Raw genomic sequence first — 257,121 nt, 5'->3', positions numbered from 1 at the left:
AACAGCGCTGGTCCTTAAGGGGGGGTAAAGGGTGGGTCCTCAAGTGGTTAAGTAGTGTGTATGTATATATATATACTGTGTATATATATATATATACATACATACATACATACATACATACATACATACATACATACATACATACATACATACATACATACACACATATATATATATATATATATATATATATATATATATACATACATATATATATATATATATATATATACACATATACACACATATATATATATATATATATATATATATATATATATATATACAGTATATATATATATATATATATTTATTTATTTATTTATTTATATACAATGGGTTCGATTCACAATGCCGTGCTAACCTATAGTGCGTGATATGTAGGGTGCTAACTAGATTAGCACCGTTTTGACAATAAGATCACGCGCAAAGTCCCACACGCAAAACTTCGCCGATAACGTCACATCCGATGCGCCTATAAGAACGCATGGGGTACGACTTTATAGGCGCCCTATGCGACATTAAGGTCACACCCCATGTGACCTTATCGCCGCATCAGATGCGCTGTTATCGCCGCATCGCGGCGCAACGTTTTGCACGCACCGCGCTGTGAGCAGGCAAAGTTTTGCGCGCAGGACTTTGCGCGTTAGTTTTTTTTAACACGCCTAAACTGAATTTAGGCGTGAAGAGGGGCTTTTCACAAGCGTGCTAACAGTTAGCAGTGCTTTGTGAAACAAGCCCAATGAGTGTAACTAGTATAGCTGTAGCAGAGAGTGGTTGCTCACCAAGGTGCTGAACTTGTGCTGTCTAGCTGATGATAGTCATCCAGGAAATCACACAGCTGTTGGCCAACTGAATCGGCAGCAGCAAGCTGTGATTTTCTATCACAATAGTTTTTATTGAAAAAAATTTTTTTTCAGCATACAAGTTATGTAAGTATCTAATGGCATAGTGTGCAATATGTGTAGAACAAATAACAAATAAACAATATATAAAAAATTTTTCCCACATTAACATATAAATTTTCACTATAAAAATAAACTCGGTCGTATAGCTAGCTTATTATTAAGTTAAATGTCACTTTGAAATAAAGTTGCAGCTTATAATCATGGTGTAGAATAAAAAGAAACACTTAATAATACTGTGTGGATTGTAAATCCGCTTAAATCTGCAGTAAATCTGCATAAAGGTACAGAATCCGCATCCAGATGCGTAAATTCAATGCTACCCTGCTGAATTCCGCGTTAGAATTTAAAAAGCTTCAAAATCGTGCAAAAACGCGCAAAGAGACGCGCGGAAGACGCCAATCGGTGCGAAAAAGCTGTGATTTTCTAATGTCTGCTTCTACTTTTTGGTTTAGGATCGTTAGCATGTTAACCTACCCAGCGTTCAATTTCCCCAGGATTTCTGTGCAAACAGTGATAAAAATTATTTTTAAAACTTTTTTTTCCCTGTAACTTGCCAAAATGTGTCAAGCAAGGGTCTAGTATACAGTGCAGGAGAGTATTGATGTGTATGCATGTTTATACTGTTCACAGCATGTTTTTTTGAATGGACATTTCTGTCCATACCGCTAGGGAGGTTAAAGTGGAATTATGCTGACATTTCATCTATGGTCTAAAGCATTAAACACAGCATAAAATGAACAGCTAAAATCATTTGGCTATTTTTCAAGGTACTGGAAGGGTTAAAGGTTGGTACACACATCAGATAAAAGTCTTTGGAAAATGAAAGATCACAGACCAATTTAACCCCCTTCCATGTAGTATGAGAGCCATACCTTCACAGTCTATTCTATGGAGCTGAACTCCCCATCAGATACAAATCTTTGCAAGATGCTGCACACAAAGATGCTGTACACATGCAACAGATCAGTATCTGCAAAATATCAGTTCCTGCAAAATGCATTCATAGTCTATGAGATCTGCAGATCCTCATACACACCTTGCTTAACTGACATTCATCTGCAGATCCAAAGATTCATCCTGGTGGATCTGATCTGCAGATGATTGTCCATTAATCAAGGTGTGTATGAGATCTGCAGATATCATAGACTATGAATATATTTTACAGGAACGGATCTTTTGCATGTGTACAGCATCTTTGTGTGCAGCGTCTTGCAAAGATTTGTATCTGATGGGGAGTTCAGCTCCATAGAATAGAATGTGTAGGTATGGCTCATATACTACATGGGAGGGGGTAAAATTGGTCTGAGATCTTTCATTTTCCAAAGACTTTTATCTGATGTGTGTACCCACCTTAAAGCTACGTACACACATACGGCAACGATCGTTCGTTGTGAACGACGAACGATCTTTTAATTGACGAAAGAACGACCTAGCTTTTAAAGGTGTGTAACGATCTGATCATTTGTTAACGAACAATCCGGAACAACATCACATACTGTTCCTGGAAGTTACATCATAGCAAGTTCCGCCCACACGTAACGAACGGTTCAAAACGTACGTTACACTGTAAAACTGACGTTAAACATATGACATAACTAAATTTCTATTTCATACTGTCGGTATGTAGTAGAGCATCTAGATAATATAGTGTTGACAAAACATACAAAAATACACTTTGTCCTGTTAAAATAAAAATGATGGTATAATCAAGTAGTATACAACGCATCACTGGGCACAATCATAGAACGAACGTTACATCGTGAGGGGAAAATTTAATGTGCTGTGACTATAAAACGAAGTGCGCATGTCTTGCCTACTACGAATGACCGTTTCTTAAAGGAATACTGTAGGGGGGGTCGGGGGAAAATGAGTTGAACTTACCCGTGGCTTGTAATGGTCCCCCGCAGACATCCTGTGTTGGCGCAGCCACTCACCGATGCTCCGGCCCCGCCTCTGGCTCACTTCTGGAATTTCCGACTTTAAAGTCAGAAAACCCCTGCGCCTGCGTTGCCGTGTCCTCGTTCCCGCTGATGTCACCAGGAGTGTATAGCACAAGCCCAGTATGGTCTGTGCCTGCGCAGTACGCTCCTGGTGACATCAGGGGAAGCGAGGACACGGCAACGCAGGCGCAGGGGTTTTCTGACTTTAAAGAGGAACTCCAGTGAAAATAATGTAGTAAAAAAAGTGCTTCATTTTTTACCATAATTATGTATAAATGATTTAGTCAGTGTTTGCTCATTGTAAAATCTTTCCTCTCCCAGATTCACATTCTGACATATATTACATGGAGACATTGTTACTGTGGGCAGGTTATTTAGCTGTTTCTAGCTGCTCTGGCTGTTAGACAGCTAATAACAGCTGTTTCCTGTCTCTGAACATTGTTACATTGTGGCTGTTTGCCAGGAGTACCGCGGTCTTCAGAGGTTCTTGTGGGAGGGATTTCAGCACAAAATCAGTCACACAGCGCCCCCTGATGGTCTGTTTGTGAAAATCATTGTCTTTCTCATGTAAAATGGGGTATCAGCTACTGATTGGGAAAAAGTTCAATTCTTGGTTGGAGTTTCTCTTTAAAGTCAGAAATTCCAGAAGTGAACCGGAGGCGGGGCTGGAGCATCAGTGAGCGGCTGCGCGGGCACAGGATGCCTGCGGGGACCATTAGAAGCCCCGAGTAAGTTCAACTCATTTTCCCCCGACCCCCCTACAGTATCCCTTTAATGATGCACTAATTTTGCTAACGATCGTCGTTTAAAAAAATACGCCAGGACAGACCTTTCGTTTTTAACGATCTAGCTCGTCCATTGTTTGACTTAATGATTGTTGGCTGTTTTTTGTAAACGATCGTCGTTTGAAATGATCGGGGAACGATCGTTTCAAACGACTAAAGTCGCATGTGTGTGCGCACTTTAAGACTCTCGCCTTTTACTTTATTTAACTGCTAATTGATAAGCTTGCCTTTGCCTGCCAGTATTATGAGATTGTTTTGGACAGTCACCAAGGAGAGACCAGGATGCAATCTCTCAAGCAAAAGTGCAGGGCCTAGGCTGTACAAATGCATCACTAGCCTCCAGACTAGCGGTGCGTTCTCTTATTATGCATGGAAGGGGAGGGCTAATGAAGCAGTGCACAAGGGGCATCACAAGGTGGGTGGGGTGAGTGGGGAGAACGATGTCTCCGGCCAGCGCTTGCAGTGGTGTGTGTTTCACTCTATGTGGCAAAATGCACACATTACCACTCGTATTCTGTGTTTGTTACGAACCTACACCTACCTACTCCTAACACTTATCTACCCCTACCCATTCCTAAGACTAAATTCCCCTACCTACTCCTTACACTTACCTACCCCTACCTACTCCTAACACTAACCTACCCCTACCTACTCCTTACACTTACCTACCCCTACCTACTCCTTACACTTACCTACCCCTACCTACTCCTTACACTTACCTACCCCTACCTACTCCTAACACTAACCTACCCCTACCTACTCCTAACACTAACCTACCCCTACCTACTCCTTACACTTACCTACCCCTACCTACTTCTAACACTTACCTACCCCTACCTACTCCTTACACTTACCTACCCCTACCTACTCCTAACACTTACCTACCCCTACCTACTTCTAACACTAACCTACCCCTACCTACTCCTTACACTTACCTACCTCTACCTACTCCTAACACTTATCTACCCCTACCTACTTCTAACACTAACCTACCCCTACCTACTCCTTACACTTACCTACCCCTACTTACTCCTAACACTAACCTACCCTTACCTACTCCTAACACTAACCTACCCCTACATACTTCTAACACTAACATACCCCTACCTACTCCTAACACTTACCTACCTCTACCTATTCCTAACACTTACCTACCCCTACCTACTCCTAACACTTACCTACCCCTACCTGCTCCTAACACTAACCTACCCCTACCTACTCCTAACACTTACCTACCTCTATCTTTTCCTAACACTTACCTACCCCTACCTATTCCTAACACATACCTACCCCTACCTATTCCTAAGACTAACCTACCCTTACCTACTCCTAACACTTACCTACCCCTAACACTTACCTACCCCTACCTGCTCCTAACACTAACCTACCCCTACCTACTCCTAACACTTACCTACCTCTACCTACTCCTAACATTTCCCTACCCCTATCTATTCCTAAGACTAACCTACCCTTACCTACTCCTAACACTAACCTACCCCTACCTGCTCCTAACACTTACCTACCCCTACCTACTCCTAAGACTAACCTACCTTTACCTACGCCTAACACTTACCTACCCCTACCTACTTCTAACACTAACCTACCCCTACCTACTCCTAACACTTACCTACTTCTAACACTAACCTACCCCTACCTACTTCTAACACTAACCTACCCCTACCTACTCCTAACACTTATCTACCTCTACCTACTCCTAACATTTCCCTACCCCTATCTACTCCTAACACTAACCTACCCCTACCTGCTCCTAACACTAACCTACCCCTACCTACTTCTAACACTAACCTACCCCTACCTACTCCTAACACTAACCTACCCCTACCTACTCCTAACACTAACCTACCCCTACCTACTCCTAACACTTACCTACCCCTACCTATTCCTAAGACTAACCTACCCCTACCTACTCCTAACATTTACCTACCCCTACCCATTCCTAAGACTAAATTCCCCTACCTACTCCTTACACCTTACCTACCCCTACCTACTTCTAACACTAACCTACCTCTACCTACTCCTTACACTTACCTACCCCTACCTATTCCTAAGACTAACCTACCCTTACCTACTCCTAACCCTTACCTACCCCTACCTACTCCTAACACTTACCTACCCCTACCTACTCCTAACACTTACCTACCCCTACCTGCTCCTAACACTAACCTACCCCTACCTACTCCTAACACTTACCTACCTCTACCTACTCCTAACATTTCCCTACCCCTATCTATTCCTAAGACTAACCTACCCTTACCTACTCCTAACACTAACCTACCCCTACCTGCTCCTAACACTTACCTACCCCTACCTACTCCTAACACTTACCTACCCCTACCTACTCCTAAGACTAACCTACCCCTACCTATTCCTAAGACTAACCTACCCTTGCCTACGCCTAACACTTACCTACCCCTACCTACTCCTAACACTTACCTACCCCTACCTACTTCTAACACTAACCTACCCCTACCTACTCCTAACACTTACCTACTCCTACCTACTTCTAACACTAACATACCCCTACCTACTCCTAACACTTACCTACCTCTACCTATTCCTAACACTTACCTACCCCTACCTACTCCTAACACTTACCTACCCCTACCTGCTCCTAACACTAACCTACCCCTACCTACTCCTAACACTTACCTACCTCTATCTTTTCCTAACACTTACCTACCCCTACCTATTCCTAACACATACCTACCCCTACCTATTCCTAAGACTAACCTACCCTTACCTACTCCTAACACTTACCTACCCCTAACACTTACCTACCCCTACCTGCTCCTAACACTAACCTACCCCTACCTACTCCTAACACTTACCTACCTCTACCTACTCCTAACATTTCCCTACCCCTATCTATTCCTAAGACTAACCTACCCTTACCTACTCCTAACACTAACCTACCCCTACCTGCTCCTAACACTTACCTACCCCTACCTACTCCTAAGACTAACCTACCTTTACCTACGCCTAACACTTACCTACCCCTACCTACTCCTAACACTTACCTACCCCTACCTACTTCTAACACTAACCTACCCCTACCTACTCCTAACACTTACCTACTTCTAACACTAACCTACCCCTACCTACTTTTAACACTAACCTACCCCTACCTACTCCTAACACTTATCTACCTCTACCTACTCCTAACATTTCCCTACCCCTATCTATTCCTAACACTAACCTACCCCTACCTGCTCCTAACACTAACCTACCCCTACCTACTTCTAACACTAACCTACCCCTACCTACTCCTAACACTAACCTACCCCTACCTACTCCTAACACTAACCTACCCCTACCTACTCCTAACACTTACCTACCCCTACCTATTCCTAAGACTAACCTACCCCTACCTACTCCTAACATTTACCTACCCCTACCCATTCCTAAGACTAAATTCCCCTACCTACTCCTTACACTTACCTACCCCTACCTACTTCTAACACTAACCTACCTCTACCTACTCCTTACACTTACCTACCCCTACCTATTCCTAAGACTAACCTACCCTTACCTACTCCTAACACTTACCTACCCCTACCTACTCCTAACACTTACCTACCCCTACCTACTACTAACACTTACCTACCCCTACCTGCTCCTAACACTAACCTACCCCTACCTACTCCTAACACTTACCTACCTCTACCTACTCCTAACATTTCCCTACCCCTATCTATTCCTAAGACTAACCTACCCTTACCTACTCCTAACACTAACCTACCCCTACCTGCTCCTAACACTTACCTACCCCTACCTACTCCTAACACTTACCTACCCCTACCTACTCCTAAGACTAACCTACCCCTACCTATTCCTAAGACTAACCTACCCTTGCCTACGCCTAACACTTACCTACCCCTACCTACTCCTAACACTTACCTACCCCTACCTACTTCTAACACTAACCTACCCCTACCTACTCCTAACACTTACCTACTCCTACCTACTTCTAACACTAACCTACCCCTACCTACTTCTAACACTAACCTACCCCTACCTACTCCTAACACTTACCTACTCCTACCTACTTCTAACACTAACCTACCCCTACCTACTCCTAACACTTACCTACCCCTACCTACTCCTAACACTTACCTACCCCTACCTGCTCCTAACACTAACCTACCCCTACCTACTCCTAACACTTACCTACCTCTACCTACTCCTAACATTTCCCTACCCCTATCTATTCCTAAGACTAACCTACCCTTACCTACTCCTAACACTAACCTACCCCTACCTGCTCCTAACACTTACCTACCCCTACCTACTCCTAAGACTAACCTACCCCTACCTACTCCTAACACTTACCTACCCCTACCTACTCCTAACACTTACCTACCCCTACCTGCTCCTAACACTAACCTACCCCTACCTACTCCTAACACTTACCTACCTCTACCTACTCCTAACATTTCCCTACCCCTATCTATTCCTAAGACTAACCTACCCTTGCCTACGCCTAACACTTACCTACCCCTACCTACTCCTAACACTTACCTACCCCTACCTACTTCTAACACTAACCTACCCCTACCTACTCCTAACACTTACCTACTCCTACCTACTTCTAACACTAACATACCCCTACCTACTCCTAACACTTACCTACCTCTACCTATTCCTAACACTTACCTACCCCTACCTACTCCTAACACTTACCTACCCCTACCTGCTCCTAACACTAACCTACCCCTACCTACTCCTAACACTTACCTACCTCTATCTTTTCCTAACACTTACCTACCCCTACCTATTCCTAACACATACCTACCCCTACCTATTCCTAAGACTAACCTACCCTTACCTACTCCTAACACTTACCTACCCCTAACACTTACCTACCCCTACCTGCTCCTAACACTAACCTACCCCTACCTACTCCTAACACTTACCTACCTCTACCTACTCCTAACATTTCCCTACCCCTATCTATTCCTAAGACTAACCTACCCTTACCTACTCCTAACACTAACCTACCCCTACCTGCTCCTAACACTTACCTACCCCTACCTACTCCTAACACTTACCTACCCCTACCTACTTCTAACACTAACCTACCCCTACCTACTCCTAACACTTACCTACTTCTAACACTAACCTACCCCTACCTACTTCTAACACTAACCTACCCCTACCTACTCCTAACACTTATCTACCTCTACCTACTCCTAACATTTCCCTACCCCTATCTATTCCTAACACTAACCTACCCCTACCTGCTCCTAACACTAACCTACCCCTACCTACTTCTAACACTAACCTACCCCTACCTACTCCTAACACTAACCTACCCCTACCTACTCCTAACACTAACCTACCCCTACCTACTCCTAACACTTACCTACCCCTACCTATTCCTAAGACTAACCTACCCCTACCTACTCCTAACATTTACCTACCCCTACCCATTCCTAAGACTAAATTCCCCTACCTACTCCTTACACTTACCTACCCCTACCTACTTCTAACACTAACCTACCTCTACCTACTCCTTACACTTACCTACCCCTACCTATTCCTAAGACTAACCTACCCTTACCTACTCCTAACACTTACCTACCCCTACCTACTCCTAACACTTACCTACCCCTACCTACTCCTAACACTTACCTACCCCTACCTGCTCCTAACACTAACCTACCCCTACTTACTCCTAACACTTACCTACCTCTACCTACTCCTAACATTTCCCTACCCCTATCTATTCCTAAGACTAACCTACCCTTACCTACTCCTAACACTAACCTACCCCTACCTGCTCCTAACACTTACCTACCCCTACCTACTCCTAACACTTACCTACCCCTACCTACTCCTAAGACTAACCTACCCCTACCTATTCCTAAGACTAACCTACCCTTGCCTACGCCTAACACTTACCTACCCCTACCTACTCCTAACACTTACCTACCCCTACCTACTTCTAACACTAACCTACCCCTACCTACTCCTAACACTTACCTACTCCTACCTACTTCTAACACTAACCTACCCCTACCTACTTCTAACACTAACCTACCCCTACCTACTCCTGACACTTACCTACTCCTACCTACTTCTAACACTTACCTACCCCTACCTACTTCTAACACTAACCTACCCCTACCTACTTCTAACACTAACCTACCCCTACCTACTCCTAACACTTACCTACCTCTACCTACTCCTAACATTTCCCTACCCCTATCTATTCCTATCACTAACCTACCCCTACCTACTTCTAACACTAACCTACCCCTACCTGCTCCTAACACTAACCTACCCCTACCTACCTCTAACACTAACCTACCCCTACCTACTCCTAACACTAACCTACCCCTACCTACTCCTAACACTTACCTACCCCTACCTATTCCTAAGACTAACCTACCCCTACCTACTCCTAACACTTACCTACCTCTACCTACTCCTAACATTTCCCTGCCCCTACCTACTCCTAACACTTACCTACCCCTACCTGCTCCTAACAATTACTTACACCTACCTATTCCTAGACTAACCTACACCTACCTACTCGTAACACTTACCTACCCCTACCTACTCCTAACGCTAACCTACCCCTACCTAGTCTTAACCGTAACCTACCCCTACCTATTCCTAAGACTAACCTACCCCTACCTACTCTTAACAATAACCACCCACACTAAACCCAGTGCTCTAATATTTTTTGGGTGTAGGGGGTGCCTACTATTCATAGCTTTTTTTGTGGCAGCTATTTGCGCCAGTATATTTTCCTTTTAATGTTGGCGTGCATAATTGCGCCTAAATTTCTGCGTTGTCTCTGGTTCCCAAATTTGACGCTTTGTCCACTTGGTCCCCCTTCTACTTATTTGACTCACAGGAAACAGGTTTATTCTGGCCAAGAGCACAGCCGTGGATGTGCGCATCTGGTCTGGGGATGCACAACTAAGTGCTACACAGGTTCAGTAGAATAAAATGCAGAGATCCAGATATCTTCTGAACCATCCAGAGCCTTTCCAATACCGAGATAAGCAACTTCGTTTTGCTTTTTTTTACTCACTTTAGGAGTGCTTTACCTGTTCAAAATACATATTCCACTTTTATTATCAAGTTTTTTAAACGAGGAGGACTTTAATGCTCCTTTCATACTGTGCATCAGAACCTGCGTAGCCTTACTCGTGGCTGCCGCAAGATGCTGCCGAGGCAATTAAAGTCTGTGGTGGCACACTGAATGCAATGAGCCGCAAGTATCCATCTTAATGCAAAGTCCCCGTTTACACTTCAGTTGGTACAACCTTTTTTTTTCTTCTACATAGCAGTGCATTGTGAAAAAGATTTCAGTTAAAATGCGTGAAAGGTGCCACAGGAAAACATGTGCATTACTTTGATAATCAGTTGTCCTTTCAGTTATAACTGAGAGCAACTGATTAAGTATAAACGGGGCCTAAGTCTGCAGCTCATTGGAGGCCGACTTACGTGGTGACACAGCGATGCTGGAAGAATTAGTTGGTGGTTGCGATGCGCATGCACGGACGCCAATTAAGTCGTGGTGCGCATCCTGTTTGCAGGGTTTAAATAGCCCAGTGGCTGTTTCTAAACATTTTTCATCGCAGTACTGCTTGCTACCACAGGAAGTGAGCAGCAGAGAGCTATTTTTATAGTGTGGCTTGGAAGCCAAATTAGCCATTAACGCAACGCAACGCATGTCCCTACGAAGGCCATTTTTAGCAGTGTGATAAGACCATCACACAGTATCAAAATCACAAATACACAGTGTAAAACCGGCTTAAAACCTTATTAATAAATATCCAAGTTATTTCTACATTTATTTGAAACATCCCATATATATTTCCATGTGGTGTTCCCCTTTAATTCCTGTGGGTAAACCTCTTGGGGAGCAGAGGCTTACACCCCCCCCCAGTGACCAGTCTATTTATTACAATTTGTCACACTGCTGCTTTAACAGTTCGCTGCACGGCCATACAACTTAGCACACCAATGAATCTTGCCTCCTTTTCTTGCCACCAACAGAGCCTTTTGTTGGTAACATCTGATTGCTGCTGCGATTTTTTTTTTTTTTTAATTATTAATTTTCTTCTTCTTATTATTTTTTTTCATATAGGATTCTTTTTTTATTAAATATCTCTCCCCCCTCCGAGATCGAATAACCGGTTCACCTCTCATAGGCATCAGCCTATGAGAGGGATCATGTTGTGAGCCACTCCAGGGGACAGCTAAGTGACAGGGTTGTCCCCAGTACAGCGCTGTGCTAGATCGCAGCACTGTGCAAATGAAAAAAAAAATGGCAGTTTCGTCACCTAACAGCCTGCCAGCCCATCGGCACGCGCGCCCCCCGCTAATCTACAGGACCTGACGCCAATCGGTGTTAGGCGGTCGTGTAGCTGCCACCCTCCCACCGCCAATCGGCATTAGGCGGCCGGGAAGGAGTTAATAACAAGAAAGAGACGGGCACCCTCATAATTGTATGAACAGAAAAGGATAAGTGCCGCCAGAGGTGAGGAGAGGACGAATCGCAGATGAGCTGCTATATTTCACTCTAATGGATAATTCTGAGTAATCTTTTCACATTTATTGTGGAAGAACCTGCAGTTACTTTGTAAAAAACACATTCATTTGCTGCAATGGTCATGATGACCCAGAGATATGGATTACTAGTTTAGAAACTACGTCTAGGCAAGTAAAAATAAAAATGTGTGTAGTTTAACAAGTCTCTGCAGAATTGCAGCACATTTCAGCTGTGATAACGCAGTCACACAATATTTAGGCTTATACATTTTTTTTTTAATATACATTTAAAAAAAAAAAATTATACATTTTTTTAAATACATTTTTTTAATACATTTTTTAAATAATTTTTTTGTATAGGGCTGCACTGCCTTAAATCACAAGCCAAAGCTCAAATTTATATTGATTACTGACCACAATTTACTTAAAGGGAACCAGAGATGAAGCACCCTCATGTATTTTACCTTATGTAACAGTGGGAACATTAAAGAAAACACCTACCATGCTTTCTGTTTCATTCTGCACTGCACAGCATGCTTCTAATCAGCCATGATAAAATCCCAGACTGAGCATTCAGTCTGTGTTCTCTCATGTCTCTTTTCAAGTCCAAGCCTGCCCCCTGCTGGCTCTACTCAGGAATCATTATAGCTGAGTCATTATAGCAAAGCCAGACTGAATGCTCAGTCAGGGATTTTATCAGGTCTGATAAGAAACAAGCTGTGCAGTGCAGAATGAAACAGAAAGCATGGTAGGTGTTTTCTCTAATGTTCCCACTGATCTATATGGTAAAATACATGAGGGTGCTTCGTCTCTGGTTCACTTTAAGCCACATCAGACCTTATTGCTGTCAACAAACTATTCCTTAGTGTTTATTCAGACCTTACTGCAGCCGACAAATCTTATTCAATATTGAGTCCAGATCACAACAGTACTATTCATGAGATCACTGCTTCATAGTTCCAAGGTATCAACAATATATAATGCTGAGCTGCGCTCACCAAAAATTGCTTACAAAACAGAACAGAAAAAACTGCACATAGCATAATTCCGTGATAACTTTGTGCAAAACACCCTGGTGACGGTGAAGTTAGTGCAACACTCGTGAATCCTCTCCCCAATTTAGATTGCGCTCACCAGATTGTAGCCACCCAGGGCCGGCCCTAGACTTTTTGCCGCCTGAGGCAAAATTAAAAAAAATCGCCGCCCCCCCCCCCCCCACGTGGGTGGGGGGCCACCGAGCTGGAGGGGTATCGGGCAGGAAAGGGGTATTGGGCCTAGCGGTGGGGAGGGGGGTCGGACCCCCCCCCTCCGTCACCTGGGTCCCCCGATCTGCGCTCCCCTCCAGCTGTAAATAGTTAAGTACCAGTGTATAGATTAAGAGGCAACGGGCGGGGATCACTCACCTTTTCCGCGTTCCAAAGTGCGCTCCACTGACGTCACTTCCGGTAACGCCGCCCACTTACAATACAGTGGGCGGCGTTGCAGGAAGTGACGTCAGTGGAGCGCTCGCTGGAACGCGGAAGAGGTGAGTGAACCCCGCCCGTTGCCTCTTAATCTATACACTGGTACTTAACTCTTTACAGCTGGAGGGGAGCGCAGATCGGGGGACCCAGGCGAGGGAGGGGGGGGTCCGACCCCCCTTCCCACCGCTAGGCCGAGGCCCAATACCCCCTTTCTGCCCGCTACTCCTCCAGCTCGGTGGGCGGCCCCCCACCCACGGACGGGCGGGTGCCGCCCCCCCAGATGTGCCGCCTGAGGCAAATGTTTCACCCCGCCTCATGAGCGGGCCGGCCCTGTAGCCACCTCAAACATCAGGTGGATCTAGCGTGTAATTCATAAAAAAAACCCCTGCACTTTAAATCTTCATCCCTCTTTAATATTCCAGATAAAACTCCATAGCATAAAAAATATAAAACATAAGAACATCATATCGTAACACTGCTTAGATGCTATATCGCCCGCTCTTCAGTTGCGAACTCACGTATGTTCTCTTGTATTGTCAGCACATCACATGGGTCTTTAACAGCGGGGTCCGTCCTGGCATCAGAACGCGGAAATACAGCGTCCCGTGTCCCTCTCACTGTCTTCGCCTGCCTCGGCGGCCTCCCACGCTGCCTCCGATAGTTAGTGTACACCGGCTACTTTCCACAAGCAGTGACGTCAGACGCGCTGGACGTGGCTCCGCCCAATATTTATACTGTTCTGTCGGGTCACATGATCCAAGTTCGCCAATCAAATCATGGCATCCAGGAGGAGGGACTGTGTGTACAACCAACAGGCAGATCCAGCATTACTTCAGGCTGGGAATGGGGAAGGGTTTTTAGGCTGCTGGTCACTGTCACTACGCACGACTCTGAATGGTCTTGCCGAGAGCTCTGGCTCGTAAGGAACATCCCGCTAATTTCCATGTTCTGGACTCCCATCATGCTTTGCAGCAACTCTGACACCACTGTTGTACTGTTGTAAATGCTGTGGCCATAAAATGCTGGTGTGTCAGCTTTCTGGAGGTTCGGCTAACACATTGGGAAACCTTTGCAGAATAGTCCAGTACTGGTGAGACAAATAAAAACACACGGACCCCGGGAGCCCGTCCTGGTGTAATATCGCCTGATAGAGCAGATAAAGCAAATGGGAAAATATACTCACAAAGATGGGTTGCTCACTGAGGCAACCACTCGTATGTGCATGTAGTGAAAAACCGCCCCCCACTCAGCCTTTTAGGGAACTGGCGAAGGTGTAGGTGTTTTCTTCATTTGGGCGCCTCCTACACCTTCTCCAGTTCAACTTTGCAGAATAGGCTATACAACCCTATAAGCTAAACAAATGCAATTCGCACTTCGCACACAAAAAAATGCAGTACGGCCGTGCGATTAAAAAATTGCACAACACAAATCTAATGCTATGCCATTGACTTGCTTTGATGTGCGGCAAATTCACGAAGACACAAACCCAGTCCTCTCATCGATGAAACTGAAATCATAGGGTACCAAGCCACATAAGAATGAAGGGGAATACCGCCAAAATTCAGAAGAAGGCTTAGCAAAGCTTGTTCTTCCTGCGTCAAGTGAAAAAATTTGGAATGTAGCGGGATTTGCTTGCTGACACGTTTTTACTCCGACCCTACCGCATTTGTTCCTCTGTTATCATCTGGTATGCTGGTGCAACCGCAAGGGATAGCGGCAAGCTCCAAAGAGATATCAATGCTGCAGAGAGGGTCATTGTCTCTCCACTCCCACTGTTGGGCGTTCTCCATCCCTCTAGAACAGGGGTCTCAAACTCGCGGCCCGCGGGCCATTTGCGGCCCTCGATACAATATTTTGTGGCCCGTGCTGGCAAAAGCTTCCTTATAGTTCGCTTCAGTGCTCCCAAGTAATCCGCCGCATCCCCGCTGCTAAACGAGGGCTGCAGAGCCCCCAAATCGCCCGGGGGCAATCTGCCGGCATTTCCTGGAAGGGGCAGAGCTTTCAGCTTCAGCTCTGCCCCTCCTGATGTCAATCACCGCACGGATCGCCGCCTCCCCCCGCCCCTCTCTGTGAAGGAAGAGTGAGAGAGGTGGGCAGAGGCGGCGATGCGCCGCGATTGACGTCAGGAGGGGCAGAGCTTTCAGCTTCAGGAAATACCAGCGGATTGCCCCTTGGGTGATTTGGGGGCTCTGCAGCCCTTGTTTTGCAGCGGCGGATTACTTGGCGACACGGCGGATTACTTGTAATGGGAGCACTGAAGCGAACTATAAGGTAAAATAGGCAAAATAGTTTGCTTCAGTGTGAATTTGAGTTTGAAATAAAAATCAATGCAAGGGACGGATTGAGGGGGCGGGAGCTGCTGATTGTGAAATCCCTTATGCGGCCCAGCCTCATCCTGACTTTGCCTCCTGCGGCCCCCAGGTAATTAAAGTTTGAGACCCCTGCTCTAGAATAATAACGGGGCCTCTAAGACTCCTCCTATCCTGGCACTACTTCAACCTTCATCACGTCACGCGGTCGGCTGGGGCGGGTTGGGGAGCACTGCTCTTACGCATGATTATCGGCTGGGGCAGTCATTATTGGCCACCTCAGAGGACTTTGATGCGTGGGTACGTGCCTTTAGTGTTAGGGATTAGAAGGGTGGTTAGTGTCAAGCTGGCTTCACACTGCAAACTGGCGTTAGCAATGCGGTGCGTCGCGCACAACGCACCGCATCGCAACGCCAAAATCAGGCCTTTAGGGAGTACCACATTAGTACACGGTATTCCCTGTCTGGCATTCGGTCAAGCAGGAAGTGACGCCCGCTTGCCGTCTCTTCCTGCTTCTGGTATGCAGAAGTGCATGGAAGTGTATTGTAAAAAAGTGTCCACGCATGTGCATCGTAACGTCGTCGCACGGCCGCAGCCAACATTTTTAAAATCCCCGCATCACCATAGACTAACATGACTTCAGTTTCGACGCAGGGCGACACAGGTACACGCGGTAACGTAGTTATGGATCCGCGTTAGATCGAGCAATCCGGCGCACCAAGCCGCTACGCAGGTAATGTGAACTTCCTCATAGACTTTCGTTACCCAGCGTTAGCAGTGCGGTAAATTGCCACAACGTCCCAGTGTGAAAGGCCCCTCAGGGATTAGGACAGCCAGACAATGTGCATTGTTTAAAACAAAATAAATATGGCAGCCCCCGTATCCCTCACTTCAGGTTTTGGTTTAACCTTCCTGGCGGTAAGCCCGAGCTGAGCTCGGGCTATGCCGCGCAGGAAGATATCTCAGCCCCTGGTGGGGCGATTTTCGCTATTTAAAGTGCTGTGCACGCAGCTAGCACTTTGCTAGCCACGGGCACAGCTTGATCGCCGCCGCTGTGCGGCGATCGCCCGCGCGCAGCGCCAGAAGAAGGCCCCTCCGCCAGAGCCCTGCGCTGCCCGGACCAATGAGTTCCGGGCAGCACTATGGGCTGGATCGGAGGCGTCTGACGTCAGGACGTCGGCTGACGTCCATGACGTCATTCCGATCGTCGCCATGGCGACAGGAGAAGCCAAACAGGGGATCGCTTTATATACGCGTTCCCCTGTTTGCTATTGATGCCGGCGACGATCGCACTAGAGGGACACATGCGCCCTCTAGTGGTGTTTCATGTAGCTACCACTCTAGTAGCTTTACATGAAACAAAAAAAAAATTAAAAAAAAAAAAAAGGATGTTTGCCTATTTGGCAAAAAAAATTAACTGCCAGGGAGGTTAAATGGCAGAATTTCATGTTTGACTTGGGGATTACCTCACTCCGAGACATTGGCCTCATTTCACTAAGATCATGCTGGAGATAATAAGGCAAGAGAAAACTTACCTCCACACAGAGAGTTATCTTATCTCTTCATTCCTTACATTACCTCTTCTGTAGTTAATTTACCTCCTCTGTAGTTATTTTCACACGCAGTTAATGAACAGCCTGTCTTTAACTCTGGAGTTATTTTAAGGATTAAAGAGTTAACTTAAAGACAGAAGAGTTAAATTTAGGTTTGCCTGAGGTAAAATGTTTCCTGAATACTACATGCCTTATCACCATGGTAACAACTCTAGAAGAGTTATTAAAGACAGGAGATAAGCTTAGTGAATTGAGGCCATTGTGTTCTTTAAATCTCCCATCATTTATTAAATGTTGCTACTTCCAATCTTGTGGACAAATATGTTCTGTAAATTCGGCCTCGTCTTATTTGAAGAGACGGGAAAAATAATGATGTTTATTATGCGTAGGGCAGCGTTTCTCTCTCGCTACCAGCATTGTTTTAACAGGCGGGATGAAATAACCGCCTACATGGCGAACGCCGCTCTGCAGCGGAATATTAAAGACTGCCACCATTAACCTGACTGGCGCTCCAATCCCGTCTTTAATATGTCTGTGTTATTCTCCACCACTCCTTATTCTTCCGTCCTGTCTGTGGCAGCATCAAGAACATTTAGTGCTGGATGGAAGGAAAATAATACCGGCATTAATGTAAATAAATCAGACGCAGACAGGCTGAACTTACCTAACCCTCAGGCCGATATTAGAATCGCCAACTCCTCAAAGTGGACCTGAACTCTTGCACAGGACAGAAGGAAAACATAGAGGAATGCACCCCGGATGTAGTTAGAGAGTTTAGCCTGTCTAATTCACCCTCATCTTTGACTAATCCCCACTGTAATTTGATCTCTCAGCGGTGTCAGCTGCCTGCTACAGGAGAGCAGCTAATTTGTAAACACAGGTTGTTAACCCTATGAGTTCAGGTGCGCTTTAACCATTTATGCCTCCAGGACGTAGTATCTACGTCCAGGAGGCCACGTGCGCGTCCGCACGCTCCCGCGGCCGATCGCGCGCGTGCACGCGCACTCCCGGCCGCGGGTTCGGTAGCCCAGGGATCAATGTATCGGGCTATGGTGCCCGATCACTGATTCCTCTCCCCCACTGAAAAAGCGACAGCTTCTCTTGGAAGCTACGCTTTTTCTGAAGCTCTGTCCCTCTAAGCGTACATTGTACGCTTAGAGTGACGTCATGTAAACAAAATCGAGATTGCCATCTTGTGGCCAAAAAGTAAAACTACAAGTAAATGGAAAAAAACATTACAATACACAAATATTTCCCCAAATAAAACTATTTATATCCCACCCTCCCAAAAATACCCACATAAAATGTTTAATAAAAAAAACAAAAAAAAAACATTACTATAAAAAAAAAAAAACACATAAATATTTACCTAAGGGTCTAAACTTTTTAAATATCTATGTAAAGATGAAATATTTCTCTCTATTTTTTTTTATAAGCTTGTAAATAGTGATGTATGCAAAACGGAAAAAATGCTCTTTTATTTCCAAATAAAATATTGTCGCGATACATTGTGATAGGGACATAATTTAAACGGTGAAATAACCGTGACATATGGGCAAATACAATACGTGGGTTTTAATTATGGAGGCATGTTTTATTTTAAAACTATAATAGCCGAAAACTGACAAATAATGAATTTTTTCATTTTTTTTCTTATTCTTACTGTTAAAATGCATTTACAGTAAGGTAGCTCTTAGCAAAATGTACCCCCCCAAAGAAAGCCTAATTGGTGGCAGAAAAAACAAGATATAGATCAGTTCATTACGATAAGTAGTGATAAAGTTATAGGCTAATGAATGGGAGGTGAACATTGCTCGGATGCATAAAGTGAAAACGAGTGAAGGTTGAACTGGTTAAAGTGAACCTAAAGTGAAGTAAAAAAAATGAGATTACCTCACCTGGGGCTTCCCTCATCCCCCTGCAGCCGATCGGTGCCCTCGCAGCCCCGCTCCGATGGTCCAGGACCCGCCGGCGAACACTTCCAGTTTGGCCGTCACCGGCCGAGAGGCATGGGACGGCCAAACCGGAAGTGTTCGCCGGCGGGTCCTGGAGCGTCAGAGCGGGGCTGCGAGGGCACCGATCGGCTGCAGGGGGCTGAGGGAAGCCCCAGGTGAGTTAATTTCATTTTTTTTTTTTACTTCACTTTAGGTTCACTTTAAAGAATTGGTGTTGTAGTTATTTACATAGGCTTGAAATGTTTTAAAGTGGTATTCTAATCTATGGTGCCATATACTTGCATAACTGGCTTTAGACCAATTTTAAATACTGGAATATCACCTCACTGTATACATTATACTGATAGTAAACTAGCTGCAGTGTGTGCTGATCCCTGCCGCGCCACCATATATGGTATAAGCTGCTACCCTGTGCAGAGGCATAGCTAGAGATCATGGGACCCAATAGCAAAATGTTGTTCCCCCCCTCCGCCCCCCAACAAGAGAAAAAGGTATGCTTGTGCCCTGGGGACTCTTTTTGCCCTTAATGGAAACAAGCCCTGAAGCAGACCTGGTTTTGTTGTTAGGGCTGCTTCACACAGGCGTCTGCCCTGCTTTCGGTGGCTTTCAGTTGCGGTCTGATTTTTTGTCCCCACAGAGGGACATTAGCCATGGCGGTTAACCATCCCAGGGAAAATTGGGATCTGAATGCCGCATTTGCGCAAACGCCAGTAAAAGCCTGGTACAAACGCTCCAATTCACTTGAATGGGAGCGTTTAACGCTGAGTCTCAAACGCCAGCAGCAAACGCTGGGCACACGATCGTGTGAAACAGCCCTTAGCCACAACCCCCTTTTTTGTGTGCAAAAAAGCCCCCTAAAAAACTGCCATGGCAGTTTTCTGCTTTTGCAAAGACTGCCAAGAGATTTTGTCATCGTTGGGTGGGAGGATCCTCATAGTGTATTGGGTTGGCAGTGTCATTCTGGCCCATACACAATTAACTTTTTCTCCTGAGTTTTTTCTAGTTAATATTTTCACGATTTGTCAATAAAATGCTTTTTTAATCATAAGCAAGCAAGAACATATTTAAATTCATTTTTCAAAACTCGGGAGAAAAAGTGACTTGCATATGGACCCTTGGCTCTCTGGAATTTACAGTTCAGGTCCACTTTAAAGAACCACTATAGTGAAAAGTATAGTTCTGACAGAACCGACATGTTTTGGACTAGTCCATCTCCTCTTGGGGATTCTCGGGTTTTCTTTGTTTTCAAAAGCATTTCCTGAATGGCAGTTGCTAAGTCTAAGTGCCAAACTAGTAACTTACCATCCAGCCTCCCTACTCACTTGCACACTATTTTTTTCAAACTTTTCAAAAGCGTTTCCTAAATTGCAGTTGCTAACAAAGAAAACCCTGAGAATCCCCCAAGAGGAGATGGACTAGTCCAAAATCCGTCGGTTCTGTCAGATGTTAACTGCTTACTTTTTTTGTTGGCATGGTCCTTTAAGGAGAATAGGCTTCCAACTTCTGCCAGCCAGGTAAACAGAAAGGAAGTGCTCAGTCAGTAAGTACATTGTGTACTTTAGAACTGCGCTCAGCGATGCATTTTTGATTGACGATTAATCTATAGATGATGGAGGCTCTTCCGTTCTGAATGTCACTCATAGCAGGAGTCTCCTTTCATGGTTTTGCGTGACAGCCGCTGCGTCGGGGAACCTAATTCATCAATGTCACTAACTGTGAACGTCTCTGGCAGCTAATAGGACAGAACAGTCACCATAGACCAGCACGGCGAGCTCAGCACGCAACATACCGTCAGCCCTCACTAATCAGGATGCGCTTAATTGGCAGCAGGTAGGAGCCGCTTGGAGGGAACATGATGAACAGAAAGGTCTAATCACCGCGTGTCTTTGGTGTCGAGTCACATGTCAGCGGCAGCGGGATGCAAAGTGATGGTAAAGCAATTTCCTCGGGTAATGGTGACTGGAAACAGAGTATTTACCTTCCTCAATGAGATGTTTGGCATTTTTTTTCCCGCCGGGTAAAAGAAAACCTTTTAGAGATTTTAGTGTTCGTTAACAAAAAAAAATCTTATCCCGTCCCGACATCATGGCTAAGTCTGTCTACATGCCAGTTTTGCAGCAAGCATCGATGTTTAGTGATGAGCATAAATTCCACAGAGACGTCATTTCGCATCAAAATTTGCGATTACGATGCAAAATCATAATGCAAATTTTACAGGAATCGTAATTCATTTCATCTGTACTTGTAATCATTTGCAATTTCGCATACATTTTCATGTAATTTTTGTGTAATTTTGTGCCGATTTTAGAGGTTAATAGCAAAGCCCCCCCATACATGCTATATACATATTTCAAGGAGAATAGTGGGTGCAAGACAAAAAAAAGACCTTGTAAATCATAATTACGTTGTTCCTTCAGTACTTGTGTACTCTAAATATTGCCCACTGACTTCCTACTAAATTGCCCAAGCCTGACTGCCGCCTGTCCTGACTTCTCACTAAATCCTGCCCAAGCCTGACTGCCACCTGTCCTGACTTCTCACTAAATACTGCCCAAGCCTGACTGCTGCCTGTCCTGACTTTTCACTAAATACTGCCCAAGCCTGACTGCCACCTGTCCTGACTTCTCACTAAATCCTGCCCAAGCCTGACTGCCGCCTGTCCTGACTTCTCACTAAATCCTGCCCAAGCCTGACTGCCACCAGTCCTAACATCTCACTAAATTGTCCAAGCCTGACTGCCACCTGTCCTAACATCTCACTAAATACTGCCCAAGCCTGACTGCCGCCTGTCCTGACTTCTCACTAAATACTGCCCAAGCCTGACTGCTGCCTGTCCTGACTTTTCACTAAATACTGCCCAAGCCTGACTGCCACCTGTCCTGACTTCTCACTAAATCCTGCCCAAGCCTGACTGCCGCCTGTCCTGACTTCTCACTAAATCCTGCCCAAGCCTGACTGCCACCAGTCTTAACATCTCACTAAATTGTCCAAGCCTGACTGCCACCTGTCCTAACATCTCACTAAATACTGCCCAAGCCTGACTGCCGCCTGTCCTGACTTCTCACTAAATACTGCCCAAGCCTGACTGCCGCCTGTCCTGACTTCTCACTAAATCCTGCCCAAGCCTGACTGCCGCCTGTCCTGACTTCTCACTAAATACTGCCCAAGCCTGACTGCTGCCTGTCCTGACTTCTCACTAAATACTGCCCAAGCCTGACTGCCACCAGTCCTAATATCTCACTAAATCCTGCCCAAGCCTGACTGCGGCCTGTCCTGACTTTTCACTAAATACTGCCCAAGCCTGACTGCCACCTGTCCTGACTTCTCACTAAATCCTGCCCAAGCCTGACTGCCGCCTGTCCTGACTTCTCACTAAATCCTGCCCAAGCCTGACTGCCACCAGTCCTAACATCTCACTAAATTGTCCAAGCCTGACTGCCACCTGTCCTAACATCTCACTAAATACTGCCCAAGCCTGACTGCCGCCTGTCCTGACTTCTCACTAAATACTGCCCAAGCCTGACTGCCGCCTGTCCTGACTTCTCACTAAATCCTGCCCAAGCCTGACTGCCGCCTGTCCTGACTTCTCACTAAATACTGCCCAAGCCTGACTGCTGCCTGTCCTGACTTCTCACTAAATACTGCCCAAGCCTGACTGCCACCAGTCCTAATATCTCACTAAATCCTGCCCAAGCCTGACTGCGGCCTCTTGCACACTGCATGCATTTCAGATTCCGATTCCGCTTTTTAATCTGTTTTTACATCCGATTCCGATTCAGATTTTTAATCTTAACTGCATGCTGCGTTTTTTGATCCGTTTTTCTGTTGAATGTATTCAAGGAAAATCGGAATCGGAAACGGAATCGGAATCGGAAAACGGATTTGCAGTGTGCAGGGAGCCTGCCACCTGTCCTAAATTCTCACTAAATACTGCCCAAGTCTGACTGCCACCAGTCCTAACATCTCACTAAATCCTGCCCAAGCCTGACTGCCACCTGTCCTGACTTCTCACTAAATACTGCCCAAGCCTGACTGCCACCTGTCCTGACTTCTCACTAAATCCTGCCCAAGCCTGACTGCCACCTGTCCTGACTTCTCACTAAATACTGCCCAAGCCTGACTGCCACCTGTCCTGACTTCTCACTAAATACTGCCCAAGCCTGACTGCCACCTGTCCTGACTTCTCACTAAATACTACCCAAGCCTGACTACAGCGTGTCCTGACTTCTGCCATAATAATGTTGAATCATGACTGCCACCTATCCTGAGTTTTGCCTAAGTAATGTCCAATCCTGATTGCTGATATTCCTACTGACTTCTGCCTACATTCTGATTAAACCTGCCAGAGATTGTAGTGTTCATTAAAGAGACACTGAAGCGAAAAAAAATGATGATATTATGATTTGTATGTGTAGCACAGCTAAGAAATAAAACATTAAGATCAGATACATCAGTGTAATTGTTTCCAGTACAGGAAGAGTTGAGAAACTCCAGTTGTTATCTCTATGCAAACAAGCCATTAAGCTCTCCAACTAAGGGCTGGTTCAGACGGGCGTTTTTGTGGCGTTTAACGCAGCGTTTCAGACGCAGCGTTTTTTGGGATCTACTGCCATCCCATGCAAGTGAATGGGAGCGTTTAGAGCTGGCTTTTGCAGGCTTTCATGAAAGCCTGGCAGTAGATCCCAGCGTTGCGTCTAGTCTCAAAAGCAACATGCTGCTTTCAGAGGCAGTAAACGCGAGGAAACAATAGCAGAGACCAGAACTGCTAGCCTTGAACGCTTTTCAAAAGCTTTCAAAAGCTAGCTTTTAAACGCTGGCGTTTAAACGCTGGCGTTTGAACGCAATGCCAAGCAAAAGCTCAGCAGACGCCCGTGTGAACCAGCCCTAAGTTAGTCAGGGCTGTTATCTGACTTTTATTATCTCAACTGTTCCTGGACTATTTACTTTTCCTCTGCTAGAGGAGAGGTCATTACTTCACAGACTGCTCTGAAAGACTCATTTTGAATGCTGAGTGTTGTGTAATCTGCACATATTATAGAATGATGCAATGTTAGAAAAAACATTATATACCTGAAAATAAAAGTATGAGAATATTTTCTTTGCTGCTAATCTTCTAGTAATTATTCATAGTACACAACACAACCAATTCACTATATCATATTTTTTTTTTCGCTTCAGTGTCTCTTTAACAAAAGACTGCCACCCTTCATGACTGCTGCCTAAATACTGCCCAATCCTGACTGCCACCCTTCCTGACTCCTACCTAAATACTGCCCAATCCTGACTGCTGACATTTCTGACTCCTGACTTATTATTATTATTATTTATTGTATTTATATAGCGCCAACATATTACGCAGCGCTGACTGACTGACTTCTTAAATACTGCCCATGCCGGATTGCCACCTGCTCTGACATCTGCTTGTGTTGACCTTGCCTGTTCTTCACAGTCTCCTTTGCATCATCTGCCACGTCAGGAACTCTTTCCACTGTTCTTGTTGCCACTAATGCGATGAACTTGAGGACCGTGATCTGGTGGAATGTTGCAGCAAATACATTTGACAGCCTCTAGGGTGGTGTTATACTTACAAGCCGCAGCTCCGTAGATGGCATCTCACGCTCTCCGTGTGCACGCTGCTGGCTGTGGTTTGTTGATTGTGGCGTTAGGTGTCACGTACGCTTGCACAGTGCCTTGGCGTATGATTGTGCGCAAGCACATGTGTCCGGTTTTCAAGCCAAACGGGCTATAAAAGGCCAGCCCTCCCAAACGGTCAGTGCTGTTCATTCTGACAGCTGAGTGGTTGCTCTAGCCGTACGCTCCCAGCCAGTCTTCCTGTTTGGTGCTGATTCTCGTTCTGACCCAGCCTGTCTCTGACTGTCTTTGATCTGCACCCCTTGTCTGACTTGGATTGTTACCTGGATTCTGCTGCTGTCTGCTGCCTGCCCTTGACTCGGATTGTTACCTGGATTCAGGGGTGAGCCTGGGGTGCCTGGCACCTGGGTGCAAGATTTTCTCTGGCGCCTATGGGAGTGGTTAAATTAACCACGCCCAACCACATAACCACACCCATGTCCTTCCTAATCACACCCACACCTTCCACCTCTTTACGCATGCATGTGATACCCCATTCCTACCCCTCTTCCATGGACTTGCTCCTGGCTGGCTTTGGCTTCCTGCGAGTCTGCTAGTCTCTGGACTGACTCAGGCTGAGAGGCTCTGCGAGTGCGACGCAGTCACACACTGCTTATTTATGGCTGCCTGCGGCCACCCTGCTCTCGCTCGCTGACGTCGGCTCCTCCCCCCTGCCAAGCCCAAGGTGGGCTGCCTGTGTCGTTCCCGTTGCGCCACACAGCCTGCCAGTGTTGCCAACCTTTCACGTTATTTTTTACTGACAAATACCTAAAAATTTACTGACAAAAGATTATTTTTACTGATAAAAATTCTCCACTAAATGCACATAAGAGACAGCTTTTCCCCATGTAAATGCACATAACGAGAGACAGCTTTTCCCTATGTAAATGCACATAACGAGAGACTGCTTTTCCCCATGTAAATGCACATAACGAGAGACTGCTTTTCCCCATGTAAATGCACATAACAAGAGACTGCTTTTCAAAAGCAAATGCACATAACAAGAGACTGCTTTTCACCAGCAAATGCACATAACAAGAGACTGCTTTTCACCAGCAAATGCACATAACAAGAGACTGCTTTTCACCAGCAAATGCACATAACAAGAGACTGCTTTTCACCAGCAAATGCACATAACAAGAGACTGCTTTTCACCAGCAAATGCACATAACAAGAGACTGCTTTTCACCAGCAAATGCACATAATGACAAACAGCCAGTGTCCCCGGGATATGTAGCCAGGGGGTATATGTGCCCGGGATATGTAGCCAGGGGGTATATGTGCCCGGGATATGTAGCCAGGGGGTATATGTGCCCGGGATATGTAGCCAGGGGGTATATGTGCCCGGGATATGTAGCCAGGGGGTATATGTGCCCGGGATATGTAGCCAGGGGGTATATGTGCCCAGGATAGGTAGCCAGGGGGTATATGTGCCCGGGATAGGTAGCCAGGGGGTATATGTGCCCGGGATAGGTAGCCAGGGGGTATATGTGCCCGGGATAGGTAGCCAGGGGGTATCTGTGCCCGGGATAGGTAGCCAGGGGGTATATGTGCCCGGGATAGGTAGCCAGGGGGTATATGTGCCCGGGATAGGTAGCCAGGGGGTATATGTGCCCGGGATAGGTAGCCAGGGGGTATATGTGCCCGGGATAGGTAGCCAGGGGGTATATGTGCCCGGGATAGGTAGCCAGGGGGTATATGTGCCCGGGATAGGTAGCCAGGGGGTATATGTGCCCGGGATAGGTAGCCAGGTGGTATATGTGCCCGGGATAGGTAGCCAGGGGGTATATGTGCCCGGGATAGGTAGCCAGGGGGTATATGTGCCCAGGATAGGTAGCCAGGGGGTATATGTGCCCAGGAAAGGTAGCCAGGGGGTATATGTGCCCAGGATTTGTAGCCAGGGGGTATATGTGCCCAGGATAGGTAGCCAGGGGGTATATGTGCCCAGGATAGGTAGCCAGGGGGTATATGTGTCCAGGATAGGTAGCCAGGGGGTATATGTGCCCAGGATAGGTAGCCAGGGGGTATATGTGCCCAGGATAGGTAGCCAGGGGGTATATGTGCCCAGGATAGGTAGCCAGGGGGTATATGTGCCCAGGATAGGTAGCCAGGGGGTATATGTGCCCAGGATAGGTAGCCAGGGGGTATATGTGCCCAGGATAGGTAGCCAGGGGGTATATGTGCCCAGGATAGGTAGCCAGGGGGTATATGTGTCCAGGATAGGTAGCCAGGGGGTATATGTGCCCAGGATAGGTAGCCAGGGGGTATATGTGTCCAGGATAGGTAGCCAGGGGGTATATGTGCCCAGGATAGGTAGCCAGGGGGTATATGTGCCCAGGATAGGTAGCCAGGGGGTATATGTGCCCAGGATAGGTAGCCAGGGGGTATATGTGCCCAGGATAGGTAGCCAGGGGGTATATGTGCCCAGGATAGGTAGCCAGGGGGTATATGTGCCCAGGATAGGTAGACAGGGGGTATATGTGCCCAGGATAGGTAACCAGGGGGTATATGTGCCCAGGATAGGTAGCCAGGGGGTATTATGTGCCCAGGATAGGTAGCCAGGGGGTATTATGTGCCCAGGATAGGTAGCCAGGGGGTAATATGTGCCCAGGATAGGTAGCCAGAGGGTAATATGTGCCCAGGATAGGTAGCCAGGGGGTAATATGTGCCCAGGATAGGTAGCCAGGGGGTATTATGTGCCCAGGATAGGTAGCCAGGGGGTAATATGTGCCCAGGATAGGTAGCCAGGGGGTAATATGTGCCCAGGATAGGTAGCCAGGGGGTAATATGTGCCCAGGATAGGTAGCCAGGGGGTATAGGGTCCCCGTTTAGGTAGTGACAGGAGCGCACCCAACCCTCCCCTCCCGCCGCTGCTGCCTCTGCCGCCGCCGCCGCCGCTCCCCCCTCACCTTGCAGCAGCTTCAGACCTCAATCAGCGGGCGACCCGACCAGTAAGAAGGCGCCAGGCGCACCCGCTCTATATGCGGAAGTGATGTCAGTGCGGCGTGCTAGGTCCTAGCGCCCGCCCGCCTGATCGAGGTCTGACGCGGCGCCGGCGGCTAGAGGGAGGGAGGGAGGGAGGGAGCGAGCGGCGGCCACAGGGGGAGAGTGGCGGCCGGGCGGCGCCTCTCAGAGGCAGGCGCCTGGGTGCCTTGCACCCGCAGCACCCGCCCAGGCTCGGCCCTGCCTGGATTCTACTACTGTCTGCTGCGTGCCCCTGACTCGGATTGTTACCTGGATTCTGCTACTGTCTGCTGCCTGCCCCTGACTCGGATTGTACCTGGATTCTGCTACTGTCTGCTGCCTGCCCCTGACTGATTGTTACCTGGATTCTGCTACTGTCTTCAGTCTGCCCCTGACTCAGATTGTACCTGGATTCTGCTACTGTCTGTTGCCTGCCCCTGACTTGGATTGTTACCTGGATTCTGCTACTGTCTTCTGTCTGTCCCTGACTCAGATTGTACCTGGATTCTGCTTCTGTCTACTGCCTGCCCCTGACTCGGATTTTACCTGGATTCTGCTACTTTCCTTTGCCTGTCCCTGATTCAGATTTTACCTGGATTCTGCTACTGTCTGTTGCCTGCTCCTGACTCGGATTGGATTCTGCTACTGTCTGCTGCCTGCCCCTGACTCGGATTGTTACCTGGATTCTGCTATTGTCTGCCACCTGTCTCTGACCCGGATTGTTCTTGGATTCTGATACTCATCTGCAGTCTCAACATCGAGGTATCGCTGTTCTCTCGACCACTTCATGAGGCTATCTCAGTTGTGACCTGGTTGGCACTAGACTGCAAAGTCCATCATCCCTTGTGGGGTGCGCTGGTTAAAATCTGTATTCAGTCACTTAGATTCCATATCTGGGTAACCCCTTGGGCTTAGTGGAAGGGTCAACAGTGTCCAAACGAAGACCTAACAGGCAGCTGCTCCATTGTCGCTGGTGGGTGCTATGGTGGAGAGCAAAAAGTCACCTCAGCTTCGTGCAGCAATTTAGTCCACAACATGCTCTGCCAGTAATCTGGTCCAAAAGACACAATGAGATGTAGGTGTACCTATGGCACAAATCCTGTTTAGTCGTACTGCATATAGAATCCCATATTCTTACTTTTTGTGTTTGGATTTGGATAGATTGTAATATGCTTTTATGAATATACACTCCTACTTTTCATACCCCTTTATTTTTAATTTTTAATAATATTCATGTATTCATTGTCAGCATCTTTCATGGCACTGTGCAGATAAAATCATGCTTCAGTTAAAATTTACCACAAGGTGGCGATGGTCACTCAGAAGTTAGTGTTTGTTTATTTTCCTCATCTCTGAAGTCACTGTAATACTAAATTTCTTGGCCACCAAGGACAGAAAGGGGGCGGGGCCAAAGCTGTAAGTTGTTTTTTTTGTTTTTTTTTTAAATAAAGGAAACTGCGGATATCATGATTTGTTGTAACATATAAAGTTAGTGTTACTGACACTAAGTTTAAATTATCCTAGAGGTTTAAAGCAGACCTGAACTCAGAGCTTCCTCTCTGCTCTAAAAGATAAGCAACAGCTTAATAACCTTTAAAGAAAAAACATTTCTTTGTTCCAGCTTACAGAATTCCTACAATAAATCTGCAGTGTGTCTACTTCCAGCTTTCATGGAAGCAGACATAGGGTTAACATCCTGTGTTTACATAATAGCTGTGTCAGCATAGGAATGTTGAATTACTGTGCTGAAACAGCTGAGAGATCAAATTACACTTGTGATAACTTGAAGATGAGGGGAGGCTCTTCTCTCAAAAAACATACAAGGTGGATTTCTCTCCATTTTCCTTGCGTCCTGTGCAAGAGTTCAGGTCCTCGTTAACTGTGCTCTCATAGGAAATTAAGAAAATAAACTGACTTTTTAGTTCCCTTTTTAAGTGCAGAAAGAAAGTGGTTTTACAGTAGTCCAGATCCTGTATGATATGCGATATAGGATGACATCTGTAATAATGGCATTTGTAGGGAATCTGCTCTGTACATAGAACAGGACAGAAGAAGCCTCCTGAGATAAGTTCTCCTGCTCAGGCCATCTCCCCTCCAGCAGATGAGGACTGGTGAAGGTCACAGAATGTCATCCTGCACCTTGCTTATCTGGAAATCAGAATTGCAGGAGGGCAGGAGAGGTGGAAAGACAGCCAGTCAGGCACAATCACATCAGATGTGTGCAATCCTGAGACCTTTTCAAGAAATATACATTTATCTTCTGGCCAGGGCCGGTTTAAGAAACAATGGGGCCCCAGGGCAAAATAAACCTGGGGGGCCCCCCAACAGATACCCCGGAACAAAAATCGGCATTAAGGGACCTTTTTTGCAGCTGGTATAGTCAGGGTGTGAAGTCCCAATCGGTCGGAGCTCCACATTCTGGCTATCCCAGCCTGCATGGGGGACAAGGGGTTAAAAAGTTTCAGGAGGGGGGACCCCACATAATTTTTTTTTAAAAAATTCCCACACTCTGAACATACAACTAAAAATTGGGAAAATAGGAATAAATGCCAGGGATCTTCATACAGCCATATTGCGGCTGTATAGCGATCCCTGGCCAAAGCGCTGCGGCTGCGTATAGACCCCCTGGAAACCCCGTCAGGAAATTTATTGCTGTTTCTTTTGATGCATGTAAAATGACACTACCGTTAGGTTTGCTACTAAAAGTGACATTTACCGCATTTAAAAGTATACTTTTTTCCTTCGAAACTTTAAAATCGATTTTCTCAAAAACTATAAGGTCTTATTGAAAAACAGGGTTTTCCTCTTATTCCCAATGATCTCCTTAACATATCCTGCACATGTAGGATTTCTAGCATTTAAGGTGGTTTTGCTATTAACCGTCAAAGTCGGCAGGTTTTTAAATGTGTATTTTTTTTCCTTTGAAACTTTAAAATCGATTTTCTCAAAAACTATAAGGTCTTTTTAAAAAAATCTTTTTTCCTCTTGTAGCCACTGTGGGCCCCTACAGGCTCTAGGGCCCTGGGGCAATTGCCTCTCAGTTTCACTTTGTGAGTCGGCAAGTCACTGCGCAGCCCTTGCCGTGCGCGTCCTCGCTCCCACTCATGGCGCTGGGAGCAACTTGCGCTGGCGCAGTACAAGGTTGTCTCGTAACGCGCCTGTGCAGGACACTCCCTGCGAAGCGAGCAGGAGCGAGGCTGCGCAGGGCCGCGCAGGCGCAGTAGCCGTCGCCTTGTAAGTCGGCGATGAAGAAGCAGAGCAACGGCGGGGGAATGGAGGATACTTTGGTAATATCACGCGCACAGGGAGGCTGCAGGGGGCTGGCAGAAGCCACAGGTAAGTGAAACTTCAGGTCCACTTTAATTATATGTAGGTCTCTCAGAGAAGCAGCTGTGAAATGAAAATAAGTACTCCCATAACATCATTATATGGATTTAGTGCAGAATAACTGCAGGACGAGGCCGCAGAACACGAGTCGCGGATCCATTTCTCCCGAGATTCTCCTCGTTCCATGCCGGCCAGAAATCTCGGCCCAGCCACTTCTCCAGCAGAGCAGGCAGTTAATAGCGAGTGGCGAGGATTTACTCTTCCCATTATGCGATGCGCCAGCGTTACTCTTACCCAGAGAGCCCTTACCGCTCGTCCTCCAGGAGAATACGATCACAAGGACATGGCGGTTTAATTAAAAGCACAGCTCGAGTCACAGTCATAAAAATGCCATGCAATGGCTCAGTAATCGGACTGTTCCCGTGCTCCCCTTTTCACGTGAAGTGAGTGATTGTTATGACGTGATCAGAAGCTGCTGCGTACAGTGAATTAGTGTCATGCTCTGCGGATAGGTAGCTGCTCCTGCTTAGTTTGCATCATCCTGCTGTTCATATTGCAAGGGGAGGGGCACAGACTCTCTGTGAAGGTTGCAGCCTGTAGTACAGACAGTCTGTGCCTGCGGTGAAGGAAGCGGACATTGTCTGGGCTCCTCCTGAAAAGGTATATTACACCTACTGGATATCAGCTACTCAAGGAACTTCTACACAGATAAAAACCAGCCCAGCGAGTGCCTTCATCAGTCTTGGAAACCTTTGTACCTGGACTGGAGTTTTATAAATCTTTGGATCAATTTCTGACTGAAACTGGTCAAATGGAATGGGAATGGCGGAAAATCTCAGTTGCAAGGGCTCCATGCCTCCATCGGGTAATGGAGTTCAATCACCACGACCGATGAATCCAAGGGACCCCCGACCGGCGTCCATCCAAGTGTATAAGTGTTCCCCCGGCCCCTATTGTGCCTGTGTGCAGTGTTAAAGGCTCACCTGTCTGCTGGAGTGCCTACTAGCCTCCTCCGCTGTACGGCATCACCACGAGTGCCTGTACCGCGTCACTGGGTGCAAGTAGGGCATCACAACATTCGTCTGTATCTCATGGAACATGGGTGGGTGTGTGTGTGGGGGGGGGGGGGCTTATGACACGTAGCTCCTATGTCCAAAAATGCTGTCGACGTGGCCGATTCCGCACGCTCCCACGCTCGTTCTCGAAGCTGCACATTAGGCCTGGAGATCAATGAATGGGAATGCAGGTGCACCTTGTCAATGTCAATGATCGCGGCATCAATGAGATGCCTGCGGTCATTTGTAAACACTGTAATTACACTTACACTCATTACTTCCTGTTTTGTGTGCTAAAAGCAGGCGCAGGAAGCTAATAACTGAGGACATCTTGTGGCCAAGTAGTAAAATTACACTTACATACATTTATTTAAATAAACAGACATTCACAGAATGTAAAATTAACTCCTTACTTCCCACACTCACCCAAAAATACTCAAATAAAACTTTAATTAGTTTTTAATTACTTTAATTACAACTTTAATTACAATTAAAATAAAAAAACATAGTTACCTTAGGGTATGAAATTTTTTAATATGTGTCAAGAGGGTATATTACTATTATTTTGTAATCATTGGCTTGTAAATAGTGTTGGATGCAAATGGTGTAATAACCGGGACAAATGGTCAAATAAGATACGTTGGTTTTAATTAGGGTAGCATGTATTATTTTAAAACTATAATGGCCGAAAACTAGAAATATTGATTTTTTCCACTTTTTTCTTAATATTCCCATTAAAATGCATTTAGAAAAAGATTCTTAGCAAAATGTACCACACAAAAAAAAGCCTAATTGGTGGCAGAAAAAAACAAGATATAGATCATTTAGTTATGATAAGTAGTGATAAAGTTATTGGTGAATGAATGGAAGCAATACTGAAATGTAAAAATTGCTCGGAAACGTACTTCTTATGTGTACACGTATTTTAAATTATTCCATTTTTTTAGTGATCCTTTAAGAAAATTTGTATATTAACTATTTAGCAGCCAATTTATTTAGAGGCTCCAGGTCAATTTATTTTGGCACATTTTTATTTCCTACTTGTTACATTTCCTAGCTTCTAATTAGTATTGCTTTAATGTGTATTTATGGCCCCTTGTCACATTAGGGGGCAGTGTGAGACAATAACAGAGGACTTCTGCTTTCAGTTTCTTTATTTTCTGCTAGCAGAGAGACATCAAAGCATTCCAAGAATTTACAGCACAACGAGTTCTGCTGACTGAGGTCAAATGAAGTGCAAACAAGATGGCTCGATTGAAGCTGCTAATGGGTTAAATGGTATTATTTAGACACATATTTTTGGCATGGCATATTTATCTTTTGATTAAGGATCCACATGGGGACAAGAGGAGTGGGGAAGTTCTACCTAATTTGTCCTGAGGTTTCAGCAAATGGTAGATTCCTGCTTACAGTGTACCAGAGACCTACATACCTGGGGCTTCATCCAGCCCCCTCCGGCCTGATCGCTCCCACACCATCCTTTTCTCCCTCTCCATCCTCCCGGTAGTGGCCCCTGGAAAATCCATAAGTCAGGGCCCGGCGTGGTCCCCTGTCTTGCTCCCTTCGCCGGGAGCGTTCTGTGCCTGCGCAATAGTGCGGAACGCTCCAGGCGTCGTGAACATAGCGGGAGCGCTTGCGGCCTGGCCGCGCATGGGTAATTGGTTCCGAATCTGAGGACTTTCTGAGGTCAGTTGTGGAAGAACAGGGAATGGAGAAGAGGACGCCTTGGGAGCGATCAGACTGGAGGGGGCTGGAGGAAGCACCAGGTATGTATATTTTAGTGCTGTGGCCCCATCTTAGGGTCACTTTAAAGCAAACCTAAAGCAAAAATAAACTTATGAGATAATGATTTGTATGTGAAGTACAGCTAAGAAATACAATTAGTACATTAGAACATTAGTAGCAAAGAAAAATAGTCTCATGTTGTTTTCCAGTACAGGAAGAGTTAAAAAAAAACTTCAGTTGTTATCTATGCAAAAGAGCTTCTCAGAGCTATTGAACCCACTGGGTTCTGTTTTCTGTATCACTAAAGTCAATGGGAATTGATAAAAAAAAGTGTTGGCTCCCCCGTAGCAGTATTCCACCAATTTGGACAACTCCTGCTCTCTCTGCCCCCGAAGGGAGGCTTCAGAAGTCTTTAGGAGCATGGGCCGCTCCATCCTGCGCAAGTGCCCTCTCTCGTGCGTACGCAGTATGGAGCCGCCTAGGACTCGGCTCCTATAGACTTCCTAAGACCCTCGCTGTGGGGGATTCAAATGGGGGAGCCAGCGATTAATGGAGGGGGAGGGGAGCTGGAAGGCTCTAGGACCCAGAGCCTCCCCTATCCTAAGGTATGTATCTGGCTGTTTTTTATTTTTTTAAATTGAATTTAAAGAGACAAGAAACAATGAGAGACAACTTGCGATAAGGTTTTACTGTAGGAAAGTTCAAAGGGTCATTATTTCTGCTTTGTTTTATAGCTTAAAAGACAGAGTGGGGTTTCTAGACTGCAAATATGACAGAATGATGCAATGTTATATATGTATAAAAAAGATATAACTGAAAATAAAAAATATGAGACTCTTTTCTGTGCTACCAATGTTCTATTCCTAATCCGTACTATACATACAATTCATTATATAATAAGTTTATTTGTGCTTCAGGTCGGTTTTAATATTTAGACAGCATCAAAGGCTTGCTCTAAGTTATGTGTGCAGAGAGAAATGGATACACTTGGCTTGGATAGATATATTGATAGAGGTATAGTACTTAGGCGGGTGAGAGAAAGAATGCTTCAACTGAACATTTGCAAACATTGTGATTTTTTGTTTTGTTTTTACCGATCTGCGAAAAGGAATGCAAAGAACGAGGGACCAATATTTGTGAAAGGAGAACGATTTTAGATTGTGGACACCGAGAAGGAATCCCAGGAACGTGCTATAAGACTGAACAGGTTTAAAGATCGTGCAGACTTTGCCGCATGACAGGAAAAGAACAAAGGAAACAACAGAAATAGAACAAGACAAGATTAAAGGGATCAAAGGTAAGAAGTTTCAGAGGGAGGTGGAGGATGTTGCAAGTGGGGCAGATATTGAGCTGTATCCAAAAGGTTTAGAAATAGGAGACCTAGTCAAAGTGTGAGCAGTGACGGGTTTCTGGAATGGCCACAAAGGCCCGGGCTTTGGGAGGCTGCAGCCCAACGTGGCACCTGGGAAGGAAATAGGGGCTGCTACACATGAAAGAGAAGGCTGTGAATGATGGGGAGCCACACATAAGAAAGGAAAGCGGATGCCCAAGGAAGCTGTACATGAAAGAAAGTGGCTACAATACATGGATGATCATGATACACATAGAAGGGGAGAGGGGGGTAGCTACATGTGAAATGGGAGGGGCACTGCTGCACATGGAGAGGGAACCCCAACATACTTGGCTAAAGGGTGGAAAAAGTACAAATCTGGCCTTGAGTGTGAACTGGGGTAACATTTCTGAAGCAAAGGGGTAGCAAGAGGGTGATCAACTCCTGCAGCTACAGGGGTGGGGGGTGGGCAAGGGCTATGGGGGGCACAAACTCCTCACTCTTTCTTTCAGATATTGGACCACCTGTCCAGAGCAGGTGGTGTTGTGGGTGGGGAGAGTCATGGAGGTTAAAGGGGCGCTATGGCGAAAAATTATACAATTTAAAATATGTGCAAACATAGACACCAGCGGTTCTGGATGCTTGCTTGGCTTAACAAGGGTGAAATAGGATAATTTGCATATTTAGTAGTAGTGCATTGTGGGTAACCACAAATGTTCACTTATAACTGAATTATTGCAAATGTCCTTCTGTTTTAAGAAGGCAATTACAGCAAGCTTTGCTTTTTTAGTAGGAGTGCTTTTTGGTTCCTTTTATCCCCCTATACATTCCTAGTAGTTTGGGTCACCCCGAGCTGCTTGGTTACTCTATAGACAAATAAAAAGTACATTTTTTTCCAGTGTAAAATAAATGAACCATAAATTACTTTTCTCCTATGTTGCTGTCACTTACAGTAGGTAGTAGAAATCTGACAGAAGTGACAGGTTTTGGACTAGTCTATCTCTTCATAGGGGATTCTCAGCAAGGCTTTTATTCTTTATAAAGATATTCTCTAAAAATTATTTAAACAATAATGCTGGCCACCTTCCCTGCTCCGAGTCCCTACACAGTTTTTTGGCAGTTGGACAGAGCAACTGCAATTTACTAAGTTCTTTTGAAATCCCGGAGAATCCCCCCATGAAGAGATGGACTAGTCCAAAACCTGTTGCTTCTGTCAGATTTCTACTACCTTTTAGTCTGGAAAACTACTACCTTTTACTCTGGAAAAAACGTACTTCTTATTTGTTTATGTTTGCACATGTTTTAAATTTTAAAATTTTTTGGTATGTAAGCCTAACACTGCCCCCCCATCTGTTCCTAAAGTTAACCCACCACTATCTAAGCCTAACACTACCCCCCTTATCTGCTCCTGCCGTTAACCTACCACACTCCAAGCCTAACACTACCCCCCCCCCCCCTTATCTGCTCCTGCTGTTAACCTACCACACTCCAAGCCTAACACTATCCCCCCCTTATCTGCTCCTGCTGTTAACCTACCACACTCCAAGCCTAACACTACCCCCCCTTATCTGCTCCTGCTGTTAACCTACCACACTCCAAGCCTAACACTACCCCCCCTTATCTGCTCCTGCCGTTAACCTACCACACGCCAAGCCTTACACTACCCCCCCCCCCCCCTTATCTGCTCCTGCCGTTAACCTACCACACTCCAAGCCTAACACTACCCCCCCCCCCTTATCTGCTCCTGCCGTTAACCTACCACACCCCAAGCCTAACACTACCCCCCCCCTTATCTGCTCCTGCCGTTAACCTACCACACTCCAAGCCTAACACTACCCCCCCCCCCCTTATCTGCTCCTGCCGTTAACCTACCACACTCCAAGCCTAACACTACCCCCCCCTTATCTGCTCCTGCCGTTAACCTACCACACTCCAAGCCTAACACTACCCCCCCCCCCCCCCTTATCTGTTCCTGCCGTTAACCTACCACACTCCAAGCCTAACACTACCCCCCCCCCCCCCTTATCTGCTCCTGCTGTTAACCTACCACACTCCAAGCCTAACACTACCCCCCCTTATCTGCTCCTGCCATTAACCTACCACACTCCAAGCCTAACACTACCCCCCCTTATCTGCTCCTGCCGTTAACCTACCACACTCCAAGCCTAACACTACCCCCCCCCCTTATCTACTCCTGCCGTTAACCTACCACACTCCAAGCGTAACACTACCCCCCCCCCCCCCCTTATCTGCTCCTGCCGTTAACCTACCACACTCCAAGCCTAACACTACCCCCCCCTTATCTGCTCCTGCCGTTAACCTACCACACTCCAAGCCTAACACTACCCCCCCCCCCTTATCTGTTCCTGCCGTTAACCTACCACACTCCAAGCCTAACACTACCTCCCCCCCCCCCTTATCTGCTCCTGCTGTTAACCTACCACACTCCAAGCCTAACACTACCCCCCCCCCCCTTATCTGCTCCTGCTGTTAACCTACCACACTCCAAGCCTAACACTGCCCCCCCTTATCTGCTCCTGCCATTAACCTACCACACTCCAAGCCTAACACTACCCCCCCTTATCTGCTCCTGCCGTTAACCTACCACACTCCAAGCCTAACACTACCCCCCCCCCCCCCTTATCTACTCCTGCCGTTAACCTACCACACTCCAAGCCTAACACTACCCCCCCCCCCCCTTATCTGCTCCTGCTGTTAACCTACCACACTCCAAGCCTAACACTACCCCCCCTTATCTGCTCCTGCCGTTAACCTACCACTCTTCAAGCCTAACACTACCCCCCCCTTATCTGCTCCTGCCGTTAACCTACCACTCTTCAAGCCTAACACTACCCCCCCCCCCCCTTATCTGCTCCTGCCGTTAACCTACCACTATCTAAGCCTAACACTACCCCCCCCCCCCCCAACCGGCTCTATTCAAACATCTGTAAGGGGCCAACAACACCATGTAGATACAGTGCAGGTGCCCCTGCAGAGCTCAGGGGCCCTGGAACAATTGTCCCCTTTACCTCTATGTCAGCTATAGCACACACAGTGTCCCAGCTTCACAGTGTTCCCAGCAGTGTGCTGCAGCTATACAGTGTCTTACATTTAACATTGATGTCATATAACATTTGATTATTAACTATACCATTAAAATTCACAGTATGCAATCATACCATGCACATTACACAGCACACAATACAAGTCACACTACACAGTATCCACATCTCACATTGCCTATAGTAATATACAATCAATAAAGGGTTATGGTTGCTTGGCATTGTGCATATGACCAACACAATTGAATTACCACTTAAAAAATAAATAAAAAATACACACATGTCAGAAACAAATGAAAAATGTAAAGGACACATACAAACAAAGAACACTTTCTTGCCCAGTCTCAAACTATTCTGAAGCAGGTGCTGTTGAGCAAAGCTTATATAGGCAAACAGCTGACAAATGTTAACATTAGTTAACATTATGCGCGTAAACTTCTATGCGCTTAAAGTAATGAGCGCTATTTAGTTGTAGCGTACTGTGCATTTGTAATGCGTGCTCTGTATCCCTACCACACTTTTTGTAGTTATGCTGTGCGCTGTGTGATTTTAACCGCGCGTAAAGTTTTATGTGCACAATAATGCGCTCAATTTATGTAGCGCTATAGCGTTATTCACTAGCGCTGTTTAGTGAATCAACCCCATTGTGTGAAAAACACAGTAGAAATGAGCATACCATGATGAGATTCCTCTAAACCAGTGCTGTCCAACTGGCGGCCCGAAGGGCCGCATCCGGCCTGCCAGGCCTTCTGCTGCGGCCCCCCTGCTGTGGCAGTGTTAGCCCCCGGGTCCCCAGAGTTTTTTTTTTTTTTTAAAAAAAACCTTTTCCCCCATTCCTCTGCTATTGTAATAAATTACAGACCCCCTCCGCTAATCTCCCCTCATTCCCCCGTGCAGCCGCCGCCTCAACTCTCAGATCGGCGGCGAGCAGGAGATAGGAACCAGCTACACCGCGCACGGCAGCCACACGGGGGACTTTAAATGCTGGACGTGACCGATGATGTCACTTCCTTCCAGCATTTAAATTCACAGCGCGGCTGCCGTGCGCTGGTGTGGCTGTTTGCTATCTCTTACCCGCCGCTGATCTGAGGTGTGGCGGCGGCAGCACGGGGGAACGAGAGGAGAGGAGCGGAGGGGGGCTGGAAATATTACATTACAGCAGACCATCTGACGGCGTTTTGTGGGGACATCTGCAGCCAATGTAAGTGCATTTTGTCGGTACACCTGCAGCCAATATAAGTGCATTTTGTGGGTACATCTGCAGCCAATGTAAGAGCATTTTGTGGGTACATCTGCAGCCAATGTAAGTGCATTTTGTGGGTACACCTGCAGCCAATGTAAGTGCATTTTGTGGGTACATCTGCAGCCAATGTAAGTGCATTTTGTGGGTACATCTGCAGCCAATGTAAGTGCATTTTGTGGGTACACCTGCAGCCAATATAAGTGCATTTTGTGGGTACATCTGCAGCCAATGTAAGAGCATTTTGTGGGTACATCTGCAGCCAATGTAAGTGCATTTTGTGGGTACACCTGCAGCCAATGTAAGTGCATTTTGTGGGTACATCTGCAGCCAATGTAAGTGCATTTTGTGGGTACACCTGCAGCCAATATAAGTGCATTTTGTGGGTACATCTGCAGCCAATGTAAGTGCATTTTGTGGGTACACCTGCAGCCAATATAAGTGCATTTTGTGGGTACATCTGCAGCCAATGTAAGAGCATTTTGTGGTACATCTGCAGCCAATGTAAGTGCATTTTGTGGGTACACCTGCAGCCAATGTAAGTGCATTTTGTGGGTACACCTGCAGCCAATGTAAGTGCATTTTGTGGGTACATCTGCAGCCAATGTAAGTGCATTTTGTGGGTACACCTGCAGCCAATATAAGTGCATTTTGTGGGTACATCTGCAGCCAATGTAAGTGCATTTTGTGGGTACACCTGCAGGCAATATAAGTGCATTTTGTGGGTACATCTGCAGCCAATGTAAGAGCATTTTGTGGGTACATCTGCAGCCAATGTAAGTGCATTTTGTGGGTACACCTGCAGCCAATGTAAGTGCATTTTGTGGGTACATCTGCAGCCAATGTAAGAGCATTTTGTGGGTACATCTGCAGTCAATGTAAGTGCATTTTGTGGGTACATCTGCAGCCAATGTACGTGCATTTTGTGGGTACATCTGCAGCCAATGTACGTGCATTTTGTGGGTACATCTGCAGCCAATGTACGTGCATTTTGTGGGTACAACTGCAGCCAATCTGACAGCATATTGTGGGTACAACTGCAGCCAATCTGACAGCATATTGTGGGTACAACTGCAGCCAATCTGACAGCATATTGTGGGTACAACTGCAGCCAATCTGAGTGCATATTGTGGGTACATCTGCAGCCAATCTGAGTGCATTTCGTGGGGAAGCTGCTGCTAGATTTTTTTTTTTTTGGGGGGGGGGGGGGGGGGGGGTCTGCCGGCCCTCCACCATGTGGCCTGGAAAAAAACCGGCCCTCCATGCCCGCGAAGTTGGACAGCACTGCTCTAAACAAATGTGCACTTCCTGTCAGTCTAGGGGAGGGGTTGTGTGCTGACATCATCACAGTCTGTCCAGCTTGACAAGCATGCAGAAGGCAGGTCTGAGACTTGACTCGAGGCACACAACAGCCCAGCAAAATAATTAGTCCCTAGTTATTCAGCTCTGCACTCTGCTCTTTTTACAGTTGATGAAAGTGAGCCTGGGGCGAGATGGTTCCTGTAATACAAATGACAGGCAACTCTTGAAAGGTAAAATAATACACATTTTTTTGACTTGCCTTTTACCTTTATGAACAGCGTTACTCTGGAAATACACATGTATGACCTAAAATTAAAATTTCATGAGATCATAGAGATGTAAATCAAAAGAATAGCTTTCAGACTGAATAATAAATCTTCCAGCAGTTCTAAGCCAGACAGTATGTAACCGAGGCAGGCATAAATATAACAAAATGTAGGTTTACAAGAAGACGCGAGCACCAAGAGAGTACTAGAGATCACATTCATCAGCTTTATGTCCGGGATAATATTATTCTGCTGCGGGGAAAGCCAGTGACTCCTGCTTACTATGGGGACACTTTCTGCTCATACTGGTAAGGTGGGATGCCTCCAAAATATTAACGAGAACCCAAGGTGGCATAAAAGAAACATGCTTACCTACCTGTAAGTATAGCAAAATTCCGTTCTCCGGAACTCAGACAACCGGAGGTCTCAACTAACCGGCATGCTTGAGGGGACAACCAGGACTGTGCTTTAGGTTTTTTTAGGGGGTTTGCAAGCCATAAAATTACTACTGAGCCTCCAGCACCATCTTCTAACCTTCCTGTAGCTTTACAGCTTCCAAGCATGGCTCCCGGCGTGTCACATGACCCAACGCGAGTCAGGGGATACACCAGGAGCTTACATGGAGGATGCCGGAAAGTCTCTATAATACAATACAATAACATTTCTATAGCACTTTTCTCCCATAGGACTCAAAGCACTTAGGCTCTCTCAGATTCAGTAATTGGTAGTAGGATGAAATATTCACACAACAAAAGTTATATTTCTGCAAATGCCAAACTGAACAGGTGGGTTTTAAGTCTGGATTTAAACACGTCCAGGGATGGAGCTGTCCTGATCTGTTGAGGTAAGGAGTTCCAAAACGTAGGGGCAGCATGACAGAAGGCTCTGGGACCAAAAGATTCCAAGTGGACTCTGGGTATGACTAGATTATTAGAACCTGTGGATCTGAGAATGCGGGGATTGCTACGTAGCTGCAACATATCTTTCATGTATCCAGGGCCTAAATATTCAGGGATTTAATTGTCAGTAGGCCGATCTTGAATAGGACCCTCCATTCTATAGGTAGCCAGTGAAGGGAGTACAGGACTGGCGTTATGTGGCAGTGACGGGGTTGGTTGGTTAGCAGTCTGGCAGCAGTATTCTGTATCAGCTGTAGGGGTGCAAGACCTTTTTTGGAAGGCCAGTGGCCTCTAGGCCTCTAGGAGCTACAGGAAGGTTAAAAGATGGTGCTGGAGGTTCAGTGTATATTTTATGCTGCATGAGAAGGAGGTTTGTGCTTTTTTGGCCGGCAAACACATGTATGCGGCATCAGGCGATCCCCGCCGGAAACTGGGGACTATACTGTAGATGGAGGCCTCTGTATCCTCTAGAGGCTTCGCACTTCCACCTCCAGTTCACTACCACTGTTGCCCGGCCGGGACCCATTTGGAGTCCGCCCCGTGCTGCTTCATACACAAGCGAGGCCTTACTGCGCTTGAGTGAATATGACCATGTCTGCGCACAAATCCAAAGCTGCTTGCATATGAGTGACTTCACGAACCTTCACATCCTTTTTTGCGCAGGCACAGTACGACCACGCTTGTATATGGTGGGGAGAGCGGCCACGCAAACATATCCGTTAAGCTCTTGTCAGATACATTTTGGTGGTCTTCCTGTGGCAATGGTGAGGGCCAGGAGAATGGGGGAATCCTCTGTGGGATCAAGAGAGCCCTATGGGGCTTTCACACTGTACATAGACATAGTGCGGTATCTTGTGGTGGGTCCTGTCACACCACCGCAACAGTAATGTTTCATTTGGCACAGTAACCCCTGAAGCAGGGTCGGATTTACCATAAAGCACTGTAGGCACCTGCCTACAGGTGCCTGATGATGGAGAGACATCTCACTCCCCTCCCCTAGTGCTTACCTCCCTCCTTCCCCTGTCCCAAGCAAAGCGTAAAGGAGAGGTTACTCACCCAGCTGTCGGCATTCCACTGACAACATCTCCCTTCAGTCAGGGTCACCTTTAGTTACTTAATACCGAGGATACCTCTGGCTACCTAACTAATTCTAAGGGACACCTGTAGCTACCTGTGACAGGCAAGGGACGTAAGGGAGAAGTGACAGCTGGGACAGCCAGCATGCTTGGTGTGCGGTTCAGTGGGGGTTTGTGGGTTCATGGAGGGCGAAGTTTAGGGTGCCAGGACATCGGTGCCTATAGGCTCCTGTGATGTAAATCCGGGCCTACTCAGCCGAGTTGGCTAAAAGAGATCGTCTCGACCAACAATTACCGAATGTGTTTAAGGGGCTGTAAGCTAGGCATACACCATAAAATATATGCCTGGTATGGGAAACAAGAACGGAAGCAGGAGATTTGGGCGCATGAGACAAGTGGACAAAAAGGGCGCCCCATTCACTCCCATTATAAATATCGTTTAATGGGCGCCGAACAGGGAAAATAAGGCGCCGGAGATTATTAACGTTTTGCAAACGACACCCGGAGATTTTTAAGGTTTTATAACTGTGCTTGTGATGATTTAACTTTACAAAATGATCCCGTGACGAATAACGTTTATAAAGATACTAAATCACTATTTCTAAAACATTATTATCCACCCAAAAAAATTATTTACATTTTTTTATTTACATTTTTTATTTATTAATGTTTGTAAAACATTATTATCCATAGGGGTCTTAGGTTGAGGCACCACCAGGGGGGTCTCAGGTTTAGGCACCACCAGGGGGGTCTTAGGTTTAGGCACCAACAGGGGGGTCTTAGGTTTAGGCACCAACAGGGGGGTCTTAGGTTTAGGAACCACCAGTGGGGTCTTAGGTTTAGCCACAGACAGGGGGGTCTTAGGTTTAGGCACCAACAGGGGGGTCTTAGGTTTAGGCACAACCAGGGGGTCTAGGGGTTAGGGATAGGTACAGGGAGGGTTTTTAACAAACGTAAATATAAGTTTCAGTTTAGAAACGGAAGATTAACGTTTTAAGAATTGCCGATCTCATACACATTATTTAATGATTTATAAATTCTTAAAACACTATTTGTAAACGAAATTCTACACAATATTTTTATAAACGATAATACTGCTTATCGTTTACACCACGCGCCCTTTTTTCCCGACGCCCTTTTTGATGTACGCATCAAGAACCGATCAGAAAAAAAATCAAAATCAGATCGAACCTGTTGAGCCATTTATCTGCTGAAAAAAACTCATGGTGTATTCCCAGCATAACATGATTGTAGCAGAGGGCAAGCAGCATGAAGTTATCTGCTGGCCTGCCCAGTCCTATTAGAAGAGCTATGGTAATGTTGAATGGACCAGTTGCAGGGAATCGGTTAAAAAGGGCGCCTGTAAAAAAGGGCGCCTGGTGGAGCCTATATTTATATTAATTCGGCTACAGCTAGGGCGCCTAGTGTAGCCCATGTAACATCGGTTATAAAATACATCACAGTATAGCCGATTTATAAGGGATCCCTTTTATATAACCCATATATTTTTACCTATATCAGTTCACTTCGGGGATCCCTTTTATATAACCCATATATATAGCCCATGTTAATCAAAATCGTTTATGAAACGGATCCTTCATTTTGGTTATAAAAGGTATCCCCAAAGGGATCCCTTTGTAGTACTCTTTTTTTTTTTACAGCGGCTATAAACGGCCAAATGTGTAGCCCATATTTGTTCTCTTCAATTATGAACGTGATCCTTCTTTTGTTGCCCATGCGAGATAACTTCGGCTAGCAGGAGGACGACAGTTTTAGCCGATATGTTGTAACTTCACATATGAAAGTGAACCGATTGCATAAAGAAAGCTACACTGGCTGTTATCGTGCCTGCCTTGTGTGCATCCAGAAGTGCAGATCCTTTGGCAGGTTAGATACAAAGTATTTAATTTCCGAATTGGTAAGGTTTGGTGCTGGTGACTGGCTATGGTGGGACATAATGTTCAGCTATGGTTAGATAGAATTAATTTGGTGCCAGACACTCTGTTACAAGCGTCAGCATTTAGCTACTTTAACCCTTTAGCAGACAATTTTTTTCCCCTGCCGCTGCCAAAGTTTTTTCCTGCTGCTGGGGAAGTGTGCCTTCCCTAGCCTGGCAAGCTCAGCAGGATATGCAGAGTGGGTGGCAGAGAGCTTTCATGATTACCTGTCCAGACAGCTGGACCCAGAAGACCTACCGGAAGTTCAGAGCCGCTGGTGGAGGAAGAGAAGGAGCCTTCCGGAACAGGTAAGTGTAACTGCTCCCTGCCTCCCGCTCGTTTGGTTGCACTAGGCAAAAGAGATATGCCGACAGATGCTTAGAATGGACCAGCAGTTTTCAAACAAAAAGTTTAGTTCAGCTAGATGGGTCTTTAGTTTGCTTTAGATCAGGAATGTCCAACTCTAGGCTGGTTTCACAGTGGGGCGTTAAAGTCCCACGTTACAGCAGCCAGTAACGCAGCCTAACAGCACTGTAAAATCAATGTGCTGGTTCACAGTGCACACGTTGGGTTTTATAGTAACGCAGCACGTTTAAACAAAGTGCTGCATGCTGTACGCAGGGCCGGTTTAAGCAACAATGGGGCCCCAGGGCAAAATAAACCTGGGGGGCCCCCCCAACATATACCCCGGAACAAAAATCGGCATTAGGGGACCTTTTTTGCAGCTGGTATAGTCAGGGTGTGAAGTCCCAATCGGTCAGAGCTCCACATTCTGGCTATCCCAGCCTGCATGGGGGACAAGGGGTTAAAAAGTTTCAGGAGGGGGGACCCCACATAATAAAAAAAAAATAAAAAAAAAATCCCACACTCTAAACATAAAAAAATTTGGGAAAATAGGAAAAAATGCCAGGGATCTTCATACAGCCATATTGCGGCTGTATAGCGATCCCTGGCCAAAGCGCTGCGGCTGCGTATGGACCCCCTGGAAACCCCGTCAGGAAATGTATTGCTCTTTCTTTTGATACATGTAAAATTACACTACCGTTAGGTTTGCTACTAAAAGTGACATTTACCGCATTTAAAACTATACTTTTTTCCTTCTAAAGTTTAAAATCGATTTTCTCAAAAACTATAAGGTCTTTTTGAAAAATTGTTTTTTCCTCTTATTCCTAATGATCTCCTTAACATATCCTGCAAATTTAGGGTTTCTAGCATTTAAGGTGGATTTGCTATTAACCATAAAAGTCGGCAGGTTTTTAAATGTGTTTTTTTTTTCCTTTGAAACTTTAAAATCGATTTTCTCAAAAACTATAAGGCCGATTTGAAATTTTTTTTTTCCTCTTGTAGCCACTGGGGGCCCCTACAAGCTCTGGGGCCCTGGGGAAGCTGCCTCCTCTGCCTTAATGGTAGCGCCGGCCCTGGCTGTACGTTATACTGGCTAAGCCACGCTAGACTGTTTACACATGCTCAGTAATGTTGGAGGAGGAGGTCTCCTCTCCTCCTTATCAGCCAGCCACATGGCTAATTAATATTCAGTGCACTGTGGTGACTCCTGGTGGGACTGTAGTGTTGTCCGGATCATGAACGAATCGTTCATTTGATCCGGATCTTTTTTGTGAGTTGAATCATCCGGATCATCACAGTGAAAGATTCGGTTCACAGTGGATGTCTGTCTGGAAGAAACAGGGACATACAGAATGTACAGTGCAGGGAAAGTCCTGTCCTGCTAGTCATTTCATCCAGTCTGCTTCCCTAGTAAAATGATTCAAATGATTTGGTTCAAAGATCCGGATCTTTTCAATGATCCAATTCAAATGATCCGAATCCTTAAAAAGATCCAGACTTCCTATCACTAACCTGGAGCGGCTGCTTTGAGAGCTGCATAACGCAGCTCAATCTGACGCCCAACTTCAACACCACCATGCGTTGCGTTAGGGACACGTTATGCGATCCGCCGGGTGGATCGTTCAGAAACAGCCTTATCAGTCCGCCAACAGTGCGTACACATGCACTACAGTCTGCTGAAAACCCGCCCAGCGGGAGGTGCCGACGGACCCGTCGTTTGCTTCTGTAGTGCGTGTGTACGCACCTTAAAGGAGTCATCAATCAACTCATACTACCCCCAGTACTACTTACCCGGGACTTTCTCCAGTCCCTGGCAGCCACTATGTCCCTGTCACAGCTCTGATCTCAGGTGCTGGCCCCCGGTTCCCGATGGTGCACAGGACGACCTCCTGGTCATCCTCTACTGCGCCTGTGCAAGCGCCACTGTCAATAATCTCCACGTGGTCGGGAGTGTACTGTGTAGACGCAGTAGTTCTGCACCTGCACAGTATTCTCCGGTAGTGATCATCGTAATCAGCTAATTACGATTATGCAAATTTTCACATACATTTTAGCAATTTTGCCTATACGTTATTACAATTTGTATATTCAATTGATTTTGCATAGTCATTTGTAATTTCGCATAAAATTTTGCATTTCTGCGTAATTTCGAGCCAACTTTGGTGTTGAATAGCAAAGCCCCCATACATGCTATTGACACCAAAATTGCTAAAAATGTTAAGGAGAATAGTGGGTACAAGTCAAAAAAAGAGTAGTTGTAGTTGTAGTTTTTGAGAAAATCGATGCAAAGAAAAATGTTTTATTAAACTAATTTTTCTGAGAAAACTACAAGGTTCTTTTGAAAAATTCTTTTTTTGACTTTTACCCACTACTCTCCTTAACATATGTAGCAATTTTGGTAGGAATAGCATGTACGGGGGCTTTGCAATTCACTGCCAAAGTCGGCACAAAATTATGCGAAATTTCGTGAACGTTACATAAAAAAAAATTATGCTAAATTATGAAATATTACTATTACATACAAAATTAGTTACGATTTTCCCTGAAATTTCTAATTACGATTACAATGCGTAATTGCAACCACGTGGAGGTGATGGACAGCGGCGACCATGCAGGCGCAGTGGAGGATGAACTGGCGAGGTCGGCCTCTGCACCATCGGGGACTGGGAGGCGGGAACGGTTTTAGACCTGTTTTTAGACTCTCTCTAAAACATTTGGTACTTAGGTGGGTAGAGCAGGGGAAATGATCAAAAGATGCAATTCACAAACAAGTAGCTATGACTGACATCCTTCTCCTCTGATGAGCTCTCCTCTGCATGCAATTAAACTCCTGCTTAATGATTTCTGTCAGTAAAATAATTCTGTGAGGTATTTTAGATGTGAGAATGGAACCTTTTGAATTAATTATGCAGTTTAAAGACAATGACAAACCACCAGTTAACTAACGTCAAATAGCCAAGATATCAACCAAGTAAACAAAACCTTGCACTGATGGCGAATCAAACCACACCGAGCTTACACACACCCAGTTTGATGTTTCCCAGCATGGACGAAACAATCAGCCCTATGACCCCTGCCATCGCAGGGGGGCCCAGAGGCTCCCTCCTCCTCCCTCTTCCAAACCGCAAGTGCAGCCAATTAGCAAAGAATCCTCCCTATTCGCTCACAAAAACCGGGTGCAGGAGCGTGTGCAGGGACGTAACAATATACTCTGCAAGGGATGCAGCCGTAGAGGGGCCAAAAAGCCGCAGGGGCCCCATGGGGGGAGAAGATTATTTTCCCTGTCCTGAGAGACTGACAAGGAAACAGAAAGAAAAACCATTCTGCTCTCTGCACAATTGTTCTAATGACTGCATCTGCTCAGCCCCTGGTAAGGATTTAGGCAAAGTTCTGTAGACAAAGACTTGTAGACAGTCCCTACTAAGTAGGCAGCAGGCTCTTGTGTACAATGCCCAGCCCCCAACCTCTCTACCCCTCCCCAAGTTCTCTGTACTGTATCATCTGTAACATCCGAGCACCATTTTTAGCACCCAGGACATTTTAATTTTTCATTAAAAATGCATGGCAACAATATCTCTTCATGAAAAAAACTTGCGTTTTACTATTTATGTTTACATTTTAAAGTTTGCAGAGGTTTTATTAGCCTGCTTCAGCAGGCCTGCCCCTTCGACCCATCCACAGAGATTTCAGCCAGGCATCTAATGACTTAAAGTGAACCAGAGACGAAGCACCCTCATGTATTTCAATATATATATCTGTGGAAACATTACAGAAAACACCTAACCTGCTCTCTGTTTCATCCTTCACTGCTCAGCCTGCCTGTTATCAGCCCTGATAAAATTGCTGACTGAGCATTCAGTCTGACTTTGCCCTGGAACCATTATAGCTGAGTCTTCTCTGATGTCTTTTCAAGCCCAAGCCTGCCCCCTTCTGGCTCTGCTTTCCTGTTCTGTATATTCACAGCATCACGGAGAGCTGTGATGAGATGGGAGGAGCTGCTAATGTAAGGGTATATTGAAAAACTTTTTTTAATCTATATTTGTTAGTCATAAGAGGTTTTTAGAAATGGTGATTTCATTTTGCACAAAGCCCACTAAATAATATGCTTTTCTGATGAACTGTGTTTTGCATGGAGTTATAGTAAAAAAAAAACACAAAAAATGGCACACCACAGCAGCAAAAATACCAGGTATAGTATTTATTTTATAAAATCTATCGGGAGGGGATATATTTATTTTGTGCCAAAGTGTTCATCTCTGGTTTCCTTTAAGTAATTGTTTTATTGCACTCATTACCAATAAGTAAACAATACTTTTTCATCAACAGAGGAAAGTGGGTAATTAGGACAGCTGCTTCAAAGATGTTATCCAAAGGGAATGTGTTGAGATAAAGGGGAGGGGGAACATAGCAGCTCCTATCACCATTACAACTTCCAGGGAAAGAAAGGGTGCTCGGTTCCCTTTAAGTCGCGTTATGCCCCTGTTTCCCAGTTTGACTTTTCACCTGTAAGGTGCCTCATCTGTGCATTTGGCTGTTTGCTCGCAGTTCCATCTCCCATATTGAGAAAATTCAGACATTTTTCTCATTTCCATTGCCGTATCTTGCTTTTACAGTCAGGCTAAAGATTGTAATATTTGGAGAAGGTCACAGCTTCCTCGTACAGAGAGATACAATTATTTTTATACAATGAACATCTCCGCTAAAACTCCCAGGCTGAGATTTATCTCGAGCCCTAAAAAACCAGACTAGCGGAAGTCATTAGGGGGAAGTGCTTTACTGCAAGTCTCTGCTTCTAGAGCGGGCTACGTGCCTGTTCCTTCAGACAGGAGATATAGGAGGATATTAATGGTGCCCGCAGGATGGCACACGGCTGGTCCCCTCGGAGGGGCAGAGATGTGAGCTGGCAGCGCCGTGCGTGTCTTTCCCTTCTTGTTTTGACGCGAAAACCATTGCTTTGATGCATCTCCATTGCTCCTTCCGCCGTGACCTTGTAGAATGGAGTCCCACTACTCCGCACATCCCGTTCTTGTTCCAACAGAACTTCCATTAAACGTACGAAGGAGGCTCAACAGAGGAAAATTAAGTTCCAGTAAAAGAGAAGCTCCTGAGAGCGTTTTAAAGCAGTACTTTAAATAATGAACCATAATGCTTCTCTTAGTACTCTATAGTTTTTTACAGTCTGACTGCAGCAAAAACATCTTTATTCCAGTCCCGGGTTCAGCCACAGTTTTTATATATCTGTTTAATAAAAGAAAAAAATAAAATGTCAGTTAAAAAAATGATGCTAGATCCTTACATTTTCCCCTACTCCTTCCTCTTTTGCAGTGAAAATAAAGCCATTACTTTAGGAGAGGCTGTCGGCCAGCAGGGAGGCGTGGCTTCAGGCGACACCAATCACTTTCTTCTGCTGCATACTCCCAGGTGACTAAGGCTGGTTTCACACCAGGACGTTGCGTTTTAGGGGACGTTAAGGTCGCATAACGTGCCCCTAACGCAACGCCTGGTGCTCTCTGATGTGGACGTCGGAGTGAGCCGCGTTGTGCAGCTCACTCTGGCGTCCGTGATGTCGTGATGTGTACTCTTGGACGCATGCGGCATCACGTGGTCCCGCCCGGCCAATCGCCGCACAGAGCGGCCGCTCCAGGAAGTAAACACTGCACGTCACTGAGTGCAGTGAATATTAATTAGCCATGTGCCTGGCCGCTCTCCGCTCCTCCCCAACATTACTGAGCATGTGCAAGCTCTGCCGCTTATAAAGTACTGCATGCAGTACGTTGTCTTATGGCGCAGCGTTACTAAGTAACGCAACGTGGGCACTGTGAACAGCCCATTGATTTTTCATTGCTGTGCAGTGGGGTGCGTTACAGGTTGCTCTAAAGTGCGCCTGTAACGTCCCACTATGAAACCAGCCTAAAGGAGGAGTGTTTAGTTGGGAGTGAGCAAGCAGCTGTGGACTGATGAGGAAGAGAGGTGGGTCAATGAATAAATCAGCAGGTATTTTTATTTTATTCTGCAAGGGTTAGGCATTAGGAAAAAAAGGGGGGGGATGTATTAAGATTAGGCACTCTGGGGAGGGAGGAGTTGGGCTTTTCTAGGGTTAAGCATTAGGTCGGGGGTTATAGTAAGGTGTTGGGGTAATGTTAGTTCTCATAGTTCTCATGTATGCTCATTTATAAAACAACAAAACAATGTGCATATGAATCAAAATAGTCCTATAAAAAAATTAAAAAAATATTCAAAGATCATTTTCAAGCTTTATTAGTAAGATGCTTTAGTTACCCCACTGTAGCAGCAGTCAGACGGACAATTTCTTGTCCTACAGTCTAATCCAGGGCTGGGAAAACTTTGCGTGGCTGGTCCGCATGCTGCGGGCCTCATTCCTAAAATGTCCTCCCTCCTCCTACCTCCCTGCAGCGCCGCGAGCAGAAGGAAACCAAGGGTTAACACTTGCTGTGCCAGGTCACACATCACATGACACGATGTCAGGATGTGCCAGCATGTAATACACAGGCACTTCCTGACGGTGTCTCACGGGACTCCCTGTGGTCATAGAGACCCAACACAGGAAGCAGCAAATAGGTGAGTGTTGACCCTTGGTCTCCTTCCACTCGCGACTCTGCTGGGAGGGAGGGAGTAGAAGAATCTGGCCGTCTGCCCAGTGGTCTAATCAGTGGTTACAAACAGACGTTACGCCACCATGGTGGGTCCTATACACTTACCGAAGGTTGTAAATATGCACGGACTTGGAAGCACCTGTGGGCCGTAGCTTAGTGTGAGAGGCACAGTTGTGGGCAGGGGCTTACTGTGGGTGGCACAGTTGTGGGCGAGGCCTTAGTGTGGACTAGGGATGATCGTAAAGAGCAAATTCCGAATTTCTGAATTTCCGCGGAATTCCGCATTCCGGCAGAAAAATGTAAGTAAGCGCAAATGAAACCTCGTTTTTGCTAAATGGTAGCCCATGGGACCTAGTGGCTGTTCCACCGGTCATTTTTTGTGGGGATTTTTTTTTTAAATTTATTTATTTATTTATTGCAGCAGGAGGTGTCGCTTACACCATAAGACCTTGCAGTGGTCCCATGGCGGTCGTTTTGGCAACGCAGGAGGTGTCGCTTAAACTATGGGACCCTGCGGTGGTCCCATGACGGTCGTTTTGGCACCGCAGAAGGTGTCGCTTACGCCATGGGACCTTGCGGTGGTCCCATGGCGGTGGTTTTGGCATCGCAGGAGGTGTCACGTAAGCTTTGGGACCTGGCGGTGGTTCCATTGCGGTGGTTTTGGCGCCTCAGGAGGTGTCGCGTAAGCTTTGGGACCTGGTGGTGGTTCCATGGCAGTGGTTTTGGCACCGCCGGAGGTGTCGCGTAGGCTATGGGACCTGACGGTGGTTCCATGGCAGTGGTTTTGGCGTCGCAAGAGGTGTCGCATAAGCTTTGGGACCTGGCGGTGGTTCCATTGTGGTGGTTTTGGCGCCGCCGGAGGTGTCGCGTAGGCTATGGGACGTATACAAAATGGTTAGGATAGGTGAGATAGCTAGGGAGCTGGTTGGTAACATAGGATTGATTGGTTTTTGTTAAGACTGTAATTGGTGCTGAAATAATTCCTATTTTCATGCAGAAATCCGTTTGTTTGTTTTTTGTAAGCCTCTGATTGGTGCAGAAATTCCTATTTTCATGAAGAAGTCCTGTTGTTCTCACTTTAAGCCTCTTCTAGGTGCTTCCTTGTGATTGGCTAACAAAATTCCGCATTCCGCCGGAATTACGCATCGTTCCGCAGAATTTCTGCTATAGCACTATTGCAATTCCATTCCAATGCAACGGTTACTGAACCACCAAATTAAGGCCGGAATCGCGGAAAAATGAATTCCGCGGAACGCGGTCAGCATCCCTAGTGTGGACGGCAGGTTAGTGCGGTGGTGGTGGTGTGCATGCTTCACACGTGATTCTTTTTAGAATTGGGTGTTTCCTGGTTCTAACCTAACCATGGCTAGTTCTGTAGAGAAGATGGTTACTGTCCATCTGATTGTTGGTTTGATAATGGGGTGTTGTTATTCTTTCAGTTGCCTCAAGGTCATCCATCTCTACGATGGATAAAGATTTTAGTTTTTCGAGGGAGGGAGGACACTTCCAGAACTTTGCACATCTTGCCTCGTTGTTGATTCTACTCAGCTCCTGGCTCTGAACTGAGAGATAAAAACTGCTCCAGTTTGGATTTGATATTGAAAGAGACAATTCCTGATCATAACGTATCTCTACTGTAATGGAAGGAGACTTTCATTCATCTGATATAACGTATGCACATAATAAAACGGCTAATCAGCGCAGGTAGGAATGCTTCTCTGTAAGGAACATGAGGCACATTCACCTTCTGTCAATGACTTCCTGATTGTCGTATTAAAGGCTTGGATGTCATTCACGAAACTCAGCAAGGACACATTACAAGTTACATATATGAGAGCCACATTACTCATCAAGGCATGCAAGGCTTCTACCCAGGTCTTCTATTCACTGTGATTCTGCAATGTCTTTGTTCAAGGACAGCCGAGTAAACTGCTGTAGGAACTATGCTGGCTTAAAGGACCACTATCATGAAAATCGTAAAATGTAAAATAAATGTAAACATATACAAAGTACATTTCTTCCAGAGTAAAATGAGACATACATTACTTTTCTCCTATGTTGCTGTCACTTACAGTAAGTAGCAGAAATCTGACAGAACCGACAGGTTTTGGACTAGCCCATTTTCTCATTGGGGGTTCTCATGGTTTTCTTTATTTTCAAAAGCACTTAGCAAATGGTGGTTAGTCCGTCCAACTGTCAAAAAGTGTGCAGCGAGCAGGGAGGCTGGCCAGCATCTTTGTATAAATCCTTTTCAGGTAGTATCTTTAGAAAGAATAAAAGTCATGCTGAGAATGCCCCCCTAAAGAGATGGACTAGCCCAAAACCTGTCAGTTCTGTCAGATTTCTACTACCTACAGTAACTGCCAGCAACATAGGAGAGAAGTAATTTATGGCTCATTTTACTCTGGAAGAAATGTACTTCTTATTTGTATACATTTACATGTATTTTAAATTTTACATTTTTTTTTCACAATAGTGGTCCTTTAAAAGAACTTCATTTATAAAAGGCATTCTAGTTAATCATTACTATTTAGTATTTGTATAGAGCGGACACCTTTAACAACATTTTGCAGCGTCTATAGTCTTGTCACTAACGGCATACCTCCCAACTTTTTGAGAAAAGAAAGATGGACCCTTTAAGAAACACCCATGCCACACCCCTAATCACACCCCGCCACACCCCTAGTCACTGATACCCAAAATAATTCAGAAGCAAAAGATGCCATTTTATAAATCAGACCACACTGATCCTATCATCATTAGTTTTCCTTCATTTTAACATTAAAAAAAGAAATATATCAATTTAAATTGTAGAAATAAGAGTCTATTAAACACATTTTTCAGTAGAAAAATACATATAGTTACATACATTTGATATGATACATGCACTACACGATACATACATAGACATATGATATTGACTATGGTAGGGACTAGATTGTGAGCCTCCATGAGGGACATGACAAGACTATATATACTTTGTACAGCACTGCATAATATTTTGGTGCTATATAAATACTTAAATAGATTTGTACATCCGTCTTGAAAGAGGGACAAATAAGGAAGAAAGAGGAATTGTCCCTCTGAATAAGGCACAGTGGAGAACTATGACTAAGGCCTCGTTCACACTTGGGCTGTTTCTGTGCGTATTTCACAGCGCATTGCCCTGTGTGTTCCGTAAGGTATTGATTTTCCCATGTAATTAATGTGCCTAGTTCACATCTATGCGCTGCGCTGAGCTGCGTTTACAAAAAGTAGTGTTGCATGTGTTTGTGCGCGCTTTAGTGTGCTTTTTTAAAGCATGTTTTGCTTATTGTAGCAGTGGCAGTTGTCAATAAAGCTTTGTTTTCATATGAAAATGTTTTTTTTTTTCAATTAGGGGTAAAAAAAAACGCATGCGCGTCTATGCACTAAAAAAGTGCACCCATGATGTGCGCTTTACAGCTCAATGCACAGAAATGCATGCAACACGACGCTTCTGTAACGCAGCTCAGTGCAGCACATAGATGTGAACCAGACACATTTAATTACATGGGAAAATCAATTCCTTGCAGAACGCACAGGGCAATTCGCTGTGAAAAGCGCACAGAAACGGCCCTAGTGTGAACGAGGCCTTACTGTCCCTCAGAAGGGTTCACAATCTAATCTAATCCCTACCATAGTCATACTGTATGTCTATAGTAGTCTAGGGCTAATTTAGGGGAAAGCCAATTAACTTCTCTGCATGTCTGGGACCCCTTTCACACTAGGACATTTCCATTACATTGCGTTACCCTTTTTATCGCAGGGTGACACTAATGCACTGAAAGTCTATAAGGCATTTCTGACATGACAGAAGCATCTGATCTGACCTGAAAGCATCAGCGCGGTACCGGTCAACATTCATGGCGACGTGCGTTGACCGGAAGTATTGTAAGTTAATAGCAATGCAGATATTTTACATTTTTCATGTTTGAGATGCGGTGCGCGTGCGCGGGAGCATAGTTTTTTCAATACACTTCCGTGCAATTTGTATTTTGGCCACAGGAAGTGAGCGCTAGAGAGCCTCACTTATAGTCTGGCTTGTTGCTGGAAGTCAGATTACTGGGCATTTCCACTGTACTCTCCAAAGCCCATTTTAAGTGTTGCGTTGCAATGCGTTCATCCGATTGCACTGCCAGGGCCAGTTCTAGCTCCTATGGGGCCCCTGGGAAAAAGTACTTGGGGGCCCTTCTGACCCCCCCCCCCCCAAATTTATGTACTGCCGTAGGTTGCTCCATGTGCTGCGCAGGTATAGATAGCCAGATGTGGCCCCAGGGTTAGGTAGCCCCCCCAGTATAGATAGTTAGATGTGCCCCCAAAGATTAGGTAACCCCCCCCAGTATAGATGTGTCCCCTGTATTAGGCAGCTCCCCCCATTACAGATAGTCAGATGTGCCGCCAGGATTAGGTAGCCCCCCCAGTATAGATAGTCAGATGTGTCCCCCAGGATTAGATAGCTCCCCCAATATAGATAGATGTATCCCCAGTATTAGGCAGCCACCCGTATAGATAGTCAGATGTGCCCCCAGTATTAGGTAGCCCCCCAGTATAGATAGATGTGCTCCCAGTATTAGGTAGCCCCCCAGTATAGATAGATGTGCCCCCAGTATTAGGTAGCCCCCCAGTATAGATAGATGTGCTCCCAGTATTAGGTAGCCCCCCAGTATAGATAAATGTGTCCCCAGTATTAGGTAGCCCCCCAGCATAGATAGTCAGATGTGCCCCCAGTATTAGGTAGCCCCCCAGTATAGATAGATGTGTCCCCTGTATTAGGCAGCCCCCCCCAGTATAGTCAGATGTGCCACCAGGGTTAGGTAGCCCCCCAGTATAGATAGTCAGATGTGTCCCCCAGGATTAGATAGCTCCCCCAATATAGACAAATGTGTCCCCAGTATTAGGCAGCCCAAAGTATAGATAGTCAGATGTGTCCCCAGTATTAGGCAGCCCCCCAGTATAGATAGTCAGATGTGCCCCCAGTATTAGGAAGCCCCCCCAGTATAGATAGATGTGTCCCCTGTATTAGGCAGCCCCCAGTATAGATAGTCAGATGTGCCCCCAGTATTAGGTAGCCCCCCAGTATAGATAGATGTGTCCCCTGTATTAGGCAGCCCCCCCAGTATAGTCAGATGTGCCACCAGGGTTAGGTAGCCCCCCAGTATAGATAGTCAGATGTGTCCCCCAGGATTAGATAGCTCCCCCAATATAGACAAATGTGTCCCCAGTATTAGGCAGCCCAAAGTATAGATAGTCAGATGTGTCCCCAGTATTAGGCAGCCCCCCAGTATAGATAGTCAGATGTGCCCCCAGTATTAGGAAGCCCCCCCAGTATAGATAGATGTGTCCCCTGTATTAGGCAGCCCCCAGTATAGATAGTCAGATGTGCCCCCAGTATTAGGTAGCCCCTATCCAATTATAGCCAGATGCACCCCCAAGGATTACATAGTCCCCTACAGTACATATAGCAAAATGTGCCCACAAGCCTCCCCAGTACAGATCGCCATATGTGCCCACAAGTATTAGGCAGCCTCCCCTAGTTCAGATAGCCAGATGTCCCCCTGTTTTATGCGGGATACAGACGTTGCGTTTCTGCCGTTCGATGCGGCGTTCGATTGTATACCGCTTTAAGAAAAAAGGCTTGAAATGGTTAATAGGATTTACTTTCACTTTCCCTTGGAACTTGAGATTGTGCCTTGGTTCATCTTTCCTATGTGTGCAGAAGATGGTTCTTTAAACCAGGGATAGCAACACATAAGTAAACAGGGATCTTATCTGGATGACCGATGTGACAGCTGCATTGATTCCAAGCAGAAAACTGCTGTTTTTTTCTTACCTGATTAGAATTTTAAGAGGTATAATGTAGAGGTAAACATTGCTCCTCTCAGCAGTAGCTGTTTTGGGTGTTGTGGCAGTATTGTGGTTTTACAAAGATGACACATGATTTTGGGTAGAGACAAATAGGATAACTATAGGGGCAATAAGATGCAGGGAGACAGGTTTCTATTATGTATTACACTATTTTGTAATTATGCTTTAAAGGAATACTTAAGCATAACAAAAAAAAAAACATTTTTACTCACCTGGAGCTTCTACCAGCCCCCTGCAGCCATCCTGTGCCCTCGCAGTCACTCGCAGTCAGATCCTCCTGTCCCATGCCGCCAACTAGTTTCCTTTCACCCACAGGCCCGACAAGCCTGGCAACACACAGTCTTCTGCGCGTTCCCGTCCGCAGGCGTAGGTAGAAATTGCAGACAGGAACGCGAAGAAGGAGACACGTGGCCAATCCTGCGCAGGCGCAGTGAGCCTGTCGGCCGAAAACAAAACTAGCTGGTGGCGGGGGACAGGAGGATCCGCGAGTGACTGCGAGGGAACGGCACCGCTGCAGGGGGCTGGTAGAAGCCTCAGGTGAGTAAAACTGAACTTTTGTTAGGCTTAAGAATAAATCTCGCTTCAGAGCTCATAGTTAGCAGGGGCATGTGTGCCCCTGCTAAAACGCCGCTATCCCGCGGCTAAACGGGGGTCCCTTCACCCCCGAACCCACCCCCGCAAACCTTGGTCGCAAACTTGGTTGTGAAATTTTCGTTTCCTGGAGGCAGGGCTAATGGCTGCAGCCCGGCCTCTAGTCGCGTCTATCAGACGCGCATCGCCGCCTCTCCCCCGCCCCTCTCAGTGAAGGAAGACTGAGAGGGGCGGGGGAGAGGCGGAGATACGCGTCTGACAGATGCGCGTGGGGTAGGGCTGCGGCGGTTAGCCCTGCCCCAATGCGGAAGCGCTCCCCCGCTGTACAGAGGGGATTTGGGGGTGAAGGGACCCCCGTTAAGCCGTGGGATAGCGGCGTTTTAGCAGGGGCACACATGCCCCTGCTATCTATGAGGTCTGAAGCGAGATTTATTCTCGCTTCAGACTCTCTTTTAAGGACTTACAAGGCCAAAATGGCTAAAAAAGCCAAGTACCTGCAAGATGTTTAAATACACGGAGGACGCGGTCCACGCCCTCCGTGCAGCTCCGCCGGGTCCCCTTCCTGAGATCGCCCCCCGTGCCGAACGCGACCACACAGGCCGGGTCGGGCTCTTGTGCCGCTCCCAATATGGCCGCTTCCTCTGGCCGCGGCTGCGCAGTCTGCCTGGCCGTGAGTGCGGCTGCGCAGCTCTAGGGCCAACCCCTCCGATCCACGCTACAGTGCGTGGTTCGGGGGGTTGGCCCTAGAGCTGCGCAGCCGCACTCACGGCCAGGCGGACTGCGCAGCCGCGGCCAGAGGAAGCGGCCATATTGGGAGCGGCACGAGAGCCCGACCCGGCCTGTGGGGTCGCGATCGGCACGGGGGGCGATCTCAGGAAGGGGACCCGGCGGAGCTGCACGGAGGGCGCGGACGGCATCCTCCATGCATTTAAACATCTTGCAGGTACTTGGCTTTTTTAGCCATTTTGGCCTCGTAAGTCCTTTAAGTTTCTTGAGCATTGAAGACTTTCTTTAAAGTGGGCCTGAGCCCTTGCGCAGCACAGAAGGGAAACATAGAGAAATGCACCCTATATGTATTTAGAGTTTTTAGCGGCCCTGTCTAATTCCCCCTCATCTGTGACTAATCGTCACTGTAATTTGATCTTTAAGCTGTGTCAGCTCAGGAATCTACCCTGCCATGGCAGAGCAGCTAATTTGTAAACACAGGATGTTAACAATAAGTCTACTTCCAGGAGAGCAGGAAGTAGACACATTGCAGATTCATTGCAGGATTTGTATCTGTAACAAAGAAATGTTTCTTCTTAAAAGTCTCATTCACACCTAAAATAAAAACCGCAAACGCAAGCGTTTTGCATTTTTGTGCGCTTTACCCTCCTGGCGCTCCACATGCGCGCTGTGTTTTTCGTAAAATCACTCTTCTAAGCTCCTTTCCAGAGCGGTTTTGTAATTCACTCCCTGACGCAAGTCAGAAAGGGAACTCTTTTACCCGGAAATGAATAAATGCAATGTATTTATTCTAAAAAAAAAAAGCGAATACAATCGCAGCATAAAGCGGTTTTGTGAGCGTTTAGCGCTCTTCCTATACCTTCCATTATAGCGAAAACACCCCAAAAATGGCACAGGCACTGCTCTGCTGAACGCACAGCGCACAAACTTCGCTGATATGAACCTTCTCATACAGATTCATTGCACAAGCGTTTTGTGGGCGATTTTTAAAACCGCCTGCGCTTGAAAAAAGGCTGAAAACGCCCCTAGTGGGAACTAGTCCTAAAGGTTATTATGCTGTTGCTTATCTTTTAGAGCAGAAAGGGAGTTCTGAGTTCAGGTCTGCTTTATAGACGTTTGGCCAATGACTAGATGGAGGGTTGTTGTTTCATCATGTTCATTCTGGGCTGGGTCATTTTCTGGGTTCCCTTATTTCAGCTGGTTTCGGGGATGCAGTTTGACTTTCAAAAAGACTATTCCCAGGCTCCCAGGCTTTTTTTCAATTTTTCTAATATAATTATGTCAGATGAATTGTTCAATTAGTACTTTTGACTGCCAGAAGAATTATTCAATTAGCGCTCTTCACTGTAGTGCGGCATTCATGCCATCACAGCGGCTGATAATGGGCATTGCTTCAGGCCCTAATGAAAATAGCAAAGCACTTGAGGGTTTTACTTATTCAATTAAACCATTGTTATTCATTTTTTCCCTTTCATTGAGTTCTCGTATAATCTTTATTAGCGTTTATTGACTGAGGGATTTTTTCTCCGGAATGTAAATAATTTTATAACTTCAGATGACCCGAACGGTTCAAGCGAGAACTTGTTCACGCGAACAACGCCAGTTTGCATTCGCGTCGAAACGCAAACTTTATGCGAGTTCGACCCACCCCCTATACTACATCATTGGGCTAAACTTTGACCCTCTACATCACAGTCAGCAGAAACATGGCAGCCAATCAGGCTGCACTCCCTCCTGGACCCCCCTCCCTCCCCCCTTATAAAAGGCAGCAGCGTCGGCCATTTTCTCACTCTGTCTGCTGCTGATATTAGTGAGAGAAGGGAGAGACATTGGAGAGATAGTGAAAGCGATAGTCAGGAGGTCTGTTAGCTTGCTCCTTGCTGATATTTAAAAGCACCCCAGAACAGCTCTTTTGTTCTAATGTTCTTGTGATGGTTTTTTTTGTGTGGCGCACTGACACTGCATATACAGCCGTCTGTCACAGCTGGCCCTTGCTAATTGCTATAGTGTGCCAGGCCCAGGACATTCAGTGCCTACCTTTTTCACTGCACCTGTGTGACTGCTGCACATTGTATTATAATACCAGTCACTGCATACCTTTCACTGCATCTGTGTGACCACACACTGTTTTATATACCAGCAGTCAGTGCATCCATTTTCACTGCACAAGTGTGACTGCACATTGCTATACCAGCAGTCACTGCATACCTTTCATTGCACCTGTGTGACCGCATGCTGTTTTATATACCAGTCACTGCATACCTTTTCACTGCACCTGTGTGACTGCACATTGTTATACCAGCAGTCACTGCATACCTTTCACTTCACCTGTGTGACTGCACATTGTTATACCAGCAGTCACTGCATACCTTTCACTGCACCTGTGTGACTGCACATTTTTATACCAGCAGTCACTGCATACCTTTTCACTGCACCTGTGTGACTGCACATTGTTATACCAGCAGTCACTGCATACCTTTCACTGCACCTGTGTGACTGCACATTTTTATACCAGCAGTCACTGAATACCTTTCATTGCACCTGTGTAACTGCACATTGTTATACCAGTAGTCACTGCATACCTTTTACTGCACCTGTGTGACTGCACATTGTTATACCAGCAGTCACTGCATAACTTTCACTGCACCTGTGTGACTGCACCTTGTTATACCAGCAGTCACTGTATACCTTTCACTGCACCTGTGTGACTGCACATTGTTATACCAGCAGTCACTGCATACCTTTCACTGCACCTGTGTGACTGCACATTTTTATACCAGCAGTCACTGCATACCTTTTCACTGCACCTGTGTGACTGCACATTGTTATACCAGCAGTCACTGCATACCTTTCACTGCACCTGTGTGACTGCACATTTTTATACCAGCAGTCACTGAATACCTTTCATTGCACCTGTGTAACTGCACATTGTTATACCAGTAGTCACTGCATACCTTTTACTGCACCTGTGTGACTGCACATTGTTATACCAGCAGTCACTGCATAACTTTCACTGCACCTGTGTGACTGCACCTTGTTATACCAGCAGTCACTGTATACCTTTCACTGCACCTGTGTGACTGCACATTGTTATACCTGCAGTCACTGCATACCTTTTCACTGCATCTGTGTGACAGCACGCTGTTTAATATACCAGCAGTCCGTGCATACCTTTTTGCCTGCACCTGTTTGACTGCACATTGCATTATACCAGCCAGTGCATACCTTTCACTTGAATGGATGGCAGACTTGCCCTCCATAACAGATTCTCGTTATAGGATTTCAAGTGTATTTGTCTCATTATACAGCAGTCAGTGTACCTTTCACTGCATCTGTGTGACTGCACGTTGTATTATACCAGCAGTCAGTACCTTTCACTACATCTGTGTGACTGCACATTGTATTATACCAATAATCACTGTATACCTTTCACTGCATCTGTGTGACTGCACATTGTATTAGGGAAGTCAGTGCATACCTTTCACTTTATCCCCCCCAATATGGACAAAACAACAGGCAGAGGCAGGCCACCCAGCAGGTCTGTTCGAGGTCATGCTGATGTGATTTTGTGCGGCCCTCGACCAAAGTACAGTGTTCAGGTTGCACGTGCCATTAACTCCCAAGGTTGCCAGGACGTAGTTGACTATTTAACACAGAACACCTCATCTTCCTCAGCTTCCACACGGAAGATAAGCGTGACATATCTTCCTCCTCCTGCTCTGATTCTGGTGAACACCTCATCTTCCTCAGCTTCCACACGGAAGATAAGCGTGACATATCTTCCTCCTCCTGCTCTGATTTTGACATTACCAAAGTGCCATCATACCAGGGCTCAGCGGTGTGGACATTTTTTTGTGTGCCTGCCTTATATGAGAGCGGTGCCATCTGTACTATCTGCCACTGAAAATTGAGCCGTGAAAAGACCAAGACCCGCATAGGGACAACTGCCCTACAAAGGCACATGATGAAAAAGCACAAACTGCAATGAGATGACCACCTGAGGAAAAGCAGCACACAAAAGCAAAGCCACACACCGCAGTGGAAGATACCAGGCCGCAATTATTTCTCAAAAAAGGCGATACCCAAACTATACCGTGGTGTTGAAAGGCAAGTGGTGTCATCTCTGGCACACAGCGTTGGGTCAAGAGTCCATCTGACCAAGGATGCCTGGTCTGCAAAGCATGGTCAGGCCTGCCCGAAGACTAAGTTAGTCCCCACACACAGCATCTCTGCCTGCATGCTGTGTGACTACCTGCCCCAAGACTAAGTTGGTCCCCACACAACATCTTTGCCTGCAGGCTGCTTGACTGCCTTCTCTGCCACCACCAACAGGGTCCTGGACTCCAGGTGGATTCCTGAATTTTTAAGGCCGCTGCTAGTAGCGTCCGCTAACAAAAACAATAGTTATTTTTTTCTGGTGCGTGTACATGCCTGCATAATTTTTATGGCTGCACTGTGGCTGCAACAACAAAACAAAAGGCATGTACATGTGTCAATTCCACTTCGTGATTGTTACCTTGCCGTGGTGAAGGGGCTTGCGTATCACAATGAAGCAATGACCTATGTGAGTGTGTTGGAGGGCACACCCAAGAAAATAAGGTCGTTACTTCATTGTGGACAGACCAAATTCGTTCAGCTGGACAGTCACTGTTGTTCTGTCATTGAGCTACCTCAGCCCGACCATATGGGCTTGAAAACCGCCATCGCCTGCACTCTCCCCATGGTGTGCACCAGTCCAGCACGACCATCACTACACAAACAGCTGTTTGCAGTGCGTTACACAGTGAGTTTGGTCTGTCAGTGTGAAGCAGTACACTAATTACACTACCTGATTAATGTATACACACTCAAGATGTTTTCAAGCAATTTATGCCTCCAATTTAGCAATGCAATGGGATTTCTGCCCTTAAAACCCTGCTGTGCGTCAAATCCGTAATTTTCCCTGGGACTTTTGGCGTGTGTCACACTCAGCCATGCCCCCCTACAGGTGTTAGACACCTTGAAACATCTTTTCCATTACTTTTGTGGCCAGAAACAGTGTTTGTATTTTTCAAAGTTTGCCTGCCCATTGAAGTCTATTGTGGTTCGCATGGTTCGTGCGAACGCAAACTTTTGCGGAAGTTTGCATTCAAGGTTCGCGAACCTAAAATCGGAGGTTCGAGCCATCTCTATTTATAACCTTATAAGTCTGAATGGAATATACTATTTATTCTTTTCTGTAATATATGTATACTTTTTTTTGTGTTTTATTATATACTATGGGCTTGATTCACAAAGTGGTGCTAGTTAGCACGTGAAGTGACGTTCGCGGACTTTTGCGCGAGCAAAGTGACGCGATTCGTGCGATCGCGGACTTTTGCGATTGCGGCACTTTGCGCACGCAAAAGTCTGCGAACGGCACTTCACGTGCTAACTGTTTAGCACACCCGTGCTTAACAGTTAGCACCGCTTTGTGAATCAAGCCCACTGACTGTTTCTGTGTGTTTTTTTTTGTATTTTATCATGCTTTGGAGGGTTGCTATCCTGGGCCTGGATTAAAGGGAGTCTGAAACCTTTTTTTTTTTTTAAAACAGATACTCACCTAAGGACAGGGAATGTTCTGGGTCCTATAGAGCCTTCCCGTTCCTCTTACGGTTGCCTCAGGCGGCAAAAAGTCTAGAACCGGCCCTGCTTCTTAGTGCCAACGGATGCCATAGATATTCCAGAATTCTAGCTGTCTTATAATATACAACAACAAGTGTGGCCCAGGCTCCTGTATCGCCTCCATGGGCGGCACTACACTGGGGAATGCTGGGACACTGGCCCATCCCTGGGAATTACTGCGCCCCTTTCTGTTTCATTCTGCACTGCACAGCTTGCTTCTAACAGCCATGATAAAATCCCTGACTGAGCGTTCAGTCTGGCTTTGTACAGGAATATTTATAGCTCAGTCTGTGTTCTCTCATGTCTTTTCAAGTCCAAGCCTGCCCCCTGCTGGCTCTGCTCAGGAATCATTATAGCTGAGTCATTATAGCAAAGCCAGACTGAATGCTCAGTCGGGGATTTTATCAGGTCTGATAAGAAACAATCTGTGCAGTGCAGAATGAAACAGAAAGCATGGTAGGTGTTTTCACTTATGTTCCCACTGATCTATATAGTAAAATACATGAGGGTGCTTCGTCTCTGGTTCACTTTAAGTATCTGGATGACACATATATTTTCAAAAAAAATCTTTCTGCCTCTTGATTGTATGTTTCAACATTGTCAGTCAACAATCATAGAGTCTTAAAGGAACATTATTGATTAACATGTTTTTGATTTTTGAGATAGGAATTGTTTGGGAAGTGCTCATAAAGTGGACCCAAATTAAAAATACAAGTTTTCAGAAATAAAATCTATTTTCTAACTTATAATAATAAATAGAATCCTTTTTTTTCAGCTGCATGATGACAAATATAAAATATATTACATTTATTGGAGAAACCCCTCCCTTTCTTTCATATTGCCGAGGCAGAATCTGGCAGACTGGTGGAGGAAATAAAAAACAAAAACAAAACACAGGCTGCTACTGGTGATGTCACAGGGAAGGTGATCTCAGCTTGTGAGATTTCACATAGATGACCCCCTGTGAGGAGGGTAGCGGATGACAAACACACCTATGATCTAAAACCTCCTACTAAGCTCAGAAGTAATGGCTGCCACCTGTATAACCCTAGTTATGAAAAGAGAAGGGTGAAAAGCATGCACTGAAATGCTCATAGGCTTGAAGGAGTGTTTATTTATCTTTGTATGTGTCAGAGTGGTGCAATGTAACGTTTGCGGAGTCGTTTCCGTGGTCAGCGCACAAGATGCGCGCTGACACGGCGGAAATCCTCCACAAGCGTATAATAGAGAGAACCCAGGTTAGGTGCAATGCACCAGCAGAGGGCAATTCCCACCAGCAGATGATGCTGTGGAGTGCAGACGAGCACAGCCTCTGCACGGCCACAGATGCCATATGGGAATTGAACAGATTTAAAGCAATGCAGGGCTGAACAGCCCTTAAAGAGAAAAGCACAGAGACAGGATGAATGTGTGTCCATCAATCTAGTCGCCACTCTGCGACGGCGAACACACATCCGCAGAAACAAGAGTGGGAACGCAATCGCAAGAGATGCGATTGCCAGAAGTGACAGAAGGCAGAATAGGACAGAGCACGAGAGTAGCAAAGGCACAGCAAACAACAATAAGAAGATAAAGAAAATAACAAACGCTAGCTAAACGCGAACACCGCACTCATTCGCAACAGCGAACGCGTTTACGGCACGGTCTCCGCACGATAAGCGCTACAGAGACAAGTACGCCACCCTAACTAACCACAAGTAACACAAATGAACACAAATAGACTGAGACAGACAGAATGAACGCTTGCGAAAGCAAGCGATCAACACAGACAAACAGGTTGCGTAGACGCTTGCTAATCGGTTGCCTCACACCAGGCAACAGCAGGCGTAAACACAGGACAAGACAGACAGACGAACGGAAAACAGGAATAGCGCAAAAAAAGTGGGATCAGCGCATCACCAGGCCGCCTCTGAATGGCCCCAGCTCAGAGATGCGCTGAGCCCCCCCAGAAACTGCAAACGCACCTTGAACCAAAACAGAGGCTCTGCATATACACCAAAGGAAAACTATTAAGTGGGAGCAGCTGACCAGAAATAAATCAATCAAACATAGGAAAGAAATGAACAGCGCTACTTAAAAACAGATGAGTGCTTACCTGCAAAAAAGTGCACACCCCACTCATGGGATTCAAATACACAATGAGCATACACATGACCTGTCTACCACTTGGAGGATGTTAGTTTCACTAACAATTTGCAATTTGTTAGGTACTTGTCCCTCCCACTGTCGAAGAAGTCTTTCCTCCATGGGAGGGGACCTAACACTAAATTCTACCTATGCATATGCATAGCCTGGGCGCGCTACCAGTAAAATTGAGAATTGCGCAAAAAAAGTGGGATCAGCGCATCACCAGGCCGCCTCTGAATGGCCCCAGCTCAGAGATGCGCTGAGCCCCCCCAGAAACTGCAAACGCACCTTGAACCCAAACAGAGGCTCTGCATATACACCAAAGGAAAACTATTAAGTGGGAGCAGCTGACCAGAAATAAATCAATCAAACATAGCAAAGAAATGAACAGCGCTACTTAAAAACAGATGAGTGCTTACCTGCAAAAAAGTGCACACCCCACTCATGGGATTCAAATACACAATGAGCATACACATGACCTGTCTACCACTTGGAGGATGTTAGTTTCACTAACAATTTGCAATTTGTTAGGTACTTGTCCCTCCCACTGTCGAAGAAGTCTTTCCTCCATGGGAGGGGACCTAACACTAACTAAATTCTACCTATGCATATGCATAGCCTGGGCGCGCTACCAGTAAAATTGAGAATTGCGCAAAAAAAGTGGGATCAGCGCATCACCAGGCCGCCTCTGAATGGCCCCAGCTCAGAGATGCGCTGAGCCCCCCCAGAAACTGCAAACTCACCTTGAACCCAAACAGAGGCTCTGCATATACACCAAAGGAAAACTATTAAGTGGGAGCAGCTGACCAGAAATAAATCAATCAAACATAGCAAAGAAATGAACAGCGCTACTTAAAAACAGATGAGTGCTTACCTGCAAAAAAGTGCACACCCCACTCATGGGATTCAAATACACAATGAGCATACACATGACCTGTCTACCACTTGGAGGATGTTAGTTTCACTAACAATTTGCAATGTGTTAGGTACTTGTCCCTCCCACTGTCGAAGAAGTCTTTCCTCCATGGGAGGGGACCTAACACTAACTAAATTCTACCTATGCATATGCATAGCCTGGGCGCGCTACCAGTAAAATTGAGAATTGTGCAAAAAAAGTGGGATCAGCGCATCACCAGGCCGCCTCTGAATGGCCCCAGAAACAGGAATAGGACAGATAAGATCCAGCGCTCTTCCGCCAGAGCGAGTGCGATCCGGGTTCAGGGACAGGGCAGGAAAGATCCACTGCTCTTTCCGCCAGAGCGAGTGTGAACCAAGTACAGAAACAGGCTAGCAGGATCCACTGCTCTTTCCGCCAGAGGGAGTGTGAACCAAGTACAGAATAGGTTTAGCAGGATCCACTGCAAGACAGACAGATGAGGTAGCCAGTAGCAACCGCTGCTCCAGCTTACACTCCAAGAATACAGATCAGAAGGATCCACAGCTGCTACCGCTTAGAGGCTAGTGCGATCCAAACAAGACAGACAGATGAGGTAGCCAGTAGCAGCCGCTGCTCCAGCTTACACTCCAAGAATACAGATCTGAAGGATCCACAGCCGCTACCGCTAGAGGCTAGTGCGATCCAAACAGATGAACAGAAGGGGCTACCAGTAGCAACCGCTGCTCTGGTTAGCACCCCCAGACAGACAGAACGATTTCCTGTCGACCACCGCTGGCGACAGGACAATTGCAGCAAAGAGGCAACACAGACAAAACAGATAAAGCAACCTGACTAAACTAGAGAAACTGCCTAGTGCAGCCCCAAGATTTACTCTAAGATAAACTTTAGCAAACAAACAGGGCTGATACTCTAGGAGAGTTCATCAGTAACAAACCATGAAGGATGACCAGCAAAGGATTCTGGGAAAACATGTATTTTATACTGCCAGCCTTCAAAGGAGGCAGCTAGGTGATTTGCATAACAAATGTATGCAAATTCCTCAGCAGCAGAGCAGGTCAGAAACTTGCAAAGAAAAGACAGGTCTCTTTTACAGAGACCTGCAGGCCACAGACTAGAGGAATGGTCAAACAGCTGCCTGCCTGTGCAGCCAGCTGAGTGGATCATTACATGCAACTAAATATTTTGCATTAAAAAAATGTTTAGTTTGGGTCCGCTTTAAGTACTGGTGTATACATTTGACTGCTAATCTGTTTGTTTACTGTTTTTAAATTCCTTTCACACTTACGCTGATTTTGACGGCCCAGTGAAACATGAGAGGAGGGGGGATTCTCTCACACAACATCTGTTAACCCTGTGTGACAGAAAGCTCTCACTGCAGCTGCCTGTCTCTGACAGTGACAGCTGTCTGCAGAAAGCAGAGGAAATGTATCTTATTTGCAACATAAACATTTGTAAGTGTGTGTGAAACCTGACACCAGAGGCATTTCATATAACTCTGCTTTAATATTACACTGTTTTTAGCATGTCAGACTGCAGGGATTCACCTATGCAAATGAGACATTGCAAACGTAGCTAAAATCTATACACAACAAATTACAGATTTTGTCTTTGATATTTAACATGAAAAGTAGGAAAATGTTTACACAGCTACTTACACAGTATTTGTACATTGTCATTTTAGAACACTTGGTTTGATAGTGTTCCTTTAAAAAGGCCTACAAGCTCAAAGCTTACTGTTTTTCTTTTAAGTTAGCCAGTAACCTAGAGCTTGTACTTTATAGACAGGAAGTTTTGATTCACAATAGTAATCCTCCTGATTCCAAACTTCCTATCTGTAAAATACAACCTACAGTCTACAGCCTACAGTCTACAGCAATGCTTAGCTGCTAGGATAAGGAATTACACAGACAATGTTTCTCTCCCTTCTGCTTCTTCCCCCTCCCCTTGCTTGTAGAGTCCCCAGACAGAGGCTGGGGACTAGAATGCTTTATCTGTGATCTGTCCAAACAGGATCAGCTTTATTACTAGCAAGTAAGGATAAAAGTAAGCCAGCAAACAAGCCAAGTTCATCTGTAGGTTTCTTTTCTTCAATAATAGTACCATAATCTGTACAATCTACAGCTTGCCATTAGTGATGGGCGAACAGTGTTCGCCACTGTTTGGGTTCGCCCGGATTTTGGGCTGTTCGAGTTCGGTTCGGGCTCTGCCGGACACCTCGTGGTGTTCGACCATGCGTTCGGCCATGTGGCCGAACTTATGTTCGGCCTGACAGCGCATGGCCGAACGTTCGGCTCGCGCTGTGATTGGCCGAGCGGGTCACACGGTTCGGGCTCGAACACGCGGCTCGCACTGCGATTGGCCGAGCGGGTCACGTGGTTCGGGTAAATAAATACCCAAACCGCGTCATTTCTCCGCCACTTGAAGTTGGGTTTAGCTTTGGGTAGGCAGGCAGGTTAGATTCTCTCACCAGCTAGGCTAGCCAGGGCCAGTCAGCGTGTACTACTGGGATCAGTAGTACTTCCGCCACCAGTATATAGAGTTGGGCCGAACGGTTCGCCTGCGAACGGTTCCATGCGAACTTCAGTGGTTCGCGTTCGCGTTCCGCAGGCGAACCTTTGCGGAAGTTCGGTTCGCCCCATAATGCACATGGAGGGTCAACTTTGACCCTCTACATCACAGTCAGCAGGCCCAGTGTAGCCAATTAGGCTACACTAGCCCCTGGAGCCCCACCCCCCCTTATATAAGGCAGGCAGCGGCGGCCATTACGGTCACTCGTGTGCTGCCTGCGTTAGTGAGAGTAGGGCGAGCTGCTGCAGACTGTCTCTCAGGGAAAGATTAGTTAGGCTTAACTTGTTCCTGTCTGGCTGCATACCTGTTCTGTAAACCCACCACTGCATACCTGTGCTGTGAACCCACCACTGCATACCTGTGCTGTGAACCCACCACTGCATACCTGTGCTGTGAACCCACCACTGCATACCTGTGCTGTGAACCCACCACTGCATACCTGTGCTGTGAACCCACCACTGCATACCTGTGCTGTGAACCCACCACTGCATACCTGTTCAGTGAACCCACCACTGCATACCTGTGCTGTGAACCCACCACTGCATACCTGTTCAGTGAACCTGCCACTGCATACCTGTTCTGTTCAGTGGACCCGCCACTGTATACCTGTTCATTGAACCCACCACTGCATACCTGTGCTGTGAACCCACCACTGCATACCTGTTCTGTGAACCCACCACTGCATACCTGTGCTGTGAACCCACCACTGCATACCTGTTCAGTGAACCTGCCACTGCATACCTGTTCTGTTCAGTGGACCCGCCACTGTATACCTGTTCATTGAACCCACCACTGCATACCTGTGCTGTGAACCCACCACTGCATACCTGTTCTGTGAACCCACCACTGCATACCTGTGCTGTGAACCCACCACTGCATACCTGTTCAGTGAACCTGCCACTGCATACCTGTTCTGTTCAGTGGACCCGCCACTGTATACCTGTTCATTGAACCCACCACTGCATACCTGTGCTGTGAACCCACCACTGCATACCTGTTCTGTGAACCCACCACTGCATACCTGTTCAGTGAACCCGCCACTGCATACCTGTTCTGTTCAGTGGACCCGCCACTGTATACCTGTTCAGTGAACCCGCCACTGCATACCTGTTCTGTTCAGTGGACCCGCCACTGTATACCTGTTCAGTGAACCCGCCACTGCATACCTGTTGTTTTCAGTGAACCTGCCACTGCATACCTGTTCTGTGAACCCGCCACTGTATACCTGTTCTGTTTAGTGAACCCGCCACTGTATACCTGTTCTGTTCAGTGGACCCGCCACTGTATACCTGTTCAGTGAACCCGCCACTGCATACCTGTTGTGTTCAGTGAACCTGCCACTGCATACCTGTTCTGTGAACCCGCCACTGTATACCTGTTCTGTTTAGTGAACCCGCCACTGCATACCTGTTCTGTTCAGTGGACCCGCCACTGTATACCTGTTCAGTGAACCCGCCACTGCATACCTCATTGTGGTCAGACCAAATTTGATCAGCTGGACAGTCACTGTTCTGTCATTCAGCTACATCAGCCAGGCGACCATATGGGCTGTAAAGCCACCACAACCTGCACTCTCGCCATGGTGCGCACCAGTCCAGCACGGCCGTCACTACACAAACAGCTGTTTGCGGTGCGTTACACGGTGAGTTTGGTGTGTCAGTGTGAAGCAGTACCTTAATTACACTACCTGATTGATGTATACACATGCAAGATGTTTGAAAGCACTTTAGGCCTGTCATTTAGCATTCAATGTGATTTCTGCCCTTAAAACGCTGCTTTGCGTCAAATCCAGATTTTTCCCCGGGACTTTTGGCATGTATCCCACTCCGCCATGCCCCCCTCCAGGTGTTAGACCCCTTGAAACATCTTTTCCATCACTTTTGTGGCCAGCATAATTATTTTTTTTTTCAAAGTTCGCATCCCCATTGAAGTCTATTGCGGTTCGTGAACTTTAACGCGAACCGAACCTTCCGCGGAAGTTCGCGAACCAGGTTCGCGAACCTAAAATCGGAGGTTCGGCCCAACTCTACCAGTATATAGCATTGTCTATTGCCACTGTGCTGCCAGTCAGCGTGTACTGCTGGGATCAGTAGTACTTCCGTCCGTCACCAGTGTATAACATACTATATAGCATTGTCTTATTGCCACTGTACTGCCACAGTCAGCGTGTACTGCTGGGATCAGTAGTACTTCCGTCCGTCACCAGTATATAGCATACTATATAGCATTGTCTTATTGCCACTGTACTGCCACAGTCAGCGTGTACTGCTGGGATCAGTAGTACTTCCGTCCGTCACCAGTATATAGCATACTATATAGCATTGTCTTATTGCCACTGTACTGCCACAGTCAGCGTGTACTGCTGGGATCAGTAGTACCTCCGTCCGTCACCAGTGTATAGCATACTATATAGCATTGTCTTATTGCCACTGTACTGCCACAGTCAGCGTGTACTGCTGGGATCAGTAGTACTTCCGTCCGTCACCAGTATATAGCATACTATATAGCATTGTCTTATTGCCACTGTACTGCCACAGTCAGCGTGTACTGCTGGGATCAGTAGTACTTCCGTCCGTCACCAGTATATACTATATAGCATTGTCTTATTGCCACTGTACTGCCACAGTCAGCGTGTACTGCTGGGATCAGTAGTACTTCCGTCCGTCACCAGTATATACTATATAGCATTGTCTTATTGCCACAGTCAGCGTGTACTGCTGGGATCAGTAGTACTTCCGTCCATCACCAGTATATACTATATAGCATTGTCTTATTGCCACTGTACTGCCACAGTCAGCGTGTACTGCTGGGATCAGTAGTACTTCCGTCCGTCACCAGTATATAGCATACTATATAGCATTGTCTTATTGCCACTGTATTGCCATAGTCAGCGTGTACTGCTGGGATCAGTAGTACTTCCGTCCGTCACCAGTATATACTATATAGCATTGTCTTATTGCCACTGTACTGCCACAGTCAGCGTGTACTGCTGGGATCAGTAGTACATCCGTCCGTCACCAGTGTATAACATACTATATAGCATTGTCTTATTGCCACTGTACTGCCAGTCAGTGTGCGTGTACTGCTGGGATCAGTACAACCATAATGAAGAAATCCAGTGAAAGAGGGAGGGGCAAGGGAAGAGGTGTTTCCCCTGACGGTTCACGTAGAGGCCGCAGTGGAGCACCTAAGAAAACCCACTCAATACCACCCATGTGTGCCAGACAAACAACCCTCACTAATCCACAAGAGCAGGACCGGATAGTGAATTGGTTGACCTCTCAAGCGTCCAGCAGCGGGTTAAGCAGCAGCAGCACCAGCACATCCTTGTCACGCACGAGGTCCTCTGCCAGTTACAAGGAGCCAGTGGGCACAAAGGTGACACAACCAGCAGCTACACCATGCACACAATGGCCAAAAAACCAGTCCGAACAATTATTTCCGGACACAATGGGCTCTTCGGAGGAGCTATTCCCACTCCTACCCCCACAAACAATGGAACAGCCAGAAATGTTGTGCCCGGATTCACAACCATTGTGCGAGGAAACTGCACCACTCATTGAAATGCAAGGCGAGGACGAAGACACCCAAATCCCTGAGCAATGTGCGCAGGAATTGGAATTGCAGGAGGTCCACCAAGAACATCTTAAAGACATGGGAGTGAGGTGCGCAGAGGGTGTTCTGGGGAGCTCTAGTCCACTGCACACAGACACAGTCACAGTCACAGATGAGGAGATGGAAGAGGAGGTTTTGGACGATGTGGACACAGACCCAGATTATCGAGTAGAACCTCGCCGTCGGGATAGCAGCAGTACAGATGAGTCTGCTGCAGAACCCACTGCTGCAAGAGTTCGCCGTGTGCCACAAAGTAGGCGGGGTATTTCGGACACAACAGGCGTAGCCTTAGAAGTGAGACGCCAAAGAGGCACGAAGCAAACTCGCCAGCAAAGCAGGAGCTCAAAAGTCTGGGCTTTCTTTGAAGACTGCAGGGTGGATGTAACCATGGTGATTTGCAAGGTGTGCAGGACCCAACTGAGCAGGAGGAAAAATGTCAACAACCTCTCCACCACCAGCATGTGCCACCACATTGTAGCCAAACATAGCACTCTGTGGTCAAACACACAAGGCCAGGGTAGCGGCTCGCTTCCAGCCCCCAGCAACACTGCCTCCGTTGTCACCAGACCCTCCTCCGCAGCAGCCCAGCCATTACGTGGTGCACAAACATCCGTAGTAGACGACGATGTCAGTTTCCGCAACAGTCCTCTTGACGTTTCCCAGTCTTCAACCACCACGACAACAACAACCAACTGTCCTTCAGTGTGCGATCCTACGGTTCAGTTGTCTGTCCCGGAGATGTTTGAGCGCAAGATAAAATTGCCAGCAAATGACCCCCGGGCCATGGCACTAACAGCCAGCATAGCCAAGTTTGTGGCCTGCGAAATGCTGCCATATCGCGTGGTGGAGACAAACAGCTTCAAGCGCATGATGGCGCTTGCCATCCCACGTTATGTGGTTCCCAGCCGATACTATTTTGCGCGGTCTGCAGTGCCAGCGTTACATGAGCACGTGGTTAGCAAAATAACCAGAAACTTGAAAAATGCCGTTGCCTGCAAGGTTCACCTCACCACAGACACCTGGACGAGTGCCTTTGGACAGGGTCGATACATCTCCCTGACGGCGCACTGGGTGAACCTTGTGGAGCCTGGCAGTGACTCCTCCTCACCGGCTACGGCGCGGGTGTTGCCCACGCCGCAAACTGCTGGACGGACGTCCCTCAGAGGCACCAATCTCAACTCTGACTCCTTCTCCTCCAACGCCTCTCAAAGCTGTACCTCATCCGGCATCGGTAACCCAGCAATAGGGTCGTCATGGAAGCAGTGCAGCACAACTGTTGCCATGCGTCAGCAAGCCTTACTGAAGCTGATCTGCCTTGGAGATAAGCAGCACACAGGTGAAGAAATTTGGAAGGGAATCAAGGAACAGACCGATTTGTGGCTGGCACCGCTGGACCTGAAACCAGGCATGGTTGTGTGTGACAATGGGAGCAATCTCATTTGCGCTTTAAAGTTGGCTAAGCTGAGACACATCCCTTGCCTGGCACACGTTATGAACCTAGTTGTTCAACGGTTCCTGAGGACATACCCAGGCGTGGCAGATCTTCTGCTAAAGGTGCGACGAGTGGCCAAATATTTCCAAAAGTCCAGTACCGCTTCAGAGGGACTCACCAAGATGCAGGAGCGGTTCAATCTACCGAACCATCGCTTGGTGTGTGATGTACCCACGCGCTGGAATTCTACGCTGCACATGCTAGCACGCTTTTGCGAGCAGAAGAGTGCAGTGGTCCAGTACATGACGGCGCAGTACCGAGGCGCATCCGGGCAGCTACCAAGTTTCTGTGGATCTGATTGGGCCACCATGTTGGACCTCTGCCAAGTCCTCCAAAATTTTGAGCAATCCAAGTTGCTTGTGAGCGGTGAAAACTCTTCAGTCAGCATTACGATACCACTGCTGTGTTTACTGAAGAGATCAATGTTGCAGATCAAGGAAGCCGCAGTCAGGATGCAAGTGGGGGAATGTCAAGAGGACAACGATCAGCGTGATGATGATACCAACATCAGACAATCTGCCTCAGGAAACGCTGGTCCTCCCAGCTATGCTGAAGAAGAGGACGAGGAACAGCTGGAGTTGAAGCAGGACTTGGATGCCCCCACTGCCGAGGGACAGAGCGGTGCACGTTGGACTTCCACGATTCAGCGGGAATGGACAGCAGAAGAAGACGAGGAAGAAGGTGGGCGACGGCGTGATGCTGGTAATGATGATGAGGGTGCGTCAAGCTCAGAAGAACATGATGAGGATTCTGTTAGGACTGTGGCAGACATGGCTCAATTCATGCTAGACTGCATTGAACGCGACCTGCGCGTTGTTCGAATTCTGGACGACGTGGATTACTGGGTTTATACCCTTCTGGATCCACGGTACAAAGACAATGTTCCAAAACTCATTGGAGAAAGTGTCAGACAGGTCAAAATTGAAGAATACCAGCAGGCCCTTGTGGATACATTAGAGAGGAGATTGACATCCTCCTCCTCCTCTAGTCAGTTCCACGCCGACAGACTGACTTTCGCTAACCCAGGACGAGGAGGGGAACAAAGAACGCAAGCTGCAGGTAGTGCCCACAAGGGAATGGTATCGGCAGTGTCCTTGGAGTGGCAAAATTTTATGACACCCATGCAGCAGCCCACAGAACAGCAATCGCCCAGTTCCACCTCCAACACCGATCGCATGCAGAAGATGGTCAAGGACTACATGTCAGATGGCGTAGCCGTGTTGAACAATCCATCTGCACCCTTCAATTATTGGGTCTCTAAGCTACATATCTGGCATGAACTGGCAATGTACGCAATAGAGGTGCTGGCTTGTCCTGCAGCCAGCGTTATGTCCGAACGCTGTTTCAGTGCTGCCGGAGGCATCATTACAGATCGGCGTATCCGCCTCTCCACAGCAAATGCAGACCGGCTGACACAAATTAAAATGAATCAATCGTGGATTGGAAACGAATACGCAACACTTCCCAAGTCCGACCCCGACCAAGGACCATGAACATCCAGGGCCGGGCCGAGGCATAGGCTGGAGAGGCTCCAGCCTCAGGGCGCAGTGTAGGAGGGGGCGCACAATTCATTCAGCTGTCATTCCTAATTGTGTTTGAAGCAGAAAGAAATAAGAAAAGGAGATACATGGAAGTGACTACATGCCAGATAACTAGAGATTAATGTGTTGGGGGCCCTGGGGTGCCTCTTAGTCTAAAAGCAATCAGTGTTTGACGGCTGGGGTGGAGGGATGGAGGGGCGCACTTTGGTGTCTCAGCCTTGGGTGCTGGAGGACCTTGTCCCGGCTCTGTGAACATCTGTGATGGCTTAGCGTTGCCACTTTCCGTAATATCCCATTTCTATTTATTAATCACTGCATGGCGACAAAACTCATTGCTTTGCTTTGAAAATAATACAAGATTGTTGTTACCTGTGCCAAATAAAACTGACATTTTCCGCATTTAAAAGACAATTTCCCTTTGAAACTTTAAAATCGTTTTTCTCAAAAACTATAAGGTCCTTTCGGAAAAAAATAGTTTCCTCTTATACCCACCCCCCCCTGTCCACATACCCTGAAAATTTGGTCTATGTTACATATAAGGAGGTGTTGCAAAGCAGGAAAGTTTGGGTCCCCATTGACTTCCATTATGTTCGGTGTTCGGCACGAACGTACCGAACATCGGGACACCGTTCGGCCGAACGTTCTCGAACCCGAACATCTGGATGTTCGCCCATCACTACTTGCCATACAAACATTGATTTTGATCACCCAAATTAGTAGGGATGCTCATTCGGATTCCGCGGAAATGCAATTTCCGAAATTCCGATCGGAAATTGCATTTCCGCATCGGAATGCGGAAATCGGTAATTCAAGTGCGGTAGGCGGATTTCCGCCGGAAATCGCGGAATTTTCCGCCGGAAATCGCGGAAATTCCACCCGACTTTAACATCGATTTTCTCAAAAACTATAAGGTATTTTTGAAAACTTTTTTTTTGCTTCTTGTTCACAAGATTCAGTTTAATGAACCCTGAAAATTTGGTGTTTCTAGGACTTAAGGGGGCTTTGCTATTAACCACTAAAATCGGCGGATTTTTACTGTAATTTAAAATGCAGAAAATCCGCATCTGCCTATTTTCTGCATTTTACATTACTGTAAAAATCCGCCAACTTTAGCAGTTAATAGCAAAGCCCCCGTAAGTCCTAGAAACACCAATTTTCAGGGCTTATTAAACAGAATCTTCTGAACAAGATGCAAAAAAAAGTTTTCAAAAGACGTTATAGTTTTTGAGAAAATCGATGTTAAAGTCGGGCGGAATTTCCGCGATTTCCGGCGGAAATACCGCATAGGAATGCGGAAAGCGGAATCGGTAATTTGGCAATGGCGGAATGCGGATTTACCGCGGAATCGGAAATTGGCATTCCGACCATCCCTACAAATTAGCCCAACCAACCATGATGCCCCCCTTGCACCCCCCCCCCCCAAAAAAAAGAAAGAAAGCTGGAGCCGCCACTGATCACCTCTGAAATTGCCACTGGGGGTGCTTTGAGATGTGCTGGCAAATCAAAGGGTAGGCAACAGTTTTGTAAGTGAGGTTGAGCTCTGTATTTGATCCCGTTGCATCGTCACCTTTTCTGTTCATGCAAAAATCATTCTCTGATTTTCTACATTAATACAAATTGACTTCCCGTCTAATTGATTCTCTTTACAGTCTCTGTCCTCTGGCACATTTTACAGAAAATTCCCCTTAATGAAAGTAGTGAGACGCTCACACACTGATAATAAGAGAGACTCATTAACAGCCTGCATTATCTGCTCCAGCACTGAATCCATACATCTCGTTAGCAGCCCGTTATCAGAACGATCGTGTGCAGGATAATGTGAATTCAATTTGCGGCGTCCGGCTTGTTGTTTGTCATGTGGCGGGGGTTTCAGGAAATGCTGATTATTCGCAGTCTCTGCGTGCTCAGGACTGCGTGAGGGCTGCCCTGTTAACAGAAGTGTAGCTAGGGCATTCAGCGCCTAGGGATAAAGACTTTTTTGCGCTCCCCCTCAGCCTGGGGATACATCTTACAAGAGTCCTAAAACACGTGTGGACATCCTCTTCTTCACACCCTGTAACATCTGAAACTGTGGCGGCTGCGGATACGCAGGCTATACCCGCAGCCGCTTTTGTTCCCTGTTCACAAGCCTTATCCGTCCCGGCGGCGTCCACCACGCCGGGAACGGCATTGTCTCTTGCTCATAGGGTCTCTGTATCGCGCAGGCGCGCGCGGAGACAGGACCTTTATGCTGGAAGAAGGCGCGTCAGCTGACCTGCCGGTCGGCTGATGTCAGGAGTGACTCGCGCCGCTCGGATTGGCTGATTGCTAGGGGGCGTGGTGCTGGGCTCTCTTCGGCTTCTTAAGCTGTCACAGATCATTGGCAACTTGTCTGCTGTTGCGAATACACTCGTGTTAGCGCTCAGACCTAGTGAGGTTACTGTTGATGATAGATGTATATGCAGTGTTTGCGATATACATCTATCTATAGTTAGTTATTATTACATTGTACTGTGATAACCTGTGTATGGTTCTGGCTACTCTCTGACCTTGCTATTGCTAAAACGATTCTGTACCTCTGCCTTTCTGACTTAAGTTGCTGAACCTCTGCCTGATATTAACTATTCTCTCGCCTGCCGATTTTGTACTATCTCTACCTGCCTGTTATCGAACCTTGCCTGTCTGACTATTCTACTCACCAGTGGGGAGCTGGGAAAAAAGGGCGCAGGCAGCTAGTGGACAAAAAGGGCGCCGCCATTCACTCCCATAATAAATAACGTTTAATGGGCGCAGAGCAGGAAAAAAGGGCGCCGGAGCTAAATAAAGTTTACAAACGGCGCCCGGAGCTGTTTAATGATTTATAACTGAGCTTGTGTTCATTTACGTTTATAAAATGCACCCGTGCCGAATAACGTTTATGAAAATACTAAATATATTTATCTTATTTAAATAATTAAAACATTATTTAAAGTTTTATCCCTTACTGTTTTTAAAACATTATTCACAAAACAAAGCAATCAGTACGTAATGTAAATTGGAATATATTTTTTTATTTAAAGTTTTATCCCTTACTGTTTTTAGAACATTATTCACAAAATAAAGCGATCAGTACGTAATGTAAATTGGAATATATTTTTTGCATCCATAATTAGTAAAACATTATTATCCACATAATAAAGGGGGGTCTTAGGTTTAGGCACCACCAGGGGGGTCTTAGGTTTAGGCACCACCAGGGGGGTCTTAGGTTTAGGCACTAACAGGGGGGTCTTAGGTTTAGGCACCACCAGGGGGGTCTTAGGTTTAGGCACTAACAGGGGGGTCTTAGGTTTAGGCACCAACAGGGGGGTCTTAGGTTTAGGCACTAACAGGGGGGTCTTAGGTTTAGGCACCACCAGGGGGGTCTTAGGTTTAGGCACCAACAGGGGGGTCTTAGGTTTAGGCACTAACAGGGGGGTCTTAGGTTTAGGCACCACCAGGGGGGTCTTAGGTTTAGGCACCAACAGGGGGGTCTTAGGTTTAGGCACCAACAGGGGGGTCTCAGGTTTAGGCACCAACAGGGGGGTCTTAGGTTTAGGCACCAACAGGGGGGTCTAGGGGTTAGGGGTAGGTACAGGGAGGGTTACTTAGGCACCAACAGGGGGGTCTTAGGTTTAGGCACCAACAGGGGGGTCTTAGGTTTAGGCACCAACAGGGGGGTCTTAGGTTTAGGCACCAACAGGGGGGTCTAGGGGTTAGGGATAGGTACAGGGAGGGTTCTGTGTAAGAGTAGGCTTAGGTATAGTTTTAGTAAAATTTTAGTAATAATTACTAATGTTTTACAACACTTATTACGAACGTACTTATATTTATATCATCGTTATAAAGAATATTTTCAGATTTTATTATAAGAACAAACCATAAATGAAGGTTATTCACAATAATATACAATTATAACAATTAAACATATATTATTGTTTTTTTAATAAAAGTAATTATAAGTTTAACTTTAGAAATAGGGAAGATTAACGTTTTCACAATTTCCGATTTTATAAACATTATTTAATGATTTATAATTTTGTTAAACTTTATTTGTAAACAAAATATAGCACACTATTTTTATAAACCCTATTAATGATTAATTATTATTTAGAGTTTACACCCCGCGCCCTTTTTGTCCAGGCGCCCTTTTTGTATGTACGCCACCAGTGGGCCCTTGCTACTGGTGAGGTGCTCTAGCTATTAGAACCTACCAGCCCCTCTAGTGAGGTTCAGACTTACTTGCATAGCTCAAAGTGACTGATAGTACCTTGCCAACTCCTCTGGCAAGGTCTAGTTAAACTACTCAGTCATTTGTGCTGTTAGTATCTTGCCAGCTCCTCTGGCAAGGTCTAGTTAAACTATTCAGTCATTTGTGCTGTTAGTTCCTTACCAGCTCCTCTGGCAAGGTCTAGTTAAACTATTTAGTAATTTGTGCTGTTAGTACCTTACCAGCTTCTCTTAACAAACTTCGTTAATTCTTTCATTAGTACTTTGCCAGCTCCTCTGGTATAGGTATTGTTATTTGTGTTGGTAGACCCTCCAGCTGCTCTGGAGAAGTCTATACTGTTGCACCCAACACCACACCTTACTCTCAGCTAGCTATACTAGTATTATTGGTCATACTGCAGATCACCACATAATCAGGTATAGCGTCTGGTCAGACGTCTGAGTTGCAGCACCCAATCGTTACACACCCATAACAAATAACAAATGTAGCCACAGAAACACCTGATCCAAAGGATGGACCCCTTTATCAGAGGGAGTAAAGTGGTAGATGGTGTCCCCTTACAGCTCTACTTACTCCAGAGCCTGGTCCACTCTAGTGTTGGGCGAACACCTCGATGTTCGGGTTCGGGAACGTTCGCCGAACATGGCCGCGATGTTCGGCATGTTCGGGCCGAACCCCGAACTCCCCGAACATCCCGCTTTTGGGGGCCCTATGGGGTCGCAGGCATAATAGGGAAGCATGCCCCGATCGCGGGGGGGGGGGGGGGGGGGGTCGGAAATTCCCCCCACCCCCTCCGCTAGCGCTTCCCCCTCTGCATGCTTCCCCATACAAAAGTTTGACGATAGTAAAATAGTACCCGTGGTGGTGGCTGGCTGCTGCAGTGGCTGGCTGGCACTATGAAATGACTGAGGAGGAGGAGGAGGAGTAGGACGCGTTGAGGGAGGCCGGGCAGCGGGCGGTTCAGCGGTAGTACCCTTGTGGTACTTCCGCCCTTTCTCTGACCTCACGTCCTCTGCATACGAGGGTACGCGTCACGCGTACCCTCGTATGCGTCATCACGCAGAGGACGTGAGGTCAGAGAAAGGGCGGAAGTACCACAAGGGTACTACCGCTGAACCGCCCGCTGCCCGGCCTCCCTCAACGCGTCCTACTCCGACTCCTCCACCTCAGTCATTTCATAGTGCCAGCCAGCCACTGCAGCAGCCAGCCACCACCACCGGTACTATTTTACTTTCGTCAAACTTTTGTATGGGGAAGCATGCAGAGGGGGAAGCGCTAGCGGAGGGGGAATTTCCGACCCCCCCCCCCGCGATCGGGGCATGCTCCTCCCCTTATGCCTGCGACCCCATAGGGGGGCCGTATTCGGCCGAACAGGGCCCTGTTCGGCCGGGCATTCAGCAGTTCGGGCGAACCCGAACAGTTTGGCCGAACACCACCAGGTGTTCGGCCGAACTCGAACATCACCCAAACAGGGTGATGTTCTGCAGAGCCCGAACAGTGGCGAACACTGTTCGCCCAGCACTAGTCCACTCATCCTCCTCACTCCAGCTGCTTCTCCTCCATAGGATCCCTGTGTCATGTGACATGCATCGTAAGCCTACTGTGGGACTCTGTTGCACAATGATCAGCTACAGGGAAAAGGACAAGAGGCAGATCAAGTCAATTGGGCAGGGTACTGCGATCGGCATGCATCTAATCCATCGGCGTCTATGTTTATCTTTGATAATCGGGCGCCCTGGCGATCACTTGGGCTCTTATGAGGCCTCAAAGCTCTGGATCCGAATGAGGCTTTCCACTGCATCTTCTGATCCTCTGCTGCTGCCTGGGACCTTCCAGATGATCGGGGCCGCGTAGATCCCAGCCTTGCCTCCATAAGTGGCTCTGGTTTACTGCACAGGTGCATCCATACTCGCACATATACAGCACGACCGTACTTGTGCTTGAAGAGTACCGTGACCCCAATTAGATTAGATTAGCTTTGGTTCGGGTACGATTTAAGGTTAGGTGCTAGATGGGGGGTAGGGATCTCCTTTTTAGGCACTTACCTGGGGGAGGGGGGGAGTTGGGGTAAAGCAATAGGTGGGGTTAGGGCTAGGCACTCATAGAGGGGTTAGGGTGAGGCATTATATTGGGGGGGGGGGGGGTGTTGGTTAATTTTAGACACTTATGGCGGAGGCTAAAAGGAGTGATCAAAGCAAATAAAAAAAAACACTTACCTAGGGCTTCCTCCAGCCCGTGGCAGCCGTCCTGTGCCCTCGTCGCAGCTCCGGTGGCTCCCGGTCTTCTCCTCTGGCACCGCCGACCTCGCTAGGTCAGGGTTCTGGGTCGGCTTCTTCTGTGCTCCACCACATGGGTCACTTGGTCTCTCCGATGTCATCAGGACGGTACTGCGCAGGCTCAGTACTGTCCTGATGACATCGGAGAGACCGCGTAAATTATCAATATTTTACTATTAACCGCACCACCCTGTCAGGGCCGGATTTGTACTCTATACCGCCGAAGGCCACTGTCACCAGATACCCCTCTTCAGTATAGGTAGCAAGATGACCCCTCCCCCTAGTATAGGTAGCCAGATGACCGCTCCCCCCTTTCCCTCCAGTATAGGTAGCCAGATGACTCCCTTAATCCCTCTTTTTCCCACCCCACCTCTCAGTATAGCAGCCATCAGTGTCACTCAGTCATTTCTCCGCTCATCTGCAGTGCAGAAGCTTCCTTTTCCTTTCCGTCTCCAATGCTGCCCAAGTCCATAGCCACCGGCCACAATGCAAGCGTGCACAGAGAGCAAGGTGACTGCTGCACAGGCGGCTGGCAGAACAGTACTGTGGTCAGATGCTCGCCTGATCTCCCTGCATTTGCAAGCTTGCAAATGCTGCACCAGTTTAGCCTGCTGCTTTGGTGCCCTTGCTCCTGTGGTGCCCTAGGCCTAAATCCGGCCCTGCACCCTGTGCTCAACTTATGTGGGACCCCCGCATTAGGTACTCAATTAGAGATGCTGTAGTAAGTAAAAGTGTGACAGGGCCCCTTAAGGTCCGTACACACGCCGGACTTTAGGCAACGACGGGTCCGTCGTTGCCTCCCGCTGGGTGGGCGTGCCAGCGACAGTCCGGCGTGTGTACGCTCTGTCGTCAGACTGATACGGCTGTTTCTGAGCGATCCGCCCGGCGGATCGCTCAGAAACAGCCGTATCAGTCTGACGACAGAGCGTACACACGCCGGACTGTCGCTGGCACGCCCACCCAGCGGGAGGCAACGACGGACCCGTCGTTGCCTAAAGTCCGGCGTGTGTACGGACCTTTAGTCTCCGGCCCTTCTTATCAGGAGGGCTGAAAGCTACTGAATGCATGTCTTACTAATGGGAGGCAGGGACAGATACTGGCCACAATTGTTACTAAGATGCAGTTTTTGCGTGGTGGGGATAGGCATGCCATAGTTTGTAGTTACACTCCTCCTGACACTTGTACATACCCTTACCTCTGCTATGTCCGGTCGTGAACTTAATCAGGGATTGCATGGTGTTCCCAGCATACACATCTGTGAACTCCTCAACACTTAGGACTGCAGACACCAGGGCCCATATGCAATTCCCTTTTTCTCCTGACTTTCCCCCTAGGTGATATTTTTACAACTTGACACAATATGCCCTTTAAGTCTCCAGCAATCAAAAAAATACTCAAAAAAAATCTGATAGTACCTTTTCACCAGCTTTTGGGCACTTTTTCAAATGTAAAATGCTGAAAATTTAGATTACGGAGAAGATGAAAATTATCTCCTTGGAGAAAACTCAGGTGAAAAAATTAATTGCATATGGGGGAGTTTTTTCTTAGGAGATTTTCCTAGGAGATCATTTTTCATCTTCAATTTAAAATAACTTTCCAGCACTTTTTAACTAAAAAAAAAAAAAATACCAAAAATTAGGTGAAAATGTAAATTATTTTGAATATTTTCTTGCTTTCTGGTGTCTCAAAAGGCATTTTATTAACAAGTTTAAAAATATCACCTAGGAGAAAACTCTGGAGAAAAAGTGAATTGCACATGGGCCCAGGTAGCATTGCTTGAGTTTAGGTGTTGGATCCTCGGAACCTAGTCGCTTCTGACTGTTTTACTGAATTGTTGCTGGGTTAAGAAAAAACTCCTGATTTCTCCAACAGTTCAGCTATGTATGGGATCACCATGATGCTGTGTCATTTCTGATTCCCCTCTCTGCTCCTTGGCCTGGTACCTTCTTTTCACTTTGCAGTTGTTTCTACAAAGATGAAATAACAAGTGATTATGAGGCTGATTCATTAAACATCTGTAATATTATCGTGCATGGACAGCACCATTGCATAGCGCAAAGTGACTTGCATGGCCCTTGCAGTGGGAAAGCAGCATGCAAGTGTACAAGCAAAAAATCTATTAACCCCTCGCACTCACGCATGCAAATGTTCAAACAAATGCATTCACAGATTCACTCATCCAGGCACCACTGTTATCCCTACAGCTAAGTTAAAAGCTGGGGTCTTAGTTCACAGAAGAATGCATTCTTATGCTTAGTCATCTATACTGCGCAGAAGTACCCAGGTAAATGTAGGTGTCCTAACTCTGGCCCTGTAACATGCATAGTGCAGACATGCAAACATTCATTGCATCAAACCTATCTAGGGATTAGGAGCACACATCCTGACGTCCTCTCCTGGGACTGATAGTGCATCTTACCAATCGCACAAGGGAGCTAACGTAATGTATCCATGTGCACCATGCACATACACCAGCATAAGCTGTGTGCATGCTGACAAACACATACAGGGGAGGAGGGAGTGCACTGAATTAGGCCCTAGCCACAGGGGTCAGTAACAAGAAAAAATACATATATCCAGGCACATCGCCTCTAGTTAGGACATTATATAGGTTATTCAGCACCTCCCTTTCCTTAATAACTTATATAATGTCCTAACTAGAGGCGATGTGCCTGGATATATGTATTTTTTTTTTTTTTGCAAGTGTAAAAGGGGACTTAAAGTACACTTGAAGTGAGAGGGATATGGAGACTGCCATATTTATTTCTTATTAAACAATACCAGTTGCTTGGCATCCTACTGATCTCTTTGGCTGCAGTAGTATCTGAATAACACCAGAAACAAGCATGCAGCCAATCTTATCAGGCCTGACAAAAGGGTACTTCAGGCGCTTGTAGGCACACAGAGTCTAGCGCCCTAAACTCCACCCCTCAGCACAGGCTACACACCCAATGCCAGCCCTTATTTTCTTGTATCACATAAAGAGCTAAAGTTACATGAACCTAGCAGAGGTGTAATTCAAAGAGTGGCCCTGCCCAGCAAAATCTTGGATAAAACCTCCTCTACTTCAATAATAATAAAATATATACAGTGGCTTGCAAAAGTATTCGGCCCCCTTGAAGTTTTCCACATTGTGTCACATTACTGCCACAAACATGAATCAATTTTATTGGAATTCCATGTGAAAGACCAACACAAAGTGGTGTACATGTGAGAAGTGGAACAAAAATCATACATGATTACAAACATTTTTTACAAATGAATAACTGCAAAGTGGGGTGTGCGTAATTATTCAGGCCCCTGAGTCAACACTTTGTAGAACCACCTTTTGCTGCAATTACAGCTGCCAGTCTTTTAGGGTATGTCTCTACCAGCTTTGCACATCTAGAGACTGAAATCTTTGCCCATTCTTCTTTGCAAAAGAGCTCCAGCTCAGTCAGATTAGATGGACAGCGTTTGTGAACAGCAGTTTTCAGATCTTGCCACAGATTCTCGATTGGATTTAGATCTGGACTTTGACTGGGCCATTCTAACACATGAATATATTTTGTTTTAAACCATTCCATTGTTGCCCTGGCTTTATGTTTAGGGTCATTGTCCTGCTGGACAGGTGAACCTCTGCCTCAGTCTCAAGTCTTTTGCAGACTCCAAGAGGTTTTCTTCCAAGATTGCCCTGTATTTGACTCCATCCATCTTCCCATCAACTCTGACCAGCTTCCCTGTCCCTTCTGAAGAGAAACACCCCCAGAGCATGATGCTGCCACCACCATATTTGACAGTGGGGATGGTGTATCCAGAGTGATGTGCAGTGTTAGTTTTCCGGCACACATAGCATTTTGCATTTTGGGCAAAAAGTTCAGTTTTGGTCTCATCTGACCAGAGCACCTTCCACATGTTTGCTGTGCCCACCACATGACTTGTGGCAAACTGCAAAAGGGACTTCTTATGCTTTTCTGTTAACAATGGCTTTCTTCTTTCCACTCTTCCATAAAGGCCAACTTTGTGCAGTGCATGACTAATAGTTGTCCTATGGACAGATTCCCCCACCTGAGCTGTAGATCTGTGCAGCTCGTCCAGAGTCACCATGGGCCTCTTGACTGCATTTCTGGTCAGCGCTCTCCTTGTTTGGCCTGTGAGTTTAGGTGGATGGCCTTGTCTTGGTAGGTTTACAGTTGTTCCATACTTCTTCCATTTCTGAATGATTGCTTGAACAGTGCTCCGTGGGATGTTTAAGGTTTTGGAAATCTTTTTGTAGCCTAAGCTTGCTTTAAATTTCTCAATAACTTGATCCCTGACCTGTCTTGTGTGTTCTTTGGACTTCATGGTGTTGTTGCTCCCAATATTCTCTTAGACAACCTCTGAGGCCGTCACAGAGCAGCTGTATTTGTACTGACATTAGATTACACACAGGTGCACTCTATTTAGTCATTAGCACTCATCAGGCAATGTCTAAGGCCAACTGACTGCACTCAGACCAAAGGGGGCTGAATAATTACGCACACCCCACTTTGCAGTTATTGATTTGTAAAAAAAATTTGGAATCATGTATGATTTTTGTTCCACTTGTCATGTGTACACCACTTTGTATTGGTCTTTCATGTGGTATTCCAATAAAATTGATTCATGTTTGTGGCAGTAATATGACAAAATGTGGAAAACTTCAAGGGGGCCGAATACTTTTGCAAGCCACTGTATATGGCCCTAGTTACCTTACAAAACAGGCTACACACAATTAGGGACGGGGCTACACATGATCAGGGGCTACACACAACTAAGTAACCACCTTACATTGCCTCAAGCGCACCCACCACCCAGATGAGAACAGCAGGGGCAAATGGCAGTGTGTGTGGCCAGAGTGCACAGCTGATCTACGCTGCAGCTGGTGCATTGCAGGGGCAGAGGGAGGAGGATGCAATACCCACACCACCCACCATGCTGCTCTCGCTTCCACAGGAGGCACTAATTAAGCCTCAGATCTCCGCCCCCTAACTACAAGCCTGCGGCTACTGGACTGGCATGTTTGTACTGTGTTTACACTTACAGAATACAGACAGAGTAGGAGGCGAAGTGAGAGGAGAGCAAGGTGAAGAGGTCATCATTGGGATTTTTTGGCCCCTTTTAGCTAGCATTAAAAATAAGTAGATTTATCCTTTTTTATTGAAAAATCATTTAGCTTGAAAAACCACCGATGCAAACAAAAATTGGTTAAAGGTTTTACTTAATCAATTGTGAGTGAAAGATCAATTTGGTGAGGCGGTTCTGTGCATTGATTGGGCGCAGGCAGTAGACCGCAGTACCTGCAGTGATCACAGCATGCATTCAGAGGTGGAGGCACTTTGATTCATTGTTTAAAAGATTTCTGGTTGACCACCGAGAAAAGACAGCTATCAGAAAAATAAGCCTCTTAAGTAAAACTTTATCAGCTTGTTACCACAAAATGGATTTTCTGAGAATTCGGCTTTTTACTTGAAAGAAAAACATATTTTTGTGGCAGGTTTATATCAGTGCTTGTTGCACTGAAGTTGCCTGTATAACTATATATCAGTTGTATTAATGCTCTTTATTATAAATGACACATTGACAAAAGAAGCAACGTTTCGGAGGGGACCCCCTCCTTTCTCAAGCCAAAGTCAGTGTCTGAACATATGCTCTAAATCACACATTTATATACACAAACAGACATGGAGAAAACCAATCACATTTGATGTCTGCCTATGGCGACCAATCACTCACCACCACCTTGGGCGGACTTGATAGAGAACTGTGTCTTTCATATTCAAATGTCAGCAGACGCTCACCAGCCAGTGATGCGCAGGAATGGGGGAGGAGAGTGCCGGCCGCACTGGGCTCGTCTCCACAAAACGCCGACCACTCAGCCCAGAGGAGCTGGAGAACGTCATCAGGACACGCCTCTTAACGAGGCGGACCTGATGGGAAACCTCTGTGGCTGCGAGCGCGCGGCGTAGCCGCCGCCCCCTCTGGTGTCAGCGTCACCAAGTCACATGGTCGGAATGTAAACAGACCGGCCTCGTGCTTGAAGTGGGACGTAACACACAGCGCTGGCCACCACGCCCCCCTCCCTCCGCGCAACACGCTATTAGCACCGGCACCCCCATCTGCAATGGTGATGATTTTGGGGGTGCCCCGACAAGCTCCCCCCTGGTGCTGCCACTGAGCAAGGGGGTAAATCAGGCTAAGAGTCAAGGCGATATGCTCCTGGTGCAGAATGCTCCTGGTGGCATGAGCATGATACGTAGTAAGTCCCAGACTGAAGGACTTTCCGGGGCAAATTGCAGAGGACCTGGGTGGCGCAGAAGGATGGCGAAGGAGCGATCAGCCTGGAGGGGGCTGAACGAAGGAAGAATATTTTTTTTTCTACCGAGTCCATCGCAGGTTTCCTTTATCCATGTCAGTCTATCTGAATGAGTATACCCGTCCAGATAGGCACCGCTCAAGTCTAACTGGACGCCTATCCGCGTCCAGTGTTTAAGCGCTGGGTGTGCGCACATGCACGTGCAGCCACCGCTCGGACTCGGTGGTATTTCCATGTCGGGGGTTGTGGAAGGGAAGCACACAATCTATGTTACAGCAAGGCCCTAATGACACTTTCTCTTAAGGGGCTATGGCGGCCCCTTAAGAGGCCGCCATAGCGGATTGTGGAAACCTGAATCTACTGGCTGGGCCAGAAGCGTTTATTGCTAATTTTCATTTGATCAGCCATCTTATTCGGTGAGCGTAATCCAGGGCTGGATTACCAACCAGGCAACAAAAGCAGTTGCTTGGGGCCCCATTCAGAGTCAAAGGGGCCCCATCAGCACATAAACCAGCCCTCGCCATCCTGTCAGCGGTGGCTGGATGGTATAATGGTTAAAGGGACTCTGGGCAGTGCAGTAACTATGGAAAGATGCATATCATTTTAAAGCTCTCTTTCTCCTCTTTCCAATGATATATAAACGGCCACCCTATGTCTTTTAGTTTTCGCTATTTTCGCGATCGAAATCGCGGCCGCAGGACGACTTTTCTCCAAAGTCGGCAGCTCGATTCAGCACAATGCAATGAAATATAAGGAACCCAGGGGGATATTGTGGAGATATATTGGGGTGCTGATGATGTTAGGAATACAGGAACATACTTCTTTCATTTTTCTGTCTACTAAGTCTGCTAACAGCTAGGCTGGCTCTTGAAGGTGTCACCTAGCTCCAGGAAACGGTTAATGGGAGCCTGTATGTACATGTAAATTCTGTATGCCTGTTACAAGCAATTCTGGCTTTGGGGAAAGCTGTGTGTACTATAGGACAATAGGAAGGGCTTTTGAGTCTGTATGCAGTTCCTCTGAGAGTGAGTAACTGCTAATTGGGTTGTCTGCATAGGTTCTGAACTCTTTGACATGGAGACACCCAATTGTCCCAAAAGACAATCGGACTAATTGAATCTGCCAACTTCATAGGCTATCAGGAAACTCGGTAATTTACTTCACACAGGACATCCTGCTGCAATGTGAAAGCCTTAATCAATTGTCAACTGTAACCTGGGGAGATTGGAGGTTAGGGAAATCTTTTCATGTATGTGGGCTATAGTACATTTTTCCCATATGGATGTTAGATCTCTGGCAATTCAATTATGATTGAGATTTAAATAAAAACTAGTTCCTCCCCTCCCCAAGGAAGTTGCAGCCTCCAGGCGTATCTTACAGTATAAAACCGCAGCTAGGATAGCCGCAACTTGTAGTTCTTGGAGGTAGCTCACACGGCTAGAACTAACCTGGTTCCTGACCAGAAGTGCGTACCCCCCGCAACAACGCCAGATCGATACGCTGGTACGTTTATTTCCCGTTTATTTTGGTAAGCAAAATCGCTTTTGTGTGTATCTTTGTAACTCTTAATTTTGTAACTTTTTTACTTTGATTTTTGTAATCTTTGTATATATCCTGTTCTGCATTGTTCCATGTTTTTCTGGAATATTAAATTATTATTTAATAAGCTTGGCTTCTGCCGTACTAAACTAACACTCATAGCCTAGAGGAGACTGCAGTGTAGCTGTGTATAAGTCCGTGCCTAATTGTATGCTTGAGCAACACTACCATATGAAATTGTAATTGCATTGTGTGTGGGGGCGTTTGTCATACGTTGGCCTAAAGCGCGCAGCTGACCCAACGTACGAAACGCCAGTGCGAGTAGCTAACAGTATCGTTCGGAACGACTGTTAGTGGTTTTGCGTCACTATAGTGTAAGATTGCAACGGGGTGTGTGTGCGTGGCGCTCTCGTATTTGGCCTAAGCGCAGAGCTGACCCAAATACGAAAACGCAGATTGCGTATTGAGCACTCGATAGCTGAGTGAACGTGTCTAGCAACGCTAGTGGTGGCAGTGAGAAGTGTTTGAGGGGTTCCAGCCTTGTGTGTAGCTTAAATAAGGCTGTTCCCCGCTTAATCTGGTCAAACCCGCAGTCGGGAACCGTATACGCAGGCGTGCCGCGGGCCGGTTCCTGACAGATATAATTACAAACATCATGCTGGTAGGTGTGAGGATGTAATTAATTAGTTGTGGGTATGCTTAAAGGCATACCCACAGGCACTGTTCGAAGTCCCTTTAAGGGCTCTGCTTCTGACACAGGAGGCCAGGGTTCGAATCTTGGCTCTGCCTGTTCAGTAAGCAAGCACCTATTCAGTAGGAGACCTTAGGCAAGTCTCTAACACTGCTACTGCCTATAGGGCACGTCCTAGTGGCTGCAGCTCTGGCGCTTTGAGTCCGCCAGGACAAAAGCAAGATATAATTGTTATTTGTCTTGTCAAATGATGCCGTGCGCTGCTGATTGTCTTCAGAGCCAGGCTCTCCTCCTAGGTCCCCCTCCTGCTACTGTGCGCTCTGCCGCGGAAGCAGGAAATTTGGGCGCATGAGGCAGGTGGACAAAAAGGGCGCCGCCATTCACTCCCATAATAAATATCGTTTAATCGGCGCCCAACAGGAAAAAAGGGCGCCGGAGAAAAATAACGTTTTAAAAGCGGCGCCCGGAGACTTTTAATGTTTTATAACTGCTTCTCATGATTACACATTATTTATTGATTAATAATTTTTTACACATTATTTTTAAACGAAAAACAGTACAATCTTTTTTAAAACATTATTTTTAAACGAAAAATTGTACAATTTTTTTTTAAAACATTATTTTTAAACGAAAAACCGCACAATATTTTTTAAAACGTTATTAATGCTTATCACAGGGGGGTCTTAGGTTTAGGCACCACCAGGAGGGTCTTAGGTTTAGGCACCACCAGGGGGGGTCTTAGGTTTAGGCACCACCAGGGGGGTCTTAGGTTTAGGCACCACCAGAGAGGTCTTAGGTTTAGGCACCACCAGGGGGGTCTTTGGTTTAGGCACCACCAGGGGGGTCTTGGGTTTAGGCACCACCAGGGGGACTTAGGTTTAGGCACCACCAGGGGGGTGTTAGGTTTAGGCACCACCAGGGGGTCTTAGTTTTAGGCACTACCAGGGGGGTCTTAGGTTTAGGCACCACCAGGGGAATCTAGGGGTTAGGGATAGGTACAGGGAAGGTTCTGTGTGAGAGTAGGGTTAGGTATAGCTTTAGTAACATTCTTATTAATGTTTTATAAAACGCTATTATAAATTTCACTTTTTAAACAGGGAAGATTAACGTTTATACAATTGCCGATTTCATACACATTATTTAATGATTTATAACTTTATAAAACATTATTTTTAAACGAAATATAGCACCATTTTTTTTTTAACGTTATTCATGCTTATCGTTTAAACCTGTGCGCCCTTTTTTCCCGGCGCCCTTTTTTAACGTACGCCTCTACCGCTGCCCACTCTGCCCTCCCTTTCCACAGAGAACCACAGCTGCAGCAAGAATGATAACAGCAGATGACAAACGCTCACTCACCTATCCATGATCCAAGCGATAGAGATCCCGTCATCTGAAACCCATCTGTCTCTTCTACAGTGCAGCCGCTCGCTCTGAACTTCCTGATTCTCAGATCAGACAGGAAGTAGGAAGTAGTAATAGTAGTAGTAACAGAGTGGCAGCACTCTAGAGGAGACAAATGGGCTCCAGATGACGGGACCTCTATTGCTTGGATCGCAATAGGTGAATGTGAGTCATCTGGTGCTGTCCCCCGCTGCGGCTTATCTGCTGGACTATCGTATTCACTGGGATTGAGGCTGCATGGTGGCTGTGTAGTTTGGGAGGAAATCGGTTGTTCGGTGTTGGGGGTGGTTATGTAATTCTGTCTGGGGAACGGCTTCCGGGTTGGCGGTGTTCAGAGCTTTCTGCTATTGCCAGGCTAGAGATGCAGGGGGAAAGTGCTGCTGCTGTGATATCTGGCGCCCTCTTCACAGAGGTGCCCCAGCCCCTGAGTGCAAATGTCCCAGCCATTCATCTCTCACTCTGCATTTTGCCGCTGCTATTCCCTGCATTGTGCACCCACAGAGGAAAGCGGGCTGTTGCCCATAGCAACCAGTAGCTCGGCTGCCCCGGTGTGTGCATCATGTTGCTGTGCAGCTGGATCTTCTGATTCTTTTACGACATGATGGGGGGCCCAAATCAGTTACTTTGCTTAGGGCCCCATTTAACCTTAATCCGGCTCTGGCGTAATCTAATACTATTTAGCTGGATGATGCCGGTGGAAAACTGAACATAGTGTCAAGAAGTCTGAAGGATTTTTTTTTTTTATACTTCATCTCTTTTGGCTTTTTACTGTTTTTTATATATTGATCCTATGAGGACATTCTAGGGATTGCATGCATATCTGTAAACTGAGTTTAAATTAGTTATGAGATATTGTTGAGCGATCTGCATATTACCCCAACTTCATTGATTATTCAAAGTGATACACACACTTTTTATGCAGGAGTGATCCAATAGAGCTAAGCTAAAGTGTAGTAAGGTGATTAGCAATTTGATATTAGAACGAAGAGCGCATTTGTGGGCAACCTTTCCATTTAGAACTCTGGTCCCCTACCTTTCGTGTCCCTACCTCTCTCTCTAGAATGTAAGTCTTCGGGCAGGGTCCTCCTCCTTTTGTGTCCTACCTGATCATGCACCTCCATTACTGTGCACTCATGCTATGCATTTGAGTGAACTCAACTTGCCTAATCTCCATGCTCCCATCCAGTGACTAAGCATTACCTGGTACTTATACTGTGCTGCGTGATCTGGTTTTTCTTGTTTTCCTGTATTGTTGTATTGCTGTATGTCACCCTAAATACTGTCTATAACCTGAACTAATGTCCAGCGCTGCGTAATATGTTGGCGCTTTATAAATACAAAATATAAATAAAAATATACCTGTGGGGCCTGATTCCGCCGAGTCCCGGGCTGAGTCTGCCACTTCCGGGTCTCGGCGATTGTTCCCCACTGATGATGCTGCCGGTGGCTCACAGGCTGCACTTCCTGATAGGCGGAGGGCATGTTCCCAGTACGCCCTCCACCAAGGTAAACAGTGATCAGCTGACAGAGCGGTCAGCTGACAGCGGTGTCAGCTGATCATTCAGCTGACACCTAGGCAGGGCCTTGCCGTGTGATTGGTTGTATGGAGTGTGGCTGGCCACTGATTGGATGTTGTTCTGTATTTAAACCTGCAGAGTGCTCCTAGTCATGGCCCGTGATAAGCATAGCTTTGGCTAGTTGCTGGGTGCGCACTCTGATCATTATTGATATTCTGGACTTTGACCTTGGATTGTATTTGACTACTCTGTTGTGTTTAACCTCTGCTTGATTTCCGGATAACCCTTTGCTTGCCGCCTGGGCTGACCTTTGCTAGTTACTGGACATCCCTTGCTTGCTGCCTGGACCAACCTCTGCTAAGTTACTGGGCATCCCTTGTTTTCCGCCTTAACCGACCTTGGACTGTTACCGGTTATTCTGTGTATGCCACTTGACCTGGACGATAAGTATAAAGTCTATTTTCCTTATCAGTCAGCTAACAGTGTGCATATAGTCTCGCATAACTTTGCATGCAACTGTGAGAGAACGCGGAAAAGCCACCGTGTGTGCTGCTGAGGAGGCGGCTGATTCCGCGTCCAATGCGGCGGTTTGCACGCGGAAGCGTGCATCTGGTAACTGGGCAGAAAGCGGAAAAGCCGCCGCATGTAACAACAGTAAGGCGGCTGGTTCCGCGTCCAGCGCGGCGGTTTGCACGCGGCAGCGTGTGTCTGGTGTGGCTGAGTCTGTTAGTGCACACAGGCTTAGGAATACGCGCGTGCGCACTAAGAGGCAGAACTCTTATACTGGACAAGCAGAGGTCAGCTGATAACGCCGATCAGCTGACTCCAGAGCAGTACTCTATTGGTTGATCATTTAAGGGTGATGCCCGAGAGCACTACTCCGTATATAGTTACTGCTGGCCAGTCTCAAGTTGTCTGCCGTTGCGAACACTACGTGGAAGCACTCAGACCTTAGTCAGATCCAACAGTGTGTTTGAATCAGGTGGACCTGGGAATTCACACTGAGCCAGATTACTTGTATTGTTATTCTGTTTATGCTTAGACTAGTTCCAGGGTGTAGAGACCACGGACCTCACACCCAGACTAGGGAACTTGCATTATCATTTGTGTTATACTCTAGACTAGTTCCAGGGTGCTGAGACCACGGACCTCGCACCCAAGACTAGGGAACTGTATTATCATTTGTGTTATACTCCAGACTAGTTCCAGGGTGCTGAGACCACGGACCTCACACCCAAGACTAGGGAACTTGTGCGATCATTCTGTTATTCATCAGACTAGTTCCAGGGTGTAGAGACCAAGGACCTCACACCCAGACTAGGCATTGTTTGATATCTGGTATGACTTATTGCTTTCCTGACCACTCCTCTGTCCTCTGATTCGGTACCTCGCATATCTGATACTCTGTTGCCAAACCCTGCTAGCCTTGGATATCGAATCAGCCTTCTGTCTATGTACTTTATCTGACTGTGTGTTGCCGACCTGGCTTGCCGACCTCGAGAGCTATCTCTCCCATTAAGAGATAGTCTCCAGATCAGATAGTGACATCCACCTTCAGGTGTCACTCACTCTCTGGTCCTTCCTATCTCCAGCCTGACTCCACCCCTTGGAGAGTCTCAGGCTGATGGAAGGTTCCTGTGCCCTCAAGAGCAGTACCTTTGATCATCTGCTCAGCAGGTGCATTACTGAAAGTATTACTGTTACACCAAACACTCACATACCATAGGTGTCCAGAGGTTAGCAATATATCTGTATTATCGGTGATTCTGCAGATCATCCATAATCAGGTATAAATCTGCATTCTAGGTGATACTGCCGATCACCAATAATCAGATTCTCTCTGCGTGCTGACACCAATCGTTACAGCAACTAAAAGAAACTGTGTTATACAGGCATCAATTATCACCTGTTGCTATACTGCATGCAAGCCTGCTTGAACTATTTCATAACTCTGATCAAATTACTATTGCTGTTGAATAGTTTTGAATGATTATCATACCTGGATTACTTCACCTGAACTGTGTATGTGATACTAGCCTCAGTAGTGGCTAGTGATGGGCGAACACCTGGATGTTCGGGTTCGGGAAAGTTCGCCGAACATGGCCGAGATGTTCGGCATGTTCGGGCCGAACCCCGAACTTCCCGAACATCCCTATTTTGGGGGCCCTATGGGGTCGCAGGCATAAGGGGGGAGCATGCCCCGATCGCGGGGGGGGGGTCGGAAATTCCCCCCACCCCCTCCGCTAGCGCTCCCCCCTCTGCCCGCTTCCCCATTCAAAAGTTTCAAGAAGTACCTGTATAGCGGATGGCCTGGCAGTGGCACTGTGGAGTGAGGAGGAGTCCGGAGAGTGACGAGTTGAGGGAGGCCGGGCAGCGGGCGTGAGGTCAGAGAAAGGGCGGAACTCGCCCTTTCTCTGACCTCACGCCCGCTGCCCGGCCTCCCTCAACTCGTCACTCTCCGGACTCCTCCTCCTCCTCACTCCACAGTGCCACTGCCAGGCCATCCGCTATACAGGTACTTCTTGAAACTTTTGAATGGGGAAGCGGGCAGAGGGGGGAGCGCTAGCGGAGGGGGTGGGGGGAATTTCCGACCCCCCCCGCGATCGGGGCATGCTCCCCCCTTATGCCTGCGACCCCATAGGGGGGCCGTATTGCGGCCTGTTCGGCCGAACAGGGCCCTGTTCGCCCGAACAGGGGCCCTGTTCGGCCCTGTTCGGGGGCATACAGAAGTTCGGGGCGAACCCGAACTTAAAAGGCCGAACACCATGAGGTGTTCGGCCGAACTCGAACATCACCCGAACAGGGTGATGTTCTGCAGAACCCGAACAGTGGCGAACACTGTTCGCCCAACACTAGTAGTGGCTTCTGGTGGTATATCTGCCTTCTACGTCAGCTTGTATGCCTTGCTCACCTAAGTACTAATTAGGGCCAGCTAGTGGTGTGCCAGGTAGGGAAAGTGTAGGTGTCAGCTATTGGTGTGTCAGGCAGGGATAGCTAGGTGAAGAGCAAAACCTATAGCCTGGGACATACAGTTTCACGCTGATACCTAGAATTATACCACCAAGCCTTACAGGCACTTTGTTATTGACTTGAGGAAGTGGGTTAATACCCATGAAATGCATTTTCTGTGCATCTTAAAAACAGTTTTACCCATATGGTTTGTCCATTTATGGAGGTAAGATCCAATTGCTCCTATACAGTGGGTTGCAAAAGTATTCGGCCCCCTTGAAGTTTTCCACATTTTGTCACATTACTGCCACAAACATGCATTAATTTTATTGGAATTCCACATGAAAGACCAATACAAAGTGGTGTACATGTGAGAAGTGGAACGAAAATCATACATGATTCCAAACATTTTTTACGAATAAATAACTGCAAAGTGGGATGTGCGTAATTATTAGGCCCCCTGAGTCAATACTTTGTAGAACCACCTTTTGCTGCAATTACAGCTGCCAGTCTTTTAGGGTATGTCTCTACCAGCTTTGCACATCTAGAGACTGAAATCCTTGCCCATTCTTTTCAAAACAGCTCCAGGTCAGTCAGATTAGATGGACAGCATTTATGGACAGCAGTTTTCAGATCTTGCCACAGATTCTCGATTGGATTTAGATCTGGACTTTGACTTGGCCATTCTAACACATAGATATGTTTTGTTTTAAACCATTCCATTGTTGCCCTGGCTTTATGTTTAGTGTCATTGTCCTACTGGAAGGTGAACCTCCACCCCAGTCTCAAGTCTTTTGCAGTCTCCAAGAGGTTTTCTTCCAAGTTTGCCCTGTATTTGGCTCCATCCATCTTCCCATCAACTCTGACCAGCTTCCCTGTCCCTGCTGAAGAGATGCACCCCCCGAGCATGATGCTGCCACCACCATATTTGACAGTGGGGATGGTGTGTTCAGAGTCATGTGCAGTGTTAGTTTCCGCCACACATAGCATTTTGCATTTTGCCCAAAAAGTTCCATTTTGGTCTCATCTGACCAGAGCACCTTCTTCCACATGGTTGCTGTGTCCCCCACATGGCTTGTGGCAAACTGCAAACGGGACTTCTTATGCTTTCTGTTAACAATGTCTTTCTTCTTGCCACTCTTCCATAAAGGCCAACTTTGTACAGTGCATGACCAGGGGTCGAGTCCTGCGTGGACGCAGGTGAATGGCGTCCACCCACTTTTTCTTCAGCGTGGACGCCGTTCACCCTGGCTTGTGTGGAGGGGAGCAGAGCAGAGAAGGAGAGCTATGGGGACAGCGGGGATGGGCGGACATCTCCCCCCCCCCCCATCCTTCACCTTCGTGCTGTCCTTCCTGCCTCTCCCCTCCAGTGTTTTGAAGTGTCGGGCCCGGCGGCGAAAGTGGGCGGAGACTTTCCGCCTTCTTCCGGCTGCAAGGGACGCTCCGCTCTGTGTGCGGCTAGAAGATCAGACTAGCCGCACACAGAGCGGAGCGTCCCTTGCGACTGGAACGCGGTAAGTATCCGCCCACTCTCGCCGCCGGGCCCGGCACTTCAAAACATTGAAGGGGAGAGGCAGGAAGGGGAGCACGAAGGTGAGGGATGAGGGGGGAGATGTCCGCCCATCCCCGCTGTCCCCATAGCTCTCCTTCTCTGCGCTGCTCCCCTCCTGCTGGGGGCACACCTGGCTACCTGGGCACATATACCCCTGCCTATATATACTGGGCACATATACCCCTGCCTACATATACTGGGCACATATACCCCCTGACTACATATACTGGGCACATATACCCCTGGCTACATATACTGGGCACATATACCCCCTGCCTACATATACTGGGCATATATACCCCTAGCTACATATACTGGGCACATATACCCCCTGCCTACATATACTGGGCACATATACCCCTGGCTACATATACTAGGCACATATACCCCCTGCCTACATATACACCCCTGGCTAAATATACTGGGCACATATACCCCTGGCTACATATATTGGGCACATATACCCCTGGCTACATATACTGGGCACATATACCCCTGGCTGCATATACTGGGCATATATACCCCTGGCTACATATACTGGGCACATATACCCCTGCCTACATATACTGGGCACATATACCCCTGGCTACATATACTGGGCATATATACCCCTGGCTACATATACTGGGCACATATACCCCTGGCTACATATACTAGGGACTACTATACCCCTGACTACATATACTGGGAACATATACCCCTGCCTACATATACTGGGCACATATACCCCTGGCTACATATACTGGGCACATATACCCCTGGCTACATATACTGGGCACATATACCCCTGGCTACATATACTGGGCACATATACCCCTGGCTACATATACTCTGCACATATACCCCTGCCTATATATACTGGGCACATATACCCCTGCCTACATATACTGGGCACATATCCCACTGGCTACATATACTGGGCACATATACCTCTGCCTATATATACTGGGCACATATCCCATTGGCTATATATACTGGGCACATATACCCCTGGTGACATATACTGGGCACATATACCCCTGGCTATATATACTGGGCACATATACCCCTGACTACATATACTGGGGACATATCCCACTGGCTACATATACTGGGCACATATACCCCTGGCTACATATACTAGGCAACTATACCTCTGGCTACATATACTGGGGACTACTATACTCATGGCTACTTATACTGGGGACAACTATAGACCTGGCTACCCGGGGGTACCTATTTTGAGGGAACTGCTGTCAGATTATCTGCATTTTTGTGGAACCGCTGTTATGTATTTTGGGGAACAGCTGCCAGATTATGTGTATGTTAGGGGAACGGCTGCTGGCAGATTACATGTATTTTGGGGAACTGCTGCCAGATTGTGTATGTTTGGGGAACCACCACTGCCAGATTATATGTCCTTTGGGTGTTACGTGTATTTTGGGTGATCCGCTGCCAGGTTTCGCGTATTTTGGGGAACTGTTTCCAAATTATGTGTATGTTGGTGGAACTGCTGCTGTCACATTGTCTATTTTGGAGGAACCACTTCCATAATATCTGTATTTTGGAGGAACTTCTACCAGATTATGTGTCTTTTTGGTGAAATGCTGTCAGATTACATCTATTTTGGGGGGATACACTACGGCAGAGCTCAAACTTCCTCGGCAGACCTTTTACATCACTGCTAAGGTCATGTATATTTGGCCCCACCCATGACCACGCTCACGGTGTGCTTGACCACGCCCATTTTTGGCGTGCCGCAGGAGTTCTCCAAGTGAGCCCACTTACTTCTTTTCCCAGGACTAGACCCTTGTGCATGACTAATAGTTGTCCTAAGGACAGAGTCTCCCACCTGAGCTGTAGATCTCTGCAGCTCGTCCAGAGTCACCATGGGCCTCTTGACTGCATTTCTGATCAGCGCTCTCCTTGTTCGGCCTGTGAGTTTAGTTGGATGGCCTTGTCTTGGTAGGTTTACAGTTGTGCCATACTCTTTCCATTTCTGAAGGCTTGAACAGTGCTCCGTGGGATGTTCAAGGCTTTGGAAATCTTTTTGTAGCCTAAGCCTGCTTTAAATTTCTCAATAACTTGATCCCTGACCTGTCTGGTGTGTTCTTTGGACTTCATGGTGTTGCTGCACCCAATATTCTGTTAGACAACCTCTGAGGCCCTCACAGAGCAGCTGTATTTGTACTGACATTAGATTACACACAGGTGCACTCTATTTAGTCATTAGCACTCATCAGACAATGTCTATAGGCAACTGACTGCACTCAGATCAAAGGGGGGCGAATAATTATGCACACACCACTTTGCAGTTATTTATTTGTAAAAAAAATGTTTGGAATCATGTATGATTTTCGTTCCACTTCTCACGTGTACACCACTTTGTGTTGGTCTTTCATGTGGAATTCCAATAAAATTGATTAGTGTTTGTGGCAGTAATGTGACAAAATGTGGAAACCGTCAAGGGGGCCGAATACTTTTGCAACCCACTGTACCTTATGATTTAGTTGTAGTCCAACCCTTTGGGGTAGAATATGGTACACCACGTGTCCAAAAACCCAAGGAGAGCAAGCACCTGCCTAGCGGATCTGGGATACCGAACGGGAACGGTTAATTTCCCGTAGGCTCTGTCGTTGGTTGCAGGAGTGCAACCCACCCTTGTGATTATGTATTACTATCCTACTCAATCCAATTTTACCTAACGATACTGCACCATCGGGCTCCTGGTCTCTCTCATTACAGAACCTTGGCGGTTGGGATCTTAACCACCAAGAATCATGCCTGAAGTGGTTAAAGCACTTCCATTCTCCCAACCAGAATCTCTGTGTAGAAACTTCTGTTATAAAGTTTCTAAACAAACAGGTCAGGTCAGGCTGTGCTCCTCATTTCATAAAACGAACAGGAGATGCAGGTATCTAGAAGGAATTTGTAATGAGGACAAGTTTTCTGCAAATGAAAAAATACATCAAATTCTTTAAAAAGATCAGATATTCTGCTCATGCGAGGGCAGTGAGGATGGAGGGCGCAGGTGGATTAGAGGGAAATTCACAGCCATTTACTGAGAACAGGTTGACATTACATTTTTCTGAAAATAACTATGCGAGGAAATTGAAGATTTCTGTTTTGCTGAAAGATACTTAAAGACAGTTAGGTAAAATACTTTTCTAAGGAGAGGGAAGCCTCTGGATTCTATAGACCAGGGGTGTAAAACTCAAATACAAAGTGGGCCGATATTGGATACTGGGACCAAGTTGAGGGTCATTCTCAATGTCTAGTCTCCCTTATAAAGTTCTATGCTGTCTAGTGCTTCCTCCCTCCTCTATATAGTTCCCTGGTGTTTAATGCCTCGTGCTCCCCTATACAGCTCCCTGGTGTCTAGTGCCCCCCCCCCCTCTTATATAGCTCCAGGGCCAGGCCAAGGCAGAGGCGAGAGAGGCCCCAGCCTCAGGGCGCAGTGTAGGAGGGGGCGCAGAACTCACTCATCTGTCATTCCCCTATTGTGTTTGAAGCAGAGAGAAATAAGAAAAGGGGATACATGGCAGTGACTGCAAGCCAGATAACTAGAGATGAAGATGTTGGGGGCCCTGAGGCGTCTCTTAGTCTAATAGCAATCAGTGTGTGACGGCTGGGGTGAGTGGGATGGAGGGGCGCACTTTGGTGTCTCAGCCTAGGGAGCTGGAAGACCTAGTCCCGGCTCAGTATAGTTCCCAAGTGTATAATGCTTCCTCCCTCCCATATGCAGTTTCCTGATGTCTAGTGCCTCCTCCCTTCATCCCCTATACAGTTCCCTGGTGTCTAGTGGTCCTCCCTCCCTCTCCTATAGAGTCCCCTTGGATTTTAGTGGTTCTCCGTCTTCTATACAGTTCTCTGGTGTCTAGTGGTCCCCCCTCAAACCCCTAAACAGTTCCCTGGTGTGTATTGACACACCTTACCTCCCCTATACAGTTTCCTTGTGTCTAGTTCTCTCTCTCTCTCCCTCCCCCATATTGCTTCCCTGATGATCAAGGACTTCACCTCCAATATAGTTTCTATGGTGGGCCAGAGTGGGCCAAACATAATGCAAAGTTGGGAAACCACTTGTGGGCCAGATTTTATTGTTCTGTGGGCCAGATCCGACCTCAGAGGTTGATATGCCAGAGAGGCATCCGACATCGTGCTCTGGTCCCCTGTCGCAGAGTGCAGACCCGCAGGAGATTGCCTTCAAGGGCTTGTCGGTAATAACATTGGGGCAATGCTCCTTGGGCAGGAGCGCATCTGTACTGCTCCTGCGCAAGTATGGCCACCTCTGCGCAGTAAGCCAGAGCCACTCTTGCACGAGTGACTCCATGCTTCAATGCAGGCGTGGCCATACTCACCTGGGTGCGGAACAAACCGTGCTCGTGTTAGAAGAGACGCAAGACCTAAATGTTAAGGAGGATCCCAAAGAGTGGCATAAGACCAGAAGGCATTGTGGGAAGCCTCAGAACGATCCAGAGGCTTCCCTCTTCTTAGGTTTTTACTTTTTTAACTGTGTGCTGCCTTAGGTTCACGGGGGATGTTGAGAAGATCTAGACGAGGAAGAAGCTCAGTTTCAGATCCGCTCAGTTGCTCGGCATAACTAGACGGTCTCTGTCCATGCGATCGCAGGGGGCCCCAGAGCTGTAAGGGGGCCCCATCTACTAACTTTCCCTTCCTCCCATACAGGACACTATACTTCAGATCAGGTGTTTTTGTGGCTACACTTGTTATGGGTGGGAAGATCATGATGGCCACACCTGTTTTACGACCCTTGTGAAATGGGCCCCAAGGCTGTGAAGGGCAGCAAGGGGTGTGAGAATTGGGGGGGGGGACATCAAAGTTTTGCAGAGGGGCCTCATGAATTGTAGTTACGCCACTGTTCCTGAGTAATCAGCAGTGGAAAGTCTGAGGATCTTGATCCTTTGTCTTAATTCCCGGCACTTGCTGCAGAATCGGGAGCTCTGGAGGCTGCAGATAAACATTCAGTGTTAGTTATGACTGAGCTGAAAATTTCCCCATCGTGATTCAGGAAGAGAAAGAATTTGAACCTATCAAATCCAGGAGATGATCAATATACTGGCAACTGGTTAGTTTTCCCGCTGCTAGAGATTTTGACTGGCCATATTTGGGCCTCTCTCTGGGTTATGTCGACGAAGGGTGCCTATGCCTAACCTCTGTACTAGACAGAGGGAGCGATCTTGACAGTACTGTACAGTTCATTATGGAAGTCGTCAGGTGGTGCTGCTCTCTCAGGTGCCACTCTGGGTGGTATAGGATCTGTAGTAGACAATGGGGTGTGAGGAATGTATGAAGGTACAGGGGGTGGGGGTAGAGCGCACTATCCATCTCCTCTTGCTCTTCCTCAGTGACGTCAGGTAAGTTCTCCTCCTCCCCCCAGCCACAAACAATACCACGGGAACGTTGAGCAGCACAAGCTCCCTGCGACGCTTCCTGCTGCGGTTGTTCTTCTGCCGCCGCCTCCTCCGAAAAAAAACCACCTTATTCATCATCTGAGTCTGACTCCTCTTCCCCACACAACTCTTCCTCCTCCTCCCCTCTCTGTGCTGCCGCAGGTGTTGATGAAACATCTTGTTCTGATGAGAATTGATCCCACAACTCTTCCTCCTGTTCCTGTTCATACTCCTCCACAGCTTGATCCACCACTCTACACAAAGGCACACTCCAGGAAGAAAGAGTATGGGATCAAGTCGCTGATGGCGCCTTCACTGCGACTCACCAGGTTGGTCACCTCCTCAAACGGCCGCATGAGCCTGCAGGCATTTCACATGAGTGTCCAGTTCTTGGGCCAGAATATCCCCATCTTCCCAGAGTGTGTCCTTCTTCTGTAGTTGTAGAGATACTGGGTGGCGGCTTTCTCTTGTTGTAGCAGGCGGTCGAACATCAGGAGGGTCAAATTCCAGTGATCGCATATCAGGTGTCTCACCGGCAAGTTGTTTCTCCACTGAATATTGGCAGAGCGTGCCGTTGCCGTGTAAGACTGCCTGAAATGCCCACACAACTTCCTGGCCTGCTTCAGGACGTCCTGTAAGCCTGGGTACTACGACACAAATCTCTGAATTATGAGATTCAGCACATGTGCCATGCAGGGTACATGTGTCAGCTTTCCCAAATTCAAAGCGGAAATGAGATTGCTGCCGTTGTCACACACCACGTTGCCGATCTCCAGTTGGTGCAGGGTCAGCCACTGCTGCTCCAGTGTTACTCTCCGCTTTGAGGCAAGACCTGTCTAAGATGGCGTGACACTGTCGTACCTGGCATGCAGCATAGGCCCTGGGGAGCTGGGGCTGTGTAGCTGGAGAGGAGATCGCAGCACCAGTAGAGTTGAACTGCCACTCAGCAGGAGGAGGAGGACGACGACAGCGAAAAGGAGGTAGCAGGAGGAGAGGAGGTGGCAGGAGGCCTGCCTGCAAGCCGTGGAGGTGTCACAAGTTGGTCCGCAGCACAGCCACGTACTCCCTGCTTGTCATCTGTCACCAGGTTGTGATGCTGGAGAAGTCTGCAGAGCCAGTTCTGCTCCATCAGAGTTGGACAGAGTGTAATAAGCTGAGGCTGGGAGCACACTCCTCTGTCAGTTTTCTGTATGTGTTTTCTGCACACCATGGGCTTGATTCACAAAAGAGTGCTAACTGTTAGCACGGCCGTTTTCGCGCAAATCGCAAATTTTCACGCGCAATTAAATGTTTTCGTGTGAAAATGTGAATTTTCACGCTAAATCGTTATCGTTTTCGTGCGCAAACGCAGAGTTAGGGGTGGTAGAAGAATGCCATGCTTAGAATTATTTATTTAAGAGAATTAATTCCTTGGGGAATTCCCGAGGATCTCACCTGCGGCTGACCCGCTGTGTACATACTTCATATATACGCTCACTACGTTCCCTGCGCCAGCAGCCTCACCGCAATATATACAGGGGAGCGTCTGATATGCAGATGCATGTGTTTCATGTTTTATCTTTTCTATCTCTTATCTCTGTCACAATATGTCATCTAGGTTCATGAGTGTTTATGTATTAGTATTGCTTTGTTTCTATACATACTTGGCAGTTCTGTGAAATTTCAACTGCAATGGCAAATATGTAGTAAAATAAAAAAACATAGACAGATGCCTACCTACGGAGAGGGAGAGGCCTGCATCCTATAGAGCCTTCCTGTGTATTGTTTTATGCGCAATGAACCTATTTGAACAACAACAACACACATTTGTTAACCACTTTGGTACCACCAGCAGCCTCTGCCCCCTTAAGGACCAGAGGCTGCTGGTACAGTAAAATGCTGCTTCCCGATGAATCACCACAAAAATCGATCGCTCCCGCCGGTCACGCCGTTCTGTCCCCGTCGCAGACTCCTCTCTCTGCCGTCTCTACAGTTATGACAGGGCCAGGAACCAATGAAAACAGCTCCTGACCTGCGCACACAGCTTTGCCATCATAGAGATGGCAGGGTGAGCGAATTGCGGCTGGGACAGAGCGGCGAGATCGGCGGTAATGGCGGGGATGCGCGGTCAATGCGACATAGATTGATAAATTGACCCAACATGCGATAAAAGCTCAATAGTACCTTTATTAAAGGATTAAAAGGTCAGATAAACCGATCAAATGAGGTCACACTCTTGGTCCAATCAATCACTCTCACAGTCCTTCACCCACACCTACAATAGAAGGGCCCTTCTATACTTTGCTTATAAAGATGTGCACAGAAAAAAGTAAAAAATGGATAAAAAATTCCAACAATTCCAATTTGAGGTATAAAGTTCATTTACAGTAGATATGCCAGGAAGCGTTTCCGTTATGTCTCCTCATTAAATGATAGCTTTACAGTCATCTGTTCCGTAATTTTAAAACTTGGAATGTGTCTCAAAGGAAAACAGGGGTATATATGCACTTACAGGTCCGTCTTGAAACAGCTCACAGCTCCGCTGATATGATAGTTCTTACCACTGTAGAATATCTGGTAGCAAACAGTCTCGGCGTTGCTGTACACGCTAGTGGTTCAATGCGGCATACGTCACTTCCGTATGTCAGATGCACAGGTCCGCTCGCCGCACTTCCGCCCAGCTGGCTGTTCACACTCGGCTATGGGTGACGTCACCACTGGAGATCCCCGGACCTTCGTTTGCAGGCTGCCGTTGCGCGCTACGGCGACCCGCCTTGAGTCCGCGATCTCTGCCTTTCTTTTACAATTAACCCTTGTGTCTCAACGCGTTTCAGCCCAATAGCGTGGGCCTTCTTCAGGAGAATTTGCTTGAGGTTATCTGGAGTCCGTATTGTGCATACTCCTTATATATTTATTCCTCATTTATTCTGCCCACCATCTTACTGGGGTCATAGGTCACAGTTCAAAACTAGAAAAATAAAAGAATAAAAAACAGACTCTTACTCATGTCTATTCTCTAAAAAACTGTAAAAGTGGACTTTTACTAATTCTATATATCCACTAATCATCCTTCCCCATGTATTGATGTCAATACAAACAAGTGAGGGAGATGTTAATCGCTCCTATCCATTCACCTAACACATGAGAGTATTCATCCAGTCTCATCTCTCACACATTGAGTTGGCACACTGGGGTGCCACATTCACTACTCCTACATCCTGAACTTAACAGTTTTATAAAAACTCCATATCCTTAAATATAGTCACACCCTCCCCCAACCCAAAATGGGGAATAGCTCCTCCCACATACATATATCCCTAAAGGAATGCAAACAATTCTATCTCGCTGTTCAGACCTCTAGGAATGATGGTGTCCAACTGGAATATCCATTTGGATTAATTCCTAGACATCTTCTGTATGTAATTCCCACCCCTTATATTACATTCCACGATTTCCAGACCAAAAAATGTTGTTCCCCTCACACTCTTCCCATGGTGTTCCTTATAGTGTTTGGATAAGGGGTGACCCTCATTACCCTTTTCAATATTATTAAAATGTTCCCCCACCCTTCTTAAAAGTGATCTTTTTGTTCTCCCCCAATGTACCTTTTGTGGCAAGGGCACTGGATGCAGTAGATTACTCCACAGGTTGTACAGGTCATGGAATCTTTAATCTTATATGTAACTAAATCCGGTGCCACAATTTCCACTATTCTCCCTGGGTTTTGCGTCCTTCTACAGTTCAGACACGTCCCACACCTGGCAAATCCTGCTCTATTTCCCCTCACACCATGAATTACTTCCTTTTTCCTTTCATTAGCTGCTGTTGCTATGGGGAGTCCCTGTAACGATCTGCTCAGCTGTCTGCACGGGCAGGCAGCTGTTTGTCCATTCCTTAAGTCTGAGGGCTGCAGGTCTCTGGAAAAGAGACCTGCCTGTGCTTTGCAAGTTTCAGACCTGCTCTGCTGCTGGGCAGTTTGCATACACTAGTCATGCAAATGGCCTAGCTGCCTCCTTTGAGGGCTTGCAGTATAAATACCATGTGATCCCTGAGTCCTTTGCTGCTCATAGAGGTTTGTTCCTGCTGGACTCACCTGTAGTGTCAGCCACTGCTATCTTAGTATAGTTAATTCTTGGGGAGTGCTCCTTGCATTCCTAGTTAGTGCAGTCAGTTTGTGTACTATTTGTACTGCCTATTCTGTCCTGTCTTGTCTGTCGCGATTGCGCTGTCGCCAGCGGTGGTTGATAGCGAATCGCTCTGTCTTGTTTGGATCGCACTGCCCTATGGAGAGTCCCTGTAACGATCTGAAAGCTGGAGCGGTTGCTACTGGCTACCTCATCTGTCTGTCTTGTTTGGATTGCACTAGCCTCTAGCGGTAGCGGCTGTGGATCCTTCTGATCTGAGTTCCTGGAGTGTAAGCTGGAGCAGCGGTTGCTACTGGCTTCCTCATTTGTCTATCTTGTCTGTTTGTGCTCATTTGTGTTACTTGTGGCTAGTTAGGGTGGCACGCTTATCACTGGGCGCCTAATGCGCGGTGATCGTGCAGAAAACGCGTTCGCTGTTGCGAATGAGTGCGGTGTTTGTGTTTAGCTAGCGTTTGTGATTTTCTTTATCCTCTGATTGTTGTTTGCTGTGTCTTTGCTACTCTCGTGCTCTGTCCTGCTCAGTCTGGTGTCACTATTTGACAATCGCCATTCTTGCGATTGCGTTCCCACTTTGTTTCCGCCGTTGTGTGTTCACCGTCGCTAGGTGGCGACTAGTTTGGTGGACACACATTGATTCTGTCTCTGTGTTCTCTCTCTTTGGGAGCTATCTTGCCTTGTGTTGCTTCTTTTCGTACAATTTCCATCTGGCATTTGTGGCAGCGCAGAAGGTTTATTCCTCTGCACTCCACAGCTCCATCTGCCGGTGGGAATTCCCTTCTACTGGTGCTTGCACCAAAAGCTGGGTTCTAGTATCTTGACACGCTTGTGGAGGGCATCTTGTGCGCTGACCACGGAGATATCCCACAATCGTTACAGTCCCACATTATATGCTCTCTTAAAAATCACTTTTGGAATATCCCAGTCAAACAAGGTGGTAAATATACTCTGTAAACATTGGGATGTGTTACGAGAGGAACTTGGTCCAGGTAAGGTTAATCGCTTTTCTTCTTTAGGGCTCAAAGCGCGTAAGCATGGCTCATGCTCCGATAATTGCTTGATTGGTATATTTTGGTGCCGAGGAAGAATTCTACAAGTCCGCTAAACAGGTGGCTTTTCAGTCGGGATTTGATATACACTAGGGATGGGGCTGTATTTTACTGGGTGTGGTAGGGAATTCCAAAGGGTAGGGGTACGGTCAGTAGCATGACAGAAAGCTCTGGCTCCAAAGGTTTTGAGGTGCACTCTGGGAGTGACCAAGTTTATGGAACCTGATCTGAGGTTGTGAGAGGTGTGGTGCAGTTCTTCATGTATCCAGGGCCCAAATTGTGTAGGGATTTGAATGTTAACAGTCCAATCTTGAAGAGTATTCTCCATTTTACAGGTAGCCAGTGCAGTTAACGAAGAATCAGTGTAATGTGACATTGAACTTTGTAAGTTTCCAAGCCTGTGCGCAAGTTCTAACTGCGAGTGCAGTCTGCACTATTTTGTCCGCTCTCTTGTTCCTTAGCCAGGAAGCACAGCCAGCCCCACTGGAGTGGAGACATATGGACGAGGAGCATTGGACCTTACAGACATCTCTTAGGCTACAGCGCAACTAACTGCATTGAGACCAGATGGAGAATCGGATTAGTATCAGCTGTGGACCACCTACCGGCTAAACCCGGCTGTAGGAGTTCCTTCTTCATACCGTTCAGGCACAGCCCCCACTGCATAGGATCACTCCTTGGATTGGTACAGCAGGAAAAGGTACTGTCTATATTAAGCCAAGTGGCCAACGTTGGAACTAGGGTTAAGGCCTGGGACAATTTCTTTCTTATTGATTGGCTACATTTAGGGGCTCATGACTAAGCCCATAGTACCTGGCTAATCCACAACATTGCAACTAAACTGTACTTTGTTCCTATAGAGCCTTCCCGTTCCTCTCACAATCCTCATGTTCCAGTGCTTTCCCTGGTTCAAGTTTGCCACCTCCTGGAGTCCTCGGAAGGCTTTGTCCTGGGTGATTCCGAAGACAGATGGCTCCGTACTTTGCATGGACGAGTGCACGCAGGGCTGGTTCTAGACTTTTTACCGCCTGAGGCAAACTTGTGAGGGTGCCCTCCCCCCCATAGGTAGTATAATTGCCCCCAGTATTGGTAGCCTGGAGAGGGTAGTGTAACGATTGGTGTCAGCAAGCACCGCTATTCTGATTATTGGTGATCTGCAGTATCACCAATAATACAGATGCTATACCTGATTATATGGTGATCTGCAGAATCACCAATAATGCAAGTATAGCGTGACACGATACAATTGTACGCAAGAGGGTGCTGGGTACAATAGAGTATCTCTGTAGGGCACAGAGATACAACCTCCAGCAAGTTGGAACAGCAGACAACAATAATAATACACAGTGTAAATTCAAGTCTGTGGAAATATCCACCACACAGTAATTCCTCAGAGGTGTGGTTACCTCTGAATGGGAACCCTGTGTGTGAGATGATCCAAAGGACGGAGTGGAGGAGTCTCGGCCTCTAGCAGCAAGGGTTTGCTAGTGGAGGTCGTCTCAAAGAGGAAAGCCTCTGATAGAACCCTACAGTGGGAGACGTTCCACTGAAGAGAAAGGTCAGACAAAATGAGGTTCGGCAACAGATCAGGCGGCAGCAGTACAGAAACGTGAGACAAGAGAATAGTCGGAAACCAAGCCAATAGTCGATGACGGTACGGGCTGGCGAAGTACAAAATCAGGAAGCAGAGGAGTGGTCAAGACAGGCACAGAATCATACACGATAAATCAAACAGTAATAATATGTGTATATATTGGCGATAAACCAATATATAACACAATATCAGAGACAAGGCTGACTGGGTCTGAGTGCTGACACAGGGTATCGCAAACACAGACGAAGTGTGACTGAAAAGCACTTCCTTATATACTGCCTGGGAGAGAAGTCTCCACCGCAGGCAGCAACCAATCAGAGCAGGCTAAAATGTCAGCTGATCTTCAGGTCAGCTGACACGCTTCCTAAGAGTATAAAGGCGTGTCTGTCGGGCGCGCCCGCCCCCTAGAGGCAAGATGGCCGAGTCCTGGTGAGCAGCATGCTGGTGAGTTTGGAGCAGAGTGCTCGGACGGGTTTGCGCAGCGGATGCGGACGAATTTCCGCATCCCGCGTTGGAAAGTCCGCTTGCCGGATTGGATGTGACCATATTTCCGCAATCCTTCCGGCATTGCGGATTTTTCGTTACAGGTAGCAGCCAGGAAGGGGGGCATTGGGCACAGTGGTGGGTTGGGGGGTTGGACCCCCTCCCTCATCTGGGTCCCCCCGGTCTGCGTTCCCCCTCGAGCTATTAGCGCAGTGTCAGGCAGCGGGCAGAGAAGCGATGACTCACCTCCTTACGTTCCAGCGCTGCGTTCCACTGCTCATCACTTCCTGCAATGCCGCCCACTGTACTTCTGCAAGTGACGAGCCGTGGAATGCAGTGCTGGAATGCAGCTTGGAAGGAGGTGAGTCATCACTTCCCCACCTGCTGCCTGAAACAGCTCTAATAGCTGGAGGAAAAGCACAGACTGGGGGCACCCAGGTTGAAGGGGAGGTCCGAACCCCCTCCCCACCACTGTGCCCACTGCCCCCCTTCCTGGCTACTACCCCCTCCATCTCATCAGGTAAAGATTTTTCTTAAAGGAAAACAGAGATGATTAAAATAAGTTGTATACATACTTGGGGCTTCCTCCAGCCACAGATCGCTGCCACGCGCCGTCCTCAGCCTTCTCCTGCGCCGGTACTACGTCCCGTTACTTTCTCCAGTTGCGGACAGTCTGCACAAGAGAAGTGCGCCCTCTACGTATCTCTCTGGCGGCAGCTGCTGGAGAGATACGCAAAGAATGCACTTCTCTTTCATACGACTGGCTGAAGTGACGGTACCCAGTACCAGAGCTGGAAAAGGCTGAGGATGGCGGCGTGGGAGCAAATCATGCGGATGGGGCTAGAGGAAGCCCCAGGTATGTATAAAATGTTTGTGTTTAATCGGCTCTGGTACACTTTAAGAAAGGGAATATCGACTACTGATTGGGATGCAAAGTCAATTAACCCTCTGCACACTCGCATGCAAATTCTTTCATAAATGTAAATAAATAAATAAATATTGATTGGGATGAAGTTCAGTCCGGGGTTAAAGTTCCTCTCTCAAGACATTGTGGAGGTACGTGGTACATTAGCATAGCTCCCAACTGTCTCGCTTTTGGAGCCCTGTCCCTCTTTCCTCCTCATTTGTCCCTCTTTCAGGACTTTGTCCCTCTTTCTATGTATATGTAACGATCGGTGTCAGCACACAGAGAGAATCTGATTATTGGTGATCTGCAGTATCACCAACAATACAGATATATACCTGATTATTGATGATCTGCAGAATCACCGATAATACAAGTATAGCTAACCTCTGGACACCTGGAAACGTGTAAGTGTTTGGTGCAAAAGTAATGAGTAGAATCACCGGAGGAGCAGATGACTCTAACCAAGGAGAGTCAGACCCTACTGCAGTCAAAGGACTCCTAGAGGATGAGTCTCTGACTGGTTTGCAGAGAGGTCCCTCTGAGAGACAGGGGGTCCCTGCAGATGGACTGAACACCCAGGGGGCGGGTGACAGCCAGAAGGGTCGGCCAGATCGGGTCTGCAACACACGAGCAGATAAGGTACAGAGACAGAAGGCTGATTCGGTAACCAGGGACAGGCAGGGTTGGCAACAGGTAATCAGATATGCGTAGGTACCAAATCAGAAAGCAGAAGGAGAGTCAGGAAAGCAATAGGTCATAGCAGATATCAAACAAGGCCTAGTCTTGGGTGTGAAGTCCGTGGTCTCAACACCCTGGAACTAGTCTGAAGTATAACACATTATCCCTAGTCTTAGGTGTGAGGTCCGTGCTCTTAACACCCTGGAACTAGTCTGAAGTATAACACAATAGTAAAACAGTAATCTGGCTAAGTGTGGATTCCCAGGTCCTCCTCCTTGTTCAACCACACTGAAAGATCTGACTAAGGTCTGAGTGCTAACACATAAGCATTCGCAACGCCAGACAACCAGCAACTGACAGGCAAGGAGTATATATAGCAAAGCGCTCCTCAGCGCCACCCAGTTCCCTTCAGCGAATCCCCTGCCACGCTGGGATCAGCTGATCGTCCCGATCAGCTGACCCCTCTCCTATTGGCATAAAGAGCCTGTCCTGCAGCGCGCGCGCGCGTAGCTCTCCATCTGTGTGCACTACTAGATCCAGACAAACCAGACGCATGCTGCTGCGGAAAAACTGCCGGTCTGAACGCGGAAACAGCCGCCTCACTGTTAGACCGCGCGGCGGTGTCTCCGCAATCCATTACAGTATATTTATCTACTACAAAATGTGTTTGATTAACTCTAAACTTTATTCCCATCCTTTAATTTGATATATTACTAATTTTAAAATGTTAATATGAAGGAAAATGAACCAGGATAGAATGTGGTTTAAATTATAAATCAACATATTTTTCTTATGGTATCTTTAAGGTATGCGTGACTAGAGGTGTGACAGGGCGTGATCAGAGGTGTGGCATGGGGGTGGCTTAAGTGTCCCTCTTTCTCATCTCAAAAAGTTGGGAGGTATGCATAAGATACATTATGGGCTCTATTCACAAAACTTCTTATAAATTACTTATTTATCACCTAATTAATAAAAATAACCTTTCAGCACATTTACAAGCAAAATAATCACTCAAAGTAAGTTGATCCTGATTAACTTAATTTCAATATTACTTTTCTTAGTTTAATTATATTATATTTTGACTCTTTGGGAGCTTAAAAAAGTAACATGGATAAGGTGAAAACAGAGGAAAACAGGTGAAGAAGCTTTGTGAATCATGCCCATAATGACTGCACTTGTTTTGGGGAAATCATGGTCACATTTGCTATATAAAAAACCTAATGTTTCATACATAATGGCTTTTCAATAGCTCGGCAAAAGCCTTCAAGTGAAACATGACCTCTGTGTGACTGAAAGAAAGAGAAAAACAACATAGCTTTTAAAGGCTGTTTATTCTTTTTATTAGTGTTGTATGTTTTTCTTTTAGCAGCATAAAGGTTTGTTTATCAGCTTGCATTTGTGCACGAAATGGTACTTTACTGTCAGTGCAGGATCACAGTGTACGAGGAGGTACAAGCTTTACCAAAAACATCGAACCTCTCAAAGCACTCTTCAATGTTGAGGGACAGGAAGTGCTTCCTCCTCCTCCTTCCTTCCTGTGCCCTAAAAAGAAAGTGGTATTTTTAAACTCTATTTTGTTACGACCCACTGTTATAAAGCATTGAGAGATGGCGTAAAATATAAATTAAAGGAAACCTGAAATGAGAGGCATACACTCACCTAAAGGATTATCAGGAACACCATACTAATACAGTGTTTTACCTCCTTTTGACTTCAGAACTGCCTTAATTCTACATGTGATGCACATCCAGGGCACGAAGCTCCCATTCCATCACATCCCAAAGATGCTCTATTGAGTTGAGATCTGGTGACTGTGGGGGCCATTTTAGTACAGTGAACTCATTGTCATGTCCTAGAAACCAATTTGAAATGATTCAAGCTCTGTGACATGATCAGGGCAGTTTCTAGGCTAAATTTCACCTAGGGCGAGGGTGTAAAAATCGCCCCCCCCCATGGAGCCAGGCATAGGTGCCCGCAGTATAGGTTAGCTACGTAGGTGCCTCCAGTATAGGGTAGCCCATATAGTTGCCCCCAGTATGGGTAAGATAGGTAGGTGCCCGCAGTATAGGTTAGATAGGTAGGTTCCCGCAGTATAGGTTAGATAGGTAGGTTCCCCCAGTATGGGTTAGATAGGTAGGTTCCCCCAGTATGGGTTAGATAGGTAGGTTCCCCCAGTATGGGTTAGATAGGTAGGTTCCCCCAGTATGGGTTAGATAGGTAGGTTCCCGCAGTATAGGTTAGTTAGGTAGGTTTCCTGCAGTATAGGTTAGATAGGTAGGTTCCCGCAGTATAGGTTAGTTAGGTAGGTTCCCGCAGTATAGGTTAGTTAGGTAGGTGTCCGCAGTATAGGTTAGTTAGGTAGGTTCCCCCAGTATAGGTTAGTTAGGTAGGTTCCCCCAGTATAGGTTAGTTAGGTAGGTTCCCGCAGTATGGGTTAGATAGGTAGATTCCCCCAGTATGGGTTAGATAGGTAGGTTCCTGCAGTTTAGGTTAGATAGGTAGGTTCCCGCAGTATAGGTTAGTTAGGTAGGTTTCCTGCAGTATAGGTTAGATAGGTAGGTTCCCGCAGTATAGGTTAGTTAGGTAGGTTCCCGCAGTATGGGTTAGTTAGGTAGGTGTCCGCAGTATAGGTTAGTTAGGTAGGTTCCCCCAGTATAGGTTAGTTAGGTAGGTTCCCCCAGTATAGGTTAGTTAGGTAGGTTCCCCCAGTATAGGTTAGTTAGGTAGGTTCCCGCAGTATGGGTTAGATAGGTAGGTTCCCCCAGTATGGGTTAGATAGGTAGGTTCCTGCAGTTTAGGTTAGATAGGTAGGTTCCCGCAGTATAGGTTAGTTAGGTAGGTTTCCTGCAGTATAGGTTAGATAGGTAGCTTCCCGCAGTATAGGTTAGTTAGGTAGGTTCCCGCAGTATAGGTTAGTTAGGTAGGTGTCCGCAGTATAGGTTAGTTAGGTAGGTTCCCCCAGTATAGGTTAGTTAGGTAGGTTCCCCCAGTATAGGTTAGTTAGGTAGGTTCCCGCAGTATGGGTTAGATAGGCAGGATCCCGCAATATAGGTTAGTTAGGTAGGTGCCCGCAGTTTAGGTTAGTTAGGTAGGTTCCCGCAGTTTAAGTTAGTTAGGTAGGTTCCTGCAATTTAGGTCAGTTAGGTAGGTTCCCGCAGTTTAGGTCAGTTAGGTAGGTTCCCGCAGTTTAGGTCAGTTAGGTAGGTTCCCGCAGTTTAGGTCAGTTAGGTAGGTGCCCGCAGTTTAGGTCAGTTAGGTAGGTGCCCGCAGTTTAGGTCAGTTAGGTAGGTGCCGGCAGTTTAGGTCAGTTAGGTAGGTGCCGGCAGTTTAGGTCAGTTAGGTAGGTGCCCGCAGTTGTGTGGCAGGCTGGGGGAGCGGACATAATAGTTACAACTCACCTGCTTCCGCCGAACCCGCGCTGCTTCAATGTCCTTCCTTTCCCGGCATCTGACACGCGATACGTCATCACAGGGGGTGCTGTTACCAGGCGACGGACGCCGGGAGAGGAAAGACATTGAAGCTGCGGGGGAACGGCTGGAGAAGGTGAGTTGTAACTATTATGTCTGTTCCCCCGGCCCCGGCGCCCCCCACCTGCCACAAAATATAGCGCCCCGGGTGATGGCACGTGTCGAACGCCCATAGAAACGGGGCTGGACATGATGCATTATCCTGTTGGAAGTAGCCATCAGAGCATGGTGGTCATGAAGGGATGGACATGGTCAGAAACAATGCTCAGGTAGCCCGTGGCATTTAAATGATGCCCAATTGGCACTAAGGGGCCTAAAGTGTGCCAAAAAAACATCCCCCACACCATTACTTATCAAGCTTATCAAGAACTGAGGCGGGGCTTCACTTTTACTGCTAAAGGGGCCTTTTTATGGTAATTTAGAGATGGGGGGTTGGGCACCCACACTTGCCTGTCTGTGAAAGGCCTTTCACAGTCTCTTACTCAGATCAGATCTCTTCTTCTCATCCATTGTCTGTGGGGGTACCTCAAGGCTTTGTCCTTGGCCCCTTCCTCTTTTCCATCTACATGCATGGTCTTGGCAAATTAATCAACTCATTTGGTTTTCAATACCACTTATATGCAGACAATACACAACTGTACCTCTCAGAACCAGACCTTAACTCCCTCCTCACACATGTTCCTGACTGCTTGTCTGCTTCATGTCCTCTAACTTTTTAAAACTTAATATAAGTAAAACAGAACTAATCATTTTTCCACCGTCTCTATCCACCTCTCTTCCTGAAATAACAATAAATATTAATAACACCCCAATAACTTCAGTTCCCAAAGCACGGTGCTTAGGTGTAATATTTGACTCCTCTCTCTTTTATACCTCACATTCACTCCCTAACCAGTTCCTCCTGTCATCTCCAAATCAAAAACATATCTGGCATCTGACCTTTTCTCACTCAAGACAACTAAAATGTTAATACACATGCTCTTATATTATAATATCTCGTCTGGAACATTGTAACGCACTACTTTGTGGACTACCAACCAGGCCCGGGACAAGGTCCTCCAGCACCCAAGGCTGAGACACCAAAGTGCGCCCCTCCATCCCTCCCAGCACTGCCATCACACACTTATTGCTATTAGAGTAAGAGGGGCCCCAGGGTCCCCAACCGCCCATCACCTTAACCTCTAGTTACAGTATCTGGCTTGCAGTCACTGCCATGTATCCCCTTTACTTATTTCTCTCTGCTTCAAACACAATAGGGGAATGATACCTGAGTGAGTTGTGTGCCCCCTCCTACACTGTGCCCCGAGGCTGAATCCTCTCTCGCCTCTGCCTCGGCCTGGCCCTGCTACCAACTAACAGATTGGCGCCGCTCCAATCTGTACAGAACTCGGCTGCTCGTCTCATTCAATCTCTCTTTTTGCTCTTCCTCAGCTGCTCCTCTCAGTCAAGCTCTTCATTGGCTGCCAATGGACCAGAGGATCCAGTTCAAACTCTTCACCCCTAACCCACACAGTTCTCTATAATCTCTCTCCCCTGTACATCTCCTCACTAGTTTCCAGATACCAACCCAACCGCAATCTCAGATTAGTGTTGGGCGAACAGTGTTCGCCACTGTTCGGGTTCTGCAGAACATCACCCTGTTCGGGTGATGTTCGAGTTCGGCCGAACACCTGATGGTGTTCGGCCAAACTGTTCGGCCATATGGCCAAACTAAGAGCGCATGGCCGAACGTTCCCCGAACGTTCGGCTAGCGCTGTGATTGGCCGAACAGGTCACGTGGTTCGGACCCGAACGCGCTCTGATTGGCCGAACGGGTCACGTGGTTCGGGTAAATAAATACCCGATCCACATCATTTCTCCGCCATTTGTCTGTGGGTTTAGCTTTGGGTAGGCAGGCAGGGTAGTTCCCTCTCCAGCCAGGCTAGCCAGGGTCCCCCGGTCATTGTGTCGCTGCTGGGAATAGTAGTACACCGCTCACCCACACTATATAGCATTGTGTTTACTGCCACTCTGTGTGTCTGCTGGGAACAGTAGTACACCGCTCACCCTGTATAGCATTGTGCTTTGTGTCGCTGCTGGGAATAGTAGTACACCGCTCACCCACACTATATAGCATTGTGTTTACTGCCACTCTGTGTGTCTGCTGGGAACAGTAGTACACCGCTCACCCTGTATAGCATTGTGCTTTGTGTCGCTGCTGGGAATAGTAGTACACCGCTCACCCACACTATATAGCATTGTGTTTACTGCCACTCTGTGTCTCTGCTGGGAACAGTAGTACACCGCTCACCCTGTATAGCATTGTGCTCTGTGTCGCTGCTGGGAACAGTAGTACACCGCTCACCCACACTATATAGCATTGTGTTTACTGCCACTCTGTGTATCTGCTGGGAACAGTAGTACACCGCTCACCCACACTATATAGAATTGTGTTTACTGCCACTCTGTGTGTCTGCTGGGAACAGTAGTACACCGCTCACCCTGTATAGCATTTTGCTCTGTGTCGCTGCTGGGAACAGTAGTACACCGCTCACCCACACTATATAGCATTGTGTTTACTGCCACTCTGTGTCTCTGCTAGGAACAGTAGTACACCGCTCACCCACACTATATAGCATTGTGTTTACTGCCACTCTGTGTGTCTGCTGGGAACAGTAGTACACCGCTCACCCACACTATATAGAATTGTGTTTACTGCCACTCTGTGTGTCTGCTGGGAACAGTAGTACACCGCTCACCCTGTATAGCATTTTGCTCTGTGTCGCTGCTGGGAACAGTAGTACACCGCTCACCCACACTATATAGCATTGTGTTTACTGCCACTCTGTGTCTCTGCTGGGAACAGTAGTACACCGCTCACCCACACTATATAGCATTGTGTTTACTGCCACTCTGTGTGTCTGCTGGGAACAGTAGTACACCGCTCACCCTGTATAGCATTTTGCTCTGTGTCGCTGCTGGGAACAGTAGTACACCGCTCACCCACACTATATAGCATTGTGTTTACTGCCACTCTGTGTGTCTGCTGGGAACAGTAGTACACCGCTCACCCTGTATAGCATTTTGCTCTGTGTCGCTGCTGGGAACAGTAGTACACCGCTCACCCACACTATATAGCATTGTGTTTACTGCCACTCTGTGTCTCTGTTGGGAACAGTAGTACACCGCTCACCCACACTATATAGCATTGTGTTTACTGCCACTCTGTGTGTCTGCTGGGAACAGTAGTACACCGCTCAACCTGTATAGCATTTTGCTCTGTGTCGCTGCTGGGAACAGTAGTACACCGCTCACCCACACTATATAGCATTGTGTTTACTGCCACTCTGTGTGTCTGCTGGGAACAGTAGTACACCGCTCACCCTGTATAGCATTGTGCTTTGTGTCGCTGCTGGGAATAGTAGTACACCGCTCACCCACACTATAGCATTGTGTTTACTGCCACTCTGTGTCTCTGCTGGGAACAGTAGTACACCGCTCACCCTGTATAGCATTGTGCTCTGTGTCGCTGCTGGGAACAGTAGTACACCGCTCACCCACACTATATAGAATTGTGTTTACTGCCACTCTGTGTGTCTGCTGGGAACAGTAGTACACCGCTCACCCTCTATAGCATTGTGCTCTGTGTCGCTGCTGGGAACAGTAGTACACCGCTCACCCACACTATATAGCATTGTGTTTACTGCCACTATGTGTCTCTGCTGGGAACAGTAGTACACCGCTCACCCTGTATAGCATTGTGCTCGGTGTCGCTGCTGGGAACAGTAGTACACCGCTCACCCACACTATATAGCATTGTGTTTACTGCCACTCTGTGTGTCTGCTGGGAACAGTAGTACACCGCTCACCCTGTATAGCATTGTGCTCTGTGTCGCTGCTGGGAACAGTAGTACACCGCTCACCCACACTATATAGCATTGTGTTTACTGCCACTCTGTGTCTCTGCTGGGAACAGTAGTACACCGCTCACCCGCCACTGTATAGCATTTCTGTACTGCCACTGTACTGCTGCCAGTCAGCGTGTACTTTAAGGATAAGTGAAATGAGGAAGAAATCCTGTGAAAGAGGGAGGGGCAAGGGAAGAGGTGTTCCCCCTGACGGTTCACGTACAGGCCACAGTGGAGCACCGAAGAAAACCCACTCAATACCGCCCATGTTGTCCAGGAAATCAACCCTCACAAATCCAAAAGAACAGGACCAGATAATTAATTGGATGACCTCTCAAGCGTCCAGCAGTGGGTTAAGCAGCACCAGCACATCACGCACGAGGTCCGAGTCCTCAGCCAGTTACAAGGAGCCAGTGGGCACAAAGCTGACACAACCGGCAGCGACACCACGCACACAACTGCCAAATAACCAGTCCGAAGAATTTCCTCAGGACACAATGGGGTATTCGCAGGAGCTATTCCCAGCCCAACAAACTTCCACCTTTCAAAGGTCAATGGAACAGCCAGAAATTTTGTGAACGTAATTCACAACCATTGACTGTGGGAAATGCACCACGCACTGAAATGCAAGGCGAGTCCGAGGAGGACTTTGAAACCCAAATCCCAGAGCAAGTTGGGCAGGAGGGGTTTCAATTGCAGGAGGTCGGCCGAGAAGATCTTGAAGATGACGTTGGAGTGTGCTGCGCAGAGGTTGTTGTGGGGAGCTCTACTCCACGGCGGCGGCCCACAATCACATATGACGAGTTTGAGGAGATGGAAGAGGAGGAGGGTATGGACAATGTTGACAGAGACCCAGATTTTGTATGTGAAGGAGAACATCGCCGTCGTAGCAGCACAGATGAGTCTGTTGAAGAACCCACTGCTGCACGAGTTCGCCTTGTGCCACAAGGTAGGCGGCGCGAAATTTCAGGCACCACAAGCGTGGAAGTTCAAGTGAGACGCAAAAGAGGCGCAAACAGAAATCGCCAGCAAGGCAAGTGCTCCAAAGTCTGGCCTTTCTTTGAAGACTGCAGTGAGGATGGTACCATGGTGATTTGCAAGGTGTGCAAGACCCGCCTGAGCAGGGGGAAACATATTAACAACCTCTCCACCACCAGCATGACCCGCCACATGGTATCCAAACATCCCACTCTGTGGCCGCCAGGACAGGGTACCAGCAGCAACACTGCCTCCCTTCGGGTCACCAGACTCACCACCAGACCCTCCTCAGCAGCAGCAGTAGCCCAGCCATTGCGTGGTTCACAACAACATTCACAAACATCAGACGACGCTGACACTGTCACTTTCCGGAATAGTGCTCTTGAGGTCTCCCAGTCATCAAACACAACAACCAACAGCCGTTCAGTGTGCAGCCCTATGGTTCAGTTGTCTGTCTCGGAGATGTTTGAGCGCAAGAGGAAATTGCCAGCAAATGACACCCGGGCCGTGGCACTAACAGCCAGCATAGCCAAGCTTCTGGCCTGCGAAATGCTGCCATATCGAGTGGTGGAGACAAACAGCTTCAAGGGCATGATGTCAGTGGCCATCCCACGTTACGTGGTTCCCAGCCGCTACCACTTTGCGCGCTCTGCAGTGCCTGAGTTGCATGAGCACGTGGTCAACAAAATAACCCGAAGCTTGAAGAATGCCATTGCCTGCAAGGTTCACCTCACCACTGACACCTGGACGAGTGCGTTCGGCCAGGGTCAATACATCTCCCTTACCGCGCACTGGGTGAACCTTGTGGAGCCTGGCAGCGATTCCTCACCTGCTACGGCGCGGGTGTTGCCCACGCCGCAAACAGCTGCACCGCCGTCCCTCCCACTGGATAACAACAGCAGCACCTACCTCTCTGACTCCTTCTCCTCCAATGCATCTCAAAGCTGTACCTCATCCGGAAACGCTAACCCAGCAGCAGTAGGATCGTGGAATCAGTGCAGCACAGCTGTTGGCATGCGTCAGCAAGCGTTGCTGAAGCTGATCTGCCTTGGGGATAAGCAGCACACAGGGGAGGAAATTTGGAGGGGAATAAAGGAACAGACGGATTTGTGGCTGGCACCGCTGGACCTGAAACCGGGCATGGTTGTGTGTGATAATGGGAGTAATCTCATTCGCGCTTTAAGGTTGGCTAAGCTGACACACATCCCTTGCCTGGCGCACGTGATGAACCTAGTAGTTCAGCGGTTCCTGAGGACATACCCAGGCGTGGCCGATCTTCTGTTGAAGGTGCGACGAGTGGCCAAACATTCCAGAAATTCCAGTACTGCTTCGGGGGCACTCGCCAAGATGTAGGAGCGCTTCAATCTCCCCCACCATCGCTTGCTGTGTGATGTCCCTACGCGCTGGAATTCTACGCTGCACATGCTAGCCAGCTTTTGCGAGCAGAAGAGGGCAGTGGTCTAGTACATGACGGCGCAGTACCGAGGCGCATCCGGACAGCTGCCAATCTTCTGTGGATCCGATTGGGCCAACATGTTGGACCTCTGCCAAGTCCTCCAAAATTTTGAGCAATCCACGTTGCTTGTGAGCAGTGACAACTCTTCAGTCAGCATTACCATACCACTGCTGTGTTTACTGAAGAGGTCAATGTTGAAAATCAAGGAAACAGCTGTCATGATGCAACTGGGGGAATCTGAAGGAGAAAACGATCAGCGTGATGGTACCAACATCAGGCCATCCGCCTCAGGAAACGCTGGCCCCAGCAGCTATGACGAAGAAGAGGAGGAGGAACAGCTGGAGTTGGAGCAGGAATTTCATGCCACCACTGACGAGGGCCAGAGCGGTGCATGTTGGACTTCCACAATTCAGCGCGAATGGTCAGCAGAAGCAGACCAGGAAGAAGGTGACGACTATGATGCATCACAACAACTATCACAACACTCACAAGAGGATGATGAGGATTCTGGCACACATGGCTCAATTCATGCTAGACTGCATTGAACGCGACCCACGCATTGTGCGCATTCTGGACAACACCAATTACTGGGTTTATACCCTTCTGGATCCACGGTACAAACACAATGTTCCAAAACTGCTTGAAGAAAGAGTCAGACAGGTCAAAATGGAAGAATACCAGCAGGCCCTTGTGGAGACTTTAGAGAGAAGATTGACATCCTCCCCCTCCTCTAGCCAGTTGTACGCCGACAGACTGACTTCCGCAAACCCAGGACGACCAGGAGGGCAGCAAACAACACAAGCCGCAGCTAGTGCCCAAAAGGGAATGGTATCGGCAGTGTGCTTGGAGTGGGAAAATTTTCTGACACCCATGCAGCAGCCCACAGAACAGCAAGCGTAGCATGGCGTAGCTGTGTTGAACAATCCATCTGCACCCTTCAACTATTGGGTATCGAAGCTAGACACCTGGCACGAACTGGCAATGTACGCAATAGAGGTGCTGGCTTGCCCGGCAGCCAGCGTTATGTCGGAACGCTGTTTCAGTGCTGCCGGAGGCATCGTCACAGATCGGCGTATCCGCCTCTCCACAGAAAATGCAGAAAGTCTGACTCAAATTAAAATGAATCAATCCTGGATTGGAAACGACTATGCAACACTCCTGGACCCCAACCAAGTAACATGAACAATGACCATCTGTGATGGGTTAGCGTTTCCGGTCCCTGTTTATGGAACCTCTTATCTGTATTATATTTATGACTGCATTGCGGCAAAAAGCATGCTATCCGCACGCTTCTTGTCCTCATGCAAGGCCTGGGTTGTTGTGTCTGAAAGCGTGGCCTTCTCCTCCTGCGCCTCCTCCTGTTCCATCACGTGTGCTGCTGCTGGATTAGCGTTGCCGGTCCCTGTTTATGGAACCTCTTATCTTTATTACATTTATGACTGCATGGCGGCAAAATGCATGCTATCCGCACGCTTCTTGTCCTCATGCAAGGCCTGGGTTGTTGTGTCTCAAAGCGTGGCCTTCTCCTCCTGCGCCTCCTCCGGTTCCATCACGTGTGCTGCTGCTGGGTTAGCGTTGCCGGTCCCTGTTTATGGAACCTCTTATCTTTATTACATTTATGACTGCATGGCGGCAAAATGCATGCTATCCTTACGCTTCTTGTCCTCATGCAAGGCCTGGGTTGTTGTGTCTCAAAGCATGGCCTTCTCCTCCTGCGCCTCCTCCTGTTCCATCACGTGTGCTGCTGCTGGGTTAGCGTTGCCGGTCCCTGTTTATGGAACCTCTTATCTTTATTACATTTATGACTGCATGGCGGCAAAATGCATGCTATCCGCACGCTTCTTGTCCTCATGCAAGGCCTGGGTTGTTGTGTCTCAAAGCGTGGCCTTCTCCTCCTGCGCCTCCTCCTGTTCCATCACGTGTGCTGCTGCTGGGTTAGCGTTGCCGGTCCCTGTTTATGGAACCTCTTATCTTTATTACATTTATGACTGCATGGCGGCAAAATGCATGCTATCCGCACACTTCTTGTCCTCATGCAAGGCCTGGGTTGTTGTGTCTCAAAGCGTGGCCTTCTCCTCCTGCGCCTCCTCCTGTTCCATCACGTGTGCTGCTGCTGGGTTAGCGTTGCCGGTCCCTGTTTATGGAACCTCTTATCTTTATTACATTTATGACTGCATGGCGGCAAAATGCATGCTATCCGCACGCTTCTTGTCCTCATGCAAGGCCTGGGTTGTTGTGTCTCAAAGCGTGGCCTTCTCCTCCTGCGCCTCCTCCTGTTCCATCACGTGTGCTGCTGCTGGGTTAGCGTTACCGGTCCCTTTTCCTGGAACCTCTTATCTGTATTACATTTATGACTGCATGCCGACAAAAAGCATGTTACCTGTGCAAAGAAAACAGACATTTCCCGCATTTAAAAGACAGTTTTCCCTTTGAAACTTTAAAATCGATTTTCTCAAAAACTATAAGCTCTTTTTGCTAAAAAAAAATTTTTCCTCTTGTACCCACTCCCAAGGTGCACATACCCTGTAAATTTGGGGTATGTAGCATGTAAGGAGGCTTTACAAAGCACGAAAGTTCGGGTCCCCATTGACTTCCATTATGTTCGGAGTTCGGCGCGAACATCCGAACATCGCGGCCATGTTCGGCGAACGTTTGTGAACCCGAACATCCAGGTGTTCGCCCAACACTATCTCAGATCTGCACGTGACCTTCTTCTGTCCTCTTCTAGAATAACCTCCTCACATTCACGCGTACAAGATTTTGCATGTGCTTTACCCCTCCTCTGGAATCCCCTTCAACAACACATCCATCATTCTCCAACCTTTTTTATCTTTAAAGGGAACCTTAACTGAGAGCGATATGGATGTTTCCTTTTAATGAATACCAGTTCTGTGTCAGTCCTATTAATCTCTTGCAGTAGTGGCTGAATCACACACCTGAAGCAACAGGTGTCTTGCCTGGAGTGATAAAGTGGCTAGAAACACCCCTGCTTCTCAGTTTGGGTTCCCTTTAAATGCTCTCTCAAAACTCACTTGTTCCGACAAGCATACGCTCCACCTTAGGCCACTTCCCCTTTGTCCTCTGGCCAAGTTACACTCCTACTAGATATCCTAAAACACACTGCCTAGGTATGTACATTGTATACTACATCACCTCTTGTTTCCCCCCATTACTTTAGATCAGAGGCGTAGCTAGGGTTTTCAGCGCCCGGGGACAAAGACTATTAATGCGCCCCCTAAGGTGAAGGGTCGTGACCAAATGTGGGCGTGGTTATGGGTGCTCCACATTTGATCACGCCCCTTCAAATGTACATGGAGGTTAGCAGGCTCACGCTCACCCACCCTCCCTCAGTATGTACCTTCCAGCATGTTCCAAGACAAATGCTGCAATCATGAGCCCCCCCATCAAGACAAATTCCGCACTCATGAGCAAACATGAGCCCCCCAACATGACCAACTCAGCAATCATGAGGCCCCCAACAAGACAAATTTAGCAATCCTGAGGCCCCCAACAAGACAAATTCAGCAATCATGAGGCCCCTAACAAGACAAATTCAGCAATCATGAGGCCCCTAACAAGACAAATTCAGCAATCATGAGGCCCCTAACAAGACAAATTCAGCGATCTTGAGGCCCCCACCAAATCATGAGGCACCCAACAAGACAAATTCAGTAACCATGAGGCCCCCAACAAGACAAATTCAGCAGTCATGAGGCACATAAATAGACAGCATTTCACATAAATAGGCAGAATGTCCCCTTAATATGGTAGAAACCTCTCACCTGGCAGCAGTTCCCCAAAATACACTCAATCTGACAGCAGTGCTTCCCCAAAAATAGGTAGCCCCAGGTCTATAGGTGTCCCCAGAATAGGTGGCCAGCAGTATAGATGTCCCCAGAACAGGTAGCCAGGGGTAGAGATGTCCACAGAACAGGTAGCCAGGGGTATATGTGCCCAGTATATGTAGGCAGGGGTATGTGTCCCCAGTATATGTAGCCAGAGGTATATGTGCCCAGTATATGTAGCCAGGGGTATATATGCCCAGTATATGTAGCCAGGGGTATATGTACCCAGTATATGTAGTTAGGGGTATATGTGCCCAGTATATGTAGGCAGGGGTATATGTGCCCAGAGTAGGTAGCCAGGGGTATATGTGCCCAGAGTAGGTAGCCAGGGGTATATGTGCCCAGAGTAGGTAGCCAGGGGTATATGCCCAGTATATGTAGTTAGGGGTATATGTGCCCAATATATGTAGGCAGGGGTATATGCCCCAAAGTAGGTAGCCAGGGGTATATGTGCCCAGAGTAGGTCAGAGTTGGGCCGAACCTCCGATTTTAGGTTTGCGAACCGGGTTCGCAAACTTTCGCGGAACGTTCGGTTCGCGTTAAAGTTCGCGAACCGCAATAGACTTCAATGGGGATGCGAACTTTGAAAAAAAAAATAATTATGCTGGCCACAAAAGTGATGGAAAAGATGTTTCAAGGGGTCTAACACCTGGAGGGGGGCATGGCGGAGTGGGATACACGCCAAAAGTCCCCGGGAAAAATCTGGATTTGACGCAAAGCAGCGTTTTAAGGGCAGAAACAGGTATACAGTGGCGGGTCCACTGAACAGAACAGGTATACAGTGGCAGGTTCACAGAACAGGTATGCAGTGGCGTGTTCACTAAACAGGTATACAGTGGCGGGTCCACTGAACAGAACAGGTATAAAGTGGCGGGTTCACAGAACAGGTATACAGTGGCGGGTCCACTGAACAGAACAGGTATACAGTGGCGGGTTGACAGAACAGGTATGCAGTGGCAGGTTCACTGAACACAACAGGTATGCAGTGGCGTGTTCACTAAACAGGTATACAGTGGCGGGTCCACTGAACAGAACAGGTATACAGTGGCGGGTTCACAGAACAGGTATACAGTGGCAGGATCACTGAACAGGTATACAGTGGCGGGTCCACTGAACAGAACAGGTATACAGTGGCGGGTCCACTGAACAGAACAGGTATACAGTGGCGGGTTCACAGAACAGGTATACAGTGGCGGGTCCACTGAACAGAACAGGTATACAGTGGCGGGTTCACAGAACAGGTATGCAGTGGCAGGTTCACTGAACACAACAGGTATGCAGTGGCGTGTTCACTAAACAGGTATACAGTGGCGGGTCCACTGAACAGAACAGGTATACAGTGGCGGGTTCACAGAACAGGTATACAGTGGCAGGATCACTGAACAGGTATGCAGTGGCAGGATCACTGAACAGGTATACAGTGGCGGGTCCACTGAACAGAACAGGTATACAGTGGCGGGTTCACAGAACAGGTATACAGTGGCGGGTCCACTGAACAGAACAGGTATACAGTGGCGGGTTCACAGAACAGGTATACAGTGGCAGGATCACTGAACAGGTATGCAGTGGCAGGATCACTGAACAGGTATGCAGTGGCAGGATCACTGAACAGGTATGCACTGGCAGGATCACTGAACAGGTATGCAGTGGCAGGATCACTGAACAGGTATGCACTGGCAGGATCACTGAACAGGTATGCAGTGGCAGGATCACTGAACAGGTATGCACTGGCAGGATCACTGAACAGGTATGCAGTGGCAGGATCACAGTACAGGTATGCAGTGGGCTGAGGGCTCACTGAACAGAACAGGTATGCAGCCAGGAAAAGCTAAGCCTAACTAATCTTTCCCTAGAGACAGACAGCAGCTCGCCCTACTCTCTCTAATGCAGGCACATGAGTGGCCGTAATGGCCGCCGCTGCCTGCCTTATATAAGGGGGGGTGGGGCTCCAGGGGCTAGTGTAGCCTAATTGGCTACACTGGGCCTGCTGACTGTGATGTAGAGGGTCAAAGTTGACCCTCAGGTGCATTATGGGGCGAACCGAACTTCCGCAAAACGTTCGCGTGCGGCACCCGCACGCGAACCACCTAAGTTCGCGCGAACCACGTTCGCCGGCGAACCGTTCGGCCCAACTCTAGAGTAGGTAGCCAGGGGTATATGTGCCCTGAGTAGGTAGCCAGGGGTATATGTGCCCAGAGTAGGTAGCCAGGGGTATATGTGCCCTGAGTAGGTAGCCAGGGGTATATGTGCCCAGAGTAGGTAGCCAGGGGTATATGTGCCCAGAGTAGGTAGCCAGGGGTATATGCCCAGTATATGTAGTTAGGGGTATATGTGCCCAATATATGTAGGCAGGGTTATATGTGCCCAGAGTAGGTAGCCAGGGGTATATGTGCCCAGAGTAGGTAGCCAGGGGTATATGTGCCCAGAGTAGGTAGCCAGGGGTATATGTGCCCAATATATGTAGGCAGGGGTATATGTGCCCAGAGTAGGTAGCCAGGGGTATATGTGCCCAATATATGTAGGCAGGGGTATATGTGCCCAGAGTAGGTAGCCAGGGGTATATGTGCCCAGAGTAGGTAGCCAGGGGTATATGTGCCCAGAGTAGGTAGCCAGGGGTATATGCCCAGTATATGTAGGTAGGGGTATATGTGCCCAGAGTAGGTAGCCAGGTCAGGTGTCCCCCTCCCCAGCAGGAGGGGAGCAGCGCAGAGAAGAGGAAGAGCTGCTCTCCCTTCCTCGCTGTCCCCTCCAATGTCCGGGTGGCTGGCAGCGGCGGGCGGAACTTACCTCCGTCTCTCGCAGCGCCGGATGGATCTGCCACTACTCTGGTCTGGTCCAGACCAGAGCAGCGGCTGCGCACCCGAACTTCCGGCCGGCGCTGGAGCGAGACGGAGGTGAGTTCCGCCCGCCGCTGCCAGCCACCCGAACATTGGAGGGGACAGCGAGGAAGGGAGAGCACCTAAGGTGAGGGAAGGAGGGGGGAGATGGCCCCCCTTCCCCACCGTCCGCACAGCTCTCCCTCTTCTCTGCGCTGCTCTCCTCCGCCGCAAAAAAAAAAACAAAAAAAAAAACCCCACAGCTCAGCCAGGCGGAGGGCGCCCTTGGGGACCAGGCGCCCCGGGGCACTTGTCCTACCCCGACCCACCCCCTAGCTCCGCGCCTGCTTTAGATTGTAAGCTCACAATGGCAGGAGGCAATGCCCTTGAGCAGTATGCTATAGTTGACACACAGTCAGGATGTTTTGCTGGTGTTGCTAATCTCTCTGTCAGCTGACACTTAAACAGGATTAATGTCTGCGTGTGATTGGCTGTTGTGTGCATGTGGCCGGCCACTGATTGGATGCTGTCAGTATTTAGACCTTGCTGTGACAGTTGCATGTTGCCCGTGATAGCTCTAGCTTGCTGGTTGCTGGGTTCTTCTGTATACTTGCTCTTGTTATATTGGATTATCTGGATTTCAACCTCTGCTTGTTTACTGGACCTCCCTTGTCTGCTGCCTGAACAGACCTATTGTCTGGATTATCGTTACGACTGTTTGCTGCCTGGTTTGACCTCAGATACGTTCTTTGATCTCTCTTCTGCCTTGCCCTCCTGTACTGCGATATCTCTGTTTACCCGTGTATGACCCTGGCCTGTTGCTGGACTTTGCTACTCTGTGTTCTTGTTTAGGCCTGGTAGTTTAGTTGCTCACCCTGCATTCAGCTCCAATACCTTGCACACTAGAGGCCTGGGTGTAACCGAAGTTGGGTAGGTGTTGTCTTCTCACCTCTCATTCAAGCAAGGACGTGCCACATAGGGTGAAGCGTGTGGAGGTAGATTGGGGCATTCGAGCTGATTTCGTGAGTGGATATTTCTACAGGCCTGACAATTGGTGTACACCATTTGTCTGTATTTTGTACCCCATGTTTGTTCCTTACTTTGTACAGCTCCACGGAATGTTGGTGCTTTATAAATCAATAATATTAATTCCTTTGTGGGGTCCGCACTCAGCAATGGTGGCCCTGAGGATGGGATGGATGCCTCTATAGGATCAATAAGCTTCCATCCTCTTAGGTTAGAAACTAAACCTAGACAAAACGGAATTTATGATCTTCCCACCCCGGACATCCATAAACCTCCCAGATGTGCATGTCACTGTTAACCACACTACCATTCACCCTACCTCTCAAGCCCGCTGTCTGGGTGTCACCCTGGACTCCGCACTCTTCTTCACTCCCCACATCCAAAACCTCACAAAGTCCTGCAACTTCCACCTTCGTAACATCTGTAAGATTCGCCCTTTCCTGACCTCTGCCACCACCAAACTCCTCATCCATGCCCTCATAATTTCCCGCCTTGACCACTGCAATGCCCTGCTGTCTGGTCTCCCTATGACCCGAACAGCCCCACTGCAGTCCATCATGAATGCAGCAGCCAGAATTATCCACTGCTCCCATCGCTCCACCATGGCGGATCCCCTCCTTGAATCCCTCCACTGGCTTCCTATCCAGTCCAGAATCAGATTCAAGATACTGTGTCTGACCTACAAATCTGTCCACAAAACCTGTCCAACCTACATTTCCAATCTTACTCAGAGGTACACACCTAGCCGCTCACTCCGCTCTTCCAATGAACTTCGCCTAACCGCCCCCCGCATCACCCAGTCCCATGCACGCCACCAGGACTTCTCAAGAGCTGCTCCAACACTATAGAACTCCCTACCTCCACCCATTAGGGCAGCCCCCTCCTTCAACATCTTCAAGAAAGCCCTCAAAACTCACCTTTTCACTCTGGCTTACTACCCCTCACAAGTGCTCTAAACCCACAGCTGAACTCTGGTCTCCTACCTCTCGTGTCCCTACCTCTCCCTTTAGATTGTAAGCCTTTGGGCAGGGTCCTCCTCCTTTTGTGTCCAACCTGATCATGCACCTCCATTACTGTGAACCCATGCTAGGCATCTGAGTGAACCTAACTTGCCTAATCTCCATGCTCCATCCAGTGACTGACTAGGCATTACCTTGTACTCATACTGTGCTGCATGATCTGATCTTTCTTGTATTCAGGTATTGTCATTTTGCTGTATGTCACCCCTAAATATTGTATGTATCCCTATTTATTGTCCAGCGCTGCGTAATATGTTGGCGCTTTATAAATACAACAAATAAATAAATAAATAAATTAGGTAAGTATTTGACCTTTGACCCAAGAATTAGATTAGGGAGGAATATGCCAATCAGATTGAGTCTACTGCACTGTGGCTGCTGAAGGTGGGAGGCATTTGTTCCTTGTCTTCCATCGTCTGTTTTTTTATTAGAGAAGCATGAATTTTCTGAAGAGCGTTGTTGCGACCCTATTGCTGGAAATCTCATCTTTCCATCAGCCAGACTGGGCACTTAGACCATTAATGCTTTCCCATCTCTCGGTAAGTGGCTTAAAAATAGTAATGACTTGAGGGAGCCTCGCTGTACCAGAGCCACTCCATGTTTTTCTCTAACTTAAGGTAAGGCTGCTCGTGACTGCACTGCATCAACAGCAAGAGCGGTAAGGATGGCCTCTGCCAGGGGCGTTGCTAGGATCCTAAGAGATCCGGGACACTTTTGGGCACTCCAGCCAAAAATGGGGGTGGCCAGGCACCAGAATGTGGGTGTGGTCATGGGTGGGGCCACATTTACATAAACTTAGCATCCAAGAATCAGACACTAGGAGCTCTAATGTTTGATTCCTTCTCAGACTCTAAAAGGAGCAGCCCAGAACAGATGTTTGCAAAATCTGGAGACCAAGCGGTCAGAGGACATCCGGGGCACCCCATAATAGATTCGGGGCACGTGCCACTGATCTTTGGGGCTAGCGACGCCCCTGACCTCTGCTATAAGGCTCATGGCTGTGTGACAATGATCATGTGACCATCTAATGGGCGGCTGGTCTGACTGTTCACTTTGCCACCTTGCTGCATACCTGTTACCAGTCCACTCCTGCAGTTCTCCAGTTCTGCCTGGTGGTGACAGTGTGTCTAAATTATAAGGATTTTCCATTGCTTACCAGCAAGTGGCCTTTCAGTGACTTTAAGACTTGCAGTTCCCCCGTCTTGCCTGTGGGTGGTTCAAGAACGTTCTCTGAGAGACCACACAACACCAGCCAAACACTGCAAATGCAGTGCTGGAGATTTGGGCACAGCCAGCACCACCATAGACGGTAATAGGAATTACGGCTATAGCGGCGCACAGTCGAGTAACTTCGGCGCTGTGAGAAGACGGAGCTGAAGTTATATTTAAAACACTTTGTAATTCGGCCGCCAGCAATAGCTGGAAGCCGAATTACATCATTCCCCACCATCCACGTTGACCTAGAGGGAACTTGTGCAGCAGCAGGATAAGCCATATACCGGCTGTATCCTGCGCCCAAGTCTCCCAGCTGCGAATTCTCTCGGAAGCCCACCAGTTACTTTCTGTTGATTACCTATGTAACCCCCCCAAAAGAGGGTTACAGATTACTTAAGCATCCCTATGTGTGTGGCGCCTTTAACAACTTTGTCTCCTTGACGTAGAACTACGTCATGGAGGCCATGTGCGCTTCCGCAGGCGATTGTGCACGCGCGCGATCGACCGCGGATTGTTAGAACAGGAATCAATGAATCGAGCCCCCGCAGAAAAAGCGACAGCTTCTCTCGGAAGCTTCGCTTTTTCTGCCTCCTATGTCCCTCTAAGTGTACATGTTACACTTAGAGTGACGTAATGTAAACAAACTCAAGGTTGCCATCTTGTGGACAAAAAGTAAAACTACATGTAAATGTAAAAAAAAATAAAAATACACATATATTTACCCAAAACAAATACTATTTACATCCCACCCTCCCAAAAATACCCACATAAAATGTTTAATAACAAAACAAAACAAAACATTACAATAAAAAAAACACATAAATATTTACCTAAGGGTCTGAACTTTATAAATATCAATGTAAAGATGAAATATTTCAATGTTTTTTATAAGCTTGTATATAGTGATGGATGCAAATCGGAAAAAATGCTCTTTTATTTCCAAATAAAATATTGTCGCCATACATTGTGATAGGGACATAATTTAAATGGTGTAATAACCGGGACAAATGGGCAAATACCATACATTGGTTTTATTTATGGAGGCATGTATTATTATTTTTTTTTTTTAATTTAAGATTTTTATTGGGAATTAATCACATAACATGAAATTCACAATTGCGTCTAACATCACGTTATAAAATTTAGGCCAAATATAGCAAAAGCTAGACATATCCTAATGTTTTACACATTACAAGAAGAACAATGATATACATAATTAAGTAGGTGCAGCCACCTATATGATTATCTAGTAAAATGCTCATGCACATATTGATTTAATATTTCGTCCCTTAAGGAAAGAAGTTCTTATGTAGAAGATCAAGAGGTCGACCCATCAAGGTGCTTCTCGACCTCTTGCAATCGACAGATATACAGGGTAGAAAATTAGCATTTACCAGAAATGGCTATCCAAGACTTATTATGAATATAAAACGAACAAACTTAAAACAATACAAACCCCCTTTTCCCCTCTCTCTTCCCACTTCCCACACCATATGCTTTAATGGAGATCAAGCAAGAGTGTGGATCATATCTCAAGTCTCCCTAGGTAACCTCCCACTTTTTGTGTCAGGTCCCAGGTAGTGTTTTGTAGCGGTGTCATGATGGCTACTATTTGCTCTCTAGAGCATTCCTTTTGGATATATTTTTTCCATGTTTTAAAAAAAAATTTCACTGTTTTTTTTTTCCCGTTCTATATTTATATTTTCTATTTGTATCAAGAATCCCAACCTCTCCTTAAGCATAGTTCTGTTTGGGACTATTGGAGAGAGCCATTGGCAAAGTATCAGCTTTTTAGTTGCCAGGAGAACTAGATGCTCGAATCGTGAAAGGGCTTTTGTTTGACCACCTTCCAAGTAATCAGGGCTATGGAAGAGACAGTAGAAAACATTGCACTCCCTTTTACAACCCACAATAGAGTGGATTAATTCTAGGGAGTCCTCCCAAACCAATTGAATAGCAGGACACGTCCACAACATGTGGTCCAGATTGGGTATGAGTGAGGGACATTTAGGGCAATGGATTAGATCTTTTGTGGAGCCCAGGTGGGTATAAGGGCCTTTTATTGGAAGATATGCTCTATGTATTATTTTGAGTTGCATCTCTCTCCAATCTGCACTGACAATACTACTTCTTGTTTTTCCCCAGGCGTCTATAATGGAGTTTTGGGTTTCCTCTAATGGTTTATCCCCTAGTGCTGCCCATTTTGAGAAGTGTAATGCTAGGTTTTTTTTTCTAGATAACTGTCTATCTCTGATAAAACAGAAAATCCATGATAGTGATTGTTTAGTGCTCAAGTCTGTCATTAAATTATCAAAAGCCTACACCCGTATAAATTTACCCTGCCCCCCCAGGATCGCAGAGCAAAAACTTTTTACCTGGTTATAATAGAAAGCATGCAGTTTCAGAAAAGGGTATTGCAGGACGGCCTCAGCAAAAGCTTTAAGGTAGCCATCTGGTCGCAACAGTTGAGATAGATATTTTATCCCTCTTGTTGCCCATGTTCGGTAAATTGGATGAAGCGAGCCTGGTAAAAAGCCAGGGTTTCCCACCAAGGGTGCTCTTGGGGACAAGGGACCAGGTAAATTGAATAATTTTCTAGTGTCTTTCCATGCTATTATGGTGTCTCGTAAAATCACATTTTGCTTACCGGTAATTGAGGTAGGAATTTGAGATAATTTAGAGTGAATAACCCCTTCTAGTGACCAAGGAGCCACCATTTCTGTTTCCAGAGCATAATTAGAATAGAAAGACGTGCCACCCAGCCAGTCACAAGCATGACAGATCAATGAGGCTAAATTGTACCCCCTCACATCAGGAAAATTGAAACCCAGCAACTCTTTAGATTTTTTAGTTTGGCCAAAGAGATTCTGGGTTTTCCATGTAGCCACAGAAACTTTACAAATGCAGATTCGAGCGCCTGGACGTCTTTATGACGAAGTAGTAGTGGAATTGTTTGAAGCGGGTACAGGAGTCGCGCAAAACTTATCATTTTAACAAGATAGCTTCTCCCAGTCAGAGAGAGAGGTAAAGACTCCCAGCGTCGCAGCTCCATTTTGATTTTTCCCAATATAGGGGTAAAATTTAGCCTATATAAATGACCAATATCCCTCAGAATACAGATTCCCAAGTACTTCACATTGTTTAGGGCCTGTTTAAGACCCAAATTAGAGACCCACTCAGTCCCAGAAATTCCATCTCGATGTGACAAAAATAAGAGTTCACTTTTATGATAGTTTATGACCAGGCCAGAAAAGGAGCCAAACCATTTAATATGTTTCATAATACTAGGTAGATCCCTCTCTGGCCTGGCCATAAAAAGTAGAATATCATCTGCGAATAGGGCAGTCTTCACCTGCTGCGACCCCACCTGAATACCTTCAAACAGAGGTGAGCATTGAAGGGAGCGAGACAGGGGTTCCAAAGCCAAGTTAAATAAAAGTGGTGATAAAGGGCACCCCTGTCTCGTTCCCCTAGCCAAAGAAAAACTTGGACCCATCCCGCCTGCTAAAGATATCTTAGCCTCCGGAGATTTGTATACTGCCTCCACAAAAGTGTCCTTCAAAGCCAAAGGCCTTCAAAACCCTGTGGAGCCAGGGCCATTCAACACTGTCGAAGGCCTTCTCGGCATCTAATGCCGAGAAGGCCTCCGATCCTTTCATTTTCCCCGACAATCTGCATGTGAGAAAACGCGGAAAAGCCGCCGCAAGTACTCAGAGTAAGGTGGCTGATTCCGCGTTCAACATGGCAGCTTGCGCGCAGAGACCTGCATTCACTGGCTTGACGTAACGCGGAGGAACCGCCGCATGCCCAGAGAACAGGGCGGCGGATTCCGCGTCCGACGCGGCGGTTTGCACGCATAGGCCTACTTCTGTCTGTACTGCTGAACGCGGAGAAAACGCCGCACGCTCAGACAGCGGTGCGGCGGATTCCGCATCCAAAACAGCAGAGGCATTACAACACATGTCTGGTGTGGCTGGATTTGATAGTCCACACAGGTTCAGAAGGACGCGTGCGCGCGCGGAGAGACAGAGCATTTATGACAGCCAGAGGGGTGTCAGCTGACCAGGCTGGTCAGCTGACAATTCTTTCAGGTTTCATTGGTCCAGCACTTAGGGGAGGCGCAGGAGAGCGCTGGTGTATATATACTGGGTGCTGGTCATTCCTCTGGTGTCTGGCGTTGCGATCACTACGTGGTAGCACTCAGACCCTGTCAGTATCTGTGTTACATTAGACCAGTTTCCTAGGTGTTGATGATCAAGGAGCTCACACCTTAGTCTAGAAATTCTGTTATCATTTGTGTTATTATTCTAGACTAGTTTCCAAGGTGTTGATGACCAAGGAACTCACACCTTAGTCTAGGAATTGTTGATTATTTGTTATGACCTTCTGCTTTCCTGACCATTCTTCTGATCTCTGATTTTGTACCTTGTCATTCTGATACTCTGTTCCTGAACTTGGCTAGTCTCTGGATTCTGTATCTGTCTCCTGTCTCTGTACTTTATCTGTCCGTGTGTTAACGACCTGGCCTGCCCGACCTCAAGAACTATCTCTCCTGTTGAGAGATAGTTTGCAGATCTGTCAGTGACACTCCCTCATTGGTGTCACTCACGTTCTGTCCTTCCCACTCTCAGCCTGACTCCACCCTGCGGAGAGTTCAGACCAACGGAAGGAACTTGCTGCAGAGAAATACTCCTTATTGCTCTAGCACCTGATATTCAGGTGTGGTCCTCAAAGTATTACTGTTGCACCAAAACACTCTCATCACTCAGGTGTCCAGAGGTTAGAGATATATCTGATTATCGGTGATACTGCAGATCATCAATAATCGGGTATATATCTGCATTCTCGGTGATACTGCAGATCACCGGTAATCAGATCCTCTCTGTGTTACACCGATCGTTACACTGCAATGTTCCAATACCGATAACACCTTCCTCACATTTGTGACCACACTGCGACCTTGGACAAACCCCTTTTGATTGTCCAATAATAAATTAGGTAAGAGTATCGCCAGTCTATCTGCCATGATCTTAGATAAGAATTTTACATCCTGATTGAGGAGTGAAATCGGCCGATACGAAGAGAGATCTGTTGTGTCTTTGTCGGGCTTAGGAATGAGCTTAATATGTGCCAAGTTTGCCATTGGCATTAATCTTTGGGTCTTAATAATTGTGTTATAGAGTGAGGCCAGGCATGGCGATATTTCTGTCTTAAGAAGTCTAAAAAATTCTGACGATAGTCCATCAGGCCCAGGTGCCTTACCCAAATGTGAGAATTTAATCATTCTTTCCACCTCACCTTGAGTTATATCTGCATTTAGCATCTCTAAGTCATCCTGGGAGAGGCGTGGAAGTTTAACTGTAGCTAAATATGCATTCATGTCAGCCTCTTCACTCCCTCTGGGTTGATAGAGTTTTTTGTAGTAATCAGTGAAGATGTTAACCACTTGTTCCCGTGATGAGTGCAGCCTACCTTCTGAGTCTTTTAAAGCTTGGATCTGTGTGTTTGACCATCTAGGCTTAGTAAGATTAGCCAGGAGCCTTCCTGATTTGTTTGCTAATTTAAAATAGCGTGCTGCTCTATGGGACCTGAATGTCTTGTCATATCGCTCAAACCAAAGATCACTCTCATATTTTGCATTCAGCCATCTCTCTCTATGCTGCGGTGAGGGATTATCTCTGTACCTATAGGCCTGTCTGGCTTCACTACATTTTGCATTATAATTATCTAGGGCTTTCTTTTTGTAAGATTTAGTGTAGGCTATGATTCTACCCCTCAAAACCGCCTTTGCCGTTTCCCAATATAAGATTGGGTCTTTTCTATGTTGCCGATTGGTGTCTTTGAATTCCCACCACCAATTAGTCAATAATGTAGTAAATTGTTCATCTTCATATAAATATCTGGGGAACCTCCAACCCTCCCACGACTGTTTCACATAATTGAGACAAAAAGTAGTACATACCGGAGCATGGTCCGATATAACTATAGCTTTAATGTCCACCAATTGTGCTTTGGTGATTAGATTAGGGGATGTCAGAATGAGATCTATCCTTGAGTGAGATGCATGGACTCCAGAGAAGTGTGTGAAGTCTCTTTCAAAAGGGTGCAAATGTCGCCATATGTCAGACATTCCTGTCTCCAAAAGAAACAATTCTAGATTTCTATCTTGTGAACTAATCTGTGGTGTATGTAGTGACTGAAGTTGTCTATTTTCAGGGGGAGAGGGTACAGCGTTGCAGTCGCCAGTGACTATTATCTGTGAGGTGATGGGAGCAGATTTGATCGCTGTAGTTAAGGTTTGATAAAATGTGGCACTATCAGAATTTGGAGCATATATCCCCCAAATAGTCAATGTCTGGTCAGATCGAGTCAAATTCACTCTTAACCATCTTCCTTCAACTGCATCTATTTCCTGGTCTATTACCTGCCCGTCAAAGTTTTTGTGAATAAGAAGAATGACCTCTGCCTTTCTACCACAACAGGGGGAGCCAATAGCATGCCCCACCCATAGTTTAGACATAAGTGATAGTTCATTGGCCCGAAGATGAGTCTCTTGCAATATGGCAACTTCAATCTTCATTTTTTGCAAATGTCTAAGTACCTGTGTTCTCTTTTGCGGAGTGCGTAGACCCCTAACATTCCAAGTAACTAATTTCAAGTCACCCAAGGAGATAGCAGAAAACGGCACCAAATCAAAGGCATGTGACATATCCTATTAGGTGCCAGCACGCCCCACACCAAAAAAATAACAAGTACCTGGATGGGGTTAGGAGAGAGAAGCTAGTCATCTATAGATATAAACTCTGTGCGGGGTTCCCCAGGAGCGACCCAGACCCAAAAACTCAGACAGAACCAACTTATATAGCTAATTTTAACTAGCCAAATACATAAAGGGATCCACTGAAAACCGCAGGGCCCAATGTGTAGTAGGCAAACATCCAGCGTAGACCAGTGAAGCACACTTGTCTCATAACAAATGGTATGTGACTTCCTTTTTTCCTGACGGGTATAAGAAAGTGCCACAATTAGCAGAAAATAATAAAAAAACTAAAACTTTTAAGCATATTCCAGTTTGTATTACTCTAAGCAGGACAGAAAATAATCCTGCAGCATGTGAGCAGCAGAACGCCACCTCTAAAGAACGAGAACTAGTAGCATTTAAAGTAGAGAGTTCTTCAGAAAAACAAAAAAGAGAAAAGAGAAAAAGAAAAAACAAAACAAAAAATGCAACTTTTTCTGAGAAGTCCAAATATCTCGCAATCACTGGCCTAGGCAACTTGCGTTCTGGGCGCACAGGGCCCACCCTGTGGGCTCTCTCCACTCTAAATATAACGTTTAATACCAGTGCTTTTGGTAGTTCCTTTGAGCAGATAGCCGCCAGTTCTGCTGATTTTACCATTTCTGGCAGCCCAATAATACGTAAATTGTTTCTTCTCGAGCGATTCTCGAGGTCGTCTAATTTTTCAAAGACAACCACTTGCTTATTACATGCTGTTTGGGCTAGGTTCAGGGCTTCCTCTGCCTTGTCTTCTGTTGAGCTGACACGCTTTTCTAGGCCAGAAACCTGCTGCTCAACTGTTGCTACTCAAGTCACTGTTCCCGCCAACTCCCTTCTTAACTCCGTCATCTGCTGTTTAATCGTCTCGGAGATCATGGTGGATAGCTCGGGCTTAAGGATGTCTGCCATTTCCCTAGCCAGGAGTTTGTAATTTACCTGGGGTCCCAGGAATTCCTCACCATCCGAGCTTGTAGAGGCCTCCAGCGGGGCGTTGTCTGACACAGCCTCCTCCGTGATCTCCACCATCTTGGAAGTATTGCGAGCAGTTGCGTCTTTCGGTTGGCGTTGCTGTTTCGGGTTACGCAGTGGGTACCGATCTATAGTTCCAGTGTCAGGGGGAGCAGTCATCCTTTTAGGGTTCCTCGAGAGATGTTAAAAGGCTTTCGGGGGACTCGATCTAGGTTGGCGAGCGTGGAGCTCACAGCTTATGCTGCCATCACGTCAGGCGCCGGAACCGGAAGTCCAGCATGTATTATTTTAAAACTATAATGGCCGAAAACTGAGAAATAATGCATTTTTTCAGTTTTTTCTTACTGTTAAAATGCATTTACAGTAAGGTAGCTCTTAGCAAAATGTACCACCCAAAGAAAGCCTAATTGGTTGCGGAAAAAACAAGATGTAGATCAGTTCATTGTGATAAGTAATGATAAAGTTATAGGCTAATGAATGGGAGATGAACATTGCTTGGATGCATAAAGTGAAAACGACTGAGGGATTAAGTGGTTAAGCTATCATGCTGCTAGAACCAAAACGGCACATGAGAAGGGCCAGTAAGCGAAGGGAAGGTCGCATAGACTGTTGCCAAGCGACCACAGTATGCAAATTAAGGGAATTTTCTGGGACTTTCCCGAGCCCCGCACAGCCTGTCAGAGAGATACAGCTCAGGCGCAGCGGGCAGAGTCTAGAAGGGTGAACCGGCGGGAACTAGTTGGAGAGTTGGAGAGAGCATGGAAGCAGTGAGGACTTGAGCAGAAGTGAGCAGTGTGGAGCAGGGTGGGAGCCCAGACCAGCGCAGAGAAAGGCCGTAGCAGTCACCCGGAAGCTAGGGGGACCCTGCGGCCATACAGTAAGGACAGCGGCAGTTGGCCGGACACTACCCGTAGGCCAGAGGTGGCAGACCCGGATAAACTTTGACCCGAAGACATTTGCAGTCAGATGAGTATAGGCCTGAGAGCCAAATATAAGCCATAAAGTGTGTACAGTTAGTAGCCAGTGTCCAGCGTCACTTGCTGAAGATAGCAAACTAGAACCTGGAGAGGCCCAGATTGTATCCCTGAGTGCTATTGCTAAAGACTGTCCATGTGAGAGTGCTGTACAGTCACAGAGACTTTTGCTGAGAATACAGTTATTCATGCAGAAGAAAGCTGCTCATCTAAAGTGAGACAAGTTGCTATTGCTTATAAAAAGTTCAGGCCCTACTACTGTCACTGAGAGACATTCTCAACCATCCCAGAGTACCCTGCTGAGCTGACACAGCCCCCGCTTGCCTATGGTCCTGTTATATAGAGCAGGTGTTCCCAACCTTTTCCGGCCCAGGGACCACTTTCTGAACAATTTTTCTCTCGGGACCACGGTGGGGGGTGGGGGGGCTGTGTCCTAGTGTACAGTGTTATGCGCAGTGGGTTACGGGGGAGGGTAGGGCTGAGGTGCGGCGGCATAGCTAGCTTAGTTGCTCCTGTATAAGGAGTTTAATTGCCCCAGTATAGCTAGTATAGTGCCCCAGTATGGCTAGTATAGTGCCCCAGTATAGCTAGCATAGTGCCCCAGTATAGCTAGTATAGTGCCCCAGTATAGCTAGTATAATGCCCCAGTATAGCTAGCATAGTGCCCCAGTATAGCTAGTATAGTGTCCCAGTATAGCTAGTATAGTGGCCAGTATGGGTTGGTAGTGCCCCAGTATAGCTAGTATAGTGCCCCAGTATAGCTAGTATAGTGCCCCAGTATAGCTAGTATAGTGCCCAGTATAGCTAGTATAGTGCCCCAGTATAGCTAGTATAGTCCCAGTATGGGTAGGTAGTGCCCCAGTATAGCTAGTATAGTGCCCCAGTATAGCTAGTATAGTGCCCAGTATAGCTAGTATAGTGCCCAGTATAGCTAGTATAGTGAACCAGTATAGCGCCCTAGTATGGGTAGGTAGTGCCCCAGTATAGCTAGTATAGTGCCCAGTATAGCTAGTATAGTGCCCAGTATAGCTAGTATAGTGCCTCAGTATAACTAGTATAGTGCCCCTGTATAGCTAGTATACTGCCCCAGTATAGCTAGTATAGTGCCCAGTATAGCTAGTATAGTGCCCCAGTATAGCTAGTATAGTGCCCAGTATAGCTAGTATAGTGCCCAGTATAGCTAGTATAGTGAACCAGTATAGCGCCCCAGTATGGGTAGGTAGTGCCCCAGTATAGCTATTATAGTGCCCAGTACAGCTAGTACAGTGCCCAGTATAGCTAGTACAGTGCCCAGTATAGCTAGTATAGTGCCTCAGTATAGCTAGTATAGTGCCCAGTATAGCTAGTATAGTGCCCCAGTATAGCGCCCCAGTGTGGGTAGGTAGTGGCCCAGTATAGCTAGTATAGTGCCCAGTATAGCTAGTATAGTGCCCAGTATAGCTAGTATAGTGCCCCAGTACGGGTAGGTAGTGCCCCAGTATAGCCGACACTATGGAACTCCCTACCTCCACCCATTAGGGCAGCCCCCTCCTTCAACACCTTCAAGAAGGCCCTCAAAACTCACCTTTTCACTCTGGCCTACCACCCCTCACAATTGCTCTAAACCCACAGCTGAACTCTGGTCCCCTACCTCTCGTGACTGAGGACAGTCCCGCGGGCCAACTGCAAACGTCCCACGGACCAGCAGTGGGCCGCGGACCGGTGGTTAGGGACCCCTGATAGAGACATTATCCCTGTCAAGTCCGTTTCAAGTCAAGAGGTAAACTTCAACTGTTAATGTGTTCTGCATGATTACAAAGAGTTTGCTTTTTCAAGAGAACCTGTCAGTATTACCAAGTTAAGTGGAAGAGGAGGAGTTGCAGTGCATCTTGTGATACTAAAGTGTGCTACAGAGAAAGTAAACTGTCATCTGATCAAGATACAGAGTTAACCTACTTGGATTACAAATTTTGCATCAACTCTAATTCAGAGCTTATTTAGCCTTAACGTCAAAGTGCACTTAAAGAAAGTTCTATTGTAGGAGAGTGGTGTTAATGGTATAGAGGGGTGCATCGGTCACTTTATATTTTATTTCTTTATCTTTATTTTACTTTAACCCTTTTTGAATATTTGATTTATATTTTATTTTGTTTGTTATTTTGGGGAGTCCAATCCAGAGGGGAGGTATTAAGAGTAAAGTGTATTGAGTGCTACAAATACAACCTAAAGAGTGTACAAGATCTTGGAGCAAGGTGAGTGTCCTTATTGGACTAACCAACGAACTGTTATCTATTCAGTACCATATTGCGAACTGTCACGAGTTTACCCCAGGGTTTTGCTAAGCAATATAGCTTGGACTTGGTTGCAAAGGACTGAGAACTGATTAGGTACTGGACTGAATTGCTCAGTAGACCAACCCTTTCCCCCAGCCCATGCCCAACGTTGGTACTGTGATCTGTATATGCTGTGAAGTGGTTGATTGTTGTACAGGAAGATGTATTGTAGCTCACTATAATTTCTGTGTATCTAACTGTTTCCTTCCGCAGGTTTTACCGATGCGCCAGCTGTGAAGACTAGATATTGTGTATTTTTGACCTTTGATGTGCAAGGGAGGAGTGTTTTGACATTGAAGTTACATAGTTACATAGTTACATAGTTATTTTGGTTGAAAAAAGACATACGTCCATCGAGTTCAACCAGTACAAAGTACAACTCCAGCCCGTCCCCCACATACCCCTGTTGATCCAGAGGAAGGCGAAAAAAAACCCACAAGGCATGGTCCAATTAGCCCCAAAAGGGAAAAATTCCTTCCTGACTCCAGATGGCAATCAGATAAAGTGTTATGGCTGACAACAATTTCTGTGACCACTGTTTGGTTGCAAATAAATCTTTGATAATTTCATCTGAGTCAGTGTCTGGTGAATTCCACTCAGCCGGAGCCTGGGGCAAGCGGTTTTATACGGGTTACACCTATTTAACCACTTATGTGCTTCAAGACGGTACATTTACGTCCCGAAGGACTTCAGTTCCTGCACAGGGACGTAGATATTTGTCTATTGCAGCAGATGGCCATCGCTTGCTCCTGCGCTCACTCCCACGCGGGAATTCATCTCCGCCAGTTAGAGGAGAGATAAACGTTTCATTTCATCAGTCTTCCAGCGGTGATTGCCGCTAGGAGACTGTTAGACTGCGAAACTGCCATCTATAAACATTGCACAGCACTGCAATCTATGGCAACACTGTACTGAGGACAGCCGTGTCACTTGGCTATCCCATTGGGAGGCACAGAGAGCAATCTGCTCTCATATGCTGATGTCTATCAGAGCCAATCGCTGTGATCGGCTGGCGGGGAGAGGGATATAAAAATAACAAAAAAATAGTGAAATTTATTATTAAAAAACATTGTTAGAGCGATCAGAGCCCACCAACTGATTTCCAAATGTATGTACTGATAAATGCATTAGAAAAAAAAAAGTATTTAGAGGTTTGGCTTTAAGGTACCGCTCTCTCATTCCAGGTCGCCCAGAGGGATTTCATGTGAAGTGCATCGGACATGGATCTATAATGTTCATTACGCAGCTATGCTGGCTTTCCTCCACTTACTCTGCAATGCCACTACCCATTCAAGATTGATCAGCTGACTACTGCTACCTAATCCATAACACAATCTCATTACCAACTTCGCCTTCCTAATTAGAGGCCGTCCTCTGTGAAATCCATCTGTTAAAATTCAGATCACGCCGCCAGAAAAACATCCACTTTGGGCATCAATAAAGTTAATTAAGAACAGATGCAAAGGTTGCTGGGAGAAGGCACCTAACTTCACACAGGACTAGTACTGGGGGGATTAGGGAAAGTTACCTTCACCTTCACCTAACACTAACCATTCTTCGCCTACTTACCGTTGAAAGTTACCGTAAAGTCTTGCCTATCATATTACTACTAGGTGGATGAAGGAACTGCAAGTCCATTGTTCCATGAATGGTGCAACCAGCACATAAGGCAAGGAATTCCACAGATCGTAACACTAACCCTATCGCTACACCCTGGGCCGCCATCAGGGGGGGGGGACAGCTAACTCTAGCGTGAGGGGCCCAGGCCCCCCCACGCGCTAGCAATAACTTCCACCGCTCAGGAGGTTTTCCACCAAGATGGCGACTAAGAGTGTAGCCACGGCCACAGGACTCCTGCAGTAACTTGGCCATGGATCGTGGCAGGAGCTCCTTCCAGCTCCCCCACGCCATCGGAATGACAATCGTGCAAGGGTTTGGCTCGCCGATGTTCGTTATGAAGGCTCATCATGTGGGAGGTGTGATGATGGCCCACATGAAGCAAGGCCTCCATCGGATGGCTAAGGTCCCAAACTTGACCTGCTGATGATCCTAACAGGATCTTCTGATCCCCCCAGGACCCAGACCACCTGCTCACCGGAAACGGCTATTTAGCCGCACAATGAAATGGACGCACCGGTTCAACCTAGTGTATCTTCCATACCGTTATGATCCACATTACAAATCGGCGCCATATCGGCTTTGATAACGGCGCGGCCAATATTCTCGTACCGTTGTGGATCATAACGGTATGAAAGATACACTGCGCACTGTATCAGACACTTGCGAGGTGACCCGGCCGGGGTTGCACTGGGGATGGGCGGACGGCAGAGCAGCAACCCGGCCTTGGATGGTCGGACACGGGCGTAAATGCCTCCTCCTCCCCGGGCGTGAATGCCTCCTCCTCCCCGCTGAGCAGGTACCTCCAGGCAGAGGCAGCTGGCCCTGGGGTGTCGGAGCACACGCCGCCTGCTCTCAGCTCCCAGAGCCGCTCTGTAGGAGGGATCCGCAGCCAGGCCCCGCACTCGCAGGCCGCCCTGAATATCCCGGGAGCAGCTCGGGACTCTGGCAGCAGCACACCCGAAGAGGGAGGCAGAGAGCGCCCGCCGGGGGGAGGCGGTGGTTCTAGACTGCTCATTGGATCTGGACGCGTGTGTTGCCGCAAATCTCATGTCTAACGGCAAACTTCAATGTTTCATAGCCGGTTGATAGCCGTATATTAAAAAGTAAAATATACGGCTATCAACCGGCTATGAAACATTGAAGTTTGCCGTTAGACATGAGCTTTGCGGCAACACGCGCGTCCATTTCTAATCACGGCTAATATTCTCGTACTGCTGCTCACCGCCAGAGATCTGCAACACAGCCAGAGAGCCAGAGCTCATCACAGCTTGTACGCTTGGCTCCATTTCCAGCAACCCTACACAGGACCCAGACAGACGCTACAGAAGTGAAGCAAGGGGCCGCTCCATGGCCAGGAGAGTTCTGACCATTGTCGCTCCTCCACCACTGCGACCATGAGAGCAAGATGCCGCCGCTGCTCATCTCCCGACCAGCTGGGCCACAGTCCACTCCAGGCACCCCACCCCCAGGCCAGACACCACGGCTGGATCTGTCTGGCTCATTTCTTTGGCTCGCCTCCTGTCTTTCCTTCTCCTGTGTCTCTTTTCTCTGCCTCTGTCACTCTCTTCCTCTTGTCTCTCTCTCTTCTTTCTCTTTTCTCTGCCTCTCTCCCTCTTCCTCCTGCCTCTCTCTCTCTCACTCTATCTCTCTTCTATGTCTATCTCTGTCTCTCTCCTCTTTCTTTCTACTTTCTCTCTCTTCCTCCTGTCTCTCTCTTCTATGTATCTTCCTTCTGTCTCTCTCTTACTCCTGCCTCTCTCTCTCTTCTGCCTCTTTCTCCTCTCCCCACTCTCTCTTTCTCCTGTCTTTCTCTTCTCTGTCTCTTCCTCCTGTCTCTCTCTTCCTCCTGGCTTTCTCTCTCTTCTGTCTCTCTCTGCTCTCTCTTCCTTCTGCCTTTCTCCTCTGTCTCTTCCTCTAGTCGCTCTCTTCCCCCTGCCTCTCTCTCTTCTTTCTCTTTCCCTGTCTCTCTCTGCTCTCTCTTCCTCCTGTCTCTCTCCTCTGTCTCGTTCTCTCTGTCTCATTCTCTCAGTCTCTCCTCTGTCTCTTCCTCCTGCCTCTCTCTCCTTTGTCTCTTACTCCTGTCTCTCTCCTCTTTCTCTTCTACCTCTCTCTCTCTCTCTCTCTCTCTCTCTCTCTCTCTCTCTCTCTCTCTCTCTCTCTCTCTCTCTCTCTCTCTCTCTCTGTCCTCTGTCTTGTTCTGTCTCCTCTGTATCTTCCTCCTCTCTCTCTCTCTCTCTCTCTCTGTCTCATTCTCTCTGTCTTTTCATTCTCTTCATACTGCCTCCCTCTTCCTTCTGTCTCTCTCTCAAATCTAGCTAGCATATACTAGTATACTGGAGGACACACCTGTGCATAATCTGCGGGGGATTCCAAAGATCTAATCCTTATGGGGGTTGGGGTGGGGTCAAGGGCCTGATGATGTGTGAGGGGCCCCAAAATTTCTGAGGCAGCCCTGGCTACACCTGACACTATTACTAGCGCTGCACCAAACACTATCCCTCCTACTACAGCATTACCACCGCTGCACCAACCAACAATAAGCTCAGTGTTAGGTGCAGCAGTAGTAGGAGGGTTAATGTTATATGTTAAATTCCTTGCCTTGGCACTATTCACAGAAAAATTGACTTGCAGTTCCCGCCTCCACCTGCAGGTGATACCAGAGTTACAACTAGTCTGTACTTCTACCTCCTATCAGCAGATGTCCTTTCACTATTTCCAGCCTATCCGGGATCAATCAGCAGACACAATTACTGTATTTCACCCTATTAAAGGATTGAATTTCCACTCTGCACACTGTCAGAACATTGTTTAGCAGAATGCTGCTGTGTTGTCTGGCCCCTGTGTTCATTATACCTGTTCCTGGCCTGTCTTGCCCTGATGGTATTGATTCTAGCCTGTCTTTGACCTGTCCTCCTGCTTGCTAATTTTATGCTGCTTTGATATTGCATTTATTCGGTTTGAGTTTGACCCGACATCCCTGACCCTGTATTCTGCCTCCTGTTTATGTACTGCATAGCTGAACTGTATATATTTATGTACATCATTTCTTTTTGCTATATTGCATTAGTTAGTTAGGGCCTGTTTGTATTGTGTATGCTCACCTGGCCACTGTATTGCAAATAAATATTATTTTCACAATATGTATTCCAGTGTTTAGTTCTCAGTACTTGCTGCAAGAAAGGTCACCTGTTGTTTATCTAAGCAACTCCCAGAAAATTAAGGTAGCCATACATCAGTATATTATAGTCAGATTCGACAAAGAGACTGTAAGGATTCCTCCTGTGGCGTGTTCTGTCCATTGCGGTGGAGCCGCAAACGGACAGTTCTGGCTTATCTGCCTGCATTCGGTTGTGCATTTGCAATGAGTCACATTGTCATTTGCAATTGCTCTGCAGTTCTGGGCAGCTCAGGATGCTGTCATCATTCCACCAATGGCTTACTACAGCTGAGCTGCGGCCAGATAGCCCTGGATTTCCTGCAGGCATGTTGTTACATAATACTGCATGTATTTCCTATGGGAGTTCTCTGCATTCACAGCCAGCTAGCAAATGGTAATCAAGCCAGCTCAGGATTGAATGATTACCATTCAGCTGTGTGGAAATTTGCATGTTTTCATCCATTGATCGTTGCCGGCATAAAAGTCTGTCTCCCCTTTTAGACCTCGCCCATCATAGCGATCACTATGCTGGTCGGCTGGGCACTGTGCTACTCTGTATAGTTCTGTTATTGTAGTTCAATGCGACCTTATTACTTGTGCTTTAGCTAGTTCTTGATAAATATATATGCAGACTTACTAATATATATTTATCCATTAGTTGAGCCGTTTATTATTTTTCTGTATTATTGTTTATTGCCTAGTTTCCATGCCTGATGGACGTTCATTGCATCCGCAGTGGATCAGTGGAGTCTATTATCCCGATAGCTTGGATTCTGCCATCACCACGTTGGTGACTGGTAGTATTCCTGCTACTCTAGTTCTGGGAATATAACTATAGGCTGCGGTTGCTATTAGTTATGTTCTTTCCTGTAGTTTTGTCTGTGTGGATGCTTGCTGGTGATTGTTGTTAGCCTGCTTGCTCTGCTTCTGTGGACGTGACTGTGAGCTGTGGTTGCTACTAGTTACGCTCCAATCTAGTCCTGTCTTGTACCTGTCTGAATGCTTCCTATCGCTAAGTAGGAATGCTCATTCGGATTCCGCGGATTCCGATCGGAAATTGCATTTCCACATCGGAATGCGGAAATCGGTAATGCAAGTGCGTTAGGCGGATTTCCGCCGGAAATCGCGGAAATTCCGCCCGATTTTAAAATCCATTTTCTCAAAAACTATAAGGTCTTTTTGAAAACTTTTTTTGCATCTTGTTCACAAGATTCAGTTTAATAAACCCTGAAAATTTGGTGTTTCTAGGACTTACGGGGGCTTTGCTATTAACCGCTAAAGTCGGCGGATTTTTACTGTAATGTAAAATGCAGAAAATCTGCATCTGCCTATTTTCTGCATTTACATTACAGTAAAAATACGCCGACTTTAACGGTTGATAGCAAAGCCCCCGTAAGTCCTAGAAACACCAAATTTTCAGGGTTTATTAAACAGAATCTCCTGAACAAGATGCCAAAAAAAAGTTTTCAAAAAAACCTTACAGTTGTTGAGAAAATCGATGTTAAAGTCGGGCGGAATTTCCGCGATTTCCGGCGGAAATTCCGCATTGGAATGCGGAAATTGGTAGCGGAAAGCGGAATCGGTATTTGGCAATGGCGGTATGCGGATTTACCGTGGAATCTGCAATTGGCATTTCCGACCATCCCTATCGCTAAGGCAGCACAACATCGCACTGCGCTGCCATTGTGTCTTACTTGTCTAGTTACACTCCAATCTATAGTCCTGTCTTGTACCTGTCTGAGTGCTTGCTATCGCAAGGGCAGCGCGACATCGTACTGCGCTGCCATTGCGTCTTATTTGTAGCGATATCGGAAGCCCAGAGCTGCAGTTGCTCTGGGCAGCCTGTGTAACCTCTTCCATTATTCTGCTACCAGTGTTGCTGCTCTGGGTGGTCAAAGTTTAACCCCCAAGCATTACACCTGTGATTTGTAAACAGACAGTATTGCTTGTGCACACATGCATTACAGAGACAAATTTATCTCTAATTGAATCTGGTTAGAAAAAGATTTTCATCTTTGTTGAAGCTGCCCATATACTGCAGGCCGATTGCTGTCCGATTTCAGCATGAAATGTTTAGGGAATCGTCCGAGCCCACTGTGTCCGCCCTGCCGCTGTCCCACGAATGTATAAATGTGCCCCCTGCGTGTGCATTTATACATTACCTCCCTTGTGGCAGCCTCCGAGTGGTGTCCCTCCGTCTCCAGGTAGCTCTTCTATCAGCCGCATACACGCTGGCGGGGGCACATAGCATGTGACGTCACCAGCATGTATGCGGCAGAGCCACCCAGGCCAGAGGATGGGTGAACACCACGTGGAGGCTGACACAGAACAGATAATGTATAAATGTACATGCAGGGGGCACATTTATACATTGGTGGGCAACGGCGGGGTTTTTGTCGTTTCATTGCTCGTTACGAAATTGGCCGCCGCACACCTGATCAACCAAATTCGGCCCAACATCTTGCATCAGGTGCGATCGAATAATGCGACAAAGTTCGGCCCTAAATTGGTGGTAACTTGTCGGCACGGATTTTCAACCAATTCGATACTAATAATTGAATTTGTTGGTCAACCAGCCACCAAAGTCGCCTGATGTATGGGCATCTTTAGTGTGAGAGAAGGGATTAGGAGGAGTTTGGAGCGAGTGTAGCTATTAATAATATAATATCAGTAATATCAACTTACAAATATTTACCTCCCAAGTGGTATGCCCGACACTGTGTTGGGCAAGAGAATTTTTCCTGAAAGCGGTATGTCCGACAGTGTTGGGCATGCCGCTAAGAAGGTTTTACACAATACAGGCATCCCCCAGTATAGGTTAGGAAGGTGTAGGGGCTCCAGTATAAGTTACCCAGCAATAGGAGAATTTTGGAAAGTAATTGTAAAATTTAGTTTAGCTTTTGTGTTTCAAGCTTTTATTCAACTCAAAATGTATACCAGACCCTTGCTTGACCCATTTTGGTAAGTTACTGGAAAAAAGGTTATGAAAATTAATTGGATCACTTTTTGCACAGAAATCCAGCAGAAACAGAATGCCAGGGAGGTTAATGCAGTGGTCTACCACTTGCGCAAATCTCACTAGCGCACACTGCACACTTCACAGACCTGTCCTGTCCGGTCTTGCTTATCTTTGGCTCTGGTAGTGTTAACACACCTGGAACAAGCATGCTGCTAGAAACCATGGTATCTCTTCTCTTTTAGGCATCAAGGTCTCTGTAGGTACACAGGGAGGATCTCGTACACTTCATACTACTGGATCATGAGTGCCATTCCACCATTTTTTGATTGATTACCTGATTGTCAGGTTAGGATGTGGCTCAGGGTTTAGCAGCCTGCTTTTGGCCCATGAGAGCCATAGCATTACTGGTCCATGCCCTATAGACTTGTTTAAGTGGTGTGTTTAAAACCTTCCTAGCTCAGTAGAGTAAAGCACCACACTCTGTATGTAGGTTCTGAAGAACCTGGTTCAATCTTGCTGGTGGCTTTTAACTTATCCCCAGCTATAGTCTAAGGTGAGATTAAAAGATGCCATTCTTGACTGTCAGGGATGTAGCTTGGGGCTCTGCGGCCTGCTCTTGACCCATGAGTGCCCTTGCATTATGGGTTCAATTTCTGTGGACTTTTATTAGGTTGTAAGAGGTTGATCAAAAAGCTGAGGTCGCTTGTCCCTTGCCGCAAGATCTTCACTCAGAGGAATCTAGACTCAGGTTTCATTCAGGAGTCCATCCAATCTTGGCTGGATGGTGTAATGGTTAAGGGCTCTGCCTCTGGCACAGGAGACACGGGAGACCAGGGTTTGAATCTTGGCTCTGCCTGTTCAGTAAGCCAGCACCTATTCAGTAGAAGAACCTTTGGCAAGTCTCCCTAACACTGCTACTGCCTATAGAGTGTGCTCTAGTGGCTGCTGCTCTGGTGCTTTGAGTCTGCCAGGAGAAAACCGTGATATAAAAGTTATTTGTCTTGTCTTGTCAATCTTAGATTTCAGGCTTCTCTTGAGTTTGTTTACTCAATTGGGAATTGGGTTAAAGCGGACCTGAAGATTAAAGAAACAAAAAATTTACTTACCTGGGGTTTCTGCCAGCCCCTTGCAGCCATCCTGTGCCCATGCCGTCTCCAAACGATCCTCCGTTCCCCCACTGCAGCTCACGTTTGGTCACACCGACTTGTAGGTCAACATCCTCTGCGCCTGCGCAGCCCTCTACTGTGCCTGAGCGCAAACAAAGACGCACAAGACCAGGACTGCGCAGGAGCAGTGGACAGCAACTGACAGAAGTGAAAGTGAGCCGTGGCAGGGGAACAGAAGATCGTTTGGTAACGTCGCGGGCACAGGGCAGCTGCAGGGAGCTGGCTGAAGTACCAGGTAAGTGAAACTCAATTTTTTTAATCTTCAAGTCTACTTTAAGTTAGTGAATGCAGCTTTACCTATGTTATACTGGTTGAACTCGATGGACGTATGTCTTTTTTCAACCAAAATAACTATGTAACTATGTAACTAAACTGATATATTTGAGGAGGAATAGACCTAGCAACTATAATAAAATATGGACTCCACTAGAGTTTTCAGGTTCCATCCTTGTGCGTTTATATTAGTGTGTAAGTAGATGGTCAGTGTCAAATATTACAATAAACAGTTGTGTGCATGCAGCCCTGCTTGTGGTATAGCTCAGTAGAGTAAAGCACCATATGTAGCTTCTGGAGAGCCTGGTTCCTTCCTGCTGCTGCTGCCTTTTAACTTATCCCCAGCTATAGTCTATGATGAGATTGAAAGATGCCGCACGGACTGTTAGGTTAGGATGTAGCTCATGGCTTTGCAGCCTGCTCTTGGTACCTGACTGAGTGCCATTGTGTTACTGGTTACAGGTTCATTCCTTGTAGACTTTTGTTAGTGAGGAAATTGTTGGTCAATGAGAAATATTAGAATAAGCAATTTTGTATATAGAGACCTGTTTGAGGTATAGCTCCATAGAGTAAAGCTTCATGCTCTTGAGGCTTCTGTAGAGCCTGGTTCAATCCTGCTGCTGCTCTTTAACTTATCCTCAGCTATAGTCTATGATGACATTGAAAGATGTCTCCCCTGGCACTTAAGTTAGTATGTAGCTTTAGGTGCTGCATCCTGCTTCTAACCCATGAGTGCACTGGAGTTACAGGTTCAAAACCTGTGTCTTTTTCATAGGTTGATCTGCTCCCAGGGAGACCAAAATTCAAACCTCTTTAGAGTCCTTTGGGTGTAGGTGGGCAGACTGCTCTTGTCCACTAACTGGAGAAAGGAGATTGTTTTGAGAATGCTTGATTTATGCGTTCGAGTACTCTTTATGCACTGGTAAACTGTTTAAGAGCTCACACTATAACGAGCAGAGGGACATGTGTATGAGCAGAGCTAATGGCTCAGAGGTTTAAATGTCTGAGCTGCTGTACTGGAGACCTTGGATCAAACTGTGAGTATAATAGGTTTCTAAGCCTTTTTATTAACACAACTAATACACTTTACCATTATGGTATTTCATTTACATAGCCTCTCAACTCTGAAGGAGGCCTTGTAGCATTGGTGGACCACTCTTGCCTGGCAGGAAACACTGCTGTGTGTATTTGAAACACACCAAACAAGGCTCCCTCCCATTAAGAGATACAACCTTTTACCTACACTACAACTTGGAAAACATTTTAATGTCTGTACTCTCTGTTGAATCCTGATTTATTGTATTATCTCAGGGCTGGATTTACCATAAGGCACTGTAGGCAAGGGCCTACATCTGCCTGATGCAGGAAAGGCAGCTTACTCCCCTCCCCAAGTGCCACTCTCCCTCCTTCGTATGCAGAGTCCTGATGAGAATGTAAATGAGAGGTTACTCACCCTGCTTTTGGCATTCCACTGACAAGATCTCCCTTCAGTCAGGGGCACCTTTAGCTACTTAATACTGAGTTTCTTCTAGTTACCTTATACTTGGGGGCACCTCTAGCTCTGGAAAGCCAGCATCAATCCTGTTGCTGGCTTTTAACTTCTCCCCAGCTATAGTCTATGATGAGATTAAAAGATGCCTCTCCTAACTGTCAGGTTAGGATGTAGCTCAGGGTGTTGCCGCCTGCTCCTGACCCATGAGCGCACTGTAGATAAAGGTGCAAATGCTTGGTCCATGTGAAAAATTTGAAAAAGTAACTCTGTCTTTGGGAAAATGTCATAGCTCAGTAGTGCTCTCACTGCTGTGCGTTGCAACCAGAGTTCAATTTCTGGATGGTCTACAGCCTGATTCTGAACCATTAGTTATACGTTTAGCACCTGTGCTCTTTTATAAGGTTGTAAGTGATTGGTCAGTGTAAAATCTTAGAAAAAGTCACTGTGCATTTGGGAGAAGGTCGTAGCTCAGGGGTAAGGACTCTAGCAGCTGTGGTGAGTCACTTGAGTTAAATTCCTGGATGGAATCTGACCTGATAGTGCGCTGGAATTATTGGTTGAATTTCTGTGATTTTTCTTAGGGTGTATGTGGTTGGTCAATGTAAGGTATTAGAACGAGAAGCCTAGTGTTTGGTAGAAGATCATAGCTCAGAGGGATGGACTCTGACAGCTGTGCTGGGTGACTTGAGTTCAATCCCTTTCCTGCATAGGCTATAGACCCATTAGTGCTCTGGAGCTATTGGTTCTATTGCTGTGTTTGTTTTCTTAGGTTATAAGTGGTTGGTCAGTGTGAAATATTAGAATGAGCACCTTAGTTTTTGGGAGAAGCTCATAGTTTAGGGGTAAGGACACTGGTGACTGTAATGAGTGACCTGAGTTCAATTCCTGGATATAATGTGACCTGTTAGTACTTGTGAGTTATATGTTCAATTTCTATGATTTTTCATAGGGTGTAAGTTGTTGGTCAATGTGAAGTATTAGAACGAGCACCTTAGTGTTTAGGTGAAGCTCATAGCTCAGGTGTAAGGGACCTGAGTTCATTCCCAGGATGGAATCTGAAGGCTCTATAGCCTGCTCCTGACCCATGAGTACTCTGGAGTTATAGCTTCAATTGCTGTGGCTTTTTCTTAGGTAATAAGTGTTTGGCCTATGTGAAATATTAGAACGAGCACCTCAGTGTTCAGGAGAAGGTCATAGCTCAGAGGGAAGGGCACTGACAGCTGTGCTGAGAGTCCTCGGTTTGATTCCTGGATGGACTCTGACAGCTCTGCAAAGAAACCTGTGCTCAGTCTCTGTATGACCTCTGTACTCAGGCTTCTCAGCAGAGCTGTCAGAGACCACCCAGAGGTTAAGCTCAGAGTTCTCAGCACAACTGGCAGAGTCCTGTGGTTGAGCTCAGGTCTCTCAGCAGAGCTATCAAAGCCTGTGAAAACTCTGACAGCTCTGCTGAGAGACCTGAGTTGAGTTCCCTCTGAGTGATGACCTTGTGGCCATGGACAAGCCACTTCATCTCCTGGGTCCCTGGTACAAGTGGTGTGCTAGAAATGCCAAGTGGGCCTTATTCCTGGCCCCATTGCTTGGTGATATATACATCTGACTGTATTTGGAAGGGGCTGGCTTGAAAGAGACAGCCCCATCCATACATTTCTTATTTTGAATTTACACTCATTACAAATAAGAAATGTATTGCTGGGAATTAGGTAAAAGTTAGCACCAAGATTAAACCAGGCTCTTCCAAAGCTACACACACACCGTATGATGCTTTACTCTACTTCCTCCGGGCACTCCGGTTTCCTCCCACATTCCAAAAACATACAGATAAGTTAATTGGCTCCCCCTAAAATTGGCCCTAGACTACAATACTTACACTACATAATATAGACATATGGCAATGGTAGGGATTAGATTGTGAGCTCCTTTGAGGGACAGTTAGTGACAAGATATATATATATATATACATTGTACAGCGCTGCGTAATATGTCGGCGCTATATAAATACTAAATAATAATAATAAAATAATAAAATACTGAGTTATACCACAAACAGATCATAGGCATTTTTTGTGTAGTTATTTTCAAGAAATTCACAACAATAAAATCATTCAACGTGCATATTCTGAATGGGAAGAAGGTACAGTAACTCCATACCTACCAACATTTTGAGCTGAGAAAGAGGGACACTTAAGCCATGCCCCTGCCACACCCCTGATCACGCCCCCGTCATACCCCTAGTCACGCATACCATAAAGATTTCCTAAGAAAAATATGTGGTTTTATAATTCAAACCACACTGGTCCTTTCTATCCTGGTTCATTTTCCTTCATATAAACATTTTAAAAATTAGTAATATATCAATTTAAAGTATCTCCCCAGTATATGCAGCCAGGTGTATAGGTCTCCCCAGTATAGCCAGGTGTATAGGTCTCCCCAGTATATGTAGCCAGGTGTATAGGTGTCCCCAGTGTATGCAGCCAGGTGTATAGGTCTCCCCAGTATATGTAGCCAGGTGTGTAGGTCTCCCCAGTATATGCAGCCAGGTGTATAGGTGCCCCCAGTATATGCAGCCAGGTGTATAGGTCTCCCCAGTATATGCAGCCAGGTGTATAGGTCTCCCCAGTATATGCAGCCAGGTGTATAGGTGTCCCCAGTATATGTAGCCAGGTGTGTAGGTCTCCCCAGTATATGCAGCCAGGTGTATAGGTGTTCCCAGTATATGTAGCCAGGTGTGTAGGTCTCCCCAGTATATGTAGCCAGGTGTATAGGTGTCCCCAGTATATGCAGCCAGGTGTATAGGTGTCCCCAGTATATGCAGCCAGGTGTATAGGTCTCCCCAGTATATGTAGCCAGGTGTGTAGGTCTCCCCAGTATATGTAGCCAGGTGTATAGGTGTCCCCAGTATATGCAGCCAGATGTATGTGTCCCCAGTATAGCCAGGTGTATAGGTGTCCCCAGTATATGTAGCCAGGTGTATGTGTCCCCAGTATATCCAGGTGTATAGGTGTCCCCAGTATATGCAGCCAGGTGTATAGGTGTCCCCAGTATATGCAGCCAGGTGTATGTGTCCCCAGTATATGTAGCCAGGTGTGTAGGTCTCCCCAGTATATGTAGCCAGGTGTATGTGTCCCCAGTATATGTAGCCAGGTGTGTAGGTCTCCCCAGTATATGTAGCCATGCGTATGTGTCCTCAGTATATGTAGCCAGGTGTGTAGGTCTCCCCAGTATATGCAGCCAGGTGTATGTGTCCCCAGTATATGTAGCCAGGTGTGTAGGTCTCACCAGTATATGCAGCCAGGTGTATAGGTGTCCCCAGTATATGCAGCCAGGTGTATGTGTCCCCAGTATATGTAGCCAGGTGTGTAGGTCTCCCCAGTATATGTAGCCAGGTGTATAGGTGTCCCCAGTATATGCAGCCAGATGTATGTGTCCCCAGTATAGCCAGGTGTATAGGTGTCCCCAGTATATGTAGCCAGGTGTATGTGTCCCCAGTATATCCAGGTGTATAGGTGTCCCCAGTATATGCAGCCAGGTGTATATGTGTCCCCAGTATATGCAGCCAGGTGTATGTGTCCCCAGTATATGTAGCCACGTGTGTAGGTCTCCCCAGTATATGTAGCCAGGTGTATGTGTCCCCAGTATATGTAGCCAGGTGTGTAGGTCTCCCCAGTATATGTAGCCATGCGTATGTGTCCCCAGTATATGTAGCCAGGTGTGTAGGTCTCCCCAGTATATGCAGCCAGGTGTATGTGTCCCCAGTATATGTAGCCAGGTGTGTAGGTCTCACCAGTATATGCAGCCAGGTGTATAGGTGTCCCCAGTATATGCAGCCAGGTGTATGTGTCCCCAGTATATGTAGCCAGGTGTGTAGGTCTCCCCAGTATATGTAGCCAGGTGTATGTGTCCCCAGTATATGTAGCCAGGTGTATAGGTCTCCCCAGTATATGTAGCCAGGTGTATAGGTATCCTCAGTATAGCCAGGTGTATAGGTGTCCCCAGTACATGCAGGCAGGAGTATAGGTGCCCCCAGGAAGGGAGGCAGCCAGTGAAAGGGAGCTGGTGGCAAAGTGGCGGAGAACAGGGGAAGTCTCCACCCCTTCCCTCACCTTGGGGCTCCCTTTCCTGGCTCTCCTTTCCGGATTAATGTGTCCCCTCTGATGGCGCAGCGGCTGACAGCGGGCACGGAGGACTTACCGCTGTCCTTCCAGCCGGCAGAGGGAGCTGTGATCTGTGCGCCACTAGTCTGGTCTTGAGTAGACCAGACTTGCGGCGCACAGATCACAGCTCTCTCCAGCGGCTGCGTAAAAGCGGTAAGTCCTCCCCGCCCGCTGTAAGCCGCTGCGCCATCATTCAGAGGAGACACATTAATCCGGAAAGGAGAGCCAGGAAAGGGAGCCCCAAGGTGAGGGAATTTGTATAGACAAGGGGTGGGGGAATGGGAGGAGAGAGAGGAGAGCGCACTCAGAAGGGTAGCAGTTGTCCCTGCCAAGCCTGCCGGGGAATGATCTCACCTTTAGGACTGACTGACTAGCCCATATGGGTCTGTCAGCAGTCTAGCGTTGTCCCTCTCTCTCTATGTCGGGGACGCAGGCAGCAGTGGTGCTTTCAAACAGGATCGGTGACATTAGCTGATCTCCATAGATGGCCGCTCACTGGGTCTTGCTGGATGTAAAGCCTGGGGGCTATGTGTGCAAGTTTGTTAGCTGCACTCTGAACTCCCACTATGTGTGGGGACAGAGTGTGCTCCTGAAAGTTCCTGGAAGGTGCAGTGCGTGCAGAAAGGATACACGGCAAAGTCCGTGTTTGGTTGAAAAAATAATAAAATGTTTATTACGCAACGCGTTTCTGGAGAGAAGCTTTCTCCTTTCTTCAGGCGAAAAACCAAGGTGAGGGAAGGGGCGGGGGTCTTCCCCCCTCCTCCGCCACTTTGCCACCAGCTCCCTTTCACTGGCTGCCTCCCTTCCTGGGGGGGGGGGGGGGTCATAGCAGGATAGCGGGAGAGCCCTCTCAAATCGGGTCAGTTCCGACAAAAACGGGACGGTTGGGGGCTATGAGTAACTCTATAGCTGTTAAATAGAGAGTCACTCCCCAGTCTTTGACCTAACATTTCCTATAATCTCATAGTCACTCAGACTAGAGCCTACATCTTCAAAAGTAGAAGTTGTATTATCAGAAAATTAGCAAGCGCTTTAGAGTTGATCTAGAGCTGCGTTTCTCGGTGTCTCCAGAATACCTAAGCAGCTCGGGGTGACCCAAGACCACTAGGAAAGTATATGGGACTAAAAGAGATTGAAAAGCCTGCCTGCTAAGAAGCAATGCTTAGTGTGATTTGCCTTCTTAAAACAGAATGTAATTGTGATAATGCAATGTTAAAGGAACATCTATGGTTACCCACAATGCACCGCTACTGAATATGCAACTTATTTGTTTAAGACCCTGGGGCCAGGCCTACATCCAGAACCGCAGGTGTATAGCAAGCCTATAGCTTTAAATTTTACAGAGCCACATCAACCCGACATTCAGACAGCCTGTTTTGGCCTTTTGGTCCACCTCAGTGCATGGAGGGATTGATATAGGGATTGATATGGCTCTATAGGATAGGGCTTGGACCAGTACAACAGAATACCCAAGGATCTTTGGTGACTATCTTTTCACCATCCAGACACTAAATAAATACCAGCACTTGCACACCACACCAGCTCCTAGACGGTAGAACTACCCAAATGACTGCATATTCCTGAGAAACGGGAAGATCCACAAAGAAATCCATTGAAATATTGAGATATTTCATTGGAAGATGAACGTTTATAATTCATAACAGCAGTAACAATACAGTTCTTAGGAACAATGGATTCAGAAACTCTGGGATCAGAAGTGTCTTTCTCAAAGCAACAGGATAAGGTATCAACTTTAACACTCTTAGGGCTTGATTCACAAAGCGGTGCTAACTGTTAGCACGCCTGTGAAAACCCCCTTAGCACGTCTAAACAAGCTTTTCGCGCGCAAAACTTTATGCGCGCAAAACTTTACGCGCGCACTGCACAGAGCGCAGGACGCTCTGCGCGAAGTGCCCATTAAAGCCTATGGGACTTAGCGCGCATAGGACTTTGCGCGCACAAAACTTTTCACGCGTCAGTCTGGGTCACCCGTCTCACGGGTGTCCTCGTGCCTGCAGTAGTATCTGAATCACCCGCTTCCCAGGAGATCCAGCCTCTTCATTACTGTACTCTCCAGCCTGCTGGAACTTACGCTAGTGCACATATAGGCTATCATTCATAAAGGAGCTGTCGGTAAGGGCAATCAATGCGGGAAAACACCGCTGCCGGTATTTTAGACTTCTGGGTGGGCATTCACAGAAAAGTATCCATGTGCGGTAGCAGTGCGGAGATTCCCTGAACTAAGCTGGCGGTAGGCAGGCGGTAGGCAGGCGGAGACACGGAAGCTGCTGAGTTGATACATTTCTCCGTGTTCTGCTCTGCTGCAGCTGCCTGGGAGGTCTGTGTGTCTCCATTCACTTACATTGGTATCGCCACATCAGAGGGAGCGGTACTTCCCGACCTCACACCGCTTGCGGTGTTCTTTATGAATTAACATTTTGCTACATTTGTTCCGATAATCACCGCACAAGGCGGTGATTTATCACTCTGCTCGGTAGTGTCATTTTTTCATGCGGAAAGAGCCTTTATGAATGCTGACTTTGCTAAGTGGTCGGTAAAGTCAGCTGTTTTAAGCATTTCCGCATGCGGAAATGCTTTATGAATGATAGCCAATGTGTACTGATAGTACCTCACCAACCCTCTGGTGAGGTCTGGTCAAACTATTAAAGTTACTGTTGCACCCAAACACTTACACTTCTTAGGTGTCCAGAGGTTAGTCATACTTGTATTATTGGTGATTCTGAAGATCATTAATGATCAGGTATACGTCTGTATTATTGGTGATACTGCAGATCATCAATAATCATACACTCTCTGTGTGCAGACACCCATCATTACACCCTTTAAACGTGTATTGATCTCCTACTGTATGTATGACCTTTTTAACTTGTTCTGACCTCCCTTATCTGTATCTGTTTGTGGGTACTGTTGGTATCTCTGCCTTCTCCCCATCAATCTTTATACCTTGCGCACTAAGGTCTGGAAGTAACCAAAGTCAGGTAGATTCTGCTCTGTCTCCTGTTTAAGCAGGGACGTGCCAAATAGGGTAAAGGTTGCGGAGTCAGATAGGGGCATAAAAACTGAAACAAAAGAGATTATTCTTTAAAGCTGGGTGTCCAGAGTTAGAATCCAAGTGCTGGTGATAATTTAGTGTCTGGATGGTGAAAAGTCAGTCACCCCAAGCTGCTTGGGTATTCTGTTGTACTGGTCCAAGCCCTATCCTATAGAGCCATATCAATCCCTATATCAATCCCTGCCATGCACTGAGGTGGACCAAAAGTCCAAAACAGGCTGTCTGCATGCTGGGTTGATGTGGCTCTGTAAAATTTTAAGCTACAGGCTTGCTATACACCTGCGGTTCTGGATGTAGGCCTGGCTTCAGGGGCTTAAATAGATAATTTGCATATTCAGTAGCGATGCATCGTGGGTAACCACAGATGTTCATTAAACGCTGAATTATCACAATTACATTCTGTTTTAAGAAGGCAAATCACACTAACCATTGCTTCTTAGCAGGAAGGCTTTTCAATCTCTTTTAGTCCCATATACTTTCCTAGTGGTTTTGGGTCACTGCAAGCTGCTTAGGTATTCTGGAGACACCGAGAAACACAGCTCTAGACCAACTTTAAAGAGTTGGGTACCTTTCTAATAATACAGCTGCTACTTTTGAAGATATAGGCTCTACTCTGAGTGACTATGAGATTATTGGAAATGTTAGGTCAAAGACTGGGATGTGGCTTTGTATTAAATAGCTATAGAATTACCTTTTATCTATTTAGTATATGCAATTTGTATGCCTTCTTTTTGTGAAATTCTTGTAAAGAACTACGTACACCAAAGAATGCCTATGATGTGTTTGTGACGTACCTCAGTAGAGTAAAGCATCATACTTTGGGTGTAGCTTCTGGAGAGCTTGGTTCAATTTTGGTGCTAACACTTAACTAATTTCCAGCGATGATGAGATGAAAAGTTGCCTCTCTTGACTGTCAGGTCAGGATATAGCTCAGGCTCTTGGTCCATGAGTGCCATAGCATTACTGGTTTGTTCCCTGTTGTTCTATATAGAGACCGGACTGTGGGATTGTAGTAGAGCTCAGTAGAGTAAAGCACCATACTCTGTATGTAGTTTCTGGAGAGCCAGTTTTCATCCTGCTGCTGGCTTTTAACGTATCCCCAGCTATAGTTTATGATGAGATTGAAAGAACCCTCTAACAGCTGTCGGGTTAGGGTGTAGCTCAGAATGTTGCAGCCTGTTCCTAGCCCATAAATGCTATGGAGTTACAGGTTCATTTCCTGTGGGTATTTTTATTAGGTTTTAAATGGTTGGTCAATGTGAAATATTTGGAAAAGCAGTTGCGTCCAGGAGAAGCTCATAAATCAGAGGTAAGAAGAACTCTGACAACTGTGCTGAGTGACCTGAGTTCAACCGCAGGTTGCACTCTGACTTATGAGTTCAGTGGTGTTATAGGTTCAATTCCTGTGCTTTTTTTGTCTTAAGGTGTAAGTGGTTGGTCAATGTGAAATATTAGTACTAGCAGCTCAGGGATCTGGCCATGGGCATATCTCAGAGGTAAGGTCTCTGGCAGCTTTGCTAAGTAAGTGACCTGAGTTTAATCCTTGGATGGACTCTGAAGACTCCTCAGCCTGTTTCTGATGCATGAGTGCTCTGGTGTTATAGGTTCAGTTTCTGCTCTTTTTCTTAGGGTGAATGTGGTTGGCCAATGTGAAGTATTAGAACAAGCAGCATAGTAGTTGGGAGCAGCTCATAGCTCAGAGGGATGGATTCTGTCATCTGTGCTGTGTGGCTTGAGTTCAATCCCTGCATAGGCTATAGACCCATGAGTGTTCTGGAGCTGTTTAGTCTGTTGCTGGAGTATTTTTCTTAGGTTGTAAGTGGTTGGCCAATGTGAAATATCAGAACGAGCACCTTAAATCTATGGATAAGCTCGTAGCTTAGGGGAAAGGACTCTGGCTACTATGGTGAGTGTCCTGAGTTCAATTCCTGGATGTAATGTGATCTGTTAGTACTTGCGAGTCATTGGTTCAATTTCTGTGATTTTTCTTAGGGTGTAAGTGGTTGGTGAATGTGAAATATTAATACGAGCAGATCAGTGTTTGGGTGAAGCTCATAGCTCAAGGGTAAGGACACTGGCAACTATGGTGAGTGACCTGAGTTCAATTCCTGGACGTAATATGTCCTTTAAGTGCTTTGGAGTTGTTGGTTGAATTTATGTGATTTTTCTTAGGGTGTAAGTGGTTGGTCAATGTGAAGAATTAGAATGAGCAGCTTAGTGTTTGGCAGAAGGTCATAGCTCAGAGGTAAGGCCTCTGACAGCCTATACTAGGTGACTTGAGTTCAAATCCCTGGCTGGACTCTGAAGGCTGTGCACTAATGGGTTAGCTTGCTCCTATTCCATGAGTGCTCAGGAGTTATAGCTTCAAGTGCTGAGGTTTTTTCTTAGGGAATAAGTGGTTGGCCAATGTGAAATATTAGAACGAGCAACTTAGTGTTCAGGAGAAGGTCATAGCTCAGAGGGAAGTGCTTTGACAGCTATGCTGAGTGACCTGAGTTCAATCTCCACATGGGCTTGGACCTGTTAGTGCTCTGGAGTTATATCTTCAAGTGCTGTGGTTTTTTTAACTAGGGTGTAAGTTGTTGGTCAATGTGAAATATTAGAACGAGCACCTCACTGTTCAGGAGAAGGTCATAGCTCAGAGGGAAGGGCTCTGACAGCTGTGCTGAGAGTCCTGGGTTCGATCCCTGGATGGACTCTGACAGCTCTGCAAAGAAACCTGTGCTCAGTCTCTGTATGGACTCTGTACTCAGGCTTCTCAGCAGAGCTGTCAGAGACCACCCAGAGGTTAAGCTCAGAGTTCTCAGCACAACTGGCAGAGTCCTGTGGTTGAGCTCAGGTCTCTCAGCAGAGCTATCAAAGCCTGTAAAAACTCTGACAGCTCTGCTGAGAGACCTGAGTTGAGTTCCCTCTGAGTGATGACCTTGTGGCCATGGACAAGCCACTTCATCTCCTGGGTCCCTGGTACAAGTGGTGTGCTAGAAATGTCAAGTGGGCCTTATTCCTGGCCCCATTGCTTGGTGATATATACATCTGACTGTATTTGGAAGGGGCTGGCTTGAAAGAGACAGCCCCATCCATACATTTCTTATTTGTAATACGTATAAATTCAAAATAAGAAATGTATGGATGGGGCTGTCTCTTTCAAGCCAGCCCCTTCCAAATACAGTCAGATGTATATATCACCAAGCAATGGGGCCAGGAATAAGGCCCACTTGGCATTTCTAGCACACCACTTGTACCAGGGACCCAGGAGATGAAGTGGCTTGTCCATGGCCACAAGGTCATCACTCAGAGGGAACTCAACTCAGGTCTCTCAGCAGAGCTGTCAGAGTTTTTACAGGCTTTGATAGCTCTGCTGAGAGACCTGAGCTCAACCACAGGACTCTGCCAGTTGTGCTGAGAACTCTGAGCTTAACCTCTGGGTGGTCTCTGACAGCTCTGCTGAGAAGCCTGAGTACAGAGTCCATACAGAGACTGAGCACAGGTTTCTTTGCAGAGCTGTCAGAGTCCATCCAGGGATCGAACCCAGGACTCTCAGCACAGCTGTCAGAGCCCTTCCCTCTGAGCTATGACCTTCTCCTGAACACTGAGGTGCTCGTTCTAATATTTCACATTGACCAACAACTTACACCCTAGTTAAAAAAAACCACAGCACTTGAAGATATAACTCTAGAGCACTAACAGGTCCAAGCCCATGTGGGGATTGAACTCAGGTCACTCAGCATAGCTGTCAAAGCCCTTCCCTCTGAGCTATGACCTTCTCCTGAACACTAAGCTGCTCGTTCTAATATTTCACATTGGCCAACCACTTATTCCCTAAGAAAAAACCTCAGCACTTGAAGCTATAACTCCTGAGCACTCATGGGATAGGAGCAAGCTAACCCATTAGTGCACAACCTTCAGAGTCCAGCCAGGGATTTGAACTCAGGTCACCTAGTATAGCTGTCAGAGGCCTTACCTCTGAGCTATGACCTTCTGCCAAACACTAAGCTGCTCATTCTAATTCTTCACATTGACCAACCACTTACACCCTAAGAAAAATCACATAAATTCAACCAACAACTCCAGAGCACTTACAGGACATATTACGTCCAGGAATTGAACTCAGGTCACTCACCATAGTTGCCAGTGTCCTTACCCTTGAGCTATGAGCTTCACCCATACACTGAGGTGCTCGTATTAATATTTCACATTGACCAACCACTTACACCCTAAGAAAAATTACAGAAATTGAACCAATGACTCACAAGTACTAACAGATCACATTACATCCAGGAATTGAACTCCGGACACTCACCATAGTAGCCAGAGTCCTTTCCCCTAAGCTACGAGCTTATCCATAGCTTTAAGGTGCTCGTTCTGATATTTCACATTGGCCAACCACTTACAACCTAAGAAAAATACCCCAGCAACAGACTAAACAGCTCCAGAGCACTCATGGGTCTATAGCCTATGCAGGGATTGAACTCAAGCCACACATGACAGAATCCATCCCTCTGAGCTATGAGCTGCTCCCAGCTACTATGCTGCTTGTTCTAATACTTCACATTGGCCAACCACATTCACCCTAAGAAAAAGAGCAGAAACTGAACCCATAACACCAGAGCACTCATGCATCAGGAGCAGGCTGAGGAGTCTTCAGAGTCCATCCAAGGATTAAACTCAGGTCACTTACTTAGCACAGCTGCCAGAGACCTTACCTCTGAGATATGACCATGGCCAGATCCCTGAGCTGCTAGCACTAATATTTCACATTGACCAACCACTTACACCTTAAGACAAAAAAAGCACAGGAATTGAACCTATAACACCAATGAACTCATAAGTCAGAGTGCAACCTGGGGTTGAACTCAGGTCACTCAGCACAGTTGTCAGAGTTCTTCTTACCTCTGAATTATGAGCTTCTCCTGGACGCAACTGCTTTTCCAAATATTTCACATTGACCAACCATTTAAAACCTAATAAAAAAATACCCACAGGAAATGAACCTGTAACTCCATAGCACTCATTGGCTAGGAACAGGCTGCAACACCCTGAGCTACACCCTAACCCAACAGCTGTTAGAGGGTTCTTTCAATCTCATCATAAACTATAGCTGGGGATATGTTAAAAGCCAGCAGCAGGATGAAAACTGGCTCTCCAGAAACTACATACAGAGTATGGTGCTTTACTCTACTAAGCTCTACTACAATCCCACAGTCCGGTCTCTATATAGAAATATGCGTATTCTAATATTTCCCATTGACCAACCTTTTACACGCTAATAAAAGTCAACAGGGAACAAACCAGTAATGCTATGGCACTCATGGACCAAGAGCCTGAGCTATATCCTGACCTGACAGTCAAGAGAGGCAACTTTTCATCTCATCATCGCTGGAAATTAGTTAAATGTTAGCACCAAAATTAAACCAAGCTCTCCAGAAGCTACACCCAAAGTATGATGCTTTACTCTACTGAGGTATGCCACAAACAGATCATAGGCATTCTTTGGTGTTCGTAGTTCTTTACAAGAATTTCACAAAAAGAAGGCATACAAATTGCATATACTAAATAGATAAAAGGTAATTCTATAGCTACTTAATACAAAGCCACATCCCAGTCTTTGACCTAACATTTCCAATAATCTCATAGTCACTCAGAGTAGAGCCTATATCTTCAAAAGTAGCAGCTGTATTAATAGAAAAGTACCAGACTCTTTAAAGTTGGTCTAGAGCTGTGTTTCTCGGTGTCTTTGGAATACCTAAGCAGCTTGGGGTGACCCAAAACCACTAGGAAATTATATGGGACTAAAAGAGATTGAAAAGCCTTCCTGCTAAGAAGCAATGGTTAGTGTGATTTGCCTTCTTAAAACAGAATGTAATTGTGATAATTCAGCGTTTAATGAACATCTGTGGTTACCCACAATGCACCGCTACTGAATATGCAAATTATCTATTTAAGCCCCTGAAGCCAGGCCTACATCCAGAACCGCAGGTGTATAGTAAAGCTGTCCTGAACCTCCTATTTTCGGTTTGCGAACTTCCGCAAATGTTCGGTTCACGCGCACTGCAATAGACTGCAATAGAATGGGGAGGCAAACTTTGAAAACTAGAAACACTTATGCTGGCCAGATAAGTGATGGAAAAGATGTTTCAAGGGGTCTAACATCTGAGTTTTTGCATGGATGACTGGGATAGATGCCAAAAGTCCCGGGTAAAAATCTGGATTTGACGCAAAGCAGCGTTTTAAGGGCAGAAATCACATTGAATGCTAAATTGTAGGCCTTAAGTGCTTTAAAACATCTTGCATGTGTATACATCAATCAGGGCGTGTAATTAGAGTACTGCCAAACTCACTTTGTAACGCAGTTTGTGTTGTGACGGCCGTGCTGGACTGGTGCGCACCATGGCGAGAGTGCAGGTGATGGCGGCTTTCCAGCCGATATGGTCGCCGGGCTGAGGTAGCTGAATGACAGAACAGTGACTGTCCAGCTGATCAAATTTGGTCTGTCCACAATGAAGCAATGACCTTATTATCGTGGGTGTGCCCCCCCCCCCCAACACACTCATATAGCCGTCGGTCATTGCTTCATTGTGATACGCAAGCCCCTTCACCGCGGCAAGGTAATGATCTGTAATGCTATGTTTTTGGCGTTGCTAAGGCCTCACACTCGACTCACACTAGCACACAGACTAGGTAAATACATAGCTTACAACTTCACACTGTATTAGGATATTTATTTAATTATTTACATTATTTACAGATATAGCAGTGAATCATGGATAAGTAATGGAGTAAAGAATCAATACATTACCGGATATTGCATCATCACTCCATATCGGGGGACCAGCGATCGTCTTGGAGGCAGCGCATACACAACATCACACAACTCGTCAGTAGTGGAGAGTCCCTTGGGAGCAAGGGAAACCTCTCTGTCTTATACTCATAGCTCCACCCATTTTCCCTATTGCATCCTGGGGATGCACAGGCATGAGCTTCACTACGGTTGGATGACTTATAGTCAATATTTTCATAAACTTAACTAGTTCTAGTTAAGTTGCGCATTCCCTGAAACAGTTAATTCAGGGTTACGCGCTTATTGCAACACAATGTTATATAACCATATCACGTGCCACGCATGCTCAGTACTTGTTGTGACTGGGTGGGTTCGTCCTTCAGCCTATCCACAACATGGAAGCATGATTCATCGTTCGTGATCACCGCGTGATGGCAGCGCAAACAACATGTTTACATAACTCGTAGTAACCTCTTAGTCTGTCCATGGTTTTTCTATGAAAAATGGTGCATTGCTACTAAAAGATCAAAATATGTCCTATCTGCCTGCAGACTAGCTTGCTAATGTGTTTTTTCTCCTAACAGCCAGTCAATCACACAAGCTCTTCAGACGTGTATCACATTCGGTCCTTAGCGATGACCATTAACATATGAAACCATGACAACTTTTTCCTTCTTACAACAGATTCCATATGCCACATACCAGTTCCATCTGGATAGGATAACTATAACAATCATTACAATCAAAAGAGGATGAACCATCCACTTCATCATTGTTTCTGCTGATGGCGAATAACCCATAAATACATCCCACCAATGGTGAGAGGTGGCATCTGCTATGGCAGAGCCCACTTTAACAATTTTGTTTGCAATCACGGTAGTACTGAGCTGGTGTACGATTATACTTCTATTCAACTGTTTTATTGTCTGTTGTACTTCATGAGATTGTTCTATGATCTTTTGCAATTTGGTAAGGTTTAGATCCCAATTTGGGACATCCAAACCTTGACCTTGCCAGGAAACCTCTGTAGTTAACGCTATATCGGGCATCAACATAAAAGTTTCATTTTCCCATTGGAATACAGTGATATTGTGTATGCATCCTGCAAAAGGCACCCTCATTTTAGGGACCACCGGACGATCAGTCACTACACATATCACTTGAGAAGATATTTCCACCATCCAGCGATATGATATAGGCATTATGGTCCACTCACATTTATTTACAGTATTCTGTAACAAACAAGGTTCATATACAGAAGACTGCAACTTGCAAATTTTACCCTCCAACGTTTCATCACACAAAGTCAAATCATGCGTTTTATTTTCAGCATCAATCACTTGACCATAAAATGTAGGTACCCAGAAGTATTGATTGTCTTCTGGCCCAATTAATAAAGGTAAAACAACAAATTTACACATTATACTACTTTTGGTAACGTTGTAAAGAGTCAATTGCCCTATGCAAGAGGTATTCTGTTTATGCCCAGACTAGTTCCAGGGTGCTGAAAGCACGGACCTCGCACCCAAGACTAGGGAACTGTATTATCATTTGTGTTATACTCCAGACTAGTTCCAGAGTGCTGAGACCACGGACCTCGCACCCAAGACTAGGGAACTTGTACGATCATTCTGTTATACATCAGACTAAATCCAGGGTATATAAACCAAGGACCTCACACTCAGACTAGGCATTGTTGATATCTGTTATGACTTATTGCTTTCCTGACCACTCCTTTATCCTCGGATTCGGTACCTCGCATATCTGATACTATGTTGCCAAACCCTGCTAGCCTTGGATACCGAATCAGCCTTCTGTCTATGTACTTTATCTGACCGTGTGTTGCCGACCTGGCTTGCCCGACCTCGAGAGCTATCTCTACCATTAAGAGATAGTCTCCAGATCAGATAGTGACATCCACCTTCAGGTGTCACTCACCTTCTGGCCCTTCCTACCTCCAACCTGACTCCACCCCTTGGAGAGTCTCAGGCTGCTGGAAGGTTTCTGTGTCCTCAAGAGCAGTATTCCTTTACTGCCTTTGATCATCTGCTCAGCAGGTGCATTACTCAAAGTACTACTGTTACACCAAACACTCAAATACCATAGGTGTCCAGAGGTTAGCAATATATCTGTATTATCTGTGATTCTGCAGATCATCAATAATCAGGTATATATCTGCATTCTTGGTGATACTGCAGATCACCAATAATCAGATTCTCTCTGCGCGCTGACACCAATCATTACAAAAGCCCACCGAGCTTGGCGGGAATTGAGTCTTTTAGCTTTCTTTGATGTACTTAAGATTTTTATGATCTGTATACACTGTAATAGGATGTGCTGCCCCTCAAGCCAATGTCTCTCCACTCATCAAAAGCCAATTTAACTCCCAGAAGCTCTCTGATAGAGATATCATCATTTTTCTCTGCTGGAGAGAGCCTCCTAGAGAAAAAGAGACACGGGTAGAGATGTTCATAGCACCCAGAGTATTGCGAAAGGAGCGCACCATCTCCCGATGATGAGTCTACCTCAACAATGAATGGCCTCTGCACATCATGATGCACCAAGACGGGAACGGGGCAAAAGGCTTTTTTCAGACTTTTAAAATTCAGCCAAAGGACACTAATTAGCGGAATCAGCACCCTTCTTAATAAGGTCCATCAGTGGTGCCACTTGGGTAGAGACATTTGTAATACAGTTCTTATAAAAGCTTATTAGAGTCCTTGGCCGAACCAGAGTCTGAGATGACTTATCCCGGAAACGACACCTTTTGAGTCTCGAAAATACATTTTTCAAGTTTAGCATACAGACTATTCTCTGTAACGATTGGTGTCAGCAACACAGATTTTTCTGATTATTTTTGATCTACAGTATCACCAATAATACAGACGCTATGCCTGATTATGTGGTGATCTGCAGAATCACCAATAATACGAGTATAGCTGGACACAGGACACCTAATGTGGTATTGTGTTTGGTGCAACAGTAATAAGAGAAGTTATCTCCCGAGGAGCGGGAGATACAGACAATATTGCAGCCAAGGATCCCCTGAGAGGCAGGGGATTCAGACTGCACTGCAGCCAGTGGACGCCTGAGAAGCAGGGACCACTGACGGTTTTAGAGAGTATGATCACCTGAAGGGCAGGTGATCAAGACTAAGCAATTGTTATGATCGCTTCTGTAGCGTTTACTGCTGACTGCACTGGTATTGCAAACCAAGCAGTTCTAATGTCATTACATGCATTTGCTTGCATAGTTTGGTTTGCACTTAAACTAGTTGCTGATTCCATCTGCAGTCGCTCTGAAGTTTATGACAGTTTAATATGCTTTTGTGTAAACAAACATTGTCTGCTGCAGTGGAGGGGCGGTCCCTTTCCTGCAGGCTGCATATCATTGTCTGCCTTTTCCTGCTATCAGCCTGTGATTAATTACCATTCACTTGTGTGGGAATCTGCAGGTCTGCTCCCATTGGATGACCTCAGTATAAGGAACTGCTTCCTGCAATGCCTCATGGGCTATCATAGTTTCAGACTCTATCTGTTACTCTGCTCGTGCCCCACCTCGTTCCTGGTCCGTGTGGACTGCGCTGACTCCTGCGAAGGGGTCAGCGAGTCCTCCTAGTTCTGCTCTTGTTCTAGAAGTTGCTACTTGCTTGTCTTGTGTCATATATTGGTTCATCGCCAATATATACGCATACTTGCGCATTTTGTTATTTTCCTTGTATTCGTGTTACGTTAATATATCAGTGTCGCTGATATATACGTACACGAACTGTTTATTTCCTGTGTTCAGCTAGTCAGTTTTCCAGCACGTTTTGGTAGTTTGCGCGTATCGTGAACACCCGTGCTGAGCTAGTTATCCTGTTCCTGGTCCTGTTTGTGGATTGCGTTCATCTCTGCGAAGAGATAACGAATCCTTCTGAATCCTGTTCCTGGTCCTGTTTGTGGATTGCGTTCATCTCTGCGAAGAGATAGCGAATCCTTCTGAGTCCTGTTCCCTGTATTACTTCAGTCTTAGTCAGAGTTCCTGCTTATGTCATATATCGGTTCATTGCCAATATATACATATGTTAGTCAGACGTTACGAATAGTTTCATTGATAGCTGTAATTGTAATACGCTAGGAAAACATACTTATTGTATATTTATCTGTGTTACGTTCATCTATCTCGATCCTGCTATTTCCTGTCTCTCCTGTCCTGTCTTTGTGAGGCACGCCATCGCCGCAACGCATTGGCTGCCTCATTCCAGTCTGTCTGGTTTTGGACGCTTGCTGTCGCTAAGTAATCGCTAGCTAGCAAGCGTTCATTCTGTCTACCTGTCCTGATCTCCTCAGTCCTGGTTTATGTGCTCAGCGCTACCTTGCGCTGAGACGTTATTACGAAAGTGTTTGTGGCTGTTCAGATCTGCACCGGCTCTGTGCACCACAATCTCCTATTGGAGTCAGTCCTCTCCTCCACTAAACTGGGGATATCCTGATCCCTTGTGCTGGTGTGTGTACCTCCTTCACGTCAGCTTATGTGTTGTATGCTGACTGTGGAGATTACACCTCCAAGCTTAACATTATGATAGCCCCATTACCAATCCCCATTGTGGGGGGGGTTCCCAGCAAAAATGACACTGTTTGTTTTGGTTCCTGTTCCTTTAAGAAATTTGAGAAGCTCAATTCTGAAACAGAAAATGAGTTTTTTTCTGAATGTGCCAGGTTCCTGGCCAATCCTGAGCTCCAGGCTACTCCTGTTTCAACGTGGGCCCCCCAGCTAGTTTATGTTTTATTTAAGGGAAGATTGTTTCAGTGGGCCTACGATGTCTTGGATCATACCAATTTAAAAGAAAGACCACTGGAATTTCTAGCGTTTGTGATCCATAACTGGCTGCGCAAAACCGATTTGCCTAGCCCTTTTGATAAGCTCCTGGCAGCTTGTCAGTCAGCTGCTCCTTCTACTGCCTACAAAAATAATCAGCAAGCAGATAATTGTTCTGATAACTTTTCTTCTGCTAAGGCAGCAGGGTCTAAAGCCAAACGTAAACGCTCCAAAAGAAAAGCGTTACAATCAGCGGAGTCGTTGCCCTTGGCGACTGCGCATCAGATCTGTAACGAGACTCCACCATTAGCAGATAATGAAATTCAGTCACCATTCAGGGGAGTCAAATGGACCTATGAAACTACTAATGAACTTTCATTGCTAGCCAGGGAAAATAAAGGTTCTTGTTTAAATGAATTATCTGAATATGATTATGAAGATATATTACAGAGTATTGAACAGATCAATTTATTCGTGCAGCAAGGGAAATTTGCATACACTACAGTTCAATACTTGCTACAGGTATTGGAGATCCTTAGGAATAAGAAATCGGCCAATCACCTGCTAAATAACCCAATGTATGTTTCTGCCACTAACACATTTGCAAACTATGATCAGCCGGAATGCTCAGCTGTTAAATATGCATGGGATCCTCCATTTGAGAAAGGAGAGATGGAAGCTCTGGTCTATGAATGGAAGAAAGATGCAAGTTCATTTTGTCAGTTTTACAGTACAAAAAGTGAATTAGTATTGAATGCATGCATTAAGTCTGCTTATAACCTAATAAAAACTGGTGTGTGTGGGTATGACTTTGTGGCTCCATTGATCGATGTGTGGAGAATGATTCTGGACGATTTTTATGCAATTCAATCAGTTGATACCAGGGAAGACACACTGTCAAGTGGAGATTGTTCCACTTCCTCAGTTCCTGAGGACTCGCCTGCTTCAGCACCTTTGGCTGATTCAGCGAGTGATTCTGAGCTCCTTTTGTGTGAAATTGAAGTTCCTGTAATTCCACCCTGTACCATGGATAACTCAGTGTTACTTCCCAGTAAGACAGAAATTACTAATACTTCCTTAATCTTGCCCTGCACAAATTTCTCAGCAGAGGACCCAGAGGTCCTGCTGACTTTCGAGTCCAGCCTAGCCAGTACTCATGACTCTTTGTTTAGTGAAACAGACACCAGAAAAATCTTGCCTGTCTCTGCAAACACTTCTGCAGAAATTACCTGTGTTAATAAAGTTCAACTCCTGTCTGATCCAGCAGATGCCAATAGATGCACTACATCAGTTTCCGAGTCCCAGCAATCCTGTCTAGTAAACTCAGAACCCCAGCATCTGAATTTTCCAATTTTACAAATGAATGGTGATTCAGATGCGCAAACATTGTGTCTTGATCTTCCTGTTTCTACACCTCGCTCTAGTTTCGTGAATAGCTCAGAGCATCTGCTATGTGAACCTGAAATCGCAGAATTATTACCTTGTTCAGAAAATTTTCCAATAAATTTGCCCTGTACCATGAATTGTGCAGTAGATCTCTCCAATGAAACTCAGGTCACAGAATCATTATGCTGTCCAGCAGGTGCTTCCATGGTTTTGCCCTGCAATATGGACTGTTCAGTGATCCTGTCCAGTGAAGCTGTGGTCGCAGAGTCTTATGCTTCACCCAGTACTTTGGATACTTTAAACCCTTTAGCAGAGGAGGCTGAAGCACTGCTTACCTCAGTTGGTGTTGCAGTAATATTCACTTGTCTAGCAGCTGTTTTGGAATTACAGTCTGCTCTAATAAAACTTGATGAATTTCTGCCCAGCGAAGCAGAAGCCATTGAAATATTGTCCTCGTCAGCAAGTGTGTTAGATACCTTGCCCTGTACACAGTCTGATTTAACCAATGTTGTTGAGTCCCTCTCCAGTGTTGTAACAGCCGAGGAACTCCAGCCCTGTCCTCTGAATGTTTCAAAAGTCTTGCCCTGTAACATGGATAATTCTGACTCGCTGGAAAAAATAATAGAAATCTCAGAATTTCAGTCCGTGTTAATGAGTGTTTCTGAAACCCAGCCCTGTATCCTGGAAAATTCTGGTTCTCTGGCCGGTGTGGCAGAAGTTCCAGAGCCCCCTTCCTGTCCAGTGAGTTACTCAGTTTTGCCTAGTTCAGTGGGGATTGCTGCAATATTGACTTGTTTTGCAGCCCTTCATGAGCTCCAGTCCAGTGTATTTGATAAGTCTCTGTCTAGTCCAGAAGAAGCTATGGGAACCCTGTCTAGTTCAGTGCATACATCAGAAGATTTGCCCTGTCTTGTAAATGCCCCTGAACATGATTTGTTAATAACCCTGCTGGAATCAGCGACATCTAAGTCTGATCCTGCAGTTTTTAGTGAGAATCCAGTAACTATGAAGTCTAGTCATGATGAATTTTTTTTGCCCAGTTCTGGTTTCGGTCCTGTCTTGACTGACTTTGAGGTTCGCAGTTCCTTGACATGCCCAGAGGTTTCTCTTGTGCCGGTGTGCCCAGATGTGCTTCGTATGCCAGACTGCCCAGATGTGTCTGTGTTAGCGTGCTCACGTGCTTCCCTAGTGGAGACATGTTCTGATGTTGCCGGTTGGCCTGCATGCCCGGAGATGGTTCTGGTCCCTAAAAGCCCTGATCTTGATGTTTGTCCTTGTGACCCTGACTCTGGAGTTGCCCTGGGTTCCATAGGGGTTCTTGATAGTTCTCCATGTGAGCCTAAGGGGCGTTCTGACCTGTGGGGATCTCTTTGGAGCTTCCAAGTGTTCTGGGAGATCTCTGAGGAAACTTGTCCTGGTACCTTGGACTGGTTCAACGGTGGGTTTTGTGTTGGTAGGGACAGTTCCGGTGGGCATTGCAAAGGCTTTGGCGTTTTTGGACAGTCCTTGGAAGGCGGTGGGTATCGCGCAGAGAGTTTCTTGGGGTTGTTTTCTGGAAGTCGTGGTTCTGATGGGTGTCACACTGAGGCTTGTAGTGCTGACGGGCATGGTTCGGTAGGTTCTGGTTCCAATTGGTCTAGTTTTGGTGAGACTGATTCGGGAATTTGGTTTTGTCGGACGGATCCGACCTTCATGAATTTTCAGTCAGATCAGTTTGCTGGATTTCCCACTTCTGATTTTTTGGTTTGGGTGGTTCAGGAGAAATATGTCAGTTTTCATAGGCGTCCAGAGGCCGCGTTTAAGGGAGGGGGTACTGTTATGATCGCTTCTGTAGCGTTTACTGCTGACTGCACTGGTATTGCAAACCAAGCAGTTCTAATGTCATTACATGCATTTGCTTGCATAGTTTGGTTTGCACTTAAACTAGTTGCTGATTCCATCTGCAGTCGCTCTGAAGTTTATGACAGTTTAATATGCTTTTGTGTAAACAAACATTGTCTGCTGCAGTGGAGGGGCGGTCCCTTTCCTGCAGGCTGCATATCATTGTCTGCCTTTTCCTGCTATCAGCCTGTGATTAATTACCATTCACTTGTGTGGGAATCTGCAGGTCTGCTCCCATTGGATGACCTCAGTATAAGGAACTGCTTCCTGCAATGCCTCATGGGCTATCATAGTTTCAGACTCTATCTGTTACTCTGCTCGTGCCCCACCTCGTTCCTGGTCCGTGTGGACTGCGCTGACTCCTGCGAAGGGGTCAGCGAGTCCTCCTAGTTCTGCTCTTGTTCTAGAAGTTGCTACTTGCTTGTCTTGTGTCATATATTGGTTCATCGCCAATATATACGCATACTTGCGCATTTTGTTATTTTCCTTGTATTCGTGTTACGTTAATATATCAGTGTCGCTGATATATACGTACACGAACTGTTTATTTCCTGTGTTCAGCTAGTCAGTTTTCCAGCACGTTTTGGTAGTTTGCGCGTATCGTGAACACCCGTGCTGAGCTAGTTATCCTGTTCCTGGTCCTGTTTGTGGATTGCGTTCATCTCTGCGAAGAGATAACGAATCCTTCTGAATCCTGTTCCTGGTCCTGTTTGTGGATTGCGTTCATCTCTGCGAAGAGATAGCGAATCCTTCTGAGTCCTGTTCCCTGTATTACTTCAGTCTTAGTCAGAGTTCCTGCTTATGTCATATATCGGTTCATTGCCAATATATACATATGTTAGTCAGACGTTACGAATAGTTTCATTGATAGCTGTAATTGTAATACGCTAGGAAAACATACTTATTGTATATTTATCTGTGTTACGTTCATCTATCTCGATCCTGCTATTTCCTGTCTCTCCTGTCCTGTCTTTGTGAGGCACGCCATCGCCGCAACGCATTGGCTGCCTCATTCCAGTCTGTCTGGTTTTGGACGCTTGCTGTCGCTAAGTAATCGCTAGCTAGCAAGCGTTCATTCTGTCTACCTGTCCTGATCTCCTCAGTCCTGGTTTATGCGCTCAGCGCTACCTTGCGCTGAGACGTTATTACGAAAGTGTTTGTGGCTGTTCAGATCTGCACCGGCTCTGTGCACCACAATCTCCTATTGGAGTCAGTCCTCTCCTCCACTAAACTGGGGATATCCTGATCCCTTGTGCTGGTGTGTGTACCTCCTTCACGTCAGCTTATGTGTTGTATGCTGACTGTGGAGATTACACCTCCAAGCTTAACAGCAATAGCCTAGGATCCCCTGAGGAGCAGGGAATACAGACTATACTGCAGCCAAGAATTCCCTGAGGAGCAGAGGAGCAGATACCACTGACTGTGCTGCAAGTGAGGTCACAGGTGGAATGAGTGATTATGACTGTACTACAGCCAAGGATTCCCTGAGGCGCAGGGAATCAGACTGTACTGCAGCCAGTGGACCCCTGAGGAGCAGGGACCACTGACTGTGCTGCAAGATGATCTCCTGAGGAGCAGGTGATCAACAGACACTATTTGCAGCTAACAGACACCTGAGGAACAAGTGTCACAGATAGTACAGCAAGGCTGTTCACCTAAGGGTTAGGTGACAGCCCTAAAGATTTCCCTCACTAGTGAGAAATCCACTAGTGAGGATAGAAAGGTCAGACAAGCAAGGTCAGTAACAAACGGACAGATACAGTACAGAAGCGGAAGACTGATTCGGTATCTAGGTACAGGCAGAGTCGGCAACAGTAATCAGATATGCAGAAATACTGAATCAGTAAGCAAGAGAGTAGTCAGAAGAGCGAGAGATCATAACAGATAAACAGTAGTAATATAGCAATATCCTAGTCTAGGTGTGAAGTCCTTGGTTTCAACACCTGGGAACTAGACTAACAGATGTACAATAGCAATATAGCAATATCCTAGTCAAGGTGTGAAGTCCTTGTGTAAGGAAACGCGGAAAGGCCGCCGTCTCTCAAGGTGAGGCGGCTGTTTCCGCGTCCAGCATGGCGTCACAACGCGGAAGAAACGCTGCATGCCGCATAGGCAGTGCGGCGGAATCCGGATTGGTAACGGCGGAATCCGCATCAGAGGCGGCCCCCGCTCTAGATACATTGCATGACAGTACTGGTGTGGCTGGGACCGATGGTCCACCAAGATTCAGACTTACACGCGCGCGAGCACAGAGGCAGAGTTTAAATAACTGTTAGAAGGGAGTCGGCTGACCAGCTGGGTCAGCTGACAATTTCCACTGCTCTCATTGGACCAGCAATTAGGGAGGTCCTGGAAAGGTCCTAGAGTATATATACTGCTGGTTGTTCACTTGCTCTTTGTCTGGCGTGCGATCATATATGTGGGAGCACCCAGATCCGTAGTCAGATCCGCAAGTGTGCCGGGACCAGCTGGAGCTGTAATCCTACACTTAGCTAGATTCTGTTGATAGCTAAAGTACTAGTTTGATTGTGATTATCTGTTATGACTTTTGCCTGCCTTGACTACCCTTCTGAACTCTAATCTTGTACCTCGATATTTCTGATACTCTGTTGCCGAACCCCGGCTCGTTCCTTGACTCTGCTTCTGCCTCCTGATTTTGTACCCCGATATATCTGATACCCCGTTGCTGAACCCTGCCTGTACTTTGACTTCGCCTTTGCCTCCTGATCTTGTACTTTATCTGTCCGTGTGTGTACGACCTGGCTTGTCCGACCTCGAGAACCGATCTTACTGTTAGAGGCGGTTCCTCGCTCTGTTAGTAATCCTTCCTCCTGAAGGTTACTTCCAGTCTGTCCTTCCTACTGTCAGTCTGACTCCTCCTGTCTTGGAGAGCTCAGGTCTGCGGAAGGAATCTGTGCAGTACCCCTTGCTGCACTGAGGCCTAGTCCTCTAAGTGTTACTGTTACACCTAACACTACACTCTACTCAGGTGAACAGAGGTTAGCTAGTATATCGGATTATCAGTGATACTGCTGATCACGTATAATCTGGTATACATCTGTATTCCCAGTGATTCTGCAGATCACTGGTAATCAGATCCTCTCTGTGCTTCACCGATCGTTACACCTTGGTTTCAACACCTGGGAACTAGACTAAAGAATGGTACATAAGTCTAAAATAATTGTACTTAAAGCTATCAACGGAATCTGACTAAGTGTGAATTCCCAGCTCCGGCTGGTTCTAACACACTGTAAGATCTGACTATGGTCTGAGCGCTCACACGTAAGCATTCGCAACAGCAGACAACTTGCAACTGACAGGCAAGTCCTATAAATACCCAGAGCGCTCCACAGCGCCGCCCCAGTCACTCAGCCAATCCGGAGCACAGCCGGAGTCAGCTGATCGGCTTGATCAGCTGACTCCCCTTCTACTTGCATAAAGGTCCTGTCGCCTGGCGTGCGCGCGCATAGCTCTTAATCTGTGTGCACTAGAAGGACCAGGCGAACCAGCAGCATGTAGCTGCGTGGCAGAAGCTGCCGGCTGGAACGCGGAGATGGCCGCCATGCCGCTTGCCCATGCGGCGGCATCTCCGCTATTCTTTACAGTACCCCCCCCCCCTGAGGAGTGGACCCCGGACACTTCCTACCCGGCTTCTCAGGGTGTAAGTCATGAAACTCTTTCTTTAATTCCTCAACATGCATGCGACAATCCGGCACCCAAGTTCTCGCCTCTAGACCAAACCCCTTCCAGTGGACCAGATACTATACAGAATTTTACACTAACCTAGAATCCAATATCTTCTCGATCTCATACTCAGGTTGGTCGTCAACCATCACATTGAGGAATGCACGTGCACCGCAGGCTTCAGCAGAGAAACATGGAATGATCTCACACCTACCATGCTGGCTGGGAGATCAATCGCATAAGTGACATCATTAATCTTTCTGGACACCGGGTATGGACCTACAAATCTGGGTCCCAACTTAGGTGACGGTTGTTTTAACGCCAAGTGTCGAGTCGACACCCACACCATGTCCCCTGGGGAAAACTTCCACTCTACACGCCGTCTCTTATCCGCCTGTTTCTTCTGAGTCTGGAAGGCTTTCCCCAAATTCCTCTTAACCATTCCCCAAATCTCCTTCAATGCCCTTTGCCAATCTTCCAGGGCCAGAAATGGGGTAGATGCCACAGGTAATGGAGCAAACTTGGGAGATTTTCCCGAAACTACCTGAAAAGGGGAAAATCCTGAAGAGGAACTCTTCAGATTATTATGTGCAAATTCCGCGAACGGTAAAAACTTAACCCATTTGGACTGTGCATCTGCCACATAACATCTGAGAAACTGTTCAAAAGACTGGTTAACTCTTTCGGTCTGACCATTGGTCTGTGGGTGGTAGCCTGATGAAAATAAAAGGTCCATTCCTAACTGATGGCAAAAGGCTTTCCAAAATTTTGACACAAACTGGACTCCCCGATCTGACATTACGTTCTCCGGAATACCATGCAGCCAGAAAATGTGCTGAATGAAGAGATCAGCTAACTCCTGGGCCGAGGGGAGTCCTTTGAAAGGGACAAAATGAGCCATCTTACTGAACCTATCAACTACCAGCCAAATGACCGTCTTACCCTCAGACCTGGGGAGTTCTCCTACAAAGTCCATTGACAAATGAGTCCAGGGTTCATTTGGCACTGGTAGGGGTTGTAATGTACCCACTGGTGCCTGGCGAGAGGGCTTACTTCTAGCACAAATGGAGCACTCTCTAACAAACTCCTTATAATCTAGTGCCAGCGTAGGCCACCAAATCCTGGGTTCAGGCAGCCCCAGGATGCCCCGCATTCTTATGGGAATGGAACAATTGTAGGAATTGCAGGTGGAAAGGAAGTGGTACGAACATAACCCCCTCTGGCTTCCCTTCTGGAATATCCTGTTGGTAAGGTCCCAGAGTAGCTGGCCAGTCCTCCCAGGTCTCAGTAGCTGCCAAGACTACTTTCTGGGGTATGATGGTCTCAGGGGTTGAAGGTTGCACTGTCTCAGGCTTAAAACACCTAGATAGAGCGTCCGCTTTGACGTTCTTACTACCCGCTGTATACGTTATGACAAATCTGAATCTTGAAAAGAACAAGGACCAACGGGCCTGTCGAGGACTAAGTCTTTTGACCCCTTCTATGTACTCCAAGTTCCTATGATCCGTATAAACTGTAATAGTATGCTCTGCCCCTTCTAGCCAATGTTGCCATTCTTCAAAGGCTAATTTATTGGCCAAAAGCTCTCAAGTGCCAATGTCGTAGTTCCTCTCAGCAGGAGAGAACCTACGGGAAAAGAAGGCACATGGGTGAAGTTTGCCTTGCAAACCGGAGCGTTGAGACAGTACAGCCCCAACCCCAACCTCTGACGCATCGACCTCAACTATGAAGGGGAAGGTGACATCCACATGTCTCAAAATGGGAGCAGAACAGAACAGTTTTTTCAGTGTGGAAAAGGCAGAATGTGCCTCTGCTGACCAGTGGTAAGCATCAGCCCCTTTCTTGGTAAGACTGGTAAAGGGTTGATACAACCGAGGAGAACCCCGTGATGAATCTTCTGTAGTAATTGGCAAAACCTAAAAATCTTTGGAGTGCCTTCAATCCCACAGGTTGTGGCCCTTCCAAAGCAGCAGAGACTTTTTCTGGATCCATGGAGAGACCAGACGTAGAGATAATATATCCCAAAAAAGGAACTGAAGTGACCTCGAAGAGGCAGTCTTCTAATTTGGCGTACAGTGAGTTCTGTCTTAATTTCTTTAAAACAAACTTGACGTGTTTACGGTGCGTTACAAAGTGAGTTTGGTGTGTCAGTGCGAAGCAGTACTCTAATTACACACCCTGATTGATGTATACACATGCAAGATGTTTTAAAGCACTTAAGGCCTGCAATTTAGCATTCAATGTGATTTCTGCCCTTAAAACGCTGCTTTGCGTCAAATCCAGATTTTTACCCGGGACTTTTGGCATCTATCCCAATCATCCATGCAAAAACTCAGATGTTAGACCCCTTGAAACATCTTTTCCATCACTTTTCTGGCCAGCATAAGTGTTTCTAGTTTTCAAAGTTCGCCTCCCCATTCTATTGCAGTCTATTGCAGTCCGCGTGAACCGAACTTTTGCGGAAGTTCGCGAAGCGAAAATAGGAGGTTCAGGCCAGCTTTACTATACACCTGCGGTTCTGGATGTAGGCCTGGCTTCAGGGGCTTAAATAGATAATTTGCATATTCAGTAGCGGTGCATTGTGGGTAACCACAGATGTTCATTAAACTCTGAATTATCACAATTACATTCTGTTTTAAGAAGGCAAATCACACTAACCATTGCTTCTTAGCAGGAAGGCTTTTCAATCTCTTTTAGTCCCATATACTTTCCTAGTGGTTTTGGGTCACCCCAAGCTGCTTAGGTATTCCAAAGACACCGAGAAATACAGCTCTAGACCAACTTTAAAGAGTCTGGTACTTTTCTAATAATACAGCTGCTACTTTTGAAGATATAGGCTCTACTCTGAGTGACTATGAGATTATTGGAAATGTTAGGTCAAAGACCGGGATGTGGCTTTGTATTAAATAGCTATAGAATTATCTTTTTTTCTATTTAGTATATGCAATTTGTATGCCTTCTTTTTTGTGAAATTCTTGTAAAGAACTACGTACACCAAAGAATGCCTATGATGTGTTTGTGGTGTACCTCAGTAGAGTAAAGCATCATACTTTGGGTGTAGCTTCTGGAGAGCTTGGTTCAATTTCGGTGCTAACATTTAACTAATTTCCAGCGATGATGAGATGAAAAATTGCCTCTCTTGACTGTCAGGTCAGGATATAGCTCAGGCTCTTGGTCCATGAGTGCCATAGAATTACTGGTTTGTTCCCTGTTGACTTTTATTAGCGTGTAAAAGGTTGGTCAATGGGAAATATTAGAATAAGCATATTTCTATATAGAGACCGGACTGTGGGATTGTAGTAGAGCTCAGTAGAGTAAAGCACCATACTCTGTATGTAGTTTCTGGAGAGCCAGTTTTCATCCTGCTGCTGGCTTTTAACATATCCCCAGCTATAATTTATGATGAGATTGAAAGAACCCTCTAACAGCTGTTGGGTTAGGGTGTAGCTCAGAGTGTTGCAGCCTGTTCCTAGCCCATGAGTGCTATGGAGTTACAGGTTCATTTCCTGTGGGGTTTTTTTTATTAGGTTTTAAATGGTTGGTCAATGTGAAATATTTGGAAAAGCAGTTGCGTCCAGGAGAAGCTCATAATTCAGAGGTAAGGAGAACTCTGACAACTGTGCTGAGTGACTTGAGTTCAACCCCTGGTTGCACTCTGACTTATGAGTTCAGTGGTGTTATAGGTTCAATTCCTGTGCTTTTTTTTGTCTTAAAGTGTAAGTGGTTGGTCAATGTGAAATATTAGTACTAGCAGCTCATGGATCGGGCCATGGGCATATCTCAGAGGTAAGGTCTCTGGCAGCTGTGCTAAGTAAGTGACCTGAGTTTAATCCTTGGATGGACTTTGAGGACTCCTCAGCCTGCTCCTGATGCATGAGTGCTCTGGTGTTATAGGTTCAATTTCTGCTCTTTTTCTTAGGGTGAATGTGGTTGGCCAATGTGAAGTATTAGAACAAGCAACATAGTAGTTGGGAGCAGCTCATAGCTCAGAGGGATGGATTCTGTCATCTGTGCTGTGTGGTTTGAGATCAATCCCTGCATAGGCTATAGACCCATGAGTGCTCTGGAGCTGTTTAGTCTGTTGCTGGAGTATTTTTCTTAGGTTGTAAGTGGTTGGCCAATGTGAAATATCAGAACGAGCACCTTAAATCTATGGATAAGCTTGTAGCTTAGGGGAAAGGACTCTGACTATTATGTTGAGTGACCTGAGTTCAATTCCTGGCTGTAATGTGATCTGTTAGTACTTGTGAGTCATTGGTTCAATTTCTGTGATTTTTCTTAGGGTGTAAGTGGTTGGTCAATGTGAAATATTAATACGAGCACCTCAGTGTTTGGGTGAAGCTCATAGCTCAAGGGTAAGGACACTGGCAACTATGGTAAGTGACCTGAGTTCAATTCCTGGATGGAATATGTCCTGTAAGTGCTCTGGAGTTGTTGGTTGAATTTATGTGATTTTTCTTAGGGTGTAAGTGGTTGGTCAATGTGAAGAATTAGAATGAGCAGCTTTGTGGTTGGCAGAAGGTCATAGCTCAGAGTTAAGGCCTCTGACAGATATACTAGATGACCTGAGTTCAAATCCCTGGCTGGGCTCTGAAGTCTGTGCACTAATGGGTTAGCTTGCTCCTATTCCATGAGTGCTTAGGAGTTATATGTTCAAGTGCTGAGGTTTTTTTTAGGGAATAAGTGATTGGCCAATGTGAAATATTAGAACGAGCAGCTTAGTGTTCAGGAGAAGGTCATAACTCAGCGGGAAGGGCTTTGACAGCTATGCTGAGTGACCTGAGTTCAATCCCCACATGGGCTTGGACCTGTTAGTGCTCTGGAGTTATATCTTCAAGTGCTGTGGTTTTTTTTAACTAGGGTATAAGTTGTTGGTCAATGTGAAATATTAGAACGAGCACCTCAGTGTTCAGGAGAAGGTCATAGCTCAGAGGGAAGGGCTCTGACAGCTGTGCTGAGAGTCCTGGGTTCGATCCCTGGATGGACTCTGACAGCTCTGCAAAGAAACCTGTGCTCAGTCTCTGTATGGACTCTGTACTCAGGCTTCTCAGCAGAGCTGTCAGAAACCACCCAGAGGTTAAGCTCAGAGTTCTCAGCACAACTGGCAGAGTCCTGTGGTTGAGCTCAGGTCTCTCAGCAGAGCTATCAAAGCCTGTAAAAACTCTGACAGCTCTGCTGAGAGACCTGAGTTGAGTTCCCTCTGAGTGATGACCTTGTGGCCATGGACAAGCCACTTCATCTCCTGGGTCCCTGGTACAAGTGGTGTGCTAGAAATGCCAAGTGGGCCTTATTCCTGGCCCCATTGCTTGGTGATAGATACATCTGACTGTATTTGGAAGGGGCTGGCTTGAAAGAGACAGCCCCATCCATACATTTCTTATTTGTAATACGTATAAATTCAAAATAAGAAATGTATGGATGGGGCTGTCTCTTTCAAGCCAGCCCCTTCCAAATACAGTCAGATGTATATATCACCAAGCAATGGGGCCAGGAATAAGGCCCACTTGGCATTTCTAGCACACCACTTGTACCAGGGACCCAGGAGATGAAGTGGCTTGTCCATGGCCACAAGGTCATCACTCAGAGGGAACTCAACTCAGGTCTCTCAGCAGAGCTGTCAGAGTTTTTACAGGCTTTGATAGCTCTGCTGAGAGACCTGAGCTCAACCACAGGACTCTGCCAGTTGTGCTGAGAACTCTGAGCTTAACCTCTGGGTGGTCTCTGACAGCTCTGCTGAGAAGCCTGAGTACAGAGTCCATACAGAGACTGAGCACAGGTTTCTTTGCAGAGCTGTCAGAGTCCATCCAGGGATCAAACCCAGGACTCTCAGCACAGCTGTCAGAGCCCTTCCCTCTGAGCTATGACCTTCTCCTGAACACTGAGGTGCTCGTTCTAATATTTCACATTGACCAACAACTTACACCCTAGTTAAAAAAACCACAGCACTTGAAGATATAACTCCAGAGCACTAACAGGTCCAAGCCCATGTGGGGATTGAACTCAGGTCACTCAGCATAGCTGTCAAAGCCCTTCCCTCTGAGCTATGACCTTCTCCTGAACACTAAGCTGCTCGTTCTAATATTTCACATTGGCCAACCACTTATTCCCTAAGTAAAAAACACAAGACATGAACCTATAACTCCAGAGCAGTAACAGGTCAGCGTCCATGCAGGGTTTGAACTCAGGTCTCTGAGCACAGTTGTCACAGTCCTTGCCTCTGAGCTATGCCCTTCTCCCAAAATCTTTCCCTGCTCGTTCTAATATTTCACATTGACAAACCACTTACAACCTAAGTAAAAACACACAGCAATTGAAGCTATAACACCAGAGTACTAACAGACCCAAGTCCATGTGGGAATAGAACTCTGGTCACACAGCATAGCTGTCAAAGCCCTTGCCTCTGAGCTATGCCCTTCTCCCAAGCAATAAGCTGCTCGTTCTTATATTCCACATTGACCAACCACTTACACCTTAAGAAAAAAAAACTAGCAGCAGTTGTACCTATAACTCCAGAATACCAAGCTGTAGAGCCTTCAGACCCCATGCAGGGATTGAACTCACGTCTCTCAGCATAGCTGTCAGAGGCCTTACCTCTGAACTATGAGCTTCTCCCAAGGCCAGAGTGGCTCATTCTAATATTTCACATTGACCAACCACTTACACCTTAAAGGGAACCTAAACTGAGAGGGATATGAATGTTTCCTTTTAAACAACACCAGTTGCCTGACTCTCCTACTGATCAATTTGCTGCAGTAGTATCTGGATCTCACACCTGAAACAAGCATGCAGCTAACCCAGTCTGACTTCAGTCAGAGCACCTGATCTGCATGCTTGTTGAGGGGCTGTGGCTAAAAGTATTAGAGACACAGGATCAGGAGGAGAGTCAGGCAACTGGTATTATTTTAAAAGGAAAACTCCATATCCTTCTCAGTTTAGGTTCCCTTTAAGAAGAAAACACAGGTATTGAACATATAACACCACTGAACTCATAAGTCAGAGAGCAAACAGGAATTGAACTCAGGTTGCTCAGCACAGCTGCCATAGTTTTCCTTACCTCTGAACTTCTCCTAAATGCACGCACCTGCTTTTCCTAATATTTCACATTGACCAACCATTTACAACCTAATAAAAGGCCACAGGAATTGAACATGCAACTCCAGTGCACCTATTAGTTAGGAATAAGCTGCAACATCCTGAGCTACATCCTGACCTAACCATCAAATACAGCATCTTCCAATCTCATCATAGATTATAGCTGGGGATAAGCTAAAAAGTCAGCAGCAGGATGGAATCAGGCTCTCCAGAACCTACACACAGAGTGTGGTACTTTACTCCACTGAGCTATACTACAATCCTACCACCAGGTCTCTGAAATATACAAAAGTGCTTATTCTAATATTTACCATTGACCAACCTTGTACACGCTAATTGAAGTCAACAGGGAACAAACCAGCAATGCTATGGCACTCATGGTCCAAGAGTAGCCTGCTAAACCCAGAGCTATATTCTAAGCTGACAAACAAAAGAGACAAACAAAAGAGACAAACAAAAGAGACAACTTTTCATCTCATCTCATCATTGCTGGGAATTAGGTAAACGTTAGCACCAAGATTAAACCAGGCTCTTCCAAAGCTACACACACCGTATGATGCTTTACTCTACTGAGTTATACCACAAACAGATCATAGGCATTTTTTTGTGTAGTTATTTTCAAGAAATTCACAACCATGAAATCATTCAACTTGTATATTCTGAATGGGAAGAAGGTACAGTAACTCTATAGCTATTAAATAGAAAGTCCCTCCCCAGTCTTTGACCTAATATTTCCTATAATCTCATAGTCACTCAGACTAGAGCCTACATCTTCAAAAGTAGAAGTTGTATTATCAGAAAATTAGCAAGCGCTTTAGAGTTGATCTAGAGCTGCGTTTCTCGGTGTCTCCAGAATACCTAAGCAGCTCGGGGTGACCCAAAACCACTAGGAAAGTATATGGGACTAAAAGAGATTGAAAAACCCTCCTGCTAAGAAGCAAGGCTTAGTGTGATTTGCCTTCTTAAAACAGAATGTAATTGTGATAATGCAATGTTAAAGGAACATCTATGGTTACCCACAATGCACCGCTACTGAATATGCAAATGATCTATTTAAGCCCCTGAAGCCAGGCCTACATCCAGAACCGCAGGTGTATAGCAAGCCTATAGCTTTAAATTTTACAGAGCCACATCAACCCGACATGCAGACAGCTCGCAGACCCAAGCAGCTTGGGGTGACTGACTTTTCACCATCCAGAAATGAAATAAATACCAGCACTTGCATTCTAACTCTGGCCACCTACCCAGTGAACCACTCTAGCTGCTAGACGGTAGGACTACCCAAATGACTGCATATTCCTGAGAAACGGGAAGATCCACAAAGAAATCCATTGAAATATTGAGATATTTCATTGGAAGATGAACGTTTATAATTCATAACAGCAGTAACAATACAGTTCTTAGGAACAATGGATTCAGGAACTCTGGGATCAGAAGTGTCTTTTTCAAAGCAACGGGATAAGGCATCAGCTTTAACACTCTTGGAAGGAAATAGTAAAGTTAAACCGTGAAAAAAAAAAAAAGCTGTGAGAGAACGCGGAAAAGCCGCCGCGTGTGCTGCTGAGGAGGCGGCTGATTCTGCGTCCAATGCGGCGGTTTGCACGCGGAAGCGTGCATCTGGTAACAGGGCAGAACGCGGAAAAGCCGCCGCATGTAACAACAGTAAGGCGGCTGGTTCCGCGTCCAGCGCGGCGGTTTGCACGCGGCAGCGTGTGTCTGGTGTGGCTGAGTCTGTTAGTGCACACAGGCTTAGGAATACGCGCGCGCGCGCTAAGAGGCAGAACTCTTATACTGGGCAAGGAGAGGTCAGCTGATCACACCGATCAGCTGACTCCAGAGCAGTATACTATTGGTTGATCATTTAGGGGTGGTGCCCCAGAGCACTACTCCATATGTAGTTACTGCTGGCCAGTCTCAAGTTGTCTGCCGTTGCGAACACTACGTGGAAGCACTCAGACCTTAGTCAGATCCAACAGTGTGTTTGAACCAGGTGGACCTAGGAATTCACACTGAGCCAGATTACTTGTATTGTTATTCTGTTTATGCCCAGACTAGTTCCAGGGTGCTGAGACCACGGACCTCGCACCCAAGACTAGGGAACTGTATTATCATTTGTGTTATACTCCAGACTAGTTCCAGGGTGCTGAGACCATGGACCTCGCACCCAAGACTAGGGAACTGTATTATCATTTGTGTTATACTCCAGACTAGTTCCAGGGTGCTGAGACCACGGACCTCGCACCCAAGACTAGGGAACTTGTGCGATCATTCTGTTATACATCAGACTAGTTCCACGGTGTAGAGACCAAGGACCTCACACTCAGACTAGGCATTGTTGATATCTGTTATGACTTATTGCTTTCCTGACCACTCCTCTGTCCTCTGATTCGGTACCTTGCATATCTGATACTCTGTTGCCAAACCCTGCTAGCCTTGGATACCGAATCAGCCTTCTGTCTATGTACTTTATCTGACCGTGTGTTGCCGACCTGGCTTGCCCGACCTCGAGAGCTATCTCTCCCATTAAGAGATAGTCTCCAGATCAGATAGTGACATCCACCTTCAGGTGTCACTCACCTTCTGGCCCTTCCTACCTCCAGCCTGACTCCACCCCTTGGAGAGTCTCAGGCTGCTGGAAGGTTTCTGTGTCCTCAAGAGCAGTATTCCTTTACTGCCTTTGATCATCTGCTCAGCAGGTGCATTACTCAAAGTACTACTGTTACACCAAACACTCACATACCATAGGTGTCCAGAGGTTAGTAATATATCTGTATTATCAGTGATTCTGCAGATCATCAATAATCAGGTATATATCTGCATTCTTGGTGATACTGCAGATCACCAATAATCAGATTCTCTCTGCGCGCTGACACCAATCGTTACAAAAGCCCACCGAACTTGGCGGGAATTGAGTCTTTTAGCTTTCTTTGATGTACTTAAGATTTTTATGATCTGTATACACTGTAATAGGATGTGCTGCCCCTCAAGCCAATGTCTCCACTCATCAAAAGCCAATTTAACTCCCAGATGCTCTCTGATAGAGATATCATCATTTTTCTCTGCTGGAGAGAGCCTCCTAGAGAAAAAGAGACACGGGTGGAGATGTTCATAGCACCCAGAGTATTGCGAAAGGACTGCACCATCTCCCGATGCTGAGTCTACCTCAACAATGAATCGCCTCTGCACATCATGATGCACCAAGACGGGAACGGGGCAAAAGGCTTTTTTCAGACTTTTAAAATTCAGCCAAAGGACACTAATTAGCGGAATCAGCACCCTTCTTAATAAGGTCCATCAGTGGTGCCACTTGGGTAGAGACATTTGTAATACATTTCTTATAAAAGTTGGCAAACCCCAAAAAACCTTGCAGAGATTTTAAAACGGTGGGTTGAGGCCAGTTCTAAAATGCCAATAGCTTATTAGAGTCCTTGGCCGAACCAGAGTCTGAGATGACTTATCCCGGAAACGACACCTTTTGAGTCTCGAAAATACACTTTTCAAGTTTAGCATACAGACTATTCTCTGTAACGATTGGTGTCAGCAACACAGATTTTTCTGATTATTGGTGATCTGCAGAATCACCAATAATACGAGTATAGCTGGACACAGGACACCTAATGTGGTATTGTGTTTGGTGCAACAGTAATAAGAGAAGTTATCTCCCGAGGAGCGGGAGATACAGACAATATTGCAGCCAAGGATCCCCTGAGGGGCAGGGAATTCAGACTGCACTGCAGCCAGTGGATGCCTGAGAAGCAGGGACCACTGACGGTTTTAGAGAGTATGATCACCTGAAGGGCAGGTGATCAAGACTAAGCAATAGCCTAGGATCCCCTGAGGAGTAGGGAATACAGACTATACTGCAGCCAATAATTCCCTGAGGAGCAGAGGAGCAGATACCACTGACTGTGCTGCAAGTGAGGTCACAGGTGGAATGAGTGATTATGACTGTACTACAGCCAAGGATTCCCTGAGGCGCAGGGAATCAGACTGTACCGCAGCCAGTGGACCCCTGAGGAGCGGGGACCACTGACTGTGCTGCAAGATGATCTCCTGAGGAGCCGGTGATCAACAGACACTATTTGCAGCTAACAGACACCTGAGGAACAAGTGTCACAGATAGTACAGCAAGGCTGATCACCTAAGGGTTAGGTGACAGCCCTAAAGATTTCCCTCACTAGTGAGAAATCTACTAGTAAGGATAGAAAGGTCAGACAAGCAAGGTCAGCAACAAACGGACAAATACAGTACAGAAGCGGAAGACTGATTCGGTATCTAGGTACAGGCAGAGTCGGCAACAGTAATCAGATATGCAGAAGTACCGAATCAGTAAGCAAGAGAGTAGTCAGGAGAGCGAGAGATCATAACAGATAAACAGTAGTAATATAGCAATATCCTAGTCTAGGTGTGAAGTCCTTGGTTTCAACACCTGGGAACTAGACTAACAGATGTACAATAGCAATATAGCAATATCCTAGTCTAGGTGTGAAGTCCTTGGTTTCAACACCTGGGAACTAGACTAAAGAATGGTACATAAGTCTACAATAATAGTACTTAAAGCTATCAACGGAATCTGACTAAGTGTGAATTCCCAGCTCCGGCTGGTTCTAACACACTGTAAGATCTGACTATGGTCTGAGCGCTCACACGTAAGCATTCGCAACAGCAGACAACTTGCAACTGACAGGCAAGTCCTATAAATACCCAGAGCGCTCCACAGCACCGCCCCAGTCACTCAGCCAATCCGGAGCACAGCCGGAGTCAGCTGATCGGCTTGATCAGCTGACTCCCCTTCTACTTGCATGAAGGTCCTGTCGCCTGGCATGCGCGCATAGCTCTCAATCTGTGTGCACTAGAAGGACCAGGCGAACCAGCAGCATGTAGCTGCGTGGCAGAAGCCGCCGGCTGGAACGCGGAGATGGCTGCCATGCCGCTTGCCCATGCGGCGGCATCTCCGCTATTCTTTACAGTACCCCCCCCCCCCGAGGAGTGGACCCCGGACACTTTCTACCCGGCTTCTCAGGGTGTAAGTCATGAAACTCTTTCTTTAATTCCTCAGCATGCATGCGACAATCCGGCACCCAAGTTCTCTCCTCTAGACCATACCCCTTCCAGTGGACCAGATACTGTACAGAATTTTGCACTAACCTAGAATGCAATATCTTCTCGATCTCATACTCAGGTTGGTCGTCAACCATCACATTGAGGAATGCACGTGCACCGCAGGCTTCAGCAGAGAAACATGGAATGATCTCACACCTACCATGCTGACTGGGAGATCAATCGCATAAGTAACATCATTAATCTTTCTGGACACCGGGTATGGACCTACAAATCTGGGTCCCAACTTAGGTGACGGTTGTTTTAACGCTAAGTGTCGAGTCGACACCCACACCATGTCCCCTGGGGAAAACTTCCACTCTACAGACCGTCTCTTATCCGCCTGTTTCTTCTGAGTCTGGAAGGCTTTCCCCAAATTCCTCTTAACCATTCCCCAAATCTCCTTCAATGCCCTTTGCCAATCTTCCAGGGCCAGAAATGGAGTAGATGCCACAGGTAATGGAGCAAACTTGGGAGATTTTCCCGAAACTACCTGAAAAGGGGAAAATCCTGAAGAGGAACTCTTCAGATTGTTATGTGCAAATTCCGCGAACGGTAACTGTTCAAGAGACTGGTTAACTCTTTCGGTCTGACCATTGGTCTGTGGGTGGTAGCCTGATGAAAACAAAAGGTCCATTCCTAACTGATGGCAAAAGGCTTTCCAAAATTTTGACACAAACTGGGCTCCCCGATCTGACACTACGTTCTCCGGGAATGCCATGCAGCCGGAAAATGTGCTGAATGAAGAGATCAGCTAACTCCTGGGCCGAGGGGAGTCCTTTCAAAGGGACAAAATGGGTCATCTTACTGAACCTATCAACTACCAGCCAAATGACCGTCTTACCCTCAGACCTGGGGAGTTCTCCTACAAAGTCCATTGACAAATGAGTCCAGGGTTCATTTGGCACTGGTAGGGGTTGTAATGTACCCACTGGTGCCTGGCGAGAGGGCTTACTTATAGCACAAACGGAGCACTCTCTAACAAACTCCTTATAATCTAGTGCCAGCGTAGGCCACCAAGCGCATCTGGCCACCAAATCCTGGGTTCAGGCAGCCCCAGGATGCCCCGCATTCTTATGGGAATGTAACAATTGTAGGAATTGCAGGTGGAAAGGAAGTGGTACGGACATAACCCCCTCTGGCTTCCCTTCTGGAATATCCTGTTGGTAAGGTCCCAGAGTAGCTGTCCAGTCCTCCCAGGTCTCAGTAGCTGCCAAGACTACTTTCTGGGGTATGATGGTCTCAGGGGTTGAAGGTTGCACTGTCTCAGGCTCAAAACACCTAGATAGAGCGTCCGCTTTGACGTTCTTACTACCCGCTGTATACGTTATGACAAATCTGAATCTTGAAAAGAACAAGGACCAACGGGCCTGTCGAGGACTAAGTCTTTTGACCCCTTCTATGTACTCCAAGTTCTTATGATCCGTATAGACTGTAATAGTATGCTCTGCCCCTTCTAGCCAATGTTGCCATTCTTCAAAGGCTAATTTAATGGCCAAAAGCTCTCGGTTGCCAACGTCGTAGTTCCTCTCAGCAGGAGAGAACCTTCGGGAAAAGAAGGCACATGGGTGAAGTTTGCCTTGCAAACCGGAGCGTTGAGACAGTACAGCCCCAACCCCAACCTCTGACGCATCGACCTCAACTATGAAGGGGAAGGTGACATCCATATGTCTCAAAATGGGAGCAGAACAGAACAGTTTTTTCAGTGTGGAAAAGGCAGACTGTGCCTCTGCTGACCAGTGGTAAGCATCAGCCCCTTTCTTGGTAAGACTGGTGAGGGGTGATACAACCGAGGAGAACCCTGTGATGAATCTTCTGTAGTAATTGGCAAAACCCAAAAATCTTTGGAGTGCCTTCAATCCCACAGGTTGTGGCCACTCCAAAACAGCAGAGACTTTTTCTGGATCCATGGAGAGACCAGACGTAGAGATAATATATCCCAAAAAATGAACTGAAGTGACCTCGAAGAGGCACTTTTTTAATTTGGCGTACAGTGAGTTCTGTCTTAATTTCTTTAAAACAAACTTGACGTGAATACGGTGCGTTACAAAGTGAGTTTGGTGTGTCAGTGCGAAGCAGTACTCTAATTACACGCCCTGTTACACTCACCTTCCTGTCCGACTCCGGCGTTCTCGCACGCGCGTCTCTACGCGCGCGCGCGCGGGTATGCTGGGTGTTTTATCCTATCCGGGTGTGTTGGCGCGCTCAGCGTTGCGTGCGCAGCACGTAAGGTCACGCGCTTGCGCTGTACGAAGGAAGGGTCACACGCATGCGTAGTAGGTTACGCGCGCGTGCGCACACTGCGCTGCGCGCAGTGCGCATGCACAGGCATTATTGTTGGCGCCCAAATTCACTATTTAAGCAGGCCTGCCCTTCCCAGGAGTGCTGTTTGTTCTTACAGCGTTGCCTGAACGTATACCCGTTATTCCTGATCTGTATTCCTGATTGACCTTGGCTTGTGACCCCGACTACTCTTGATCTCTGCCCGTCCTGACCCTTGGCTTGTGTTCCCGTTTATGATTACCTGCCGCCTGCCTCGACCTCCTGCTTGTCTTCGATTATCCAGATCTCTACCTGTCTTGACCTCGGCTCCATCCACGACTACGATTGCCTGTCTGCTGCTCTTCACACTGAGCTGTCAACCTGTTCTCCGATCCACTGTAGAATCACTTCAAGTGCAACCTGGTGGGCACTAGGCAGCTAAGAATCCATTTCCCCCTCAAGGGGTTGTGGTCCTGCTTCCCCCTCAAGGGGTTGTGGGTGAAGACCCGTGGTCACTTAGATCCTGTGCTTGGGTGGTTCACTACGCAGTGGAAAGGTCAACAGCATCTGATCCGGCCTGCCCGACGTACAGCCACGATGGACGGCTCTGGAGAGCGCACCCCGTTTGATGTCTTATGTGACCTGGTCCATCAGCTTACCGGCTCCGTGCAAGAAGTCCAGAGAGATTGTACTCAGATCCGAGGTCAACTAAGTGCCAACCCTGCACCTGCTACAGCTCCAGCAGTATCAGCTCCAGAATTACCACCTGCTTCTGTTCCAGTTCCTGTTCCTTTAGCTGCCGCACCTCCCGCTGAGGCGGGCCTCACTGCTCCCGAGCCAAGATTGCCTCTGCCGGAACGCTTCACTGGCGACAGGAACAAGTTTCGGCTCTTCAAGAGTGCGTGTTATTTGCACTTTACTCTACTTCCCAGAACTTATGCAAGTGAGAATATTCGAGTTGGGGCCATCATTTCTCTGTTGCAGGGGGAGCCGCAGGCCTGGGCCCTCAGACTGGTGGAACAGGGTCATGTCTGTCTTCAGAACACCACTGCTTTCTTTGAGGCCATGGCAGAACTCTATGATGACCCCAGTAAGGGAGCTTCTGCAGATGCTGCACTACGGGCTCTTCGCCAGGGTCGTAGATCGGTTGAGGACTACGTACTTGATTTTCGTAGATGGTCGGGAGACTTAGACTGGAATGACTCTGTCTTGATATCCCAGTTTCGCCTAGGACTCTCTGATCCCATCAAGGATGAACTGGCTCGTATTGGAGTTCCTGATACTCTCAAAGAACTTATTCAAGTATCCATCCAGATTGATAGAAGATTAAGAGAGAGACGTCAGGAGAGACTTGGATTCAACCGTACGCCCTGGCCTACCCCCATGTTCTCTTCTCGTCCGACTCCAACACCTGTTCCAGTCACTAGCTCTCCAGCATTAGATGAACCAGAACCCATGCAACTCGGCCTTGCCAGACCCTCTTTATCCTCTGAAGAACGTCAGCGTCGTAGAATGGCAAATCTATGTCTCTACTGTGGAGCATCCGGTCATTACCTTCAAGACTGTCCGGTCCGCCCTTTACGTAAGCCTAACCCTGTATGCTCATCTAAATTCTCCTTGCCAACCTTGTCAGCAGCTTATATACCCTTGTCTCTCCTTTTACAGGGGCCTCCAGGGGAGAACCGAAGAATCAACGCAATAATTGACTCTGGTGCCTGTTCTTGTTTCTTTGATCTGCAACTAGCTTATCAATTGCACCTTCCCATCCGTGAGAAGAGGAAACCCTTGCTCATCCAGCTTGCTGATGGGTCCTCTATCCACTCTGGACCAATCACCCTAGAGACTTTTCCTTTACTGGTTTCCACCGAAAATGGTCATCAAGAGCACCTTGTGTTCGACCTCATCCCTTCACCTCTGTATCCTGCCATACTGGGAATGCCTTGGCTCAGGAGTCATAACCCGCTCATCAATTGGCTCTCTGGGGAGGTGACCTTCAACTCCTCCTACTGTACTCAATTCTGTTTTCCGGACACTGGTCGGCTGCTTTGTCTCAAACCCGAAGATTATGCCGTTATTCCAGCAGCTTATCATGACTTTCTGGACGTATTCGATAAGAAAAAGGCAGACTCTCTCCCTCCTCATCGCATCTTTGACTGCCCTATTGATCTTCAACCCGGAGTGTCCATTCCCTATGGTAGAGTGTACCCTTTATCTGAACCTGAGTCTCAGGTACTTAAGGACTATATCCAAGAGAATCTTCAGAAAGGCTTCATTAGACCATCTTCTTCACCAGCAGGAGCGGGAATATTCTTCGTGGAAAAGAAGGACGGCTCTCTTAGACCCTGTATAGACTACAGAGCTCTGAACCAGCTTACAATTAAGGATCGTTATCCTCTTCCCCTGATGTCAGATCTTTTCCAAAGGTTACGTTCAGCCAAAGTTTTCACCAAACTAGACCTACGAGGGGCCTACAATCTCGTCAGAATCCGAGAGGGAGACGAATGGAAGACCGCATTCCGATCCCGTTACGGACATTATGAGTATCTGGTCATGCCATTCGGCCTCTGCAATGCACCTGCCACTTTCCAGCGTTTTATCAATGACGTCCTTAGAGACTTTATCGATGACTTCCTAGTCGTGTATTTGGATGACATCCTTATTTTTTCCTCTGGCCTGGAAGAACACAGGGTTCATGTCAAAAAAGTCCTCGCTCGCTTACGCATTCATAGATTGTACGCAAAACCGGAGAAATGCGAGTTTGAGCGTTATGAGATCCAGTTTCTTGGTTTTCGCATTTCTGCCGAAGGAATCGAGATGGACCCCAAGAAGATTTCCACTATCCTGGAGTGGCCTGCACCTGTTGATCGCAAGGGGGTTCAGCGTTTCATTGGTTTTGCCAACTTCTACCGAAGATTCATAAAGAACTTTTCTAAAATTGTGGCTCCTATCACACATCTGACCAAAGTGAATCTTCCTTTCCGGTGGACTTCCGAGGCCCAGACTGCATTTGAATTGCTCAAGTCTCAGTTCACCTCCGCTCCTATCCTGAAACATGCAGACCCATCATTATCCTTCATTGTAGAAGTTGATGCTTCTGAAACAGCACTGGGAGCTATCCTTTCGCAACGTTTCGGTCCCAAGGCAATCCTGCATCCTGTAGCTTTTTTTTCCCGCAAACTCAGTTCAGCCGAAAGGAACTATGATGTTGCTGATCGAGAGCTTCTTGCCATTAAAGCTGCTCTGGAGGAATGGCGTTATTTGTTGGAGGGGGCGGTGCATCCAATTCTTGTTTTGACGGATCACAGGAACTTAGAGTACCTACGCACTGCCCGAAGGTTAAAACCACGCCAGGCCCGCTGGGCCTTATTCTTCTCCCGATTCAATTTCCATCTGACCTATCAACCAGGAGACAAGAATTCCAAGGCTGACGCCCTTTCTCGAATGTTTAACGAAAGCTCAACTGGGAGAACCATTCCGGACACTATTTTATCTCCCAATCATTTTCTGCTGATGCATTCTGGTGTGTTTGACCAAATCAAACTGGCTACCTCTACACTTGCCACTCAGGAGATTCCTGTCAATCTAGACGAAGAAGAAGGTGTCTACTTTCATCAAGGCAAATTGTTCATTCCACCGGCAACTCGTCAGTTGATTCTTGCCAGCTGTCACGATAACAAACTGGCGGGTCATTTTGGGATCACCAAGACCTTAGAGTTGCTCCAGAGGGATTTTTGGTGGCCGGAGATGTCCAAAGACTGTACTAACTTTGTACTTGCCTGTGAAGTTTGCGCTCGTTCCAAGGTCTCTAGGACTAGGCCTTGGGGTCTTCTCCAACCTCTACCTGTACCTGAACGACCATGGGACAAGATTGCCATGGATTTTATAGTCGAACTGCCTCCTTCTGATGATTTTACAGCCATCCTGGTAGTAGTGGATAGATTCACCAAGATGGCACACTTCATACCCTTGAAGGGGGTACCTTCTGCCGCAGTTACTGCCCAGATGTTTTTGAAGGAAATTGTCCGTCTGCATGGTCTACCTTCTGAAATAGTCTCTGACCGAAGAACTCAGTTCACATCCAAGTTCTGGAAAGAACTCTGTAGACTACTGGGTATTAGCTCCTTCCTTTCCTCCGGTTACCATCCTCAAACAAATGGACAAACCGAAAGGACTAATCAGACTTTAGAGCAATATCTCCGCTGTTTTTCATCCGCATCACAAGATGACTGGTCTGCCCTTTTGCCTACTGCTGAATTTGCATATAACAATTCTGTTCATTCTGCTACCAAGACTTCTCCATTTTTTGCTAATTACGCCTTCCACCCTTCATACCTGCCTGGTCAAGTTTCAGAATCCAGTGTGCCTACCGTTCAAGACAGGATCACTTTTCTCAAGGAAAGTTTCAAGAAATTACGAACCATTTTATCTGAAACACAACGTAGAACTAAATCCTGGGCAGATAAAAGACGCACTGAGTCGCCTGATCTTGCTCCTGGTGATCGGGTGTGGTTATCAACCAACCATCTTCATCTGCGGTGTCCTTCGAAGAAATTGGGACCCAGATTCATTGGGCCATTCCCTGTTGAAAAGAAAATTAATCCTGTGGCTTTTAGATTGACTCTTCCTGACTCTTTGAACATCCATCCAGTGTTTCACGTATCATGCCTGAAAAGAGTGGTGCCTGACTGTTTCAATAGAGGTACCCCACCACCCGCTCCTGTGTTGTTGGAGGACCATGAAGAATATGAGGTGGAAAGGATCTTAGATTGCAGGAAAAGGGGAAGTTCTTTTCAATATTTGAGCAAATGGAAAGGGTTTGGAGTGGAAGAGAATTCCTGGGAACCCTTGAAAAACATTCACGCAACAAGACTTATCAGGGCCTTCCACTCAAAATTTCCTAACAAACCTATGCCAAGGGGCATCCGGAGGTTGCCCTTAGGGGGAGGGCAATGTTACACTCACCTTCCTGTCCGACTCCGGCGTTCTCGTGCGCGCGTCTCTACGCGCGCGCGCGCGGGTATGCTGGGTGTTTTATCCTATCCGGGTGTGTTGGCGCGCTCAGCGTTGCGCGCGCAGCACGTAAGGTCACGCGCTTGCGCTGTACGAAGGAAGGGTCACACGCATGCGCAGTGCGCATGCACAGGCATTATTGTTGGCGCCCAAATTCACTATTTAAGCAGGCCTGCCCTTCCCAGGAGTGCTGTTTGTTCTTACAGCGTTGCCTGAACGTATACCCGTTATTCCTGATCTGTATTCCTAATTGACCTTGGCTTGTGACCCCGACTACTCTTGATCTCTGCCCGTCCTGACCCTTGGCTTGTGTTCCCGTTTATGATTACCTGCCGCCTGCCTCGACCTCCTGCTTGTCTTCGATTATCCAGATCTCTACCTGTCTTGACCTCGGCTCCATCCACGACTACGATTGCCTGTCTGCTGCTCTTCACACTGAGCTGTCAACCTGTTCTCCGATCCACTGTAGAATCACTTCAAGTGCAACCTGGTGGGCACTAGGCAGCTAAGAATCCATTTCCCCCTCAAGGGGTTGTGGTCCTGCTTCCCCCTCAAGGGGTTGTGGGTGAAGACCCGTGGTCACTTAGATCCTGTGCTTGGGTGGTTCACTACGCAGTGGAAAGGTCAACAGCATCTGATCCGGCCTGCCCGACGTAACACGCCCTGATTGATGTATACACATGCAAGATGTTTTAAAGCACTTAAGGCCTGCAATTTAGCATTCAATGTAATTTCTGCCCTTAAAATGCTGCTTTGCGTCAAATCCAGATTTTTACCCTGGACTTTTAGCGTCTATCCCAATCATCCATGCCAAAACTCAGATGTTAGACCCCTTGAAACATCTTTTCCATCACTTTTCTAGCCAGCATAAGTGTTTCTAGTTTTCAAAGTTCGCCTCCCCATTCTATTGCAGTCTATTGCAGTCCGCGTGAACAGAACTTTTGCGGAAGTTTGCGAACCGGAAATAGGAGGTTCAGGCCAGCTCTACTATACACCTGCGGTTCTGGATGTAGGCCTGGCTTCAGGGGCTTAAATAGATCATTTGCATATTCAGTAGCGGTGCATTGTGGGTAACCACAGATGTTCATTAAACGCTGAATTATCACAATTACATTCTGTTTTAAGAAGGCAAATCACACTAACCATTGCTTCTTAGCAGGAAGGCTTTTCAATCTCTTTTAGTCCCATATACTTTCCTAGTGGTTTTAGGTCACCCCAAGCTGCTTAGGTATTCCAAAGACACCGAGAAACACAGCTCTAGGCCAACTTTAAAGAGTCTGGTACTTTTCTAATAATACAGCTGCTACTTTTAAAGATATGGGCTCTACTCTGAGTGACTATGAGATTATTGGAAATGTTAGGTCAAAGACTGGGATGTGGCTTTGTATTAATTAGCTATAGAATTACCTTTTATCTATTTAGTATATGCAATTTGTATGCCTTCTTTTTGTGAAATTCTTGTAAAGAACTACGTACACCAAAGAATGCCTATGATCTGTTTGTGGCATACGTCAGTAGAGTAAAGCATCATACTTTGGGTGTAGCTTCTGGAGAGCTTGGTTCAATTTTGGTGCTAACATTTAACTAATTTCCAGCGATGATGAGATGAAAAGTTGCCTCTCTTGACTGTCAGGTCAGGATATAGCTAAGGTTCTTGGTCCATGAGTGCCATAGCATTACTGGTTTGTTCCCTGTTGACTTTTATTAGTGTGTAAAAGGTTGGTCAATGGGAAATATTAGAATAAGCATATTTCTATATAGAGACCGGACTGTGGGATTGTAGTAGAGCTCAGTAGAGTAAAGCACCATACTCTGTATGTAGTTTCTGGAGAGCCAGTTTTCATCCTGCTGCTGGCTCTTAACATATCCCCAGCTATAATTTATGATGAGATTGAAAGAACCCTCTAACAGCTGTTGGGTTAGGGTGTAGCTCAGGGTGTTGCAGCCTGTTCCTAGCCCATGTGTGCTATGGAGTTACAGGTTCATTTCCTGTGGGTATTTTTTTATTAGGTTTTAAATGGTTGGTCAATGGGAAATATTTGGAAAAGCAGTTGCGTCCAGGAGAAGCTCATAATTCAGAGGTAAGGAGAACTCTGACAACTGTGCTGAGTGACCTGAGTTCAACCCCTGGTTGCACTCTGACTTATGAGTTCAGTGGTGTTATAGGTTCAATTCCTGTGCTTTTTTTGTCTTAAGGTGTAAGTGGTTGGTCAATGTGAAATATTAGTACTAGCAGCTCAGGGATCTGGCCATGGACATATCTCAGAGGTAAGGTCTCTGGCAGCTTTGCTAAGTAAGTGACCTGAGTTTAATCCTTGGATGGACTCTGAAGACTCCTCAGCCTGCTCCTGATGAATGAGTGCTCTGGTGTTATAGGTTCAGTTTCTGCTCTTTTTCTTAGGGTGAATGTGGTTGGCCAATGTGAAGTATTAGAACAAGCAGCATAGTAGTTAGGAGCAGCTCATAGCTCAGAGGGATGGATTCTGTCATCTGTGCTGTGTGGCTTGGGTTCAATCCCTGCATAGGCTATAGACCCATGAGTGCTCTGGAGCTTTTTAGTCTGTTGCTGGGGTATTTTTCTTAGGTTGTAAGTGGTTGGCCAATGTGAAATATCAGAACGAGCACCTTAAATTTACGGATAAGCTTGTAGCTTAGGGGAAAGGACTCTGGCTACTATGGTGAGTGTCCTGAGTTCAATTCCTGAATGTAATGTGATCTGTTAGTACTTGCGAGTCATTGGTTCAATTTCTGTGATTTTTCTTAGGGCGTAAGTGGTTGGTCAATGTGAAATATTAATACGAGCACCTCAGTGTTTGGGTGAAGCTCATAGCTCAAGGGTAAGGACACTGGCAACTATGGTGAGTGACCTGAGTTCAATTCCTGGACGTACTATGTCCTGTAAGTGCTCTGGAGTTATTGTTTGAATTTATGTGATTTTTCTTAGGGTGTAAGTGGTTGGTCAATGTGAAGAATTAGAATGAGCAGCTTAGTTTTTGGCAGAAGGTCATAGCTCAGAGGTAAGGCCTCTGACCGCTATACTAGGTGACCTGAGTTCAAATCCCTGGCTGGACTCTGAAGGCTGTGCACTAATGGGTTAGCTTGCTCCTATTCCATGAGTGCTCAGGAGTTATAGCTGCAAGTGCTGAGGTTTTTTCTTAGGGAATAAGTGGTTGGCCAATGTGAAATATTAGAACGAGCAGCTTAGTGTTCAGGAGAAGGTCATAGCTCAGAGGGAAGGGCTTTGACAGCTATGCTGAGTGACCTGAGTTCAATCCCCACATGGGCTTGGACCTGTTAGTGCTCTGGAGTTATATCTTCAAGTGCTGTGGTTTTTTTAACTAGGGTGTAAGTTGTTGGTCAATGTGAAATATTAGAACGAGCACCTCAGTGTTCAGGAGAAGGTCATAGCTCAGAGGGAAGGGCTCTGACAGCTGTGCTGAGAGTCCTGGGTTCGATCCCTGGATGGACTCTGACAGCTCTGCAAAGGAACCTGTGCTCAGTCTCTGTATGGACTCTGTACTCAGGCTTCTCAGCAGAGCTGTCAGAGACCACCCAGAGGTTAAGCTCAGAGTTCTCAGCACAACTGGCAGAGTCCTGTGGTTGAGCTCAGGTCTCTCAGCAGAGCTATCAAAGCCTGTAAAAACTCTGACAGCTCTGCTAAGAGACCTGAGTTGAGTTCCCTCTGAGTGATGACCTTGTGGCCATGGACAAGCCACTTCATCTCCTGGGTCCCTGGTACAAGTGGTGTGCTAGAAATGCCAAGTGGGCCTTATTCCTGGCCCCATTGCTTGGTGATAGATACATCTGACTGTATTTGGAAGGGGCTGGCTTGAAAGAGACAGCCCCATCCATACATTTCTTATTTGTAATACGTATAAATTCAAAATAAGAAATGTATGGATGGGGCTGTCTCTTTCAAGCCAGCCCCTTCCAAATACAGTCAGATGTATATATCACCAAGCAATGGGGCCAGGAATAAGGCCCACTTGGCATTTCTAGCACACCACTTGTACCAGGGACCCAGGAGATGAAGTGGCTTGTCCATGGCCACAAGGTCATCACTCAGAGGGAACTCAACTCAGGTCTCTCAGCAGAGCTGTCAGAGTTTTTACAGGCTTTGATAGCTCTGCTGAGAGACCTGAGCTCAACCACAGGACTCTGCCAGTTGTGCTGAGAACTCTGAGCTTAACCTCTGGGTGGTCTCTGACAGCTCTGCTGAGAAGCCTGAGTACAGAGTCCATACAGAGACTGAGCACAGGTTTCTTTGCAGAGCTGTCAGAGTCCATCCAGGGATCGAACCCAGGACTTTCAGCACAGCTGTCAGAGCCCTTCCCTCTGAGCTATGACCTTCTCCTGAACACTGAGGTGCTCGTTCTAATATTTCACATTGACCAACAACTTACACTCTAGTTAAAAAAACCACAGCACTTGAAGATATAACTCCAGAGCACTAACAGGTCCAAGCCCATGTGGGGATTGAACTCAGGTCACTCAGCATAGCTGTCAAAGCACTTCCCTCTGAGCTATGACCTTCTCCTGAACACTAAGCTGCTCGTTCTAATATTTCACATTGGCCAACCACGTATTCCCTAAGAAAAAACCTCAGCACTTGAAGCTATAACTCCTGAGCACTCATGGGATAGAAGCAAGCTAACCCCTTAGTGCACAGCCTTCAGAGTCCAGCCAGGGATTTGAACTCAGGTCATCTAGTATAGCTGTCAGAGGCCTTAACTCTGAGCTATGACCTTCTGCCACCCACTAAGCTGCTCATTCTATTTCTTCACATTGACCAACCACTTACACCCTAAGAAAAATCACATAAATTCAACCAACAACTCCAGAGCACTTACAGGACATATTACATCCAGGAATTGAACTCAGGTCACTCACCATAGTTGCCAGTGTCCTTACCCTTGAGCTATGAGCTTCACCCAAACCCTGAGCTGCTCGTATTAATATTTCACATTGACCAACCACTTACACCCTAAGAAAAATCACAGAAATTGAACCAATGACTCGCAAGTACTAACAGATCACATTACATCCAGGAATTGAACTCAGGACACTCACCATAGTAGCCAGAGTCCTTTCCCCTAAGCTACGAGCTTATCCATAGCTTTAGGGCTGGTTCACACGGGCGTCTGCTGAGCTTTTGCTTGGCATTGCGTTCAAACGCCAGCGTTTAAACGCCAGCGTTTAAAAAGCTAGCTTTTGAAAGCTTTTGAAAAGCGTTCAAGGCAAGCAGTTCTGGTCTCTGCTATTGTTTCCTCGCGTTTACTGCCTCTGAAAGCAGCATGTTGCTTTTGAGACTAGACACAACGCTGGGATCTACTGCCAGGCTTTCATGAAAGCCTGCAAAAGCCAGCTCTAAATGCTCCCATTCACTTGCATGGGATGGCAGTAGATCCCAAAAAACGCTGCGTCTGAAACGCTGCGTTAAACGCCACAAAAACGCCCGTCTGAACCAGCCCTTAAGGTGGCCAACCATATATTCCCTAAGTAAAAAGCACAAGACGTGAACCTATAACTCCAGAGCAGTAACAGGTCAGCGTCCATGCAGGGTTTGAACTCAGGTCTCCGAGCACAGTTGTCACAGTCCTTGCCTCTGAGCTATGCCCTTCTCCCAATAACTTTGCTGCTCGTTCTAATGTTTCACATTGACAAACCACTTACAACCTAAGTAAAAACACACAGCAATTGAAGCTATAACACCAGTGCACTAACAGACCCAAGTCCATGTGGGAATAGAACTCTGGTCACACAGCATAGCTGTCAAAGCCCTTGCCTCTGAGCTATGCCCTTCTCCCAAGCAATAAGCTGCTCGTTCTTATATTCCACATTGACCAACCACTTACACCTTAAGAAAAAAAACTAGCAGCAATTTTACCTATAACTCCAGAATACCAAGCTGTAGAGCCTTCAGAGCCCATGCAGGGATTGAACTCACGTCTCTCAGCATAGCTGTCAGAGGCCTTACCTCTGAACTATGAGCTTCTCCCAAGGCCAGAGTGGCTCATTCTAATATTTCATATTGACCAACCACTTACACCTTAAGAAGAAAACACAGGTATTGAACATATAACACCACTGAACTCTTAAGTCAGAGAGCAAACAGGAATTGAACTCAGGTTGCTCAGCACAGCTGCCATAGTTTTCCTTACCTCTGAACTTCTCCTAAATGCACGCACCTGCTTTTCCTAATATTTCACATTGACCAACCATTTACAACCTAATAAAAGACCACAGGAATTGAACATGCAACTCCAGTGCACCTATTAGTTAGGAATAAGCTGCAACATCCTGAGCTACATCCTGACCTAACCATCAAATACAGCATCTTCCAATCTCATCATAGATTATAACTGGGGATAAGTTAAAAAGTCAGCAGCAGGATGGAATCAGGCTCTCCAGAACCTACACACAGAGTGTGGTACTTTACTCCACTGAGCTATACTACAATCCTACCACCAGGTCTCTATATACAAAAGGGCTTATTCTAATATTTACCATTGACCAACCTTATACACGCTAATTGAAGTCAACAGGGAACAAACCAGCAATGCTATGGCACTCATGCTCCAAGAGTAGCCCGCTAAACCCAGAGCTAAATTCTAAGCTGACAAACAAAAGAGACAACTTTTCATCTCATCTCATCTCATCATTGCTGGGAATTAGGTAAACGTTAGCACCAAGATTAAACCAGGCTCTTCCAAAGCTACACACACACAGTATGATGCTTTACTCTACTGAGTTATACCACAAACAGATCATAGGCATTTTTTTTGTGTAGTTATTTTCAAGAAATTCACAACCATAAAATCATTCAACTTGTATATTCTGAATGGGAAGAAGGTACAGTAACTCTATAGCTATAAATAGAAAGTCCCTCCCCAGTCTTTGACCTAATATTTCCTATAATCTCATAGTCACTCAGACTAGAGCCTACATCTTCAAAAGTAGAAGTTGTATTATCAGAAAATTAGCAAGCGCTTTAGAGTTGATCTAGAGCTGCGTTTCTCGGTGTCTCCAGAATACCTAAGCAGCTCGGGGTGACCCAAAACCACTAGGAAAGTATATGGGACTAAAAGAGATTGAAAAACCCTCCTGCTAAGAAGCAAGGCTTAGTGTGATTTGCCTTCTTAAAACAGAATGTAATTGTGATAATGCAATGTTAAAGGAACATCTATGGTTACCCACAATGTACCGCTACTGAATATGCAAATTATTTCTTTAAGACCCTGAGGCCAGGCCTTCATCTGGAACCGCAGGTGTATAGCAAGCCTATAGCTTTAAATTTTACAGAGCCACATCAACCTGACATGCAGACTGCTGGTTTTGGCCTTTTGGTCCACCTCAGAGCATGGCAGGGATTGATATGGCTCAATGGAATAGGGTGTAAGGGATAGCGGAGATGCCGCCGCATCAGGAAGTGGCATGGCGGCTATCTCCGTGTCTCAGCCGGCGGTTTCCGCCGTGCGGATACATGATGGAATTGTGCCTGGGATTATGGTGAATGAGGAGGAATCCGACGCAGCGCCGAGTGGCATGGCGGCTGTCTCCGCGTCTAAGCCAGCGGCCTTTGCCGCATTGTTGCATGATGGAACTTTGCCTGCTCCCTCAGTCACACATAGACTGAGGTCTACGCGTGCGCGCGCGCACAGACAGGATCTTTATGCAAGCAGAAGGGGAGTCAGCTGATCAGCCGGTCAGCTGACTCCAACACTGATCCTGATTGGCTGAGTGACTGGGGCGGTGCTTAGGAGCGCTCCCAGTATATATAGAACAGGCCTGTCAGTTTTTCCTCGTCTGCTGTTGCATATGCTACGTGTTAGCACTTAGACCCATAGTCAGATCCGAAAGTGTGCTAGAACCAGCAGGAGCTGGGGATGCACACTTAGCCAGATTCTGTTGATAGCTTAAAGTTCTAATTGAATTGTATTATTTGTTATGACCCTCTGCTAGCCTTGACTACTCTTCTGTCTTGTGATACTGTGCTTTTGCCTATCTGATCCAGTTGCCGACTTAGCTTATCTCTCACTCTGATTCTGTCTTCTGCCTTTGTACCATATCTGTCTGTGTGTTGCCGAACCTGCTTGTCTGACTCTTCTGCCCTCACCAGGGAGCTTAGTCCTGGTGAAGGGCTCTCAGTTTAGTTATCACCTGCTCCTCAGGTAGAAAGCTGCAGTATAGTCTGAATCACCTGCTCCTCAGGTTGATAGCTGCAGTATAGTCTGAATCACCTACTCCTCAGGTCGATAGCTGCAGTACAGTCTTAATCACCTGCTCCTCAGGTGACTAGCTATTATAGTACTGTCTGGATCTCCTGCCCCTCAGGGGATCACCTGTTACAGTACAGTCTGAATCACTCGCTCCTCGAGGGATCTCACTACATTGTCTTACTGTGCATCACCCACACCTCGAGTGAACCTATCAGTACTCCTCTGAGTCTCCAGCTTGCTGGAATACTGATTACTGTGTTGTTTAGAGGTACGCCCTTTTACCAGCTCCTCTGGACAGTGAGTATCTCCATTTATATTTACTGTTGCACCAAACACTATCTTACATCTTAGTATCCTGTGTGTCTTGCTATACTTGTATTATTGGTGATTCTGCAGATCACCACATAATCAGGTATAACATCTGTATTATTGGTGATAATGCAGATCACCAATAATCAGAAAATCTGTTCTTGCTGACAGCGATCGTTACATAGGGCTTGTACCAGTACAACAGAATACCCAAGCAGCTTGGGGTGACTGACTTTTCACCATTCAGACACTAAATAAATACCAGCACTCCTGAACACTAACATACACATTGTAATATTTCACATTGACCAACAACTTACAGCCTAATTGAAAAACCACAGTGTTTGAAGCTATGACTCCAGAGCACTAACAGGTCCAAGCCCATGTGGGGTTTGAACTCAGGCCACTCAGCATAGTTGTCAGAGCCCTTCCCTCTAAGCTATGAGCTTTGCCCAAACACTAAGCAACTTGTTCTAATATTTCACATTGGCCAACCACTTATTCCTAAGAGAAAAAAAAATAGCAAGAAGTGATCCTATAACACCAGAGCAGTGTCAGGTCAGAGACCATGCAGGGATTGAACTCAGGCCTCTCAGCACAGGTGTGACAGTATTTGCTTCTGAGCTATGCCCTTCTCCTGAACACTAAGCTGATGGTTCTAATATTTCATATTGACCAACCACTTACACCTTAATTACAAAACCACAGCACTTGAAGATATAACTCCAGAGGATTAAAAAGTCCAAGTCCGTGTGGTGATTTAACTCAAGTTACCCAGCACAGCTGACAGAGTCCTTTTCTCTGAGCTATGAGCTTTGCCCAAACACTAAGCTGCTCGCTCTAATATTTCACATTGGCCAACCACTTATACCCTAAGAAAAAAACTACAGGAAGTGAACCTACAAATACAGCAAAGGAACAACTCAGAGTCCATGCAGGGATTGAACTCAGGGCTCTTAGCACAAGAGTCACAGTTCTTCCCTCTGAGATATGACCTTCTCCTGAACGTTGAGGTGCTTGTTCTAATATTTCACATTGATCAACCACTTACACCCTAATTAAAAAAAAACAGCGATTGAAGCTATAAATCCAGAGCGCTTAAAGGTCCAAGTGGAGGTTGAACTCAAGCCACCCAGCACAGCTGGTAGAATGCTTCCCTCTGAGCTATGAGCTTTGCCCGAACACTAAGCTGCTCATTCTAATATTTCACATTGTCCAACCACTTACACCCTAATAAAAAAAAACACAAGAATTGAACCTATAACTCCAGAGCAGTAACAGCTCAGAATCTATGCAGGGTTTGAACTCAGGGCTCTCAGTACAGGTGTCACAGTACTTCCCTCTGAGCTATTCCTTAAAACCACAGCAATTGAAGCTATAACTCCAGAGAACTAACAGGTCCAAGTGGAAATTGAAGTCACCCAGCAGTGCTTCCTGTTTGAGCTATGCCCAAGCACTAAGCTGCTCATTCTAATATTTCACATTGGCCAAACAATTATGGTAACAGTAAATTCGGGCGCCTGAGGCTAGTGGACAAATCGGGCGCCGCCATTCACTCCTATAATAAATATCGTTTAATGGGCGCCCGATAGGAAAAAAGGGCGCCGGAGAAAAATAACGTTTTAAAAGCGGCGCCCGGAGACTTAATGTTTTATTACTGCTTCTCATGATTACACATTATTTAATGATTTATACATTTTTAAATATTATTTTTAAACGAAAAACAGTACAATATTTTTTTTCAAACATTATTTTTAAACGAAAAACAGTACATTTTTTTTTTTTTTTTTACATTATTTTTAAACGAAAAAACCAACAGGGGGGTCTTAGGTTTAGGCACCAACAGGGGGGTCTTAGGTTTAGGCACCAACAGGGGGGTCTTAGGTTTAGGCACCAACAGGGGGTCTTAGGTTTAGGCACCAAAAGGGGGGTCTTAGGTTTAGGCACCAACAGGGGGGTCTTAGGTTTAGGCACCAACAGGGGGTCTTAGGTTTAGGCACCAACAGGGGGGTCTTAGGTTTAGGCACTAACAGGGGGGTCTTAGGTTTAGGCACCAACAGGGGGGTCTTAGGTTTAGGCACCAACAGGGGGGTCTTAGGTTTAGGCACCAACAGGGGGTCTTAGGTTTAGGCACCAAAAGGGGGGTCTTAGGTTTAGGCACCAACAGGGGGGTCTTAGGTTTAGGCACCAACAGGGGGTCTTAGGTTTAGGCACCAACAGGGGGGTCTTAGGTTTAGGCACCAACAGGGGGGTCTTAGGTTTAGGCACTAACAGGGGGGTCTTAGGTTTAGGCACCAACAGGGGGGTCTTAGGTTTAGGCACTAACAGGGGGGTCTAGGGGTTAGGGGTAGGTACAGGGAGGGTTACTTAGGCACCAACAGGGGGGGTCTTAGGTTTAGGCATCAACAGGGGGGTCTAGGGGTTAGGGGTAGGTACAGGGAGGGTTACTTAGTAATTTTTTTTTAAACGTTATTATACGTTTCACTATTTAAACGAAAGATTAACGTTTTTACAATTGCCGATTTAATGCACATTATTTAATGATTTATAACTTTATAAAACATTAATTTTAAACGAAATACAGTACAATACATTTTTAAACGTTATCCATGCTTATCGTTAAAAACCCGGCGCCCTTTTTTCCCAGCGCCCCTTTTTAACGTACGCAACAATTATACCCTAAGAAAAAAAACACAGGATGTGAACCTATAACTCCAAAGCAGTAACAAGTCAGAGTCCATGTAGGGATTGAGCACAGCTGTCAGAGCCCTTCCCTCTGAGATATGACTTTCTCCTGAACAATTAGCTGCTCGTTCTAATATTTTACATTGACCAAACCCTTACACCATAAGAAAAAAACAACAGCAATTAAAGCTATAGCTCCAAAGCACTAACAGGTGCTTGTCTATCCAGGAATTTACCTCAGGTCACTTAGCATAGTTGTCAAAGCCCCTCCCTCTAAACTATGCCCTTCTCCCAAACACAATGCTGCTCGTTATAATATTTCACATTGACTAACCACTTACACTCTAAGAGAAAACCACAGCAATTGACGCTATAACTACTGAGTGCTCATGAGTCAGGAGCAGACTCTAGATCCTTCAGAGTCCATCCAAGGTTTGAATTCAGGTCACCCAGCACAGTTGTCAGAGCCCTTCCCTCTGAGCTATGAGCTACTTACAAACATGAAACTGCTCATCCTAATATTTCACATTGACAAAGCACTTACAACCTAAGAAAAAAAACTATAATCTGAAACTCCAGAGCAGAGTCGGGACAAGGTCCTCCAGCACCCAAGGCTGAGACACCAAAGTGCGCCCCTCCATCCCTGCCACCCGAGCCATCAAACACTGATTGCTATTAGACTAAGAGGCGCCACAGGGCCCACAACCTCCCCAACACCTTAATATCTAGTTATCTGGCTTGCAATCACTGCCATGTATCCCCTTTTCTTATTTCTTTCTGCTTCAAACACAATTAGGAATGACAGCTGAATGAATTCTGCGCCCCCTCCTACACTGCGCCCTGAGGCTGGAGCCTCTCCAGCCTATGGCTGGAGCCTCTCCAGCTTGTCTTGAGAGCCAGGTGAGCCAGGAGAGGCAGGAGAGCCATCTTTTAATCTCATCATAGACTATAGTTGGAAACAAGTTAAAAACCAGCTCTAGGCTCTCCAGAAGCTATATACAGAATATGGTGCTTTACTCTGCCGAGCTATACTACAAACAGGTTGCTAAACATGGAAATGTTTATTCTAATATTTCACATTGACCAACCACTGACATCCTAATAAAAGACTATAGGAATTAAAAATGTTACTCCAGGGAACCGTAACAGAGCTGTCAGAGTAAATACAGGGATTGAACTCTGGTTGGTCAGCATAGCTGACACAGTCCTTGCCTCAGAACTGTGATCTACTGGGCAAACAGTGTTCGCCACTGTTCGGGTTCTGCAGAACATCACCCTGTTCGGGTGATGTTCGAGTTCGGCCGAACACCTGGTGGTGTTCGGCCAAACTGTTCGGGTTCGCCCGAACGGCTCAATGCCTGGCCGAACAGGGCCCCTGTTCGGCTGAACAGGGCCCTGTTCGGCCGAATACGGCCCCCCTATGGGGTCGCAGGCATAAGGGGGGAGCATGCCCCGATCGCGGGGGGGGGGGGGTCGGAAATTCCCCCCACCCCCTCCGCTAGCGCTCCCCCCTCTGCCCGCTTCCCCATACAAAAGTTTAAGGAAAGTAAAATAGTACCGGTGGTAGTGGCTGGCAGTGTAACTGTGAAGTGAGTGAGGAGGAGGAGTCCGGAGAGTGACGCGTTGAGGGAGGCCGGGCAGCGGGCGGTTCAGCGGTAGTACCCTTGTGGTACTTCCGCCCTTTCTCTGACCTCACGTCCTCTGCGTGATGACGCATACGAGGGTACGCGTGACGCGGCCTCCCTCAACGCGTCACTCTCCGGACTCCTCCTCCTCACTCACTTCACAGTGCCACTGCCAGCCACTACCACCGGTACTATTTTACTTTCCTTAAACTTTTGTATGGGTAAGCAGGCAGAGGGGGGAGCGCTAGCGGAGGGGGTGAGGGGAATTTCCGGCCCCCCCCCCCACGATCGGGGAATGCTCCCCCCTTATGCCTGCAACCCCATAGGGCCCCCAGAAGCGGGATGTTCGGGGAGTTCGGCCCGAACATGCCGAACATCGCGGCCATGTTTGGCGAACGTTCCCGAACCCGAACATCCAGGTGTTCGCCCAACACTACTCCTGAACACATAATTGCCTTTTCTTATATTTCACATTGACTGACCACTTCCAAACTAATAAAAGCTCACAACAATTAAACCTATAACTCCAGCACACGCATGGGCCAGTAGCAGACTGCAGGGAACATCCAGGGACTGAACTCATGCTGCAAAGCACAGCAGTGAGAGCGTTTACCACTGAGCAATGACATTTTCCCAAACAGACAACTGCTTTTTCTAATATTTCACATTGCTCAACCACTTGCAGCAGGATTGAACAAAGCTCTCCAGAAGCTACATACAGAAGGTGTCGCTCTACTCTGCCGAGAAATACCACAAATAGGACTCCAAGTGCTCAACTGTTTATTCATTATTTCCCATTGACCAACCATTTACACCCTAATAAAACACCATAGGAATTAAACTTATAGCCTCAGGAAACAAATGGTTCAGGAGTCCTTACCCCTGAGGTATGATTTGCTCCCAAACACATTGTCCATATTATATGGACTCGTATAGGTCAGTAGGAGAGCTTTCAGAGTTCATCCAAGAATTGAACTCAGATTGCAAAGCGATGCAGGAAGAGTGTTCACCCCTGAGCTATGATGTTTTCCCAAACAGGGCTGCTTTTTCTAATATTTCACATTGACCAACATATCACAACGTAATAAAATGACATGCAAATTGCACCTGTAACACAAGGGCACAAATAGGTCAGGAACAGGCTGCAGAGTCCATTCAGGAGTTGAACTCAGGTTGCTCAGCATAGCTGTCAAGTCCTCCTTGTCTCTGAACTATAAACTTCTCCCGGACACACAGCTGCTTTTTCTAATATTTCACATTGGCCAACCTAATCTGTACCTGCAGTGCACTCCTGAGCTAGGAGCAGGCTGCAACAACCTGAGCTACATCCTAACCCGCTACATCCTAACCTCTTAAACACTAATATTCTCATTTTAATATTTCACATTGACCAACCACTTACGCCCTAAGAATAATACCACAGTCAGGAGAGACATCTTTCAATCTCATTATAGACTATAGCTAGGAATAAATTAAAAGCCAGCAGCAGGATTGATCCAAGTTCTCCACAAACTACATACAGAGTGTGGTGCTTTACACTAGTGAGCTATACTACAAGGCAGGATTTAAACACACAACTGCTTATTCTAATATTTCCTATTGACCAGGGCCGGGCCGAGGCATAGGCTGGAGAGGCTCCAGCCTCAGGGCGCAGTGTAGGAGGGGGCGCACAATTCATTCAGCTGTCATTCCTAATTGTGTATGAAGCAGAGAGAAATAAGAAAAGGGGATACATAGCAGTGACTGCAAGCCAGATAACTAGAGATTAAGGTGTTGGGGAGGTTGTGGGCCCTGTGGCACCTCTTAGTCTAATAGCAATCAGTGTGTGACGGCTGGGGTGGGAGGGATGGAGGGGCGCACTTTGGTGTCTCAGCCTTTTGTGCTGAAGGACCTTGTCCCGCCTCTGCTATTGACCAATCACTTACACACTAATAAAAGTGAGCATGAACCAGTAATGCTATGGCACACATAGGGCAAGAGCAGGTAGCTACAACCTGAGCTACATCCCAACCCACCAATCCTGGGAGGCATTCTTTCATCTCATCATAGAATATAGCTGATGATTAGTTAAATATGAGCACCAGGCTCTCCAGAAGCTATCATGATTTAACAGCACAGACATTACAATGTTTTTCCAAGTTGTAATCAGGGATGTGCTCACGAGTAATTACGAGTAGCTAGATACTCGAATTCATGATTCTAATGAGGCTTAATTGCCTCTGGTGTGTGCATGGGACACAGGGGGTTAATTACCCAGATGTCCACTGCTTCTGTGCATATCACAGTCTCGCATGCGTCCAACGGGATGTGTTCCACAACTCACTGCCACGCACTTCCTCCTTCCGGCCAAAGAAGGAAGTGCACGGTAGTAAGTCGTGGAACTTGTCCCATTGGACACATGCGAGACTGTGATATGCATAGAAGCGGCGGGCAGCTGGGTAATTAACCCCCTGTCTCCCAATGGACACACACATGAGGCAATTAAGCCTCATTAGAATCACAAATACAGCATATCCCTGGTTGTAATGAAGGTTAAAGGTTCTATCTCTTAAAGGGAACCTAAACTGAGAGGGATATGAATGTTTCCTTTTAAACAATACCAGTTGCCCGGCAGCCCTGCTGATCTCTTTGGCTGCTGTAGTGGCTGCATCACACACCTGAAACAAGCATGCAGCTAATCCAGTCTGACTTCAGTCAGAGCACCTGATCTGCATGCTCGTTCAGGGGCTGTGGCTGAATGTATTAGAAACACAGGATCAGCAGGAGAGTCAGGCAACTGGTATTATTGTAAAAGGAAAAATCGATATCCTTCTCCGTTTAGGTTCCCTTTAAAGAGAGAGCTGCTTGTTTGGTGTGTTTTGCGAATACCAGACCAGGCAAGAGTGGTCTACCATTGCTACATGGCCTCTTTGAGATTGGAGAGGTTGTGTAAATGAAATACAGTATTGGTAAAATGTATTAGGTGTGTTAAAAAAAAAACTTGCTATGTGATAAAAAAAAAAAAAGCTTGTTCTCAGAACAAGCTTCTTTTTTCAATCAGCGGACAAGAGCAGCATGCCCACCTATATTATTATTGATATAGCCCGCAGCCCTGTACAGAGTATATATAGTCTTGTCACTAACTGTCCCTCGAAGGAGCTCACAATCTATTCCCTACCATAGTCTTATGTCTATGTATGTATTGTGTAGTAGTCTAGGGCCACTTTTAGGGGGAAGCCAATAAACTTATCCGTATGCAGGGATGCTCGGGTAGTACTTTTTAAAACCCGAATTGATCCGGATTTTCAAATATCCGGATCCGATTCGGATATCCGAATCTGAACTTTTAGATATCCGCATGAACGTGGATATCCGACCTATTTGGATATCCAAATAGAGAAACCGGAAGTGCCTTTCAAAATGCTTTAAATCCATTTCTAACCTTTAAAAACACCTTCTAGCCTCCTCCTCCAGAGGAGGAGGAGGAGTATCTTGTCTTCCCAGGATTTGTAGGATGTCAAAAGCATGCTCACATACATTGTCCAGGAATCAAACCCAGGTCAACTGCGTGGAGGGCAGTGATGCTTACCACTATACTACAGCACACTCACATACATTACCCAGGAATTTAACCCAGGTCAACTGCGTGGAGGGCAGCTATGCTCACCACTATACTACCAACACTCCAAGCTGAAGCCAGCCTAGCTGGCCTGGGAAGGATGAAAAGCTAGGTGGCCATGCAACCATTCCTGCTAACCTAAAGCTTACTTGTGTCTTACAACACATTGGCTTAAGACTTTAACTCATGCCTAGCAGAGGATGGTTTCAAACCATCAACCTCTGGGTTATGGGCCCAGCACAATTCTGCTACGCCACTCTGCTTACATTTGTATACAATCTTCAAGTTTAAGAAGGGTACATTAGTTCCCTTCACAAAACACAAAAGGAAAGGGTGTCCCTGGGTGGGCTTGAAACCACCAACCCTTCAGTTAACAGCCAAATGCACTAACCAATTGTGCCACAAGGACTATGTATAGGTCATGGCTGCTAAATGGCTATCTGGGGTTTTCTTCAGACAACTGTTGAGCACAACATGCAAGGCCATCCCTAGCAGGAAGGGTGTGTGTGTGTGTGCGTGCGTGCGTGCGTGCGTCTTTTTGCCATTGAAGCTGTAATCCAAATTCGGATATCTGAGAGAAATCCGCGAATATCTGGGTTGGCTGTAAAAATACCTGCAGATAGCTATCCAGATTTAAAAAACAATCCTGAATCCGAATAGTGTAAAAAAAGTTCAGATATCCAAATGAGCATGCCTGTCCGTATGTTTTTGGGATGTGCGAGTAAACCAGAGTGCCCGGAAGAAACCCACACAGACACAGAGAGAAAAACAAACTCCTTGCAGATGTTGACCTGGCTGGGATTTAAACCAAGGATCCAGTGCTGCAAGGCAAGAACACTAACCACTACACCACCATGCTGCCCATAAGTCTTAAGAACTCTCAAAGAGAACTGTGGTCTCCTCCGAAGCAGATCAGAGCTTTAACTTCTTGAGCCTTCAGCTCTGCTCACAAAGGCAAGGCTTCGTTCATTGTTCAAGTTCTGAAACAGTTTACCAGTTAATAAAATGGTATCAAACAGTTTTTATAACTGCTCAGAGGTTGTTTAAACTTTAAACTAATGTTCTTAGTATAGCAGGGAAGCTCTTTAAACCCCTAAGCCACTTTGCATGCTTAGGTATTGAGGACTCCGGCTTCTATTTCTAGAATGCTTCACAGATAAGTGAACAAATTCAAGAGAAACCTGAAATCTAATGCTGGTGATTGACTACTGAATGAAACCTGAGTATAGAGACCAATCCAAGTAAAGATCTTGTGGCACTGGGTTTTGACCTGTATAAGGCCCAGTGCACACCAAAAACCTCTAGCAGATCTGCAAAGCACTAGAAGTTTTTGAAGCAGATTTCAGAGCGATTCTAGGCATGTTTAGAGACGTTTTCTAAACATGCCTAGCGTTTTTTGGAGCTTTTTTGTGTAGTAGATTTAAAATATTGTTACAGTACAGCTGTTACTGAACAGCTTCTGTAACAAAAAAAACCGCCTGGAAACCCGCTCTGATCTAGCGTTTTTTCAGAGCGGTTTTCCACTATCCTATACTTTAACATTGAGGCAGAAACGCCTCTAAAAAAATGCTGCAGCCCCCGAGTTTGCGTTTGTGGAAAAAACGAGCCGCTCTGGTGTGCACCATCCCATTCACTTACATTAGCCAAGGGTTTTCCCCCTGCAAGCATTTTAAAAAACGCTCCAGAATCGCTCGGTGTGCACCAACCCTATGCAAAGACCTTGAGGCAATGGACAAGCCACCTTAGCTTCTGAGTCCCAGGCACAAGTGGGGTGCCTATGAATATAGATTATGTAAATGACCTTAACCACTTGAGGACCTAGGGCTTTCTACCCCTTAAGGACCGGCCACTTTTTTTCCATTCAGACCACTGCAGCTTTCACGGTTTATTGCTCGCTCATACAACCTACCACCTAAATTAATTTTGGCTCCTTTTCTTGTCACTAATAAAGCTTTCTTTTAGTGCTATTTGATTGCTCCTGCGATTTTTACTTTTTATTATATTCAGCAAAAAAGACATGAATTTTGGCAAAAAAATGATTTTTTTAACTTTCTGTGCTGACAGTTTTCAAATAAAGTAAAATTTCTGTATACATGCAGCGCGAAAAATGTGGACAAACATGTTTTTGATTAAAAAAAACCCATTCAGTGTATATTTATTGGTTTGGGTAAAAGTTATAGCGTTTACAAACTATGGTGCAAAAAGTGAATTTTCCCATTTTCAAGCATCTCTGACTTTTCTGACCCTCTGTCATGTTTCATGAGGGGCTAGAATTCCAGGATAGTATAAATACCCCCCAAATGACCCCATTTTGGAAAGAAGACATCCCAAAGTATTCACTGAGAGGCATAGTGAGTTCATAGAAGATATTATTTTTTGTCACAAGTAAGCGGAAAATGACACTTTGTGAAAAAAAAAAAAAAAAAAAAAAGTTTCCATTTCTTCTAACTTGCGACAAAAAAAAATGAAATCTGCCACGGACTCACCATGCTCCTCTCTGAATACCTTGAAGTGTCTACTTTCCAAAATGGGGTCATTTGTGGGGTGTGTTTACTGTCCTGACATTTTGGGGGGTGCTAAATTGTAAGCACCCCTGTAAAGCCTGAAGGTGCTCATTGGACTTTGGACCCCTTAGCGCAGTTAGGGTGCAAAAAAGTGCCACACATGTGGTATTGCCGTACTCAGGAGAAGTAGTATAATGTGTTTTGGGGTGTATTTTTACACATACCCATGCTGGGTGGGAGAAATATCTCTGTAAATGACAATTTGTTAATTTTTTTTACACACAATTGTCCATTTACAGAGATCTTTCTCCCACTCAGCATGGGTATGTGTAAAAATACACCACAAAACACATTATACTACTTCTCCTGAGTACGGCGATACCACATGTGTGGCACTTTTTTGCACCCTAACTGCGCTAAAGGGCCCAAAGTCCAATGAGTACCTTTAGAATTTCACAGGTCATTTTGAGAAATTTCGTTTCAAGACTACTCCTCACGGTTTAGGGCCCCTAAAATGCCAGGGCAGTATAGGAACCCCACAAATGACCCCATTTTAGAAAGAAGACACCCCAAGGTATTCCGTTAGGAGTATAGTGAGTTCATAGAAGATTTTATTTTTTTGTCAAAAGTTAGCGGAAATTGATTTTAATTGTGTTTTTTCACAAAGTGTCATTTTCCGCTAACTTTTGACAAAAAATAAAATCTTCTATGAACTCACCATACTCCTAACGGAATACCTTGGGGTGTCTTCTTTCTAAAATGGGGTCATTTGTGGGGTTCCTATACTGCCCTGGCATTTTAGGGGCCCTAAACCGTGAGGAGTAGTCTTGAAACGAAATTTCTCAAAATGACCTGTGAAATTCTAAAGGTACTCATTGGACTTTGGGCCCTTTAGCGCAGTTAGGGTGCAAAAAAGTGCCACACATGTGGTATCGCCGTACTCGGGAGAAGTAGTACAATGTGTTTTGGGGTGTATTTTTACACATACCCATGCTGGGTGGGAGAAATACCTCTGTAAATGGACAATTGTGTGTAAAAAAATCAAAAGATTGTCATTTACAGAGGTATTTCTCCCACCTAGCATGGGTATGTGTAAAAATACACCCCAAAACACATTATACTACTTCTCCCGAGTACGGCGATACCACATGTGTGGCACTTTTTTGCACCCTAACTGCACTAAGGGGCCCAAAGTCCAATGAGTACCTTTAGGATTTCACAGGTCATTTTTGTTTCAAGACTACTCCTCACGGTTTAGGGCCCCTAAAATGCCAGGGCAGTATAGGAACCCCACTAATGCCCTCATTTTAGAAACAAGACACCCCAAGGTATTCCGTTAGGAGTATGGTGAGTTCATAGAAGTTTTTATTTTTTTGTCACAAGTTAGCGGAAATTGATTTTAATAGTTTTTTTTCACAAAGTGTCATTTTCCGCTAACTTGTGACAAAAAATAAAATCTTCTATGAACTCACCATACTCCGTACGGAATACCTTTGGGTGTCTTCTTTCTAGAATGGGGTCATTTGTGGGGTTCCTATACTGCCCTGGCATTTTAGGGGCCCTAAACCGTGAGGAGTAGTCTTGAAACCAAATGTCGCAAAATGACCTGTGAAATCCTAAAGGTACTCATTGGACTTTGGGCCCCTTAGCGTACTTAGGGTGTAAAAAAGTGTCACACATGTGGTACCGCCGTACTCAGGAGAAGTAGTATAATGCGTTTTGGGGTGTATTTTTACACATACCCATGCTAAGTGGGAGAAATATCTCTGTAAATGACAATTGTTTGATTTTTTTACACACAATTGTCCATTTACATAGAAATTTCTCCCATCCAGCATGGGTATGTGTAAAAATACACCCCAAAACACATTATACTACTTTTCCTGAGTACAGCGGTACCACATGTGTGACAATTTTTTGCAGCCTAGGTGCGCTAAGGGGCCCAACGTCCTATTCACAGGTCATTTTGAAGCATTTGTTTTCTAGACTACTCCTCGCGGTTTAGGGCCTCTAAAATGCCAGGGCAGTATAGGAACCCCACAAGTGACCCCATTTTAGAAAGAAGACACCCCAAGGTATTCCGTTAGGTGTATGGCGAGTTCATAGAAGATTTTATTTTTTGTCACAAGTTAGTGAAAAATGACACTTTGTGAAAAAAAACCAATAAAAATTAATTTCCGCTAACTTTTGACAAAAAATAAAATCTTCTATGAACTCGTCATACACCTAACAGAATACCTTGGGGTGTCTTTTTTTCTAAAATGGGGTCACTTGTGGGGTTCCTATACCGCCCTGGCATTTTACAGGCCCAAAACCGTGAGTAGTCTGGAAACCAAATGTCTCAAAATGACTGTTCAGGGGTATAAGCATCTGCAAATTTTGATGACAGGTGGTCTATGAGGGGGCGAATTTTGTGGAACCGGTCATAAGCAGGGTGGCCTTTTAGATGACAGGTTGTATTGGGCCTGATCTGATGGATAGGAGTGCTAGGGGGGTGACAGGAGGTGATTGATGGGTGTCTCAGGGGGTGGTTAGAGGGGAAAATAGATGCAATCAATGCACTGGGGAGGTGATCGGAAGGGGGTCTGAGGGGGATCTGAGGGATTGGCCGAGTGATCAGGAGCCCACACGGGGCAAATTGGGGCCTGATCTGATGGGTAGGTGTGCTAGGGGGTGACAGGAGGTGATTGATGGGTGTCTCAAGGTGTGATTAGAGGGGGGAATAGATGCAAGCAATGCACTGGCGAGGTGATCAGGGCTGGGGTCTGAGGGCATTCTGAGGGTGTGGGCGGGTGATTGAGTGCCCTAGGGGCAGATAGGGGTCTAATCTGATAGGTAGCAGTGACAGGGGGTGATTGATGGGTAATTAGTGGGTGTTTAGGGTAGAGAATAGATGGAAACACTGCGCTTGGGTGGTGATCTGATGTCGGATCTGCGGGCGATCTATTGGTGTGGGTGGGTGATCAGTTTGCCCGCAAGGGGCAGGTTAGGGGCTGATTGATGGGTGGCAGTGACAGCGGGTGATTGATGGGTGGAAGTGACAGGGGGTGATTGATGGGTGGCAGTGACAGGGGGTGATTGATGGGTGATTGATAGGTGATTGACAGGTAATCAGTGGGTTATTACAGGGGAGAACAGATGTAAATATTGCACTGGCGAATTGATAAGGGGGGGTCTGAGGGCAATCTGAGCGTGTAGGCGGGCGATTGGGTGCCCGCAAGGGGCAGATTAGGGTCTGATCTGATGGGTAACAGTGACAGGTGGTGATAGGGGGTGATTGATGGGTAATTAGTGGGTGTTTAGAGGAGAGAATAGATGTAAACGCTGCGCTTGGGTGGTGATCTGATGTCGGATCTGCGGGCGATCTATTGGTGTGGGTGGGTGATCAGATTGCCCGCAAGGGGCAGGTTAGGGGCTGATTGTTGGGTGGCAGTGACGGGGTGATTGATGGGTGATAGGTGATTGGCAGGTGATTGACAGGTGATCAGTGGGTTATTACAGGGAAGGACAGATGTAATTAATGCACTGGCGAATTGATAAGGGGGGGGGTCTGAGGGCAATCTGAGCGTGTGGGCGGGTAATTGGGTGCCCGCAAGGGGCAGATTAGGGTCTGATCTGATAGGTAACAGTGACAGGTGGTGATAGGGGGTGATTGATGGGTGATTGATGGGTAATTAGTGGGTGTTTAGAGAAGATAACAGATGTAAACAATACATTTGGGAGGTAATCTGACGGCGGGTTTGCGGGCGATCTAATGGTGTGGGTGGGTGATCAGATTGCCCGCAAGGGGCAGGTTAGGGGCTGATTGATGGGTGGCAGTGACAGGGGGTGACAGGGGGTGATTGATGGGTGATAGGTGATTGGCAGGTGATTGACAGGTGATCAGTGGGTTATTACAGGGAAGAACAGATGTAATTAATGCACTGGTGAATTGATAAGGGGGGGTCAGAGGGCAATCTGAGCGTGTGGGCGGGTGATTGGGTGCCCGCAAGGGGCAGATTAGGGTCTGATCTGATAGGTAAAAGTGACAGGTGGTGATAGGGGGTGATTGATGGGTGATTGATGGGTAATTAGTGTGTGTTTAGAGGAGAGAATAGATGTAAACAATGGATTTGGGAGGTGATCTGATGTCGGATCTGCGGGCGATCTATTGGTGTGGGGGGGTGATCAGATTGCCCGCAAGGGGCAGGTTAGGGGCTGGCTGATGGGTGGCAGTGACAGGGGGTGATTGACGGGTGATTGATGGGTGATTGACAGGTGATTGACAGGTGATCAGGGGGATAGATGCATACAGTAAACGGGGGGTGGTCTGGGGGGGGGGGTCTGGGGAGAATCTGAGGGGTGGGGGGTGATCAGGAGGGGGCAGGGAGCAGGGTGGGGGATAAAAAAAAAATAGCGTTGACAGATAGTGACAGGGAGTGATTGATGGGTGATTAGGGGGGTGATTGGGTGCAAACAGGGGTCTGGGGGGTGGGCAGGGGGGGGGTCTGATGGGTGCTGTGGGCGATCTGGGGCAGGGGGGGGGGGAAATCAGTGTGCTTGGTGCAGACTAGGGTGGCTGCAGCCTGCCCTGGTGGTCCCTCGGACACTGGGACCACCAGGGCAGGAGGCAGCCTGTATAATACACTTTGTAAACATTACAAAGTGTATTATACACTTTGTATGCGGCGATCGCGGGGTTAACATCCCGCCGGCGCTTCCGTATGGCCGGCGGGATGTTGCGGCGGGTGAGCGGCGCCAGGCGGAGGCGGAGGATCGCGTCACTGATGACGCGATCGCTCCGCCCATGCCCCTACAAGGACCGCCGCCAATTGTCAATACGGCGGTCCTTGCGGGGTGCACTTCCCGGCCGCCAATTGTACATACGGCGGTCGGGAAGTGGTTAAATAGCTTGGACCTCCTTTCCTGCCCGTTGATTGATGGTCGTGCTTGAGGAAGTCTCATCTAAAACTTGTACAAAAGTTTTTTTTTTTACTTTATTATCATCAAGACATCCTCAAACCACCACACTGTTGTTTTTGGTGCCAAATTAATTAATTCTTAAAACTCCACATTGAGGTAAGACTGTTCCGTACTATTTTAGCCATTGTTGTCAATTGACACTCACAGTGGGGAGATTCCTCCCATTCTGTATATCTCAAACCACCGATCGGCTTTCCTGCTAGGGATGGTCAGTGTGGAATAATTCCGAGTTGATGCAGCATTATTCAAATTTTGTATGCAAACGTATGCAGCTTGAAAATGGACCAAGTAAATTCCATTGTCAAGCTGCATACATTTGCCACAAGTAGAGATACTCATCATTCCAAGTTGATACAGGATTAAGCACATGTATGCAGCTTTGAAAATAAACCAATCATATTCTGCCAAGGTAGAATTTGATTGGTCCATTTTCAAGCTACATAAATAAGCATATAAAATGTGCATCAATGTGTACCAACTCAGTATTATTTGCATCTCATTGAACATCCATACTTGTGGCAAAGGTAGACTGCTTGTCCTAAGCAAAAAGTAAGTATAGCTGGATGTACTTGGGGTGTATCTGGGAAGAGGGAGGGTTCTTCCCATCATACCCAAAATCAGAAAGCCTCTAAGAGGATTACACTGGAGACTATTGCACTACAGACCCAGCCACTAACTCCCTGAGCCACCAGCTCTACTTGAAAAATAAAACATCTTAAACCATCAGACCAAGTACAGTTAACCATTAGGGATGGTCAATGAAATGCAAATAATTTTGAGTTGATGCAGCATTATGCAAATTCTGTATGCAAATTTATGCAGCTTGAACATAAACCAATTAAATCCTGCTGAGATACAATTTTATTGATCCATTGTCATGCTGCATCCCTATTCACCATTACCACAAGAGCTCAAGTTAAAGTACTGGTAAACGGAAAGGCAAAATAATAAGTTAGATACTTACCTATTGATAGGTAAGGCTCTGGATCCTATAGAGCCTTCTTTGTCCTCTCTTGTACCCCTCATTCCAGTGCCATCACCCCCGCTTAATTTGCAGCCTCGGGAGGCTTCAGAAGCACTCGTGTCCCCGTGTGCTTCTGAAGATGATTGGCTCTGTACTGCACATGCGCAAGCGCACTCACACATGCGCCACCTATGGAGCCACCCAGTCTTGAAAAACACAGGGACATTAGAGTTTCCGAAGCCTCCCAATGTCTCACAGACATGTATTTGACCAATTGGTCAAGTAAACACAATGGGGGAGACAACGCTGGAACGAGGGGAGCAATAGAGAACAAGGAAGGTTCTATAGGATTCCTTCCCTATCCATAGGTAAGTATGTGACTTTTTTTTTTTTTTTTTTTTTGCCTTCACATTTACTATAAGGTTTTAAATACAGCAGGTTAGGGCCCAGAGCAGGTATTTGAACTAAAGTCTCCAGCATAGCAGGTCAGACCTCTAATCCTGAGTCTTCAGCCCTGCTCATATACAAACATATTCATCCATCATACTTGCGTTCTTAAATAGTTTCTCAGTAAAGTAGAAATGCTCAAACACTCTCAGGGCATAAGCAGTCCATCTACACCACAAGATCTCTCAAGGGTTTGAAGTGGGGTCTCCAGCACAGCATTTCTGACCTGTCTGAAAAACCAGTTCAGCTCATAGAGGTTTTTGCACATCATATCTTAGTTTCTCAGACAGCTTACTAGTGCATACAGAGTACTCCAACACAGGTCAGGTACTCTCAGGACATCCTCCATCCTCCCACACTACTACTGTAGATTACTCAGGGCTTTGAACAGGTTGTCTTCCAAATAGCAGGCCTGCCTTGTAAACCCTTGAGCCATTGTCAGGAGCCTGAACAGAGAAACAGGATTTGACCACAGTTTGCAATATACAGACACTGAAACCAGTAAATAAGGTGCAAAAATAATGATTTATTGCAAATGCAATAATGCAAGCATACATAAAAGCAAATATCATACAAAAATATGCACAGCACACAATATATACAAATAACCCAGGAAGCAGTGACAAATATATACAACACCTGACTATCTATCTAAGTGCACAATAATATATACAGAAAACATATGCACAATCGCAGTACAAAAGGGATTAGGCAGAATATCAGAGTCAGCAGGAAAACAAGGTCAGCAACAGGTTATCAGAAAAGTATGGTACAAGGGATTAGGCAAAAGGAAGGTCTCAGACAGAAGTAACAGGGTTCAACAACAGGATGGCATAAACAGAGATCAGGAAAAGGATCAGAAACCAGGATGTCCAGAAACTCAGACCTGGGAGCTCAAAGTTCTGGCAATTAGCAGGAGGAAGAGGCAGTCCTTAAATAGTCCAGGTGATCAGCAACCACAGGATGCAGCTGGTGGTGAGCAGTTTCAATGAGAGCTCCCATGAAGCCACCCAGAGGCCAAACATGGAACTGCAAGTCTTTGTGAAGGCAGTAACAGGCCACCTACTGGTGGATGGTGGATGTTCAGGATGATGCAAAGTCCTTAGAGCCTTCTGCTGGTGAAGCAATGAATGTCCAGGGCAGTCCAAGTTACTACCACCAACAGGCAGCAGGAAATAGCAGGAGACAGTTCGTGACAGCCATAAAGTTCTGCTCACATCATATTTTTTGGTTCCCTAAGAATTGTAAAGAAATTAACAAGATGAAGAGGTTCTGTTGATGAGACATTCTAATCACAGCCTTGACCCACGTGGAACCTAGACCTGAAGGACTCACAAGGGTTTGAACTAAAGCACCCAATGCCCTAAACCATCAGCACTCATAAGAAACAGAGCTTTATCATCCAACATACTTTATTTAGAAATGAATTAGGGTAGATGGCGATGCACACTGTGCTTTATTATTTCAGTACATTCAGAGCCTTAGTGAAGCCTTAGGCAAGGCAGTAGCTTTGGCGCCCTTATGGTCCTTTTGAGAAGCTGAGTTGGAGATGGGTCAGTGAAGATCACAAGTGGGCCCCTTGACATCCACTAGGCCCCAGCTGAGTACATTACACATTAGTTTCGATAGAAATTGAATACATTAGAGTCACGGTTTTCTGGGACTCAACCAACCAGCCATCTCAACTGACCGGCTTTTAGCAGGGGAGCCATGGAGGCGCGCCTCTCTCATTTTGCAAAGTATGGTGCAGCAGAAACTTACAAAAACACTGGGCTGCTGGCCTGGTCCTCTTCACTTCTGCAGCTGGCGGCTGTTCTGCTGCATCCTTGTACTGCTCCCGATGTGTCACCTGACCCACGACGTCACATGATGCACTGGGAGCCATGCAGAGGATGTAGTAAAGCAGCTGTAGGAAGTGAAGAGGCAGTCCAGAGATTTTGAAAGTGGTTTCCCCTGCCGCTGCTCTCTCTGCATTTCCTCTGTGGGGTAAGGTTAGTATTACAGCATTAGGTAACCTCGCCTGTGCTGGACAGCCGAGAACCTACTGTACATATACATTTAATGAGCACAGTCAGGCACACTGCTGCTATCAGCTGGTTAGGGTTCCCTATAGATTAACACCAAGGGGCACGCTTTGCCTAAAATGTGTGGAGGGGACCTGTGATAGGCTGGTAGCAGCAGAGGAACCTTGGATCAGAGCTCCAGCATAACAAGCAAGTTATGCATGTGACCCTGCAGCAGAGTGCGCTGACAGAGTCATATGCATAGGTTCCCCCCCCCCCCGAACGCCCAGCCGCCATTTGCTGCCCCTCACCACTGGACAGGAAGTATGTCACCGGGATTCCCAGGTTTCCCCATTGTATTTTCCGCTGCACCGCCCTTGCAACGCCAACATATTTAAAATCCCTGCCTAGACCATTTTTTTATTATTATTATTATTATTTAGTATTTATATAGCGCCGACATATTACGCAGCGCTGTACAGTGTATATATATCTTGTCACTAACTGTCCCTCAAAGGAGCTCACAATCTAATCCCTACCATTGCCTTATGTCTATATTATGTAGTGTAAGTACTGTAGTCTAGGGCCAATTTTAGGGGGAGCCAATTAACTTATCCATATGTTTTTGGAATGTGGGAGGAAACTGGAGTACCCGGAGGAAACCCACGCAGACACGGAGAGAACATACAAACTCTTTGCAGATAGTGCTCTGGCTGGGATTCGAACCAGGGACCCAGCGCTGCAAGGCGAGAGAGCTAACCTCTACGCCACCGTGCTTACGCCACCATTAACTTACATTACTTCTTCCACCACTGCATTGCCGATCGGCAGCCAATCAGGCACTTCCGACACAACGCGATGCATTAAGTGTGCTAGGCCCCATTGCCTTGTGTTGTAAAACAGGGTAACGCAATGCACATTTGCAAGGCAAGTGTAAAAGGGGCCTAAGGTTAACACAACTTTAGTGTGCATAAAATGATCATACAGAGAATTATACGAAGCTAAGACTAATTTTCGTTGAGAAGTAAATTGTTTTGAGTTGATGCAGGATTATGCATTTTTATTAATTATTTTTATTTACAGAGCACCAACATATTCCATAGCAATGTACAATGTGCAGAACATACAATGATGGGGAGCATAGATACATGAGCAGTTCAACATACTGTTCAATCAGGACAAACAGTGACACAAGTACAGATACATTGGGCCTGATTCACAAAGCAGTGATAACCCAGTTATCACGCCTAAAATACTTTAGGCGTGATAACCTTTGCACCGCTGAGTTAGCACCGCTTTGTGCTGGTGATCGTGAGCAAAGTCCCGCGCAAAGTTTTGCGCGCACAATTGCGCAATTCCGCGCGCAGCGCCCATAGAGTTTAATGGGCGCATCGCACGCGCTGTGCGCTACGCGACTGCGCGCGCAAAACCTTGCGCGCGGGAATTTCGCACGAGTTTCTTCTTATCATGCCTAAACTGAGTTTAGGCGTGATAAAGGGCTTTTCACTGGCGTGCAAACAGTTTGCACCGCTTTGTGAATCAGGCCCATACAATTAACGTGTAGTTTGAATAACATCACCAATACTGATAGATATTCATTTGATAAACTGCACAGAAACAGGAAACAAAAGGGGAAGGCCCCTGTCCTTGCAAGCTTACAGTCTAGAGTCTACAGTCTGGGGCACTAGACAAAGGTGTTAGCAGATGAGGCAATGAGCTTTAAAGAGAATCTGAAGTATTTTTTTCCTCTCTCTTTTTATTAAAAAAAATTATGAGATAAACAATTGTATCTATCCTCCTTCTTATAAAAATGATTTTTGTAGCTATCCCACAGTTTTATTTTAAATTTAAATCCAATTTTTACATTTTTACTGTTTCGTGAACTATTCTCAATGACACATTCAGTGGAGTATGTATCTTTTTTTCTGCTCTCAAAAGCCATTTTCTGCCAGAAAAGTGTTTTATGGCTGTAATTCCTTATCAGTGAGGGTTACAGTATAGTCCAACCCGGACCAAAACGGTCACTTGCATACCTGATTTTTTACTTTTTCAGGCAGAGAAAGTAAAAAGGAACATAGCCTAGTCATTTTTGTGCTTGGCACTGTACATACACATGTCTATCTCATCATGTCACGTCGGGTGTCCTTTAAGATAAAAGCTGATTTGCCGCATCCCTGCGGCAGAACAAGGAATTTATTCCCTGAAATATCGGGGCAAAATTCCACGACTTTTGAAGTTAGAGATTTTGCCTCCTGGAAGAGGCAGAACTTTGCGAAGTAGCTCTGCCTCTTATCCAGTCAATCTCTGCCGATCTCCGTCTCTTCCCACCCCTTTCAATGAAAGAAGACTGAGAGGTGCGGAGATCGGTGGAGATTGACTAAATAAGAGGCAGAGCTAATGCGCACAGCTCTGCCTCTCCCAGGCAGCAAAATCTGCGACTTCAAAAGCGTTTAATTTTTTCCCGGTATTTCAGGGCCAGGGGATGAATACCTAGTTCTACCGCAGATATGCGGCGAATCAGCGTGTATCTTAATGCTGAAGATGACTGCTCTGCTTCATAAAAAGAGAGAAAAAAAAACCACTTCAGACTCTCTTTAAATTCTAGCTATAGCTACAGGTTTGTAGTAAGATGGAAAGGCTGTGGCAGAGAGTTCCAAAGTAGAGGCAACACTCATGAGAAGTCCTGGATGCTAGAGTGAGAGGAGGTGACCGAGCTGGACTGTTTTATTAACCACTTGCGTACTATCAGTCTCTAGTTCCTTAAAGGGACTCTTAGCTCAAAATAAAAACAAAATCGGTACTCACCTGGGGCTCTCTGCAGCCCAGTGTAGGTTGGGAGGTCCCACGGCATCCATCTGGCTTTTCTCCCAGGGCCTGGCCAGAAATGGCTCCCCGGTGGCTCCTGGCGACACTGGGCCCAAGTGTCAGGCTCCTTCTTCCTGAAACGTCACGTCTGTTGTCATCACGCTGGCCGCCGTGATGACGCGAGGCGGCCGGCGTGGTGACGACAGACGTGACGCTTCAGAAAGTAGGAGCCCGACACTCGGGCCCAATGTCGCCGGGAGCCACCGGGGAGCCATTTCTGGCCAGGCACTGGGAGAAGAGCTAGATGGACCTCCCGACCTACACTGGGCTGCAGAAAGCCCCAGGTGAGTACCGATTTTGTTTTTATTTTGAGCTCGGAATCCCTTTAAGGACCAGAGACTGCTGGTACCAAAAATGGACTTACTAACGTATCACCGCACAGAATTGCCGATGTCACCATTCATGCCGCTCACTTGTCACTAAAGCCCACTCGCTCTGCCATCGCTATGACAGCAGAGCTCTGTGAGGCAGCCAGGAGATGATTTAATTGTCTCCTAACCTTGTGATCAATGTGAGCCAAGTAATCAAGGAGTCAGGAGCCAATGAAATCAGCTCCTGACTGGCTCACGGAGCTCTGCTGTCATACGAAAGCAGAGCGAAGGGGCTGCAGTGGTGGGAAAGTGGTGCGATCAACAGTAGCAGGGGAAGTTGAAATCTGCACCCTGGCAGGGATAACAGGTCCCAAACAGGGCGTAGATTTCAACAAGCGTCATCCAGAAGCAGTTATAGAAAGTGTCCTGGCTAGCGCGTTTTGTTGTCTTTCTCAGAGGACTCATTACTCATGGCTCATTTTGGTCAAGACTATTGGTCACTTTGTGACACTCAGTTTTTTGTGCTTGTTGAAAACCCATTATGTTTTTCATTATGTTTTTCTATCTGTTAGTATCTGTTAGTGGAGCAATGCTGGATGGTAAAACGTTCAGGGCGTTGCTGAACTAGCAAGCAATTACCTCTGCTTCCTGTTTCCTTTCAGCCTTCAGTCGGGCTTTTAAACACAAAAGCATAATGGACCTTCTGCCCACTATGAAATTATAGTGATATAATATAGACAGCACTAGCATTTCAGAAAGAAATTAAACCATTTTTTTCCTTGAAGTACTTTATTAACACCTGAAGGAAAACATTAGGCAGTCAGAAGCTCTGGGAAATGGGAATATCTCTTGGTATTTCGCTAGATTAGCAGAAAAAGCAGTGCTCCAATTTTGTCATCTGTTCCCATTCTCGTCTATCTGCGGGGAACACGGCCAATTTCCGTATAAATGCCAGGCTGCCCTGCAGAGAATTCTTCTGTAGAGAACTAGAAAGAAGAAAATGAAAAAATATAAATCATAAAATGCTCACTTGTCCTCCACATGCAGAAAGGTATGCTGTAGGGCAGTGGTCCTCAAACTAAGGCCCGCGGGCCGAATGCGGCCCCCTGAGGCTTTTTCACCGGCCCCCCTCCCCCCACAAAATGTATTACTTAAAGATGCGGTCAGCTACATCTTTAAATATTGGTGGTTCATATATAGATTAGCAGTGCTGGCACCACCCATCCACATGGAAGCCAGAAAGCGGTAATTTTGCTGGTTTCCTGTTTCCTATTTAAATTCCACATCAGGTGACACTGATGTCCAATTGGACTTAAGGTTGTCACCTGGGTATGCTTCACTGCCTGGCCCACAAATACATCATTTTATATATACTACGGCCCCCCAACAGTCTGAAGTATGTTGACCCGGCCCTTGACCCAAAACGTTTGGGGACTCCTGCTGTAGGGGCTTAGCTAGAAGGGAGCAGCACCTGCAAAGTAAGGGGCCCAGAGGCAGAGCTGTGGGGATCCTTTTTACTAACCTTCCCTTCCTCCTATACAGGGGACTATACTTCAGATCAGGTGTTTTTGTGGCTACACTTGTTATGAGTGTGAAGATCATGACCACACCTATTGTAACCACTTAAGCCTATATGGACAAATATATCCGTCCAGATAGGCTGTGCTGCTTCCAGTGTGTGGTGCGCGCTCCTGCCGCCTGCCGTTAGCCCCGCAATCAATAAATGGGAATATAATTCCCATTCATTGATCTAAGTCCCCCGCAGAAAACCGTCCTCCTAATGCTTCCTGGAAGAGACATTGTTTGGTCTGACCACAATGAAGCAATTACCTTATTATCTTTGGTGTGTCACCCCCACCCGAGACACTCATATAGCCGGCGGTCATTGCTTCATTGTGATACGCAAGCCCCTTCACCGCGGCAAGTTAATGATCACGAAGGGGGATGGGCACATGTGCATGCCTTTTGTTTTTTTGTTGCAGCCCCCCGCAGTGCAGCCAGAAAAATTAGGCAGGCAAAAATTAGTATAGCGGCCGCTGCTAGCAGCGGCCTTAAAAATTCAGGAATCCGCCTAGAGTCCTGGACCCTGTTGGTGGTGGCGGAGAAGGCAATCAAGCGGCCTGCAGGCAGAGATGATGTGTGTGGGGACTGACTTAGTCCTCGGTCGGGCAGTAGCTCTCCGGGATCCATGCCTCATTCATTTTGATAAAGGTGAGGTACTGAACACTGTTGTGACTTAAAGAGAATCTCCAACCTAGAATTGAACTTTATCCCAATCAGTAGCTGATACCCCCTTTTACATGAGAAATATAATGATTTTCACAAACAGACCATCAGGGGGCGCTGTATGACTGATTTTGTGCTGAAACCCCTCCCACAAGAAGCTGAGTACCGCGGTACTCTGGGCAAACTGCCACAATGTAACAATGTTCACAGACAGGAATTAGCTGTTTACAGCTGTCTCTAACAGCCAAAACAGCTAAGAGCAGCTACATAACCTGCCCACAATAAAAATGTCACCATGTAATAAATGTCAGAATGTAAATCGGGGAGAGGAAAGATTTTACAATGAGCAAACACTGACTAAATCATTTATACATAATTATGGTAAAAAATGAAGCACTTTTTTACTACATTATTTTCACTGGAGTTCCTCTTTAAGCAACTTCTCTTCTCAGTGACAATGCCTCCAGCTGCACTGAAGGTCCTTTCTGACAGGACGCTTGTGGCAGGGCAAAAGAGAAGTTGGATGGCAAATTGGGACAGCTCTGGCCACAGGTCAAGCCTGCGCACCCAGTAGACCAAGGGTTCATCGTCGCTGCTCGCAGTGTCTACATCCACAGTTAAGGCCAGGTAGTCGGCTACCTGCCGGTCCAGGCGTTGGTGGAGGAGGGATCCGGAAGGGCTACGGCGAGGCGTTGGACTAAAGAATGTCCGCATGTCCGACATCACCCCGAGATCGCTGGAGCGTCCTGTCCTTGCCTGCGTGGACTTGGGAGGAGGAGGATTACTGCCAGTGGTACCTTTATTGCGTTGTACTGTCACATCACCCTTAAACGCATTGTAAAGCATCATCACCAGCTTGTTCTGCAAGTGCTGCATCCTTTCCGCCTTCTGTTGAGTTGGTAACAGGTCTGCCACTTTGTGCCTGTACTGAGGGTCTAGTAGCGTGGCCCCCCAGTACAGGTCTATATGTAGAAGCTTTCCAGAGGCGCCAATAGAATAAAAGTCACTTAAATGAGCTTAAAACCGATGCTCCTGCGAGCGCCTCAGTGTGGTTTTGATGCTGTTGAGCTGTATTCTCCTTTTTGATTGGCCTGATGAAGCGGGATTGAGCCCGTGAAACGCGTTGCCTATTTTTACTGTGGAGTATAAATAAATTATTGTTTGACTGTTGATGCCACAGTCCTTCCTTTGTTTGCTTTGTCTGCATGGATGGAATAGGCCCACCACTGCCCGATCGGTTTTAAGCTCGTTTAAGTGACTTTTATTCTATTGGCGCCTCTGGAAAGCTTCTACATATTGCTAAGTCCACCCTTGGTGGAGGGTTGTACCCATCTTCTTCCCATCTACAGAGAGCGACTTTTAATCCTGAGTGGGGTCAGGTTAACCTCCCCACCTGCCTTCACAGTGGTTGCCTAATGGTAACCCTGGTTTGTGAGTATTAAATTGTTATATTACTCATTATTAATTATCATCTATACAATATCACACTATTGGGCTCTTGGTGTCCCCCCTCCCTTTACCCAGTACAGGTCATTCCCCTTGAGTTTTTTGATACGGTGGTCCCTCAACAGGCTGGACAACATGAAAGAGGCCATCTGCACAAAGTCGGATCCAGACGTACTTTCCATCTCCTCTTGCTCTTCCTGAGTGACGTCATGCAACTCCTCTTCCTCCCCCAGCCACGAACAATACCACGGGAACATGGAGCAGCACAAGCCCCCTCTAACGGCTGCTGCGGTTGTTCTTCTGCCGCCGCCTCTTCCTCCTCCACAGAAACACCTTCCTCATCCTCATCCGAGTCTGACTCCTCTCCTTCCCCACACGACTCCTCTTCTTCCTCCTCCTCACCCCTCTGTGCTGCCGCAGGTGTCGAGGAAACATCTGGTTCGGATGAAAATCGCTCCCATGACTCCTCCTGCCATAACTGTTCCTGTTCACGCTCCTCGACAGCTTCATCCACCACTCTACGCACGGCACACTCCAGGAAGTAAGCGTAGGGGATCAAGTCGCTGATGGTGCCTTCAGCGCGACTCACCAGGTTGGTCACCTCCTCAAACAGCTGCATGAGCCTGCATGCATTTCGCATCAGTGTCCAGTTCAGTTGCCAAAACATCCCCACCTTCCCAGATTGTGTCCTTCTACTGTAATTGTACAGGTACTGGGTGATGGCTTTCTCCTGGTCTAGCAGGCGAGAGAACATGAGCAGGGTGGAATTCCAACGAGTCGGGCTATCGCAAATGAGGCGTCTCACCGGCAAGTTGTTTCTCCGCTGAATGTCCGCAAAGCGTGCCATGGTTGTGTAAGACCGCCTGAAATGCCCACACAACTTCCTGGCCTGCTTCAGGACGTCCTCTAAGCCTGGGTACTTTGACACAAATCTTTGCACGACCAGATTCAGCACATGTGCCATGCAAGGTACTTGTGTCAGCTTTCCCAAATTCAAAGCGGAAAGGAGATTGCTGCTGTTGTCACACACCACGTTGCCGATCTCCAGCTGGTGCGGGGTCAGCCATTGCTCCACCTCTTTGTTAAGAGCAGCCAGGAGAGCTGGTCCAGTGTGACTCTCTGCTTTGAGGCAAGACATGTCTAAAATGGCGTGACACCGTCGTACCTGGCATGCAGCGTAGGCTCTGGGGAGATGGGGCTGTGTAGCTGGAGAGGAGAAGATGGCAGCACCACTAGAGTTGAACTGCCACTCAGCCAAGGAGGAGGAGGAGGATGACGACAGCAAAGAGGTGGTAGCAGGAGGAGAAGGAGAGGAGGTGGCAGGAGGCCTGCCTGCAAGACGTGGAGGTGTCACAAGTTGATCTGCTGCGCAGCCACGTACTCCCTGCTTGCCATCGGTCACCAGGTTGACCCAGTGGGCTGTGTACATAATGTAGCGGCCCTGCCCGTGCTTGGCAGACCAGGCATCCGTGGTCAGGTGGACCCTTGACCCAACGCTCTTCGCAAGAGATGACACCACTTGCCTCTCAACTGCACGGTACAGTTTGGGTATGGCCTTTTGTGAAAAATAATTGCGGCCTGGTATCTTCCGCTGGTGTCCCAATGGCCACAAATTTATGGAAAGCCTCTGACTCCACCAGCTTGTATGGTAATAGCTGGTGAGCTAATAGTTCCCACATGTAGATAAAGCGATTGGAGAGTGGCACTCCCTAACATGCAGTCCACAGGTGCAAATGAAAATTGACAGGCAAATAAATGTTACTCTCACCGTTCCTCCAGTATCCCTTGATGTAATATGCCCAGACGTGTGCACATCAGATAATCAATATGAAGAAAGGACTGCTATTGTGACCAGAAAAAAATGAAAAGAAGAACATCCGGGCACCTTCCGTCTTGAATTTTATTGCAATGTGATCACATCATGTCGGGTTACATACCACTGGTGCGTACAACTGGTGGTCAGTTTGGTGGTGGTGAGTTGGAGGTGGGGGTGCCGGGCATCAGTAAGGGCTTGCGACGGCCGTTTCGCGTCTTGCTAGACGCTTGGTCCAAGCGTCTAGCAAGACGCGAAACGGCCGTCGCAAGCCCCTACTGATGCCCGGCACCCCCACCTCCAACTCACCACCACCAAACTGATCACCAGTTGTACGCACCAGTGGTATGTAACCCGACATGATGTGATCACATTGCAATAAAATTCAAGACGGAAGGTGCCCGGATGTTCGTCTTTTCATTTTTTTCTGGTCAAAATAGCAGTCCTTTCTTCATATTGATTATCTGATGTGATGGAGGTGGGTTCACTCCACACAATAGGTAGTTAGATGCAGTAAGGTGGGTTCACTGAACACTAAAGGTAGTTAGATGCAGTGAGGTGGGTTCACTCAACACAACAGCTAGCTATATGCAGTGAGATGGGTTCACTGAACACAAAGGTAGTTAAATGCAGTGAGGTGGGTTCACTCAACACAACAGCTAGCTATATGCAGTGAGGTGGGTTCACTGAACACTAAAGGTAGTTAGATGCAGTGAGGTGGGTTCACTCAATACAACAGCTAGCTATATGCAGTGAGGTGGGTTCACTGAACACTAAAGGTAGTTAGATGCAGTGAGGTGGGTTCACTCAACACAACAGCTAGCTACAGTGGGTTGCAAAAGTATTCGGCCCCCTTGAAGTTTTCCACATTTTGTCATATTACTGCCACAAACATGAATCAATTTTATTGGAATTCCACATGAAAGACCAACACAAAGTGGTGTACACATGAGAAGTGGAACGAAAATCATACATGATTTCAAACATTTTTTACAAATAAATAACTGCAAAGTGGTGTGTGCATAATTATTCGGCCCCCTTTGATCTGAGTGTAGTCAGTTGCCTATAGACATTGCCTGATGAGTGCTAATGACTAAATAGAGTGCTCCTGTGTGTAATCTAATGTTAGTACAAATACAGCTGCTCTGTGAGGGCCTCAGAGGTTGTCTAAGAGAATATTGGGAGCAACAACACTGAAGTTCAAAGAACACACAAGACAGGTCAGGGATCAAGTTATTGAGACATTTAAAGCAGGCTTAGGCTACAACAAGATTTCCAAAGCCTTGAACATCCCACGGAGCATTGTTCAAGCGATCATTCAGAAATGGAAGGAGTATGGCACAACTGTACACCTACCAAGACAAGGCCATCCACCTAAACTCACAGGTCGAGCAAGGAGAGCGCTGATCAGAAATGCAGTCAAGAGACCCATGGTCACTCTGGAAGAGCTGCAGAGATCTACAGCTCAGGTGGGGGAATCTGTCCATAGGACAACTATTAGTCATGCACTGCACAAAGTTGACTTTTATGGAAAAGTGGCAAGAAGAAAGGCATTGTTAACAGAAAGCATAAGAAGTCCCATTTGCAGTTTGCCATAAGCCATGTGGGGGACACAGCAATCATGTGGAAGAAGGTGCTCTGGTCAGAGGAGACCAAAATGGAACTTTTTTGCCAAAATGCAAAACGCTATGTGTGGCAGAAAACTAACACTGCACATCACTCTGAACACACCACCCCCACTGTCAAATATGGTGGTGGCAGCATCATGCTTGGGGGGTGCATCTCTTCAGCAGGGACAGGGAAGCTGGTCAGAGTTGATGGGAAGATGGATGGAGCCAAATACAGGGCAAACTTGGAAGAAAACCTCTTGGAGACTGCAAAAGACGTGAGACTGGGGCGGAGGTTCAACTTCCAGCAGGACAATTGGCCTCAACTCCTGTCTTTAATAACTCTTCAGAGCTGTTTTACAGTTATCACAATTATATCACCATGGTGATAACTGTAAAACAGCTCAGAAGAGTTATTAAAGACAGGAGTTAAGCTTAGTGAATTGAGGCCAATTCACTAACACACCTTCCACACACCTTCCTGGACTGCTTCAGGACCTGCTGTAAGCCTGGGTACTTAGACACAAATCTTTGAATTACTAGATTCAGCACATGTACTGCCAACCGTCAGTAAATTTACAGATTGTCCGTAAATAAACAGGTAAATTTAAGTGCCCATAATTTCCGTAAACACTTTAGCTGCGTCGGTAAAAATTACACTCCATTCATGCATTTGCCGGGGGCGGGCTGTTGCAGATAGTCTTCCACCCCCCGGCTTGCTGTGGCAGCCAGTAGCAGGCATTTCTGTCCCACACATCCCCTCCCTTTTTTCCCCGACCGACTCCACCCCCACCTCTGGCACTCAGTCAGGAAGCCCAGGAATGTGTGCGCGGAGCGACTCACTTGAATGACTGACTGTGTGTGTCAGTCTACATGTCCTCTGAGAGTGGTGCTAGCTGGAGAGGGTAGCAAGCAGCCTAGAGGAGCCAGCAAGCAGGGAGATAGAGATCAGAGAGGAGGAGGAGACGCTGATTAAAAAAAAAAAAAAAGTTAAGTTATTGTGCTCCAGGGGCTGCTGGAGGAGTGCAGGAGGCATCGGATGTCTGCCCTGGTCATGTGCTGCATGCATGGGCACTGTGCAGGCCTGGCTTTTCATGATCTGCATAGAGCACAGTGATGTGATCAGTCTGTTCAGGCTGTGTGGCAATGGTTCCCTAATGCAAACTTTCCAGTAACTTCCACACAGCGTGTACAGGCTGATTACATCACTGTACTCTATGCTGATTATCACTTGTGCTCAGAATGGAGTTCTGGGCAGTAAAGGACATATGAGAGGGATCTGAAGTTTAAAGTGTACCTGGAGGGGGGAGACAGGGAGGGGGAGTCCTAAGGTGATGGAAGGGGGGGGGGGAGACGTCCCCCATTCCCCACCGCTGTGCCCATGATCGCCCTCTTCTCTGCGCTGCTCCCCTCCTGCTGGGGGGGGGGGGCACCTGGCTACCTGTTCTGGGGACATCTCTACCCCTGGCTACCTGTTCTGGGGAGATCTCTACCCCCGACTATCTGTTCTGGGGACATCTCTACCCCTGACTACCTGTTCTGGGGACATCTCTACCCCTGGCTACCTGTTCTGGGGACATCTCTACCCCTGACTATCTGTTCTGGGGACATCTCTACCCCTGACTACCTGTTCTGGGGACATCTCTACCCCTGACTACCTGTTCTGGGGACATCTCTACCCCTGACTACCTGTTCTGGGGACATCTCTACCCCTGACTATCTGTTCTGGGGACATCTCTCTACCCCTGACTACCTGTTCTGGGGACATCTCTACCCCTGGCTACCTGTTCTGGGGACATCTCTACCCCTGGCTACCAGTTCTGGGGACATCTCTACCCCTGGCTACCAGTTCTGGGGACATCTGGCTACCTGTTCTGGGGACATCTCTACCCCTGGCTACCAGTTCTGGGGACATCTGGCTACCTGTTCTGGGGACATTATACCCCTGGCCACCTATTCTGGGGACACCTATAGACCTGGCTTACTATTTTGGGTAACCTCTGCTGTCAGATTAAGTGTATTTTGTGGAACTGCTGCCAGATTATGTGTATGTTGGGGGAATCGCTGCTGCCAGATTACATCTATTTTTAGGGAACCACTGCCATATTATCTGTATTTTGGAAGAACCTCTGCCAGATTACATGTATTTTTGATGAAATGCTGTAAAGTACATGTATTTTTTTTGAGGGGGAAAGACACTATGGCAGAGCTCAAACTTCCCCACTTCCCCGGCAGACCTTTTACAGCACTACTTAAGTCATGTGTTTTCGGCCCCACCCACGCCCACATTCCACTGCATGACCACGCCCACTTTTTGATACGCAGTGGTGGATTTTGTCAGTAAAAAAAAAATCTTTTGTCAGTAAATTTTTAGGTATTTGTCAGTAAAAAATAACGTGAAAGGTTGGCAACACTGAGCCCGACTCGCTGGAATTCAACGCTCCTGATGTTTAACCGCCTGCTACAACAGGAGAAAGATGTCAACCAGTATCTGTAGATCTACAGTGAAAGGTTATGCTCTGGGAAGCTGGGGTTGTTCTGGCCGAAGTACTGGACACTCATGCGAAATGCCTGCAGGCGCATGCGGCCGTTTGAGGAGGTGACAAACCTGGTGAGTTACAGTGAAGGCACCATCAGCGACTTGATCCCATATGCTTTCTTCCTGGAGCGTGCCGTGTGTAGAGTGGTGGATCAAGCTGTGGAGGAGCGTGAACAGGAAGAGGCGGAAGAGTGGGAACAATCTTCAGCAGAATCAGATGTTTCCTCAACACCTGCGGCAGCACAGAGGAGGGAGTAGGAGTAGGAAGAAGAGTCATCTGGAGAAGAGGAGTCAGATGAGGAAGGTGTTTTTTTTTTGAGGAGGAGGCGGAAGAACAACCGCAGCAGGCGTCGCAGGGGGCTTGTGCTGCTCACCTTTCCTGTGGTATTGTTCGTGGCTGGGGGGAGGAGGAGAACTTACCTGACATCATTGAGGAAGAGCTAGAGAAGATGACTAGTACGTTGGCATCCGACTTTGTGCAGATGGCGTCTTTCATGCTGTCCAGCCTGTTGAGTATAAAAAAACTTAAGGTGAATGACCTGTACTGGGTGGCAAACGCTACTAGACCCTCAGTATAAGCACAAAGTGGCGGAGATGTTACCAAGTCACCTGAAGGCGGAAAGGATGCAGCACTTGCACCACAAGCTGGCAATGGCAAGTATGCTTTACAGTGCATTTAAGGGTGATGTCACAGCATAACGGAATAAAGGTGCCACTGCCAGTAATCCTTCTAACATGTCCACGCAGGCAAGAACAGGACGCTCTAGCGATCTCATGGTGATGTCGGACATGCAGACATTCTTAAGTCCAATGCCTCGCCTTAGCCCTTCCGGATCCACCATCCACCAACGCCTTAACCGGCAGGTAGCAGACTCCTTAATTGCGGATGTAGACAACAGCGATGAACCCCTGGACTACTGGGTGCGCAGGCTTGACCTGTGGCCAGAGCTGTCACAATTTGCCATCTAACTTCTGCCTTGCCCTGCCTCAAGCGTCCTGTCAGAAAGGACCTTCAGTGCAGCTGGAGGCATTGTCACTGAGAAGAGAAGTCGCCTAAGTCACAAAAGTGTTCAGTACCTCACCTTTATCAAAATGAAACAGTGTTAAGGAGAGAAGCTTCCGGGCACCAGTGGATTAGACAGAAGAAAACCTTTATTTCATGCTCAGTACAAAGATTAAAAAGCAGATGTTGTAGCCTAACAGTCTGTTTCGCAGAGTCTAGCTCTAGACTCGAGCTAGACTCTGCGAAACAGACTGTTAGGCTACAACATCTGCTTTTTAATCTTTGTACTGAGGATGAAATAAAGGTGTTCTTCTGTCTAATCCACTGGTGCCCGGAAGCTTCTCTCCTTAACACTGCTTCATTATGATAAAGGTGAGGCACCTCAGCACCCAGGGTCATACTGATACACTAAGGGCCCACCAGGAAAGTTTGCTGTGCGTTACACAGTGAGTTTGGTGTGTCAGTGTGAAGCAGTACACTAATTACACTACCTGATTGATGTATACACATGCAAGATGTTTTAATGCACGTTAGGCCTGCAATTTAGCATTCAATGTGATTTCTGCCCTTAAAATGCTGCTTTGCGTCCAATCCAGATTTTTCCCCGGGACTTTTGGCGTCTATCCCACTCCGCCATGCCCCCCTCCAGATGTTAGACCCCTTGAAACATCTTTTCCATCACTTTCGCGGGAGGTTCGCGAACCTAAAATCGGAGGTTTGGGCCATCTCTATCCCTGTTATGGACTATCCTCCGAAGTGCTCACAATCTATTCCCTACCATAATCTAATGACTCCTAACAACTGAGGTATTTATATAGTGCAAAATTTCTGTAGTACATGCTTGAGTGAGCTCAAAATGGTGGGGGGCATTCCCGTGCCGCGTGCATACGCACGTGTGTGTGTGTGTGTGGGGGGGGGGGGGGCAGGCTGAAACTTTCCTGGTGGGCCCTTAGTGTGTGAGTCCGACCCTGGGTGCTGAGGTGCCAAAGTACAGTCTGTGTCAAGCTGCAGTGGGTACCAAGGTCCCGTTTGTATTGGGTGTTTATTTGCAGTGGTTGCTAAGCAATATTGGGTGCTGATAAACAATAGTGGGAGCCATGTGAGTGCTAATTGGTACAGTGAGCCATTTGAGTGCTGGGTACAGGCCAAGAGTGGGTATTGGGTGCATGTAGGTGCAGTGAGCAGGACATAAGTGAGTAAGGAGTGCCATGTGTGGTCTGGATGTGTGCCGCCATGGGAGAATACTGAGTCTCATATGGATTCGGACCAAGGGTGGGTACTGGGTGCTATTTGGGTGCTGGCCATGGATATAATGGCTTGGGAACTTGGTGCTGTGTGAGTACTGTGCCATGTGAGTGTTGATTATGGGGGTATAGGGTGTCATGCGGGTCCTAGGTGCAAATAATGAGTGCCAAGTGGGTACTGGGAGTGAGTACATGGTGCCATATGCATGATGGCTGGTGGGGTATTTGTGGTCATGTGGGTGCTAAATGCAGAGGCTGGGTGCCATGTAGGCTCTGGGTGCTGGCACAGGGTGTCATGTGGATTCTGGCTGTATGGGTGGGTATCAAGAATCATGTGGATGTTGATTGCAGGTCCCTTGTGAGTTCTGGGTGCATGTATTGGATGTCATATGAGTGTTTGGTGTGGGCGCTGGGCACCAAGTGGAGGCTTGGTGCAGCTGGAACTACTGCAGATAAAACATGTGGGGGCTGGGTGCAGTAAATTACCGCACCTCCCTTGTCCTGGCGTCCGCCTCCGTGCCAAAACATGATTGTTGCCTGGCTGCCTTCCTGAGCCTGTGTCTCCATTACTTTTGCCATAATCCCAGAACAAGCATGCATCAGATCAGTTGCTCTGACTAAAGTCTGACAAGATTAGCTGCATGGTTGTTTCAGGTGTGAGATTCAGACAATACTGATGCCAAAGAGATCAGCAGGACAGCCAGGCAAGTGGTATTGTTTAAAAGGAAATAAATATGGCAGCCTCCATATCAGTCTCACCTCAGGTTACCTTTAACCTACCTGGTAGGTAATTTCCTGTTTTCTGCATGGTTTTGAAGCTTCTCTCCCCGGCTGCCTGGACTTCTGTCCCGGCCGCAGGGATCTCCATGTCCCCACTTTTCTTCTGGGGTCCCGGCGGCCAATCAGAAAAGTGGAGCGGCAGTGTGTCGTGACCTCATCGGGGGGCGGCACAAATATTTAAAGTGGAACTGAACTTAGGCACATGGCAGGAGGAAAAAAGAAAAATGTGCCCTGTATTTACATATGCATGTCTGTCTGCATGTATACAGAGAGTTTAGTGTGTCTAATTCCTCCTCATTTGTCTCTAATCACAAGTTGTAATTTTATCTATCCCCGGTCACCTGACTACCATGGCAGAAATGGTCTTATTTGTACAGTTTCACATTTTTTTTCAGTTTATTCATAACTTTAATTAATTCAACACATTTGTGTTCTACTCTTTTCTTTATATGCAGAATATCTACCAGGCTTTTATCCTGGCATATTTTGGTGAGTTATGACTTAAGAATTGGAGGCCTAAAATTCTTGAAAAAAATGAACCGCTTTTGACTTTAGGTTAAAGCCTATCCGATTCCAATAATAGAAAAGAGATGACTTGTTATGTCAATTTTCACTCATTTTTTTCAGGGACTTTGCCCCATGGTGCAGAGAAACAGGTAAAAAAAAAAAAACAGCAACAAAGAAAAACAGAAAACTGTCCATTAGAATATTTGGCTTGATTTTTGTAAAACATTGCTTATTTTTGCATTGGATTTCATAATGAGCATTTTGCAGGCTGGAAAACCACCTGTCATAAACTGTAAGTATTCCTCGAATAATAGAATGGATGCAATAAACCAGAACATCGATATAATTTAGCAACAATTTACCCAGTGGCTTCCAGCGGCAATATATGATTGCTTTATTGTGAGATATCTAAAATTGGCCCCAACAATAAAGCGCAATTAAGCGTCCGTTACCCATGCATCCAATCTACGCAAAGGTGGGAGTATCTGTGTTGTCATAATGAGATTATTATGGCTGCCCGTCATCTGCTAACCGGGGAGATGGAACGAGAGAAGGTGTTATATTACAAGCCATTTTTACACCACGCATCTACAGTGTGCACCGGGGGTCTAATTACACCTTCCAGCACATCATCCCTTTGCTTTACTGAGAAGTATGTCTTTGATTAGGATTTTCAGCAATTGCTACAATTCATATTTTTTTTTAAATAGGTAAACATGAAAAGTTATGTATCATTTTCATTTAAATAGGCAGGAATTGCAGACATAGGGCTTGATTCACAAAGCGGTGCTAACTGTTAGCACGCTTGTGAAAATCCCCTCTTCCCGCCTAAATTGAGTTTAGGCGTATTAAAAAGATCTCGCGTGCAAAGTCCCTCCATGTGACCTTATATGCGCATCGGGTGCGCCATTTTCATCGCACCGATATGTGACGTTTCGCAAAGTTTTGCACTCGGGACTTTGCACGCAAACTGATTGTGAAAATGGTGCTAACCTAGTTAGCACCCTACTTATCACGCCCAAAGTCTTTAGGCGTGCTAACTAGGTTAGCACCGCTTTGTGAATCAAGCCCATACAGTGCAATGAAGTGTCTGTCGGTATGGCGGTAATAAAACAACAAAAGCAACAAGTATTTTATGTACCCAGTCAGGAACTCGGTGGCCCAGGGTCCCCACTTGTGCGAGATGCCTACTGCGCTTCAGTGTGCGGCTCACAGAGTCACGCTGACGTCATCCGGACTGAACTGCGCAGACGCAGTAGTTCTGCACCTGCACAGTCCAGTCCAGATAACGCCAGTGCGACTCCGTGAGCTGAACTAAAGTGAAGCGGAGTAGATGTCGACCTTGCGGCATCTGCACCGGAGGGGACGGGGAGCCACCGGAGCTGCGGCGAGAGGCCAGGACGGCTGCCAAGGGCTGGTGGAAGCACCCGGTAAGTAGATTTTTGTTTTTTAATCACCTCGGACTTTCGCTTTAAGGTGGCCATACATCAGGCGACGTGGTGGCTGATCAATCATCTAATTCGATTATTATAATTGAATCGAATGAAAATCGGTGCCACCCAATGCATGCCTGATCGACGATGTGACATGCTGCAAGGTGCAGGGCTGACTTGCTTGATCGGGTGCGTGGTGGTAACGGCGAGTAATACCGGAATGAGGGACGAATTCAACGAAACCCCGGCGCTGTTTTTCTAGTATATAAATGTACGTGTGCTTATATTCATTACCTGTCCTGTGTCGTGATGCCCGTCCATCTTCTGAATCCGCCACTCTTCCATTAGCCCACACACGCTGCCGGCGGGCACAGTGACACAGGACACACATACATTTATACACTAGGGAACAGCGGCAGGACAGCGGATATGGCGAATTATCGAGAGATCTCATGCTGAAATCGGTCTGCAGTGTATGAGCAGCTGATAGATTTCTCTCCGAACAGATTCGATCAGAGAGAGATGTGACTCTTGGTCGACTCTCCCCATCATCGCCAGATGTATGGGTAGCCTTATACAGGCTACTTCCTGTACCACTGACTAACATTGTTATTGGCTGCACATCTTCTCAGGGACATATCCAAAAACAATGTATCTGTGCGCTCACTCAATTAGTGTCCCAATAGTAATATTTTTAGTCCTTTTACTCAACCAAAAAGTCCTCTGGATCGCAGCATCAGTCACCAAGCATAAGATGTATTCCAAATATTCCACCAAGACACTGCGCTCACCGCTTCAATACATCCTTATTCCATAGTTGCCACTCAAAAAAAGGGGAAACATAAAGAACATAGCATAATACTGTTTAAATGTATTTCTCCCTCCCAAACACCCAGTGCTGCAACTTGTATTATCCTTGTGTGTTTCCACCAGCATGCAGGGTCTCATAGGTCCACACCATATAGCGTGGCTGCCAGGTCACAGACAGCTACACATGCCTTATATCATCACCAGGTGCCAAGTGCTCCTTCTAATATCCAGGTGTCCCAACACGAATACACATGGACTCTCACCTTCTCACAATGCCATCCAAGTTATAAGACAGCACATGCGCCTGTTATATCACATCAACAACAGCCTCCCGGCAAATGGATCCTCATCAGAGCAGATTGTTCATATCACCTAGCAAACTGAAGAGCCTCTCATAGCGTAAAAACGTACTTTTATTTAAAATATTAAAAAGAAGTGCAGTCACATGATCCAAAGATATACAAGCATAATGTAAATACAATGTCCTCCACGCCAAACTCTCCACGCCTGTAGCTCTGCTCCTCATATGTTTCGGACGGTTGGACCTCCTCATTGCATGGCAGGGATTGATATGGCTCTATGGGATAGGGGCTTGGACCTGAACAACAGAATACCCAAGCAGCTCGGGGTGACCCAAAACACTAGGAAAGTATAGGGGACCAAAAGGCGTACGTTAAAAAAGGGCGCCGGGAAAAAAGGGCGCAGGGTTTTAAAAGATAATCATGAATAACGTTTAAAAAAAATTGTGTTATATTTCGTTTAAAAATAATGTTTTATAAAGTTATAAATCATTAAATAATGTGTATAAAATCGGCAATTTTAAAAACGTTAATCTTCCCTGTTTAAAAATTGAAATTTATAATAACGTTTTATAAAACATTAATAAGAATTTTACTAAAGCTATACCTAACCCTACTCTCACACAGAACCCTGGCTGTACCTATCCCTAACCCCTAGACCCCCCTGTTGGTGCCTAACCCTAAGACCCCCCTGTTGGTGCCTAACCCTAAGACCCCCCTGTTGGTGCCTAAACCTAAGACCCCCCTGTTGGTGCCTAAACCTAAGACCCCCCTGTGATAAGCATTAATAACGTTTTAAAAAAATATGGTGCGGTTTTTCGTTTAAAAATGAAAAAAAAAAAAAAAATATTGTACGGTTTTTCGTTTAAAAGTAATGTTTTAAAAAATATTGTACTGTTTTTCGTTTAAAAATAATGTTTTAAAAATTATAAATCATTAAATAATGTGTAATCATGAGAAACAGTTATAAAACATTAAAAGTCTCCGGGCCCCCTTCAAAACGTTATTTTTCTCCGGCGCCCTTTTTTCCTGTTGGGCACCGATTTAAACGATATTTATTATGGGAGTGAATGGCGGCGCCCTTTTTGTCCACCTGCCTCATGCGCCCAAATTTCCTGCTTCCGACCAAAAGAGACCAAAAATCCCTCCTGCTAAAAAGCAATGCTCAGTGTAGTTTGCCTTTTTAAAACAGAAGGCATTTGCAATAATTTAGCTTTAAAGTATCCCAGACCCCTGACCTAGTCCCCGATACTTTTGATATATTTTGCTCCTCGTCAAACAGCACCATCCAGTCCCCCATGGCCCCATTCTGACAACAAATATGTGTGGGGAGGAAGTGGCAGTTCTTCCTTCACTCTGCCCATCCTTAGCCCCGCCCCTCCATATGAATCACTACACAGCGCGCAAGAGAGCTGTGCTGTGTGCGGCCTTGTGATAATTGAGGTTGGATGGATATCCAACCTCAAATACCACAAGATCGCACATAGCGCAGCTTCCCTACGCACTGTTTGCAGAGAATAATAAGGGGAACTATAGCAGTGAGTGGAGGGGCGGGACTAAGGAAGGGCAGAGTGGAGGAAGAACTGCCACTTCCTCCCCACACATATTCGACGTTCTGCTCAGTCCAAGATTACAACTGAGCAGAACGGGGGCTACAGGGGGCACAGGAGGGGGAGGATGGTGCTGTGTGCTAGTCACAGCACCAGTAACAAAACATAATAAAAGTATCGGGGGGAGGGAACCATGTCAGGAGTACTTTAAGTGAGTGATTGTGGTCTCCCACAATGCATTACTAATATGCAAATCATCTCTGTATTCCCCAGGCTGTATCTACAGTATATACTGCTGTATATTGTATGTAACCCCGCCCCTAGTGATGCTTAGCTTATGCTGATTAGATATATGGAATTCTCACCTCCAGAGCATTCTGGGAATCCAAGTATGTTTTGTACTGGCTTTGCAATTTACAAAAACAAACGTTCTGCTTTACAAAGTATTAATATTTTTAAAGTAATATTGTAAAAAATAAGCAATTGTATTAATTGTGTTGTTGTCACTACAGCTCCTCTTTAGGAATTATTTAGCCACTAGCTGATGACCCAGCATTCCGGGTATGTACAGTATTTGGCTCATTGGCTGGTGTTGACTCTGCCCTTGTTTTTCTAACCCTAATACACAATTACTCAATTACTCAATGACCTAGTTTGTGAGCTTTGCCGCCTTTGGCATCAATAATTTGCATTGAAATGAAACAAATCTGATTGGCTGTTTGTGGCTCCACCCCCTATTTTGAATTTGAGCCCCAGTCACCCAGTGACCAACTGTACAGGTTTGTGGCTTGGGCCATTAACACTGCAAGAATGGCAGCAGATAAATATTATCCTTGGAAATCAATAGGTGAATTTTGATTGGCTTTTGTAGGCTCCACCCACTTCTATGAATATTAATCACAGTCACCCAGTGACCAAGTGTGCAAATTTTGAGAAACCAACCATTAACAGTGTAAGAATGGCTGCAGCTTACATTTTCCCAGTGAAATTCGTATTCGTCTCCGTCCACTTTTTGGTTATGGTGATAAAAAGTATCCTTTATGTTATTCCAGCCAGGTAATGTACTACATATGTGCCAAATTTCATTCAAATCCTTTCGGCGGTTGAGTAACAAACATTCAAACATCCAAACTTTCGCATTTATAATATTAGTAAGATTACATGTAAGAGCTGCAGCTCGGCACAATGTGCTCTGATGCAGCGTTCAAAAATACTCACCAAACAATATGGCCGTTACGCTGCTACGATGATAGGCTCTTTCCCATCACGTTAGTTTTATGTAACAATCTTAAAAGCTATCTGTGTTGGCTTTTCATGTGACCATTAGATAAAATGATCCATTATTTATCTGCCCTTTCATCTCTTCCCACTCTTGTTGGGAGTGCGGTGCACTGGCAATGTTCACCGTGGAAATCTACTAACAATAATTACACCATTGCCCTTAAGATGACCTTTTTTTCCTGTGTTCTTTTTTTTCTATCATTTTCTTTAACTTTTTTTTTTAAAGGGTTAGCAGTAAAAAAATATGCTCTGTATTGTCACTTTCCATGCCTGCTTACAGAAACATGATAAGAGTGAGAAAGGCTATACAACCAACGTCAGTGAGTTTGTTAGAGTCTCTCTCCTTGCCTTTTGTGGCAATTCACTTTTTCTTCTAAGTTTTCTCAATGGTGATATTTTCACAACTTGTCATAAAATGCCTCTTAAAGAGAACCAGATATGATTAAAAAAAAAGCTTTTATACATACCTGGGGCTTCCTCCAGCCCCATACGCACGGATCGCTCCCACGCCGCCGTCCTCTGCTGCCTGGATCCGCCGGTACCGGGTCCTGTCATTGCCGCGAGTCGGCCAGTCGGCCGGCGGACCCGGTCGATTCTCCGCATCACACGGTGCTCCCTCTATACAAGTACGCATGCGGCTGCCTACTGCGCAGCCGCATGCATACGGGTATGGAGGGAGCCCCTGTGATGCGGACAATTGGCCGCGTCCGCCGGAAGTGACGGGCCCGGTACCGGCGGTTCCAGGAAGCAGAGGATGGCGGTGTGGGAGCAATCCAGGCTTAAGTTGGTTTAAAGAGAAGAGGAAAGTTATCTCCTGGGAGATAATGCAGGTGAAAAAGTTAATTGCATATGGGCCTGGATGTGAATAAAATATCAGGGTCAATAAAACAGGGTCAGGGTGAAATTTGCAGAGGGCCTCCCACAAACAACATAATTAAGCAGTAAGCCCCCTCAAATAACTTAATTAGGGAGCATTTCTTTCAATCAACACATTTAATTAGCATAACCCTCAAACAACATAATTAGACATGGTGCTCCCCCAAACAACAAGATCAGGCAGCATGTGGCCCCAACCCATAAATGGGCAGTGTATCCACAAAACATAATTAAACTGTGTGCCCTCAAGTCATTGACACTTGACTGATGCCTGTAAGCATAAGTAACAAAAAGAGACACTATACTCACCCTTCATTCCCCCCCGATTCTACAACATGCCCAGCAATCCGGGACTACGCAGGAAGTGTTGGTGATGTGGTGCAGCACACATCAGTCCACATCGCCTGAAACAAAAATGCTGTTGACAAAACTGCTATTAATTGCAACCACTATTTCTTTTAATAAGACAGACAGACAAATGACAGCGCTCAAGGCTGCACCTGCAATGTAAACCAACAGAGGCAATGCAGAGCTCCACTGGGGCTAAATACATGCCTTGAATGCAAAACAAATGCAAATTATGCACTAATTCTAATCTAACATTTTCGATGTAGATTTGATGCAATGAATGCAGCCAGCCACTTCTGTACTTACGTTCAATTTGTACAGTGGGAGACATGGCAGTGCGTTCAAACAGAAGTTATACCGGAATGAACAATCTGCATGGATGTGCAGAGCTCCAGTACCTGGGCAATATTACACACCTAGCACTCACTACAGGAAAAGGGGGGTGTTAGCTTCAGTGATAATGTGTGCACAGATTATTACCTAATAGACTTCCCCACATCGATGACGGACTAATAAAGTGCTAACAATCGATGATTCATAGGATCCATATGATATATGGATGATATATAAACGGTAAAGATCAGGAAACATTAATTACAATCAACATTCCAGATAATAAATTGCTGACAATCCATCATCCATATGATAAAGTGCTAAGTAGATAGAAGGATCGTGCAGTATACACATTCATCCTACTTACCACTTTATCATGGATTGTCAGCACTTTATTGTCTGGAATATTGATTGTAATTAACGTTTCCTGATCTTTACCTTTTATATATCATATGGATCATCGATTGTTAGCACTTTGTTAATAGAAATAGTGGTTGCAGTTAATAGCATTGCACTCTATTCCAATACAGTAGTTTTGTCAATAGCATTTCTTGGGGATTTTTTGCACGTTTTTGTTTTTCAACACAAAGGTAACATATTTTTCTAAAATTTTTGGATTAATTTAGTGACACAGGAGTTTTTTCACTCACTTCATGGTGCGCAGCCCATTTGTTTTCTTGGTTATCCTCTGGTTAATACCCTGTATTTATATATTTACTTATTTAATGGATTACAGCAGGGTGACTGATTACATTCAGTAACAGGAGATTTTTATCTTTTTTTTAACTATTTTTTTTTGTCAAACTGTTTGTCCCAATAAAGATACTGTATATTTTTATTTATTTTTTGCACATTTGTGGTTAAATTCGTACTTATTGTTCAACCTAGGGGCTATCTTTCCCGTAGAGCTTATACGATACATTTTAGTGTGGCCCTCATGATCTTCCCGCCCATAACAAGTGTAGCCTCAATAACACCTGATCTGAAGGATGGGCCCCTGTAGTCCTTCGTATCAGAGGAAGGGAAGGTTAGTACTTAGGCCCTCCCCAGCTCTAGGTTTCCCCTGCAAGGGCTGCTCCCCTCTCAGGCCTGGATTTACCTCACAGGAGCCTATAGGCATAGATGTCCTGCTCCTTCCTTAGACTTCACCCTCCATGAACCTACAAACCCCTACCAAACTGCATCACAAGTGTGCAGGCTGACCCAGGTGACACTTCTCAATTACTTTCCTTTCCCATCATAGGTAGTTACAGGTGTCCCTTAGCATTAGGTAGCCAGAGCTATCGTCAGCATTAAGTAGCTAGAGGTGCACCCAAGAATTAGGTAACTAGAGGTGCCCCCGACTGAAGGGAATATCTGGTCAGTGGAATGCCGAGTGCCAGGTGAGTAACCTCTCATTTACTCTCTGCTCAGGACTCTGCATAAATAAGGCAGGAGAGAGGTACTTGGGGAGGGGAGTGAGCCGCTTTTCCATCAACAGGCGCCTGTAGGCACTTGCCTACAGTGCCTTATGGTAAAACCAGCCCTGTCCCCTCTAGTTATGTCCCTGGTCCACACACTTTTAAGCGCCATTGTATGTGTACAAGTGCCAGGTCATGCAGACTATTGCGTTACCACGACTAGTAGCTGTGACTGCATTTGAATATATTTAAATAGTATAGCCAGTCGTAGCCCTATCAATGAGATCAATTAGTTGTTCAGGTGAATTGGCCCAACAACACAAAAGCAAACACTTGCCCATAGAAGCAAGAAAAAGTAAGCAAACAGAGAAAACGGCACACTAGGGCTAGTCATGGGTGTTTTACTGGTAGCATCGAATGGAGAGCGACGCACTTGCAATTACTTTCGATGGGCTGCGGAAGATTCCACAACCGCTCTCCAGCCGATCAAGTTTTTTGTTTTTGCATCTGCTTCAGGTTTAAAAACTGACTGCATACATCTACTTTCCACATGTTGCCTATATGTTTAAAATACACATTTTTTTTTTTTGCTGCAATTGTCCAAACTGAGAAAATGCAAAAAAAAAAATAATAATAATAATAATAATCATGATTGAAGTGCGACGAAAAAAAAAGAAACGCAGATGCGATTTTGCACACTCAAGTGTACATCAAGCTTTAGAGAGGGAACATCATGTTCCAAGTTTTTTAATTTTCGTAACATTAGACCTAGCCAGCTTTACTATAATCTCTTAATTTTCCAATTTTTCCAATTATCAGCCCTATTTTTGGGGGCACCTCTTCCCTATTCACATTTCTGGAAGACATGCATAGTAAACTGTAAGTTGTATATTTTTTGAGCACATGTAGATGTTCTCTGTTCATGTGAGGTGATGCTTGACCCTCCTCCTTGGTGTTCAGTTTACTGTGATTCACATTAGGCCATCATCCAGTGTTCTCAGGAAAAAAATATTAAAGGTAACCAAGCAACTAAACTACTAACATCCAATGCCTATGATCACGCAGCCTAACATTAAATAATCACATTAGATAGCTATGATCAAATAAGTGTCTTAAGAGGAGGCATTGGAAATAAAATACCAGCCTGATGAAAGAAAATCGTTCTTTACCATAGAAACGTGAATAGGCTTCGGTGGCTCATTACCACAGGATATATTTAACGACTTATGAATCTTTTCTATGTATATCAATGCCCCTGTATACTTCACCTGTGGATCAAGAGTGTAGATATACGTATTGTTTACTTACTGCCGCTGTTCATGATCTCTGCGCTGCTCTTGTTCGCCTTCACACAATCCCGCCCTACCGTGATTGGTGAATGGGAAACAGGTGTTCCCAAACCCGATCACAGTGCCTGTTTACAGTACTTGGGAACTAAGTGTGGAGCCATCTTGTGGCCAAAAAGTAAAAATACAATCCCAAATACACTCTTATACACCATTACATAGAAAAAGTAAATACATTTTTATTATTTTTAACCCCTTCCTCCTCTACCCCATAGTTACCAAAATAAAACAGTTGTAAAAAAAAAAGTCATAAGGAGAGATTACTGTTATTTTTTTTAAATACAGGCTTGTAATTACAGTATTGTTATAGTATAAAGAAACTACTAAACAGAAATTAAAAATACAAAAATTAAATATTCCAAATAAAATATTATCGCCATACGTTGTACTAGGGCGCTGTTACTCTGATTCCACTCCTTTCCCACTCTCTCCCTGCAGAGTCACGAGCAAACAGTAACGTAGGAACGTAAAGCTCACCTTTTTAAGTTCCCCCTGTTACCGCCCGCTTGAGACTCTGCAGGGAGGGAAGGGGGGAAAAAAGAGAGGAGGGGAACTATTTCAAGAATGCAGCCTGGGCTGCAAAAACTTGCCCAGCACTGTACTTCAGATTAGAATTTAAATGTTGTAATAAGCTGGACAAATGGGCAAATAAGTTGTGTTGGTTTTATCTACAAAAGTACATTTTATTTTTAAACTACAATAGCTGAAAATTGAAAAATTATGATGTTCTCAATTTTTCTTTCTTCTTCGCTCTAAAAAACATATCAAATAAAATAATTCTTATTTGTGCATTCACGAGCCCTTAGCTATAGTCTATCTCTGTCTTTTTGAACACATTGAATGTTAATAATACCCCTACAGAGGAGTTACATATATGTCTGCCTACTCCCTGACAAAAAATGGCCACTCCCTGCTCCTAAGACATAATTTAAAGATACAAATATGATGAGGATATATTGTCCAGTACACTATGTAATTTTTCTCCCTTTTCTCTCCCCCTCCTGTTTTCCTCCAAATAGCCGTTCCAGATTGGTTGTTTTTAATTAAATTAATTTTTTTTTTTTCCCCTCTCCCCATTTTTAATCATCACTTCAGGTTTGTTTACAGTCATATGTGCAGGGTGCATCACACACAAATATGGATTTTTTCAGCACCTCCTTGCCATGATCCCAGTTTTGCATGTCTCATGGCCTTATCCCATACACACAATTTGTGGTTGCTACATATTGTTCACATATTCATCCATGTACTAATTTTGCACTTTATAGGGCCCATTCAGAGTCCCAAATTTTTTTACATGTTTTTAGCACATACTTGCTCATCACATGATGCCCTCTGTCCATGTGTCACACTTTGCACGTATGGTCGTCTATGAAGCTGCAATTACAAAACATGCCACATGATGGCAGTATATCTTCCCGGATGACGGGGTGGCCCGAGATGCATTTGTTGCCTGGGAAACCTAATATAAGTGTTTCCCTATTCGGGCCACCGTCGCTGGGGAATACCTGACGTCATCCGCCTCGAGCTGCTTCCGCTGTACGCAGCCGAGGCGGAAGGACCAGTGATGATAGAGGGGCGGGACCTTCAGCGGTAGAACGCCGCACGCCGCCTAGTAAATGTATTTAAGCTGCGAGTCCCACATCCTCATTTGCAGCCTCCGTAGAAGCGCATAGCGCGAAACGGCTGTCAGGCTCTTCCTCCCTCTGCACCCACCAGCACGCCACCATCATCCACCAAGGGGTACGTGTCTTCACAATTATGTCTTCATGCCTGCATGTATACGCACTTTGATGTTTTGCTGACCTAAATAAAACGTGACTTACAGCAGTGCCGACGCTTCATCCCTCTCCTTCTACATAAAATAATTCTTAGCTGTAATGAACAGTGGCGTTTCTGATGATCAGAACGTGCTTTATCAGCCAGTTAGTCAGTACTTTATTCAGAGTGTGATCACACGTGGATTGGTGCACAGTAATTTCAGGAGTACTCCTATATATGGTGGCTGGGGCTATCACTATACAGAGAGTGGTCGTACAAGCGAGGTCGGTAACGGGTCGGTCAGCAGCGGTACAGAATCGTTAGGCAAAATCGTAGTCAAAATACAGGCCGAGGTCGGCAGCAGATCAGATGGGTAAAGGTACAGAATCAGGAGGCTAAATCAGAGTCAGAGTACAGGCTAAAGTTGGCGGCAGATCAGATTGGCAGAGGTACAGAAATGGAAGACAGAGAGAGTAATCAGAGGCACAAGCAATAGTCATACACAGAAAATCAATATACAATGATGTGTTTTTCCTAATCTAAGTACGAATCCCCGGGGTCCTGCCGGCCACACCGCTCCCCGCTGCCGAGGTAACAGACTCACCCCTAACATTAGCAAAAAGTACTGCCCAAAGAAAGTCTAGTTTGTCCTGCAGGAAACAATATATAGATCAGTGTGATAAGTAGCGATAAAGTTATGTCTGGATCCACAAAGTTGGATCCAGACGTACTATCCATCTTTTCTTGCTCTACCTCAGTGATGTCAGGTAAGTTCTCCTTCTCCCCCCCCAGCCACGAACAATACCATGGGAGCATTGAGCAGCACAAGCCCCTGCGACGCCTGCTGCGGTTGTTCTTCTGCTGCCTCCTCCTCCTCCTAAAAAAACCCAAAAAAACAAGTTCCTCATCATCTGACTCCTCTTCCCCACACGACTCTTCCTCCTTCTCCTCCTCCTCCTCCTCCTCCCACTTCTGTGCTGCTGCAGGTGTTGAGGAAACATCTGGTTCTGATGAGAATTGATCCCACAACTCTTCCTCCTGTAACTGTTCCTGTTCACGCTCATCCACAGCTTGATCCACCACTCTACGCATGGCACGCTCCAGGAAGAAGGCATACGGGATCAAGTCGCTGATGGCGCCTTCACTGCTACCCATGTTTGTCACCTCCTCAAATGGCCGCATGAGCCTGCAGGCATTTCGCATGAGTGTCCAGTTCTTCGGCCAGAACATCCCTATCTCCCCAGAGCATGTCCTTCTACTGTAGTTGTAGAGATACTGGGTGACGGCTTTCTCCTGTTGTAGCAGGTGGTGGAACATCAGGAGGGCCGAATTCCAGCGAGTCGGGCTACCGGAAATCAAGCACCTCACCGGCAAGTTGTTTCTCTGCTGAATATCGGCCAAGCGTGCCATG

General features: G+C 46.4%; 2 long non-coding RNA genes across 3 annotated transcripts; both read left to right on the top strand.

Moving 5' to 3' along the window:
- Positions 1 to 21,175: 21,175 nt before the first annotated feature.
- On the top strand, positions 21,176 to 35,436 carry LOC137541094 (uncharacterized). 2 transcript variants are annotated; one of them, XR_011025080.1, is made up of 3 exons: positions 21,176 to 21,272; positions 33,590 to 33,697; positions 35,253 to 35,436. It is a non-coding gene; the product is annotated as an uncharacterized lncRNA (long non-coding RNA). The 2 variants fall into 2 exon arrangements; XR_011025081.1 differs by having other exon boundaries at positions 33,587 to 33,697.
- A 5,809-nt stretch (positions 35,437 to 41,245) lies between these two features.
- LOC137541095 (uncharacterized) lies at positions 41,246 to 146,190 on the top strand. The gene is made up of 3 exons (XR_011025082.1): positions 41,246 to 41,308; positions 110,790 to 111,028; positions 145,917 to 146,190. It is a non-coding gene; the product is annotated as an uncharacterized lncRNA (long non-coding RNA).
- Positions 146,191 to 257,121: the final 110,931 nt, after the last annotated feature.

Source organism: Hyperolius riggenbachi, chromosome 12, assembly GCF_040937935.1.
Source record: "Hyperolius riggenbachi isolate aHypRig1 chromosome 12, aHypRig1.pri, whole genome shotgun sequence".
Lineage (NCBI taxonomy): Eukaryota > Metazoa > Chordata > Amphibia > Anura > Hyperoliidae > Hyperolius > Hyperolius riggenbachi.
This window is presented reverse-complemented; position numbering and strand designations above follow the sequence as displayed.